The sequence below is a fragment of the Lepisosteus oculatus genome, chromosome 17 (assembly GCF_040954835.1).
Source record: "Lepisosteus oculatus isolate fLepOcu1 chromosome 17, fLepOcu1.hap2, whole genome shotgun sequence".
Lineage (NCBI taxonomy): Eukaryota > Metazoa > Chordata > Actinopteri > Semionotiformes > Lepisosteidae > Lepisosteus > Lepisosteus oculatus.
The window spans coordinates 8,436,790-8,648,331 of record NC_090712.1 but is presented as its reverse complement, the minus strand read 5'-3'; the positions used below and the strand labels follow the sequence as shown (position 1 = coordinate 8,648,331).

Genomic DNA, 211,542 nt, shown 5'->3' with positions numbered 1-211,542 from the left:
GAGATCTATGCTGTATTTTAGTCTGTTTTCACCCTGCCAGATCTGATTTGGGTGGCAGCTGTTTCGACACTAATAAACAGCAGCTGGCAAGGGACCTCTAAAATGCGCAGTGATTTATTTTACACAGCGCAAAGTGGTTCAGATCTGTGCAAGCCACAGCATACTTACTACCACTTACACATGTGGTCATATGATGGAGACTGTCCAATCACAAGATGTCATTTTCCCAGGCTGTTTTAGAATTGTAAATGGCTCTGGGAAACAAGGAACTTCTTTGTGTTTTTCAGAGACCAAAATCTATTTCCTCCATGAAAGATTATGCATATTTAACGAACCAGGTAACCCATGGCTCAGGGAAACAGCATGGAGTGTGTCTCCCTGTTATGACGGTGTCCAGTTTTGGAACGGTCTACAAGGCAGACGCAACACAAGGAGCTGACAATTTTCTCATATACAAAAACTGAGGAAGCTGTTTCTAACCACATACCTACTGGCTGCCCGTTTATATAATTCAATTCCACTAAAAACTTTCCCTTTGAAACAAATTAATTAAGATGCTATTATTTAGTCATTGAGAGGTTAATGACAGTCATTAGATACAAAGACAACATCCACTATCATTAGCCAAATCCAGTTATTTCGTCAATTTTGGTTATTTACTGAGCACAAGATTAATGAGGCCTGATACTGCCCTGGACACTAATTAGCTTTAAAACCATAACACAATCAATCACCAGTTGTGAAAGTAATGGCAATAAAGAGGAATTCCCTGGTCTGTATCAGTTTATACAAGTATTATGAAAAAAAGTCTCACACTTGGATGCACCATGCAGACCTGCTTAGTGAAAAGTCTTTTTTATTCATGATGTATGGATTTTTCCTTAAAGTTGGTCTAATCTGTTCTACAGGGTAACATCTAAAATGAAAAGCAGTGTATACTGTATATACAGTACAGGTGTATGAAAATGAACAAATGCATTTTTTAACATTAGTAGCAAGAATTAATTTACTCTTTATTATTACCCCTATCACTAGTTCATCTTTATTTAAATTCTATTTACATGTTTTCTATATTATGTATCCACATTAAGAATGTTTTTTTTAGCAAGTTGGATTTAATAAAACAGGTATATAGATATGGATAGCAATTCACGAAAAATCACCTGTGCTGTATAGGCTTCATTTTTAAAACAATGTTTGTATCAATTACTAAAGTGAAAAATGAAAATTTTATTGAGCCCAGTTATGTGACTTTTAGGCTTTAATACAGTACACTGCTGATTTAGCCATGAGGGGAGTGAGAGACACATGCTGTTCTGTTGTCATAGGAAGGACTGAGGGTACGACAAGACAGCAAGTCCTGAAATGTGCAACATGGCCAGCAGGTAACCTTCTGGATTCTGTTGTCCCATTAAGTACAATCAACAGATATTGTGCCGATTCTGTATTTACTCAGGTAACTTGTATTTTCAAGCTTTTTAACATACTTTTTTGTAAGTAAGCACATCATGAAGCACCATGTGATGACTTACTGTGCTGTATATACTGTACACCAGTTGTGGTAAGTAAAACTGCTGTGAAGGGTTTAGAATCTAAGAACTTAATGTGGTAAAACAAAAAAAAAACGGTTAAATTAAGAATGACAGAAAATTCTGATTCAGTTCTACACATCATGAATGGTACAAATGGGGAGATCTGTGATGTTATAATTGAGCTAGGGAAGGAAGGATGGTATACTTTTTCTGCAAAGTTCTCCTCTTTCCGGTTCGTTGAGCTCTGGATAATTGGCATAGCAAATGTATGCTGTGACTACACTGTGTCTGCGTGAGTAATGGGGAGAACTCCAAAGGGCATTTAAATGACATTGCAGGGATAACGGAACTTATTGTCAAACCATTTATACTTGTAGGGATTTACGAGTACATCATAAATGTTTATTAGATTTTCTATTTATAACTTTAAAAAACCGTGACAGCTCTAAGTGTGCCCTTGTGTCTTTTCACTTTATGTTCTTTGCAAACACCGTATTGAAATAAACTGGGAAACATTTGTAGGACTTAGCAGTGCATTCTACAGTACAGGCCGGATGGGTGCTGCTTTAGTGTAAGGAATATGATTTAGAGGAACAAGTCTGTGACAGTCTTTTATCTATAAGCTAATAAATCACAGTTCCTTTATCAACACTGGGAAGCAGACACACAAAAACAGACCAAAACATGGTCCACGAAAGGTTATAGTAAGTTTAAAATAAAATCACATTCCCCCACATTAAGCTGTTGAGCTGAAGCATATACAGTAATGTTAAAATATATAACAAGCATTTAATACAAAGCGTATGTGTGACGAAGGGCACTGTACTTTGAAGGAGGCATGGATCACTCCATTCACCACTGATATTCTTTTATTGACCACCTTTGTCTAACAAAGAACTGAAAATATGGTTTTCCTCCCTAAAATTATTTAAGGTAGCACACATTTATTGCCTTTGCAGCTTAACAGAGAGCTAGAGCACGTTGTAGCAGACTAAACCACTGCCTCCTTAAACCAATTGGAGTTGCTGTGCACATGTGTAGTATTGTTTTATTATTTTCAGATGATCTACCCATTCCCCAAAATTAGGCACAATGAAGCTTATGGAGCTTGGATGTCTGTTGATGTTAACAGGTCGATTCTGTTGTTTCTCTTCCACAAATGAGGAAGTATTCCCTGAAGCACGAGAAACTTCTGCATCATCCCCAAATTAATAAAAAATCAGATTCTCATGACTCTGGTTATTCATTTTCACGTTTGGTGGACAGAGTGAAAATAATTGAAGTAGTGAAATATTTTAGTAATTTTAAAAGTGTACTGTTTATAAGGTAGCAGCACAGCAGTCTAAGACTGCAGCATAGCTACTGCTGCTATCTGCTGGTCAAAACCGGAGGCAGCACAACTTATAATTTGCACTTATAAAATTGTTTGGGGTCAATGGTTATGTATACAGAAGCATAAGAACTAAAGAACGTATTTAATACTGTTGCAAAGGAATTTAAGGCATAAGGATCCTCAATAAAGATGTATCATACCTGATTTTGGAAAATCGGGGCTGTTCTTTCTGTCCCTACACCTATTGAAAAGATAACAAATAATTAAAAAAAACTATTATTTTAGGATGTATTTGCTACCTTTATACATTGTGCTTATTTTCTACACTTAACCCTTCCTTTGGTGTGCTGGTATCCTTTTCTACAGGAATGCAAGTCTTCTTGAGAAAGAAATGTTAAAATAATGTCTTACAGTCCATAAAATCAATAAAAGGCTTTGTAAGATTTATTTTAGGTGTTGCTGACTGATATCGCTGTATCACTTTGTCACAAAGGGAACACCTACAAATTTAAGACTGCCATGTTATTTTCTTTTGGCTACTTGCCATCTCCAATTAATCACAGTACACCTTTTAAAGTATGGGCTAGCTCTGGTAATTTGTGGCTGCAGAGGTGTAACTTTATGAAATAATTACTTCACAGGCCTCTCGGGTATGCAGCAGGCTTAAAATAAACAGGGATACGGCTGAAAAAAAGGTTAGGCCTGGACTGAAATAAGAGTAGGAGCTGTTCCTGCACTGAAGATTTATTATTAATGTTCATGCCATAGCACAAGTTCAACCACAGCCCAGTTTCAAGCAGCTGCCTTGACTCCACTTTCCACTTCCACCTGCTCCCTGAAAAACACCTACTATCTACGTGAGTCCGGATAAATCTGTCACTCTGACTTATGTGTCTGCACTCCAGAGTAAGACAAGAGTAGTCTGCAGAATAAATTTAATTCTCACCAACAGAAAGACTATCCAAATTTACAACATTAAACTTTAACCCCTTTGGTATGGGCCTTGTTGTCTATAATTATCACTGACATTCCAAAGAGCGTCTTTCTCTGTGTGATAAATGCCTGGAATTGTAAAAATCATCTTCCTGACTTCCTGACACAGCCAGGAGAAGAGTTCAAAGAGGAAGGAGCACTGCATTCAAAATACCATTTTTGACCTAGGGATGTTTAAGCTTTTGGGACCCTCAGAATAACCGTTTTACTTGTCCTCGAGATACAAGTAGATTTAATTCAGTGCTATCAGGAATTCAGTATCAATATCAGTAAAGGCAAAGAGGCAATGCAGGTGTAGAATGATCTTAATAACAGAACACATACAATTGAATAATATTATATTCTTATTCTTAACAATTCTAATGTTATTACACACAGCAATGATTAACTAGAGCACTAGACTTGCCACAGTATTGGCAATTAATAGATTGTTCACTTTTTTCCATTTTTTAATGAAAATGTAAACGTTTCTTTGCTATGTGCATTGTAAGCACATGTGATAACATTAACTTTTTGTATAATTACATGAATTATATAGATGAATGGATTAGCACTGCAAACATATCATAATTACAGATTACTACTACAATGTGTGATCAGTCAAGACATACTGTACATGTGGATTTAATAGGCCAAGACACCCCCACCAAGCTTCAGGCATAGAGATATGGCTTTAGGGACATGTGAGTGTTTTCTTTATGTGTGATCAGCTTTGAATGTGTGTACAAGGGTTAATAAAATGAAATCAGTGATTGGGAAGCAATGACCTTGGTGAACATGAGGTGGCAGAAACACTTCCACTCTGGGGAGAGAAAAAGATGGCCAAGAACACAGGAAGACACAGACTTCTCATCAATGGTTTAATTCTGCCTCTGTAAACAAGGAATGAGAGACTGTACTTTCTTTGAAAGGGTCAGCATCATGTTGTGGTCTGTTTGCAATCTAACATTCCTCCTAAAGTAAAAAAAAAAAGTTAATTTATTTTAAAACTTTGTTTTGATCTTGTGCCAGTTTCTTCCTAAGAATATTCCAGGAGTAAATTTAAAAATGTTTCCAATTAAGGTAAAAGGGGCAATCTGAGACATACCAATAGAAGACACCAGCAGATTTTTTAATATAGTTAAATTATATTTTTTATATTTTTTAGGTTTCATTTAAAAAATCTAAGACGTCTGCTCAACAACAAATTATAATAACGCCTCTGTCCCTGTTTTCTCAAACTCTCTCTGTAAGAACGTCTTAATCTTATGAGAAACCTGTGGGTTTCTGAGGTGGAGAGTTTCTGTGGTTTTAAAACAGGTTCTTCCTGAACAGAAATGGAAAAGCAAAGGCTTACACAATCAAGTTCATCTCTCATGTTTGTTTTGTCATGTACAACGCTCTAAATTCAAAGAATGCATAAAGGAGTTCAAACATTTGTATGGTGTATTATTCATAGGAAAATAAATAGCTGTAGTTTCGTAACACTGCATAATCTTTAAGTAGCACACCTAATACATTAGTACTGCCTTCATCAAAAATAAATGTTTCTGTTTTTGTTGCTTACTGAGGACTGTAGTTACACAAACACACTTCCAACCTCCAGACTTCCAGTGAAGTTTGATGAAATGGTATTTGATTGTCATTTGCTTATAATGCTGTGAAAATTCTGAGAAACAGAATTATCTAAACTGACCAGGGAAAGATAAGTAAGTGTATTAATATAGTATAGTTAATATCCAACAATAAAAGAGGCTATTCAAATTTATTTTGTAGGTAATTTTCACTGTTAGGTATTGAATTTCAAACAAAATAAAAGATATAGAATAATAAATAATATGAACCGCTAATACTGTAAATGTACATTAAGTGCCTGATTGACTTCACATGTAAAAAAAATGCCTACATTTCCACCCCCAAAAAGATAAAACATTTTAATTCACACACACACACACACACACACAAATTATGTAAAATAAAACCGATCCCCCCCAAAATTTTGAAATCACGTTTTACCTTTCAGCTTCTTGTTCTCGGCTTTATACTGATTTCATAATGATTTTCTTATTTTGGATTTTAATTCTCCTTGTTACACAGCATTGCTCATTTTCATTTCTATATAAAAATTTTAGACTGTTTATGAATGATTTCAACAGCAAGCCAGGCCATAACAAAAACCCTGCAATTTTGCCATTTTGTCTATTCGTACATTTTGCTTGTAGTAATATTAATAAATTAGTAATATTTATTAATGTAGTAATATTAATAAATAAAAAAACTAATTATATTATATTTAACTGTATGTATATACTGTATGTTAAAAAAGAAAATAACTTTTTTTAAAAGAACAGTAAGATTATTTAGTAAGATTACTAAGAAATAATTTGTGTCAGGACAATTAGGACAGAAGTCCTTTACCAGCTGGTTAGAAAAATATAAGTACAGTGCAGTACTTGTTGTTGTTGTTGTTCGGCTACTACGGGTGATACTTATGTGATATCAGAATTGAACAGTCATTTAAAGAGATCTCAAAGTCCCCAGTTTGAAGAATCAGTTCTCACTCCTTTTGTTTCCAGGAAACATTTGTTCTTTAACAAGCATACACTGCACAGTGTGATTATCACTATTGAAGTGACAGGTAAGTGGAAACACAGCAGTATTCATTTGAATGTTTCTTATAAGTTCCACAACGCTCTCAACTTATTGGATATTATTTTAACCAATGTGTAACTAGCGACATTTATAACAGGTAACTTGGAACCTCTGAGAATGAACACATTATTATGGCATTATCCATATTTAAAAACAAGCTTTCTGCCCTGCAGTTACATTCTACATTCACCATAGCTACATTTCTAAACAGATGACTTTTTTTCCCATAAACTCCTGACACAAATTATTTTTAGTCATTTAAACTTCATGTACAAAATCAAAACTTGTTTTTCTGTTTAATTTATTTAAACAACAAAGTTCAGCCTACTCTAAAACTACAGTGCTGTATATACTGTATGCATATACAGTATAGATATGTCATACTGTAATCTAGGTGAGATGGGACCATTCTTTTTCTGTCATGGATTATAATCACAAAGAACAATGTAGCATACAGTAAATGACTATAATAGAATCAACACTTGAAGCCATGTTAGACTGTACACTGACTGCGTGAGAGGTAACTTTTATTATGTCTAATAAAAGCCTTGGAATTACAGACATCAGACTGATGCTTCCTTTCTTTCCAGAAGATGCCATTCAAGCGGATTAAAACTCTTTTAATGCAATATAATTGATGATGGTTAGTTTGAGCTTTGCATGGAAGTCCAGAAGCATCCAGAAATGTTATATTTTCTAAAACCCTTTGCAGTTTATCCTTAAGACATTGAAGTTTTCTCAGAGTAAAGATTTTCCTCGCTCATTTTTATTCAGATCTTAGTTACCTCAGTCTAGTCAGGAAAGCAATGTGGAGATCAGTATGAAACATGAGTAATGATCTGAAATTTCCTACTGGGGCTTTTCCTACTGTGCTAAACACAAAACCAAGAAGAGTGTACAGATCTTTCTGTGAATGCTTTTTTTATCCCAAGATATTGCAGTAGTGTACTCAGCAGAATGTTCCATACACAGTCTCATAGAGCCCCAGGGTATATGCTTCCTGCTGAGCACATCTGTATTTTATACATCTTTATCACTATTTCAGGCATTTGGAATGCACTATACAGTAAATGTTAAGAACCAACACTCCAGTCACTGAGAGAACAGCGAATCAATCCAAGGCAAAAAAAAAACATGATCCCGAGTATGAAAAAGTGCAGAGGATTCTTTGCAGGTTTACTGAGCTTGCTAGGTAAACTGTAAACAAAGGGAATATTTATTTCAGACGGGCGGCGACTTCACACAAGTCGAATCTGATGGAGAGGCAGATGACTCTAAGGATTAGAGAGGTTTGTGTGACCGCTGGAATCCAGTGCTGACAGACTGGCCTTATTAAAAGTACACTCCTGCATACGGCTCTCCATTGATGCCTCTGACACTGCAGGACTTCAGACAGGGAGGGGAATAATGGGGCGACTGTAGTGCTCTCTGGACAGTGGGGTAGGGGGCTTTTCTAATTTGTCAAAGTTGTATCTAATTCCACAGAACAAAGCCGCTGGAGGAAGACCTGTAGTTATTGTTCATTCACCTGTGCTCTCAGTGCGCAGAAGGTAAATCCAGAGATTGACTAGGCTGGCGCTGTAACCTGAGTCTCCCCAATCAGTTTCTGATAAATAAGGCTGCCCTGAGGACATGACAGCTTTGCATGTTTCTTGTTTAATGGGATAATTCCTCTTAATATTAAAAGATAACATCAGCATCTTTCAATGTCCGTCTGTGCTAGCCCCTGGAGACAGGATTAAATGTTTAGTCTTTGTCGTTGATTACCTAATAATGACTCATTGGGCTGTTTGTTCTCACAGACTGGTAAATAAATTTGCATTTAAATAAACAACTGAAATAGCGAACATTGCTTTCATAAGGGTATTAAGCAGATGTGCAGGAAGTAGTAAAACTGTCTAATAGTTCATCTTTCATTACTGGATATCATCTTGTCTTTTAGAGCTAGATAGGTGCTGGGCATGGAAAAAGACTGCTAGAATGAGATTTATTGTCTGGTCAATGCCTTGCTCCCAGAGTTTTACTTTGTATTTCTGAAGGTCTTAGAGTTCATACTGTGAATTCTCATTTATTTTTATACCTGTTTACTTCATGATCAAATTGTAGAGGTGTTTTTTTTAACTTAGTCTATTGTGTTGTTAAATATCAAAGGTACCTGTTCTCCCCCTGTGGCGTTTTCTCTGTTCCAACAACAAACAAATAAAAAAATACCTTGACGTGATAAGGGTTTCAGTGAAAGTACATTTTTTTTACAGTTAACTCCATGCTTCTTGCCAGCTCCTTCAATGCTACCACAAGGCATCATGTTTTGACATTTGGACAATAACATTGATATTTTCTGGGAGGAGAGAAGACTCACACCAAGAGGACTACTCCAAATGCCTGAAAAAAAGACACAGGCCATGATTAAATAGCTGGTCTTTGCTGCCCCTCAGAAATCATGACTTAATTCACAGTGTCCTCATTTGTTTTCCTTTTCATGCTCTGGAGCACAAGTTTTATTGAACTGGCAATGCGGTAATGTCTCGGCCTACAGTTTTTCTTGTCGGATCTGTACAGAATTTAGCGACTTCATTTCCACTAAACAACTCTGCTGTTGGTCGTTGTTTTGTATGGGTAAACCCATTGCCTAACTGCAACCCCCAATCCCCCCAAAAAGCAGTACTATAACAAAAAGTTATAGTATATGCACACTGTGTATATGCTTGTGGATCTGTGTGTATATATGTGAATAATGTATGCTGCTTCAGAGGTGTTCTTCCACTTGTTTTGCAAGAGTAATATTCTTATTTAGGAAGTTCTGACGCCTGGAAAAAAATCATTCTGATGAAGGAACATTGTTGCTGAAACCTACTGAGCATTTTTTATAATACTAGTTAACACATTTTAGCAAAAAATTGTTAATAAAGACATTAAAATTAAAAATATTTTGATTGTGTGTGTCTTAAAATTAGTTCTTCAAGCAAGGGAGACACATGCTGCATATACTGGCATAAACAACAACACATTCTTTTTCTAGCTGGTCAACTTGCCCTGCTGCTGAAATTAGCTATACAAAGGATTTTAAAACTCTTTTATTTTTTCTAACTTCAATCCACAAATAATTAAGTAACGGCAAAATATGCCAATTTTGTGTCTTTGAAACAGAAATCAACATGCATGCATACCAAAATTGCCTCAGACTCATCTCTTTTCTTTTGTAAGTTATTTTAATTTGGAGGTTTTGGATCTGAATTGTATTTCTGAGCATTTTTTAAACTACTGTGGCTTTCTCAGAGCCTGCTAACTAATGTCCCAAGGTACAGAAGACAAATCTTTCAACAAGCTGTTTGAATAATATGCCTTAAATTATAGATATGTTCTGTTTTTTTGAGTTTCTTGTCAAACATGATCTACTGCTGTTTTTTCATTGCTTTTTCCCCAAACCAGTTATATCATTAAACAAACATAAACTGTATATCTTAAGGTTATGGAAACAATAATTATTCTGTTTTAGTACATTGATTATTTTATATTAGGATCAGATATATTTTACTTCCAGGAAACCCAAAGCATGGGTTAGTATTTGTTTAAGGAGCATTTAGACAAACCGTAACCAGCAAATTGACAGTGAAATGTATTCTACTGTACGTTTCTTTAATATTAATAATTAAAACAATAATAATTAAAAAATAATAATTAAAAACCTTTCCATTAAACCTTCTGAAAAGTGATGTCTCATACAGACTCTTGAGCAACTAAGGATATGTTTCTTGACATAATCTTCAGTTGACGTTATTCAAAACACAGAATTAATAGACCTACAGTACGAGGTTAACAAATACAGTACTGTAGATATATGGGATTAATAAGCTTCCCTCTGCCACCAAAAATATTGCAATTGAACAGCTGCAAAACACTTTCCAACAGCTAATACAGGATTCAGGTCAAATTCCACCTACAGCACATTATACAGATACACTGGACAAGAGAGGATCTGAAGGATTTACATACAAACAAAATTGTTTTTAGGGAGTGAAGTCAGTGCCTGCATAATATATACAGGCTACATGTATGTAATAAATTGACTACAGTTATGTTAATTGATTTGAAACAAAGGTAGAAAGCTCCCAGGTTGAAACAAAACTAATGTAAAAATTAAAAGCCACCAAAACACTGAAAAATATGAACGTTTTTGCCGCACAATCGTTTCTTTAAAAAAATAAAAATCTAAGTGAACTCATACAGAGAAACAGTTAACCCTAATAAAATGGATAGAAATGCTAAGGAAATGTGTGGTATTAGCTTGCCAAACAAACTGAATAAATACTGTACAGGGCCGAAGGAAAAGGTAAATGTGATTTTTGTCAGAATATCCTTGAAATATTTGAGATTATTTGTGTTTGATGTCATTTAACAATGTGACACAAGTTTGTCAAAAATCCCAGGCCCAAAAAATATAGGAACAAAGAAAATACTACTTTACATCTACAGTACAGTGAACAATTCTCCCAATTAACGGCTGATAACTGTATTCCATTACCTGTCAATTAATAGTCAAAGCTGCACAACTGTCAGAGCACTAATATGATCTGTGACTCCTGAAGCAGGCTGCTATTGTGAATAGAAAACAGAAGATGGAAAGGACAGGAGAAACCTTGGGGGCTAATCTTTTAAAGCCACAAACTTGTTCCTGCAAGTACAACAGGATTTGGCCTTGGAGTTTTTTTTAAAAGCCTGCTATTTAGTCTTGCAGACTCTTCACACACCTGGGGGCATTTTTTTTTCTAAAACCCAAGTGTGAGGCCCAGGTCTTAGATATGATGTAAATCTGCCCCCAGGTTCGTTTGAGAAAACAGGCCCCAGCATATTGATGAAATTGTTCACCCCCCCCCCCCCCCAAAAAAAAGAAGCACCTGTCAATACAATAACTATTCAGCTCAGGAATGGTCTGTGCAAGTGTCTCGAACTCCTTCCATACAGCACAGCAGCTGAAGTGATGACTTTGTAATATGAAATCATAATTGCACTATTAGTCACGATGAATAAGACGGAATAGGTTCACTGTTGGGAGAATACAATGTAGAAAAACACTATATAGAAACACTAAGTGTAATGCAGAAGAGTGCAGCAGAACTTTCAACAGTTCAATTTAAAACTCTGTTGAAATTTATGGAAATATTGAATGACCCAGAAAGCACTCTTAGTGTGCTTTTCCAATAATAATCTTCTTCTACATTACCTCAAACTGGCAATAAAGCACGAGCAATCTATTCAAATCAACTTAATTTTACGTATATTAAAAGCAAGTTAGCGCATTACGGTATATTGCTGTCTCATTAATGGTCCTGTTCATTTTCTTTTCTAGCCGGTTCCTGGGATATTTTGGAGGTTTTGCTGTTATCATATTGTAGTTTTGCTTGAACAAGAAACAAGTACTGTATAGCAAGGCATCTTCTCAAAGTCCACATTCAGACAGAATAAAGCAAGTTACTTACTAACCCATCTTTAATCCAAGAATTGTAATACTTTCCTCAGCAAGGGTCTTAATTACAACCCAATGAGGAGTTTTGCTTCTATTCCATAGGAAGAACACCTCTGGATGGTTTAAAATTTACTGCACCCTGAGCCCTGGCCACTGGTCTCCTGTGTCAGAAGGTTTTCTGTCGACAGCCCTGCCTTTATTCCTGTGTTTATGTCACATTGCCATGTTTCTAGAAAACTCATCACCCGTCTCCTTAGGGTGAAAACTTAGCCAGACGAAGAGGCCCTGAAAGGGGGCACTTTCAGGAAGTCCACAACTTTAATGATTAAATGTATTTTACCAGACTGCATCATTTTATTTGTACCAGACCCAAAACATATAGACATATGGGTTACTATGTAACCGCAGTATATTGTAGATATACAGTACAGTCCTCATTTTCTATCACACAATGGTGGCAAAGGTCTTTAGCACCAAACAATTTGCAATCCTAATTACTAATTACAAATTTGGTGCCAAATTATTCAACTTCACCATTGTACAAATGAGATAAAAAACATGAGACAATTTTCTTGTCTTTTCTGCAAAGCAAAATGGGAATAAAGAAATCAAGGGGTCATAGGTTAACTTTTTAGCTATGTATATCAAAACATATAAATAGATAAAGTTATGTTAAAGAGCAACCATTACGTACATTTAAATAAGAAACAATATTAATAATTAAGCAATCTTCAAAAAGACCCTTTTCTCATGCTCTTAAATTGTAGAAATTCAAAAAATAGGTCAACATCAAAACTCCTTTAAGTATGTATTTATATAACTTTGTGAAGAGGTCTGCAGGTTTTATTTTTTCAATTTTTAAAAAATGTTTTCATATATTTTTTCAAAATAAATTCCAAAATACACACAGAGGTCAAAATTTATTTTCAAATGACATTTGCTGAACAATAAAAAAATAAATGATTACTAACTACATACATCTCCATTCTGATACAAAGTTCAGAATGAAGTAAACAACGGTTAATACAATATAATGTCAGTCTATCTCTTAAAAGCCATAGTGCACATTCATTTTAATGTTTATAAAAAATATATAGATTTTCCAATAAGAATATAGACTATATCCACTCAAAAATGAAACACTTTTTTCAGGGAAAAAAAATTAAAGTAATAAAAAGAAATCATACTTCATCTCCTGAAGATTTCCCTTAAGATTTTAGCTATGCATGAGAAATTTATGATTTCTATTAAGTACTTTAATGTTGTCGAGGAAGAAAATATTTTTTTTCCTCTGTAAATGAAAGAATTTTAGTGATGGGTTTAAAACAGAATGTTTGAGCCAATTTCTTTACTCTGATGTTTTGGAGCGGAGATAACATTAATCTTAAAACAGTCATATCCTATGCGTTTTCTCAGTGAAACATAAAACCAGGCAAGGTTAATGGAAGTGCAAGAGATGATTTATTTTAATTTCTCAATTGTAATTTTTTAAATTTAAACAAAATATCCCTTTGTTGAACTTAAATACTAAATTATTCTGCATAAGTACTGGAAACTGTTAAGTGTCATAGAACGTTTTTTATTTTCCCTGCAGAATTAATAGTCTGATACAATAACAGTACCTGTGATTTAAAGCAGAAGTCACTCAAGAGTAAAATGACACCTGAAAAGGGGAAAAATAGGTCACCTTTGTAAAAAGATTACAATATATGGTATTAAATCTCAGAATGATCATTTTACTCAGACTCAGAAAGTCTCCACGTTTGTTTTGCTTAGCTGTCTTTAAAAAGATATGTTAGAGTGTGAAAGAAATGACATAATAATATAATGTAGGTTGAAGTGAATGGCTGGAACATACAGGTAGATCTGTTCTTTGTATCTCTTCTGTAGCCATTTTGCCATTCTGGTTGTATTCTGCTTTTTAACCCTTTATCTCCGAGACATTGGCTCAGACATTCACTTGAGGTCATGCCATTATTTTTTATAAAGGAAGATAGGTCAACAACGTACCTCATGTTATAGAAAGAGCTTGATCAGTACAAGGTCATCAAATAAATGACACTGAGGTTCTACAAAGGCCAGGGAAGCTGAGATCTAATGAATCTCGTGGGCTTCAGGCTGTTGTCCAATTGTGCTTAAGAAAATGAGAGATGTTATTCATAAGCCGCTACCCTGAGTGAGAGCATCACCTGTAGATTAGGGAATTGCACATAAACCCATCTTATTTCTTTCAATCCTAAAGTTATGGAATCAACAGTTAAACTAGAAGAATACAGAATCTAAGCTGCATTTAATAATGGATGTGTCATTTGTTTTAATTGTACTGATCCCACCAGAATTGGCTTTATGTCAGATCCCTGTCCCCTAGTTTAAATGTTCTTCTATTCCATAAAATACACAGTTCCCTAACATATCAGGGCTCCCCAGCACTGATCCAGTTCAAGTTCCACCCAAACCATTTGTTTCATAAAGACCTCCGATGTGCCATAAAACTAAATTCCTCATCTTTGCTCTTACTTTCCTGAACCAGAACAAGGTGCCAGTAGAATTACTGAGAAGTCCACCTTAGACATCCCATTCTTAAATTCACAAACTAAATCCTTAAATTTGTCTTACAGAATACTAAGTCCACCCTTTAAAAAATAATCAGCATGTTTTTTCAAACACTGTCTTTGACAAATGGATTCACCCAAACTCTGATCAGGAGTCTGTCCACTCTGCCCTGTTGCTCAAGGAGATCTGCAACCTTAGTACCAAAAAGGCAAAACATCAAATGAGAATCCTTTTCATTGTCCTCCAGTACACTACAGTATCTATCCCTCCAATATTCAAGTCAAGAGTGTCTTGGAGCCTTGTATTCTTATGTTGACGCACGTGTAAGTGCCCAGATGTGTCTCCAGTAAGACCTGGATGCTGTACATTGCATGTGGTGCTCTTCCTATGCTGCAGCTACAACTAACAATTATCCAGTTACACCTCCCTCTCAGAATGGCTCCTGACCCCCTGTTCCTATTAGGAAAACTAGTTCTGGATAATTGTAAACTAGTGTTGGCAGCCTTGCAAACCAGTATGGCAGCAGAGGTCAGCCACCCAGACCTCAGGTCCAGTGATCTTGAATCAAAGTGCTCAAACAGCTAACAAGTATTTAATGTTTGATGTATGTAATTATTATTTTTTGCGCTGAATTCGAAAAACTGAGATTGTGAGGAAAAAAGCAGAGTACATGAAGAATATAGAAAGAAAACTTGTACTTAAAGGAGAACAAAACAATGAGAAAATAAAGTGAATTTTAAGACAAAATCCTTTAATTTATACTTCTGGTGTATGTCAATTCATTATCGTATACAAAAGGTTTCACATTTACTGTATAAACACCAGGCAGTAGTAAGTGCTGGAAGGTTGCTACAGGTGTATTATAAAAACATTTGTGAAAGATAACAAAAAGAACTTCTGCTCCATGGATCAGCTTTTAAATGGAAAATGAAAGTGAAAACCATGTATTTCAACTATACCCTAAAAGCTTAACTTTTAGCTTTAAACAGTAACATTGTACTACAGTAATTAAAACCATGTTTACATTGTACGTGCATATGTGACCACCTACCTGCTTTTTAAGAACATGACTGACTCCTGAAGAAGCAGAGATGCAGTAAAAGCACAGTGAAAGAAAATAACCTGGGTAACAGTGGGAATGGGTAACCATTCCTCCTTGACCCCTACAAATGACCAGAAACAAGTTCCAGTAGCAAAGCCAATTTATGTTCAAGTTCACATTAAAAATTCACAGAAGAGAACAGGTTTAAACAATGATTGACAAACTCCTGCTTCAGCCTTCTACTTCCTATCTGCGTTACACAGATATGCGATACTGCAAACACAACAGTGATCCCCCACAGTGCTTTAAGCAGACCTCAGTTCAAACACCACTTGAGCCAAACTCAAGGCTCTTCTTCAAATCTGTGGGAAGCAAAGTATTTCAAATGGTTTGGATTTTTGTGTTATTATTTTTCCTTCTCTTTCTTTGCCCTTCTATGACAGAAAGAAATATTTGGGTGTAAGGTTGCAAGGAAATAAAGTAATTTCCTTAAACCCTCATCGGTTAAAGTAAACTCTTGGCAAAATGTGCTATTGCACTACATAGAGGTTGTTGGGCACTGTATATGCAGATCTATGCGGTATTCTACAGCCATTGCTTCTTTATGTTGCAAAATGCATTAAACTCTTCACCTCTGGATTTTCAGTTGGATTCCCTCCATATAATTCTCCTGCCAGAGGTGTTATTAAGATTCAGTAAAATCCTATGATGTATGAATCAAGTTCAAACACTTACCAAATAAAAAGAATGTTAAAATCCTTGGTTAAGTGAAAGCTTCAGCACTGTTTTTGTTCAGGACAAGAGCAAAGTTTTCAATGTAGCATTTAGTAAGATAAGTGATTCCACAAATATGCAGACTACCTTCAGTCATTTGAACAACGTATATGCCTGCACAATTGAGTCAGCTGGCTGAGCACACAGACACAGCGTGTTCTTAGCGCACTGCATCAAACATAAAGAATATTAATGTGTAAGTGGCGGCAGTGTAATTATGAGTAGCTGTTTTTAAAGCACAGTTCTGCACCTCTATTTTTACCCTCCCAAAGCATTCTGGGAAGACCTGACACTCAAAAAGTGGAATAAGCACATGCTCTCCAGATGGGAACCTGATGATATTATTACTTCTTCTGCAGAAATCCTGGTGCCACCTGTTTCAATAGTGGTTCCTGCCAATATTTACCAATAAAACTTTTTTTGCTCATACTCATGTTGGCTGCCATACAAGGAAACCAATACTATGCTTTTTATATTAATTTTGTTAATTTGCTAATATATGGTGGCAAGTACAAAGGAGCAGTTCCGAGTTTCTAAATAATTCTGTCGATCCTTCAATAGTTTCATGTAACGTTGTTGGACGGACAACTCACAAAATCTTTCATTTGAATTTTAGAGATTGACACGGGAATGATTTTGCTTCCTACACTATTTATTTGTTCAACTGAAATCTTAGAATAGATGTGTGTAGGTTGGCACCAATTATCTATGCAAGCTGCTGTTTACTTTAAAACATACACAGCCAAATCTGGAATTTAAAGTGAAACTGAGAGCCAAGTGCCTACTGCATAGTATTATTAGTTATTTTATTATTGATAATAAAAAGGATATATAAAACTCCAGTAGGATATGTTATTGAGAAATGTGTGGCTTTGAGATTTGAGAATATTTTGTGCTGACAAATGTCTAAGTTTGTCTGTTGCTTACTCACTATTGCCATGAGGGATTTTATTCTGAACAGCTCTGCTCAGGGATTAATGTTACCAGAAAGTTCTAGGCATGCAGAAATCTGTATAATCCTTAAAATATGTATGCCACACAATGAAATCATCCACACGAGCATGTAAGTGCATGTACACTTAGCACACAGGTCAGGAGTGCCCTAATGCTTTAGGATAAGTCATTTTAAGACAAACGGAAAAAAACACTTATTTCATGTTTCCCTGCTTCAAAAATGCACACATCTGCCATTATCATGCTATATAGATTCTTTTAAATTTCTGAACTAATTGAACCAAACTCTTAAGCTTTGTAGACATAGAAAAACAGAATGTCGTAAAGGTTTAATAACAGAATGTGCTCAAAAGTTTTTGTCTGGTAAATTTGCCTTTTAAAATATAATTCCTGATATAAAAACAAATGAGCTGAAGCTGGGCCTAAACTGATGGGACTTGGGTGTGTAAGCAAGAAGGAGTGCTTCTTATAACTTACCTTGACAGCAAAGCATAATTCACAGTGAAGAAATAGCATTTCTTAGACTGTCCTAAGCCTTGTCTAGTGCAAAGTGTGGAATGCCCGACCTTTGTGCAGCCAGGAGCTGGGTGCTTAAATGATGCTGGTTAGCATATAGGCTCTGCCACAGTTATGCTTACATGCACATTTTATTTAGTCTTGTAATCCTCATAGCCCTTGATATTTTTTTCTGACTGTGAGTATGCTTTGAAGCTGCAGAGAAGGTTGTCTATCTATGATTACTATACTGGGCCTACTCAGCTTCATTATCACTGCAAGATAGGCAGTGTATCTAATTTACAGAGTGCATTTCAGGCATCCCATTCAAGCCTCCCAGAGCCCTGCACTTAGCTAGTAAGCCAACCAATAGCCAGTTTGTCACATTGCTAAGTAGGGACCCTGAACCAGAGGAACACTTTGGCAGAGGATTGATAATTGCTATAAATAATTTCCCAGCATTTAACTCAGTCATTTAGCTGAAAAATGTCCCCTACACACTTATGGAAAGGAACATCTTTTGGTTGTTGAATATTTCCCATTTTCCTTACTGTTTCTTGGCAAATCTTGCAGTTTCTGTAATATATGGTTGTTGCTTTAAAATAAGCAGGCCTTTGAAACAAAATGGTTTTGGATGCTGGAAAGATTCTAGATTTTGTTTTGATTTTATATAATTAAACATTAAATTCTACAGCACTTAGGAGTTCAAGTACCTTATGGATGTTTCGCCCCCATAAATGTACAGTTTAGCCACCAGAGATCCATCAGCGCTAGAAAAGGAAGGTATAGACTTGATGAATGTGGCATGGAGAATGCTACTCATTGGCAGTGAAAGTCTACACCTCAAACTGTTCTGACAATGTAAAGTTGTAATATTAGTTTTAACATAAACCTCATTTATCATTCCTCCTTCCACAGACAGCTCTGCAGTAAAGAATGGCATAAATTAGCATTATCACAGACAGAGGTTTTTAATCATTGAATCACACAATCCAAATCCGGAAACTTAACTTTAAGGTGGTGGCAAATTTTCAATGCACAAAGAATGCTCTTTTTGTTTTACTTTATATGTGAAGGAGCAGAAGAGCTTCCTAAAAGACCTTACCGTAACCTCATACTTTTTTGGGAAATATTTAAATTGCCTTAAAAGTCTCAACATCTTAGTTTTGTTTGTAATTTATTGTATAAAATTCATTGTATAAATACACATTATTATTTCTTTGAACCCAGAACAACTTTGTGAATATACTGCTATGAACTCAATACGCAATGTAAAGTTATATGTTTTCTGCATTTAGTCTATAGGACTACTTTTATTATTCTAAAAGACAGCAGATGTTAGTGGCACTGTTTTCATATTTGTGAAGCCTGGCTTTATTAAATCTGGTATACAAATACTATCAGTGAGAGTTAAAATGCTCTTGAAACTCAAATGGAATTCAAATGATTATCAGGTTTCAGCCTGAAATAAAAGGACAGCATTTAAAGCTGCAAGATACACAAGCAGTTTAATAAAATTAAAGTAAAATTTGATCCCAGTACAGTGCAGGTTTGGAGTCAGTTTAAATCATGTTTCAAGACATGAAGAAATGTAATAAAGCTCTGTTTCACATCCATTTTTGGGGAACTATTGCTTTGTCATTGGGCCTAGTCTTACATGTGCAAAACACTGGTTTACAGGAAACAACACAAGATGATATAGTTTTGGATACTTTCTGCTAATAACGTACTGTAACCTATGTTTTTTATAACACATGATATTTGAGATCTAGAATGTATTGATCATGCTCGGGTAAGTACCGTTTCTATCTCCATTAACACTGGCCGTTGGGCAATAAGCAAATCAATCACCTAATCTGCCAGTTCCCATGACAACATGATCAGGTGGGTTATCTATGCCGCCAGCCCATAATTAAACAGCAGGATAGAATATTTAAATTCAGTTCTCCGTCATTGCAGCGCTTAGTTTTAGCTTTGGCTTTGTGACCTTTGAGTACCTCCTGTACTCAATGTATTTCTCCTGTATGACCTTTTGCGTGCTAATCTCTACAACTCCTGGATTCCCCTTTGACTTTGTTTGTCCCTCACCAGCTTTGAAATTTCTTCCGATGTACGACCCGGACCACGCAACCTTGTCCTGCTCTCTCTAGTGCTTGGGCCCTTGCCTGTTTTGACTTCCCGATTGGATCTGCATCTCCACCTGCTGGCCAATCATGCATCCTTGCTTGCTCCTGCAGCCTGTCTCACACCGCGTTACCTGAGCTCAGCACCATCCTTCGTGGATCCCTTTTCCAACACGGACCTCTACTCCCAGCCGGTATGTTTAGCAGTCCATTAATTCAAACCCCTACACTTAGAAAATATGTATCTTGTATTGCTAATCAATTTAAACCACGTGCCATTTAATATCCACTGTCATAAATATTTCATCCACATGAATAACACGACAATGAGTATGGAAACAATGGTTATGTAGATAAAATACTGTTATAACTGATTCAATTATGTAACTAAGGCATTATCTAGAACAAAAATCAGAAGATCCAAAAATTATTGAGGACTTCAACAAGCTACCCCTAACCTATAACTTGCGAAACTCATAACATCTGGCTTACGAGTAACTATTTTTTAAGAGTAAGATTTATTGGCTCTCCCCTAGGGTAATCCTCAATGAAATCATGTTCACATGCTAGGAGAGGTGACTGCTCCTGTGGAACAAACTGGATTACTGTGACATTTTTGTTGACAAAATAGTGGGCAGCATCATCATTATTACTCGAAGATGTTCAAATAATAATGAGGGCACTGGTAGCAGAAGCTCTCGAAAGACAAGAAAAGGCAAAAAAAAAGACGATACTGCAACACTGAAATCTATCTAGGGTTGTTTTTCCTATTCAATAAGTTAATAACCACAGTTCAACAGTTCAATTCGTACCTCAACAAAAATATTTCCCACAATTGCCATTACTGCTGTTTCTCTTAAATGACTTGAGGAGGGAGTAGTTATTCAAGGTAACATGTGCCATTGCATGTTTGGATTGAGAACTGCTAGTTAGTGGTTAGAACAAAAAGAATGCAGATAAGGGGTGATGTAATTAGTGTAGTACCACAGGGATCTATATTAGAGCCACTGCTCTTTCTAATTAATATCAATGACCTGGATTCTGGTATAGTTAGGAAACTAATGAATTTTGTAGACAACATAAAAATGACACCAAAATATTACATTCGGGTAAAAGTTATATAAATTATTTTACTTTAATCTACTTAAATTGACTCTATTTAATAATAGAGATATTGTACAATTGAGAAGCCTCATGTACAATTGTGGTCATCAGGTTACCACTTTGAAAATGTGATTTTCCTGCTCTGGATTAATTCCAGATATATTCCCTGGCTCAAAGGAATGTCCTACACTGTCGGGATCAGCCATGGTGTCCAATCCTTAACCTGGGGGGCAGATCTGCAGGTTTTTAATTTCCAGCTCAGCTCTTAATAAACCAAACCAGCAGGTTACTGGCTTAAGTGGACCAGTTTGCCAGCTTTTCCCAGCTCTTCAGGCACTGCTGCTTTAAAGAGACCTTGAAAATCTGCAGATAAACAGGACCAGGACCTGAACTAAACATTTTTAGTCCGGCAAAGGAACAAGTAAAGGTTTATTCCATGCTGAAAAGAAAAGAAAAGAAAAATGTCTCTTTCCTTTGCAACCTACACATGCTGATGCAGCCACCAAATTGAATTTGTACAGAGAAGAGAACAAGTTTTCAGAATCCTCAAAGGCATTTTCAAAGTCAATATAATGGGCTTCTTCAAGATCAATAATGAAACACAAACCAGAGGGCACAAATGGAAATGACATGAAAGTGCTTTTAAAACTGAGAACAGAAGCCAAGGTTTTACACAAAGCGTTGTCAGAGTCTGGAACAAGACATCCAGGGATAGAATTAGTTACTACTGCAGCAATCAGATGGGCTTGGAGGGCAAAATACCCTCCTCTCATTTGCAATCATTCTTATATTCCCGTGAGCTGGGGTGAGATTTACTCCAGGTAGGGATGCCAACATGGTCTGGGAGAAAGGACTCCCCTTGTGCGGTCTGGTCTGGGGAGGCAAGGAAATTCCATTTAAGCCAGAGAGTCAGATCTGAGGGTAGGAGGGGTGCGTGAAAAACAGTTCTGTCTGTGTGTGTGTGTGTTGTGGGGGCATGCAGAAAAACCTAGTGTACATGTGAATAAGATCCTACTGTAAGTACTGAACCAGTACTGCTGCTCCTGCTCCTATAGCTACAACTTCTACAACTGCAACGACAAAAACTAGTAATGACTAAGATAGTGGGAGGCCTTAACCCCTTCCAAAATTCATTTCCCCAGAACACAGGATGAAAATATGGCTTTTTTCACCTTCAGAAACTAATTCCTTTGTTGGACGTTTCAGTAAGAATTAAAGTTAGAATTTCCAAATATACGTGAGTGTACAGCAATATATTATGGTTTTTCAATTTAACTTTCCTTTAGAAATAATCCAATAACTGGCTTATGAGTTCCAGATCGAATCAATTGAGTGATTGATTTACCATATCTTGGCCAATCTGATTTTACATTAGATATAGTTTATTTCTGTTGTTTATACATACAGAATTGACTGGTCGAACATTATGCTATGTATTTTTTCCAGCTTTTCAGTTATGCATATTGTGATAAGGCAGTTGGTTGTATCTTCTAAGATTTAAGTTCCTCAACTAAGCACCATATCCAGGCTTAAAGTGCAATAAATCATCAGGGAAACTTGAAGACAAGGGAAACTTAGATCTTGACATCAGATCAGGGGAGTGGTACAATTCTTTCTAGCAAAGATTCTGAGCCATCTTTAGAAACCCATATTAGAGAAGAAGCACCCCTCACATCACGCCTCACAATCACGAGACATGTTAACTTACTCCCAGAGTCTCAGCTCAGGTCTGAGTGTGCACTGCAATATTAACTTTATTTAAATTGTAAGGTGGTATTAAACTGCGAGCCAAAACAATATTCTTATAATTAAGGGAAGTCCCAGGCTCTCGTTACTTTTGGCCAAAGGGAGTTGCCCTTTTATGAAGTGTGAATTCTAACAGCTGTGTGAGGTCAGGAAAGGTGAGGAACTGGGAACGATCATCTCAAAGGATGTAACTGGAGCAGTGAATGTGGAGGTGTTGGAAAATGTTTTTGAGGCTGTATTTGAATGTATTTAATAATTTGTTTATCATAGTGGCTAATCAGGAAAAGAATAACTTGTGGAAGAAAAATTTGTAAAAATGGTCATCTTCAGGCTCAGTTTATTTCCAAATTAATCAGTATGGTTCACTTAGTTTTTGCTGTACTTCATTTCTTATTGTTGTTGGTCTCTAAATTTTACTTTTTACGACTTACTTTATAAAGAAAAAGGCAATCTTGGATGATGATTTTGTGTGTGTGTGATCCTTGGCCTTTAAAATTCAGTGTTATGTAACATATTGTATTACAGCTATCACCATGGGAAAAACATTCAAACACAGAAATCTGTGTTAGGGGTAATATGGTGGAGAAGTCATTAGCATTTCTGCCTCACGGCTCTGGGGCCCAGGGTTCACTTGCGGACCTGGGGTGCTTTCTGTGTGGAGTTTGTTTGTTCTCTCCTAGTCCGGGGGGTATTTTTTGCCCAGTGCTCCAGTTTTAAAGTCCAAAGCCATGCTTGTTGGTTAAGTGGCTTCTGGGAAATTTGGTGTGTGCGTGTCTGTGTCTGTGTGTGCTCTGCCTTGCATACACTGCTTGCCAGGATAGGCTCTGACTCTCCCACAACCCTGTATTGGATAGAAATCTATGTTACTCAGTCAGCACTTCTAAAGACTGCATCGTCTGATTTCCTAGCCTGGTAATAAGGTTACCGAGATTTGATTAGAAACAGGTCTAAATTAGCAATGTGGGTTATCAAATCAAGCAACAGGAAATATTATCAGTATTAGAAATAACCCAATTACCTGATCTGATCACCACACGCACAAGACACCCACTGTGTACATATATAGTTACAGACATTTATATTCCCTTTCAAAAGTACCTCTGAACTTTAAAAATGTAACATACAGAAAAATACATAATGACAAATCTAATTGGAGCTGGAGGAGCAGTGCTTACTGTAAAATGTTTTGCTCTATGCTCCTTTGAGGTGAAGCCTGCATCATCTCTGGAAAGATTTTTAAATGTAATGTTCAAGCAGAACAAATATTTCACTGGAATAAAAACAGCTTAGAAAATTCTCCTCCACATTCAATATGGTTAGCCCCACATTAAATAAGGTCTCACTCTCTCCTACAATGCACATTTTCATTTAAGTCAGTGCAGCAAAATAGTAATTGCAGCTTCCAACCAGTCTTGGGTTATAATGCAGGCTTCATAATTGAGCTCTGTTTTGAAACAAATTGGGAAGCATAAAAGAATTCCAATGGTATAAAATGAGCAAATTGGACAGAGCTGTTAATTATCCTGGATGATTCATGCTATTTTCCTTCTATTGAAACTGACTTTTTTCAACACTTCAAGAAACTTTCTCATGCTGACATACAGTCCCATGCTCTAATCATGATATTCAAGTACAGTGTTGTTTTTCATGTTTTCTAAATGTGTCACATATTCTATATGCTATAAACCATATATATGAGAGAAAACTTTTGAAAAACAAAACAATTTTCTTGGTATTTAAAAGTCAGTAATGCCAAATTATATATTTTACATCATTGCTCAAAAATAAAATCAGAAAGTAATTTTGATGTTTATTTTCTCAGAAATCTAAACCAATCTGCTTTACAAATGGATCTACTTTACAGCTACTTTAATGACAATGAGAAAAATGAATGTGAAAGACTCATGAGATTATCTATAGCTGTGGTAATGTGCAGAGCTTCTTTACATTCTTCATTAGAATCTATTACAGCGAGTGCACTTCTAAATAAAAACTCAGAGTGCATATTATAACAATTATTTACAAACTATTTGTATGCCTTGATGAAATAAAAATATAAATATCCATGTACTGTATGTTGCCACAGAAAAAGAGCCTTTCGGTTTGCAAGCTGAGTTGCTGGATTTAGGGCATATTGGTCTATTTCAGAAGGAGTTTATTTATTTTCGGGCTTGTTAATAGTGCTGATATTTGAATTGAGATGTCTGGGAAATAAATTCAGTAGAAGACAGCAGCAAAGTTTATTGGGCAGCAAGTTATGAGCTTCCATATACAGAGTTGTTATTAAGACGCTACTCAGGGTATCGTGCCCATTAGTTCCTAAGGAGTGTGTCAGATGCTGCCTGGAGTGATGACAATTTGGAAGTGAATCATAGACTTCATGCCTCTGTGTCACGTTATAAAATAAACAAGTGGTATCCCTCAACATTGCAGCATTCATATTTTAAACTTTGATGTTTACATCAGCATGTGTTGACCAACAGACATGGTGGGACTTTCTACAGTACAATAGTACGAGCACCCCTCAATGTTTTTTTGATTAAACAGAGACTTATTTGTTGCTACAGTATATCTTTCAGTGGTCAAATTCTGCAAACAGCTGTGAGATTTCCTTTAAAACGTCAACAATTCAAAGCCAAACTGCAGCAGCATGAAAATATTTTTCATCAATGTGAAAATTTGTTTTGCTTCTACACTTTTACATTCATTTTGAACTGGACGTTATTGTACCACAAAACACAGAACTGTTTGAGGCTGAAAAGACTAACCACTATGCAATCTTTAAATATCGTGGTCAATTTGTTGTCTTACGGACCATAAAAATAATACTTTAGCTATTTGTATTATGTTTATTTTTGTTACATGAACAAACTATGTTTCTTTACACTTAAGTTTCCCTTCTTTACCTAGAAATGTTCTTTCTCAGATTTCCTTTTTCACCGTGTCAGTCTGTTGACACAATAGTTTATTGCAAAAAGAGAAGAACATAAAGTAATGTAAAAAGATAACATGCCATTAAAAGGCATAAGAAATCTCACTTATTTTTCCAGTCCGCAGTGGCCTAAGGCGTTATCATTCCTATCTTAATCCCACTCCACTGCTCACAATGAAAGGTGTCTTACTTCTGGAAAACACTGCAATCCCTGTCAAAGGGTGTCTGCAGCCCTGTTCATTCTGCAGAAGTACTGCAGTCTCATGCTGCCCTCTACAGTGGCACCACATTACTATTTCAGGTACAGCTTTGCTCTTGTTACTCAGATAACTGATCCAAGGACATTCCAGATATGTCATAACTTGTAACACGCTAAGGCTATACAAGTCTCAAATTTCAGGTAGGCCAAGTATAGCAAGCCACCAGCAAAACCCTTTTAATGAGACAGTAAATGTACACAGCACCTCAGTTTTCTAAAGATGAAGCACCAATAAAAAAAGGAATCTGGTTTCCAAGACTTCCTCACTACGCCTATGCCTAAACGTACTGTTGAAACTGTAATAACAAATTACTGGGATAACATGATTTAAATTGTTGATAAAATACATAAATCATTGAAGGAACAATTTACTATTATCCAATTAAAATTTTGAAGTCATCACACTTTTTCAAACTTTTGAGTAACAAGCACTTCTGATTTATATTCTGATTTGTGTAAGAAACAGGTATTTTAATTGTTTATATGATAACACATTTTTTAAGACCTGGAATGTTAAATTAATTATGTAAAAAATGTTCCCTCTGCAAAAAAAAACCCAATGTCTTTGTCAATGATAATGTCCATATGAAATACCAAAGAGGTTAATGTGAAATTAATGTTTTACATTAATTTTAAAACACAAACCAGCTTGACTAATGTTTCACTGGGGCATTTTGAAAGATTCAAATAGAAAGAAATATGATACAAAAGATTTGTGTTTAAAATATGAGGCATTGCAAGCAAAAACATATTAGAGGTGTCCTTACGTGATGTAGGCTTTTGCCCACAATTATGTATCTTGAAACGCCAATCTGTTTTGGATTCAAGGTGAACTTAACTAATGGTTTTTCATTTTCTACTGAGCTTATAAATTATGAGCTTAAAGTCTCAGGATTTGATTACTGAAAAGATTACCGGAGACTCTGTCATGTTTCAACCTCACATAAAGTGTTTATCTTGAACCGCATTCCAGCTATTGTACAGTATTTAGTCCTTGCATTGGATTTCCATAGCTCAAGTACAACCTTGTAAAATGAGGCACAGGAAAGACAGACAAGGAAAACTGCAAATTACTTTTATTATACATTTTTAAGACGCAATACAAAATTGAAATGGAATACAAAATGGTTTGGTGTAATTAAGTTTGAAATCTTCATTACAATTGTACATTGGATTTGTGAATAAATTTCACACTCAAATCCTTAGCCTCCTTAGCCTCAAATAAAAATAAGGAATGAAAGAATAGATGCAAGTATTTTATCTTACAAAAGAAATGCAAATTCCATAATAAATATTTTTTTCATTGAGTACAAAGGAGCTTTCACAAATCCCAGTACATTTAATTCATACTTCTGGCTGGTCTGTTTTACAGCATGAGCAGACTTAAAGAAAGAGAGGAAGTTTTGGTTTTCCCTTTGTTGCTGCTTGCCAAAACAGAAGATACTAGTAATGCCTGTAATGATTCGTTTTACACTTGCATACTGAATGAACAAATGCTGTTTAAGGCTAACAGAGTAAGCAGCCAATTCTACAACCCCAGAGAAAATTTCTATGCTTACACCATGATTAGTGGCCTGGGTTTAGAGCATGATGAGTTGGGAGGAAGCTGTTATTTTTTTCAATAGTTAGAAGCTCCCATCCTTCTCTTGTGAAGACACCAGCTTTGCCCATTTTTACACCACCAATTTCTTTCTGTCCTTTGCTGCACTACCATAAAAAAACACGTCTTTCCTCTGATTTCATGTAAATCATTTAACAATAGATGTATGATTCCCATAAACTCTGTGGAGTACTTTTTCCAGATAAGCCCAATATTGTTTATTAACATTATCATATGAAGCTCTTCTATCACATTTTCTTAACCAGATATTCTAACTTAAATAAGCCAAATAATATAGGTGTGCATGATCTTCTTTTGTTTAACTGCATAAGTTACAATATAAATTAACTATACAGAGGATTTCCCCCCCAGCCTGATGAAATCATTAATTTGCATTAACGGTTATGATAATAATTATAACTATAACAATAATTGTATACATTTGACTGAATAGTTTTAGCACACAGGCAATGATAAAGCATATACGATATTATAGTTTGTGCATCTCTACATACTGTAGGTCATGTGATTGCTGTTTTTAGATAGGATACTTCAACATGGAATAATCTATACCAATCTTACTAAATCCAAACAAGGGGAGATGTTTCCACTCTTCCATTATCTTTACCAAAAACACACCAGAAAATTTCACATGAACTCTAATGATGTGGAAATTTAAGGACATCCCCAATACAATAGGCTAAGAGATATCTGTCAGACAAACTCTATGCAAATTGAGGAAATTGACAATCTACTGTAGGGTATTCTGATACTCACTAGGACTCAAAATTTCCACTTCACCACTTCAAATTTCAGCCAAAGGTTACTACCAAGTACTACCAAGACCAAGGTGCGCTCCTATTCTTTTTAAATGGAATTAACATTGTAATTTTTTAGAACTAGGCAATATATATAGTATGTGATGAATAATGCTTTTTCAGACATCAAGCAGAGGAAAAATGTGTTCTAGAAATAAAGTTTAGTAAAGCAATCGTTTTGGCCTGTCATCTTATAGCACTATAAGCCCTGTTGCACTTTAATAGCATTTCTACAGATAGCCTCATGCTGCCCCATGGAGCACTGACAAGCACTTGCTTCGGTTTCTGCTTCCACTTTGTGTGGTTTATTTAGTGGGAAGATATGTGGTTGTTTTCCACTTAATTGGGCCCCGTAAACAGGCACTCATCAGAAAGCAGCTGTTTATGTTCCCATTAAAAGAGAGTTCTCCTCACAGAGGTCCTCATTCTGGCCATTCCCCAATGGAATGGTAAAGGTCAGTTATGAACCTGAACTAGATCTCACTTCCCATCTCCCAAATAGGCTCTAGAGATCATTGTTTGTTGTTAAGGAGCACTTGCATCATAAAAAAAAAACTGGCAGTATTGCTTATGCCCATAAACAAGCAAGCAAAAGGAAACACTAGCAGCCAAGTGATTAAATACTTAATGACAAAATTATTTGACTGCTGGGATTACAATTAGGTGTTGGGTGGAAAGGCATTTTGAAGAAAGGCTAACACCCAGGATTCTTAATGGCCTTCTTGTTGCCTTTTATGTAGCAAAGAAATAAAAAGTGGTAACTTAAAAACTGGACAATTGCCAAATTTCCATAGGGCATTAGCAACCAACTGGTGAACCTCATTAAAAAGTAGAGAAACCTATAACCATTAAAAGTCCATTAAGCAGCATGTAATTTTGTGGAACTAAATAGCAGACAGTAATCAAAAGCACATGAAGCCCAGCTGGGAAACTAAGCAAATTGTTTCGATTAGAGGAGAATCCATCACAAAACGTTGTTTTTGGGGTTAATTTTTCTCCCTCTCTCTGGCAGGTTTCATTTTCAATGTAATTACACTGATTGATGTAGATAGCAGACAGAGGTGAGGAATGACCAAAATAGCCAATGCACTTGTTTCTTCCTCAAACCCATCATTTTGAGAAACAGCAGGACAGCAGTCTGCCACAAGGTTATAGCATCGTGACCAGACACGAAAACTTATTTTTGTCTTTGAGGGTCCGAATTATTAACATGACACAATAGATTACAGTTTAACACAGGTCCCAAGATACCCAAAGGCAGATGTTTGTGAGTGAACAGAACCCCCAAAACACTGTGTACAGCAGGCTCCCTGCAAGGAAATGTTTCCTGACACCCTTCTGGGGATAACAGCAAACTGTGATGTTCTGCCTTCTTTGGCATTCTTCCCTAACATGTTTATCTATCATCTTGATGGAGAATAAACAGCACTTTCTTGCAATATTAGGTTTTTTAGGGTTCCTATTATGTTATTTCATAGACTGTGAAGCTTTTTAAGGTAGCTGACAGAAACTAGAAAAGATGATGGGATTAGGCATTGTCTTGGGTAAAGAACAGTATTTTTGTAAGATCAGAAGCAATTCAAAACAAACCTAGGATATTTCTGAAATGTGTAATCTCAAGACTAACTAACAGAAATACTACAGCTCATTGTTAGCAACAGTCATGCAGTTTAGGTGAAATATGGTGGTATTAGCAATACACAAAAATTGGTTTTCACCTTTGGAGCTGAGGGGTTTTGCATTCAATATTCCTTAGTACAGCTCACCTCAGTAGCATTAAGATTAGCATAGGATCATCTGAAATACTACAAGGTAAACATGCCTCCAACTGTCAACTGATACTGAGGGTTCACACTGAATTTATATCATAGGTAATAAAATAAGTCATCACAGGACTGATAGATGGAAATCTATTGTGGAAATGAAAAAAGAACAAATCTTAAAAGTTTTGACAGAAGCAGGCATTTGCTTTCCCCATGAAAATATGTATACCAGTCATGCCTGGCAACACAATATCTTATCAGATCACTCTGCAGGAAACACCCCACTGGAAGACAAACTAAGCCCTGGTTCTTCAGCTCTTTCAAGCAAGAAAAAACACAGGCAGAAGCAGTCAGACTATCTGTTTTCTTTTTAACTCTAATTCATTTCTTTATCCCTTTATGGTTAATGTCATTCATGAATTGGTCCTTCAGTTATATCTGCATTGTGGGTAAAAGTCTAACTACTATTGCTAGTTTGCAGTTTACCTTACTGAAATATTTAATTGAATGGCTGTGTTCAGCTAGAATGAGCATGCAGGGACCATAAAAAGAGCTGCAGGATTGAATTCCATTATACAACATTACTTTAGGTGTGCAAAATACCTTTTACAGCAATGAAGCTGAGTACAGGAAAATGTCCAATGTGTATTTAATGAGCATGAATGTGTTGGTACATTTATAAATTGAGGAGATGAGGATGATTTACTTTGAGTTAATTAGTCAAAACCTTTAAGCCTGTACCAGGATGCAGAACCAGAGAAGGTCTACTGTTTGCAAAAAAAAAAATCCTAAAGCTCGAACCCGAGGAAGCTATGTGACCTATGTCACTCATTTGGCTACAAAAGCTTAAGGATCACCATGTACAGTGAGAAAAAAGAGGAAACATTCGATGTTTGAGAGATGTCTATTGGTATTGCAATATCCCTAAAACCCTCTATGGAATGTGGACATCTTGGCCTTATAAAGTGAAGTGCGTGGTCTGCACTTATGGTTTGCACTGAAGTGTTAAATGGCTGTAAGGAGGAGGTTTATTATGTGTAAAATGTCATTATGTATGTCAACAGGAATATATTGTGGAGGACCTGTGTTGTTAGCCACTAGTTTTAACTATGGTTGGATATTAAAACACACCTGAGACTTCTGTAGAACCATTTTTGTGGCTTTGTTTCTGGGAGTTGAGTGGAGCTGGGGAATGGTTTCCTCTTATAGAGACTCAGGTGAAACCCTATATTCTTTGTGTTAGGGCATTAGATTTAGCTAACATCTATAATCTATGTCTTTCAAAAGGATGTAAAGGTAGGCCTTATGTTCTTGAATGCTGTGTTTTTTGTGTTATTTTTTATATTGTTAAACTGTTTTAATTCTCAGGAATAAATCTGTACTTTTCTTAGCAACATCAGACTAAATTGATATGGAAGGGGAAAATAACAGTTTGTAAGAGACGTACCTCTAAAGGCGGAAGTTGCGAAGCCTGTCTATAATGGATCTGTACACAGTAAAAAATGTATGCCATGAAAATAAATTCTAAGGTCATCCCATTATTTTAAGACTGATTTCAAGGTGTCACAGAGAGCATGATGCAGGGAATATGGAATTATACCGAAAGAGAGAATTTCATTGAAAGAGTGATTTGAAAACCTTTTCCATTGAGTATTAACCATGGGACCAAATGAAACCAAGGCCCTGATTCATAAAGGGGCTTCTGTCATGCTAAGTGTCTTTTTTGGATGGGAAAGGATGGTTCCAATGAAACAACCCTCCCCCCCCCAGAAATTCATTTAACTATCTTACATTGACATCCAGAAAGTTGAATCTCATTGATGTTGTTGGTATTTTATTGTTGTTGTTTAGTGTTTCGGAATGACAGGTGTAAATAGGAGTGAGGCATAAAACAGATGGCCTAAAATGACCTACCTGTCTGACAACTTATCAGAAAGATGTTCCATACTGATCATGGCATTCGGAAGTCAAAATACAGTTTTCTATTCATGTTAAATGATAAGGCCATGAGTGAACAGACGAATTTAGGGGCATTAAAATTATTAACCACTCAATGGTACTCAATGATCTGTGCTGAATGCATATGGCAGCAGACCTACTTTCACTCTACAACATTCCAAGTAAAATATGGAAACAATGAAATTGAAGTTAATCAGCTCACTCACAAAGAGAAATTGAAATAAGCACTGAATGAGTCTAGACCTCTCACTTCTCGGCCAGTTGTCAAGCTCTCCTTCGTTGAGTGCCTACTGAAAAATTAAGTGCGCATTTCCATTAATAATGTAGATGAATTCTCAAGGCACAAAACATTGCTTTGAGATTAATAAATCAGATTTCTTCTTTTGTTCTTACTAAATTGTGAAGGAAAATAATCTGTGGTGTGTTTTATTGTTCCTACTTAAAGCATACTCTTCTACAAACTTTCACAAGCATTTCTCTGACAGTACATTACAAAGGAAATTGGCTTTATCTAAATAAATTTAAATTCACAGTTATGAAATCCAAAATAGAAGTAATTTAACCAACGAGGTAAGAAGGGAAATGTCATAATGGATGAAAGCATAGTAGCCCTCGCCTTCCATGCATAATTTATCATGAGTGGATGATTAATTTAGCCTGGTGATTCCTTTTAATATTCATATAGTTTATGATATTGATGAAATCCATTAGTACATATCATGAATACACTAATTTGTTCCACTGTTAATTAAAAGCATTCAAAGGAGTTTGAATTCCATTCACTCTGTTTGAATGGGGAAATAAAGGAATATTGTAAAGTTACTGTATTTTTTCACTCTCCTAAATATTGAATCTGGGGTTTAAAAAATCTCCTGAGTTAAAATTGGGAAGAGAAGGCTGTGGAAAAGCTAAATGAGGAGCACCACAAGTGCCACCTGCTGTTGCTAAAATCACTGATGGGCTTGAGTATGTGTACAGATTCAAGCCAAAAAAAACAGAAACCATATGGCACTTTGATACTAACCAGTACCTTGCTGCTGACTGAAAATAGCAACACATTCAACATTTTAAAAAGTAAATTTCACTTAGATTGCAGTTCCAAAGGGTAAAGCTGGTTAGGCTAGTAACATCTGGCAAAAGAAGATCCACTATTCATTCATTTTCTTTATTATGTTTTATTGTACTGGATACTGCATGTTTATTGTACTCAGGGCAAAAAAAAAGCAGTGCATAATATGATTATTCATTAAACCAAAGCAATAGCCTGATGGTTGCTGTGCAAAAAAATGAAAAGAAAAACATTTTTTTTAAGAATGTCTTTATCAGACACCATAGGTTTCATACTCTTTGTTACTGTTACCAGTCAGACACATAAAATAACCTGAAAGAAGTCTGCGAATGGGAATGGGAGTAGACAGAACCTACTTAAAACAAACCTTCTTATACAAGATTATTTCATCTGAATTGGGACATGCATCTCCAACAGTCCCCTACACTGATTTTACACAAATACAATCTTGGTAGGCCATAAATATCTAGGAAAATGAATGGCTGTGGCCTCCCCAGTCAACACACTTGTTTTATCTGGGGACTCCTAGAATTATGGGCTTGTTGCTGCAAAGGTCGTAACATAAATAAACTCAATCAGTTTTCAATGTGATTCCTCTAACTGAAATTGCAACAGCGCAATAGGAGCTCTTGAGGCACAAATGGAGTTTGTTTATAACAGTTAGTGGAATGCAAATGTATGCCAATATTTGGCTGCTCTACATTGCTATCAATAGCCTGATGGTCCATCAATTTTGCCTTTTCCATTTCCTCCTTGTACTCTCCGGGTTTGGCGATGCTCTGACAAAGTTGCAAGATTTACAAATGTTAACAATAAGTGTAAGCTAGGAAGACATAAATTTGTCATTTTTGAATCTCAGACTCCAGTATCCCATGTGCTTGCCTGCTGGGGGATGCCTCCAGAGGTTTGAAGGAGTAGCTTTGCCAGCTGCAGGCTAAATCAGAAGGATGTGAAATCATATTTATCCAGGAGCTTGCAAGATGCAGCATTTCCATCTGCTAGGGACATACTACTGAAAACATTTCTGTCACTTCTGAGCTGATTGCTGGTTGATATCAACAGCTAGTTTACATGCATGCCTTTTGGTGAAAAAAGCCAGGCAGATCTGAATAGGTATGTAATGTAAAAAGGCTTGCTGTGTCAATGTGTGGCCTGGACATTATATCCAAGTCGGGTGAGATAAGCAATATTTTTCTATACAGATTCTATACAGATTCCAAGCCTATGTGGCAACAAGTGACCTCATGACACAACGGTAGCATGTCTGACTCCAGATCAGAATGTTGCATCTTCAAATCACTGCGCCTGTGGCTGGAAGGTTGCCGGTTCATATCCCAAGGCTGGCAGAGGAATCGTTCTCCACTGGGCCCCTGAGCAAGGCCCTGAACCCCAACTGCTCCAGGGGCGCCGTACAATGGCTGACCCTACCCTCTGACCCCAAGCTTCTCTCCCTGTCTGTGTGTCTCATGGAGAGCAAGTTGGGGTATGCGAAAAGACAAATTCCTAATGCGAGAAATTGTATATGGTCAATAAAGTGATCTTATCTTATATGTATTCTTAGACACACAGGCTACAGGATATAGGTACAGAGTGATATCAATTGATTTGAATTTATGTGATTGATGCTACACCTTGGAACAATATTCATTAAACACCACCCACTGTTCTCTTCTGAAGTGCTTGGAATGTTGACTAGCAAATAGCTTCTCCGTGAAAGTGTGCAGCTATAAGTCACACCCTTTCCTATGCATTAACTTAACAAGTAATTTATCTGCATAGAAAAGCTTATTCGGTGTTTTATGAGGCTGCTGTGTCGACAACATTTGCATTGGAGGTAAGGTTAAGAAAAAGCAGCCTGCAAGCAGTGTTGCTTGAAAGGACACGCTTGACAGAATTATTTAATTTATGAGGGACATATTCTGTAGTTTACTGGTAATAAAAGTGTCAAGAAGAACAAGAAAAAGGAGGATTGGTTTACCTGATAAGACCCACATTGACATCCATTTGACAACGAACTCCTCTTGTTAAAAGCCATGAATGTCCTTTGGAATTTCACCAGATTGAGATGAATACTGCCACAAAATTAGCTTGTATTCAGTAGATGGCAAATGGAATGTATAATTTATCATATGAATGAACATTATATATTTCGCCTCATTTTTTCACACAATTATGATAAAATGTGTATATTCAGAATTTTGTAGTTTATTTATGACATTCTTTGTAACCTAAACTCTCTGCAATAAATGAACAGCGTGGGGAATTAGTGTAAGACTGGTCTCATTTGAAACCTGCTTTTGAAATGTACTTTTTACATTAGTGTTTGCTACAGGTTCTCAGAGGACTGGCGCCTGGTGATGATTCTTTATGTTATAAATGTGCCGTGTAGCTCTGGTTTACTTCCTTTGAAAGAGATGTGGAGCAGGAAGTTTTGAGTCTCCCCACCATTCCTACATGCGCCATTTACCTCCACTGGGGCAACGCCACTAAAACCAAACCACAGCAATCCCTAAGAGCGAGCCTGTGGAAATTGATAAGATCTCTACCACGACAGCTGTACCTTGCTTGACATACTTAGGAATTTTCACTTGAACCGTTACCCTCCAATGTATGTGCTTTTTCCTCCAGCAGGTTTCCAGACTTCACCAGGGAACAATGTAACACAGTAGAGGAATAATCTACAGTAAGTGGGGTGTGATATGCAGACAGTTGTGGATTAACAGTGTTTTATTTTGATCTGTGTTTATCTGTGCTACAATAAGGTGTCACAAGCAAGTGCTCACAAAATTCCCAGAAGAAAATATATATATATTTTTAATGCATACGGTAATAATAATGAATATTCAGTCCTAATGCAGGGGAGGATATAAAGGAACTCTAGTAATAAATTGTATGGTATTAAAAGAAGACATCCGTCCCGATGCTCATTAAGAGAATGAATTATACGTGGTATTGTGCAGTTTGAAGTCATGCACATAAAAGCATTTATACTTGCATGATGGGGCTCAACCTGCTCTGTAGAAAAACACCAAACCTTAGACAGTGCCATTCAGTGGCCAATTAGATCCCATTTCTGCACAACTTTTCTGGGAACTATCACATCATTATTTTCCTTTTATTTATCTGCTAATGGAAAGTAATTATTGCAATCAGAAACATTCACAGAATATTCTGAGCTTAAAATAAATACTTGAAAATTCTATACATGTTTTCCGTCATTTGCCTCTGGGTCTTATGTTGATCTGTACACTTTCACCAACAACTCTATTTGCAGAAAAGCATTATGCTCAAACTTCCAGAGCAAGTTAACTAAAATTATATTAAAAGAGATATATGCAAGTGAATAAACAAACAAAATTCATGCTTCTATTTTTGCATCAAATTGATTGTAGCTGATGTTGTTTATGTATAGGAAAACTGGTATGTACTGATGACAGTGACTGACACACTACAAAGCACTGCTGGCTTGATGTGCTTTTCACTTGCTGTCTGCAGTAGAGGACAGGGTGCTATTTATCACTCACATTTATATCTATTAGTGGTCACCTTTGCAACAAAATATGGGTCAATGCCTGCAACAACATCCAGGCATTAAGGATGAACAAATGCAGGGCTGTTAACAACATCCTCTGCTCTCATGTATATACTACTTATGCACTGAGTGTAAAAAGATGTGTCAAAAAAGTCCACAACAGCTTAGGGTTTGTCATGGATTTGGCAGAGACACTGTGATAAGTCTAGCCAATTGAAAGTAGTAGAGTACTCCATTTGTACGAGTTCTAAAACAATTGTAAAGAAGGTACTTGATGACACCACGCTAAAATCATTAGGTTTAATATGTTCTTTCTTAAATACTAGAGGCTGTTCACTTTTGACGAAGCTGATTTATTGGAATAGAGAATTTAAGATATTGCTTGAACAAGAGCTGAGTACTAGCTTTCAGCAGACTGTCTGCACTTCTGTATGATTTGTTCAGTCTGAACAGGGCAATACCGTTAGTGGAGGCAAAATGAAAAACCTGATTTAACTTTCCTAATTCGCCATTAACTGATTACAAGCATTAGTGACTTTTTTGTTCCTTTTCATGCACAGTAAATTGGCCAGTTGTAAATTCATATTTACTCATTTTAAAGTAAACTCTATTCACAGTACTAGTTTCCATTGTATATTATGAAACCATTTCTGCTCCAGCAAGAAATTATGTGTAAATAAATGTTTTTAAGTTTTGGACTTATGGCATTAACCCAACATATTGTTTCTGTATGCGTGTACAGAACCATCTAAGAAGATATTAAAGTTTTCTTTACATTTATTAAGTTACTTTCTGTAAAACTGTGTATATAAGTTCAGCAGCTGACCTTCCCTCCTCAATTTAGAAAGTAATCTGATCTCTGAAGTTTCACAGGGCTTCCTGAATAGTCCTCCAACAGTGCTCTTGTAGTGTCAAAAGATTAATATGCAGGAAGGAGCAACATGAACTTTGTCATCAATTATGAAAGAAGATGTATTAAAAAAAGGCGGGAAGTGACTGTTGAAGTCTGCCTAACATTCAATCATCCAGCTTTAGCCATTAGCCAAATGGTGCGCGTGCTGTGAGCAAAGTTAGCATTACACCGTACTTTGTAAGACAATTCTTACAGTAAGTTCTTTCAAGGAAGCTTCAGACACAGTTATCACGCTGTGATCTTCACTGAGGAAAATCTGGTCATGTCTTGGTCATCAAGCTGCAGCTGTGGAATATTAATGAATTCTGAAGTAAGCAAGTTTACTGCGTAAGCTTCTCCCTCCTTATCAGAAAAGCACATTTTCCTTACAGAGTGCAGAAAACTGCTGAAAATGACTTTCTTCCACTGGAGTTATAATCATTTACGTACTGTACAGTAATCTTAACAAAAAAACACAGTGAGACATTCTAATGTGTTTTTTAACTATGTCATGGCTAGCCATGCTACTTCTTTAATTCCTGTGTAATTGTAACACACATCGATGTCTGCATGGATAAAAAAATAAGTGCTATGAAATAGAATGTTGAGAAATATTTGATTCCTTGAATAACTACAATTGATATTTTTTAGAATGACCTCAGGTTTGTTAAAAGAATGTGCCCAGAATCAGTTCCGTGAACACTATTTGAGCTATCCCACGATCCTATGAAAAATCTGGCACAGATACCCCTGCACCTCAGCCCTTCTTGTGGGAGCTCAGCCTTTGGATCCAATCATTTAGTGGCTCCATTTCTGTTGTCCCCATGCTGCTAAGCACTTGTAAACTAAACCGGGAAACCGGCTCTTCAATCCCCCCCTTAGCACTTTGAGCTTTTCTAAATTTTATTTATATCGATACTGAGCTCCTAAAGCCTAGCTGACATTGCAAAGGATATTCTCTGCACACTGTGACACGGGCTTCACAGCAGCTGTGCCACTCCTGAAGCAGGCACGCAACCCAGGACTCTCACAATCTGCTTTCAAAGAGGCAAGAGGCCTTGGTCCAATGGCAGGGGAGGAGGAGGAGTACCAGTAGCCTTATCATATGATAATCATTCGATCAAACACTGTGTCAAGCAATGGTGATAATTCACTCCGATTATTACTGCTCTATTTGCATTGGCAAGTTTGAAGTGCAGCACAGGGATCACTGACAGCAGGAATTTGGTTGTGTGAATAACTCCCAGGTAATTAATCAGGGTCAGACCAGCATCTGATTTCAGAAGGGGCAGAGTCATTGCAGAAATGGCATTCCTGGCTCGAAGGCTGGGCCATACGGGTGATGTCCTTCTCTCTTTTCTGTTTATGTAAGCCGGCTGATCTATCAGTCTTTCAAGATCCCCCACTGAGGCTCTGAGGGGGAGTTTTGCAGTTTAGCCTTCACTTGATTGATAATGTCACCAAGGCAACCTTCTCCCACTCCCATCACCCAATATTGACGTAGTGCATTTTCCACAAACAGTTAAGGAAAACAAGCTACCTTTTTTCATAACAGCACTTGGAACAAATTTTCTAAAAGCTAATATTTCAGCTCCAACTTACAGTACACTATGATCCTATGACCTTGTGTGCTCTCTCCAAGAGAGCTACAACTAGGGGACACTCCTTCAGATAAATGCCACTCTCACACTGCGGGTCCTCAGCATTTACTGCCATAGTGGTCTATTCCTTCAATGTTTTCCAAGTCCTACTTGTTTCATTTACTATATATTGATACCCTTAGAAGGAAACTTCGGATATATTTAGTCTTTTTCTCTAGTTTGCCACCCTCGATGTTCAATCCGCTGTCAGTTAGCCCATTTTTTAGCTTTTGATTATGTATTGCACTTGCTATATACTGCACAGTTTGTTCCATGAAAAAAGGCTTTGTAAAGTGCTTTAAAGCACTTACTATGAAATAGCTGTGAGAAAGATGAGGATTAATTGTTAGGTTCAAAATTGGGGACCATCATCTTTTCAAACAGCCTAATTGCCAAAGCCAAGGTAAACTTTGATTTCTCAGAATTTTTCGAAGGTCATGGGTATGGCCATGACCAAGGTTAGCTAATCTTAGCTGCAAGACTAAAGTGAATCACCTGGGAAAGGGGGGTGCTATATTTATGCAGGTTTGGCAAGACGTGCCAAACTTTGACCACAACAGAGCATCCAGTAGCACAAAACTATAGCACAACACAGAACGTTGAGGAAACACTGTGTATAGGTCAGGAGAGTACAAGTGTTTAGAAAAAGGAAATGGACTTTTATTGAACAGAAGATGTTACACATTAACAGGCATCTCCAGACAGTAAAAACAAAGAAATCGTTGATGTCTGAACAACATATGACATTTGTAGGTCCTACTGCTTGTAACTGTCAATTCAGCTTTACGTATTTGACAGGATAATCAATCTGAACTCTTATACTTAAGGGGCAAAGGATGCATGTTGCTGCTGTCTGGATTTTTGGGGGAATTACAATTTTAAAGCATCTGAATTCCAAACCCCCTGACAAAAGGCCATGAAATCTGGCAGAAGAGTAAAAGTCTGTAAGAAGCTGCACTTGAGACAACATCATGCCAGCAGACATGTTTACTACAGTAGACCCCAGAGGAATAGGAGCCTATGGAAATGATTCTACAAATGATTAATCTAATTGGTCATGTGATTTGGCAGGAGTAGAGGATTTTTTGCCTTACTGAAAAAATATTTATACCTCCAAAAATGAGAGTAAATAGACCCATAGTTAGAGTAGAACACAAACAGAAACTCTTACAGAATACTGTATGTTCTGGCAAAACTTTACCTTCCCCAAGACCATAAAGAAAAGTCTTATAATGCCTTACACAGTACAGTATATTACAGATAGGCTCATGGCTGGTATGTGACCTACAGTATGAACTATCTAATGGTCAAATGCAAAACTATAGTTCTTTAGTGGGTTCAGATATAGTCATAGTTACTATGGGTTACAAAGTGGAACCACTATAGGTGTAATAAAAAATATTGTGCCCATGACCTCTGACCTTCCATAAAGGTCAAATAAAAAAAAATATTCTTATAACTGCTTACAGACTGCACATAGCCTAATCATGGTTACTATGGAGTACATACTGTATAGGGAACCCTATAAGGTGTATGAAAAAATTATGTTTGACCTCTCCTAAAGGTCAAATGCATCTTTGTTCTTTATGGAGCGCATCTATGCACATGGTTCCTCTGGAACACATATGGGAACTTGTAAAAAATAGTCTGTTTAAAAAATAACCTTGCTAGTGACCTTCAGTCCCCTCCCTCCCTAAGGTGAAATGTAAAACTGTCGGGTCATGGTTATTCTTGAACACAAATAGGGAACCATATACTGTATGCTTCATCCAAAAGCCATGATTTATATTGTTGTAGCTGATCAGTTTTCTTCTGCTTTTGTGATGACATACAGTACTGTATCGTGCTCTTCTATCAGATCCCTGAATAAGCCAATGAACTATTTTCAAAAGAAGAAGAACTACCACTTACTCTGAGGTTGTCTTGTCAAAACAATACCAATAGTATGTACAACGTTCTGCATTTAATCTTCTGAACGTAAGAGTATAACTGTAGGTAAATATTTTATATGAATGTAAAAATGAAAATCAGAGTATAGTTAATTCAAGTAAAAATAAAAAGCCAGATCTTTTTCTATATATACAGTATATCACTATACAACAATAACTAAAATTTCTGTAATAGCTTTAACTATCAGATAAAAAATGAGATGGAACAAAGCTCAGAATGTGAACTTGAAATCAAACATGAACTCAGACTTTTGGTGAAATAATGGGACCTTAGCTTACTCTTAAGTGGTCCTAAATATCCAGTCACAATAACACATGCAGAGGGTTAGGAAAAAGAAACACTATTTATTTGTTAAGCATGGTCATCACCGCTATCATTCTTGTAATTTAATCAGCCTGTTTTTGATTCCATGATAATCATAGTGTTTTCATACTTAATTTAGACTAAAGGCATTTGTACAATAAGCAGACCTCTTAAAAAGCTAATATTTTATGAATCAGATATTTATTTAAAAGTCAGCTTCTGCCAAGTGTGAGATTATTTGTATGATCAAAAAGTCATTTCGCAGTTTAGTTCACAAGACTTTCATGTTGGGCCACATTTAAATAAATATGGAAAATGGCCTGAACCTTAAATCACAAACAGATGAGCAGGTCCTATGAAAATCACACTCTTTGAAAGTCCATGTGTTTGCGAACGGAATATAAATGGGATTTTTAATTGATGGTGACTGGCGCTCGTGGTTACATTTTGGTTGATCTCAATTAAACGAATTCAGGAAACAGTGAATAATTATCTGAAGAAAGGATTTTGACTCACTCATAGATACTGTATCTAGAATAGAGCTTAAAGACTAAAATGTGTTCTAATGTATATAGTTAGGTCTATATATATATGATTGCAATTGTCCGTGTTGCTCTCTTCCTTCATTTAAAATCAACCATGGCAAACAAGCTGTCTGGGAATGGAAATCAAATCCAGAATTTTAGAATAGTTCAGAAATAGGTCCTCTGATTCAAACTCAGTGCAGGACAAGAAGAAACATACCCCTCCAAGTGTATAATGGTGACAAGAAAACATGCCTTTTCTTGCAGTAATACAGAAAGAGCAAATAAAAAAATGTCATACTTGGATTCAGAATAGAAAATAGTCTTAAATAATAACCACCCTGCCTTCATGGTTGAAAGTGCAGAAAAATAAAATAGAATACATTTCCAAAAGGAGCATGGGGGAATTTTGAAAATGCACCCTGGAATACAGATTGAACAGTTTTCACACAGCCGGTCCTGTGAATAGACTACAGAGCTAGATAACTGTGTGCTTTACAATGTTTTGCTGATCATGAATGGTTTTCTCAAAGCAGGAGCACTCTACATTTGGCACAGTAGGCCAGAGTGCCGCACAACAGCCATCTTAAAGTCGTGCAGTGTTATTAGCAAGGACTGTATCTATCCTGCCACAAGGCTTTGTTTTTGTAATTGACATTACACAGCCCCATGTCATGCATGTGTATCATCTTTTTCTCTCCCATTTCATAAAACAAGGGTTATAGCTGTGAGCTGAGAACACTAAGAACTGGTAGCTCTAGACTGGATTAATCCAGGGGGATTTGGCTTACAGTACTGCAGTAAACACTGGCATCCCGTGGTTGAAGTAAACAGCAACAAATCTCAAACAGTATTTTGAATCAAGGAAGAAATGTTGAACCTGGTGAAAAAAGGACCAGGGAAGATCTACTATTTAATTAATGCCATACTCTATTTTAAGTTTTACTTCAAACTGGCAGAATGTCAGATTATAAGCAATTAAGAAGCAATATGTAAAACAGTGTGTCATATTAAGTCACACACATTCTATAATTAATATTGTGGAGTACTGACTTAAGACATCATTAAGAGTCAGAGGTAACACTTTTGCTGTCAGTGGGGTATTAATTAACTGCGTAGCTTGAGAGCAATCTCTTTGCACAAGCTTCTGAAAACTGTATTACGTTTCCAAAATCTATCATTATCATTCCTGTTTATTAATGGATAGCAGATCCAGTAGGATAATCATATATAGCGTTTGGCCTGTAATATCTTCGCTTGTCAAGTTCTGATGACACATACTAGCTGGTCTTCTGTGCTCTAAAGATGTCTCATTACTGAAGATCTTCCCTTCAAGTTTAATTAAAGTAGAGGAACTGGTAGATTTATTTCTTATTTAACAAATCTTTGAAACCTTGTAGTTTTGACATGCCTTTAAATAGGCAGCTCTCAAGCCTTGGGATCTGACTGAGTTGTACTCTGACATTTGGCTTTTACTTGGTGAGCACTGGGCATCTTACTGGAGTTTCTTCTAACAGCCACAAAAAGTAGTCTGGTGATGTGGTAATTAGTGCTCTTGCCTCACAGTTCCAGGGTTCAATTCTGGCCCCAGCATCTGTCTGTGTGGAGGTGGTCTGCCTTTCCCAGGTTTTGGGTTCTCACCAGGTGCTCCAGGTCCCTCCCACAACCACTGACATGCTTAGTGCCAGTATTTCTTTAGTTCTAAAAAACAGGAGCACATTTTATAAGCACTGTAGGACACTGCACATTGTTGTTAGTGCTAAGTAACTGTGCCTCCCTAGACTGAAAAAAAACAAATAAATGAATTTGTTATTGGACTGTATTTTTTCCATCTTAAAATGTAACCAAAAACATCCATGATAAATTTATGGAACTGAAGTTAGCATTCAATAACAAAAGCCATCTATGGCAGGGAAAAACGGACAACGTCTTTGCCAGTTGTGAGGCACTGAGATGTCCCAGGTGCAAACAGAATGCTCCAGCAACACATAATTTATTTATGCTATCCGTTCTTTTACAAAGGAGATCATAGTAAGAATTTTGTGTTTGTAAGAATTTTGTTTCTGATAAAAGGAGGGCGTTCATTTATATACACTGGTTGTTTTGACAGATAGCAAACTTTACGGAGACTTTAGGGAGCTGGGTTTATCCGCTGCTTTGTAGCTCTGTGAAGCGCCTTCACGTCCTCCAGATGAACATAGCCTCCAGGAGCCCCATACTAGTTTGGATCAATTTTGATAAATGCTTCCTTTTACTGGCAAAAACACTCATCTTAATCAAAGAACGAAAGTGAGGAGGAATACACTGTTCGGATCGGACTGTTCCAGCAGCTAATCAAAGAGGCAAACTTGGGACTGATGAGATTGTTAGATAAATCTGCTGGGTCAAAAGCAGCTGGATGCACTTTAATGGCTTCCTCTGCTTCTCGGAGCCTAACTGTTGTGCATTTACCATCTTTGGAAAGATCATTAAAGTGCAGGAGGGGGGAAAGTACAATAAACATACTTGCAGCTCTTTACCAGGTACATGAAGGGCCACATATGACCACAACAATCTGATGTTGTTTTTTTCAGGACTGTAGAACTGAAATCAGGATGCCAGCACATTACTGATACATACAAAATTCTTTTAAGGAAAAAAAAAAGAAAGAAAGGGTTTTGGCTCCAAAGCCCCCCAAAATATTTTTACTCTGTCCTACCATAAAATATACCCAGCCCGCTGCATTTCTTAAAACACAAAGCTGTTGAATATACACCACTCTGTTTCCATCAGCTAGCCAAACAGCTTTCCACCATAGATGAACTCATTTCAAAGCCTAATTAATGCCTCTGTGATTTCCTTAAAGCAGTGCAGTAAAATGATGAACAAGTGCAGTTCAGTAGGGGGTAACAATGAAATATTTGGTAACATTATGTAACACTAAATTCTACACTATAGCACAATACTCAAGAAATATCAACCTTGAACTTCATGATTGCATAACTTACTGTAAAAAATTCATTACACTTATCTTAGGTAATAACAGGACACATTGAGCTAACTGAAGTTCATTACAATTAAGACAAGCTATAATTAAAAGCACATTACAACTATGCTGTGAGAACAGACCTTTTGAGCATGCACACAAAGATGTACTGTAGTCTATAAATGTTGTGTATTATATGAAAATATATACATTTTAAATGTAAAAATGTAACTTTTTTATGATGTCTGCACAACTCTCTAAAAGTTTTATGTCATTTAAAGATTCTGTTATTGTATTTTCTCCTTGTGTTCTCTCATTTTTTCCTTTCCAGAATGTATTTCTTCACAAAATTCTTTGGGTGCTATAAATTAGATACTACCCTTTTGACTCTAAATGTATCTTGCATCTCATCCTAATAAAAAACACAACAGCTATGAAGTAATTGTCCCATCTAAAAGCCATTACAGCATGCAAGAGTCCCCTCTGTGCAGATCAATCCCTTTTTTTATTTTAAGGATCAATGCCAAATCATCTAAGTCACTGTAAAATGGTACATGAACAAAAAATATGGCTTGCAACACCTGAATGTAATTCTTCAGATTGCTGATGATATAAGCAGAACATTTTCATACCAGTGGAAACCTGATCTTGCACCAGCTGGCGTGGCTGTATCACAGGTCAGACATTTCATCCATCTGCACAGTGCCTCCCCTACATCAGTGCAGGCACACTACAAACTACCATAAAGGGCTTCTTTAGAGCCCTCCAAAAAGAAAAAAAGGGAAAAAAAACCCTGCCTGTCTATGATCAGGACACAAGAGAGACAAAAATTTAAAAGTCAATAAATAATCAAGAGGGGGGCTCAGTCTGCTCTTTTCCCCAAACACAGGACGTAAATTCACTGCCCCCTGATACTTGGTATCAAAAGCTGGTGCTGCTCTGAGAGTCCTAGACTGTGCAGGCTCAGCTGAGCACTCTAACTCATTAGAGAGGAAGACATTTGTTCTGCTGCTGCTGGTTAAGAATGCCAGATAACATTCAGGAGACTTCTAGATTCATGAGGGATCAAAAAAAGGCAGCCTGAAAGGAAGGCTTTGTTTCTTGTATTATAACAGTGTCGCTATGGTCTCTACGTCATATTAACTATTAATATTATTCATCGCATCCCTGTTCCAATTCCTTCATACACAAATTCTGCTATGAACAAAGGTAGGTGAAATAAGTATTTACACAAAATAAGTATATTTCTAGAATCCAACACTTACACCCTTTATACTTCAAAGATACAGTATATTTATATGGATGCTTTTAAACCCTTGACAGTTTTGCCAGTTTTTTCCAAACAGGAAACAAAAATCTCAAATCACAGTCTAGATTTTGAAAAGAGAGTCACATCACACTTGTCATGCCAACAATATAGGGCTCAAGATTTTTTTTCAACATCAAAGGGAAACAAGTTATTTTGAAATAGTGCTACATTTTTTTCCAATACCTTGTGTTAAGAAAATGTTATTTTCAGCTTTCACTGCATAATATTATTACTGTAAGGATCATGAAGTCTAATTCTGTGTGATGCTCTGAACTAGTCCATGAGAGGATCTTTATGTAAGCACTCGCAACATTAAATACAACTTCACTCGGTGGTGAAAATCCAAAGCTTTTTTTTCTTTTGGAGCCTTCTTCTTGGTAAACTACGTCATCGTCAAAAAATCTTCATGAATCTTTATTATCTTATGCTGGAATTTTTTCATTGTGAACATCTTTGTCCAACTCCTTGCAAATCCCCACATGCCTCTCTTTAATCAAATAAAGGGATTGTTGTGTAATGACTGTGTATTGCACTGCTGAATTTTTTTTACCAACTCCAGCCTTTTTCAAAGCGTAATTAATAGTAGTTAGCTTTACTTGCCCATAAGTACCTCCTGACAGATTTTATTTATATTGAAAAAAAACTAGGTAAAAAAAAATCAATCCACCAGCCTCCTTAAAATTTCAATCTAAACACTAAAATACATTGTAGAAATGTCACATATTATAGGAAGCTATAACAAAATGTTTACGACACAAAAGATGCAAGTGACTACTCAGCAGTCTTTAAATTGTCAGAGGCTTTGTTCTTCCAGCCAATGGAAGCTCTTTACCAGGTGCTAGTTTTTTGCAATCCTATCTTCCGCGCCTTGAAAAGCATTTTTTTATCTCTGAAGGACGGACAGTCATATTCAAACTCCTCATGGAAAGGGGACTTAAAAACGCAAATAAAAAAGAGTCCACTTGAATGTGTCCATATATGACAATTGAATGTGTAGCAATTTTTTCGGAATTTTGTTTGACGTGTTGAGAGACATTTTGCATGAACGCTTTCCAAAATGAGAGAGGCTTCCAACTGGAAAGGTGTGAGGGACAGAATAAGGGGAGGATGTGGTGCTGTAGATCTGGACTCGACTAAATTACGGCCACAAGTACACTCACTGACTTATTTTAAAAAATACTTCCCAAATTATTCTGTAGTTATTGACAGATAGTTGGAAATTATAATTGACTATGATACCACTGGAAATTGCATTTCAAACATCACAGTGCCCTGCTGTTTTGTAAAACAGATTTCAGAATAAATAAAACTGTTAATTAACATTTATTAACAATTAACATTTCAATACAATGTCCCAGTTTAAATTATTATTTATATTAGGCACATACCTAAAAACAGTCAATCCTAAATTCAGGTGGATTCAAAATAATCTGTTAATTGTTGCATTTACTAAAACTATTGAATTTGTGCTTTTTTAAAGACGTACAACCTTTCTTAATGAAGGACCATCCTCATGTAATTTAGTTATTTGAGTATAAAGATGCAATTGTGATTATGTAAGGGATCAATGCAGTTACATTTTATGCTTCATGGTTTACAGAACAATGAGACAAAATATTAGTTGTGGTTTCATTATCAAATATTGCTCTAAATATGGCTCCACAGCAAAAAGTTTGTTGAATCCAATACCAAACAAAATGGCATTGTGTGTTTGTACACTAGAAGCATGTTCTGTTACTCCCTGAATATTACTTTCAGCTGAAGCTGAGAAAATACTGGAAATGAAGTGATAGCAGAGTAAATGTCAATGCATTCAGTGTGACACAGTGAAAATAGGACTCAAATAGCATCATCCCAGTGGCATTTGTTTTGAAAGACATTAACCCTACTGTTGTCAGGCCATTCTTTAAAAATAACCAGTTTATTGGACTACTTCAGCAACCTCAGCATAGTGTCTAGTACATAAAAACGGAGGGACACTTAAAACAGGTCAGCAGAAACACATAAAATGTAGGTCAAGAGGCACAGTTTATCAAGGATTTGTGCAATGGCATTAATCTCTCCTTACTTGGAAATGGAAAACATATAATCAACAAATCTAATACCTACTATAAACTATATATTAAGTTTACATGATCTGTGAAGATATTTAGAGTATTTACCTTTCCTTATGAAACAAATGATTTTTTGCTCTCTGACTTTGATTTGATTGGATAATTACGGGCTCACAACGTGGATTTATAGTGTACTGTAAATTGGTGTCCTTATTCTGACCAGCATGATAGCTCCTTGGCGCTATTTTCTATGGATGAAAATAAAATGGCTTCACTCATCTGATGGAAACTGAGTGCTCCATATAAAAAATTAACACATTTTATTTAAAAATTCTCATGCATTTCAAAGAAGGAACAGTGTACCTGAACCTTGTGCCAAAAAATAGACAGCAGTTTATTTTCATCTCACAGGATAAAATGGACACTGGCTCAAAGACCTTGAAGTCTCTGTCCCTGTGGGAGCATTTTACATCTCTTATGAACACTCATGCTCTGTTCTCTAATGACTGAAGGGAACTGACTGTCTGTTTCACATTAGGCTCACATTGGACCAGAAGGTGTTAGTATATGAACATATAAATTATCTGGATAATTTTGCCATATGTATTCAGAAAAACAATTTAAGTCTCTAATGAAAATGGAAATGATTACAGTGATATCTAATCATATTGTGATTAAAGTCTTTTAAGTTATGAATCTCTGCTGATCTATAATTTCCTTAATTCACAAACTGTTTACCATGTTGTATCAGATACAGGTGCCCAAGTGCATAACTGAATTTCCAGTATCATTGTTTAGATACAGCAATAAAATTAGATTTTTATTTCCATGAACGTGAATTCAGCAGTTACGATATTTGTTACAATATAAGTTCTGACCCAATAATTTCTAATCACCTATGTCATCTAGTATAAGATATTTTCTTTCTTTTTTTATGAGTTTTCACTAGTGTGACTGTAACTGTGCCTTAGATGGTTTTCAAAAGAGGGGTCTGTACTGGTCTTTATTTTTCTTTTACACAATAATAAGAAACATTATATGAAATACTTTGTGTTTCAGGTAAATCAGATATCTGTTTTTTTTTTATCCCTAACCCCTCTTACCTGAAGAGTGACCTGGAAAGCATACTATCTAAGGTAATGTTAGCAAGTTCACATGTGTTACTTGCATTTCTAAAACGTCTGTGTGACCTAAGCCTTCTATCTGGGATGGCTTGCTGGTAGGATCATTAGTTAACATCAAAGAAGCAGTTGACAGCCTCCTACAATGCTGAGAGAAAGCTTCAAAGATCGATTACAGACATGACTACCACCAGTACCACCTTAACGGCTGTATGACAATGCAAACAGTTGTGCCAAAAAACAGGGTATCTAAAAAGCACAGAAAGTAATTTAACAGCTCATTAGGTAGTTGCTTGGATATCTGGATAACATTTATAAACAGAAAAAAAAAATCCTGCCTGTATACATTTTGAAAAGTGGTAGATTAGGATACATTTGACAAAGTAAATGGGTTAAACGTTCAAACTTGCATCAAGGGTGGATTTTTACCTTTCAGATTTTGGCTTATAAGATCATGTTCCGGTATCACAGAGAGAAGGAAAGAAATGTTACACACTATTCTGTGTTAGTATATACTATCACTGTGATGGACTCTGGTTTACTGCAACCCCCATCCACATAACCTTTCTAATGATGGGTTTTAATGTGCTGTACATACCCTACTGAACTGTGTTGGTTGAAGCTGAAGGCTAATGGGCCTGCCTGCAATACTAAAAGTTTTCTGGCATACACCTATAAAGACCTCAGTACTGAACCATATCCCGTTTCCTTCTACACATCTCTGTTATTCCTGGGTCATGGGCAAAACCACTTTTATTTCAGTCTTGGTTTTAAGATGTCATCTAACATTATTGAAGGCTACAGTGAGAAAAAATAAAAGCAGCTTCTATTATATGTGACCATAACTACATTTAATTATCTTAAATAGAGGCAAGTAAGTTGGCTTTATACCCAAAGCTTTATTTCCCATCTAATGCCTTGCAATGAGTAGAAAAGTCTAGACCGTTGCCTCCTATACCAAGGTTTCTGCTACAGTTTATCACTCCAATGTCTGATTTAATACATTCATAGCTGTACTAATGCTGTCATTTGAAATTTTTAGGTTATCAGTCAATCGTTGTACCTCTCAACCTTAGGTTATTCTAAATTGGTATCTTCTAAATGTCACAGTCATGTTTTCATTGTTTTCTTGAAATTATGAACCGACAAGCTTACTGAGTATGTTAAAATGGTTAACAGATGACCCATACTAGGAGAACTGATTTTGGAAGCTTTGTAAAAAAAAGACCACTGCTACTGCATTGCTCTAGACATAAAAAGAATGAAAAGTAGTCATGGCTAAGCAAGAACCCTTTCTGAGTTTACTTACAGTATATGGAATTAATAGAATGACTTTAAGACCCATCACAGTTTACTGATACATACTAAGTAAGCAGACAACCGACGCAACATTATCAATAAACAACATATTTTTTCAGTCTAACTCATAGTTGTTTATGTTTCTATTTGTTTGGATGAAATCCTGTATGTACATACAGTATATGTCTCTGGTTTTCTTCAAAATCAGAGAAGAGAAATGATTCATTAATTATTTTTAAGACTGAAAGGCTATATAGTATAGTGATATTAGGAGAACATCATGAGCAAACAACCTTGATTCCCAAGGAAACAGTTTTATGAGAATCTGATACCTTCTTCAAGTCCTGTGCTTTTACATCTGCTCAGGGTACCCAAGGCAATACCACCATCTGGTGTGTACCTTCACAGTCAAACTCGTCCACTCTAATGATTTGTGTAATTATCATTGATATTCATTATACACAACCCAGATATATTTAACCACATTATACAGTTGTCTAAGGAAGACATGATCTTATACACAATTGTATAATAAAACCCATCACCAAAAGGAAATTTATTGTATAAGTAAGGTGGACCAAGCTTCTAAAATATTTCAGTCACTTGCAGTCTAACCTGTGAGTCAACATTTTAAGCTATTATTATTATCATTATGATCCAAGGGGATTTGTAAGTACAGTATACAATACAGAATATTTAGAACAGGTAAAATAATGACTTTCAGATATGTAATAATTTGTTTTATTTTAGTTTAATAAAATTAAGTTTTCAGTAACTGTGGTTTTAAAAAAACATTGAGCTTTAAAGCATGAAGTATGCCGTCTTTACTTTATTACGGAAATATATATATTAGTACTTTTTCCTTTTACACTACTAAAATTTCAACATCACAGATTTAAAACTAGCAATATAACTTGCTATTAGAACCTTCTAACTTTGAAAGATTCCTGGGAATATTATGAATATGTACAGGTAGTGGAAGGTTCAAGAAACATTGATTTTGTAAGTCATTCCTGAAAGGTCAGGGATTTTTGAACAAATGTATAGAAATAGGAGGAACTTGACTCCAGAGGAAAAATCATTTGATGTGGTATGTCTAGTCTCTAATTAATAAGGCCATTCTATAGTTTGCTGGTCTATTTATTCCTGGGAATGAAGGATCTAGGTCATATTACAAAGGAGGTCATTTAAAACTTTTTTCCCCCCACTGAAGACTTGTTATAAGTAAAAAGAACCTGAAAGCAAAAATCTATAAACTTCAAAGAGCTAAAATGAAACAGATCACAGTCAGCTTTCCTAGCAACCAAAAACACTGGATACTAGCTTTTAATGGTAATTGCCTCAGCCTTTCTGACTATTTTCATTTACTGTGAGCAATGATCGCCAAGAGTAAATTTAAATAATTTCATCTGTCTTAATCGTAATCTAAAAACAAAGATTTCCCGTAAAGATTATGTTTGATTAGATCTGATGCCTTGCTCACATATTTCTAGATAATTTCTAATTTTATGCAACCTGCTCAATTTTTTTTTTGTATTGCAAAAACACAAGATGCGTGATCGTTTTCCCCATCAAGTGTTAATAACATGTCAAGTTTCACCTGGGCCCTTTAAAAACTGTAATAACTCACAAAAGATTAATCTTTAAATTACTGAGAAATTAGCAATTTTAATGTTGAATGAAGAGGAAAACAATTGACCAAAAATAATCTCAGTATTATTTTAATTGTGATTGTGACAAGTTGATTGTTCATTATAATAATGAGGAAAACCATCCTGCTGAAATACAGTAAATTTGATGTATAATTGAAAAACTCAAGGCACAACCCTGTATTCCAGAAAAACAGTGAATTTTGGCAAATGCAGAAGACACTACAGCTGCCAACCATTTATGACACACCATTCAGTCTTCATTATTCTAATAAAGAAACATTGCAGAGTATCAGAAACATGCTTTTCCTGTGTAATCCAGAAACTGGCCTGGTTTCTAAGAAGGACTAAAAGAAACCAGGCTCCAGTCCATCCTGATTCAACTAGTGCCAAAGGTACTTGAAACATTCAATCATAACAGTGAAGAAGGAACTGGATGAAGAAGCAGTGTTTTTGAAGCACGCAAAGCATCAGTTTGAAGAAAACAAACACAATGTGTCTTCAATGTGGATTTTAGTATTTAGTCACACTTCAGCAGCACCAACCTTAATTGAATAAATATATGTTAACATTACAAGAAGTGCATATCATAAAATTAACTACTTTTTCAGAATTACTTATTGTACCCAGCCACACATGATGATTGAACTGTGCAGTTAATGTTTGTATTTTGATCGCAGCATAAAGTTTTATTTTCCTACCTGGAGCCATTCACTTTTGTAGGAAGGGTGAACATCACTCTCCTTTAGGTGACCCCTCATAAGCAGGTGTCAGTAGCAGAACAGGAGCACACAGGGGACCCACACTAATAGCACTTAAAAATGATGACAGGATCTATTTTTCACTTTATAAAAAAACCACGAGAATGCTTGACTCAGCTTTTGTGAAATGAAAATTATTTAAAACAGAGCAATGTTCTCAGTGCACCACAAAAGTTATTTGAAATCTGCCTGATAAATAAGACGCAGTGTTTTAATAGGCTTGTCAAAGTGTTATCGATATACATCTTCATTATTGAAATTTTCCCAGATAAATGAAGTCTTGAAATACGCTCAGCATTTTAGGGCACAACACTTTTTAAGCCTCACCTTTCACTTTAATCAATGAATTAATAAAGGAAACACTGAAACTTTTGGCATCGGTTGAGGCTAGCATGAAAGAAATACACTACTTATTCTTTACTCACTTTTTTAAAAAGAGTGTCTGTGTACTTAATAAGAAGCTTTGGCAGGTCAGGCATTATGGAAGCATTACTAGTTAGGGAACAAGATATCATAAAAATGACCAATCACACACAGCTGTGGAATTTTTTTAAAGCTGTAATTACAATAAAGACCAAGCAGACAAACTATTGCTATTAGCACACATACAATATGATCATTCAAGAATACCATCTTAAGGTTCTGATGACCAAAATGCCAGCATTACCTTCTCACTCTATACAAGCATATTTTTAAACACTTGTCATTGAAATGCTGGACATTGCCACTAGTGTTTTCACAGGTAAAATTGCTGAGTATCCAGGTTATTCTGGATCTGAATCCTGACACATTCTTTATTCCCTCATACTGTCCCGATTTTAAATATACTGTATGTACTGTAAGTGTAAAGATCGATGCAACCGGAATAAAATCCCTTACAGTGCTGAAGAACGAATGTAAAACAAAAATGTGCTTAAAAATCCAGGGAAGATGAGGTGATGCTTCATACGTGAGCTATCCCTACACGAGGGAGAAAAGCCTGCGGTCTGAACTCTCCGTGAGAACACCTACACTTCTCTGCCTGCTCTGTAACAGGGTGCTGTTGCACCACTTTCCTGTTACTCATGCATTCCTGTACGCTGGGGCAGGTTCGGCGCTCGCCCCGATAGGCTTTGTTTTGATTTTCAGGTTCCGTGTTATCAGAAAGGAATGAAACCCCTCGGTTGGATGCGCCGAACACGAGAAGGTCTCGCGGTGACCTGTGACGATCCTCCAGTTTGCAAGCCCCAGTATTTGAAGTTGAAACCTTGCATGACGAGGCCCGGGCCTGTCGCAGAAACACGCTGCTGCTCAGGCATCTGCACCTGCTGAGAGGCAAAGCTGAGGCAATCAAGGGCTTTCACCTCAGGATGGGCACAGAAGGCCGGATTATGTAAACAACTTGTCTGCCTGAATGAGGTGTCTTGACAGGTCCCATGTAGTCAAATGGCAATTGTTGACTCCTTACATTTCAAAAGTCACGGCTGAATGGTTTCATCTGAAACCCTCTGGGTAATAGTAGCCTTTTGAGGTTATGATATCTCTCTGGATGGAATTCAATAAAAGAAACTGCTTTGAATTGAAGTGCTGGAACTTAGCCAGCTGTGTTACAATACAATCAGCCTTACAGAGAGACTGAAAGAGAGAGAGAAATTGGACTTATCCTTTTGCTTATAACCTACTTCCAAGGTAACACATTTTTTTTTTGCTGTAAAGGCTTTAGGGCTCAAGGGTTTGCAAAGCGGCAAAACCAAATAGAGCAAACTGGGTGAACTGTCTAAGAAAAGCAACAACAACCTGCCAGTTGACCTTTGAAGAATAAAGCAGTGACAGATATTAAAACTAATATCACCAGGTTTTTAAAGGCTGAAATTAAATCCTAGCCCAGTAATTTGTGCCAGAGAGCTTTCTATTACCTGTTTTTCTATATATATATAAAGACCTTTGGGATGGAAGATTAAAAAAAAGACAGTGAGAACAGAACTACGCCTGGAGGTATGAGTTTGTTTTCAAATTTTGTCATTTAAGCTGGCAATTTTTTTCCTCTTTTATTTGGTAACAGTGATACTTAGCTCCAGATCGCCTCTTTGATCGGGGCAGTTAAAAAGAGCAGGTGAAAAAGCTAAAAAAAGTCATTATTTACTGAGTGATTGAATTCCTCCCCAAAATGTGTTTTTGGGATCCATGCGGTTTCCCGATGACAATTAGTCAGCAGGTGTGTTTATTAAAATTAAAAATGGACTCTGTCTGAGAGTATTTTCTTCAACAGCTGTGAAAAACACAGTCCTGGGTGGTCTTTTGCCTTAAAAGGGGACTTGGGTTGCGGACATTACAGGGTTATTACACACCCCTATTTAATAATTCCACACAAAGGGGCTAATATTACTGTACAGTTAGTCTTATACTAATTCTCATTCTCTTACTTGCTAACCCAGCCAAAATCACAAGATAACCACAGAACCTTTAATCTTGGTTTTGATGCAATGCTTTTATACATTTTATGGCCAAATAATATCATTAATAAACCATGAAAATAGCACCCATAAAGCTGTCAAGTGTCAATTCGTTCTAAGGAAAAATATATAATTTCTGATGGACTAAAATGTGGTTGTTTCTACATAAAGTGCTTATTATATCCCCACTGAACCTTAATAAGCCATTAATAAGCTTTATGTCTGCGTATTCTGCACATTTTCAATGTAATTGCAATTTCAACAGGTAACACTTGTGATCGGCATACATCAGATAAACTGAGACATCTCTGTAAAGGGCAAAGGCTTTCAATTTCTAAAGATACAGACAAATATTTGGTCACTTTACATTTTTGTTTAGGACTAGTTCAATTCTAACCCAATTAGTTGCAAACAGGCAACTAATTTACTTCTTGCTACCTGAAATAACTTTAAAAAATACATTAAGCCCACTTGTGCCTCGTTCCACCACTTTGGAAGATGATGTTTCTGATATTTGGTAACACTCAAATGAACATCTGGTAACTACTCAAATGTTAAGTCCTCATCTTTAATTTAGCACACCCAGCCAGAAATACGTGGGTGCCCTCCCATGTAAGCTTTTATGCAAGCTAGTTTTACAGTATGTGTTACTGAAAAGACAGTGCTTTGGAAACACTTACTGTATCTCACATTGCCAAAGGTCTAACAAATGAAATTACCCACAACCCCTTCACTTCTACACATCTGTTGTCAGAAATCACAGAAGGAAAACAGCTAAAATCATTATGAAGAAAATGACACAGTACAATACTGGATCATTTTTTGTTAATTGTGAAGGAAACCATAGATGGCAACTGTGCAATTCAACAAACCCAAATAACTGCAGGCTGGACAAAGGCAGAGAAAATACAGAGAAGGGATTTTCAAAATTACTTTCTCAACTTTCTCACCACAGAAAAAGCACTGTAAGAGCCACGTTGTACTGCTTTGTTGCTTTGTTCCGGCTTTGGTTTATCAGCACAGGCAATAGTTATAGAACAGCATAATGAAATATTGGAAAAAATCTTCCCCTGGTGGAACAAAGCAAGAGACTGCGTGACTATTTACATGCAAAATGGTGTAAGAAACTTGTGCCGAGTCTCATATCTTCACCAAGATAGCATTTGGAAAGGAAACATTACTGAAAAAAAAACTAGGCATCAGCAATGATATATTTTAAGAGTTTCTAGAGGCCAAAAACAATTGCAGGAAAATGGCATTTCTTGCCTAATGTATATGCTCTTGTTCTCGTGTACACCATGACATTCCCTACTGCTTAACAGTCAGACCTTTGTCTTCCTGTCTCATTAGCTTTTCAGAAAGAATTCCTTCAGCCCTCTGAAAAAACATTAAGATTGTCTGGCACAGTTAATTAGTTATATGTACTGTATGTGTGTGTTGATCCCGCTTTTCTTATATAAATCGCAACCTGAAAAACACACATAATTATTTAGAAATTCAACTATTATACAACAAGCACATACTTGCGCAGTTAGGACTTCATAATGGCAAGTTATAAAAAAAATGTTCATTTAATCATGGGTTACATCTTTCCAAAAACTTCATAAAATAATTTATGTTTATATTCATTCATTTTAAAACTTTTTTCCCCTAACCTCCCACAATTTCCCACATGTACTACCTGGAAAAAAAAGCAGAAGCCAAAATGCGCTCTGATTAACATAGCTCATTCCTTAAGCTGTCACAACAGCTGCTCTGTTGCTACAGAATCTCCCTTACTGGAGGATTAAGTCCCATTTCACAGTGCTTGCCATGTGGTATTCTCAGCCCCTGGTGATACTCGCTAGTGCTCTTACTTAAGGACAGTGCAGGATGAGTCTCACTGAAGGACTAAACGCAATTAAAAAATATTTTATCTAGCACACAAAAAAGTCAAAACGTGGTCTTTGAAGGACGATATTAAAATCTACTAGCAGTGTTTCAAGATACAAGCAGCTTCTAATTGCAGCTCTGATTCAAATTTCCAGTTTTGCCTTGTGAATGCCTGTGTAGTGCTGGGAAGCAGGGTACAACACAGAGTACACTGGCACCAGTAGGCCCATCACAGTTTAGATGAGAGTGTATTGGTACAGGTATCACCTCCCCCTTAAATAAACATTCCATAAGTAGTGGAATGTGGTGTGTCTGGAGATTACAATGGCTAAAATAGAACCACAATGGGAGACAACTACAGTCAACATATTTTTTCATCAACCTGATAGCCAAAACCCATTTAGTGAAAAAATGTAAAAGCTCTCTCAAATGTGGTTTGAGGCTTTTCTGTGCTTGCTGACAGAAGTGTGATAAACACATCAGGGCCAAATTTATGAAAAGCAGAATTCTGACTGTATTCTTCTGATGAGTAATGCCTGAATTCAAACACACCCTCTCGTAAAAGGTTCAAGTTCAATGTAGCGAAAGATGTAATGAGAAAATGGAAAGATTTTTATTTTAACGGAGAGGCATGGCGATGGTGTGACATCATTCCCAACAGCTTCAAAACCAATAAACCTTCTCCTTTCTTTTTTAATCTTCACTTCGGTGTCTCATTTTTTAAAGATTCTTCCATGCATCGTCTCGAGCAGTGACAATAAAATATTAAAGCAGCCATAGTGTGCTTAGTAGTTCTAAAATGAGAGATTATGCTATAGTCACCAACTCAAAATAAAAACATTGACCGACATTATAAGCAGGAAGCAAATTTTAATCTTAAATAGGTGGTCCATTACAAGAAAACATGAATTTATCATTTATTTCCTAAATGATCATTTTTTAGCAAATGTAAACCTTGGAGCAGCTTTTTAAGGGTCTTTGCAACTCTAAACTGTAACCACTATAAACACATAAATATCCCCCTACGTGATGTGCAACACCTACCCTGAAACCTAGAAGAGCAAAAATAATAATTTTTTGTTCATTTTCAAAATAATGCTAAATGTAAATTCATTGTTATGTGCAGTACAATACACACAATCTCCAACCCTTTACACCATTTTATAAAGTAACAGGCAATATTTGTATATTCCCATGTGTGTGCGTGATAGGTATGAGAACGTTTTTGGGAATGATCACAGTTTTCAATTGGCATGCAACACAATTCAAAAAGTGAAATGGATTTCTTACTTGTAATCCTTGGATTCATTTCATTAATACTGGCAGCCTAGTTTAATAATGTATTTTGTCTAACTCTAAAAAATGAGCTTAAAAAGTTCACCTCTTACCATTTGTTTTCAATCCAATCTGGAGAAACAGATGTTGTTAATTATGTAATTTTGCTGAACGGGGAGCACAAATTACATTGTTTTCAACCAAAATAGTGCTCAAACAATTAGACTGCCAAATCTTGTGTTTGTTGGCACATCATATCATTTTACCCATTGTTTTCTTAGTTATTAGCTACCCCATTTTCAAACCAGGTCTGTCCATTGAAAACACACACGCTAGCATGGGGAAAAATAATGGCCAAACCTGAGTTACAAATTTTGTTTTTTTTGTCACTTGTGTCAAGCTCTTTATTGTCAGAAAAATGGTTAACAATATCCAAAACAAGAGGCGTCAATTATAAAACACATGGTTTATACCTGAAAAGTCACATTTATTTATTCCTACGGTTGAGATTATATAAGAGATTTATAGGATGCATGAGTCTGGTAGTTTAACACACAGAAATTAAACGTTGGTACTCCGTAAAACAGCAAAGGCTAAAACTAGTTTTGAAATGTTACATTCATATCAGACACACATTTATTTTTTTATGGATCTTCAATATTTAATCCTTGCAATTAGTCGGCTTGTGCTTCATTCATGCACAGTGGAAAATCCTTAAACCATTAAGTGTGTTGCAAGCATTATAAATGAAGAAGCATAATTTTCTTTCTGTTGGTTAATGTCTAATTTGGTGCACACAGATTAACATCATTGCTGGATCATCACTGCAGAGTGAACCCATATGCATGTGTACAAAGCAGGTGCAGCTCAGTGAGGCCACTGTGCATTAACCCTGACCTGCAGGAAACAGCCCTAACTAACGTGAAGGAATAATCATCAATTGCTGCTTTCATCTTGGACATTCTCTCAAAGAGGAATGTCAAGTGTCAGGTTAAAGGAAAAGACTGACACATTGACCAAACACCAGAGCCACATTTTAATGTTTTCTGCACTCTGTGTTAGTTTATCCCGCTGAAGCTCTGAGGCCTGTTAGCAGTTGTGAATGGTTAACAATGCTGTATATTTTTATTTGTCACACTTTCCCTGTGGCTTTCTCAATCATTGTGAATGACTGAATGATTGCTTCATCAATCAAGATTCATGCAAGACTTGGAAAATTGGCTTTACACTTTCCATTTTCAAATAATTTGGGCTGCTCAGCTGACGTTCAATCAAGAAACCTTTCAGCCCCCCTCCCAGTGTGTTACATGATCTGAAAGGGGCTGATGTTCATACTTCATCATCAATTGTAATTGCTCACCTTGTGTGGAAAAAACAGCTAGTTCTACTAGAGCAAAGCCTGGAAAACCCTTCAACCTAGACTTCATCCCCCTTTCATGGCTGCAACAATGAAATCTGAAAGCTGTGACCCTATTTCAGCTAGTGACCTGCTCTTGCTAAATAACCTTGATTGGACTTTATTTTCATCTTTCTTTCTCTTGTTAACGTTTAAAAAGACCAAGGGCGATGTTTTAGAGGTTCTTGTCCTCCTTGTCAATTAAACACCTGTGCCTAAGAAATATTTGACTCTGCCACTGAACGTACAAAAATACAAGGCCTGGTAAACAAAGGCCTGTGTGGATAATACTGTAGTGGCATTGTCTGTGCCACCCTTCACTAAGCCTTGGCAGTGATCCCGGGACTCTGCTACTGCTGGCTATCAGCAGTGTTTACCCAACTGTTCTCCTTAGTTAACAAAACCCTGAAAAACTTTTAACTTGTAGCTGTACAGTTGACTTACAGGGACAGCAGTAAAACACTCCTGGAGGCATCCTAAAGTAAACACACATTTGTATGGCATTCTGGTGGAATTATATCCTTTCCAGTCACTGAATGGGAAACAATTTTGATTCCTGTTTGCTGATTGTCTAGAGCAACAAGATTAAAAATAAGAAGGCCATCAGGAGTCTCTCATACCCCCCCCCACACACACACACAGACACAATGAAGCCCAAACACTGAAAGAGCATCAAGACTTGATGCCTTTTGCACAAGTGACACTGACAGAATGTACATAGAGCCTGGCATCAGGCTCTATAAGGCAGTCACTTTCAGCCTCGGTGTCTTGTTAGTCTGTGGGAACTGGGTCACACCTGCAGGTGCCAAACCCGGTGATAAATGATGTTTCTTTAACTTTAGAAATGATCATTTTCAGACTTACTGTTTACACGCTCTTGAAGTATAATGAAGTCCTTTCAACAGTCAGCCAGAAAATCCAATACACTGTCCAAAAATATTTCAAAGAGCAAATGCCTCTCAATTAGTTAATGATATGTTCTATGTCAATTAGATATAATAGGATATAACAGCCTATCATTAACAACCTCAGGCCTCACAGATTTAGAATGGCATTTCCTACAGCTCACTTTGATGCTTTTATTAGCATCTGTGTGTCTTGCTGTTAAGTGTGTGAAGTGCAATGACAGCACTTACATTTCAAGGAGATGTTCATTTTTTCCTCAAACACATGGAACCAGGAGGCCTCCCTCCTCATCAGGAATCAGAATTTTAAAAATGAGTATTAAATGTGTTAATCAATGTAACAGTTAAACTAACAAAAATCATTTTTTTAATTCCATTTTATTGTCTTAGATTTTCTATGTACTGTGGTAGTGCCAGTTTGTTTTAAGCTGATGAAAACTAGAATCCCAGTATCCCAGCTAAAATATTTCATTTACTGAACGTAAATACTGCATACTTCAAAAATGTAAAAAAAAAACGTACATAACATTATTTTGGGGGAAAGGCCTTTAAGGTAAATAAAGAATATTAACATTATTTCACAATTATATCACCTATGCAATATATTTCATTTTAAAATAAAGATGTTATCGCGTTCAATTATTTGAATATTCTATGATACTATGAGGGGATTTTGTGTTTCCTGCATTTCCTAATGTTCTAGCTGGTGAAGTGTAAAATCTGATTACAACATGAAAAAATGTTCTAATGATAAGATTTCTGATGATGTCATGAGCATGAGGATTTGGGCTTTGGGAGAAAATTCTTGGATCAAATGCTGAAGCACAGATCTTAAGGTGCTGGGACTCAGTAAACAAAGCATGACAACATCTATCCAGCGGTATAAAAACCTGTGACCCTGACAGCCTTGAAATACTCCATATACCTACAGCACAGCACCTGTTTGAGTTTAGTTCTGTCTAGTAATGGGAATTACCAGAGGCTTGTGTGAAAGAAAAAAAACCATGAAAAAATAGCCAGATCTAATTCTGCTTTAACAGGTTTTGAAATGTTTGCCACCCATTAATGGGATGCCTTCCTTGTCCTTTATATGACATTTCTGATGCTCTGAGACACTAAAAATCTTTGAGGGACAGTCACAGCTTTAGATGAATAACCCAGCTGAAGCAGTCACGAAGGTGGTGCCGTGACGAAAAGTGCACTGTTACATGAAAGAACAGAGCTGGGGCTCTAGCTCCTTGATTTAAGATGGCAAATTCTTCCCAGATTCAAATAACAAAATTCACTAAAACAAAATCTTCAATTTCTCATTTCCTCTTTGGAAGAAAAAGGTAGAATCCTGCCCTCAGTTTGAAACAGATTCAAATTATTTAAATGTAAAGATGCAGAAAATTGTTTTTGTGGGGGTCTTTTCAGATAGAAATATGGATATCTGGTAAGCATATGCAAATACACAAGATATTAAAATCTTCTAAAATGACCTTAAGAACAATCTAAAGCTCCTCTCTTCTCTGAAGCACCAGAGTAATGTGTGTGCCTGTCTAGACTGCAGCTGTTTCAGAGCTGTAATAGGCCGATTCAGCTCCAGCTGAAACAGTCTAGGAACATACTGACACTACTAATTTGTTCCATTTCCAATGGCCATATGATATCTATTAAATTAAAATACTTAAAATAAAATTGCTACACAAATAAAGAATACAGAGATCAGATAGCTGGGTAAGTAGGAAGAGATAATAGGCAAACAGACAAAAATAGACTGATGGGAAGATAGATTTCATATTGTCAAGAGCATTTCTCTTCATCACGGTAGACTGTCAATATTATAACAGTGAGATTAAAATATTAAGGCAACGTATTCCTGAAGAAAAATGAGAAGAAACTTTATATCAGATTAAGGGTACTAAAATAGCATCTTATTTGATCCAAATCCATCAACAATGATGTGAACTAGATCACCATTCAAATGTTAACATCTTCTACAGTCTTCATTCCCCTTTGCTGTAAGTATAAAGATTTGACCTCCAATCTTGCGATGCTCAGAGTAAACCACCAAAAATGTTGTTAATTTTTATTACAGTCTTAAAAAAAATAATAGATTTTCGTTAGGCCTCCTGTGACCTGTGATCATTGCATTCTGCACAACTCTCTGATTCTTTTGGCCAGATCTAGACTGCAGTACTGCAGTACACTGTTCTCTTTCTTGAGTGTCAGTAAGCTTCATGTTGCACTACAATTTAAGAACTCATCGTTTTGAGTGGTGACAGCTACACAACTGCGCCTGGTAGACTGTAACCTACAATAAAAAAAACTGTAAGAAATAACAGTGTCATCCCACTGTAAAACAATAAGGAAGTGTACAGCAAGACCATGCTATAAATAATATGAAAAAAATAAATAAATAGCCTTAAAAAATCCCTCTGTCATGCTAAAACCAACTGTATATCAAGTATATTTGGGAAGAGCTACTGGAAATTAAGTGAACTCCTACGAAAATGACCTCAAGGAAAATCTTGGATCTGCGATTCTGCCAGTGTAGACAGCAGGAGTCAAGCGTATGGCTCTCAGTGTTTGTGGTTTCTGTCAGTTACTGGCAGCTAGCCAGGCCCTGGGGGCCTGTTTGTGGCACTGTGCCTCAGATGGGGGTTCCCACTCTAAGCACCTGTAGATAATGCTGGTATGTCCTACTTTTGAAAGCCCATGGGAAGGTACAGTGATGTTCCTCTTTCGTCTGAGTGTTGCAGTAGACGAAAGGCTCTGTAGAGATAGGCACGCATAAATCTTGCTTCATGCAAAGTATTCTTCTAAACTGCACAAATTCTAAAAGCAGAACAGGAAGCTGAAGAGACGACAGGCCAGACTTTCCTAGGAGCATGTGTAAAACTCTGTATCTTCGCTAAATAGTTCAATCACATTCACGCCTTAAACTACAGTCCTCTAAGCATTTTTGAGCCTGAAAGAGTTTTCTTTCAGTCTAATATAAAACAAGCCTGCATTTGGGTGTCAAATCAAGTTCTGAATTCCAATCCTCTGAATTTAGAGCAGAAGCATAATGATATTCCTTTTAGGAATAATATTCCTTCTATGGGAATGCTTCACTTTTTCACATATGGAAGATTCATATGGAAGATTAAATCTCTAGAAAAAGATTTTTGCTTGAATGTGGCCTTATTGTGCATTTTTACAATAATTGTGCAGGATAATCATAATACAACTAATAATCAAGCCAAACTCTTATACAAATGATACCGGGTACATATTTTGTAATCTCAGCAAAAGCATTACTCAGACCTCAGCAGTCAGCAATTATACAAACTGTAAAAGATTTTCAGAAGCATTCCATTTCATCAGACCCCCACTGAAAAAGTAAACCACAATAGCTTTCAGATTATAAATATAAGAGGAACTCATATTTCTAAAAAGAAAAGACACATAGCCCAAGTGAATTTTTCAAAGAAAAAAAAAACAGCTATGCTCCAGCTACAGATTACATCAGTGATGTCAGTAAAACCAGATATCATAATAACATTTTCTCAAAGTAACTGTACACTTCAAAGAATCAGCCGCTCGGTGAGGTGCCAAACTATGTCTCAGTATTCTGTTAACGCAAATAAAATGCCACTCTTCCAATTTGTAAGAAACGTCGAAAGACACAGAATCCTCATCACTTCCAGTATGGTATGCTTGATTAGAACAGACTTGCTTCAGACATCAGGGTGTTTGCAAGACTCCAGGTACACATGTACCATGTACTTTTGTTTTTATTTTTTTCTCTGTTTCATACATCAAAATTATGCTAATCTTGGATTATCAAAACATCTTTCTTTTAAACTTCTAAAATGCTTAAAACAGCACATTTTCTTTTGGGTAAATTGCAGAACATGTTTTACTATACCAATATATAACACAATTTTAAAGTGAATTTACGTGAGTGGTTACAGCTGTGCATAAAATGAGCAACAAATAAAATATATATAACGTTTAGGCATGTTGTCTGTTTTAAAACTAGCACGCAAGCATCAGTTACATACTTTATTGCACAAATGTTCAATTATCAGTGTAACGTACTGGGTTTTGAGAACTCTTTATTGCATTTTTTCCTGTGAAGGATGGTGGAAACAATCATGTGTGCTTTGATGTCAGGCTCAAGCACCCTTGAATCCACTAAGCAATCTTTGAAATTGAATTGTCTCTTGCTGCCATCTAGTGGAACACTAAACAATGACAATGACACTTTGTTTTCAGGACTACATCTCCGCAGTGTAATGCAAACAATCATCACAAAAGACGAAAGTTGTCAGTAACATATGTTCTACTTATTCATTTAAAAACAACAATGACAATAAACATTAGATCCAGAAGTATAATATTCTACTGGTGCTATGCACGAACAGTCCATTGTATTGACAGTCAAAATTTAGCGCAGCTGAAAAACATTTTAACATAATACTGCACTAAGGTATTGTTTTTAACAATAAATATAGATCATTTCAGCTCAAGCTCAGTTTTGCAAACGTTTTTTGCAAACGTGAATCTTTTAATATGCAGGTTGCTTTCTTTTAAAAATGAACTACAAGAACTTTCCCTTTACTTTACTTGTCCTCTCGCTCTTTTGCTGTTTTCGTACTCATTTGCACTTGTTCAGGCAAGGTAGTTAAAATACCCCCTCAATAAAAGACCATGTTAAAATGTTAGAAGAGCTGTTCGCAACACAGATATGGCAGCTATTCTGAACTGTTTATCATTCTCAGGGGGATGTCAATAAACCAGATTTTTTCAATTACACAATAGGCTGGATTTAGATATGCCTTCTCCAAAAACTCTGCCCTTGATCTTCACGCTGCAACCCCTTGTAACATCTGTAGTGACAGAAGTCTGGTTGTGCTCAGGGAAGGAATTAAAGACAACATTGTGTGAAACGCTAGTCCAGGTCAGAAAAACATTGGAAATCTATGAATACATACAGTAGCTAAGCACTAGGATGAGATTAGCATGAATTATTCCAAACAGCTAATTGTTTTAATTGTTTTTTGAATTACACTTTTTCTGCACTTCTATATCGATATATCTATATTGATTGAGTCTTTGCATTTAAACACAGCACCAAACTATCACTGTAGCACGCTGCATTAGAGAGAGAAGGAAAAAAAGATCATTTTAATAGCAGTGTCCTGGTGCAACACAGACATTGAAACTGCCGGCACTTGACTGTAAAAATGAGTCATGAATCAATCAGCGTAGGATGACTTCAGCCACTTAACACTGGGGGTAGATTGAAAATCAAAGCACCGTGCAAACATGCAGCAAATAGCCACTTTGATTTGTCCCTTATATATAAACTGCCTGAGAAGTACTAAAGACACCATTTGGACAATGCAATGCCAGCTGTGTAACAAATGATGATGTATTACCCCTCATGCCTATATTTTCTTTCCACATCATTCAAATCACATCACCATAAAATTAAGGGACCCATATTTTATGTGACTCTTAGCTACAGTTTAACAAAAAACTTCAAATCCGACTGTGAATGTGCCCACACTGGCTATAAAAACAGAGACTCCAAGAAAGATGAATGATAGTATTGACTTTCTATAAACCATTTATATTATCTTGGAAAAGGGAAATGAAGCATGTAAGACATCATCAAGCCGGAGAGAAATATTTCCCGGCTGGTTTACAGCAGCTTTATAACTTACGTGGTTTAAGCAGTAAACATAGGTGTGTAATATATATTTATACTGTTTACACACATGCAAACGCATTCTGTCCTGCAAAAATAACTCTCCTTAAATCTACAAAGATAAAGATAATACAATTATTAAAGATAATGATAAAATGTAAGGGTTGGACAATCATAAACGCTCATGGACAGGGCAGTCCTCTCAAGACAGCGTCATCTGACATCTCTCAGCACTAGTTAAGAGGTCACAGATGAATGTTGACTGCAGAGATCGCATTGTCATGCCAACATCATTTGCAATTTCAAACATTTCATGAGCTGACAGAAAAAAAAGAAGTTAGAAAAAATGTTAAAAAAGGAGGCTATTCAAAAATACACTAAGCCCTCGGTTTAACGACTATGGCTGAATGTCCAGTCCATTAAATGATGTTTTTTCAAGTACACTAATAAGAAAAATATATATGCTGTATACACTATATGGTTTCTGGATATTTTGACATGTTTTTTACAGATGCAATCAATGTCAATGAAAATAGTTCCTGTTCCTTCTCATATATACACAAATGTTTTATTTCATGTGTCCTAAATTCACTAAAGAATACAAAACACAAGCAACCCCTATAGGTATCAATTGATAATCCTGGATTTGAACTTATATAGTGTTTTCTTTGTATTATTGTTGCATTTTATCGTCATTGCAGGGATGGAAAATCCTTGAAACCGAGGGTTGACTGTAATCTCTCAACAGGGAGAAAGGTCATTACTTACATGGGGGGTCAGGCCTGACAGTTTTTGGAAATACAAAAACTTGCAAACTCAAGGCTCTGCTCGCTGATGAATAAATACTTCCATTTCATGAACTGTATTATGTGGAATATAAAATCCATTACAAACTTGTATTACAGTAATCTATTTTTTGAAAGTGGCATCTTTTGGAGGTTTTGTGAAATCCATGAAGGTGGCTACTTCTATCAATTCATTATACGATTAACCTGTACTGCAACTTGGAAAATCCAGCTTTAAATTTCAAACTGGAAATCACGTTTTTTATAATAAGCAAGTTACAAATAATGGCACAGTCTTGATGTCTAATTATTAAAGGAAAATTCACTAACACTTAATTGAGTGCACAGCCTTAACATTGAGTAACGTAAGTGTTGAAACAGAATATTAAGATGAATCTATTATACAGAAGAAAAAGTCTGAATTGCCAAAAAATGTTTAGAGAACACACAGCTTGTTCTTTAGAAAACATTGCTCTGAAGCTACCATTTCATGCTTTGAACAGGTCTTAATTTAATATATATTTTCCTATTCCATAATCTGAGACCCACTGCGTGGAATACATTTCACTGGACCGTTCCAGACTTGCAGTCGAGACCTATAGCCAAGTCGCATCACACAACCGGATTTACTTTGAAATGTAATTTGCCTGTGAAGCCAGCGTGCATAAATAAAAACTCTTATCTTGATTAATCTATCCATCTGCACGATACAAGGTGAATGGAAGGTGGCACAAATTACTTACAAGAATGTTTTGAGTGCTTATATAAACAGCTCTAGGCCACTCTCCATGCCATCAGTCATATCAGGAATTCTCCTGAAGGTTCCACACTCTCAAGCTTTATTTATAGAGACTGGAATTGCCAATGAAGTCATAGGTGATGATTAAAAGGGACTCCAAGGTTCTTGACTTCTATAGTTTGCATGATTTCCTATCTCCCCCACGTGTACATAAAACATTCAAATTCTTTTGTACTGCAAAGCTCTGCTCTCTGGTTTTGAAAACCACATTCACAACAATGGATCTTTCAGGAATTACATTTTTTTTTAATTACTTGCAGTTTTAAGTTTTAAAAATTACTTGCAATTTTAGTCTTGGGTACAATTTTATATATTAGAGACCTAACAAGCGCCTCATTAGAAAAAAAATAGGGGATTCTTGAGTTTAAGCCAGATGGTAGCCACTAAGAAAAATAGAAAGCTTCCCATGCAGAAGATCAAAGGCAATCATTTTTAAAGAAAAATCTTGAAATGAAAGACAGAAAAGAAGGATTGGCGCTGGATGATTTCCCCATTTGGAAAGTAATAATTCACAACATTTGACGAAATGCCAGTTTCGACAATGTATAATCTTTCACAGCCCAAGCCTGTAAAATGCAGCAATATTTTAGGGCCCAACTGCACAGAAAAACACTCATTCTAATTCTAAGAAAATTCTAATTGCAAAACAAATTACTGTTGGTTTAAAAGAGTAAAATTCTACAGGCCACACCAACAGCAGGAACACCAGTGTACCCTGCCTTGCTGCTCAAAATCCACATCGCCCAGGTTCTCTCCCAGTAGTTAATTTTCCTTTTTGTTCATGCCTGTCGTCAGGGAAGATATTATTAGAAGAGGGTAGTAGATGAAGGATATTTCTTAAGCTATACACAATGACCTCAGTGAGATCTGCTATTAGTCTGCCATTAGCCTCATGCTAAGTAATATTAATAGAAAACTGACGATTTTTGGCAGCAACTCAAAAATAAAAGCACAAAGACAATCCTGAGATCCGCATGGCAATGTGGCATTAAGACCCAATCCTAGAAACCCTATATAGGGCTAAGGAACCACGACTTGCATCTGTAAGGTAATGTCAGGCTGTTGTCACAGGATTTGTCTCTTGTCCCGAGTTAAGTCAGCAGTCATGATTGGCGTAATGCTCTACCCTTCTCTGCAATTATATTTTATTACTGTCGCGCCTTGCTGGTGGAGACCAGTTCTCCACACACTGTGTAATAACTGATGTTCTATGCTCTAGCCTTGCAAGGCTAATTGAAAATTGCCTCTCAGGAACTCATGACTGCACCATGATTAAGTATCTTAAAGATTTCCAGTCGCGGTTAAATTACTACTCCTTTGGCACATGCTTCTTTTGAACTGCATGAATGACATTGGTGTTGTCTGTTCCACTGGTAAGCACCCATGGGGAAAAAAAAACATTTTGGTGCCAGTGTTTTGTTTTTTCCCCTTATTACCATGAGGTTAGTTTCGAGGATGTTTTTTTTCTAAAAAAAAAACACGACGAGCTAATACATAAGACCTCTAGTCAAATGCTGAATAATGGTGCAGACAATCTCCAGTCCTTTTAATTTAATATACACCACCAGGCAAGCCTCGACTTCCCTTGTGCAACAGTGATTTCTCAAACAGCAACCCCTCAAGAGAAGGAAGATTTTGGGGTGAGCTGATAAAGACTATTTTTCAACCAAATTACAGTAACATGCGTCCTCAGTTAGGATTAAACCCAGAAACCAGATATCTTTGTTAATATTCTTATATCTTACTTGTATTACAACCAGTGCTAGTTTTTCACCAGTTTTATTAATGAACTCATTACTTCTATCTTGCAAACTGCTTGATGTTTCAAAATCTGTGGTCATGAACAATATATTACTTGTCCAGCTCTTCTTGGCTTGTGAGAAAGAACCCAGATTTTAGCTAGCGTTTCATTGTAAGTGCAATTCTATAAAAAGTGAGCATACAGCTATATGAGTCAATGTTTCGGCAGCTGTTCTGCCTTTGGCACTTTCCACACAGACGTGAAATATTGAGCAGACCGATACTGTACAATAGCAGTACAATACATTACTTATGTCACTGTTTATGGCCTTAAATTTAGCAGATAACACTGTAGAAAGCTGAATCACCTGCTCATTATGGAACATGTCTGTGGTCATCACATCTTGAGCAGGAAACAGGAGCAGCAAAATGTTCAGTACCAACAGATCAAAGCTTGTTATCGCTCCAGTAGTTCAACCAGTAAACAATCCAGATGTCAGTATTTCTATCCTGGGTCATATCACTAGTCAGATGTCACTGGGAGACCCCAAGTTATACAGAATGTCAAAACACTACAAAAGAAAGAGTTAGGCTCTTTACTTTCAGTATTGTATTTTTGGTCAGGTGGGTGTGTCAGAGAAGCTGGACCATGTCTTGTTCTCTCTTGCATAGTATGTGGGTCTTTCCAGAAAACCATGCTTTAAATACAGTAGAGGGTAACTTCAAGGAGCTAGGGCAAGGGCCTCTAGCTCCTGACTGGAAGATCCCAGGCTCAATCCCAGGTATGGGCAAGCGATGTAGCTTGCTCCAATTCCTTCCAGACAGCTCCCAGGTCCACTCAGCCTGTTTTCTAAATGAGTATTGGGGGTTAATCCTTCTGGGGGTAATAGGCCGGCCGGAGTGTGATGCCGACCACATCACCTCCACTCCCAGTGTCGGATGGGTGAGAAAAATGGTGGCCCTTGCCCCCCATTCCCCATGGGCCTTTATGGCCTGAAAAGGGACCTACCTACCTAATGGGTGATTTCTGTCAACTGAGTGGGTGTACTTTTAACAAAATAAATCTGATAGTTAACTGAAAGAAGCTGTGCATCGATCTTCCAACTGAACTACAAAGAAATTAACCATTTCCTTTATTATCTTAAAAAATGTTGAAAGTGTACAGTACGTGAAAATGTTTACTGGAAAACTAACAGAAAGCAGTGGACAGCATCACCCAAGATATCTGTCCATGATTTAAGAAACTCTGCATGTTCACACAGATTTATTTCTCTAATAAATACGATGGTAATTTATCTGAACCTGTGGTGTACTATCACTATCCCACATTTTTTACATTTGTGATGCTTTGAGGGTTTTTTTTTTTGTTTGCTTTAGTATTAGATTGAAATTGAAATTGACAGACACTGAGTTCCAATTTCATCCAGCTCATTGCTTTTAATGTCAGAAGGGTGCTCTAAGGTCTACGATCTAACCAAATCATGCTTCCTTTTGGAGCACAGAAATGCACTACACCCCATTAATGCAATATCAGAGAAGCTAAATGCTTGAGTAACAAGCAATTTAACATGTGATTTTCTCATTACTTTCACTTCTACTGTGCCTTACCCAATACCAATGCCATAATTTCTGATCTTGTGTAAACACCAACCTACCCATGCTGAAAGGTGAATACTTTTGGATGTTCTTCTAATACCACAAAATTAATAAGTATAATCGGTGGTATGTTTGCACAATCATAATCTGCAGCTTCCAAGGAAATAACAGCACACAGAGAAAAACACCACCACCAGATTTGCAAAATCACCACATTGTAAAATAATGTCATTAAATTACACCCTAGCAAACACAGCAATAGCCATTAAACTCTGAAGCAATATTTAATTAAGCCCTTGCTCCTTTTCCTTGCACTCTTACAAAAAAAAACATCTCAAACAAGTCTTAACACTGTTCCCTCCGTTTGTTGTTTCAGGAAAATCATTGTTTTATTTCTGAACCAAACATTTCACATTCTAAGATAAATCAGAAGTAAATGAGCTTTGACAGAAAAGCCTTTTTTTGCCCTTATTTGAGCCTCCAGGGTATTTGGACTGGTAGTGTCAATCTATTACACTGACATCTCCTGTAGTAATGATGTGAACAAATAAAAAATAAATAAAATAAAATTAAGATGGGAATTGTATGCACTGTATACTAAATTCCTGGTTCATGACCTCATTTGTCCGCACTGAGCATTCAATGTGACACGGCTTCAATTTCAAGGACTTAGAGGCTCTGAAAAAAAATCCAAGTTTTTCCATATGCATACAGGAAACAGAAAAACGACAAGAATAAACAGTATCTGTGCCACGTTTGACTGGTAAAGGTTTTGAAACTCTCGTGAAACGAAAACAATGAAGCAAAACAAGCTGTTGAAAGTGTTGAAAAAGCAACTCACTAGAAAACACTATCAGATTTTAAGAAAGGAGAGAATAATAAACGGTTTCAAAAAACGCAAGTTTGCTTGGAACGCTATAAAATTGACTTTAAAACGTACCTTGAATATTAAAGAACTGTGAAGCACTTTAACTTGTCTTTCTGTATTTGATCAGCACAGGCTAATGGATTTGTCTGTGGAACACATACAGTTAAGCTAAATGTACGAAACCATTAAAAGCTTAGGAAGAATAAAGGAAATGAATCAGGATATCATGCAACAGGAAACAGGTCATTGATTATAAACTTGCATGTTATGCACCGTACATTCTCTATACTGAGGAAATAGAATAGATTTCGGTTCAATACCTGGGAAGGAAAAAAAAAAGCTTAAAATGCATCTGAAAGGTGAGACTTTATGTTTAACAGGAAGTTTCCTACAGAGGAAAAAAGTACTTCACAAACTTCCAAGATGAAATGCAATACAATGTAAAATCCAGCCCTACAATAATGGGAAATAATTTGTAGAGGTAGACGAGTGTGTTACTCAGCAATATTGGGTAATACAGCAAGGAAACCTTTAACTTCTTGACATGAGACACAAAGAACTACATTTATCCTGGTGATTATGCAGAATAAAAAAAACAACAAAACAAGGTCTTGTCTAAAATACTTTCACCACATATTTTCCACACATCTGTTCTCCTCAAGAGATTTAAATGGCCAAATCAACACACAAAGTAAACACGAGCCATCTTAGAAACAGTTCAGGTCCTGAACATGGACAAAACTATACTTCAAAATTAACATAATTCCTGTCAAAAACGAAAGCAGTTACAGTGTCATGTGCTTACCACAAAAAATGAAAATATCTTCCTTTCAAATTCTATTAATTTCAACATTATGTACATCTGATGCACAGAAAGGGTGGTATTTGTGTAATAAAACAAATTCAACTTTCAACAAGACAATAAAAAGTTATAAAGTTATGATGTTCTGTACTCCTGAATTATCTAAAAAGATTCAAGCAGAAAGGTTTAGAAAATAAAATACATGTAACTTTAACAGACCCAGTTATAAAAACAAGCCCTTTCCAACCCAATGTGCTGAAAAACAGGTTCCTCCATTACAAAAAAAAATGGCAAACAAAATATGCAATTATTTCTCTAGCGTCGCCTTCTAATTACAACTACAGAAAAATAACCGATTGTTAATTGTCTCTCTCCAAGCATTGTCTCTTAGAAAACCTGTTTGTCTGTAGACACCTTAGAGAGAGCAGATCTGCTGTTTTCCTTGGCACATTATCTCCCCCCTTTGTTGTGCTGTGTTTTCAGCTCTGCTTTCTGCGCTTTGACTGATGTGAGCCTTCAGGTGTGGCCTTGGATTCCTCTGTGCTGCCCTCCCACAGAGCACTTCTCACAAACCGAGACGCAGCTCCTTTGTCCAGACGAGATGCTTTCTTTCTGTCAGTGATTTCTTTGACTTTGTTCATGTACGTTCTTATTCTCTCCTGCACAATTAAACAAAAGTCTGTGGTAATTTTAAATTCGTTTGTCACATTTTCTTCATCAAAGTCTCTGAAACAGTCAGATACGAAAGAAGCACATTGTCTGAGCCTTTTTGTGATCAAAACCGCAAATGACGCTTTGGGAAAAAAGAGAAGGATCTAGACTTGATTAACAATATAATTACAATGAGTGTTGTTTTCTCTGTCACGATGGAAAAAAAGAAATACCTTACTGGCTACAAACCATTTGAAGATTTTGTTATAAAAAATACTGTTTTTTCCATTAAGGTTAAAGAAATCACAATTAAAACCCAGGCAAAACTTCTGATAACTTTAGATTTACAATCTGAATACAAATATTTATTCAGATAAAGACATTTTAATTGTGGTATATACATTTTTAAAGCTATTTTAAGTCCAGTTTCCGACATAAAAGTTTTAAAGGTAAAAACTCAAAATAAGTTTTTTCAAATGATATTTAAACACAGCAGCCCAAAATATGAATTTTACTACTAAACATGTTTTTTTCTAACATATTTGTAAATGACAAATTCATCTAAGGTACAGATACTATAAAGGCTATGCTGTTCTTGACATAATGTAGTTTGTGGACAGCAATTAAGAAGACTTCTTTCTTATTTTTAGTAGTGAAATATGTTTTTCGAACTTTGAACCTCAAGTGTATGTGAATACATCAAAGGCTCACACAGTAGTGGAAGATGATACACAGGCAAAATAATGATTATGTGATTAATAAACAGGAAATTGTCCTGAATTGCATTAGTTCCCAAAAGGAATTCTGAAAGAAAATTATCAAGCACGTATGTAAAAAAAATTAAGCTAATCATGTATCACATTTTAAAGCTGAGAGACAAAAAGGCTATTATCTGGAAATATTTTTAAAGTTATAGAGAGAAGAAGAAATACATGTGACATTGAAGAGACAAGAAGCAACACTCCCAGCTTCCAGCCCTAGTAACATTTCATTACTAATCAGCAAAACTTCTGCATATAATGTGTTGTATGTAGCTGTAATGTATATTGATCATCATGTGAATGCTCTCTGATATATACACTAAATCTAAATTAAGGGCTGTAACAGTACAGCAATAATTCAGTAACAGCATTAGTATTTCATACACTGTACCATAATAAACCCAGTAGTTAACAGTCTAATTATGTACAACGTGGATCCTTTCAAGATGGTTCAAATGGCTGCTGCCAGTAAAAATCCCCAACGTTTAAAATTTTAGACTGATCTGGTCAGGAGATTGTAAACTGGCACACATTTTTCCTCTGGTACGATCATTTGATCAATGTAACATTAAGCTGATGTGGGAACAATTTGTTCTTTTCCAACTGATTCACAAGTCAGAGCTCAGAGGAAAAAAAAACCTTGGAATCTTAAATCAACAGTGATACAGTAAATAATTATATAATTTTGTAATATTACAAAATAAAATAAGAATTTATTTTGCTGCTTATTTCAGGGGACTATATTGATTCTACTTTCCAAATGTAGTTTTTTTTACTCTGCAAAAGACAACTGTAGGGAACAGACTAAGCTCTCAAAATGTAAACAGTAAATATAAGGAGTTTTGAGAAAAACTACCAAACATATTTCATATCTTCTCTTCCATTTAGTTTCGTTAATGATTAAGTCATGCTTCAGTAATTATTTCTCGGAATATTGTGTTCAGTGACACTGTGTTATTTGGTCTTAATCGGTTGGCAGGGAATTATTAAAAAAACTGAAATTAATATGTTGTTCTACAAGCCCAGATCAAGATAATCGTAGAATCTAAACATTACAGCATTAACTGAGTTTAAATATCTTGTTCCTAACTCAATTATGTGATATGGAGGAATAAGTATTGTTCTGACATTGCAAATTAAAGAAAAGTAGGTCACAAGTGAATCAAACGTTTTTTAGGTAGTTTTTGGCTATGTCCCAGTTTAACATACACTCACGTTTCCCAGAGAATTGACATTTGTGTTCATGAGACACTACAGTCTGCTCATTGTATAAAACAATAAACACTGATTGGCTATTTTACCTGGTAAACCATGAACAACAAAATATGTATACACACCAGAAGCAAAACTCAGCTAAATATATAAACAGAAAGGCAGAGCATTTCTCAAATTTGTCATGCTAAGGGATTTGAAAAGGTCTGGCATATCACTGAAAAGTTACCCTTTAGGTAATTTTAAGTTATACCAACTTACTAGAAATTACACATTAATGTACATTATTTGTGTTTAATAGATCAAATCTCAGGTTCTTGCACTTTGATGCCCACTGTTTTGGTTCCACACACAGAACCTTCCAGTCTATACTGTATTCTGTGAAGATTGCTGGGCAAAGATACTCACCCATATATACAGTACATACACAGTTCAAGCCCTGTTCTGTAACAGATACTGTGTAATTGAAGCACAAAGGCTTTGGGAATTTACAAGAGCAACTGCATTTCAAGATGTATCCTATGACTTCCAAAAGCTATACCACATCACAGGACAGCACATAAAACTGTCACATCTCCCTATTCAACACATCACAGTGTGCCAAAAAAGCTTTTAGTTTATATTAGTAAATGAGTCGTCTCAAATGAGAAAAATAAACATATTAAAAAAAGAACACAAACTGACATTTTTCCAAGTGAAGTCCAATCTTTGAACCACTATCAAAATCCATAAATTCCCGTCATTTACAATGAAACAACAAAAAATAAAAAACGTAACAAAATACTTACCAATTCTTGTTTAACTGCATGTTCTTTTGGGTTTATTCCTTGTGTCACCAAGTATACTGAAACAGAAAAAGAGATGAGGTCACTACCTGTAAATGAAACAGCAGTCATTATAAAAAGGCAGACAGAAATGACTTACTCCAAAACAATGAATTCAGGGAATAGGCAGAAACTAAATCCAGTTTTGCTTGCTCAAGGGGGTCCAGCTACGACAAAAACAGAACACATTAGTCTTCTTATACAGAAACAGCATGAAGCCATTAGGAAAATGAAAATGAATGGCACAATAAAATGAACATTAAGTATCAGCAGAAGGGAATTTGAGCCAAGAATAAAACAACAAGAAATAAAAGCAAGTGCACTTGATATGCTGCTTATTTGCCTACATGATTGGATATGGTGGGACTAATAGAATTTTTTTACCTGTATTTGGATTAACTTTACATTCTTTTTGTTATAACCCAGAAGCCAAGTTTATAAATTACTTATAAGAAACCAAATCAGACTAATACATTATTGTACGAAAACTATAATATTTAATAAATGTTTTTTTACTTTTAACTTACTTGTTGAAGCAGCTCACTCCTGGGTATTGACATCATTGTCTTTATCATGTTATTCACTGAGCTCACAGAGGTCTCAAAGGCTGTCAGGTACTCTTCAATCTCTGTGGGGTAGTCCTCTGCTGCAACATCTTCATCTGCCATATTCTGAAATCCAGAAATGTTTTCAGTAGAAAATATGCTGCTCCATACGGTCCATGCGTTGCTATAAAACAGCTTCTTGCCGTTTGGTGTCTCTAGAAATGGTGTTTAAGTAAAATCTAATCTACAATAGTTTACATGACAAAATTAGTGCTTTAATTTTATTTTCATTATTTCCTAATTTTGTTATTTATTCCTATTTCTTATTTTAGGATCGTTACACAAACGAATCCCAGAAAATAAGTATCCAAGGATTTAGCTTCTTAACACACCTTTACTTAAGAGGACACCTGATGTTGACTTAAGTTTATACTATAGTAACTAAAATTGAATGTTTATTTGTAGCAAAAAGACAACGATATAATAAAACAGAAAAGCACTTTTTCTTGTTGGAATGAAATGTGTGATATTATATTGTTAACCGATGGTCAATATATTTTACGCGGTTCTGAACAGTTTTTGCTATGTAAAACTAAATGATGACATCAAAACACTATAAAATTAAAATTACTAACCATACCTCTCCTCTTTTTTCACCTCCTCTGCTACACGTTTCTCAATAATTAAACTTCCGGGTGAAATTTCCGGAACTGTGTCATTACTGATGCATTATTGGAATCGTAGTTTGCTATTGATCTCAACCAGAATAATTTTTAATTTAGTCTAGCTATAAATCTCCAAACTGGGTAAGATTAATGTAACCGAAAACGTTGTATATAGATATGTATATATAAAATATCAATGCGCGAACGTCAATAAAAATAAATTATTTCGCATTCTATATCTGTTCCTATGGTTACAGCGTCACAGAAATCCAAAACCAAAGTTAAAGAGGACTAGAACCTTTACATTAGTGTATGGATTGTCATAGTGAAATAAAATGGATAACTGTGATTTGGAAAAACTTACAGTTTCTGCGGGAATGTTACACCCCACTTTCTCACCACTTTTAACAAGCTATAAAGTGATTGTTCCCAGCAACATTAGCAAAATAACGTTGGATCTACTAACAAGTGACAGCGGCGCATCATACAAAATAGTAAGTCTAATAAGTGCAATGATTTTTGAGTGATATTGATGTTTTCCGTGGAATGCAACGTACTGTAAAATTACATATTGTCGTATGTGAAGTATGCACTTACACCCACAACGTCGAGCTTTGCTTTAAAAACACAATACATAAATGTATTACATATTTTTAAATAGCAATAAGTATCGGTTTTACAGAAATTCGTAAGGAAACTGCATTGCATCAACAATTAATTAATTATTAATCAGTGGGAAAACAATAGACTGAACTGTCGGCGATCATATTTGCATGATTTTTGTCAGCTGTGTGGTAGTGGGTCCATGGTGATTGAACTGAAAGATGGAGTGAACAAAGTTGACATCGAAGTTATCGCTGAGGACGGAACAGCTAAAATATACACTGTTGAGGTAACGAAACTGTCTGCCAGCGCTGCAGAGCTGAGTGGCCTCGAATTTCCTGAAGGTTTACAGCTCCAGCCAGCATTTGCTACCACCATCTTCGAATACTCGTGTGAGTACAATATAGCTACAGTATTAACAGGTATTTATTTCTATTTGAATATCTGTTTCGAGTTACTAAATACCCATTTCATCTACCCGTTTAGGTACTGTTCCTTTCAACCTAAATGCTTTAACTGTCCAGCCCAAAGTACCAGACAGCAACATGAAGGTTTCTGTGAATGAAGCAGATCCCTCTGACTCTGTACCGCTAACAGTGGGGGACAGCCTGCTGGAAGTCAAAGTTTCTTCAGCAGATGGCACCAGATCCTGTGTAAGAGCACACTGCAACATTTTCAAAGCAGGGGGAAGTAAAGTATGCATGGAAAACGACACTGTTTACATGCATTGTAAATAGTAACAAGGTTAAGAGTTCTTAAACAACAAGAGGTAAAAATGAATATGTTATCCCAGTCTTGCTAATTGAAGCATGTCAAATTAGCCAGTTGTGTACAATGTCCAAATATGCAACTTAAACCCCAACATGATACAGTAATGTACATTGCATAATGTCCAAATATACAACTTAAAGAACCATATGGTTTCTTGTCTTTCTCTTCTAGATTTACACAATTCTAATTACTCGAGAACAGATTCCGTATGTTATCACTTTCAATACTGTGAAAGACCAGATGGAATATGAGTGTCCTGTCTCCTTAACAGCATTTTACAGACCTGTCTCAATTAGTGGCAGGTGAGAGGATATAACTTTGACAGATATAATACCGGCTGTATTGATGTTGACTTTTTTAATGCACTTGACACTTGCGATGGAATCATTACAGTGCATATCACCTTAAAGTAGTTTTCATAACATACATGTGTTATTTATATACTTGAGTCATAGAACAAAAAGGCATATCAACCCCATGATGTTGCACGTGTAGTATGTACCTTTGTGAAAGTAGAAAATGCTCCATGCAAGTATAAATCTGAATGACAAAGATATTAAAAAGCAGCCAGACAATTTAGAAATACTGTAGAGTTGGGCTCAATAAAGAGCGTGCTGTAGCGCTGTAGCGCTGTTATTTTATTTCCTTTTGCTGTCTTTTCTGCAGCGATCCAAAGCACGCATTTTCAGCTCCATACATCGATGTCCTCACCCGGCGGTCAAAGGTGGACCCACTAGATGAAAGTCCTCTAGGGGAGAGCTGGAAGGTGACGGAGTACGAAGTGGACAGGAGGATGTCAGCTGCCTCTGTGAAGTGTTGCTTTGCTTATCGAGGTATATAGACTCACACTCAATGATACCTGAATAAGATAGGATAAGCTCACTTTATTGGCCATATACAATTTCTTGTATGAGGAATTTGTCTTTTCGCATACCCCAACTTGCTCTCCATGAGACACACAGACAGGGAGAGAAGCTGGGGGTCAGAGCGCAGGGTCTGACATTTATACGGCACCCCTGGAGCAGCTGGGGCTAAGGGCCTTGCTCAGGGGCCCAACGGAGTAGGATCTTCCATGTAATTAGATTTTTTAAAAATATGTATTAACTATCACTTTGCCAGGTAATGTTAGCCAGTGTTCAGTTTTTTTTTTAACCTTAAATAGATTATTGGACATTGAGGAATGGCATTCCTGTAGTTTTTCCTGAGACAAAGATGCTTAAAAATAATATGCAAGAACTGCTTCATTGAAGCAAGTCCATTACCAAACAGCAGAAGCTAATAAACCTTAGGTCGCAGACATATCTGGATATTTATTTAAAATGTTCCTTATTTTTCCTATTTCGTGTTAAAGGTGAAGGCTTAATAGTTAACATGGCAGCAGCTGAACTTTGCAGGCTAAATTATGAGTGGAGGTTATTTTGATTAGACCATTAGAATAATCCTTTAAAGTAGACAAAGTTAATGAAGAGTGCAAGTTGTCTACCTAAAATAGTGTTTATGACTAATAGTTTTCATTTAAATAAGAATGTTTTGTCTTTTTCCATTTTAAGGTTGTGAGATTGTGCTAAAATTATCAGAGCTTGGCGAACATGTAACACACTGCCCACATAAGCCTCCATCTGAGCTGGATGTAAAGGTCAGGATCGTATTCAGAGGAACTTAGTATTTTTCTGCCAAAGTCCCTGTTTTCAATTTTTTCTTAAACTTTTATCTATTATGTAAAGCCCAATGATCAATATCTGTAGTACAGTATATCTATCATTTTAAATGGAATTGGGTTTGTATAATTTCATTTTACATATATTTATATCCAGTAAAAAGCCAAGTTGTGTTTTGTAGTAGTGTCAAAAGAAGAACTGCCTTGTAAGAACTGCCTTTTCTGAACTTGTATTCACAAAATGTTAATTTTTAATATTTTCAGGGTGAAAAAACTGTAAAATGTAAAATATTTATTTAATATTTAAAATATTTTGTTACTATTACTAATGTAAGCATAAAAAAACATTAGTATTTAAACATTGGGCTTTCATGCTTAGAAACAATTTTAAGAATTCTTTACCTGTACTGTATGTAAAAATAGAATAACTTTGGTTCAAGTCAGTTAAGTGTACCTAAAATGCAATTACTACCAACTTTGTTGATCAAGTGCTGTTGGCTCCAGCGTTGCTAAGATACTCTTTTGTGGGTCACATTCTAAAAAATCAGTCTCTCACTAATGCTGAAAAATATTGTTTAATGTTCCTGTGACATTTTGAAATGTCCTTGTTTGGCATCAGCGCTGGTAGATAGTTATCTATGAGAAGATGATTACTGAAATAGATATTTTGTAAGTCAATCTTTAATATAACAGATCTCTGCCAAAGAAATGTAAGAAATGTGACCATGTTTGTGGTTTCTGTTTTATACTTTTTAAGTTAAACTGCTAATTTTCATAAAGAAAAAAAATAGTAGTAGCATAAATTGACTAGGTACACAGGACCCATGTTTCAGACTAACTTTCCATTCTGTGTAAGAATTTCAATTCTTTTATTTGAATACACAACTTAACATGAAGCCTTTTATTTTCAGGATGTTACGGACTCTGAATGGTACAAAGCACAATCTGCTTCTTCAGATAGTCTTCAAATTGAGACAAAACATACTCTGCAGGTAAACAAAAGATCACATGCTTACTGTAGATCACAATTATTTTACAAAAAGTGTAAATAATTTATTCTTTATTGATTTAAATTTAATAAGAACAGTAAAGATTCCATGTCTGTAGTGTTTTTTTTAAATAAAACATATTAGTAGTACTAAAGTAGTTATAAAACAGCTTTAAAAAACAGAATTATAATTTAAAATTAATAGTATGCATTTTCTGCTAGCCTAGGAGAAATGATATTTTATACTGAATTTATCAAGTACTTTTGTTGCCTTCCTAAAAGTTTCCACGCAATTAGATGTTTTTTAAAAGTATGTATTAACTATCACTTTTCCAGGTAATGTTAACCAGAATTCAATTTGTTTTTTAACCTTAAAAAATAAACACACAAAGAAATGCATTATAGCATTAATTCAAAGATTATAACGCTATATAAAAATGAATAAGGTATAGAAAATGAATCAAAATTATGGATTCTCTGCACTGCTTCTTGTAAGGGTAAACAACTCTTTTCTTTCTTTTTGAAAATATGATTCATCCTTTTCCTTGTTTTTAGATTTATTATTTAGATATGTATTTAATATTTACAAACAGCGTGCTTATAAATATCCTGAATAGCATAAGCTCACAAGTGTCATCCTCTGAAGGTTAATTATTCAATGATGTTACTAATTAAAAGAATGCTGTTGAGTGCTATTGAATATGGATATTTTGGACCTGAAAAAACAGATTAAAACACTAGTTTTATAGGGCTCCATATAAATGGTGGGACAACTGGATTGATAAGTGGGGTTATGGTTAAAGTTAGTTTCCAGAAAAACGTGTATTTCAGGTTATGATGTAGCATTGACTGACCTTTTGGCTGGCTCTGACAATTGGGTTAGAGACTAACTTCAGCTATAATTAAGAATCAGTGTTGTGGCACAGCATTAGCGCTAATGTAATTTAACCAGTAAACAGTCAACTCTTCTACTGTATATGAATTATTCTTCTTAAGCAAATTTCCAATAATCTCGAACTGTCTAATATTCTCAGGATAATGAAATTAAGCTATATATTAAAAATTGGTTATGAAATATCACTTGAAGTGTGTTTTTTAAAAAAAGATTCGAAGCTGGGAGAAGAGGCTGCAGAAGGCACTCATGGAAGACGATGTTGACAAACTTTGTCACCATGCTGAAGAACACATTAAATTATATAAACAAAGGCTTCCTAAATCAGGCATGTTTTTCTTTATTCTGTTTTGTACTACAAGTCTGAAGCTAAATCATCCATACCAAATTACTTTGAGACTCCTTTGAGTAATTACTATATAGCAATAAAATTATATGAGTGGTATTAAACAACAGTTTGAACTCCTTTGTAGTAATTAGAAATTTACCACTGAGCTTAAAGTGTGAATGTTCACATTCTCTAGGTAATACTAGATAATGGGGCATATTTCATAAGCAGAAGGGATGGTGAAAGACATCAAAGTGATTTTGGCTGAAATAAAATGCAATCAGCCAACTGACTGGCCAAAATAAATGATTTAATTTCTTGATGAGGTACTCAAGTGTACCCAAAGTCCTGTTGCTGTATTATATAGAGAATTTTAAGACTAGAAAAATATCCTAAATTGATTAAATTTAAAAGATGAGGAATGAGAGTTTTAGAGAAGTGATTAAAGTAACATTTTAGTCATGTTTCCCTGGGTAGAAGTTTAAGTGGAACTGAAAAGCGAAGACATACTCTTAAAAATGCTAAACTGTGTTGATCCAAATATTCAAGTTTTAATAAAGCTCTTTATCTTATTTGAGTGCCTACACATCGTGTATATTGTATAAAAATTCTCTGAAAGCCTCCCACATATATAGGATAATTGTGCTGAAGTGTTTTCAGAGAAAAATAGAACACATTATTTATAAAGACCTCGTTGCTATGTACCAGACTACAAAATGTAACGCATTCTCTCACTTAGAACACAATATAGCATCTAATGCATTATTGTTTGTGATTTCCAAAAATTAAATGCAAGGTATAATAGATAACTAGAACTAGTTAGGATACTAGTTACTAGGATACTAGTAGAACTAGGATAAACGGTCTTCAGGGCTGCCTCTATTTCTTGTGCAGGGGGCATTACTCTGAATGAAGAAGGAGAATCCCCGCTGGATGCTTTACACCAGGTCTTAGTGGACTATGCCTCAGCCATCAAGCTGAAACCAAGGGATCCAAATCTTCACTTCCAGCTGGGTCTGGCATTTGAAGAGCAGTACTACGCTACTGAAATCTATGGGCTTAAGAGGAAGGTAAATGAAGCCTACTACTTCCATCCAGATTTGTCTCCAGATCTCTTGTGTTGTGTACAAGACGAGAAGAAAAGTTACAAATGAGAGGAGGCCATCTGGACCATCCTAATTTGGTCACTAGTAGCTTATCCATCGGGAGGATCAAAATGAGTTCTGCTTCAACAACATGACTGTGCAGTTTGATCCATGTCCCCACAACCAGTCTTTGAGATAAAAAAAGGAGTAGCCTCCTGTTTTCAATACTACATGCTTCATAATGGCATAGATATTCTAAGAATTCATGCCAAGTACTGCAGGAGTCTCATAATTATGTCAATATAAAGAACATTTTTATGCCTGAAATAATAACATTTGTATTAAATATTGGTTTATGGTAGCTGATTTAAAATACAAGCCAAACATGATTTTTCCATATCCCAATTAAACTGAGTCATTAAAGTAACCTGACAAAGCGTTATACTGTGATAAATGTGTAGAAATGCCTTTTTCTAAATGTTTCTTTATTCAAAACAAAATTCTAATATGTCTAAGGTTTCATCTGGAGAATGTTATGAGGAGCAATATGATTGTCGTGCCAAATTTGTTTCCTGTGTTTTAATCAGGTTGAAGACGATCCACAGGACCTCAGTAGTGCCAAAGCCTCTGGAAGAGAGGATGAAATCCTGGCCATCTGCAAACTGCATGGCTTGCATGGCAAGCCTACGCTGGAAAATCAGCTCAAAGCTCTGGATGCTGAATTTCATCAGCTGAAAGAACAGGGCCAGTCAGCTAGGGCTGACTACATTCAGACCCTTTTTATCTGGTTATCAAAGAAGGCTGGAAAGGTAACTTCTTCAGTTATTTATAGTTCAAAGAGATGTTCCTCGGTTCAAAGTGCACAGGGTTAACTGTAAAATGCTAAGAGAGCTTTCAGGTATCAGTCTTTCATCTTCATTCCATGGCTTTCCTGATACTTTCTTTTTTTTTTGTTTGTGCTAGCCATTAAACCATGATTGGTTATTATAGCCATTATTTTTGAAATTCTAAAATGAGTGGTAATGGTAATATATCACAATAATATACATAATACATAAGTAATGTATAATAATAATAATAATAATAATAATAATAATAATAATACATAAACAATATTAAAGTAATAATAGTATGTTACAATTATAATATAGTATTATTTTGGACTTTCTTATTAGGATGGTAGGACTGGGGTCTCAGATGAAGAAAGTCCACTCCACCAAGCTTTTTTGAAACACCTTGATGCCTGGTCTTTAAATCCCGATAACTGGGAGTACAATCTGTATGTAGGCAGATTTTTACTGCTGCAGGGAAAATGCAAAGAAGCACTGCAACACCTACAGACAGCTCTCATTCTCCGTCCCTCTTGGGCACCAACAAGGTACCTACTATGAATACACTAGCAGGTTACTCACTCATGTACTTCTGCTGATATTTTGTACTAGATTATTAAGCGTTCCATTAAAAAAGTGCATTGTGCTACCACAATTTCAGGAGAAATGTATTATAACCGTTAATACAGTTTTTCTCTGGTATTTTTTTCACAAAACAATTATTTAAAATGTACTGTATCTGTTTTAAGTCAATTTCTAACTTAAAGTCGAGATATTATATCATCCAGTTCATAGAAACAGTTGCTGAAGTATCTGAATGTCAAACAATTAAAATGCTAAATTATTCATGTTTATTTAAACTACAGAGAAATTAAATACAGTAGATGGATGTGATTGAAAGCTGAATTACTGGAATAACGAAAATGAATGTCTAGCAAAGAATATTCAAACAAGGCTATACTGTATGTAGAGCTATTCAATTATTCTGACCATTAAAACTTTTTTTATATTTCAAGAGAAATAATGTCACTCTACGTTGCTACATTGAACTACATTTACGTTTTTTCTGAGATAGATAAAATATGTGGGGTTTAATGCCATGTGACTGTGCTGTTGCAGGTTTTACACAGGCCTAGCTCTGCTGCAGCAGGAAGGAGGGGCCGGTAGCCGAGTGCAAGAAGCTGTAATGTATCTCCAACAGGGTCTGGAGCAGCTTCTTAGTCAGCAGTGTATCACTGAACAGTACACTCAGGAGAGGTATGAATCCTCCTTACTCCACAAAGTTCGTAGTGAATAATGCTAAGGATGTTATTAAGATAAGAAATGACAATTGGTTAACAATTTCAGTGGTATTTTCATCTTCTTTCCTGGTCTTGTAAGGTTTCATTAGCTAAGTATGGCAATTATGAGATGGGAGAACATCCAAGGAAAAGCAGGCTGCTGCTGTAAGGGGTGCTAGTGCATTTGTAGGTGGTGCTTTCCCTTCTGGAAAATAATTTCCAAATCAAATCCCCAGGATTGTAACCAAGGCCATGGTACTGGAGGAGATATTGTCCTCTAAACGAGACAATAATCCAAAGCCTTTTGTAATTTGGCCATTAAAAATCCATGTGCACTATCCATAAGAGTAGGGGTCATGGAACCCAATCTCATGGCTTATTTAAATTCTGGCCTCCTTAAGGTTCTTTCTTAATTCAATTGTGGAAAAAGCTTCTGGCTTCTCTACCTGATCTCCTAAATAGTAGTGCTGCTTACCAGCACATGAGTCCTGTGTCCAATATTAGACTATGTTTCTGTGGATATTTTTCTGAGTGCTCTGGTTTTCTTTCAAAAACATGCAGACTAGATCTGACTGAATATTCTAAACTGGACTGGCATCCTGTCCGGTGTGAGAGCAGTCATGTGTTCTCAGTCCCACCTTTCGCCTGCTTCCAGTATAAACTCCAGGTTGCCACAGCTCTCACCAAGAAAATCATAATTTTTTGAGTGGATGGAGTGGTAAACCAATCATGTTTGAGTGGTTTAAGAAAATATATATGAAAAGTTTTTTGCACAAAATTAGTGAATGCATGCATTCTTTAAACCATCTTTTCCTACTGTTAACTTTTCTTTCAGAAAAAATGGCCTAGACTCTGCTAACCTGTTCTCCACTGTGAACACACAGCTGTTGCGAGGCTGCCTCAGTCTGGGAACACTGCTCAAAACAGTTAAATGCCCAGAGAAAACAATGAACCCAGAGCAAGTCTTTCACATGTGAGACAGAATTCATGATGTGTTTGCAAAGGATAATCATGTGCAGTGTATTATATTGACTTATAATACTGAATATTCTGATAGTTAAATTAATATATTTTTGTTTTAATCCTGGCTTTTCAAATTGTAATTTAAAATATACAGTAGATCAAAATGTGTTCTAGTCTACTATTCTTAAAATAATAACTGTTTATGCATTCTCATTAATGTATGAACAATTACTAATATCATGTAGTACACTTTAAAATACTCCAAAAATAATTTAAAAAAAAAGTATTTGCCATTCAAGCCAGGATGTCTTGACATGAATTCCAATGCTTGCTACTTTGGTTGCTAATGTAATTAGCGAACAGCTTTTCATCACTCACCAGTTTTGAGAACAACCTTTTCCTGGCGTCTGCGTTTCAGCGTGGCCGATCTGGCAGCCAGGAGCGTGAGCCGGTGTGTGTCCCGCGGCGCGGCGCTGCAGCAGCTGGAGTGGACATTGCTTGAGGCACACTACTCCTTGGTGGAGACTCTTCTAGCCAAGCCCAGGGGCAATGAGTCCTGGATTGCCAAGAGGTGCCAGGGGCTAACTGCCTTGATTAGACTCACTGCTATCCCTCCCTGCAGAGAGCTTCTAGACATGCAGAACAAGGTACATACAGTGTGTCCAATAAAGAAATAATGTACTGCAGTACAGCCTCCTCTTGTTCTCTTAACAGGCTTCGTAAAGACATCTCTCTTTTGGTTTCTACAGAACTTTATGTAGAATAGTCATGAGTGATATTTTCAAAATCATATTATTGCTCATTAAACCCAGCATTTTTGTTTACCAGTAGTCTGGCCTCTATGTTTGTAGTACTTCTACAGTCTTGAACTTGGTGCCTCCCTATACTGATCATTTAATTGCTGTGGAGCACATTTTTTAAACCTTTTTAATGACTTCTTGTTTTTACACATATTTCTGTGGACTGAAAGTATTCTGCCTTATGATAGTACATCTTCACCTGTCCTTCATGTCAACAGGTATGCCAGTTAGGGGTTCTTGCCACACCCTGCAGCAGTCATGCCCTGTACCTTCTTGGCCTGGCACAGCTTGCTCAGTATGACAGTGACCCCGATTCTGAGCAGGGCCAGCGTGCCATCAGTGACGCACGCCTCAGTTTCCAAGCCAGTATCAACCTTGAAAACATGCCAGACTCTGGACCTCCCCCAGAAAAACTAGCAAGTAAGCGAAATACCATGTTTTCTTTACAAGATACCCTTTTTTTAAGCAGTTACAGATGTCCTTCCTACTGAAAATGAACATACTAGCAATGTTTTCTGTTTTAATTGGGAAGCCAGCCAGTCAATGTGTCAATTTTACATATAGCTTTCCTTTACAAAACAGGACAAAAGTGGTGGCAGGACTGGCGTGCCAGGGAGAAAGAGAAGGAGAAAACCACCCAGCAGTCTCTTACTGCTGCAGGGGCAGCGGGATCTTCAAGCCCTATGCCAGCTGGCAAAGGAGCTACAAGAGGGAAGGGAGTCACAGCCAGAGGAAGTGTTCCCACACCTGCGAAGGCTTCAGTCCCAAGTCGAGGAGGAGGAACCCCCTCACCAAGAGCTGTGCCCATGTCCAAGACCACTGCACCTGGCTCAAGGTCACATGGGAAAGCAAGCACGCTTTGAACTCTGAGATGTGTATGGCAGAACAAGGCACTTATAAGAAATACACTTTTAAATTAAACATGGGTAGTTATATTTAACAGAACAAGGGATTCAAATGCCAAGGACATTCCAGAGAAAAACTGGGACGTTTGTGCATATGCCAATTATTCTAACAGCCGTTGAGATTATGTAATGAAACAGTTGCATCTACAACACATACAGCTGGATGGGAAGTCCATAAAAAATGTTCACTTTCATCTTCCTTTTGTATACTGCTTTTTAATGAACAGACTGTTTTAAAATATTTGGTTAATACCAGCCTAAGTTAAATGTACTGTACTTTTTTAGAACTGATGCACTATAGTTATTTTAATGCAGGATAATGCATAGCAGACAGATAGGATATTGGACTAATGTAATGCATCTTTTATTGAGAACTGTTCATTTATTTTTCATTGTATTCTATAAAAAAGCACAGAAGTACATATCCAGTACTCTGCACCCCAACCACCTTTTACTGTTCTTTCTCCACTAGGTGGCAAGCTAGTGTTGTGACTCCCGAAAAGTTGAATGGGGCATCCAAACCCGCCACTAAAACAAGTTCTAAATCACAGCTTGCTCCCAGAAGGTCCGACAAGCAAGAGTGTTGTCAGCCTCCTCAGATAAAACCTGTTACTGCTGAAGGTGAGGAACACATTTTGGAACTGTTTTTCAGAGATGAATATAAAGCATACTATTGTGTAACAATTTTTACATTATGTTTTTGTGATTTTATTTACACAAAGTCTTTCACATTTTCCATCTATGCACACAAGGATAAAAATGAATTGTAGCAAACTATTACATTTATGACTCATATTGAACTTGCCGATATATCATCAACCTTCCGTACTGAAGTATTGTCAGCTATTTTTTGGTAATGATACTAAGCTGATAAACTGTAATTCTTTACACTGGAAGGATCTTTAGATGGGCTGCCAGGTTGGTGCAGTGGTCAGCATTGCTACCTTACAGCCCTGGGGCCTTGGGTCAATTCTTGGGGTGCTATCTGCATGGAGTTGGAATCTCCCTGTTTTCATGTGGGTTTCCACTGGGTGCTCTGGTTTTCTCCCACAGTCCAAAGACATGCTGGTAGGTTAATTGGCTTCTGGGAAAAGTGGCCCTGTTGTGAGGGTGTGTGTGTTTCTTATGTCTGTGCCCTGCAATGGATTGGCATCCCATCCAGGGTGTATCCTGACATATGCCTGTTCCTTGCCAGGCTAGGCTCTGGCTCAGCTATGACCCCGTTTTTGATATGTGGTTAGAAAATGGATAGATACATCTTCAGATAGAAACTGGGGAGGCAGTGCTATTGAGGACAAAGGTAGAAGAAAGTTTTTTGAGGTTAGGACAATTTTTGCACAAGTCCACAAAAAAGGTCCATCACTCCTGTAATTTTTATTTATTGTAGGTAACATTACTCAAGAGCTTGTGCCAGCAAGTCCTGCCAATAGCCCAATTTCGATAAACCGAGGATCACATACTCATCGCCTTGGTCTTGCACGTGCTCTGTCTCGGACCGAAGACACACAAGACCAGGCCTGCAAGCTCTATGAGGAAGTCATTACAATGGCACCAGAGGTGTGCACTACACAGGCCTCCTTCTTCCTCTTTGCTTTTTTTTGGTATCTATAATAATTTATCTGATCTTAATAAGACTTAGGTTAAAGGGCCAACCTGTAACATAAGCCCTAATGCAGCTAAGCAGTTATAGATACCTCTTAATATCTGCATTTAAGACAAAAACGTTTTTAAATACCCATTGAAAAAGAAAATTAAAGTTCAATGGTAATCTACAAAAGGGACATTTCCCGTAAAATTCACCCCTTCATTTATTTTTTAGGTTCATGATGCCTATATCGAACTTGCTGACCTACTAATAAAGACTGACCCTCTGGCTGCTGTAGACGTTTACTGCAAATTTCCTCTAAAACCAGTCAATGAACAGTCTTTTGATGATGCCTTCATTACTGGAGAAATTGTGCGCATTCTCATGAAACAAGAGCTATATGAACATCCAAATTTGGCCTCTACCTTCATTGCATATGGAAAGGTCATGGGACTAGGTATGTGCTTTTAAATGTACAGCCACCGAAGAACTGAATTTTTTAAAAAATAAACCTAATAATAAGACTTATTTTATACTGTAACACTATAACAACATATTGTGCATGTGAGTCCTGGATTTTTATTAGGGTTGCCAGGTGACCCCATAGTCACCAGACACTTTTGAGATAGAACAATATTTTTACAGTTCTCCTGAAACTTAATTCAGTTAGTGTAAACTTGATACTGCAACTTAATTATCAGGACCTGCACAATAATTATAACAATTCAATTCTTATGAATTAATAAAAATCACGTAGAATATTTTTCATTTTCTCTGGAATCAGTCCATCATTTTCAGACATCCCTTAAAACCTGAAATTTACATCATATTCATACTATTGTCCTAATTTGTTCCACTCAGAAGTTTTAAATTGTAATCTGATCCTTTTATAAAATAATGTTAGATTGATAGTATAAAATGGAATCCTACTCAATTTAAGTCACATCCTTTAAGAAACTGGTAGCAGCAAGTGACTCAGTAAGAAGAAAAATAACTCCCGAGTTATTATCCATAAAGAATACTTTTCTTAGCAGGCCTTGCGCCTAAACAAAGCATTAGCATTATTTATGATTTGTAAAGCTCACAGAAGATTATTTTCGTCATTCCAGACTCCATACCAAATCAACATTATTGAATTTAAATTGCTGATATTAAACAGCATTATCAATGCAGTAATGTTTAATTGATCTTCAATTCCTGTTGTCTCAGTGTCCAGACATTATCAGGCCAGGTGGTTACTCTATATTTGATGTCTATAGGCCAGTCTGTGTGAGCTGGTTTTCTCACAGTATTCTGCAATGCCTTTATGTTGTAGATGTAATCTTATTCCAGAATACATTTTACAAGGTTTGTTTTGAAAATTGTGAAATATTTTAATCAAAGGCATATTAAGAAATAAGGGAAGTTTAAAGCATAATGCCTTAGTTATTGATTTATATATATTGGTTTTTTTGTAGGATGCCTGGAAAAATATATTAATATTCTTGAAGGAAAATATAAAACAAAGCTTTTGAAGACAATTTATGCTGGGATTCACGACAAATCAGTTGAAGACCAGGATTTGCAGGAATTCTTTCGATTCAAGTGCTGGATCTGAGAAAATTGTTAATTTTCAAGTGGAACTGCAGAAATTACATCATTTAATTTTCCTCCATAGCAATGTCATGATAAATGCTTCAATTGTTGGAACAGTTCCGTGTCAAACAAGATTAAAAAAAAACAATTTGGGCACATCTATACAAAAACATATCTTGGCAAAAGCTTTAAACAATGAAGAAACACAAACAATTTGGAAAACAAATTATTTTAAAAAAAGATTTTTAATACAAATTAAACTTAAAGGAATACAAATAAATTAACTGAATTCTAAAACCTGCAATATGTGTTTTATGTAATTCTTACTTATATTACACTGTATGTGGAATTTGTGTTTGTTCTCCTTGTATGTTCCGCCATGCTGGCTACACCAGCAAAGCAACTTATTACAAACAATTTCCAGCTAGAGCAAAGGCAATATAGTACAGACATAATACATCAAGTTCATTTGACAGTACTCACCTGCCTTCCAATCACCTTTCAACTGTGTAGTTAACATGCTATATTATGCCTTTCTAAAGAGGCAGTAACACCATAAGAATCACAGAAAACAAAACCAGAATAAAGAACTCATCTTCATCTTGTTTAACATGGGTGTTTTTCTTCTCCAGAATTAATTTTCTAAGTCAACATTATAATTTCTAATTACTCTGTACTCCAGTAATAAAATTAAATGTGCTTAAGGACAGCTAATATTTTCAATGTCATTTTTCTATACTCTATTGAGTTTAGTAACAATGAGGACTCTCACGGTCTGGTCAAATGCAGAGGTTACACAGAGACCCTGTTTATCAGGACTCCAGTCAAGACTTGCAATGGGCTGTGTTGACAATGTCACATTCTGAAGAAGGCTGACAGACCCTGCCACTCCCATATCAATATCATCTGCATCCTTCTTAGTTCTTTGAGCTGGATATTCACTGAAATAAACAAGTAAAAAAGATTTTAAAAAATCTATACCAAGGATGAAACACTACAGAAATAGATCTTAAACTACAGCAGTGAAATCTACTATTTTTCACAACCACAATTAAAACAAAACCGGGACAAAAATCAACAACACTTATACTTTCAGATTCAGTTTTAACCAAAGGAAAATCAATCCCCATGGAGTTTATTTTCACAGCACTACCAGATTTAAACAATCTGACATCAGAATCAGAATCACCAATCAATAATTCACTTAAAAAAAAGAAACCTTAAAAACTAAAACAAAAAGTATTTTTATTTGGTTTTTCCGTCTTAATATCTATGGTATTACAGGGCATGGTTAACAGATTTCCAAAGGTTAACAGATTTCCAAAGGTTAACAGACAATTTTTTAAAATGTATTTGCCAAATACTTACTATTTCCAGAGATGTAGGTTCCCAGCTCCTCCTGCTGTCATGAAGATGTCTCTGTTTTGTGGCAAGTGTCCTACTTGCCAGATGGTAGATTTATGGGCCTAAAAAAGACAATGTGATCAGATTTTACAAAACTTTGTGTACAGCATGTTTGCAATGTCTTGATATGCACTTTATCAAAACATCATGAACTACAAAAATGTATTCATGTTTTATGGGGTATTCATATGGAAGTCCTGTACATTCATAGAAAATTCATAGAAAAAGAGTAATCTGTCAAACAGCAAAATCAAATATCACAAATAATATATCCCCTGCTTAATAATGAAAGGGGTCAATGTATCAAAATTACACAGAAACATAAGTATTTCCTCTTCTGTATATACATTTTCTCCTGAATTTCAAATATTTTCAGAACTTCAGAACAGTAGTTTTAAAAGGACAGCATTCCCTTAAAATCATGAGACAACAACTGAGAACTCTGACCGTTCCTATAAATACACATCTAATTAAATATCCGAGTTGTACTTTCAACAGTAAGAAGCTCTCTTTGAGCAAATTTCAGCATAAGAAGCCGACAACATGTAAAGATTTTCATATAAAGAGAAACTTTGTATTTTAAGAAAAGTAAGCTTTCACATCTTCCAAAATGGAAAGCCTAAATCTCTCTTTGGTTAATTACCTTTTCAGCAACTGATGCAAAGCCCTTGGTGGGGTGCTGTGTTCTCATGTCAAACACATGAAATTTTCCTTCCAGTGATGTGGCAACAAGTTTATTCATATTGATATCTTTTCTGTCAAACTCGACACAACATACCTGTCAATTACACAAAAAATGAAACCAAACACTGCAACTCATACAATGAAAAGAAGACATTACAGAAACATGATGTACAATAACACAATATGCACCCACATTAATATAACTCAGTTATAACTCAAACCAAACAGTCTTAAAAAGCATTAAGAAAATTCATAGAAATACAATGGACTTGGCAGAATTGAAGATCATGCAAGATGAAAACTTGGTAAACACTACACAATGTATTACTGTTTTACTTTCCTTCAAGAATGCAACATCTTTTCATCCTGTCAATCAAATACCTTTTGCTGTTGGAAAAGCCAGATTCATTAAGATAGAGTTTTAGCATTTACTAATTATTCAGAAACAGTTCAACAGTAAAAAAAACTGTCTAGTTATATGTTAATCGGAATGCTTTTAGTTTAAAACTGATACTGGTGTTCCACCTTACCCCATTTTTAATGTTTGTTTCCCATCTTAGTGACATATTCCTCAGATCGAAAAGTTTAATATCGCCGTTATCATATCCAGCACACACACAGCGGTCCTGGTCATTGAATGCATGTCCTAACTCAAACAAAATGTAAAATCAGATTCTGAAGTGAAAAGAAAGAATTATCTTTTAAAAGTATAATTATAGTTGTGATATCAATATTTATTCATTGTACTACATCTAGACACAAACATTGATACTACATTATATAATGGTGATAGATAACAGGTTAAACGCTAATCTTGTGTTCCTCATTACGTCTTTATGATATACAGAGGTAAACATTTTAATCTTAAGAAGGCAACCTGTATTCTGTACCTTATTTTATATATATAGTATGTTTAGGCAGGCAGAAAAATAGTTGTATGTATCACTTAAATACAAATACTGCAATATAATTTTGAAAGGCACCAAATACTACCAAATAAAGAGTGCACTGAGTAAGTAAACAAAATTAAAACCTCTTCAACATACATGAAAACGTCTATTTGGAAATTTCATTTCATTTTTTACATAAAGCCTCCAAAATATATACTTCAGCTTTCACGACACAGTAAATGCAACATTAAAAGCATTTCAACTGTGAAATGATTAAATGTTGGCAACCAAGGAGTGCGATTAAACCACAAAAAACTTGATGATTTTCAATACCCATATCCATATAGAAAATCAACAGGATTAATTGTTAAAAACATTTTGACCCCGAAAAAGTATTTCTCATGTATTTTATTTCAGGCTTAAAATGCGGGTGATGGATTGCTTTAACACCATTTGGAACAATCTTGGAAAACCTCAAACAAAATATGCAGAAAACAGTAGCCACATGTTCCTTATACATACCAAATGCTACAGTCCAGCAATCTCTCTTTGACTCTCCTTCAACTGGTTCCATATTTGCAACTGGAGTGTCTTTCTGCCTTGGGTCCCACACTTTAACTGTTCCTGTATAAATCAAAACATACATTTCAGCATTTTAACGTGAATTAAAATATATTCTGCACACTACTTGTTACCAAGTTCATAAGCCACAAGTACAAAGTTTACATGAACATGAACAGCATGTGTTTACCATCTCTGCTCCCAGTCACAATCTCTGGGGCTCCATCTCCAATACCCAGGCCTCCTACACCATCAATGGCATTCACAATTTCCTTGTGTGCTTTCACTGAATAAACCGGGACATCCGGCACTTCAAGATTCCTACAAAATATATTTTGAAGGAATTCAAACAAAGACTGTGCGCATGTTCACGTTGCAATCCTGCCATTCACACCAGACAAATACACCACTTTCCCAAATTATGTTTCTGAATGACAGAAGCACTATAACCCCTCAGCTGCAAACAACTTTTATTTGGCATAATTCAAATAATACTCATAAAGCCTCATTAAGAGGACAAAAAGCAAAACAGGATACCATGTATTCATTAGGGACTACTTCAGCTGAGAATAAAACAGCCTTGTTTATGCAATACTTGCACTTGCATCATTTGCATTTTCTTTCACCCCAGAAAGGAAAGACGTGGTTCACCTTAAGATTCTTACTGATAAAAGTTAAATTTACCAGATATTGAGGTTCCCACTAAAATCTCCAGTAGCTAGATGCCTCTGCTGTATTGAAGTCGCACCAAATGTTCCACACTTAATAGGCTTGGCCTTTTCAATCTACGAAAAGACAAAACATGACAACATTTCGGACGCTGAAATTGGCGTGGATAGCACAGAAACCCAAACCAATTCAATGCAAATACATCGGAAAATCTGTCTGTTTATAACTTTCCCCACGACAATCCATTGCAGTCATCTGGATTATATCACCAAGAGACCTGAACTTTAAGCTTAATTAAACGAATAGTTCTCGTTTGTCGTCTTTCTGTTAAAACAAGAACAATGTGCGACTTAAAAACCCAGCAAAGGTGTTGCCCTTATGGACAAAGCGTGCATTGCCATGGTAACGATCCGCCGAAGTATTTTCTAGAAAACTGCCTTGCCATTTAAATATCTAAATAAATGACCAATACAAATTATAATCAACAGGATACGTTGGCCAGACCTCTTTGACAAGCTTAGCTTCTCCGTGTTGGACTTCATAGATTTGCATCACTCCCGTCCCCCTAGCGAAGTTCCCCATGCACACAAACTTGGCACTGCAGGGTATCCATTTGCAATCAAACACAGTGTAGTTGAGACTTTTCTGTATGTGAGAAATAATCTGCGGCTTCTCCAGAGGAGTCGACATTGCTTCTCGTGAGGCGGCGGCGTATGTTCAAATTCAAAGATGAAAGTAAAAAATGTCTAAAAAGTAGAAACAAGGCTCCAGCTCTGACAGCACGTCTCGTCACTGGTCACGTCTAGCAGTGTGGGCCACAGTTACTGTACCGTCGGGTTTCCATTTCCTAACTCAGCCGGAGGACCCCACAAACTGCAAGCTGTCTTGTGCCGCGCCTGAAGCAATTGCGCCACACTTGAAGTCGCACAGAAATCCTTAGACATTCTTCAAAATTAATTATCTGCACCCCTGTACGCTGTCGTTTCAGATCGTGTTACAGACTGAAAATATATTGAACACCACTACCGTAGCAATAACGTATGTATTTAACTGTAGCGAGCTGTTACAGTGATTAAAACATTAATTCACTTTTAAGATTACATTTTTAGATCTTTAGCAATAACGAAAGATTTTTTAAACCTACATGGTACAATACCCTGTATTTATTTGTAACGTAAGTATGTAACATTCTTTTTTACCTTTGGGTCCTAGGAGGGGTAGTGACGTAGTCCTGAAAGTCGTCTATTTGTTTTTATGAGAAGGACCCTGGTGGACACGTTAGGTCCTTTTACAAGATGGTGTCTTACCGCATGTGTTGCAGTTGTTAGTGTTCTATAAGAAGTACAGGGATTTTTCTCATTGCAGGAGCTGTTTATCGCTTAACAATGGAAGTTGAACAAACGACGAGGACTGGTAACGAGCCCAGCAGCAGTACGGGCTGTCAGAACGTGGCCGATGAGTTTAAGCAAGTTAAATCAAAGAAAAACAACAAGCGAAAGCGTCAAGTTGACGATGGGCAGATGGAAACTGAAGTTCATAGGAAGAGACCCGAATTTCCACCCATTTCTGGAGACAAAATGAAGGTAAAGTAGTTAACACTATTTGTAGATTATACGATCTGTGGTGTAACATGTGCTTCTTTGGGGCTAGCTAGTCGGAGTTACCTGCTGATTATGCTATGTTTTCGTCGTTTTATAGGGAGATTCTGATGAAATGCGAAAAATCCCTGTACCGTCACATCGGTATACACCTTTGAAAGAAAACTGGATGAAGATCTTCACTCCCATCGTAGAACATTTACAGTTACAAGTCAGGTTTAACCTTAAAACAAGAAATGTTGAAATAAAAGTAAGTTTTTACCTTCTTAACTGAAACGCCTCTTAACGCTGATTGGTGTTATTCTACTATAGATCTACTCAGTCGTTCTGAATTTAATGATTAGAAATATATTTGGTAGTATAAATTGCCAAACAATTTTAGAGTCAGTACCTTTTAGAATAATGCGTGTGACTGGGCTGTGTAAGGGTAGATGCAAACTATGTAAGCATCCTTTTAATGTTTCATACGTCAAAATCTAGTAATTGCCTTCTTTCAACAATAATTAGGCTACAGCCAGACGTCATCAAACCTGTAACGTAATTAATGCGTTTATTTTTTTCAGACCTGTAAAGAAACACAAGACATAAGTGCACTTACCAAAGCAGCAGACTTTGTGAAAGCATTTGTACTAGGATTTCAAGTGGAGGTGAGTTTCTTACCTTATATATGTATGTATAAAATGACTAGATTCAGGTAAAATATGGGCAAATTTTGGGATTGCTCCTATGGCTTTCATGTTTTTGAAAAATACATAACATTGACTGTTGTGTGATGTTGTACATCTGGTTTACATTTGAGAACCAAGCATAATATAACATAATGGCTACTAATGAGAGGAAGTTTAGGTCATCTAACACACTTGCTTGCCGTTGGCCAGTTGATCAGAGTTTCATCCAGCATTTCTTAAAATAAGCTAGGTTATCAGCCCTGTTGAACACCCCAGGTAGTTTACCTGAGGCATCTATGACCCTTTATATTAAAAGGTGCCTTCTGTTTTAAGTTATAAATGTACTTCCCATTAATTTCCATTTGTTTTCTGTGTTTTACAGAAAAGTATTTGTTCAATCCTGGGAATGTACCTAATTGCTCTTCTTCAGACTAATGTAGTGTAACATGGTGACATTTTATATTATTTTCTAAGTCGGGTCTTCTTAGATGTAAATATATTAATATCCCTCAATTTGGAGTGGGTACTGAGGTAAAGAATTAAACACACTTGGCATTAAACAACAGATTTGTTTGTTCACAGGATGCCCTAGCCCTGATCAGATTAGATGAGCTGTTTCTAGAAACCTTTGAGGTCACCGATGGTAAGTCCTAAGTCAGTATTAAAGTCTGTGGCATGGATTTTCTGTTACTCATTTAAAATGACCACTGGGCAAAATGTCCAACCATGTGGAACCATCTAGCTCGTTTGTGGCTTATGTGAGCTTCGGGTTTAACAACGTTAATGAGAAACTGAAGTCATTTGATAGTTTTGACATAATTCATGTTTATATGGTAAAGTTGCTGTCCTTGCAACACCTCATACTTGAGGTTGTTGAAGTGTTGTAGTCAGTTCCAGAATGGTGCAATCTGTCAGCTTCTTAACTAGGTGTTAATCTTCAAGCCTGCAAGTTTTCTTTTTGAAATGCAGGGTCATGTAGAAGTCAACCAACCAAGATTCTGATTTAAAAAACAGAGCAGCTGGGTACTGCCTAGACAGTGCCCTGGGCTGTAAACAGTCTCATTTTTATTCTTTAAATGCTAGTAAGATGTCCCTTTAAATTATTTTCTGTGGATTATTAATACTGATAGGGTACCTCAGATGTTCTAAGAGGTGTGTAAGCGAGGTAGACTCCCTTTAAGACAACTCAAAATACCTTTTTTTTTAAAGTTAAACCGTTGAAGGGAGATCATCTTTCCAGAGCTATAGGAAGAATAGCAGGCAAAGGAGGAAAAACTAAATTTACAATTGAAAACGTGACCCGGACAAGGATCGTCTTAGCGGATACGTGAGTACTTTTGTTTTACGCTGTCATTGTGTCTCAACCTACTGGGCAGTGGGTGTGAAGAATAACCCTATACTGAACTGATCTTATAAATACTCCATTGTTTTATGTACAATTCTGAGTATTATGCAAGATATAAAGAATTAGAGGCTGTATTTGGCAAATAATATTTTCCCTTTTGTTTTAGAAAAATACATATTTTGGGATCTTTCCAGAACATTAAAATGGCACGAACAGCTATATGCAACCTCATTTTGGGTAAGTTTTGTATAGGAGTCTGTACTTTTAATTCCATAAGATTTATACTGCATTTTAGGAAAAAAAACTTATATTGGTGTAAAAAGCCTGAACCTTTTGACAACTACCCTTGAGATTTGTAGACCAGTGAACAGCAGATGTCTTAACCTTAAGTGTTTTCAGTCCATTGTTTTCTGAAGTTATTTCCATAGCCATATTACTGTATGTAAAACAGACTCCCCTGCTATGTTGTAACATTTAATGGTTAAAAAAACTGTTATGATCTGTAATATTTTTTAATTTTTCCAACAGGAAGCCCTCCATCAAAAGTTTATGGTAACATTCGAGCAGTGGCCAGTCGAACTGCAGAGAGATTTTAGGAAATTCTGGACAATTGGGACATTTTTGGGTGTTCTAGAAGTACAAATCACTGTGACTGAGGCCTGCTGGAGTTTGACGATCAAAGACTTCAAGGCACCAACAATTTGTAATTGTAATTAACTGCATTGTTATACTTCACTGTGGATCAATGATGAACTTAAATCTGAAGCACAGAGTTAAGTTGTGAATTGTAACTTTGTTGTGGAATAAAGCTACATCAACAGCTGATGGCTTGACTTAAAATAATGTGCAAAGCAATCATGTGGTATTGAGCAGTTTTGAAACTTTTTATACATTTTCCAGATGCACAGTACTATTTGTACTCGTTCTGATAGGAATCAGCTTCCAGAACCATAAGTAATAATGCATCAACTACATATGTGCTAGTAAAGTTACTTTCAGATTCATATCAACAGAATATTACATCAATACAGCTGGAGGGTTTATTTTCTCACGTACTGTATGAAGTATATTTGTATACTTAAAAGACTGGGTTCAGTTTTAATTTATTTTTTATAGACATGGAGCATTCAGCTTTTTAAAAAGTAAACTTTTTCAAGAGGCTTTAATCAACTTAAGCTTCAAATGGTTTTATTTTCATTTTCATACAGAATGAAGTTTTCAATTCCCACAGCATATGGTGCAGCATGCAGAAAAAAAAGCTTAACATTCAACTTAACCATTTTCCCACACAAACTGAAAGCTCATTCCCTGAAAAGGAATGAATCTTAGCACTAAAGTCTAGAATTGCAGCCTAAGTAACACACTAGCAACACAGAGGAGAGAGTGATAAGTGAAAGTAAATAAATTCTTATGTACAAAAAAATCTCAAACTGTTTCCCCTTGAAGCAGAGCACATGGCAGTTGACACTGGAACAGATATGCAAGTTTGCCGGAATTCGAGCAACACACTGATCCAGAAGATAAAAGATACATGTAGTGGAGTTTTTTTTAATTATGTTAACATTAACCAAAGTTTGGCAACATTTTTATTTATAATATGAACATTACAATTAATGTAAACAAGAGGAACATTTCAAAATTGATCTACATGCAAAAAAAACTCCATGTCATGCAAGGACACCAAGTACCTGGATCTCTCTTACACACAGAGCCCGTGGACGTGCAGCACTCAACTGAAGAACAGCTAAGGCAGGGAGGTGCTTGTGTTCTAAAGTCTGAAGTGGAACCTGCCTTCTGAGCAATCAGTAGCTTAACTAAAGAAGCCAAATTCCAAACCAAAGATGTTTCTGTGAACCTTTTAATTTATAGCCAATTGTACCCTCAAACTAGGAAGGGATGATGGAAAGTGGGGAGTAAAGTGAACCTGGATAATGCACACCCTTAAACTCACAAATGTATTCTACTATAAATCCAACACACTGAAACACATCAAGAGTAACTCAGTTTTTAAGAAAGAAAACACAGGGCACTGAAAAAGTAACATGGAGGTATAAATTTAGCTAAAAGTAAAGTTTTCCTCCGTTAAAAACTGTAAAAGGTCAACAAAATGTATCCCTCATTTACCTAATATACATATATTGGTAAAAAAAAGTTTTTAACGCTGCCTGCAGTAAATGTATCACTATAAAGCAAGATGCATCTCGCCTATATTCACGGATTACAAACTATATGCATTACACTTATTTTGTTGAGGTTTTACCATTTATAGTATAATCAAAGTAAATCAAAATTCAAAACATTTACCTTAACAGCTGTTTAAAAGGTAATAAAATACAAAATACATTAAAATGTTCCAACTGATTTTAATAGAAATGTTTTGCTGTAATTGATGACTTAGGGGATAGTTTGATGGATGTGAACTTTACAAAGTTACCAGAATAACACAGAAATCTACCTACCATAAGTAAACTGCAGTTTGGTATGCGCAAAGACATGTCAACTTCTTGGCATCTAGTTCTATCTACTGTATAGCAGAAGCAAAACAAGGAACAGAATAACTCCCTGACAATATAAACATATAAATAAAACATACAATCCCCTTGTTACAAAAATTCGACAATATTTTGTTAATGTGATTGAAAGCTTAAACGTTCAAATCAAATCAGCTCATATAAAGTGTAAATAGAAAACGGACGTATTTGGAAAAAAATGCATTAAACCAATCATGCAGTACTTCATGTACTTCTACCAGTTCCAAAAAACTAAAGGATGGTACGTATTTATATATGAACTGGTTTCTTAATGTTCTGCTTGGCACTTCATACTCTTTTGTGTTGCTGAAATCAAGTACATTAAGTTACACCTCATCTAACTACATATCCCCCCTTTAGAAAGCTATAGATATACTTCCTTGTTAAAAAAAGACAAGACCAAAATAAATATAAAAAAATCAAAATAAAAAAAGACAAGCCAAACCCCTTCCCTTCCTCCACCATACTGAGATGCTCTTTCCGCAATAAGCTGTCCTTCAGACTTTAAAGTGCTACACCAAGTTATTGAGAGAATCGAAGTTCAATAACACTTAGTTGGCTTCATGAGGCTCATGTTGGAAAAAGTGGCTTCACAGAGAAAATACTTCCATTTAAATACACAGAGAGCATTGCTGGACATCTTGAGCAGATCTTCAGAGATGGAGAAGAAAGCAGAAGTGTTGCGTGGAGATGAGTGACAAGTCACACATCCACTACCATCTTTTTGTGTATGTCTAAGCCGCCTACAACCTGAAGGGACACAAAACAGGATATTTAATGTTCTTGGACTTGTAAGTAATCCAGCAGCCTTGCTGTAAACATGGCTCTGTCCTACATCAGTGCAGCAGCAATAATGCACTATTGAGGAATCACATCTCTTTTCAACAATTTATAGTTGTTAATGTTGAAAAGTAGAAAAAAACATTTCTGGTTAAGTGTCTTTAGGAGTTATTACTTTCTACTTTTCACGGTGGAATTATCTCCCTTCTTTGTAGCTTCCCATTCAAACCAATTTAAATTGGTTTCTTCTTTTGACTGCAAAGCAATTTGATTTTGGTCTAGATAAGCTAAAGACACAAGTCAAAAACAAGTCAATTACATATTACAGAAAAAGGCTGTAATTAAAGTTTCTGAAGAAATCTACAAAGATGTGTTCCCATCTGCCTAGGTAAACTGAAAGAAGATAAACAAGCAGAATGTTTTAGACAAACTTACTGCACAAAATTCTTCAAAGGATATTCTTCCGTCTCCATCCTTGTCTGCATTAATAATGGTTTTATCAACTATCTGCTGAAGCTGAGTGTCCTTGAGGTTGTTTCCTACCATCATCTTTAGCACTTGGAAGAGCTCACCATTGGAGATGAAACCATCTTTGTCCATGTCATAGATACGAAAGGCAACTATGAAGAGGTGGAGAAACAATGGGAATGGGAAAATTGGGGAAAAAAACAATGCCCGGAACACGTGCACAGAGAATATGCTACAGAACATACTGATCATACCTTCCTCATGTTTTACACACAAAGCTATTGTCAGGAGAAAGGTTAAATACTGTAATTATATACTGCAGATACAGTGATAGTATCTTGAGGTTCCTGACAGTAAAGTAAAGCTTTTAAAAATCTTTTAAGTGCTCGTCTTCAAAGTAAATGTAGAATTTTAGCCAAATGTTTAAGTAAAAAAAAATGTAACAGGAATCTGAAAATAAACCCCCAAGACTTTAGAAACGCCTCTAGAACATGTTGAGACATCATTCAGGCTTAACAGCACTATCACAAACTTATCATTATCATTTCAAAGTGCTCATCCTTTAAAAATGTTGCATGCCATGTACTGTGTTTTGTACCCAACTAAAATATAAACACATCCTATCAGGCTATGAAAGGCAATAGTGTTAAACATATATCACAAACATCACTATACTTACACCTCAGTTTCTGTTCCTTGTCACCTTTGACACTGAACTGTGAAACACCTTCTATAAACTCTATAGAACAAAAAACAATATAGTTATTGTGTTTTTTTAGTCAATGGATTTCTCCACAGAACAAACATTTTCCCAGTTGAACTAATAGATCATTCCTAAACAATAAAAGTTAAAAACCTTTAAAACATAGATATACTTAAATTGAAGATTTTACAAGCATTTATGTAAATAAGAAAGTCTTATAGTCTCACTTATTTAGATTCTTACTAGTTTCAACTTATGGTCTTAGACCTGAATGAGAGGGCAGTCAAAAAGAGTTAAGATGGCATCTTTCAAATGGCTTACCTTTATTAGGGTTTAGTTATTGTTAAGTCTCCATTTAATGAAGCTGAGAAAGATCTAAACACACAACTGACAGACAGGGCAACCTGTTTCACAGTAAAAATCATAAGGGCAGTGGGAGGTTAAAGATTTAGGAAAGATGAAGTATTTATACAGCTACTACAGAAGAAAATTTTCCATAAGCATAAAATGTGTTTATTTTTATTCAATTTCATGCAGAGAGTGTAAAGCAGAATACCATTCGAGTTTTAAACTGTGAAAGCAATGGTTGTCCATTCACTAAAGTTAGCTGATAAGGTTTGTCTCACATGAGCAAGCCAGAATTTGTTTTCCAACCAGAGGTAAAATATTTTTTAAAACTTTAAAAACCCTTTAGTTAATTATGACGATGTTGTAAAATCTGTAAAAGCTAAGACAGACCAATTACAAAAATAAACTAGAAACAAAAAAAAATACACATCCGATATTAATTTAATATACAAATTTAAGTTACCTCAATGCCTGAGGTAAAGAACAATGCATGCATACATGCATTTTGTTGTTTTATTATTGCAAAACGTCTATGCTACCTAAAAAACTTGCATGACCTGATCTATAGACTAGACAAAGAAGGCAATAAGGATCAGAAAGCAATAAGGTGTGAGTGTTTGTTAAAAAAGTGTGCAGCGTTTAATTTCATATACATACAGGCAATCTCTATTATTCTTTTACAGCCATTTCTGGGGTAATCCCTACGATTAGTGCCACAACCCATTTACAAATGTGAATACAGCAGTCAAGGATGTTGGGCTTCCAACAGTGATTTGAAGCTGCATTTTTTTATAAAACTAGATTTAATCATTTATAAAAATCTCTCATTCTGAAGGTAAACATTTTTCAGCATATGCCTACTGTGACTTATTAATGCATTAATAGGACAACACATCACATCAATTTGAAGAAGCTGGATCTCAAATGAGTTACAAGTCTGTTTGCTCATGTTTTATTAAAACCCCTTAAATGGAAGGTTTAGAAAATGGCAGGAAACCAGATGAAAGCTTTGTGAATGACAACTGTGAAATGCCAACTACAGTAAGAGATCGTTAAGAATTTAAATGCGCTGTAGAGTTCAGTCTTACCTTTAAAGTCAACTTCACCATTCCCATCGGTGTCAAATATATCAATAACTCGTTGTACTAAGGGATTCTGTTGTAATTCTGGCAAGGACATAAACTCTTCTACACTCAAAGAGCCAGAGTTATCTAGGTCGAGTTTCTTAAATCGCTTTCCTAGCCTTTTAATCTCATCAGCATCAACTGGAACAGAGGAGAGAGAAAGAGAGGAAAAATAAGTTAATGGACAGGTTCAAAAACATGATGATCGCACAGGCTCACAGACTGCAGCTTGTTTCTTCACAAGCAATACCTCCACTTACAATCAGTAACGCTGGTGTTAAAATAAAAAAACAGCACCTTTACATCTTTACCATCACATTTTTCTTGGTTTACTCACTGTATTTAGTAAAGACCTGCCACACAGGCAGTAGCTTACCCAGTTTCTTGTTTGTACCGGCCATGATGATCTCGACACGCAGTTCTCTAGCACAATACTAATGGCAAGCCTTTAAATAACATACTGGGTTACTAACACTAAGCTCATTCACCCAGTCACATGACCCTCCTGGCAACACTAATCAGTCCACCTGAAAGACTGATGTCTATTAATCTTTACACAGGCCACATGAGAGATCCGAACAATGCATGGGGTGTCGGAATGCTGAATATTATTAGTTGAACAGATAAATGGCAGTGTGCTTAATTCATCTTTCTACTGTGCTATTGAAAGCATATAATAATGCTTCTACTTGATGACTAATCAAAAACGAACAAATGATTAAGCGCTTCAACAAGTAGCAGAGCTGTTGCTGGGGGCCCTTGATGCAGATTTCTGTATATTTTTGTCACCACCTGAAAATCCTTTTTTTTTTAAAAAATGAATGTAAGTGATTACAGTTCTCTTAACAAAGCACATCACATTTAGAGAATGTGTAGGGGCCTCCTGTGCATGAATAATTTGTTCAGGCAATCTGCAAGCTAAAGAATTTTTTTAAATGTGCTACTTAAGTAACATAGCCTTTCTAGTATTATCAGTTTTCAACAATTCAAGCAAATTGCATTTGTATTCAGTCATACTGTGCGTCACCCAGCTCCTCCTGCTGCCTGTAGTGTCCCTGACCTTTCCTCCTCTTCTATATCTAGACCCCTCTCCCCCATTTTTCTAAAGTACATACTGTAGCCTCTGCTGGTCTTGTATGCCATCTTATTAGGACTGTTTCATTTGTCATGACTTGACTTTTCGAGAAAAGACCCAGCTGTGTTAAGGCTGCAGTAGCATTCACAAGGTTGGCTGCCTTTATCTTGGTATCTTGTTTTATCGCTCAGCCCCACTCTTGTAAATGTGGCAAAAATTATGTATTATGTTATACAACATGACAATGTAACAATTTTAAGGAACAAAGCATGGGTTATCTGTAAAATGCTATTAATTTAGAACTGGGATTCATAAAATCAATTAGTTAATGGTCTGCTAAAAAAGCTCTGATTCACAGATATGTAACAAGATTTTAAGTGGGGAAAAAAAACCTTGTAAGGCAAGCAAGAATGAAACTGACAGTGAAATATTAAAAAAAAAACAGATAATATATATAGGTACAGTACATAAATACAAAACTATGAAATCAGAGTGGCCAAAGGTGTAGGAACAGTAAACTTGCTGGAGCCTGACAAACAGGATGCTATGATATTAAAGAAAACTGATATACAATGTTTCAGAAGTATGTTTAGAAAGTATACAAAGTATACCCTATTCCAAATTTACTTTAAAAGTTCCTTTGTCTTCATGACCTAGTTTTACCCTGAACTCATGTGAAACCCCCTAGTTGCACACAGATGGACTCTATTTAACATATGTTGTGACTTTTAAAGATATTTGGTTGCACCAGAGCCGATGTAGGTGTGTTATAGTAAAGGGGGTGAATACTTATGCAATCACTTATTTTCTGTTTTATATTTATAACTCAAGAGAATCTGCCAAATTTTGTTTTCACTTTGACATTATAGAATGTTTTGTGATGATCAATGGCAAAGAAATCTTACCATATTGTGATTCTATATTGATTCTATAATGTGAAAAGGTCTGTTTATTGAAGAATGCAATGTGATCAGTAAACATTTAAAAAAATATATGGCCTAGCTACATACACAGAGAGAATGAAGAATATTCTCATAAAACAATCCAACAATAAAACTGAATTTAATCTACCATTTATATCTGATGAAAATGCAGTCCTCTAGGCCTCCACATGCAGATTTGTTTCAGAGTTCTCAGCTCTATAATGAAAACTGTTTAACGATCTTATATTTATTGACTTGTTTTCAGCTCTTCATGTTGCAAGGTTTCCTTTTAATTATATTTTCCAAACCACGTAAAAATGATCAATATTAAATTAATGACAACTTTGAATAGGTACCAATTAAGCAATGAATTAGTCCAGTTAAGTCTGAACCAGCAGGTGTGGAGTTACCAAGGCACAGAAGAGGAAAGCTCAGCCTACAAATTAAAGTACTGTATTGACTTATCATTGCTATTGCATCTCTGCACCACTAGAGGTTCCACTGGGTAAACAAGTAGTTTTCTAATAAAGGAGAAGTATTTTCTTGAGCACAAATCCAATGAATTCCTACCTTGCCTACAAAGAACACTTTCTATACATACTATCCAGGCATGATAACCTAAGCATGCTAATACATATTCACCAAAGATTTAGGTGTGGTTCTTAGGTTGTAAACAAAAAAGTTCCTTGTAATCAAGATTTCCTAGCCGGGGGCAAAATGACTGATTTCCAGAAGAAGGCAGACAGAACAAACTGAATTTTACTTTCAATAAAAAGTAGTACAATTACTTGGTAACAATTTCTAAACCATTTTAAACTGAAGTACAAACAGCCACGTGTAAAGGCATGTTTTAATGTCCCAAAAGTTCAATATAACCTTTTCACAAATGTGATTACTTTTATACAGATATAAATATATTAGTTGTGCTTTCGTAGATGCTCTTTAATAAATTAAACCTTTTACAATTTGTTATAAAAGGTAAATTAACTGAATAAACTGTTAACAGCAGCATCGGAGTAGCTCATGAGCCAAGTTTAAACTGCAAAACACAAAGATTAGCCTGACTGCTTTTTTGTACCAAAAATCTAGATCTACAAAGCTCACCCAAAGCTGACAAAATATAACTACACAGTTCAAATAACTCAAATCAAGGAATAAAGATAAACAGATTCATAAAAGATTAAAAAATACAGGGTTCTGGGTGTCTTGAGGTTACATGTATGCAGGAAAATAATGAAATATTTCAACTTTTACAGTCACTGAGTAACCACATAAAAAGGGCAAACAAGCACACAGGAGGAACCCTGCAGCAAAGAAGAGCCTCAGCTCAGATCATATGGACACAAAAGACTAATATTAGCAAGGCTTTTCATACCACCCCACATGTTCCTATAGACATGCACATATATCCAACAATATGAGCATGCCAGTGAAATCCTTTGTGAAAGCAATAATATGCAAAAGAAGAACATAATATGCCCATATTCATGGGGTAGTAAAATGCAGCACATAGATGCTGCATGTTCTTTCATGTTAGAATAAATTAAATCAGGCACATTGTTATAGGCTTTCAATTCTGGCTGTCAGATCATTTAAAGCTACCTTTTTATGTTTTTCCATCTGATCTGCCATTTAATGTCATTAATGTATGCCTTTGTTATCCCTCTGTTTATACTGACTACACAGTCCTGAGACTACACCAATGAAGGTTGAAGTAACGTGCCCTTACACTTGGTATAACCTTGTTATATTAACTTGCAGACTGTGTGGGTTGACAAATAACATTAAAACACTCTAAATCAATCCCAGCAAACAGTCTCAGTAACAGCACATTTATACCTTATATGAATATCATAACAGTTAATCTAAAGCAATAAATAAAGGAGTTGGTTTTTAAAATACATATAAAACAACCAAACAATTTTAGAACCAGATTGTTTACAGCATATCCACAGTTTCAATAAAGCAGCTGACCTGCTTTCTGTACCGGCAGCCACATAACCATGATAAATGAATTTACAAATGAAGACGGTAATTGTTTTTTATGTAAAAAAAAGACCAGAGAATGCAGTATCTATTATTGATGCTGCTTTTACTGTTAAAACTCTCTCTAATTGGATCTCTGGCTCCATGTATAAACCTCAACACCAACTCACAAATCAGGAAGTGCAAAAGTGCTGAGGTTGGAAAGAGGATTCTGGCCACCATGCATTAATAAAATTGTTCTTAATAACTGTAGCATATTCATTTACATTCCATTCATTTATCAAAGGCATGACTAAACTCCAAAACTGAAGGAAGGTACAAGAAAAAATATAAAGAGGAATTGGTGTCTATGATAAATTGCTTAATATAGAGCAGCAGTATTTATAGCACAAGATGTGGAGAAATCCCCCCAACCCCCAACCCCTCCCCCCACCTAGGGAAACCCCTAGCAACAAGGAAACCCAGCTAACTGATACAGGTTATTTTAGGAACCTGCAGACAGCCAGTGACACTTTTAGGCATCAGTTGGTACAGAAAGAGTTGGAGCCAGTTTAACAGCTAGGCTAATTTGTCTCTGCATACCTTCATGAAATCACATACTACCGGACCAATGACCAGATTATTAAAGGGTGCCAGAGAACATGAGGGCATTTTGCTTAATGATATGTTTTCTGCTCTAATTCCAGCTGTAAACATCAAGTTGAAACAAATTTCGAGCCAGTATGTTTTCAATATTCTTTTAAAAAAGGTAAAAAGTACAATATAAATCAAAATGGTTTTATTGAGGCGTAATAAGGAAAGGGTGCTCTATTAAGGCTAAGACTGTCTATTGTGTATTCAGTAGAAGAAATAATGTAATTAATCATTTCTTTAATATACTAGCTGCTTTTCTCTGCAATGCCTAGCTTTGAAAGTTGAATCTTTCAAAAACACCATCAGATTTCAAACAATTAACACCTATTCTTCATTCTAAAGTCAAAAATATTTATTGGTAGTGTGAAACAGATTACACTGCTTTAAGAGAACATTAGGTAAAAATATGTTCCTAATCGTCTTTAAATTAGAAGAGTTGGAAATACACTAAATTCACCAACATGGTTTGTGATTCTAACCCTATACTTAAGAGAAAATATACTTCATTTAGTCTTTAAATTGCCATCTCTTTATTGCCAATCTCTCTTTTAAGGAGTGTGGCAAGTAGGCTGATTGATTTCATGTCACCTCTCTTCTTGATTGGAACAACAGCTGCTTGCGAGAGGGAGGAGAACGGGAGCTGAAATGTCCCAGCTTGCACCTGAGCTACACCCGTAGTGCAGCAGCTGAGGGAGATCAAGCACCTGTTCATTTCCTGTCCTTCAGCATCCACAGCATCTTTCATTGTTTCTGAATGAAAGGCCAGACATATACAGCACAACTGTAGCTGGCCGTATTATTTAATCAAGTATTAATACGGTAAGATCACTTAACTTGTTTTCTTAATGTTACATATCAAGTACATAGGAAGAGGTCAAGTTTATTCCATGCTGAAAAGAAAAGAGACACAAGGTGTGTGAAGAAGCCTAAAGAATGCCCCACAGCCAAAATGTTCATTTTTCATTTCAGCATGGAACAAACCATCAACTGTTCCTTTGCAGCATGCTAACACGGCTACATACTCCAACTTTATTTTTTCAGATTTCAACTTATGTCACTTTATTTCTAAATAAATTCACAAGTAATCAAAAATAAAACTAATGAAATTATTGGATGCTGTCCCTTTCAAAGTGTGAATCAGTCACCCTGACTGTGACTATGATTCTGAAGCCAAGTTAATTAAGAACAGCAAGAATACCTGACAAAAGCACTATATAAGACTATCTTGTTTAGTATATCCTACCAATCTGGTAAATAACACATATATATAGTAAAGCTGCAAATGAGTGAAGTGACACTGAGCCTGCAACCCTTCTAAACAGACAACCAAAGGACACCAATTAACATGGAATATCACAACTAAAAACATACTCGTAGTACAAAACCTGGACTTTAACAGCAATTTAGCTCATGTAGCTAATTCCTCCCATCACCACTTATTTTAAATGATTTATGAAAGCACTCTAAGAAAAAACAAATGCTGTCCTGGATCAACATTTGTGTTCATCTGGAAATATTGTATGTTGAACCTCCCACAGAAATTTGTCAGTCTGGGAAACCAGAGAGATTGCCCTCAACATACATGGGACCCAAGTTCCCACTATCCAACAAAAGGCTTGGAACTTTCCTGCACACTAATAAGGTGCATTAAGGCCTGTGATGAATTCCTTGATAACATTTTTTGGGGTAATCTGCTACCTTCTTTTTTTAAACGGCAATCTACTGGGTTACTGGACTCATGACAGGTTGTGGGTTTGAGTCCCTGCTGCAGAAACACTGTTGTTCCTTTAGATGAGGTATGTTGCCAGAGTTACTCCAATCCACCCAGCTGTATAAGTTGGATATGCGCGTGATATGCGCATACGCACAAAATACTGCGTGAGTGCGGGTGCGTGTTGCAGACCTAATGTGGTCTAACGTGGTGCTGTTTACTCACACGGCGGTGGCTGACAGGATTGTAGTTAGAGTGGAGAAATGAGCAACACTGAAGCAAATGTAGTGACAGAAAAGGTCATTCAACTTGGGTAATTTGGAGCTATTTTGGCTTTTTACGATCAGACATAAAACAAAGCACTTTAAACTTTGCAGTCTGTCTGAGCCATCTTCTATGTGTGTTTTATCACACTGCAGTATTTAATTTTTCTATTAAGATATTTATTTTGTAAATTTTACTCATGCATATTTTGACATAAAAAAGACTTGAATACTCTCTACCTCAGATTTGTTTAATGTTTCTGCTGTTTGGCAAGTGTTTATCGTCTTCTTAAAATAAAGAGTTGTTTAATTTTCCAATTAACTGTCTGGTTTCTTCAACTTTCACCCAGGAGAAAAAATCTCCCTTTAAACTTTAAAGAAATAATGATTTGCATTTATCGTGATATTTATCAATATCGACTGATATGAAAATGTTTATCGTGATAATGTTTTTGGCCATAGCGCTGTTTTTTAGCATGTGCACTGAACTCCTTTAAAGGTAATCAAGAGAAATGTGCTCAAAGCCAGACTGTAAGCAACTGCTCTGTGGGGAAGTCTGGCACTTAATGGCTGAAGCATTTCATTAGAACTTCAGTTTAGATTATCAAAATGGTATATGGGCAAGAATAGACATTTCTTCCACATAAGTATCACTGTTGTGACACACAGAACCACAGATCACATCAAATGTATGGCTAAGATATACATAAGATATAAATGTAGGGGCAGTGGATGTGTGGCTAAGGATCTGCACCTGTGGCTGAGAGGTTGCCGGTTCATATCCCCGAGGCCAGCAGAGGAATTCTACTCCATTGGGCCCCTGAGCAAGGCCTTTAACCCCAACTGCTCAAGGAGTGCCATATAAATGGCTGACCCTGCACTCTGACCCCAGGCTTCTCTCCCTGTCTGCGTGTCTCATGGAGAGCAAGCTGGGGTATGCAAAAAGACAAATTTCTAATACAAGAAACTGTATATGGCCAATAAAGTGATCTTATCTTAAGACTGGAGATAAGCAAGGAACAGAAGCCTTAGAAAATCATAGTACAAAACTACAGCAAGTGAAATGAAAAATTAAGGCCTATGGGGGTAGGAAGACAGATATTGTAGTAAAGATGATCCGAATACTCACAGTGCGAGCACATTTCCAAGGGATAACTTGCTTCATTTCCCTGAAGAGGAAAGAAAAAAACAATTAATTACTGTATAAAACAAGAATCGGATCAGAAACAGAAAATTTTTAAAAATGCATTTATTCAGACAAAAGTAACGCTACTTATTGGCTCTATAAACCTGTAAACAGAGGTTTCCCCTCCGATCCAGTAAATAAACTGAAAAGAACAGCTCTAAGTGTTAAAAACATTGGGTGGACAAATGGCCATAATAGGATCATCTGAAAAATGACTATCTTCTTATGTAGATTCTCGTGAACAGCTAATCCTGTGCCAAACAATCTACAGAATGACTATTTCACTTCATTTCATTTCTACATAAACAGAAATGGACTTTGGTTTAAAATTCTGTAGAGACTACATAAACAGAAATGGCTTCTGATAACATGCATTTATTTAAGCACAGAAGATGGAATCAGATTATCCAGATTATTCTCCCAAAACTAGATATTTTACAAAATATGTAATGTTACTAAGGTTTAATGCAAAGACTGAAACCTACAAATATGAAATGAAATATTCTCCAATCTTTTCTTAGTAATTCACCTAACACCTCCAATTATGCAAGAGAGCAATGAAACATAAAAGTTCTCAAAGTAGTTGATATCTACACATCTACAGCATCTCAAACCCTGTTGGACAGAGCACTTTATTATAGAGGTGAACTCCAAATGCTTCAAAGGCCACCAATCAACATTCATCAGAGGGCCAAAGATGATACACCTGAAAGAACAGCACAGGAAAACCTATGTTTTACTTCCACTTCAGAGTTTCCCCGCCATGCTACAGTTTAACCCTGGCTTTATATACCTAAGCTTTTAAGGATTGTAAAACAGAGAATATATATCCTTTAAGTTTACTGAATTATTGTAAACATTCTGTAAACATGTATTTGATAGAAGAGACTACCCTTGTTTGCCAACTTTAACCATTGGATTATCTAGTACTTGCACCCTTGTCAATTAACAATAACAAACACGGTCAAATTACACAGCCAGATATTCAGTATCAGAGTTTTAATGAAACCTCTTATCTTCCTGCTGTTGCATTACGTATTGAACATTCAGTGCTAGAGCACATTAAAATTGACCAGGTAAGAATATTTTAATTCCAACCCTCCTGCCCCCTGCACAATTAAAACCAAATGAATGCATTCTGACCATCTTCTTTGATAATCATTCAGCACCATGTCTACAGCAACTTCAGAGGAAATGAAGGAGGAACACTCTACGAGATGGTCATTTCATTCAAATGACATCGTAATTTGCATTGCATACAAAAATTGTAGACCTCTGAATAATAAAACAGTTAGTAACCAGTACAGCATTTAATAACCATCTTTGTTTTGCTACGATACTTTCAGGAAATATGAAACTGATGAAAAATACTGCTTCCAACTAAATATAACACGAATTAGCCCCATAAGGGAAAATGGTACTTAAGCAAATTACTGTGAAATTCTTTCAAAACTCATTTCCTTAGTGATCTGTAAGTTCAAGTACAATTTCTCCACATATGGTAAATCTGCTGCCACTGTGCCCAAAATGATCTAGTGTTCCAAAACACTGTAACCTAAGAAGGCAAGAAAAGCAATTTCTGTAGTTGCAAAGCCTGCTGTATAGCCTCAAAATAACCCAAGATGTTTAAAACAGATATTTGGTTCAGGCAGTCTGCACAGGGGACCAGATTAGTTATGCAGAGGCAGGGTGTAGTGCCTGAAATCATGAATTTCATCAGCATAAAAAGGCCTTTCATAGCGTGTGGGTAACACCCTTCAGAAAAACTGGAGCCCCACCACACAGCATGGAATAAACCATTATTCAACAGCCTAAGTAACACACAGAATTTGGCATCACCTGAATTTACAGGTCCTTAGCCTCCCTGTGCCTTTAGAAGAGTTTCAAAATCATTCTACAGACAACAGTTACAGACCTTTAACGATGGTCAATGCACCTTTTCCAGCGAAGGTACATACCAATCAGTTTCACCGGTGTCTGCATAAACAGGGATCATTATAAAGCAATTAATTAATCTAGTACTCGATTGTCTGAAATGGTTAAGGAAAAACTGTTCTTAAAAACATAAAATAAAAATAACAGAACTATTAGTTTTATACCAGAAAAGCAATTCCTGTACTTGCATAACCTGTTATATGTAGTTAACATGTTTTAAATTATTAATGACATCTGAATAAAGAAGTGCTTAAAAACATTTAAAATGATCACAACTTACAACAAAATCTTAAATTTCTAAACTCGGTGCCCATAATTTTTTTATGTGCTGCCCTGATTTTCACTTGTTCAGTAAAATGATATTTGCCCAATGTTAGCACTTCTATGCACAGAAACACAATGGCACAAAAAAATGAATGACCAGCGGGGGTGACTTAAATGCCTTTCAGTAATTCTGAGGGGCAGTGTGCTGTGCTTCGCATCTAAATCATCAAAGCTTAGGAACGAAAATTCTTTCACTCTGCCTCTGGTGCTTTGAAAGGTATACATGTACCAGCCTGTCAGAAAAAAACAAAATGATAACTAGGCCTACGGTCTCACAACTACAGCTTTATATTTCCCCTAGAATGCTTTATTGCACAATATAAAGAAAACTAAGTATTTTTCAAAGTAAAAGTGCCAGTCGACAAAATTTTATTACATTGCAGAGCCTCAAGCTTATTTCACATTACCAGCACAGAGGTCTGTGAATCATTATGCCTTTCTCCCCAAATATATGGACTTGAAGATCAACATAAGCTGCTTTACCAAGATAAGTTAATTTCAGATCCACTTGGATCCTCTTGTATAACACATAACAATACAGGAGGTATATAACATGATTTAAGAGTCCTGATATAGCTTACCCCTACAGCAACTCCAAAATACAGTAGATATAAATATCTGGATATTACTGAATAAACACCATATGAATATATACAATGTGCATTAGGGAACTGTTTCACAAAGTCTTTTTATAATTATTATTCATGGTAAAACAAATAAGACAAAATGCATGTTTATTAATTCGAAAGAGGCTAACAATAATATTGACAATGCACAATGTAAACAAATGTTACATGTGCTAAATGGCTACTTACAAATACAATTAAAAATAAATAAGGTTCTCTATGTTCTGTGAAGATAACAGCCATTTATAGTGAGGCTAGGAGGCTATGCTCCTGTATATCATGGTGTTTATAAATGAACCACTGATAAAGAGAAGGCCTCAACTAAAAGACTCATTGTTTCAACTGTGTAGAGGACTTCACTAGATACACTGAAGAACTCAAGACCCAGTTAATTACAGAATCTTGTGGCGCTTTGTGTTTTTTCCCCCCATAACAGCCTTTCAGTTTTTAGTGTTTCTTTAATTTTGAAGAAGACTGTGCACTTTGCCAGGGTCTGAATGGTCCAAGTTCTCTACTAGTTCTAGCAGTCTGGCAGATTTCTCTACAGCACGTATGCGCTCATCCATTTGATATCTGCACTGCCTCATCAGCTATGCAAGACACTACATGGTGTTTCCAGCCAGGGAAATCCTGACTTCGAATCGTCACCGGTCTTCTTTCACGAACAGCTTACTTGGCACATTTCATTTTCACAGAAAGCAGGCAGGGAGGGAGGAGAATGAATAAGGCCAGTGAAAAGTGCTGAAACATCGCTGCTGCTCAGCAATGCCACTCTTTTCGCCTCTCGTCTACAAAATCGCTTTGTGTAATTAACTAAAAACTAAAAGCTCTAAAAAATGTCACTTTGTAACAACAGGCAGTAAGGGTACAGAATGAACAGTATGTTCATGTTCCATAAACCTCTACAGAGTTAAGATTCCAAAAACTATACAGCTCTCGCTTGTATTCGCTCCAGATTAAATCTGAGGGAAAATTGCAGTTTTGTTAACATTCACATTGCTTACCCACTAGCTCCTTATTAATCTATTCTGAGAATAGATTAACTAATCTATTCTGTTTTATGTTTAACTGGTCAAAAACAGTTTAGAAGCTAATCCAAAGTGGCTTGTGAAATACTGTTAATTTTAACAGGTGTTTTATATCTGAAAACCAACCAAGTCCTTATTTACCTTGATATTTTAGATAAATTATCATAAATATCAAATGCAGTGAACATGCTGTGATAACCTCAGTTAAACATCAATCTAAAACATGCCTGTCATTTGGCGAGACCTGAGGCAATCTCAAACAACGATTGATCAGGGTGTAGCATAAATCAGGACTAAATTACCTGATAATTTCTTATTTGAAGCCCATTCATATTCCTTTCTTACACTTTGCAAAGACAATTAAAGTTTTATATTCCCAAGATATTAAAGGGAAATGTGCTTTGGTATCAGAAGAAATTCTTCCACAAAAACGCCAGTTTTTCTGGTTTCTGTATCCGATGCAACAGAGAAAATAGCAATCAAGTGCATGTCGACACACATTCCTTCTTTAAGAATTTCACATTCTGTTGAACACCACTGTGGAACAAAAAATGTTTTGAATGCCATTTTAATTAAATCCTAGAAACCCCCAGCCCTCCTGCACAGAAAATCTTCTAAACATATCTTGGGAAAGCTCACTCTTGTACAATTCCACAAAAAGGCAATACTTACATTAATCCATTAAACCATTTTCTAACTGCTTTTCCTATTCAGGGTTATAGGGGAGCCAGACCAGACCTCACCAAGCAATGGGCGCAAGGCAGGGTAACACCAGTCCACCTCAAGGTAGATAGTCACAGACACACACTGGCAAGTAGAAGCCAGTAATCTTACCAGTACATTTCTGGACTGTAAGAGGAAACCAGAGTACCCAGAGGAAGCCCAAGCAAACAAGGGGAGAAAATAAACTCCATGCAGATAGCTCCACAGGTCTAGAAATGAACCCAGGGCTCTGGCACTGTGAAGTAGCAATACTAACCACTCCACCCAAGTACTACCCACTAACTAACATTAATATCTAGCAGAAATTATCAATACTTCATCTAAACCTCAAGCTCAATTAAACAACCTAAACATGACAAAAATACTGTACATTTAAATTATCGTATGATAAAGATTAGCCTCAGATTAAATTGTAATTTACCAGTAATCTGACATCTTTACATTTTACGTACCTCCAAGAGCACAACTACCAGGACAAATGTATTGCAAAGGGTAAAAATGTATTTGTCAATGGACGATCTTCATTTGGATTTGAACATAACATTAAGCCCAAACTGTGCAAGACAATTAGCAGCTATGTAACAACAGGAGCAAGCATGAGGCCTTTGCATTTTAGGTAGTTTCAGTGTTGGCCAACAGTTATTAAAAGGGACAATACCACTCTGAGATTTGCTCACGTTAACAGTAGATTAGTCAAAAAACATTTTAGCTGCTCACTTAGCTAACAATTAAAAGACTGGCTCCTGCAATCTAGCCATTCAGCTAAATTACAACAAAGATACTCACTAAGGCCAGTATCTCTTCCAGAGCAACCATTGGTAGAGTACATAATTATGCGAACAGAGCATATTATAGAAAATCACCTAGCTGTTAGCCTTACCTACTTACATGTGATTTATACAAAGTTAAATGCCCAATACCATAAGCCAATGAGACATGATTCATTTCCCTTTGTAATTCCTTTCAAGAAAGGGTCTACATTTTATCTTCTTCTAATGCATAGGAATATTATACGTGTATGGGTCAGTGAGAAGATATCCATTAAAATCTAGTAGTGAACCTGTGACTTGCATTGCCATTGATCTTAAAGAGGCATTTTCACTTAAATAATTGACAGAACCATTTAAAGAAGCCTTACAAGAAGAATAGCTCAAGTGGTACAAGACTATTATACTACCACTATAAGTGCACTAAGGCTCAATGCTGTTTCAATCTTAGGCTTCACAGATAATGAATTAAGGCAGAGGGGATTGCAGGAATTAGGATTACTGTAAGTGTGAGGTCATGTCAACACTGCACTCCCTCTGTAGTGAAGGAATGTATGAGGTTTCTTTGAAAAATCCTATATCCTCAAAACACTTAAAATCAAATTGATTTCTTATAAGACAGGAAAACACTGGAAATCAAAGACATTTTTTGAAAGCAGACAATTCACAGGAAAATCTTATGATCATTCCATTTTCATTGCCATTTCCAAGAAGACTGCAGTTTTAAAGATGTTCAAACAACCACTGGGTGCATCCATGTTAAAGAACAAGGATGATGTAATGTTTTGCTCAACACACAATGCAACGCCAGATTCATCAAAAAAAATGCAGGAAACCTAAAACATCATGATCTGCAACTGTTATCTGATTTAACCATGGTAATTGAAACTGAAGCATAATGTACCTAGAGGCAACAACAGACCAAGACACCTCAGGGTCTTAATGACTTAGGGCTGATCTGCTTGGTCATGATCAGCTACTATAGTACACCACATAAGGAACTGAGGGTCTGTTCGTACATTATTAAGCCAGCAATGGAACAATCAGCTGTTATCATTTCAAACCTTGACACCAATTTAGATGACCAGCAGTTTAATCTAATGATGAGTACTGTTCTGCGTCAAGATGTCCAAAAAAATACATATATAACAAGAAGTAAACTTGTAAGTAGCATCATTGCCCTTTAAGGCTAAAGAACCTGGTATTAAAGAACACTGTTGCTCTTTGATTTTCAAGGTCATGTCTAAAATTTGGCTGAAGCTTACAATTTGTACAGCTGGAATGTTAGGTATTCAAGATCGCATTTTGTCAGCCTTGATTTCATACAGCATTTGTGATAAAGATAGTGGAGTTCTCAACTCCTAAATTTTGACAACAGCCAAAGAATATGCTGGATCAAAAACACTGAAAAATTCACTTTAAGTGAACAACAGCATATGATCATTTTCAACTTTGTTACTGAGTTTATGTCCAATTTAAGTCTTGAAGATAGAAACAGGCAAATTCTATTCAATATGTAGGGCCATCTAAAGGTAAAAAAGGCTTTATTATTTCAGTTCTGTAGCCTTACCAACTAAAGAACAACTCTTCTTTTTTAAAATGAATTAAAAATAAACTAAAAGATTTATCAATACACTGCTGATATTATAGTTAACTCTCATAAATCATGAGATGTTTTCATGAATGCACCATATTAAATTCTAACCTTGACTTCCTCAGGATTCATGGTCCAACAGTCAATCAAAAAAATGCAAAAATAACTTTTAAATGAACAACCTACAGTAACGTCATTTCCATCTCTGAATTGCAAAAGTGCTCAACAGACCCAAGTTACTAGACTCCTGCAACAAAGTCATTTCATTTGATCAAAATAACAGTCAAAGAGAACTCAGGGCTCAACAAATATATGGGGAGTGGAAAGCAGAAGTAAAAACAAGGGAAACCTACAAAAAACATAAAATCGTGGACTGGGTGGATACTTGGCACTCAACATTCAACGTTAGTAAGTGCCAAATCATCCACACAGGAAGTAGGAAAATACATAGATACTGCATGGGTGATTCCAAGCTACAGGAGGCTACACATGAAAGGAAAGTGGGTATTGATGTACATTCTTATACGTCCTCAAGACAATGTGAGGAAGTAATAAAAAATGCAAACAAAATGTGAATATACAGTATAGGAAAACAATATGGAATTAAGGGGAATTGTGTTCGCGTTTTACAACACACTAGTAAGGCCATGTTTATCATAGCTACTGATTTTTTATGATAAAAGCATCAGCAAAAGTGATTTACGTTTTTACATTTTAGCACAGCACTCTAAAGGCTCAAGGGTGCACCAGCAGTGCCTCACCTGGGATCTGAACCATAACCTCACGGTTTGAAATCCAGAGCCTCAACAACTATTCATTATGGCTGGAAAACCAGACCACAAAAATGACCCTACGGCCTTAAGAGTTCAAGAAGTGCAACTAAAATAATCCCCAATCTCTGAGGATTATCACAAGACGACAAGTTAAAGGAACTAAATATTGTCAGTCTAGAACAAAGGAGAATTAGAGGAGATCTGATATGAATGTATTCAAAACTAAGAGGTATAGTCAAATCCTAAGTGGCTCAACATTATGATGTCAGATGCGGCAGCCAATCAAGGACACAAAAAAAATCACAACTGGGAACTTAAAGGAAATTTATTAACACTTCTTCCTACAAAGAGTTGGGATAATCTGCAACTGGTTTCTCAACCAGGTGGTTGATTCTCACACTACATGCTTCTTAAAAAAAACAGCAGAACAAAATCTTTGATTTTCTCAGTTATCAAACTATCAAACAAACATGATGGGCCAAAAGACCTCTTTGCAACCTCTTTTACATTCTTACCCAAAGTAATGTACTTATGATCAATGTACTCATAATGACTGTCGTTTTATCCATTTTAATACCCTTCATATTGTTTAAATAATTCTTCATTAGGATAAGAAGAATTTGATGTTTGTAACAGCTACTATGCTGCTGTATCATATGCAAATCATATGCCTACTGCACATACCTTAATAAAATCAATCAATGGATTTATAAGCAAATAAGTTAAACATAACAGTGTTCAGTCAATGGATTACAGCTGTTAACAACATTACTAAACACCACAGAACAGTAAAGTTCTTTTAGTTTTTAACAAGAGATCAAATCTGACCATGTTACAAACATGCAAGAAGATCCAGTTCATTAAGGTGAATCAGGAAAAACAAGTGAAGAAGAAATGGTCATAAAAAGCTTGTGTCTGTGTTCTGTAGAGCAGCCATGGACTACTCAATCATTCAGTTTTTACTACGACAGGAGCCTATTAAACTCTATGTCACAATTTAAGTAACATCTCTTACTTCAGCAAACAAAGTTACTTGCACATTCTTTTTTATAGGTCTTAATGAAAAGATAAGCTATGAATAAAAAAGCACTATAAATTACTTGTGGATAATTTATGTCAGCGTCCTTCTATTTCTTAAATTCACAAGTAATCCTGGTTCAGGATTTACCTACACCCCTAAAATGTGTAATCAATTCAACAAATAAACCAAATTTAAAATAAAAAAATTCTCATCAAAATAAAGCCACAGGATTGATCCTAGTTTCCAGAAGGCAAGGATAAGAAACACCGATATTTTCTAGGCATTTCCTGTATCTGTTAACTTGGAAGACAATGTCAGCACAAGTTCAAAATGACTCACTTTAAAAAAAAGCTATGTTGTAAGGAAAGCCAAAGAGACACTTTACCAATGACAAGCACAACCAACTCTAGTGCCACTGGTCAGGATACCCCATTTACAAATAACTGACAACTTTGCTCTGGTTCAAAACCAGCGATCAGGACTGTAATATCCAACTTGAACACCAGACCAGTGTCTTTACTGGCTGAGCCACACAAAAGCACTGTAATTACACGAGCCTTCCCTGAATGATTCTTTTTTAATGTCCTGTGCATCACATTAAATTGTGGGTTAATAATAATAAAACTATGCTTTCTGTGGTGCCAACTTCTTGCAATAGCTACTAGGTAAATGTCTTAATGGAAACAAACCATTAATGCAACAAGGATACTTGTTACCATAAGAAAATTAATGCTACATATTATTAGTCTTACTCAGTTTTGTCAAATCTGAGTTTATTAAAAGAAAAGAATTAATGTTGAGTGGTCAATGTATATTAAAAATGTATGTTATTTTATAACTTTTAGATAACTAAGTCAGAAGTTTGCACTGTTTCTATCTCCTCCTGTTCCTAGTTTTCTTGCTAAATTCCAGTTTCCAAACTTTTTCCATCCAAGTTTTCAACAGGCTGTGGAGATTTTTTTTTCTGAGGTGAAATATGGAAAACCGTTCAAAAACTGGCTCGATAGAAACTAAGCAGGCTCACAAGAGATTGTTTTTACTAATACACGGCAAAGCTTCTTTCAACATTGGTTACAGTGAGCCACAGCAAGCGTTCTTCTGCTCCTGGCTGGTATGGTGTGATCCGAAAGGCTACAAAACTAAAAAACTACTAAATGCACATCCACTTGACCACATTAGACTGAGAAAAATGAGAAGATGTTTAGCAGTTTTTTCTGTCTGGGATCCATCACCACAGGAAATACTGCGACAGGACACAGATTTCAAAATGTTTGCATTAACTTCCTCCCATACACATTTAATCATGTTTCAACAGGCTGTTTACTGCTTAGTATGCATTATTATAGTATTATAAGTATCTACATACAATTATTCAAATTTCTGAAAACCACTCATATGCTCATTTAAAAAAATAATAATTTTAATTTCAGGAATGCACATAAATTAATCCACATTTACTGTGACAGTGATGATCGACAGAGAGGCAGGCACATTTCTTAGGTCTGCTTTGGCTAGTAATGTTTACAGAAAACAGCACGGCATCTTCATAGGAAAACACAGCGTGAAACTACTTTGAGAAGAAACAAGAATGCTAAAAAGTGCAGCCTCTGCAGAAACAAGTTCACCCATTATAAAATATGACCCGATGCTTAATCACTTGAAAATGAATCTGTTACCCAGAGCAGATAGCATAAATGGGGAAAAAAGCAAACAGGGACTGCACCTATCACTACAAGGGGCTGTTCTCAATTCCAAAATTAGACAAGTTTTTATTCACCTTCAATAGCACAGATCACTCAAGCAGAATGTAGTCTAGCAGAATGCTGACATTTCCCCGCTTTAAATTATATTAGGGTAAACACTGCAAAACAAAGGATTTATAGTAAAGTAGATGACGAACAATGTTAAAACACTGCAGCTTTAATTACTTTCTAAACATTTCTAGAGTAGGATTTGATTTCTAATGTTTTTCTATTCCATTGTGTGTTTTCACTATAACGAGATCAACTGATGCTCACATATTTAAGAACTGTTACTTGCTATAGAGGGTAAATGCCCAAATACTCAATCTTAGTAACAATCATCTAACATCTCACAAATAATCACCGTCTTAAGCATTGACCATTTCATTTCATGCTGCACTTAGTGTAGGCCTTATTGCCATTTAAAGCAGTAAAGTGACAACAATTAGCACTGCTGTTTCTCTTGGGTCCTGAGTTCAACTCCAAACTAAGGTGATTTTGATGGGAAGCTTGTACATTCTCCTCATGTCTATGAGCGTTTTCCCCAACTGGTCTGGTTTTCACCCACAGTCCAAATATTTTCTGCTCTTGTTAAAGGGTGCAGTTCGTGCATTTCTACAATGCATGAAACACATGAACTACTGTGGTTTGTCTACTCATGTAACAGACAGTTTCACTGTTTCTGACATTAGTTTGTCCCACCCTACCTCAGCCATCTAGGTCCACAGAAAACCCCAATACATAATTAACATAGGATTTCCAAAATCACAAGTATCCTTGAATTATTACCTGTACATCAACTGTTATGTAAACATAAAATGAATACACCAGTCCTAGAAGGGGCTGTCCAAGGGGACATCTCTATTCTAAGGGCACAGGCTAATAATGTTACAATGTTTCTTTATAAGCCCTATACAATTTCTTGCATTAGGAATGTCTTTTTTCACATACCCCAGCTTTTCTCCATGGAGACACAGACACGGAGAGAAGCTTGGGGTCAGAGCACAGGGTCTGCCATTGTACAGCGCCCCTGGAGCAGTTAGGGTTAAGGGCCTTGCTCAGGGGCCCAACGGAGTAGGATTCCTCTGCAGGCCGCGGGATTTGAACCGGCAACCTTCTAGTCACAGGCGCAGATCCTTAGCCACAGAGCCACCGCTCCGCTACATACCACGACCCCAAACAGACAAGGAAGACATATCTGTATAGTGACTTAGACCATGTCACCAGTTTGTTTTCTATATAATGACATCATGATTACCTTTATTTACATTCAACTACCGGCACAGATTTATGCAGTCCTGACCTAACCGTGACTCCTCACTGCATGATTTTATTTTTTCTGCTCTCCTAGGAAGAAGGGCATGATTAATCAGTGCTGCTATACCTTTCCAAAGCACTTCAAAACCACACAGACCTGGCTCTAAAACTAAATAATTTTATGTAGATTGACTTTACACTGATATATCTGAAACAATGACATCCTAAATTGCAGTATATGATGCTAAAGCAGTGCTACATGGCTATGAAGCAAGCATGCCCATAATGCAAAATATTAATATCTCATTTACTGACGCTGTGTGAAAGTAAAAGATGCCATTGGTTTTAGATAAGACATGACTTCTGTGATCTGTGATGGAACTCCAAAGCTGAAGAGCTACAGTGAGAGCAACTTCCTCCTCCTCTACAATCAAGGTGTGGGTTCACAATGATGTTTCACCACCCAGAATGAGTGAGCCAGGAATAGCAATTCACTTGCAGATACCTTTAGCTTTATGGAACTACAGTGCTCATCACGTCTGTAAAAATGAAATCCACTTTTGCAGAAATAAAGTTTTACTCCTGTTAGAAAAACAAAAAATGGTAAAGAGACTTTAATGTTTGTAGTTAGGAGTCCCCTACACCCTATCCCTCATGAGGTACGTTTTTCCTCTGGGTTTTAAACTCTACAGAGGATTCTTCTATACTACTGCTGAAACCAACCAAACAGCTGAAAACAAGTGGTTATGCAAGTGGAAGAGTGGAAGGCAGATACCAGGAAGCTAAGAGGTAACAAACCATTAAACAAAAGAAAAAACTGAACTAGAAATTCATTTACAGTGCAACGCATTATCTTCAATTTGTCCTTTTTGTATCCTAATGACCTGTAAAATGTATTTTCTTTTACAAGAGTCCAAGAAAAAAAAGTGTCTTTCACAGGAATTCCAAATCCATTTATAATTTTTTAAAGTTGAGCTACCACAGACCTTCATCCCTGTATGTTTTGTACAATACTTCCAAGTACTGTACCACCCCCCAAAAAACTGTCACGAATTAAACACCTCCAATAAGGCAATCTGTCTTCAGCTTATAGGGCAAGAGCTATACTGAAGCAGTAATTGGCCGGCTACCAAGAAAATCGAAAAAACGGGAGCGGAAGGCTTGGCTGTTAGGTGTCAAGGGGAAATATCAGTGGAGGCTGCTGGGAGCCACAGGGAAAACCCGAATGGCAAAACTCGTGGAGCTCAAGGAGTCTCATTCACCAATACTTGGGTAAAAGGTCACTGAGAGCTTAAAGAAGCGACGAAATGACGAATGAATGAAAACAGAAATCGAGAGTGTAGGCGACAAGGCAAAAGTTACCCTGAAGAGAAAACTGCGGTATCTCCGATATCTGTGTGCACAGCAGCGAATGTCACAGAAAAGGGCGTCCTTACAACCAACACTACAGCTAGATGTGTATAGTCTGTATAGCATACTTATTTAAAACACTGCATTCATCCAGTTTAGCCATTCGACTAGAGAACCTGTCTATACATGTTAGACATCACACAGGAGTGTTAACTGAACAGTAGTTACAGCTCTAAGCTGGGGAGGCCTGTACGAATACGGCAGAAAATCACCTCTCGCCGACGACTTTGCAGAAACAGATGACGCAAAATTTGGCACACTGTATCCACTATAAGAGCTGTATTAGAAATCAAACGTGGGGAGGGCGGGGGGGACATATGTAGGGCGTTATTTGAGAACCCGATGATGGTCGGCTGAAAAGAATGATGGACGCAGCCTCGTCCTGACGACGAAAACACACAAGCAACCATTTGAAAATAACAGCTCTTCTAACTTCAGCAGGGTGCCGAAGGAAATTCACCTGCCCCGTGTCCTCCCCAAGGAAATCGCCTCCACATTAAGTGTGCAAACGGCGGCAAGGATACGTGTAAAAGAGACACACGGATCCCGTCTCCTTTTTGAACTTCAGTGAGCAGCAGCCTACAGAGAACTGCGGGCGCTGCACACGACGTCGCCCTCACAATGTGTCTATTCGGAAAGCCACGTAAACATTCGCCAGGATTGCGTGCACAAGTCTAAAATAGGGCATTTTATTGTGGTTAAACGTGAACAAAAGGCGGTCGGGATCGCATAATCGTGGCGTGGATTCAATAAAGAAAAAATATTCCACCTCAGTTCGGCACCTCTCACACAGCATTACCATCTCCTCCAACATTTACTAACAAGCGCCATTAAAAAAAATACAGTTGTGCAAAACGTGCATAGAAGTACAGCTTAGCAGATCTAATGCGTGAGTGTATTCACTTAACAGGCAGGAGAAACAGTAAGTGTAACTGGGCCACATTGACATACACACGTATTACAACACCACGGCGTTATTTAAAAAAAAAAAACACTTGGTTGTTCTCCGTTTTCTAAAAGAGCTGCGTGTCTCGATGCACCGGGAACTCAAACGGTGTATTTTGACGAGTCTGCCGTCTGTGGTTTCTTGTGTGTGTGCGTGGTTTCATTTGGTGAAATAAAGACGTATATTTATATACACAAACGGTAGCCGTTCTTACCATTTTACCGGCTGGGGGGTTGAAATGTCTCCTCTGGTACCGGGATACAAACGGATTTCAGGGGCAGAGTGAGGAAACGACGCAATTCGGTGGCGATCTCTCTCTTTTGCAAGCAGGCAGCTCTTGATATATTTTTTTTGAAGACTCGCTTTGCTTTTGCTCGCTCGTTTTCGCCCTCTCTCTCTCTCTGTTTCGACCGATGACGGCTTCACTGCAGTGGCTCGGGCAGACCCGCAGGGAGGGGAGAAGGAGCGGAGGAGGCTGTTGGCGGAGAGAGAGGCTGAAGAGAGAGGGGGAGGTGCAACAGTACAACACATCCGGGAACCTCCAGCCGAGAGAAAACGAGAGCGGCGTATTTGCATACGTGCGCCCCTACGGCGGCTTTGCCGTCCACGCCCGTGCGTGTCGATGGTACATTTTTGTTTTCCGTGCTTTGATTTCTGCACGTTCGAAGTGAGGCCTTCAAGGCGATATCTGATTAAGATAAAATTTAGCAGGCGAAGTCACTACCTGCGAGGCTTTATTTTTTTAATTGTATTCCCTTATTTTATCTGTACACCCCCCACCCCCTTTTGTTCTGTACATGGCATTAGGTGGATATGCCCTTGCATACCTGTTGTGAACAGTACGATAAAATCCAATATTTGTGGGCAGATTGGGTACCATTTTCCACTCTGCTTTGGAACCAAGCCATACAGTTTTAAAAAAACATAAATTCTTTAAAATGCATTGCGAAGAATATTAAAACAACAAAAAGGTGATAGCTGTCCCTTATTAAATTTTACAACACAAACAGGGTTTTGCAAGTTTGTAAACCTATTTTTAATGCGGTTTAATATAGAATTAAAAATATAGTTTTTTTTTTATTTCCATAGAATGCAGTATGTTGTTTTCATAATTCGGGAGCCAAGTCATTAACTGGTGCCAAGTGGATCACCGAGTTATAATGGTGTGTTAAAACTGCGTTTTTAAACCCTATATTTGGTATCAAGTTATATAAATTGACGTTTCATAAACATTGTAAACACAATCCACGTGTCCCGACGTATTTTTGTTTTTCGAACTAAAGGCAATGGCTATTTTGTTGCATTCTGCAGGCAGTACTTAAAGCCGTGATTTTGATTTCTGAACAAAGGTTATGGCCACGGTGTGCAAAAGGGTGTTTTTGTTTTAAACTTTTAATGATAACTTGTTATTCTCTTTGGACCAAAATTCTTTAGAATGATTTCAGATTATGAATTTAATCTCCCAAAAATCTCATTTTATGACTCAGAAAAACTCCTCTGTAGACCACTGCCATAGGGGCCAGGTCTATAGAATTCTACAGGAACGTTTCATAAGGGAACTAATATCTAGGCTGACCCAATTAAAGTTTAAAACTGGGGCACATCGTCCCACTAAAATGCTTGATGAAACTTAACTCCCTTGCTGTTAAAACATAACTCTTCTATTTTGTCTTCTTTTTTAATATAAAGCAAGGGAAAACAAAAAACAAAAATCCAATTTTCTGTAACTGTATCACACACACTAAAGTTTATGACATCTAACGTGGTATCGTAAGGAAGTTTACAGAAAGCTTCTCTCCAGTGTCTTCACACCCGAGTGTTTCTGAGAAGGTGGGAAGCTTGTGATTTTGTGATATATTGGGAAACTGGGGCAATGCCAGACAATCTGTGGTATCTCGTCTTCCTAACGATCACAGGTTTGAAATATTTTGCTAAAACATTCGACTCTGATATGCCAAGTATGACCAAAAAAGATGTAAAAACGCAGCATTTAAGTTATTATTAAAAACTGATCCATGGAGATGTATCTCGACCCGTTGCAATAATCCATTGGTATAATATACTGTGGCATCTGTCTCCGAGTTCTCTCAGCAGGAACAGCTCATAGAGACCACCACAGCTGTTCTGTTGACAGTAATATGCCCAGACCACCGAATTTCCACAAACTTGCAGTCAGGTTGCTGGCAGACAAAAAGCTGATTTTAGAACTATGCTGGAACTTCTACTAGTCCAAACCTCATTTTCACTTTAATCAATGAACTTTCTAATAATAGCACTCAAAAACACGGCTCATTTAGAATGTTAAGCTAACGGAGTAAACATTTACTGTTCATGTCGTAGTTTTGTTTTACTTCAAATGGTCTTTTTCATGTGGAGGAGACATTAAAATCTACCCAGCAAATCATAGAGTGCCTTTGTGTTTTACAGGTCGTATAATCATCTTGTCAATATTTTTGTTGATACCCATACATACAGTAAACACCACATTTTAAGAAAGAGGAACATGAATATGCAATTTTTACTTTTAGTTTAGTTCAATAAATTCCGTAGTCATGCACTACACAATAAAAAATGTTTCCCTTCAGGATATCCGCTTGGAATATTCCATGCTTTTATTATACGAAGAAGAATTATGCTCATTGTAAACAATACGTGGGTTATGTTAATATTACAAAACGTCTGACTTTAGAATGCTGAATGTAAAATGAGTACATATGCATTCAGCTTATATATGTCTTTTTCGGCTTATTTAGGGCAGTCAAATACTGTACATAATATTTTAATATGGAAAGAAAATAATAATAGCATAGGAAAAATCCTGTTTTAGCTAAGCTAATTAATACCGTTATTTCTAAGGAAGCAAGGAATCAGACTCCTTGCCTCTGGTGGTCTTGATTTTTACTGCTCTGTTGCTCTGCTTCTGTTACTCATTAGCAAAGAAGAATTTAATTTTTCATGGCTCCACATTTGAAGCTATACAGAGAGATTTTACATGAAAGGAGCTCTTTAATTCACAATAATTCGGTTTTTATTATTTATAAAATTCCCTCTGTGATTGCCAGTACTGGAAAAATATTGGGTCTTGAAAATATAAATCTAAAGTCCTATTGTAAAAGGCAGGTTCGGGGGTTTATAGCTTATTCTGTAAACTGTATACAGTCATGTTCTAAGATTTCATTTGGTAAAAGCTTTTGAGCATCTGTTTAAATATAAACCCATTTTGGTTTCTGCCCATTTATCAAAATCAGCTTGACATAGCTCAGTATTGATGAAATAAACATTTACTTTGGGATTTAAATTCTATTTAGCTTTTAATTGTAAAACCAGTTCAGCTGGTTACAGACGTACACTTCAGACTGAAGGACCTCCAGGTTACTGGAGTAACAGTACTTGTCAGGCACCGATGAGTGTTTACAAAACAGCAAGTGGTAAAATTATGAGTAAAGGAAAGCTTGTCTACAAACTGTTTATACGAAGTGCATTTGATTTAAGAGAATTACTTGGAACTTAACATAGGTTTGATTTCAAAACAGGCATGAGTTGCCCAAATTTCTGCTAGGAAGTATCAGCTTTTAAATTCTGTTGGACTGTGCCAGATTAAACTACTCAAAGCCCCCAAGAACATTTCTCAACAAATAAGAAAGAACTAAAACTTGTATTCTTATTCTGGTGTTTATGTTCACTAAACTAGGCATCACATAGAAAAACTTGAGTTGCCAGTATTACTTGCTTACTGTCTGCTTGGTAATAATCTTAAAAGTGTATTAAAAGCTATTATAATTTTTTGCTTTGGAAAACCCTGCATTCTTTTAAAAATGTGTATTTTTAATATTTGTGCACAACCCACTTACTGCAAAACATAGAGCATCTTACTTCAAATATATCAACCATAAATAACAATAGTAAATGCAGTCTATTTCTCTGTGCAGCCTCACTGCATACCACTGAATGAAAATATTTTGCATTGCCCTGTTTAATCTCCCACCCTTATGAAGATATTTCCAGCTTCAAACACCAACACTTCAAAATAATGTTTCAGCTAGACTATTTATTGTCTTGTCTATCAATGTCTTGACCCTGATGTTTTATGCTGCAGAAGTATACAGTTGTTCCCTGGATAGCCAAAGTCATAAATATATTTTTCCTGGTAATTTGAGTTTTAAGGGCTTGGAGTGAAGGATTGCGGGCTGTAAACTGAATTTCAGAAGAGGACTCCTTCTGAGATGTACTCATGGAAAGTGTCACACAGTCGTGTTCGTCTAAGACATTTTATTATGCGTCTTTCGCCTGTGTTTTTCTTCATTACGTTGAAACAATTTAGAGAAATCTTCTAAAGGATGGTAAATCATCTATTTTGTCGTACAAAATATCCTTTTGGCTTTGATGATGTGCAAAGTGTGCAAAGCCTTTTGAGTAGCACAGGCTGGAAAAGTGTAGCTATGGGAAGAGAAGAAAACATCAAAGCTTTGTGCATAATATGGTCCCTCTTGGTGCCCTTCTATTATAAAAGCACATGTAACCTTTCACTTGGTGAGCACCTAAATATAGTGTGTGCTTAGCAGCATTGAAGGAACCCATCTGGATCTCTTTGATATCACCACTGATGACTTTTTGTTTCTGAAAATGAAACAATTTTCAATTAAATTATTGGGCTCAGATCAGATTAGATGTCAAAGCAAATCACGTTTGGCTAATTATAAACTCTTAACTTCCACATAAGATATTTATTTTTTGCCCATATTATAAATATTAACGGTAATTCAGCAGCAGATGTGTGCCTCCTATAATTATACGTGGCTAATTCAAAATTGATTTTCTTGATACTTTTAATTTAGCTGGGAATGGTAATAGTGTAATTCACTCATCTAGCACCACCTAGAGGTTTTGAAAGAAAAGTATGAATGATACAAATCAATAAGGCAGCCAGAGTAATGAAGGATAGCAGACCATTTTTTGAAAAGTTTAAATTACATTTTTATGTCATAAACAGTTTTACTGAATTTACAACTTGCAGTTGTATTTTGAAGACAGCGCCATTCTTTCCAATACCTTCAAACTTCAATTTAATTCAAACTTTAGTTCATAACTGCCAAAGATAAGATGGAAGGTAGAGGCTGCTCAGCTACCTTGTTCTCTGAGATTTTAAAGGGAAATGTTTAATTTCTTGCAGAAGGAGAACTTTGGTTTCAATCGTAAAGCAGCTCTGCTAGAAATCAGTTCCTCATACGTATCAAACATAGTAAATCATTGTATAGAGAAAAGGAACAGCAAGAAGAACAATTGAAGTATCATGGCATCATAAATTACGATTATTCAATTCATGAAAATCTTTTATCGTTCAACCCCCCAAAATATATATATATACTATTTTGATACACCCTTTACTTTCTTTGTTCATATGTCTGCCAAAGATATATGTTTCTAAATTATAGAAATTGGCGCAATTTGGCATTCCCTTAAGCAGACTGCCTTAAAAAATGTTTTTTTTACTCAGTTCCAAAATGTGTTTTCCGTCATTAAAACTGATTGAAAAGTATTTTAATACTTAAAGTATTCATTCCGCTTGCTGCTCTGGAGACATTAACCTAATTCATGTTTAATGGAATGTTGAACAGCTATAATGTAGAGGAACATACAGAAGACAGACATTTATCTGTGTTGTAAATTGTTTTTTTATAGAAGAAAATGCAATATATATGTACTTTGTTAATCAGTTTTGTTTTTGTATCTCAAGTTGAACTAAGTATACAGTGTGTGAAAAGGCTACAATGGTAAACTAAGTGAACACAGAGTGAAATGTAGTGACTACATTTGAGTCATGAAATGACTACATGCAATTGTCCAGCTTTAAATTCCTTTCAGCCTTTGCACAAAGAATCGCAGAAAATCTTTTTATTTCACTTCTGACTTTCTTTGACCAGAAAAAGAAGGCACACTGACAGACAGGCAGGTTTTCAATCAATTTATTGCATCTTGTTTTGCGATAGTCTGCATCTGGATATCATTTCTGGGCTCAAAAGATTAATCAACCTCCTGTATTTCATATGAGCCATTCTCTTTCAAAATAATTAAACATTAGAAAATAACACATAATACAATTTTTCATTTTACAAAAAGATATTAAGCATTTCAAAAGTTTTACTCAATGATACTGACTTTGTTTTCACAAGTTACAGAAATATTTAATCAAAGCACCACAGATATGCTAAAACAACAGGAAATTATGATATGGCCATATCTGCAAAAACATAATAAATAATAATGAAATAAATGTGTTACATTTGTCTATTAAAATGTTATAAAGTTGTGCTATCCAGAGGTAGGCAAATTAAACAAATGTACACAAAACTGAACAACATAAATCTTTAAAACAGGAAAGCAAATCACACTGTTCACTCAACATCACTTCACCAGACAGAATTCAGACTAACCTGCCAACATAAGCACACAATGATATTCCACCGCAAAATATAAGAACAAAGAGTTTACTCTTTTGATATGCACGCCTATGATAAGGCTTTGTGCTGGTTGATATTCAAAAGTCCTTAGATAAGTTCAACATTTTTTAATTATTAATGATAATGAATATTGATAGTGTGGTTAAACCTCAAACAAACATCTCCTTGTTGATCCACATGAGGCTGCGAGTCTCGTTGGGTTTGCATTCATACTCAATGCTGGCAAAACTGTTTCCCCATTGACAGTGGTCCCTCTTGTGGTAGTTATAGTACTTTACTTGCCAGACTGTCTCAAAGGTCCCAACATCATTGAACTGTTAAAAAAAAAAACATACAAGACAAGCTCATGCTTCCTTTCATGGAAACCACCATGGATTTATGCAAGTTTGAACTGCTTCTGAATTATTTACAGTATCAATAAAAACACATATTAGAAATACGACATGACCAAAGGTGAACTGTGTCACAGAAAATTTATGACTATGGAAGTCGCCTGAGGGTACCTTTACTGCAAAACTAAGCTACCTGACGCAGGTACTGTAAATGTTTTACATTGGGTACATGAACATAATATTTGATAAACTTCAAAAATGATTTGATATTTTAACAGTCAGGTAAAGATTACAGTATACTGTATGTAGAGGTAGGAAACAACTGTGCGAAAAATGATCCATTTTCAGTTTTGCATCAATATTTACACAGCATATGGTGATCTAGGAGAGTAGGCTGTCCTCATCTTTTCCTTGTTTATACTTCACCTGAAGCCAGTAACTCCTTTCTATATGCGGTAAACCATGTGCAGCACTTCATTTACAGATGGTGCCTTTTACAATATTAATTTCATCAACACTGGCTTCACTGGCTAGACGAATAAGAGACCACAAGAAATGGTTGATGTTTCTCAGTAACTGGGATTTTATTTGCAGGAAGCCCTGGCTCCTTGCCGTTTCCACCAAGCCTGATCAGTCTTGGCGGAAATCTTAATTTATTACCAGGTTAGCTGAACAGCTATGTTTTAGTAATTTAACAAAAGTACTGCCAAGTTGGCCAGTGTTTCTCTTAATTAACTGAATAAACAGTGTTTTTTGAATATGTTGTGCATTTGCAAAATATATATACACAGAAAACAGATTTCAGTATCTCATTATTATTTGACTGAACTTTTCTGCTTTAAATATAAACTTATAAACTTTCCATATTATATAATAAACAAAAAATAAGGATGAGGGCCTGTTTTTAAACTTTAATAACTATTAAATTAGTTAACAAAATATCAAGGAAGATCATATTAGCTTGTTGATGGTATCACATTCTACTAGTACTTTGGAGTGATCAGATTTCTAATAATCAAATTAAAGTCGTGACAGAAAGTACCTCATTGTAAAAAACCTCAAGATACCAAGGAAAATCTTGTTGTTGAGGGTTTCCTGAATACCAAATACAGATCTGAAATCTGACTTGATCAATTCCAAACCAAGTTACATGTATATCAGTAATGTGAGAAGAATTTTAAACACTGAAACATATTTCTAATGTATAAAATCCTGCATTTAAATAATATTGGACAGAATGTTGGACAGATCTTGAGCAATTATTGCTTCAATCTGTCCTTAAGAGCTGAATATATGGAAGAACTTGGAGGCCTTAAGGAGAAAAAGGGCAAAAGGAATAATATCCTATTCTTTTCAAGATAAACAACAATTACATGGGACTCTTTTAGAATGTTTTCATCTGTGAAGATAAGCAGTATCCATATCACAGTGTTCTGTACCTAATTAAGAAAGTGCAGATACCATACATTCTTACTCTTCTTATAAAGAGTCAGAAAACTTTTAATTAATATTCGCTTTATACACAATCTACTCCACATATTAAAGGCAAAAATAAAAAGGAAAAAGTAAATAAATAATCAATATGAAAGGAAAATTGAAAAGTTATTATGGCATAAGTATTAAAACCCTTGGAAATGGAAAACCATGGAAAACCTAAATTAATCTATTGCAAGCACTTAGGTTACATTACCTTAAGAAGCACATTATAGGTTGAGCAGTTCACATGATTTCAGAATGAAAACACCTATCTCTGTAAGGTCCATGTGTCTGGTTGTTAATTCAAGTAAAGATTCAACCATGAAGACCAAGGAACTTTCAAAACAACTCAGGAGAGGAGTATATCAAGGGAATTAATTTCAGAGAAGAGTATAAAACATTAAAAAACCTGAAATATCTCCTTGAACAAGCTGAAGTTGATCATTAAGTTGCGGCCGAGCGAGGAGTAATCTGGTTACTGATGCCACCATGAATCTAACAGCAAGTTTAAAAGAGTTCAGTGGTTGAGATGGGAGAAAATGTCTAGGGGTCAACAATATCCTAGTAACGGTGGCTTACAAGGAGCTAAAAAAATTTAAATCTTCATATCTCACATGGGTGGGATTTTCAACAAAGCACCTGTGCAATACTGCAAACATCTGGCAAATGGTTTTGTGGTCAGACAGGACACAGTTGAGCTTTCATTACAAATTGAAAACTAAAGGTAAAATCCCTACATCCCTAAAGTCAACGGTGGTGGCAGCATTATGTTATAGTTCTGCTTCTCATTGTTACGGTCTTGTAGTAGACCCTATGCGATGCGGTAAGAGCTGGAGAAAACAGGAGGCGTGGTAAAAGGAAACACACAGGGGTTTAATAGTGCACAAAATAATAGTGCCAGTCTGTGAGACAGTGAATGGGGGAGACAGAATGGCATCCAAATCCAAACAGGTCCAAAGGCAGGTCAGGGCACAGTCTGGAGTCCAGCAGCGAGTAATCCATCCTGGGACGCGACAAGGTTAAAATCCCCGGGAGGGGCGAACAGACAAAACACGGAGGTCCAAGAGTGACGGGGCGAGATCCTCCAGACCCCAGGCTCAGGAAGCGGGAGGTGTCGGGAATGAGGCCTATGGGCTCAGGAGACGGACGTAGGGTTTCCTGGTGCTAGGCGGGCCTCACAACATCCTTACCCTAATGATGAGCCCCGAGGACTGGAGGAGCTGGTCTTTAAATAATACACATAAGGGGGTACACCTGGGGAGCTTAGCAACAATCACAGGAACAATAACAGGAGTAGTGGAGCACCCTCTAGGGAGGGATGTCAGGTGTGACACTCATCAGCAGAGACATTAGTCAAGACTAAAGGGAACATAGATGGAGCCAAAAACTAAGAGACAGACTTTTCAGACCTAAAACTGGGACAAAAATTCACCTTTCAGCAGGACAATGACCCACAACACAAGGCCAGAGCGATACTGGAGTAGCTTAAGATTAAGAAAGTGAATGCCCTTGAGTGGCACAGTCAAAGTCCTGATTTAAATCCTTTGGAGAATCTATAGAAAACATGTAAACTACTGTCCATAAGTGATCCCCAGGAAACTCGAGAGAGCGTGACCAAATCCAGAATGGGCAACAACTGCACGAGGGACTATGCAAAGCTGATAGAGTCTTACCCAAGTACTGCTGAAGGCGCCTTCACAAAATATTGAATTTGCGGTTCTGATTACTTACACAATCAACATATTTCAGTTTTTTTCTCTTCTGTTTTTTTGCTGGCACTGTAAATTATCTTATAAGCAGAAGTCTCCATTTTGAGCTTTCAGGTTTTGAATAAAATATAAATAAAAAAATGTTCATCATTGTGCAGTGTCACAAAATGGCACCTTCCTTCATTGGATGGGTCTGAATACTTTTGAGTAAATCACTGCCTTTGTATTTATACTGCAAGTGAATACTACAGTATGTCATTGTAATGACAAGGCCTGTAGTAGTGGGTTAAAGGTCAGGGAAGCCCCAGGGAGAGCTGAGTCTTGCAACGGTATCAGAGCAACCTCAAATATGATCTTAAGAGTCAATATTTTATTGGGTGGACTGTAGGAAAGGATCTGTAAAGAACCAAAATAATCTAACAAACGTTGAAAGCATGTAGATATTGACCTTGACAGCACTGATGGTATCAATGGTATTTTAAATAGATATTTTAACATATGAATGGTATTTTGTTTTGTTTTTTCAACCCAAATTCCTTCCTATCCTGTCTGGAAGGTTCAGCTTGTTTCCAAGGTACAGAATTTAAATAATGTCAGTGACTTGGGAAACGTGAATATCCTGAAATACTGAAAAATATCAATTTTAAAAGACCCTCTGGACAATCCGAAAAATAGTCATAAAATGTATGGGAAATGTCCACTGAATTCCGGTTATACTACCTGAATGTTCACTTGTATGGGTTGTCTCTCCCCGCTTTTGGTATGGGTCACTCCTTCTGTATCGTAGAACCCGGTGTACGTGACGGCTTGAGGGTCCTTCGACTTCTGTTCCAACGGGAAGTTTACCCCGCCTATGCCCATAGAGCTGTTCATCACAAAGAATATCCTGGTTAGTCTAATATTAAACTCAGCAGTACCATAGCACACTGTTACCACCGATCTGGCATTAACTAGCGCCGGTTTTAAGTCAACTCGCGGAGAAAACTGCGTTCTCTTGCACACACCAATGAACCGATATCCGGCTGCTGTCAAACTGAGCTCAGCATCGGTTGTTCAGAATGTAGCTACTGTAGCTATACTGTATATTGCCAGTACGTGAACATATTGTCGTTGATAGTTAAGGGACCGCAGCATGGTTCTGAGCACACAGTTACAAATTCATTACGAAAAAAATAGGTCAGTCCGACGGCACAGTAATAAAAACAACCTTTCTCCCGACATAAATGATGGGAGGATTTATTCTCCACAGTGGATTTGCCAAGCAGCTGGGAGCAGCAATCTGGCCGCACCTTCTGTCAATATCTTGCCCTTGAATTGAATAAAAGGTATATAATTTGAATTAAAATTATTTAGACGTATTTTATACCGTCCGTTTCTTATGCACTAAAGATAGTGCGACTGCACTAAAACAGAGCGATATGCATACGTGAAACTGTCAATGCATTTTTAATTATCGGAATACACCTAGGGTTCGCTTACAGATGTACAATCAATACTTAAAATAATCTCAAAGCATCATGTGCTTCTGTTCTATATGAAAAGTATGAAATAAAGCAAGGGCCTAGACAATTATCACAGAAAGAAAGAAAAGACGGCGTCAATGGATTCATAAAAGATCACACTTTTGAATGAAAAGCTGTTATAATTAGATAGCAATATTTACGTGAAGGTATATGTGTTAATCTAGGTCCGTTTTTAATGCATATAGTGTGTAAATATTTGTACTTACGTGGCTTCAACTGCTCCAGGCTTCACAACCACTTCAATTTTGTACTTTGAACCGGTAAGCAATTTTATTGTCCTGTTCTGACCGAATCTCTGACCATCCACCTTAAAATATACCGGCCCGTCATTGGGTTGTATTTTAAGAGAAACGCTGATCTTAATTAATTGTGGAATGTCGCCCATTATGCATAAAGACTATTCCTGATTTAAACAAAAAACTGAATTCCCTAGCAACGGAATTGATAGCGAGCGCAAGAGAGCTCAAGAGTGAATTTCTAATAATAGGAGGATATTGTGACGTGCTCCCCACGGGAGGAAAACGTAGAAGCACATTGCCGATAAAAGTCCCAGTCAAATTTCAATTCTGCCCGTAATCCTTTCCTGATTGCGGAGATAATCCACCATGCACGTCTCAGGGAAACGTAAGAGCTCGTATTTGCCACTGCGGCTGCTATAAAACTCTACTTCTGAAGAGACGTTATTATTTTTGTCCTGACAAGCAGTTGAAAATGGGTTGAATGAAATAAGCGATTCTTGAAATGTGTTTTACCGCTTCATCACACACTTGAAGTAATAGATACGTGGAGGTAGATGGAACGTCGTCGGGGATAGATACACCTAGATTGAGATAGTTCTTAAAAACGTATAAAAAATATTTTTTAGAAAAATAATGTGGACGGAGACTTAGTTGTAACCAACACGGATGATTCAGTTACCATGTGGTAATAGATTTAATTACTGTTAAATACATCAGTATGAACCCAGAGGCCAGTTTAGTCCATACATGTAAAATGTGTACAGTATGTCTACGTTTCTCTGTCCAGAGTGCTGAAACAAGAAAGAATTCAATTTATCGGCGCCTTTAATTTAAAGGTTAAACCAAATACTCACTCCTTCGCACACACGTCTTAAAAATAAAGCACAGTCCCACTGCCAAGATACCTCCCCCTTTAGTTACGCGTGTATGGCTCTCAATTAAGGCTATCATGTTTATGTATAGCCGTTAAATTAATTGTTTTTATGGCTTTCAAAGTACTGTGCGACAGAAACTTGTTTGGGCTGATTTTACGCCAGATGCAGTACTCGCAGACACTAATTAATCAACTGATTATTTCTTTCAAACTAAATTTAAACAGCTCAGTTCCAGCTGTGTCTGAATGCAAGGTTACATTATATGCTTCGTTCTCAGAACAGTGCGGCGTTTTCGTAATAATAACAAGATAAATGGTATCTTCTAAGAGATTCATCATCATAGTAGAACATTGCTATTTAAACTGAGTTCCCTTACTATTATTAGTAACTATTAGTAATTATTATAAGGAAACTGGAAACGTTGTCTTGCTAACAGCAGAGAGCGCTCCAAGCGTACTTTTGTCCCGAAAGCTTTTCCTGAACAGACTGCACACACGCCTTCAAATTCAAGCAGATCATTATTGAAGTCTCCGGACACGAGTTTTCTCGTTAGTAGTGTGTACCACATGGCTCCAAAAAATAAATAAATGGGAAGGTTAAACAGCGGCCCTTTGCACTTGCAAGAAATGGGCTCGAAGAGGCCAACAGCCACACCTTGGATATCTGGGAATTGATGCGTGCGCGTCATTTTCCCCCAAGCGGAGATCGGCAAATGCTGTATGGAAAAGTAAATTAAACATGTCTGGTGAGCACGTCCTTGGAATCCAGATCCAGTGTCCTGGAATCCAGGTCTCGGAACATGATACCAATCGTGTTTGGATAATTCCACAAACTAAACGTGGGTAGTTCTGCATTTTTCTTACAATAGATGACATTTGTTTCCACTTCCCCATACTGAAAAGCCCAGCAGGCGATTTGTATTCTGTTAGTAATGACTGAATCACAACAGTGCCCTCTGCCTATGAAAAAAGCTTTTCCTGAGTAATGAGCCAGTCAGACACAGAGTACTTCAGAGTTCAGATCAATAAGTTATGATTAGCCCCTAGGAATGTTATCACAGTATTTCCCACATGTTTTGGAAGAACCACTTTATTATCTAAATACAGGCATTATTTTGAGAAAAAAAAGAGTATGTAATGGTTTATCTCCCTCACTCAATTTCTTCCTTGTTTCACATACTGATTCTGAAACCTGACCACTTATAATCCAAGTGAAAGTGTTTCAGTGGATGTGTGTGGATTTAACATTCACCATTATGATACAGTATGTGTGTAGAATATTATTAGCACTGTGATGGTTTTTCCATGTCAGCCATTTCCATGTGTGTTGTTTTCACTTCTAGATTAGTCCATTTCTTCTTGTAGTCATTCACATTGCAGGCTTTGTGTATGAGGGGTGAAGTGAATGGGTGGATTTTAGGGCCAGTTCCCCCAAAGGCAAGGTGTCTGACATACAGTACATACTTTAAAGGACTTAGCAGACAAACGACAAAAGGGGTGAAATATAGATTAGAATAATCATGTATTTGATTATAGAGTTGATTCACTTTTAAGTAATAGAGAATTAACTTCTATGGAAATAGCAATGATGGAACTGTTAACCCTGAGTACCACACAGCCATAGGGTCCCCTAGCCTGAAGATGTGTTGAATAGTGGAACAAAAATGTGAGAAATATTACCATACTATAAAATATCAACAGATTTTGCCAAGTTTCTCCTTTAAGTACTGAGGTTCTTGGAGTTTGTGTTCATATTTTAGGTTAGTGTTCTCTACTCCTGGACTTGACACTCATCAGTGTTTTCTAATAATAATCCTTATACTCATATAGTGCTTTACTTGACACTCCAATCAAAGTACTTTACAGGTAATGGGAACTCCCCTCCGCCACCACCAATGTGTAGCCCCACCTGGATGATGTGACAACAGCCAAAGTGTGCCTATATGCTCATATGCTAACCAGACATCAGCAATCAGTGGGGAGGAGAACAGAGTAATAAAACTAGTTTATAGATGGGGATTATTAGGAGGCCATGATTGGTAAAGGCCAGGAGAAAATTTGGCCAGAACACCTGGATCACACCCCTACTCTTTTCAAGAAATGACTGTGAAGAGTCAGGAACTTGGTTTAATGTCTCATCCAAAGTATGGCATGTTTTTCCAGTTTAGTGTCCCCATCACTATACTGGGGCATTAGGACCGACACAATCCACAGAGTGAGTGCTTTCTACTGGTCCCACAAACACCTCTTCCAGCAGCAACTTGAGCTGTCCCATCAGGTCTCCAACCTAGGTAATGTACTGGCCAGACTCACACCTGCTTACCTTTCTGGTTCCTATTCCCACTTCAATTACTTAATTACATGTTGATTTAATTGATCAAAGTGGGTGCTTCATTTTCTTACTGTTGGACATTGTTGTTCCCAGCAAAACCTTCAGGGCTGTGTCACTACAGGGAAATGGGAGGATTGATGCTTCTGAGAAATATGGTTATGAAGTTTGGAGTTAACATTTATTTTCTATTGTATTCATTCAAATTATATTCAATGCACTTTCTTTCCAGTTTTTCCTTCCAGTCTTGTACATGCATTCCAGGGGAAGAATCAACTACACTATATTTTACGAAATTCGGATTTTTTTTTACTTTTTGCTCATGTATTTGTTCCCAACTGCAACTCTAGAAATGAAATAGCTCATAATAAAATGAGCATTAAATGTAATTATTATTCTCGTCTGTTAATTTCTTCTGGAACCAATCATTAAAGGTGCAGTATCGCAAACATGGGAACGTCAGCACAACCGAGCTACTGCACAAATCGATTTAGATGCAAGGTGTGACTAGTGAGCACACGCACGTACAATGTAAGAAAAAACGGCAGAGATCCTGCTCGTCTGCGTTAGGTCTCTTAAGCAAAACTGGAAAGATAAACAAGGAACTCCCTATAATGTGCACAATTACGACGTACTGCAGCTGTTCAGGTCCCATACTACTTGCACGTTTACACTATAGTTCTAGTAACTGTACGAATTATGTAGTGTTGCCTCTGTTCTAGTGAAAGTAGAACCCATGCCTCTCAACAAAAAAAAAACAACAACATAAAAGACACTTTGTCTTTCGCTGCACTAAAAATGACTTTTTAACTAAAGGTGCGGTTACACTTTCCTTCGCCCATGATGCAATTCCCCGGCTCATGTCTCAACCAACCACAGCATGATAGAACAGGCAGCGTGTGATATCAAACGCCGGAAGCCAGCGATTGTCTCGGTGGGGAAACTGCAGCTTGCGTTGTGTCAAATAGGCTGACACAAGACAAACAAGTTCAAATCTCTTTATGGGGACATCTCTATTTTCATCTCGCTTCGTCTTTGCAGGCACACTCGAAGTGCCTCTTCCTTTTCCATGGTTGTTTTTTTTCTGTTTTTATATGCTTTTTTTGTCTGCTTTTTGTATCACTTAACAATACTGTATAATATCATACTCCAGGTCTTGATTTGTAGGGGATTGTGGATTACAAGGTGATATGCAGGACAGCACTGCTCCTTCACAGCTCTTGTGTCTCTAAAGGCTAGGTTAACTGGTGTATCTGTTGAGTGTGTCCTGTGTGTCACATGGCACCTAAACAGGGGTGTGGTAGGACGCTAAGGTCTACAGTGTCTGCTCACACTCTCCATGTAAGAAAACAAAGCATTTTGACTGCCGGACAGGCACCGTGTATATTAAAACACTTATACCTGTATAACAATATACAGCTATACTGTAGATACACAATCCGCATGTAATACGGAGTAGAGAGTAGAGAGTACTTGTTATATGCATTTAGTCATTTGCCTCTAATGTTCTTGATTTTGAATTTTTAGTTCTTTCTAATTGCATCCAAATCTGAAGACTCATTTACCCTAGGAAGGCCCTGATGTAGCCTCTCAGATATCATACTTTTAAAAACAAGGACAACACACCAAGGATAGGACCATTCAGTATAAAATATCAAGGACTGTTTTCTTCACCATACAGCGCTTGTGTGACCTGATCACCCTACAGCTTGAGACCTTCAACTCAGTTTCTCTTTACACAATATATTTCTGTAGATGTGTCAATTTCCTGCTTTAAACTACTGACCTGTGCACACATACTTTGAGGAGCGTGTCAGTGAATGTTTGAAGAATTTAAAAAGTGAATATATTATTTTCTTCCATAAAGCATATGAGCTTTATGTTTCTATTAAAGTGGACACACCTTTGTAACATGATAACTCCACTACTCTAGTCACAAATAATGTCTTTCTCATAAAGAGATGAGAGGGCTATTTCTTTATTTTAAACAGTACCTTAACAGATTTGAGGAAAAGGCAGGATTTGGGATTTAGAGACAATTGGCAGTACCTTCTGGTAAAGTGAACAAGAATCTTAGGCTACTGACATTTTTATTCTTAAGAAATATCAACATTTTAGTTTGTGCAGATAAAATACCATAATACTGATTAATAAGGGAGTATGTGTTTGTGGGGTGGGGAGCATTTTGAAAACTGTATTCATTCAGTCACATTTTTCTGCATTTCAGGGCCAAGGTACATTCCTGTGCTACTTTCTATTGCAGGCATATTTCAAATTAAGAAAACAAGGCCTTTGATGTGAGGAAAATAGAAAATAAGTGAACATCTCAGACACTCAGTGCAAGATGTTCTTATGCATAATTAGATATTTTATCTGCAATTAAACGTTTCATCTGTGATGCCATGGTAATGAGTTATGGGGGTGGAACGTTCTGAATACCATGTGTTGTGAAAAAAAAAACTCCCGAAGTGTAAGGACTGACCACATAACAGCTCTCTGAGCTGAGATATGAGAGAGGAAATTATATAAGCTCTGTTCCCACGTGATTGACAGTTTAAGGAACCGTTCTGAAATTGAAGTAAGACATTGAGTTTGCTAGTGGGGAGTAAACGAGCTACAAAGAGTGCTCAAATTAAGAACACAAACAGACAGTGAACATTTGGGAAGATGGAGCCAAAACAGATCAGAGAGGGCTACTTAGTGAAAAAGGTAAGATGGGATTCAAATACCATTTCCTTCAGTTATACTATTTAAATTGAACATGAACAGGAACTGTCTAGCCTTTCCTGGAAAATTAACAAGATTTATAAAGAGCTGTGCAATTAAATATTAAACTGCAACAAAATTACAAAGATCTTACTGATAATTCTGTTAACAAGTTTGGGTAGCATTTATTGCCAAATAGGATATCGAGTAAGACTTGACTATTGCAGAAATTGTGCATAAATTAGAGATAATCTTTGTTTAATTATTTAAAATACAGCTATCACTTTCTTCTACTAAATGGCATTGTAGTTAATCATTTCAGTTTACTATTGCATTTTAACTTTATTGACCAGAAATATATCAAATTAGAATGAAGGTTGCCAGATAGTACTGAAAGATTTTATTTGCTGTCTAAAACCTTCTGCAACAACCGTAATAGTTTGAAAGTATAGGTGTTGTTCAGAACTCTCTTTTACATGTATAGGATGTACAGGAAACTGTTAAACTTGTCTAAATACAAACCTACACAATTGAAAACTGTGTGAGTTTAAGATTAAATCTTTATTTCTTTTTGATCATCATGGAAACAAAATATTGTTTATGGTAATTCATTATTTACCTCCATGGAAGGGACCCGGCATTGGCACAGGTTTTCATATTTCCTTCTTTATTCATTTGCAAATTCAATGATGCCGTCCTCTTTGTGTTCACCACAGTTGTGACCGTGAAGAACGCTCTGTGCTGCAGGTTCCTGTTATGTAGACTGCAATGCTCGTACATTTGCGAGGGTGAAGGTGAAAATATAAGTTCTGACATTTCAAACAGGAAGCTTAAAAGAGTTGAAAAGACAACTGAGATAGAAAACACATTTTTATAAATAGCCCACAAAGCAACCAGAGCTGAACCAAATGAAAAAATACATTGGGTTTATACAGATGTAAGAGGTGTAAAAGAATTTACAGACGTGCAATTCTCCATTTCTTCGCTCTAGGAAGGACAGGAGGATGTTTTGACAATGTGCAGAATACTCATGTTTTAAGAAACTAATCATGTTGTTGCAGGACTCTGAAATATACAAGTTTTTAAATACATTAAGTATGAGGTATATTACTAATAAATGCACTTATGAGCTTTAATGAGACCCTAGATTTTCAGCGGGCACGTATACATTTCTAGATACAGTAGATGTAGAAAGTATAACCACTTGGTATTGTATCAAGGCAGAGCCAGGCGTGTATGAAAACAGGAGCAACACAGTGTGACCTTTAAGCAGCTTTTAGTCATGGAAACTTTAAAAAAACAGCTTCAGAAATACACAACTTATTCCTTTTTTGGCATAGGAAGAGCTGTGTCACATCAAAACTGGAAATAGCAAGCCCAGTGATCATTCATCATCATGAAATGCATGACATGACTGCATGACAAACCATGCAGTAATATATGAACACATTTTATTAGAAATCTTGAATATATATAATTTTTATACTGTTAAAAGACAATGAACAGAACTAGGTTTAGCAGCTGCTACTCAATATTTTGATTTTCTGTGGGCTTTTAACATTCATTTCTGTCGATATCAAAAACACTTTTCTAATTTGTCTGGACCATCACATTAAGTCTTCAGTTTTAAGAAGCTGTATGTGATTGTGCATTATAGAACTCATCAAGATGAAATGAGATACTTCTTACTTAAATACATTAATATTACATCCTGCATTACCATTTTACTTATTATTTAAAAAGGTTTACACATTAGGACCAGTCATTCAGTGACTTGCATGTTCTGGGGATTTGAATGCTGATGGTGTTGGATATGACACTCTGATATACTGTATTTTGAAAATGTATTTGAAAAGACTTTCTTTATTTTGAAAAAAAAGCTAATGGTTGGGTGTTATTTTAGCCAACAGCGCATAATTTGTACATCGCATTTAAATGAGATAAACAAAAACTGTCTCAGAGCACTAACTTGGTATACTCCGTACAACTTCCCCTTCTAACTGACCAAAGTCAGGCCTGTCACTAATGCTACCAGATCTTCATTACAGCAGTGCTGCAAAACTCAGAGGTAGGCTCAATGTCTCTAACACTTAGGGACTAAGTGGAAAAATGGGAGAGTGTTTGAGTCTCTCCCAGAACCAGACACTCTTGAACATTTTTAATTATTTTAAATCATGATGGGCATTAGGTGATTCAGGTGATTCATAAATACATGTGTACTGTATATGCTCCAATGAGTGCATATGTTTATTGTTAGTCAGCTTTTTCTTATCAGTTTAACTGGAGGATATGGTACTGGGATACCAGCCTTTCGCACTGGGACCTTTTCAGCCAAGATGTGAGCATTTAATTCCACTGAGCTATAAATCATACATTAGCATACATCGAGCTTATTGGTAACTGTGTTTGTTTTTAAGTGGTTTAAAGAAGGATCTATAAACAGGTTTATCAGTGTGTGTCTGCTGCTGATATGCTTAAAAAAGTTGTGTTCCTTAAAAAAGTTATGTGAATAACTCCAGTTCTTTTTTAGATTACTTACTTGCATATTTGCACTTTCACTTTGATAAACTCTGAGACTATTTTTACTTTTTTTCATGTGCATGTTTATTTTCTTGCTGATTTTCCACTAAGAGTGTCAGGATTCTGAGTCATTTTCACCACTGTGTTACGCCACGTAATTCTAAAAACAGAAGTGCTTTAACTGTTTTTAGGGTTCCAAGTGGTGGAAGTCTAAAGGTACTTGTAAGGATATTGAACTACTATGGCATCTGTAGTTTGGAGAAGCTTTGTATAATAGTGAAAAGACAAATGACAAAATAAAGTGTAGTTCAGTGTGAAGTTGAGTTACAGGGTACAAGGTTACAAAGTACCAGGATTGGCAAGGCCTGTAATGATTTTCTTTTATACTCACCTTTGAAGCTGGCATCCAGCCTCAAAAAAGAGGGCAGCCTGACCTGGATATTCAAAAATGCTTTAAAAACCTTTATAAGAATGGCTGCACCAACTGAATTGAAACTTACTTCAGCAACATGCTTTGTAAAGCTTTGTAAAATGTGTACCTGAAAAGTTGTTCCAATAATTTGTAACTTGTGCAATGGGTCATACAAGATTTTAAGAGACGTGGAATTTATACAGACTACTTCTATTTTACAGTACCAATAAAGGCATGTATTTCAAATGAAAGAAGACCAGCAGCATTAAGTCGATTACAATTGAATTTTATCACAAATATGTTATGTTCTCTTTTCAGAAGAACAATTTATCATGCACTGATCAGAAGCTTTATCTTTTAAATAGTGTTTGGTAGGGTAGGATATTTTATTCTTATTCTGTACACCCATTTACTGTGTTTGTAAACTTTTAAACTATAAACTAAGTTCTAAGCTGTTAATCTTAAAGGTATGTTTCTCTTTAAATCACAATTGACTCATTTTGAAAAGTTAAGGAACTGTGCGGGTTCTGTTTGTGTTCTGCATATCCTTACGTTCCTTTTAGTACTTTGTAGTCTTATTATTTAAAATCTCTGTACTTTCTTGAAAAAAACAAAACAATATATGACCAATATATTTTCAAATGCGGCATATATTTATAATTGTTCCACAGTATGAGGCATGATTATGGGAGTTGTATATTATACTACAAGGGTCACACCTCTGTGAGCAAGCCACTAAATTTGCACATTTTTGCTCTGTCACTGGTATCACAAAATACCACCGGGTACTTCAATGAATTTAGTAAGTATTGGTGTTTTAAATTACAAAACTTTCTCACAAAACATAAGATGCTAATGAGAGCTCTGTATCTGTTCTATTTAGAGTGAGCAGGAAAAAGCTGTCTTTATGCTGTCTGATTTTGGTCTTGGAGAACAGTTCTATTATGTTGAGAAAAGCCTATGAAAACTCAAGAGAATCTTTGAGGAGGAGAAATTTAACATTTTTCTTTCAAGCTAATGCAAGTTGGTAAATGGATTGGTCACCAAACATTTTAAACCAAACTATTTTAATTAGGGCGTAGATGGGATTCAAGGGATTTATGTTCGTGTTTTCTCTTCTGTAGATTTTAAATTCTGTGTTGCTTTGCCCTTGTAAATAAAGGCACCTCAATAACTGAAAACCATTCCTAAGATTATTGCCTAGTGGCCTATATTGCTGCCTAGCTGCACTGAGTAGGAGCCCTGATCTGTCAGGAATCCTGGAATAACAAGCAGCAAAAAACAATGAACATGGAAAATTAAACATGCTTTTGAAAGTGCATCTGCTTGTATTTTTCTGAAATATCAGTATATTAAATATATAGAAACAAAGTGGAGAGGAGTCTATAAAACATGAGGAGCCTGGGAGACATGAATGGTCTAAAAAAATAATGTAGGGCACAAAAAAGATTTAATGTGAGAGGTTTGTAGGACTGTTTACTTTTTGTAAATTCCTAATGTAAGGATGCCTTTGGTTTTGCAGTTTCTTGCTAGTTCTGTGGTTGGTGTGTGAACTGTAGCCCCAGAGACTGCATTAAGGCCACAAAGGCAGCATGGCTGTGGTGGTCAGCTACTGATCTGGTGGTGTGTTCCCCACAGGGCACAGTGTTTAACTCCTGGAAAGTCATGTGGGTGGTGCTGTCAGACGATGGGATTGAATTCTACAAGAAGAAATCAGACAGCAGCCCCAAAGGCATGATCCCCCTCAAGGGGGCTTCTTTCATCAATCCCTGCCAGGATTTTGGGAAAAGGATGGTAAAATAAAAAGTCATATCCTTTTATCTACCTTTGTGACTGCAACTGAAGTGATATTCTGCTCAAATTGCAGCCATTGTGTTTAAAAATCGCAGTTAATCGTGCTATAGTGCTATTATTACAAAAAGTAGCATTTTTGTTTTATGGATGTGTAGAGGGGAATGAATGGTGTTAAATATGAGAATCTACTGAGAATGAGCTGATGAGATTTGATGGTCTGGTTTAAGTTGTACTGCTTGTAGTGTTGAAGATCCTGTTTGATGTGAGCTAAATATTTAAAAATGCCAAGTTGGCTTTCTTTTCATTCCAATTAAGCTCTATAGACAAATGTAAAAGGAGGTATAGTAGGGTTCAATAGTGAAACACACAAACAAATCTACAACCTACATGAATATAAAGTAATAAACACCACTTTTGTTAAAATAACTGAAAAGAAAGAGAAAAAAGAGAACATTAAATATACTGTATGTCTGCTACATTTTTATTTGCAGCTTGTCTTTAAACTTAGTACACCAAAAAAACAGGACCACTATTTCCAAGCAACCCACCTGGAGGAAAAAGAAGCTTGGGTTAAAGACATCAAAAGAGCCATCACATGTCTTGAAGGAGGAAAGAAATTTGCAAGAAAATCAACACGGAGGTCCATCCGGCTGCCAGAAACAGTCAATTTGGGGTAATGCAGTTTAACCTGCAATCTTTAAAATCACACATTAACAAGGATTAATGTTCCAGTGATGTTGATGTCTGTCCTGTATTCTGAGATGACATGTGCCCTCTTTCTTTCAGAGAATTGTATGTTTTAATGAAAGACCAAGAGTCAGGGGTGAAGGAGCTGAAACTTGAGAAGGAGAAAAGAGTTTTCAATCATTGTTTCACAGGTAGTACATTCTTGCACATCCTTGTAGCTGGTGACAACAGAGTTTAAATAAGAGATTTTTCCCCTCCGTCTGATTTTCAATTGGTAGCTGTCAATAAAACTGGAGATGTAAATTATTCTTATTGCATACTGCCAGGGATGTTAGAATAGTGTGTTAGTCTGACCAAAATGACAAAAGGAAACCACACAGACATTAAATATAGCATGGTGTGTTAATAGTGTGAGCTGAGAGGATTGAAGTTCACTTTTCAAAATTGCAAAGCTCAGTAAAAAGTGCAATACCACATTTTGTATTTTTATAAAATAGTAATCTTTTACAGTATAAACCATCCTTTGGAAATTATGACAAATGTTATTTTCTCAGCAGGGACCAAAACTAGTTGTAAAATTGAGCATTAATGTGTTTCTTCCTGATTGGTTTAACTTTATCCAGAGTGAATAATAAATGATATAAACATAACAGGAACATAACAGAGTAAAACATAAATTACAGAAGTATAGTAAGTTACATTGCAAAAAAAGCAAATCTCAGCACTTCACATAGTGCTGTCTAGGAGATGGTGTGATATAAACATACGTTTAGGTTGGTGTGGCAGAAAATACTATTGTATGGATGGTTAAATGAGATAGCAGCAGTGCAGAGCAGTAGAAGAGGGAACAGTAGCTGGCTGGACATATGAGGGCTGTATGGATAAATGGCCTTACAGTAGGCGCTGGAAGGCAGTAAGAGATATGGGAACTTTTAAGCTTGTGTGCAGGTAGATTAACCACAGGGCATCACATACTGTATGATGAGAGGGCTGAGGTTTGACGTGTCTCAGAAACCTACAGCCACATTGTCAATATGCCCTCAAGAAAAAGAAATCGCTTGGAGTACTCCTGGTTTGTCTGAAACCAATGCCCTTATTTGCACACCTCGTCTGTTCCTATCAGGCAGTACAGTAATTGACTGGTTGCTGTCCAACAACAAAGCAAGGAATCGCCAGGAGGGCCTAATGCTGGCCACCGCCCTGCTCAATGAGGGTTACCTGCAGCCTGCAGGAGAGCTGTCCAAGATGGCAGCAGAGGGAGTCGTGGAGTGCACCCTCCTCGATCAGCCTGATGCCCTTTACTACTTTGTAAGTACTGATGTCCACGCAATTCTGTCTTTGCAGTTTAGCCTGTCCATGCTTGTCTGACATATTGTCTTGGAAGAGGCTTTTAGTCTTCTGTTACACACCTGAAGGCACATGGGATGAAAAAGATATCTCCATTGAGTATTTTTATAATGGTTTCATTTTGTTTTATTAAAACCCTTGGGTTTTGTCTTGGGCAAGTACAATTTGTGATGAAGGCACCTGGTTCTGTAACTGTAATTTCCTGTTATTTTATCTGCTATTAGAAAAAAAAATACAGTTTTTTTTATATAGACTTGGATTAACTCAGTTTTCCTCAGTTGTAGTGCTCTTACCTAGTATAGTTTTGTAAACCATTTAAAAGATTAAAATACTAATGGAAATGTTTAACAATAAGTAAGTAATATATACGCTTTCGCTTTGTCAATTGCTGTACTACCTACATATATATTCTGTGGTTTTAACATAAATATTTTTTGTAGGCTGACAGTGGCTTTTTCTGTGAGGGCTACTCAAGTGATGAAGACGTGGTTTTGAAAGAAGAGTTCAGAGGCACAGTCATTAAGCAGGGGTGTTTGTTGAAACAGGTTAGAAGTACCGCCTATACAGTTTTAGTAACATTGAACAGTCAAGTAAAGCACCGTGTGTCTTAAAAGACAAAGGTAATGAGTTTCATAGTGACAAAATGCCTTGTGGCAAAGAAGTGTCAGTATAAATGGAGAACTAATATGCCTTTCTATTCGGAAAAACAAAATATGGTCGACCACCTGTCTGTCTATCTGAATTATCAGATAGATTCTTTTTACAAACTTACAGGGTGTTAAAGTGAAAAAAAATATTTTAAAAGGAAACATTTTTTATTTGCAAGTAACATTTCTTTTTAAAATCACTCAGTTCTTTTAAGATGATTTTCACATTTAGCATCGTTTATCTTAGTATCGTCAATGATTAGTCTTCTGTGTGTTTGATTGATCGCGAAACGTCAGCTGGCTCACAGCTGGACATGAATCGAGGGAAAAGGGTCAGTGGAAGAAACAGTGATTCAGTAACTTGGACTTCATGTTAAAAGAGCACAAAAAACATGTTTTTTGTCTATAGACTTTTGCTAGAGACTGAATATCTTAAGGTATTAAGCCCAAAAGAAGGACATACACTTCCAGAGTATTTGCAATGCTTTCTCTTCTTTTAATAGCAATTAATAAAAGAAAGTAACTCATGGTTGTTTCTGCATGAGTGAATGTGAAACCACATATCTTTGTAACAGGCAGGCTGAGCTGTGTTTAATAACATCTGCAGATACAGTACTGCACAACTTTGATGTGCTTCTGTATTTTTTAGATTTAATTCCCCATTTCTGTCTATAAAATTCATTGCTTAGATAAGGAAGTATTTTTCATGCTCTAAAAACCTAGAACTTTAGTACTTACATTATTAAATTAACTTCTCAAAATCTTGTAGGGGGAATTCTGCTTCAGACGCATTCAGTTATAATATACAGATGGTGGCTTCGCACCCTTGTCTACTCAGCCAAGCACAGACACCCGATGTCTGACCCTGCGGTCCCTCTCGTACTGAGCAGGAGTACTATTGCACCAAAACATCACCTCACAGCGCATGACTGGTGTTTCTGCCGCCATACCGCATAGCTTTCAGCGACACAGAAAACATGTTCCACCTGTATAAAACATGTAATTTGGATATTTTGTAAAATCTTCTTCTGCAGGGTCATAGGAGGAAAAACTGGAAAGTACGAAAATTTATTCTCCGAGATGATCCTGCTTACATACATTACTATGACCCTACCAAGGTAAGCGTTAAGGCTTTCTTTTCTGACATTGGTTAGAACCTGTGTTTGTAGGTTTTTTAAATATATATTAATATATTGCAAGGTACAGTGTTGCCTTGCTTTCTCTGCTTCTGGGACAAGTCCTGGATTACCATGACCAGACACCAGGAATGAGCATTTTTCAGATAATGGATGGATGGCTAGTACAACATATGTTGTTGTTATCCCTTTCACCAGTATAAATGCAGTAGCAACACTGGTAGCTTGGCTGGTAATCTCTCACCTCCTTCCTTCCTAGGGTGAAGAAGAGCCTCTGGGTTCGATTCACTTGCGTGGCTCTGTGGTGACTGCAGTGGAATATGTGCCAGATGGTAAGATGATTATATCTCTCACAAATTAATCAATTAGCACCATTTTTGCTTAAATAAAATTTAACCGAATAATCCACGGTGCACCAACTTTTAAGTGAAATTTGGTTTAATGTGTTAGAAAAAGTATAAGGTTCTAAAAAATATATGAAAGGTGAAAGGGTCGTTCCTCAGTACCTGCTGCTATCTCTCTTGGCCATAATTATTTATGTGCTAGACAGAATGTGCTTGTAAGGAGCTGCTGAAATGTCTGATAAGGACATTTAGTTTTGTGTTCAAGGCAGTGAATGAGCAAGGAATCCAGATGGTAGGATTGGCAAGCATTTCAGTACAGAGAGGTCAGGATCTTTGACACGTTACATACAGTATGTGCCAAGTAACTGTAGTTCATTACAAATCTGCTTAAGACTAAGACTTTTTGAAATACCTTGAGAACTTCACCTTTTATCAGGCTTTAATACAGTAAGATGTGTACTACAAAATCAATCAGTGTCCATTGTGCTATTGTGAATAAGCAAAGAGTTGTTCAGAAAAACCACTGAGGGAAAAAGTTTGCCTCTTAATTTAGAAATTATTGCCTTTTTGGTAACTTGAAAATGATATTTCAGTTTTCATAGAAATTAAGAACTGATGGTCAAGCTTTCTGGTTTTGCACCTCGAGGAACAAAGGTAGCAAAATTCCTCCTTTTATGTACAATCAATGAAACATGTCCCTTGCCTATCGGCGGATTGAGAAATTATTCCTCACCTGCAACCAGCAACAGATTTAGTTATTAACATGTTTGCCGTACTGCTAGGCTGAAAAGGGTTTGCCATTTAAGAGGGATCTACTGTATCTTTGGCCAAAAACCACTTGATTGCGAACAGCTGCCCAGATTACAGTGGTGAGGTCATCCGAGTCTTACTGAGACATGTAAACTAGAAAATCTAGGTTGAAGCCTAGCCTAAATTTAAATGACTGTATGCACGTGCGTACATTTCACTTGAGTTCTTTTTTTCTTTTCAGCTAAGAAGTACGACGTAGATGGAAATCTCTTCGAAATCATCACATCAGATGAAACTCACTATTTCCTACAAGCAGCTACATCTGAAGAGAGGAAGGACTGGATCCAGGCCATTCAGACAGTATCAAAAACGGGAAAATAGTGGGAAAGGAAGAATGGGACACAACCTGGAAACTGCAAAAGGAAACTGGCTTTGAACTGCTTCCTCCTTTTTTTCCGTCTTGAAACCAGTTAGGTAGTGAAATATTTATATTAGAAAATCGCCCTAGTCTAACATCATGCACCGCTATAAAATATTTTCTGAAATACACAATAATCAAAACTAAGTATTTAAATTTCCATTATATCGTTTACACTCATTTATATGTAAATAAAGTAAATTTTGTTTTTACCTGTACACAGACGTATTTTGAAAAAAAAAAAGATTTCAACTGAATATAGTATTTTCATTTTATACAACACCAGACATGCCATAAACATAAATGTTATCGTGCCATCAGATTGGTTTGGCTGACGTTATTCAACTACTAGATTTTCTTGTGTACTGTATAAACAGTAACAGACTTAACGATAACAGAAGAAAAAATATTCTGTACATAATTCAGAGGTCAAAGCTTCTGAAAGTGTGGCATCTGACCCCTATTTATGTAAATTGTCATGAGGAAAATCTATTCAATTTAAAATTAGACATGACAATATGTCTTCATGTCTCAGAGCAGGTTTTTAGTGTATTTAGTGTTGTGGCATCTTTATAATGTGTTTGTATGTGAGGATGTGTTGTTGGGTATTCTTTAACTGATCAAAAGTTGAAATCTGCAATATTTTATAATATTGGATAAATCACCCACCTAATCCAGATGTCCAGGTTTTGATTTTGTATTATATTAGCACATTAAAGACCTCCCTGACTTTTCTGTTAACAGTTTATTGCAACTTTTGGGAATTTGTAGTATTACAGTATGAATATTGCAGCACAGAAGTGATGTATGCAATCATGAGTTGTTGGAGTTGTTAGTGAATACTGAAAAACCTTTGACCCATTTCACTTTGCTGTTGTGTTGGTTACATGTTGCCAAGAATCACTGTTCAGGGCTTCAATTCAATTTGGGGGTTCCTTCAGTGTGTAGTCTACAAATATGCCCTTTGTTTGTGTGGGTGTCCTCCCACCTCCAAAAGGCAAGCTGGTTAGGTTGGACTACTCTAAATTATTGCTTTCTGGTGGTGTGTTTCAAGGGGAATTCATAGATGGTGATTTGTTCCCACTATAACTAGTAATGCCTATGTGATTACGGCATTATGTTGCCTCTCTTTAATTGCAATACCTCAAAACTCCACAATAAAGAAAGGCCATTTAATACCATAGTCCCATAGCCTGTTAATGTAATAATCAATCTCACTTTTAACAAAAAAGAAATATAAAAGAATTTCATCTCAACTATCAGCCGTAATTGTATTTAAAATACACTGTGCCCACAAGACAAACTAAAAATCAAGGGTTTTAGTTTGGATTGAAAATCATTTGTTCCCTATTCCCCCAGTCTTTCAGTATACTTCCTCTGTCTAATCTGAAGATTGTGTTGGGAAATGCTGAGTTTTACTGACATTCAAAGACATTATAATAATTCTGCGAACACAAAAAAACTCTTCCTCTTTTTTTCAGATATTTATATTGCAGAATGAAACTAAATGTTATTTTTTTTGGGGAAAAGAAAACTGTTTTTAAAAGCTTGTTTTAGGACTTTTGCAGTTTTGTCTTTTGACATTTAAGATAATCTATTAAAATGCTACGCACAGATCTTAGCAGACAATATATATCTAACTATAATAGCAGGAAAAAATAGATGTTCTGTATTATCAGAGTTTGCAATACCCAGTAAGCTCGTCTTACCAACAAAGAGTGATTCCCTATTCTTTCTGATTATTAAAATAACATAAAATATGTTTATGCTTTCACATTGTATGTCTTCACCCTATTATAAGTACAAAAGAAATAAAATAAGATACATGGGATTCAGAGGAACTGAAAAATTGGGTGTGTACTGTACATAACCTCAATACACCCATTACCAGTACATATTTAAAGCCCAGCTGGGTTAGTATTGCACAAGGCAACATGAAAATGAAAAGAAAAAACAACACTACAGTGTAGTGCAGTGTAGATTACCACTGATTTGGTATATAATTATAGATACATAGATACATCTATGCTAGATTAAAGTTAAAAATGAAAATGGTTCCTTACCAGACTAGTAAATTACTCAATCTAATTACCAAGTTTGAAGGTTTTGTATATGCATCCTTTCTGATTGTTGATTCACAGTGCTCTAAGTAATATTAAATAATAAGGTATTAAAATAACATGCAGTGCAAGAAAATAAAATTAAAAGGCCTACCCAAAAAACACACACACACAAAGACTGCAAATAATGCTGGGATCACACAGGCAATGGAAACTACTGAAGTAAAAGAACACAGCTGTCTTTGTTATAATTTAGATGCTTTTACATGTTGTGTTTGCTAACACACAATTGAATGTATTTAATGTTGAAAAGCTGCTTTTGTACTGTGTGTGATCTAATGCTTACACATCAAATGTCTATATCTCCACTGAGCTCTGAAGAGCTGTAGACACCTTCATATTGATATAACTAAGACAAAGGAAAACCAAAAACAATGCAACATACAATATTTACAAATACACCTCTGGAAAAACAATAGAAAAGTACATTAAACTGTTAAGTGTTTTTAATAATGGCTATAACATGGTATTACTGTATATCATAGTAGGAGCCCGTTCAGTTGTATTCAATATTTTTAATTCAGACCCAGGAAACTTCTCAGAGAAATCTATTTGATGCAGCAGGTTCCTGTTACTGAACTAACACAACTCATCTTGCCTCTTAGTGAAAGGTTGTCATTTTAAGTTTGTGATAATCTCTCAGGACTTTTTTTAAACAATGCACATATGCAGTAAAAGGCAGGCATTTTATCTAAGACAGGCAGCCAATTAACCATGTTAGCAGCGGATATTGTGGGCAGTGCAGTTCTGACAGAATGTGTCATTCTGCTTGTATCCATCCTTTATCATAAGGCATAAGTAATTTTAAACTGCTACCATGGTTGACTAATTTCAGAAAGTTACTAATTCACACAATAGCACTAAATAATAAATAGAATAATTATAATTATAATATACATAGCACTAAATAAATGTATATACACATCCAAGCTAAAAATGCTTTTGTCCTTTTTAAAATCTCTCTTTTCCCACACAATGTAATATAAATGGCTCATTGCTAAAACAGTTTCCATGCCCATACATAGATAAAACATACCATATACTCTTTACATAGGTTTTGGTGCAAAATGCATGTAAAATGTTTTATGGTGGATTAAAGTATGGCAATTCTAGCAATTTTATACTGTTTTTCTGGTTATTTAGTAAATGTCTGGGAGTTTTTTTTTCTTTTCAGCACATTTCTGTCTGACAGGATAAATTATGGTCTATTACAGCATGGCCTGCTGAAACATTTGACCAAGAATATGAAGCACATAAATAATACAAGATGTATAGTGATTTACTACTTACGATCATCAGATAAAAGTACAACACTGTCTCACTAAATCTTTTAAAGGACTAAAAATCTAACACTAAAGAATTCTCATACATATAATATACAGCTTTATACATTAAGTACTGGTGTTAGGTCCCAAACTGTCCACAATAGTACACTCAGTACACTAACAAATATAGCACCTTAAACAATACATTTGTTCTAAAACGATAACTGAAAAACCTGTTCACTTTCACAATGCGTTTTCTAATCTTTATAGAAATGTTTCATTAATTAGTTTTGTAGCCTCTAATGTTGTGTGCGTTTGTGCTATCTCCCCCTGCTGATAGCTTTAAGTGTTGCAAACAACAGATATTGTAGATTGTGTACTGTTTTAGAACTACTAGAGCCAGTGAGAAATTGCAATTTTCCTTCTTTAAAACCCATTACACTGTCTTACAACATTTTTATATATATTGTACATGTATATATAAATTTGCAAATTCCACTGTATTTACATGAATAGAAAAATGATCAAGCTCTAATATATAATAAACATTCTTCAAGAAATGCATAAAGTAGTAGTTAATATAAAGAAGAATCAACAATAAAACTTATTGATAAAAAAAGCCTTTTGAAAAACCTTTGTGATGAGGCCTAAATATTTTTTGAAGTCTCCAATATTTTCACACTGGCTTGTGAATAGGTGCTGAATTTGTGTCTGTTATATGGCATGTTGACATTAAACTAGAACTTGCACAGATCTGTTTCCCATGATGAGTGTTTATTTACAACAAAATCAGGGACTGATTAAACAGGGAATTAAAGCACAGATTAATTACTTTTTTCTCCACATATTCTGAGCATGCAGAACATGGACAAAACAAAATAGGATTTACTGAATTTATAAATCCTATGTCTGATACGTTTTCAATAAAAAAGATAAAATTACACTGAAGGTATTAAAAATAAATTATTTACAAAAGGTACAGTAAATGTGAAAAAGGAGGTTCAAAATCCCCTTTTCAGAAGTGCTCCACACATACTGTACATCTGCAGCCACCCACTATCTTTCCAGCTCAGCTTCCAAAATTTTCCCCCAGGTTTCTGCATCTAAAGGGTACATGCTCTTATTCGGAAGTTCATGAGAAGAGCGAATGTTGCTGTATCTGCCATTGAGCCATTCTCTTTTCACACAGCCTTTCCAGTAGTTTCTAACTAATGTGACCTAGAAAATGAACAAAAACAGACACAAACAAAAATATTACCTTTCTTGCACTAAACAATTACTGTGACTCTGTAAAATACACTAGCCAAATCCCTACATAATATTAACCTCATTACCCTGTCTAAATTAATAAGACTGAGTGGAACAAACTTACTTTATATAGTGTGCAGTTTACCCATGATGGTGTGAATTTGTGAGGACTGGAATTATATAATGTTCAATAATACTGATGTAGTCTTCCACTGATTCTACAATGCACTGAAAACAATGCCTGCTGAAACATTTGACCAAGAATATGAAGCAAATAAATAATACAAGATGTATAGTGATTTACTACTTACGATCATCAGATAAAAGTACAACACTGTCGCACTAAATCTTTTAAAGGACTGAAAAGCTAAAATCTTTCAAATTAATTGAAAACTACACGCTGATAAACTTTTGCATGAAATTGTTATGAATATAATATAATAAAAATAAAAATACTGACCTTCCAAGAAAACCCATCCCCTCTGTCCTCATCCACCTCTCTCTGACAGATAGCTCTGACTGTCAGGCAGTGATTCCTCCACAGGTGGTCACTGTTTTCAATGATGTTGTTCCAGAGTTTACACGTCACAGCAGCACTGCATAAGCTTTTAACGTCCAGCTTGCTGAAAATCTCCAGACTTATTTCTGGAGGTAATATGTCAGCAAAGTTGTATCCTTGGCCTTCTCTTGAGATCAGACTGCAGCTTCCTTCTGAGAAAGTAGAGGTATTTCTGTTTCTTTTAGAAACATACTGCATAGTTTGAAGTTCTCGCCTCTAGGAATGACAGAATGGCTGTCCTGAAAGCAAAACAACGCTCTTCAAAACGGCTCATTTTCAGATCTGAACATATACTAGTATTGGTATAATGTAAGAAAAGGTTTGTGAACCCTGTAGGTTTGTCCATATCTGTGCATATTTTAGATCTAAAACTTAATTAGATCTTCATGAAAGTCTTTATAAATTAAGAAAGTATCCTGATTAAGTATATATATATCATAATAAGGAACAAGTAATAGGTTTATTCCATGCTGAAAAAAAGAAGAAAGAGAACACAACGTTTCGGACGTGGAGCCTTCTTCAGGTGTGAGAGAGACAGGGCCAGCTCTGCTTCCAAAATTTCTCTCACACCTGAAGAAGGCTCCACGGCCGAAACGTTGTGTTCTCTTTCTTCTTTTTTTCAGCATGGAATAAACCTATTACTTGTTCCTTTGCAGCCTACGCATGCTGACGCAGCTACCCACCTGAACTATATATCATAATATATATATATGTATAACACAAAGACATAACACATACTTCAATTATTTAATTAACAAAAAGATCAACAGAAAAAAACTCCTCCAGGCTTCTCTTAAAAAATCTTTGTGATTTAATGCTTTTTTGGCTTCATAGACCATTGTGTCTCAAAAATCATTGAATTAGTAAATATAAACCCATTTGGTTTTAAAGACCAGGTTAGATGAAGCAAGACATCATGGTAAGAAATGGTAATTCCCACAATTCTATTGAATTTTCACAAACCTTTTCTACAATGAACAAGTAAAGGTTTATTCCAGGCTGAAAAGAGAAGAAAATAAACACAATATTTCGGCTGTGGAGCCTTCTTCTGGTGTGAAGAACCTACTTACTTGAACTACTCTTTCCTAACGTAGTGGTTAATCCCACTATCAGAACAAACTGCAATATTAGAACAAAAGCCTACTTTGTGAGAGTTCCTACCCCTTTTACACACGTAAGGTGTTCTGTAATTAATAACGCCTATTGATAAAATTACATTTCATAAAAAATAGTGTTCGCAATATTTTAGTGGGGTTAGTTGTTTAAATCGTTTTTCTAAATCCCACCGTTAATCATCCTCAGTAAAACGTGCTGTGCAAACCCACAATGGACAAAACTAAAAGGACCTTGAATAACAGTACTACAGAGCATTGTCGAAAACATCGAATAAATATAAAATTGTGTTATACTGTAATTTTATTTGTGTGTGTGTGGGGGGTACATTTAAAAACTCAGAAGATTTACTACTGGGGCAAATTAAGAAATATGTTTAGCTGTTCACTTCGCGGAAGTCTGCATTCATATCCTTATTTTGCCAAGAACTAAGCTGATATACATATATGTACACGACGAAATCCTATCAGATGCAATAATCACACGACAAGGGGAAGTGCAAGGTTACTGCAGATCACCGTTTATTACCGTCTTTTTGTGAAGGAGGGGAGGGTTAATCAAATTAACACTTACTGCCACGTATGTTTATGAACATAATCTCTGCCGGGTCATGAAACAGGCAGTAATGTTTACATTGTTATTAATATAATAACATATAAATATATAAATGGATATTTTGCAAACATTATAATCGCGGTTTACGTACGGGTACCATAAGTGTGTTTAACTTTGAATTGCTTTTTTAGATTTAAAAATTACCTGGCTCACCATATGCCGTTACCAGTGCTAGAAAATAAACAGATTACGCCTTTAACCGATCAGAAAATGAACGTTTTTAAAAGATAAATGACTGCTTTAACGCTTTAAAGTCACGACTTATTTTAAAATTAAAATCATAACTACATACAACTAATCTCTTTTTAAAATTACTAACTGTAGACCGTTTAAACTCATACCTTCTTATGGTTCACGTCATTATGTGACAGCTGACAGTTTAAATGCCTATCCTTTTCAAATTTTTATTTACGCAATGACGCACCCCTACTGACCAACATGGCAAAAACGCATGCGTGCAAGTCGAGGAAGTGTCTGGGAAATGTAGTTTATTTACAGGACGACCGCTGGGTTTTGGGAAGAGAATACGGTGTCACTAGAGAAATGAAGTTTGTAGAAATGCACGCACAGCAGTTTTTTATTATTCTTGTAATACTCAAATTAAATTTGTATTTAAATATAAATTAACAGTATTAAATATGTCTCTTAATTTGAATACGAACTTTACCTTTATAAAAATAGCTCTGTCCAAAAATTTCAAGGTATTCGTTAAGGCACCATGTGGAGGTGTTACGTTTTTATGGAGGTTTTTACCAATTTTGGTGAAATCTGGAAAATGTTGTCTCAATCCTGGTATATTTCAAAGTGGCCTTAATTTATCGTAGTGTAAACGACCACATTTCCCAGAATTCTATGTGATAGTCGGTGCATGCGACTTGAGCTATGTTGTAAAATTACCGGAAATAAACACGATTTTGAACTGTTATCTGAGTGCCTACCAGGTGGCAAACGAAAAATCAGACCACAGGTATTGATTAAGCTCGTAGAGCAGACCTTTAAAACGAAAGTGTGGCACTATAGCCTGGTATCAGTAGCACGTTTGAGCATGTTTCTCGTAAGGACCTTATTTGTACTTTATTGTACTGAATAACGCATATGTACCTCGATTTCTTGTTAAGCATCTGCAAAACTATACAACTACACAAATACAGGGTTGTCAAAAAACAGTGATACTGTTGTTTGTATCGTTAATCAGCAAAGTTTTAATACCTTTATTGTACTGAAGAAAAATTATATGAACTTGATATATATATGAAGACTATTGAAGACATCCTAGCCATATAAATGTGCAACATTTGATGACCTAATGGATTGAGGCAAATTAGACTTAAATTACATGTTGGGTAATTGCTCAGGTTTCTCTTCTGAATCGAATGCTTATATGTACACACCACAGTAACAAAAATTGACCAGCGAGTGAAGTCTGATTTGATCTTAGGACTCTAACTGAGGTTCCAAAACCCAAGGTTTAGTCACACATTGTAATTGACCATTCGGTTGTTTTAATGTTTATGACTTGCATTTGTGAAGCACACGCAGAATGCGTCAAAATGTATATTGTATAATTCTGATTCTGCAGGATAGGTGGACATGTCGGGATTTGAACTGGAACCATTGGACGGGAACTGTTCAATCCCGCTACCAGTTGGAGAAACCTTAATTGGAAGAGGACCTCTTCTCAGGGTACGTGTTTTTTAAACCTACCTCAATTATTTCCTTAAGCACTGCAGATATTTTACTTGTAAGAGGTACAGTCAAGCTATTTCATTTTGCTTAAAAGCAAGATATTTTAGAACATTTAGACATTTGTGACGTGTAATCAACACAATATTGACCGTCGTGTATAACAGCTGGATGCTACACTTCATCGGTGGATAAAGTTGGTCCCCTCTTATGAGCAAAGCACTTTAAGATCCTATGAGGTATATAACATATACATTTAATCGTGGGTGTCTGTAATAGCAGAAACGTTCTTCTTTACCACAAGTGGGCAGCATAGCCTCAAATGGCATACCAGTCAATATGACAATATTCTTCAGAAAGAAAAGTCACTCCAGTTTCTGACTTTTAAAAACATCTTTACAAAACGAACAATTCAAACATAAACTTAAATCCTCAGCATAGCTGCTTTAAAGTTTACTGTGATCAAAGCAAAGCGTTTTAAAGTGTAGTGAAATCACATCCAGCATGTAGGCTGTGGCAGAATAAAGTACAAGCATAGAAAGGGCAGATTTACCTTGCAAAAAGTCAGAAAATCATATACTTCCCTAACTCTCACATTGATTTAATTTGTGTTTGTTACCTGCAGCAATATATTTTGCACTAGTATATAATTAAAATTCTGTGTATACTATACAAGGGACATGCACATAACCGTTTGTATCTTGCAAATGCAAAACAAAAATTGGTGAAATTTGGCAGCTATAGGTCTGAGAAACACGGGACTAGAATAAGAGAACAGAAATTGAAATTTTACTGTTGGAAGACCACACAGTCTTCCAAAGTCAGTCTAGCTGCTGGCATGAGTAACAGATTTCTTTCACAAAAAGCCTGGTTTTATTTATCACACAAACTAAAGAAAAACGTCCAAGGTAGGGGATGTTAATACCCAATGTTTGATGTGTACAAGCTATGTAGTAAACGATTACATGTGTTATCAGATAATATAAATTAAGGTAATATTGAGTAATGTTCTGTAACACCCATAAGATAGATCTCTTTTCAAATATAGTAATGCAGGAAATGAAATGTGATATAAATGTAGAAGCCTTTTTTATTTTGGCGTTTGAGCCCACTCTGCACTCCTAGATGGCACTGTAATACAAGGCTTTCTGTCAGCAAAAAGCACATCACTAAAGTTGGGAGCTTTTCTTGAATTCTTATTTTCAGATTACTTTGGAGTCTATCAGCTTTTATAAAAAATCAAGTCTATAATGGTATTATGGATGGAGGAGCAGACTGCTGCCTTTGTGAGCTAAAACCGGGCGATGTTAATTTATGAACCCTTGTCACTTAAAAAGAGTTATTACAAAGAATAATTTATTTTGTTGTGAGTCCTGAGCTTTTAGCCTTTCAAGGTGCAAATTATAGGCACTGTTTACTACAAGTTTCATTTTTGCCACACCAGTATAAATCTAGATGTACTGTAAAATGTTTGCATGCTGAGTACTTTTTTTTTTTACTGATTCTATTCCATAAAGTAGACACATGGTTTAACAGGCACGCACACACCTTCTTCTGATCTAGATTGTAAGGAGAAACATAAATTACATTTCCTCCTGTGATTTCCTAACACTAAGAGAATAATCAGTGGGGTAATTGCTTTGTCACTGGTCTGCAAATCATTGGATTTTGCCTTATATCTGTGAGCCCTGGAGATGTCTCCAGAGAAATTAGATTTTGAGATTTCTTGGTCAAGTAAACAGAAAGAAATGAATCTTTAAGGATCTTTCTGTCTTGTGTATTTGCTGTGTATTAAGAATTGTGAAAACAATAAAGCATCTTCCAAGCTTAGCAAATATGCTTTTATGCTTGCAGGGTCCAAAGTGTGTGTTGGACATTTGGAAAATGAAAAGGTTCCTTTAAGATGCAGAGAGTGACTGATTTTGAAGCAAGATGCCACAATGCCATAAAGATGTCTATGGATCTCATGCAAGATAGTTCACTAACAAAATAAAGGAAACACTTGGGTAAATGAGGGACACAAAGTATATTGAAAGCAGGTGCTTCTATGCAGGTGTGGACCCTGAATTCAATAAGCATTTAACATCCCATCATGCTTAGGGTCATGTATAAAAAGGCTGGGCAGGCCCAGTTGCCCATTGTTTAGGCTGCCGTGACTAGATGAAGAGATCTCAGTGACTTTCATAGAGGGGTGAATGTTGTGGCATGTTTAGCAGGAACTTTGGTGAGGAAGGCTGCTCATCTTGCTGATGTTTTATGAGGACATCAGTAGCTAAGGTGATACTGGCATGGAGCAGTGGAAGAAAGTCATACTGTCAGATCCTGGTCATTCTTCACTCTGTTTCCAGCAAGTGGATAAGTATATGTGTGGCACCAGTGCTTCTTTCCCACAGTGCAGGGTTCTGGCGGTTCTGTATGGCAAGGTAAATGCCACTAAATACAAAGCCGTTCTGGGTAATCACGTACATCCTGTAGTGGAGCATTTTTATCCTGATGGGAGTGAGATCCTCCCGGATGTCAGTGCTCCCATCCACAGGGCACGAGTGGTCACTGAATGGTTTGATGTACATGCCATGGCCGTCCAAGCACCAAATCGAACATTTATGAGAGAAATGTGCCTGAGACAGTGTTTTCCATCAACAAAACACCAATTGATGGAGTTTCTCGTGGAAGAATGGTGTTGCATTCCTCCACTAGAGTAGACACTTGTGGAAACTATGCCAAGGTGTGTTGAAGCTGTTCTAGTGGCTTGTGGTGACCCATTGCTCTAAGACACTTTTTGTTGGTTATATTTTATTTTAGGAGCTACCTGTATGTACTGTATCTTGTGTTATAAAACAATTATTTCTAATGGTACCTTGCCAAAAGATACCATTAGACTCACAAATAGAGCAAAAGATGTTGCTCATCAAATCTTAAAATATTTGTGCATTCATCAATATTTTTCTTTCAAAAGAAAACTTTTCACTGAAGTGTTTTATCCATGATTGCTGGTGTAGAGAGTTATTGCGGAGGAATACATCAAGGAGAGAAGGGAGTGAACAATTTCTTCTACACTGGGAAATGGAGTGTGAACAATTTTATACATATTTCAATTCAGAGAAATGAAGTTGAGGAGGTGTCTGTCGCTCTTAGGATACCTGTGCTTTTATCTCTTCTCACTGGAAGGACCAAGTAGTGTTAATGTGCTGCTCCTTAACAAGACGAATAAAGGTTCCAACTAGATGTTGAGTTCAGGTCATAATTATGTAGACTAAACCTGGACACTAAACATCCTACCGTACCTATTTAGCTAGAGTTCTAATGGGATTAGTAAAATAAATTTATTACAGATGATGGATACAATTTCAGAAATAGTAGAGGGGTTGTGGGGAGGGGGTTGGAATCAAATCTCGCAGATTAACGCAAGCAGTGCACTAATGATGAAGCTGAAGAGTGCCAGCAAATTTATAGGTATTAAATGTGATTACTGGCATGTAAATGTGGTATTAGCAACTCCCATTGTTTGTAATTGCCCAGCTGCACAGCACAGGGTTGGCCATGAATTAAACATTTTTTCGTTTCTCTGGACTTCGTTGACGGTGTGTTTCCAGGGAGGGTCCATGCGTCTTGGTATGGATACAGGCAGTTCTGTACAGTGAGACCTCTGGCCTTACTGGTTCCTGAGGCTGTCCATGTCCGTACAGTAGAAATAACTTGCATGGCCTTGAAAATGGTCCTAATTAAAACCACAAAGGAATGTGTACTGCAGTGTGTTTGGATCTTTGCCTAATGTGGCATCAGCTGTTCCCTTTTTTATGTCCCATGAAAATGTCATTTTAAAAAAAAACTGTGAGCAGCATTGATATTTCAAAATTAGGGGCTTGTAAAAACATTTTTGCCATCTTGTACAAATTGGACTATGGTTTTCCCGTAATTGCAGACTAATACAGAAATTAACGACTTTTGATTTCTCAGAAAGAGATTTAAGAGGGAATCAACAGATTGCCAGCAATCCGATCTTGGCGTAATATTCTCTGTACGTGGAAGTTGCTAATATTCAGGGTTGAAATTATGGCACACAAGTTGCTTGGGGGGAATCTTTTTATTCTGAAACGCAAAGCAAAACTATTTTAAGAAACAGCAAGCTTTCAATTGCCTCCTTTTCTTCCACAGATATTCCTGGTTGAACTGTGAGTCCTTCTTTAAAAGGTTTTTCTTGAAAATACAGAATTTGCAGCAGTCATACAAATTAATATATTCTCGAGGATTCAGTCTTGGCCAGTTGATTCAGATTATGAGGAGGGAAGATCTGACACCCTTAATGAAGTATACGGGTGCTTTGCACATTAAAAGATCAATAATCTTATATTTGAAAACCTTTTCCACAAGCTGTTCCTTTGACTAATGCACGCTGAGGACAAAATCCATTTCGTAAATGTTTAGTGAGGTGATGTTTGCTTTCTGAGTTATAGCTGCTACTCCTGTGAATTTATTGCAGGCCACTGATCAATTGACTTTAGTTGTTCTTCTGTGAAACGCATACCCATAGAATACAAGCAAATTACACCTTTTCCTCTCTGATAGAATGGAACTAATTATTTCTTAGCCTGCTATACATTCACATATGAATCCAAGCATACATTTTACACTAAGACTTTTTGCTTTGAAGTTCATTTTCAGAGTCAGCCACAGCAACAATATTTCCAATAAAAACACATTTCCAGTATTACAATAAATACTTAATGATGTGCTATTCGTGATTGTATATGTGACTGTTTGCTTCATCAGACCAGCGTGATCCCCCTGTTATTGCAAATCATGTTTTTTTTTTTAAAAAGCAAGGAAAGCAGGCTCAGTTCCAATCAAGGCATAATCAAAAGAAATACAATTAAAGGGCAGCTGTTGCAAGATTTGAGAAACGTCTGAAATCTCTAGTGTTTACTCTTAAAGTTGTGTTCAGTGAGAGTTATTCCCATTTTCTCGATAGTTCTTTGTACTGGACAGAACGATGCAGAGCACATGTCTTTCCATAATAAATCCGAACAATTTGTCACATACATCTGGATCAATGCAGCATTCGGCTCAGCAGGCATCACAACTGTTGCCATATGTTCAGCAGAAACATTTCATTACAGAGATGAGCCAAGAGACATCAGTAGTGTCAAACATCCTGCTTTCAACCTGTGGTTGACACCTTTTTCAGCACTCCTGCCTTGACAGCTGCACTCTCATTATTTACAGTACCTGTAGTCCTTTTTCATGAAACATGCTGTTAGCATTTGTATATTTAATGAAAGGCAAATATATTTTTGCCAACTGAAATATTGATTTTTACAGTTTATTTTATTTTAGGGTTGGATTTTCATGGCTTTTCATGGACGTTTTAAACACAAGTGTAAATGTTGAAGATATTACACAATAACCATATTTGATATCTATAGGATCCTGTTAAATCTGGCACAATTCTGCACAGTATCATAAAAGCTATTGTAAGGTTTTGTAAGATTCTGTGCAGGATCATGTAGGATAGAGCAATGTTCGGATACTGTCCATTTTCTGTGAAAACCTGTGGGGTCTTAGATGAATGCTTGTATGCTCTGGAAGAACAATTGTAGATTTGTGTGAAGACCATGCAGATGTCCTTATGATTGTTATTCTAACACACCTTTATCCAAAACAACTTACAATGTTTACAGTTTACTATATATACAGGGGAGTTTTTTTCAGAATCCATGTCCCTACCTGGGATTTTTAATCCAGTCAGAAATCCAGGGCTGGTATCATAAAAGATCTTACCTTATGTCCATCTGAATGCTTTTTATTTATAGTGGTATTGATAGACATTTCTAATTGCGCTGCTTAAGTTAGTCTAGAACTCGGAAGCTCACTTAGTCTGTTTCAGAACAATGATTGTAATGTAATTTGAGGTGTTGCTAGGATACCAGACAAACTGGTGCTGCCACCACCAACTCTGATTTTATTATCTTTAAAAGTGAAGCCTGGAAAAGCACAGTTTTTCAAAAGAAAATATAAATATCATGGATTCCTGCACAGTTGTTTTTCTAAATTTCCATTCTTTACAAAAAGAATAAAGGAAAATGGTTTGCTACAAGTAGTACTTGTGTTTTTGTTCAAAATGGCCATATTGTAAGCATAAAAGTAGAAGTGGTTATTTTTTGGGTTTCCTTGCACCTCAGTTTGAAATGTGTAACTGGTGACAAGACCACAAGTTTTTTCATTCTCATATGCTTACAAAATAATTCACCCTGAACTAAAACCAAAGCAGAGGAACGTAATATTTTGTTCAGGATTTGATTAGAAGCAAATACTCATGGTTGTTTCCAGCAGTGCTAGTCCCGAAGGGCTGTTTTTTATAAATATTTTCCCCTAAAATTTCTGAATCTGTAGCATGTATTTAGTGATGCATGAGCAGTCACACAAATGATATCAGACCAGCATGAGTTTAGTTTTCAATGACAAGAAAGCAAAATATTCTAATCATGCTGTGCTGTTTTTATATCTATATGCAGTATAGGCAGAGAACCCCTTTACTGAAGTACATGTTGTTTATATGCTCGAGATTCAGTGTCAGTCATACTGTATGTTGTGATCATGTCTGATGAGAACTTTGCAAAAAAACAAATAATTTAGCCATAAAATGCAACCCGATGTGCTTATATTGCTTGTATACCAATCTTCGTCACCCATGATATGGGTGTCCGCTGGGGAAATAAATGTTGTTTAATGTGACTGTGATTTTTAGGTTTCTTAGCTGCTTTTGTTAATTATTTTTAGCCAGATTGTGAAGGATCTTAATCTTGTTTCTTTGTTCATAAGCCTTACATATCCATTGCAATAGTGGTCCTGAAAGTTCCTAAAACACGCAGATTCCTGATCGATATTCAAAGCATCAATATGGAGGTTCATCATGACTAGAAGGAAGCTATGTTGGTCTTTTTGAAGATGGATTTTGTACATCTTGCACTCCCATATAATGTGCTTCTATTCATCTTCAGGTTGTTCATCTTATATACAGTAGTAAGTAATGGGCAAGTGTTTTTTTTTGTCATGCAGGTTAAGTACTGCTAGAGCTGTCAAATTAATGGTGTTGTTCAGGGAGCTCTTTGAGATTTCTACTGCATTTCCTGAAGGAAATAGGAGAAGGAGCTGCCAGAGTAATGATAGGAAAAGAGCAATTAATAATAGTCGAGAAGTAGTGAATTTATTGCAGGGTAAGTGTGATACTGAGCAAACTGGATTAAGGTAAATAATAGTCAGGAGCAAAAGATGTTCTAAGAGATTTAAAGATTAGGACTTGACCAGGTGTTATGAACAAAAGTCCCATGAACAAATCAGGATGGAAAAGTTTTCTCTGGATGACAGCAGAAGAGAAATTACATATACAGCGGTCATCTATGCATTTTTAGAAACTGTGGCCAGATTATGGGTTGTCATCAGGAAAAATTAGTAACATAAAAGGTGAGAGTTGTCCACAGGTTCATGCGATTGATGTGTTCGGTCAGACTGTAATGAGAGAGTTTGTTGATTAGTTAGAAATGCAACCATATGGAGGGACTAGATGAAAGTAGTATAAAAAAGAGTGTGGTGAGAACATTGCTATAGCTTTCCATTGCACAACAGATGTGAACAGCAATGCCTTCTGTCTTGGTGTGGTTAATGCAGCATTGTACAGTAGGTGACGGTGATCTGCATAATTTGATCAGGACCGTAAGGGCTTATGCTTTGAAGACATTCCATTCATGTGGCTCACAAATAAGATGGAGTCTTTAGAGAGTGTGATAAAAGCACATGTGTATCTATGTTAAAGGAAGGTCATAGTGACTCCAAACAGAATTGTGGAAATCTTATTCTGATCTTTTAATATGTTGCATTTTTCTTCCAAGTGCTGAGGCAACTGGGCTTTTGCAGAGTGGATATGTCTTGCTTTTGGGACATCTGCCCAAACAAGGAGCGAGTTAGACAGACCTGCTTCTGTCAAATTAATAGGAACAAGATTTTGTTTCACCAAAACCCTTATTATTAGTACTCACACTTATATTATTTCTCTCATCACACAAATAAAATGGCATTGGAAATCAACAAAGATGGTTTCACTGATGGATGAGAAACATATTCAGGCCAGCACCACAGTGCTTGTGTCTCTACTGTATTATTCTAGAAAAAAAAAACAGGACCCAAAAGCTGTTCTGATGACTGTGCATGCTGAGTCTGGTTACAGTAGGGTTTTATCTCTTATTGATTTCTATGATTTGTGCTTCATGGAAATGTATTATATTGAAAATACAAGTAGGTAGCTGCGTCAGCATGCGTAGCCTACAAAGGAACAAGTAAAAGTTTATTCAGTGCTGAAAAGAGAAGAAAGGAAACACAACCATTTCGGCTGTGGTGCCTTCTGGTGTGGAATATTGAAAATACTGCTTAGAAGTTTGCAAAGACAATTTGTATAGTCTTATGCTTCAGACAACAGGATCTTTGAAGTCTACCTATCAGGGTTTTAGATTAGATGTTATGAATATAAATGACCTCTTATTTTTGTCACTGAGAAAACTGAAAGCAGCTCATATCAGCTACAGCTTTGTCATGTGCAAACAATATTTTTTATAATTTCATTTTGTGGTTCTGATGGCTATTACCTAAAATTGTTGAAAATGATTAAGCACATATTACAATATTATATTTGTAGTAATCAAGAAGTTTGCAAACATTGAACAAGAGTAATAGACTCAGTAATTACCGTGATATTATGTCTTCTTAATTGAAAAGAATATTGAGCTCTTCCAATATCGAACTTTCTCATGAAGGTTTATTGCAGCAGTTTGTCTAAACATTTGTTTTTTGAGTCTTGAACCTCATTGGATTTAATAGTGTTACTTTACCAGTCCTTGTAATTTATAACAATCATTACTGATTGCATCCGTTCTTTTTTTGTGCTTTGTGCATCGTTTTGATCTTGCTGGGTGGAATTTGTCAATTGTTACTAACAGCATGAATCTGACTCAGACCTTCTGTTCTGTTCTTTCAGGTCAGTGATAAAAGAGTATCGAGAAATCATGGACTGCTAGAAGTTGTGGATGGCCAGCTCAGGATCAAACCAGTATGATTTTTCTTCTTTAATTCCCAGGACAATTGTTTTTTTTTAATGAGGGTTTTGTTTTGCTTTGCTATAAAACAAACCCGGTCCCTTGTAGATATTTTTTCCCCTTCAGTTTATTGTCCCTTCGGTGTTTTTGCCCAGTGTTTCCATAGTTATGTGTTCACTGTGGTAAATTAAAAATGTGCTTACAAGTTTACATTCCATTTAGTCTTCAGTTTTACACCTGACCTTGATGAAGCACATAAATTAATTTGCCAAACCAAAAAACGGATTTTCTTGGGAAGCGCGTATGACAATTAATATATTAACTGTGGTGGTATATTAAAGGGCTTTTATAGCCTTTCTAGTTTATATTAGCTTATCATTAAATTTACATTTTATATTAATAAAACACTTAAACAGCAGTCCAAAAAGGGACTGTTATTTTGAATATTTGTACTGTGGTGATTATTTACTTTTTCATTGATGTAAATTTTCAATGAACTAGATCTCTTAGGTACTTATCTAAATTAAAAACCCATTAGTCACTTGCGAGAAACCATAGTACATTCATGTTTTCTAATTATTCATTCATTAGTCAAATCATTGTATCTAAAAAGGTTATTTTTGATTCTGTACTTATTTACTTGTCAATGTTGTATTGTTAATACAATTTGGATTAAAAACCCTGTTTTATTTTAAATTCAAAACTGTAAACATCAAACTTTCAATCAGATATGCTTTTTTAACAGATCATTATCACTAATACTGTACATCAAGCAAATTATTACTTAGTGAATGAAACCAGTAGCTATAGGAAGGCAAGCATGGTATGCTAATATCATTGGATTATTCTTGCTGTGATCTATGAATGGCTTCTCATTAAACCTTTGTTTACTAGATTCCACATAGAATTTCCCTGCAGGCTTTTTTTAAATGTACTGTATTGATATAGTATCGGTTTGTACAAACACAATTTAGATTGAAGGCAGAATTACAACCTCTAATAAATTATTATAATTGAAGTTAATTAGAAAAGCTTCCAACAGATTGAAATACAAAGGTTTAGGTATAATTAACACCATAAACAGAGTAATAGAAAGTAGTATTCTTAACTTCATGGAATATGTCTCATCATTTAATAAGTCCCACTAAGGTGTGTTTGATAGTCCTCAACCTATCGTGTTTTAAACTAGCTCAGTATAGTTAGTAATTTGACAGAGTTTATTATTCAGCTTGCAGAGGAATTGAGGTGTAGCAGCAGACTTTGTACCAGCAATTACTGTTGAAACAGTTGCTTATAATAGGATTTCAGGTTTATGACTCATCTAAGAGCTCAGGAAACTCACATTGAGTCAGTGTCCAGGTGAGGCTTGAGCCTGCAAACTTAGTCTTAACCACAGGATGTCATTATACTGGATGTTTTCACCTAGAATCTATCTCTGCATTAAAACCTTCCTGAGATACAGTCCTATACAGTTAGGACAGATATATTTATCTAATGTTCCTACACTGGTGGGGAGTTTTAACATTTATGGAAGCAAAACATAGTGATCAAATGGTGGTATAAAAGGAGACTTTTGATTTTTTTTTAATGCTCTTCATTTTTTTACTTGCTAGTCATAGACAAAGAAATTTAGGAAACTGAAAATCGAAAAACTGGTTACCTAATATTTTGCATGGTGAACAGTTTGAGCTAGAGTGTAAATCTTAATATCAAAAGTGATAACCATCCATCTCCAATAAATGAAATGATGCAGTTGATATTAAGGCAATAAAGGAAACATTGCTTGAGAACAGTGTTATAGAAGGATGTCCCCATCTGAAAGTGAAGTTGAAATGTAATTTGTGTGTCTGAAAATCATGTTGAGAGATCATTAATGTCTCCTACTGAAAGTCTGGTAGAGTGAGTTATAAGGTTATTTTTGGCATTTGAAAAACATTCCAGGATCCTTTCTAAGTGTATTCTATTATCACATTTTCTTTGCAAACATAAATACAACTGTCTTGGAAACCTAATGTTCTTTAACATATTTACCATTGAAAAGAGAAAGACTCTTTGTTTCATATGACATAGAACGTATCACCTGTTAGCAGTGCAGGAAATGTAATTCGCACAAGATGGCTGAACAAATTTACTAATGACACTGAAGTGTTCTTTTTTTAAAAAATTGAAAGAAATTCAATTTCATTTCAGACATTGGTTCCTGTGAATTTGTAGGGTCAGTAAGTAGGGTCAGATATTGTAATTAGATCCATAATTACAGACTAACCTCTAATACTCTAAGGAATAACCAGCATATTTCAGATTCATTTCCTCCTGATTTAAATAGCCAAAATAAATCATTTGAAATACATTTGTTGACCTTTTTCTTTCATAAGGGTTAAGATCACTGGGCCGCAGATATAGTCAGTCCTCGGCTAATTAATGCAGCTTCTAATCAAAAAGCACAGCTCCATTGTTAGTGACAAAAGCAGGCATAACCTTAGGTTTCATTTATTCTTTAGCACCATATCCTATGATAAAAAAAGAGAAACAAGGGAAAAATCTTTGAACTCATCTGAGGAAGTGGACTATGGCCTTGCTGAAATGTTTCAAAGTTTTTTATGTTTGAGAAAATGTAAATATTATTTTTTGTGTATGTAAGAAGAGGTAATATATGAAGTTAACATTGACAAGCTGTTCAGGAAAAGTAGAACCACTATCCTTTTGTACTGTAGGGTCCATCTGTGGAGCCAGGGCATCTGGACTGAGAGATATAAAGTCTTAGATATAATCATTACATCACTTTCGGGTTTTTAAAAAGGCAACATTTGTCTGTTAAGTTGTCCTTATGCCTGAGAAAATCAATGTCCTTTCCAGCTGAAATTCTAAAGACAAGAAATCAGCAAACCTCTTTACAAAAAAAGGAAAGAATTGTAACCTCTATAGAGTTGCTGACAATTCCTGCAGTGTAGTCTTCTTTCTTAGTGTGAGATTTAAGTGTCTGTCCACTTTTATCTGTAAATTACCCTCCCTTCTGTGCAGTAAGGCTGAAGCATGTCATTTGGGCTTTTTCCATTGCATTTTCACTTATGACTTCACGTCTTTTAGTGAGTGTTTTAGTGCTTTTCTTTTCTCTTTGATGAGGTTGGTTGTTCAGAGAGTGTAGTCAATTATAGATTTAAGAATACATTATCATGTTTGTTCTGCCTCCGACACTACATTGAAATCTGTTTACAATAAACAAGTATTTCATTGCATACCCTAAGTTATCCTATTAGCTTATTAACAAGGAGTATTATTTTTAATTTTTTAAAATGTATTTAAATTTACATTGTTTCATTGTTTCATTTCAAGTTTCATTGCTGTTGATCAAGTTGATTTATGATGTAAAAAAGTAATTTGTTGACAGTGGGTGTCTACAAGGTGAATTCATGTTTCATTTTATAATTGGATCTGTGTGTATCCATTTGAACATCGAGTAAAGTGGTTTTAGCAAGACTTCACAGTAGTTGCTATAATCAATATCAATTTGTGGTGCCGAATTAGAAGTTTTGAAGCTAAGGCTTTCCATGAAATATGGCTATAATGTGATTGCTACTTAAAAATGTTCAAAAAAAATGTTTTGGAATCATTTTTACTCTCATTAATTATCTGAAGCAAGATGTAAATGTTTTTTAAAATATTGCCTGGAAACACTGTCTTGAACATGTTACCTCTCAAGACAGGAGACCTTACAGTCTGAATAAAATCCATCCATCCGCTTTCTAACCACGTTATCCAATACAGGGTCACAGGGGGGTCAGAGCATATCCCAGTAAGCAGTGGGTTCTAGGAAGGCCAGTTCATCACAGGGCAAAACACACATACATGCACACACTCACAGCAGGGCCAATTTCCCCAATTAACCTACCAGTATGTCTCTGGACAATTGGAGTAAACTACAGCTCTAAATAAAATGTAATTGAAAGTTCAAATAACTTAATTCCACCTAAAAATAGATTGCTTACTCTCCAACAATTTTTTTCTTTTGCACTCCAGTGCCCTATTTGGCTTTTTTTATTAACATTTTCTGGTTATAGAGTTTATAAACTGAAAAAAAACTGTATACACTTTTCTACTCATTGTGGATTTTGGTTTCCATAAGATCACTGGAAAATGTTTTTTTATCAGTCATGCTCCAGTCCTTATGAAAAAATCCACTAAAATAATGCTGTTTGTGCTGTTTGATCAGTTTAAGACAGACACCGGTAAGCAGCAGCTTAGAAAAGTGTTTGCTTATAGGATTGCTGATTGTGTTTATTGCACCTGTTTGCTGGAAGGCTTTTCCTTGAATTGGACAAACATTAAGCATACGCTTTTGTGGTCCACTGTATTATTTTACTATATCTTGATCGACTAAATTCGGATAAATTTATCTTTTTTTTCCCTTCCTTACAGACTCACTTAAATCCCTGTTTCTATCAGTCCTCCCTTGATGACCTCCCCCACCCCCTGGAGAAAGATAAATGGCACCCTCTCTTCCCTGGAGACCTTTTTTCTCTTCTCCCAGGAAAATACATTTACAGGGTCGTCTCCACCAACTGTGACAGCACTCAGAGGTATCTCCAAAAACGATGCGCTGCAGAGATTAGGCTTCTGTAAAGCATTCCGCTTGCACTCAAAGTGCAGCAAGGATTCAAACAGACCTGCCTATACAAACACTCTTACCCGAAAGTTGTTAGTGTTGTGTTGTTAGTGTATAGATGTTCTCCTTTTTGTTTTACCTCCCCCCCCGAATTTCTTTTTTTGAAATAATGCAACGGTTAATGTTTTTTCAGAGCTGATTTTATTACCTTCTGTAACAATCCATCAGTAATTCCTGCTTTTAATTTGAATTTGGAGGACATCTAAAAAACACGTCACATACCTTTGAGCTAGGGAGAAAAACATGTATGAAACTGCAAATGGAACCATGCAATATAACATTTTCTTGTTTCAATTCATAATTGCCAGTTCCAGCTTTTATTTCATTTCGTACCTAATTTGGAATTGCCAGCTATATGTTTTTGGCTTTTTGTCTCCCTGGCTAAGACATATCAGAGAACCAAGAAGTGTGGCCAACCGTTGAGGCACTCATCTTTTAACACATCACAGGCTTCGCAACCCATCCCATACAGGAGGTTTGATCTGTTAGATCTGTTCCTCACTGTCTGCACTGCTAGCCTGCAAGTGCCCGGAGGTGGCTGTGGTCTCTGTATCATCAGGATTTAAGACACCCTGGTTCATTAATCCCACCCGACCCTCATCCTGGTCTCAGTCGTCTAGTGACATGACCCAAAATCGAACCCGCAGCACCCAGATCGGAGACCTCAGCCAACACTTTTACCAGCTGAGCCGCAGAGGACCCCCACAACCTTAACATTTTAGATTTTAGTGACAATTTATTAGCTTTCTTTACCTCAGAATTGAACACGGGCAGATAGCTAAAACAGGGTCACGTCAAAATTATACCCCAATTGTAAGTTAAAAGCCCAGAACTTCATTGTTGATTTTCCTGGATAGACATTAAAGCTTCCGTGAATAATCAGGTTTTTAATTTACGGTAGGAGAGTGGGTTTTTATTTAATGCAGACCTTATGCGGCTAGTAAATGATTTAGCAAAACAGCGTTTAGTTAAAAGCCACCTTCTTAATCTTTTCTTACATGAAAAATTGAAAATGATCAATGCTAAATGTATATCATACTAAATACATATCATATACTAAATGTATATCATATTGGAAATGAAAAATACAAGGCTGGATGCTTATAAAGTACAAATGATTTTATTTATTTAAAAAAACAATATGGAAGAGAGGGTGCTTTTGAAATGTGTACTATTGACTCGGTCCTCTGCATCTTTGATGTGCTTTGATGTTTGAAGTACAAGATTAAAAAACACAAAACAAAGCATTGAAGCCACTCGGGGTATCCAGCAGTGGCTGATTGCTGTAGTAAAAGACATTTTGTGAACAAAAAAAAAAGTTAGACATGATTATTCATCATGCGGTTCTTGGTAACGGAAGAATCAAAGGTTGGAGGAGATTTAATTATGATAAACTTTCTGTTGACCTTTCCTTCTCCACTTCAATCACAACAAAACGTTGACTTAGTATTGAAAGCATATACACTGTGAAATATGACATATTCTGATGTGGGCATTTCTTACTTGCGGACAAGCAAAGGAAATTGGTAGAATATTCAGTACCTTTCAAATGGCATTTAACTTAATGGTAAAGTATATTGGCACACAGCTTTGTGTTCTAAGTAAACTCTCTTGCATTGCTGCATTAAGGTAACAAAAAACTGTATTCAATGGGCTTCCTAAGCATGCAAAAAAAGCCACTTTAAATTAAAAGGCATGACGTTTTGTTTAGTTTAAGTTAAATTAAAAAGCAGGTGTTTTTATGTTTGTTTGTTTTTCCCCTAGGAACAGCCAGGCCTTGGCTGATGATGATGATGATGATGTATCCGTTACTGAAACATCCCTTCTATCACCAAGAGTGGGTGAAAAGCCAGGGGCTCAGGGTAGAAGGAATGATTTGAGGGACAAGACTCTGGGGCTAACCCAGGAATATCCAGAAACTTCAGGAAGCTCCATAGAGAAGGAATGCAAAGCCAAGACTGATGTGCCTCCTTCGAAAAACATTGTGAGTAAAACCATTTCTGGACCTTCACTGATACTTGTGGGAGAGTTTGGGGAGAGTGTCTAGACCATGTCAATAGTCTGCAAACGTATAGACGAAACGGGCTGCACAGCTCAACAGTATACATCATCATGCTTCTGAAAATCAGACAGTGTCTTGTGAAAAAAGTAAATGTGGGGTGCGGTATTGCAAATTTAAATCCTGTTCAATTGATTTCCTTCGAAGTTCTGACTGCGACCTGCAGCTGGTTGCCGTGGGTGTAAGTTGGTGTGTTTTGTCAGGGTGGTTCAGCGGAAGGTGGCAGGACTGAAGAGGGGAAAAGCATGCAGAGGAAGAGAGTGCTGCCAGCGTGGATGTTGCAGGGTGCTGCAGGAGCACAGCGCACCCTGAAGTCTACAGGTAGAGTAGCGAGCTTTCCTTGTTTTTCTGCCTCCTCACTCTTTGATCAGGCTTTTGTGTGGTGTCATGATAAATTAAGGGGGAACTGCAATGCTATGTTTATATTTTGGGGTTAGAAAAAATCAGCATTGGTGAGAGCATTTCAACCCATAATAAAGGAACAAGGTACGGTACCTCATAAAACCTCTAAATGACATCACAGAATAGACTAATTTTCAGGGTAGGCATAGCAACAAGACTTTCGGTGATGTGAAGTGGCCTTATTTCATCGTAAACAAGCAGGTTTGTGAATACACCTCTTTTAATCCAATAGGGTCTTCAAGGTGGTTTTGCCGACAAATACTACTTACTTGTTAACTCTGCATGTGGATCATGTTGGAACATTTCGGCGGTGAAGTGTCTGCTGCACAACCTGTACTTATTCGCTCGTACAGCAGATGACGTTAGTCATTCTGGTGATTTGTGAGTGGGAAAGGCCACTTCACAGCGCAATTCTCGCGAACTTTCGCTCTGACCCATGGGGAGACCAGGGATTCGCAACCATACAGTACTTTCACAAAGTTCACCGTTTTGTGCTTAATTCAAAATTTATAATATTTTTCCATACGGTCATTTAATTTTTTTTGTTCACGACCGTTCCCCTTTAAGCAACCGATCTCTGTGCTTCATTTTGTTGCATTATAGTTTAGAGTCGTTGGCCGGGACTCCAACAGGTGCAACACACTTAGAATGTCTTGATTATTGTGAAAAGCTTACATAAGAATAAGTGGTTGCAATTTTTCCCAATCTAAATTACGGACAAGAGAACTCCCTAACAGTGTTTAACTGTACCTTTAACTGTACAGTCTATAAAAGGTACAATCATAACACTTTCAAAATCGTCAGATTGCTAAGCTTATTTTGATTTTTTTTTTTTACATAGCAGGAGTGTTACAGGAAATCAAATGCTCTCTAAAAGGTTTTTTGAAGAGCAGGTGGATTCTGTGGATTTTATTGGTGTGTTTTGTAAAATTAAAAAACAACAATTTATGTCCTCCTTTAAATGTTTTTTTTCATTAAGAATAAACATCACATTGGGTTAGAAACCATCCAATAAAACATTCCTGGTGCCCTTTGGTAATCTGTGAAAGTGTCATCTTTAAATGTTTTGGTTCTTATGAGTGTTTATCTCAAAACATACAAACAATTATAAAAAAAATTGAAACATCTGCTCCACTGTAAAAGAAAAGGCTAGTATGAAAGATCTTAGAATAATTTCAGTTTGATTAATGGCTTTCTAACTCCCTTGATGTAGTACTATAGAATTTCAAATTGATTGCATAGCCTTCAAACACTTTCTTTTCCATTAGAACTGTGCCACTAAAACGCACAACAGATGGTAAATAAGAATGAGTGGGAGAGATTGAAATTCAAGTATAACCATGCAATTTGAGTTTTAGGAAAGTAAGGATTAAGTAGGAGTGAATCCAAAGCAGAAGAATTTGTTTTAAAGATCCTTCTTTTTTGCACACCTCTGTCGACGCCTGAGTCAAGGATGATTTAGCATATGTTATCTAGTCTAACCTCACCTGGCTGTGAACCGTGCACGCTGGCCCACTTTATATCACCATTGGGCCATTTAGTGTGATGTCTACACTTACTACACTACACTACACTTGTCTGCACTTGTTCATATTTTCTTACTTTTTTGATGTGTAGGTTAACTAATGTCCTGTGGACATAATTAAAAACTGGCTTTGAATCTTACCATGGATAGACTCACTTTGTCCACTGCTGAAGTGCAGCATTTACTTGGTGCCAGCTGCCCCCCTACACAGCAGATCAGTGTGTAGAAGAATTACAAGAAATTGGATGAAAATTATCTGGGAGGCACGATTTTGCAAACTCAGAATTTAGCGAAAACACCCATGCTCTTAAAAAAAGCAATGCTGTGAGATCTGTAATGACCAATCAATAAGGACCTTTATTTAAAATCTTATCTGAAAGTTGTTTGAATAAAACTATTTTTACAGAAGTTAGTTTATACCATGAAACTGTAATTTCTTTGTCTTCATTGCACAAGTAAATGGGGATTTGGGGGCTACAAGAGTTCTGCGGCCAAAAGAAACTTGTTTCTCAGTCCAATGTAAAGATCTCATTTCACCAACTGAGTACTGGCAGTGTTTCTTTGTTGGATGTTTCTGCAGTTATGATGGAAACAGTCCGCACAGACAGTGTGAACTGTTCCCAAGTTTTGGCGAGTGTCATGTTTCACTTGTTGTGTTGTTCAGTGTAGTGCTCAGTCAGCTGCCACTTTTTTCAGTCATATTTCAATCTTGATTTCTTCTTGCCTAGAGCAGGATAAGTATTTCTTCATCAATCATAAAAATTCTGCTGCCAAGCAAGCATTTGGCAGTTTATTTGACATCTAAATATCTATGATTATAGCAGTGTCAACAGTGAAAAGTCCCATAAGCAATAAACCTGAAAAGCTGCAGCCTTGGATTAAAAAAAAACATTTTAATTCAACTTTTCAATGTGCATTGTGTTAATGGTGGAAACCTAATGGTAAGAAAACTATATTTAAATGCACCTTAAATATTGTAGCACTTAAATAACTGTCTTGTTAGAATGCCTATTAGGATGCTCTTTGAAAGAGGGTGAATGCTTTATTATTATTATTATTATTATTATGAGAATGATGCAGTTGATCCATGAGATTTAGACAACAGAAGCAGATGCTCTTTGAAAGAGGGTGAATGCTTTATTATTATTATTATAATTATTATTATGAGAATGATGCAGTTGATCCATGAGATTTAGACAACAGAAGCGTTTGATGCAGACTTTTAGAAAATCATGTTGATCATTTATCATAACAGTAGTTGTACTGATCCCAAGACAATAATCCTTTATTGAGCAAGAATAATAACGCAGTGTTTTTTTTTTCTATACAGAATTCACAAACTTTCAAGAATAGCCTCTTTTTCTTTTGTCCCCGCTTTAAAGTAAACACATAGTGCAAAATGTAAAAAGAACAAAGCATGTTTGTGTGGGTTTGTGCCTTGGTTCCCCCTCACAGTCCAAAGACATACTAGTAGGTTAACTGGCTTCGGGGAAAACTGGCGGTTAGAACAGGGACCTACTGAAGCACAGCAAAAACACGATGGTCTGCGTTTTACTTCAAAATCTCATTAGCCACATCATCATAGTGCAATTTGCATTGTAAATACTGAGACGATGCGGTAGTTGATTGAATCAATTTTTTTTCTTAGGATAACAAGATTAAGCACCTCGCATTGTTATGCAAGTGCAGAACTTGAGCCAGTTTTGTTTGATTTTTCGAAGACTTAACATTCCTGAAATGAGCTGATTAAAACTCTGTATAAATAACTAATCAGAAATTTCAGAGATTTAAGTAAACACAAGAACACAAGAAAGATACCACCATGTCCTGCTGGAGTAATGAAGACAGCTGTCTATGTGATTAACGTGATACTGTATCACTGCTTCAGCAATCAGCAAACGTATCCCATGAAATCGGAAACTCTAAGACAATGTCCTGAAATCAGAGGGACATTACACAGGTCCAGGACTATTATACCATTATTAAATATCTGACAGAAACTTGAAACACATTTACAAAGAGTTGTACAGGTCTCTAACTGACATCCGAGACAGTTACGTGACCAAACTCTGGTCTGCTTTATAAAGTGATTGGCTAAAACTTAAATCCACAATGCTGCTAAACTAAAGATAGGCTAAATGCAGAAAAAGGACAACAATGTTTTTAATGATCAGACTTCAGGATTAGTGCTGCCTGGATTGTGTTAATGTTGAGGGAGAACATACTCGATACTATGTTTTTAAGGTTTTTCATTTTGCCCGTGTCTCACATTTTTTATAAAAAATCATAACAGTTCTTTGTCCATATTTTGTGGGATTTGATTTGAGAGCTACTGTATGGTTAATGTATTTAATTCAATATTTTGCATCTGAGTGATGCAATAATTCTGTGCACCAGTATAAACAATTTTATTATAATCTTGAATGTTGTATTTTAGCGCTTTAAATTAAAACATGGCACGTGATTAGTCTGTTTTAAATTTCCATTTTATTTATTTTCTACATATTCGTATGCAGGATCATTTGGCATGGGTTTGTTAAAGATGAACACTGACAGAAATGTACTATTACTCTGCAGTCAATGCTGTACTGTAGTCGCTGTTTGACTGAACAAGCAGTTCTGACTGCCATTTGTAACTAGAACAAAACCTGCTACATAGTGGTTAATCTTTGTTTTCCTGATTAGACTCATTTGTTGGAGTTACGTGGTTTGGAAGCTTGTATCATCTGCCCAAGCTTTGACTGATCAGAAATAATGAACTAATAACATCCAGCCCTGGGGATGTGTCTGTACTGTTCCTGCCTGTGCGTGACCTAAACCCCTATCCCATCCAGAAGGATGTTAATAGAATACATGTGGTAAAATTTCCCCAGGTGGAAATGTAATTATGAAATGTGTTTGAAGCATATGAGTTAATAATTCCTTTGTTAGAGGAATATTTCATTTAAAGATCGGTGGAGAAGAACAATACAAAATGACTGTCCAGCATTGGTGCAAGTGTGATTAATTTATTGTAATAGGTTTTGATGTTACCACAACAAAGGGAGAATCCATGTGCAAACAGAGGTCAGTCATTCTGTGGCATTTTACGATTGAGTTCTTAATAAGATAATATATCTTTTGTGAGGAATTAAGGTGGCAAAGGAGGCGCAAATCTTTTAACCTCTATCTATGTTTAATTGGACAATTTAGCGATGGCTTGTTCATTCATTTAAACCATGTTCTATTACATCTCTGCTATATGACCTTTATTTGCCATTGATTTTTGCACCTGTTTAGGTTAATTTGAACATAAACTGAATTAAAATAACATTTTACATGTGATCTTTTAGTAATTGATTTTGTAGGTTAAAGCTCAGGAATAAAACTGCTTCTATACATCTGTAAGATACCGTGCAGTAATTCAAATATACAGCACATAGCATACTGTATACAGGGACAGAACAGAGTCAATGTACAGTATGCATGCTTTTTATATTTCACATCAGTATCCATCACACTGCCCTTTTCCATTTATCCAGTATGGACTCACAACATGTTCTTTGTTTGGCCTTCTTTGTGTTCTCTTTTTTTGCATGTCAATGTTTGTTGCATTAGTTGACTGTATCCTAGTTTTCCTGAAATAATATTCCTGAAATTCAGTCTTACTGAGTCCTAAATCTGAGGGCTTTTACAAGGTGTTGAATTTTAACCATGAGAATGCCTAATAATCTATCAAGATCTGAGATGTTTTATTTTAGATGTTTATATTTAGAATGGACTGATGTTTTGAATCAATTAATAGATTCATTTCTTTCCAGAATGGATTCCCATTAGCTTGACTTCTTGTAGACATCTAAGAAAAATTTAAACAGTTAAACGTTATTTTAGTAGAAATATTCTTAGTAATACTCTATTCAATGGAAGAGGAGACTAATTGAGATCTCATAGTTTTAATGTTATGATTCCTTTTGGACAATTACTTTCCAGGATCTAAAATTTTCACTTTGTATTCTTCTGTTACAAATTCCATCTTTGATTCTCACACTCCATATTTAAACTAAATTGTTCTGTTGTGCTTTGTAAATTGGATCTTTAACTTCATATTTCCAATTTCGTGTGGAAGGATTTTAGCTGATTTAAATTATATCAGATCTATTTAAGTCTGCCACAGAAATTGTGTTGTCCTATTGTCTATGGAGTAATTTCTTCTGTATTCTGAATGGATTGCATGATAGTTTACGCTAGCCTCAATAACAGCTTGTTTGGGGTGGAATACAATGTCATGAATCTAAAATGTAATAATCATGTTTATACTACTGTTTGGGTTTGTTATCCCCCAAAAACTGCAATATGGTGATTTCATTGTTCTTTTTTGTTAAACCTTGTGTTAATGGAGGTCTTAATAGATTAATGAAACAGGGTACTCCTTTGAAGGGACTGTCACTGAGGTGAAAGTTGTGCTCAGCTGCTTTTCACAATTGAAGGCAGCAATATTCTTTCTTACCTTTAATACAGTACAAAACTGCATTGTGATTGATTAGCCATTTAGGCTGTTTGTAAAGCACATTAGCAAAATGCGTGGTTGGCACAATCCTTGTGTACTTGCTTGGTGACTAAACCATTCATTAACACAGCAAGCCAGAGACAAGATGAATGCCTTGCCAAAAATAAAAGCTCTGTTAATGAATGTACAGAATAGGGTGCAAGATATTGATAATGAGTATGCTATATTTGTAGCTTCCCATCCTTGAAAGAACACTTCTTACCTACAGCTGACGTTCTGTAGTATGACTAATAGTTTCAGGCTTTGCACAAACATCCTTAGATGTTTGTGTTTCCTTCGAGCTGCTCTTAGTGAAAGAATCAGAAGCTTTCTATGGTTATCTGTTTAATACTTGTTGGCTTTTGAAAAACTTCACTAGAGGAAACACTCAAGGGGAGCTTTTATCAGTTTGACGTTAGTATTACAATTGACTCACACAGGATTTAATATTTAACTTCTTAGGATAAAAAAAATATTATATATTTTTTTCTGATTACTGTCTGGATAGCTAACACTTTTGTTTTGTCAAGGCCACTGTGAACTGAAAAGTAAAAAAAGGTGTTAGGTTTGGTGGGCAGTGTAGGACACAAGGATGGATAACGTGGTTTTATTTAAAAGGGCAACAGAGTGTAAACAGCTAGCAGGACTGATTTAGTTTTCTCTGTCAGATTTTGGAGACCTTTTTGCATTTGCTTTCCAACTAGGAATTAACATTTCTACCAGTTCATTTGACAGTAATCTTCAGTAGAAATCTCCTGCTTTAGTCACTTGAAATGCACATTCCATCGCCCTACATTATGGTTAAGAAAGGATCAAGTTTTTTAGTGAAGGTGGGAAGTCACAAAGTGTGACATTTAAAAAGCTTGAATTTCAATATTTTTGATGTTCTTGTGTTTCAAATAGGGCACAAAACACACCTTGTTAAAACAAAATGAATTGTGAAATCCTTCTAAACTATAATTATCTTGTAATTCATTGACATGTTTCATAATGGACTTTTCTAAATAAATTATGAAGGTTTTTTATCTTAAGTCTTTAGATTTTGTTGCCAGGGCAACAAGAAATATTTACTTGCACATTTGAAAAATAACAGATGTCTTAATTACATTAAAAGACATGATTGGTGGGGTTGTGTAGTATAATGTTTCGTAAAACTGAACTTTATAAGCCACAAACAAGATTAATGCCTCTTTCTGAGTCATATAACCACTTCATCTGCATTATCAGAATTTATGTTCCTTCTTTGGGCAAAAGTGAACCTCATTCTTCCACTTGCATTTTGACTAAATTGCATTGCTGCCCAACATCTCTTGACCTCTTCAATTCCTACACTCTGAGGCCTGTCTCAACTACCTTTCAAAGAACAGCCCTTCTTTGTCCTCCTTTTCACTCCTTTTTCAAATACTGATTTTTTTCTGAGGTGATGCTGCATGTTTCAATGTTGAAATGGAAAACGGTGAATCTCCTTGGTCAGTCCAACCTTTAATGTGCCCTGAAAATAATCCTTGGTGTGTTCTTTAAAGCAGGTGCAGTGCCTCTCTACTGAAGGTAGTTTAATGGTCAACACAAGCTGACTCTGTTTCATGTGTAGGGTTTAATACAAACAAAAGTCTCTTCCCTTCTTTTTAGGAGGAGAAAAACAAGGTAGAAGCAAACTAAGCCCTGAACAGTCGAAAGGCACTGGAAGTCGGAGTCAACTGACATCTTCTAAGGGCATAGAAGAGACTGATACAAGACCGGCATCACCTGGCAGGAAGCCAAAGAGGAAGAAGTGTGAGGAAGTACAGGGAGAGAAATGCCAGGTATTTCACTGGTTCAGTATATTTGTACATTCCTGCAAAAGAGCTATGTCTTTCAGTCATTCAGTATGTGTCTATATTCGTAGAAGAACTTTGATACAACCTTTGGAAATAATGAGAAAATATAGTAATCATCTAAAATGAAATTTACATGCACTCCAAATATCAATGAGGAGACTATTAAAATGAAAACTGGCCATAACCCCTATGTGTGCTAAATAAACTGTCACATTCTCCCATCCTTTTGCCCCTGTTATGTTCTGTGAAGTGCGAAAATAAAAACCCAAATTTACATTTTCTAAATTTGATTTATCAGGCTTAGTAAATTTATTCTTCAGCTTCAAAGGTGCATTTTGAATGTGTGAACTAGATATCTTCTCCTTTGAACAAAGTCATTAGCATTATGATTTGTATAATGAAGAGCCAGTCAAAAGCCAGAGTAATCTCTGATTTGCAGCTGTGACAAGTACAGACTGACAGACTTGGTTCCTTTGGGCGGTGGGTCCAGGTTCCACATGTTTTTGCTGTTTTGATTTTTACATAAAACCATCTGAGAAGTGAACACAATCCTGATGTTCAAACAATATTCTGCTTTAACACTGTCAAACCATCCTGTGGTTGACCCCAAAGGACAGGGTGGGTATTGTTTGATTATTATGGCACTTGTGGAGTAATATCAATAATGCCCTTTCTCTACCTGCTCTAATCCACGTTGTGTAAAGGGTTTATGGGTCAATAGAGACATAAATATAAGTGAGAATGTAAAGTGGTCCTATCTGTTGAATGGAATTTATCTTGTTAACAGTGAGATGCTTAAGCCTTGTACAATAGTAGTATTTTTAGTCTACTGTAGGTTAAAGGTTCAGACTTGGTTTCCATCCTACAATCATATTTAAGATAAACCACAGAACTATTTTTAATGACACAATACTCTTTTCTTCTTTATTTTCATTGTGTAAAATTAGAGAAAAAGAAAACAGCTGCACCAGGAAGCTGCAACTTAATTTATTTTTGTAGAGTGTAAAACTTATAAAAGATGATTCTGCAAGAATGACTGAAGTCAGTCCATGTAAGATTCTCTTAGCTATAGCTTTCAGTGTCAGTCAGATTAATTTGACAGCAGTGCCTGTAACCACAAAGGCCTGGTTTGTTGTACTGTAACTGGAGACATGATGCTTCATAGATCGTATTCTGTTGTAAATCACAAAACAACCTGCAGCTGCAGTGTCATTTAGAGCAAAACCATTTCATTGATATACCCAGAAATAGCCCTCAGCTCAATTGAGTGTTTTCACTCCAATAGTACAATTACAGTATATGATTGATTGTAAGCCTGTGGTTGTTTTTCTGTCCACCTTTAATTTTTCTGTGCTTACATTTGAAATGGTATTTTAAAACTAACAGGGTTCATCATCGTCTTTTGTGTTACCTGTCATGAAGCCCCCTAATTCAAACTGATAACTGCAGGGAAAGCGTTAGAAACCTATTAATGAGGCGTTTGAAGGCTATTACATTTCAAACAGCTGTCAAGATGCATTTATACGTCCAGTTCATAACGGGTGTCTACCCAGCTTCCAAACATCCAAAGTGGCTTTCTTTTATGGGTCGGGATTATATGTTAATTCATTTACATTTTTTTAAAAGTTAAATAATATATCAAGTATAACTTTCCAGCATTTGTGTCAACAAAGTTAATTTGTGTAGTGTGTGTACATTTTTTATTTTTTAATCATGTCAAATGTATTGATCCAAAAGACCTGTGTAATAACTCCTGCTGAATTGTTCTGCACGATGCATAATAATCCTGGTACCTTTATGAAGCTCATTTAACTCATTGCGTTACTTACATTATTAGAATGGCCGCTATGCTGATATCTGAGACAATCCATTACTCAGCTGTGACCACGCTCAATTCTTAACAAAACAAGAGCACACTGGCCCGAGCTTAATGCAATTGGTCAAGTACTAAAACAACAAACTAAAAAGATTAATGTTTTCTCATCCCCAAATTAGGCTGTTCTTTGCCTGCAGGAGTCTATGATTTGAAACAGACCATCTAAAAAGCAACAGTTCTGCATTCTGGTTAAAGTTATTTCCTTTTCATATGACTACAACCTTCAGAAACATTTAATCTTTTTTCCCCCCTGCAAAGGGGAAGGACTCCAGACTGCCTCTTTTGAAATTGAGGATAGATGAATAATATACTACTTCAAAAACTGAATCCATGCCCCATAATGACATTCAGTTTGATCTAAAAGTGATTTTTTGCTGTCTGTTATGTGTTTTTGTGCTTAATCTAGAAGAGCCCTGCTTCATTAGCAATTTCGGATTATACAATTTTCTTTTTACTTATTTGGTATCTGCAGATGCAAGTATGGCTATGTGCATTTGGCTTGAAAATCACTTTATCAATTTGCTGTGCTAAATGCATCTCCAGCAATATAAAGTTATTGTGTTATCTCCCTTTTATTAAAAAGCAAGCATATCATTAATGACTGTGCATTGTTATAAAAAGGTGTAGATAAGGCATATTGAGGACCTATGTCATAAAATTCTTAAACTGAAGATTAGATCTCTGTGTAGCTACACTGTCCATTTTGTAATATCTATCCAACAGCACCAGCCACAAAAAGAAATTCTGTAAGGTCATAAATATTTTTAGGCAGTCAGTTTTGTTTTCTCTCCAGATATCTCTGGAACACCTGGAGTTCTTGATGGAGGCATAATAGGCATACGTCCGAGACTTTAGCTTATTGCATTTATAATAGAGGTGCCCAGATATATAAACAGACCTATAGCTGAACAAGAAAAGGTCAGTCTCCCCACTGGAGTGAGAGTCATACTGTATATGAACTCGTATACTGCCTGACAGTGGTAATCCTAAAGGCTACCAATGCCATTTGCATTTGAGGCAGATCTGAGAGCTTCTTTCTTTAAGCCACTGAAAGAACAGTTTGTAATCAGAAGCACATTTGTATCCACAGGCTACCTCTTCTGCGGCGGATAACGGCAGAATCCGACGAGAGGATGAGCACATTGAAGAGTCGGACAAGGTCAGTGGGAGGCTCAGCGACGACGAGGAGCTGCGCCATGTGCCAGCTGGCAAGTCCGATCCTCATTCCAAGTCTAGAGAAGTGGACCTGAGTGACAGCGAAGAGAAGGAAGGCCCATCTCAGAGACCACTACAACGCAAAGGCCAGGGAACTCTTCCCAAAGCTACAGGCTCATCTGGGAGTGCAAGCCCTATGATGGCCGGGACCAGCAGAAAACAGCCTAGAAACCCCTGTATGTACGGAACAAATTGTTACAGGTAAATGGCAGCTTTCAAAAGCTGGAGACATTTGACGTTCCTTTTGTTTAATCACAGTTAAAACTCATTCAGTTTAACCCATCTGATACCCTGCATCAGAAAAATAAAAACAGTAAACAAATGAGTCAACACATTTTCTCATCAGTCCGGATACAGAATAAGATTTCAGCATGTGCTTCTCATTTGGACAGCTATGAAAAAGATATGCAAGACTCATTTCACAAAACACTTTCCTAAGTTTCCATGATCACAACCCAAGCTTGATAGCAGGCAGAGTGTTTGAGAGTTTAGTTTGAGTGAAAGTCTAAGTGCCCATGTATGTTTAAAAAACACTATATAAACTTACATTAAAGGCAGAGTCCTTCTGGTTGTGTCATACAGCCTGAAAATCATGTGCAGATGACAGCCTCCCTGTTGTTTAGCTTCACTGTCAGGATTTTTAAGAATATTATGTTACACTAACTGTAGAAAATGGAGAAAAGTTTCCATGCTTAAGAAAATCTATGACTACATTTAAAATCAAAGCCAAGGTTTGCTTTAAAATATTCTAAATACAGAACTCTTAAGAGCCCATAAATATTTTAAAATGGGATTTTGTTTCTATTTCTGAAGGCTGCTATGCTTCTTTTAGTTATTGCTCTTCACACCAAATTGTACAATCCAGAGCACAGAATTTTATCAAATAACAACTTCATGTAACTGTTTCTTGCTTGTAGAAACAACTTTATTGTTAAATTTGTCACATACTATGAATGTAATTTATTATTATAGGAGAGAAAAGTACTTATTTATAGTTTGGTTTTATTTTTAATCTTGTAAGGAGATCAGCACACAAAGTATGAAATGGAAATGTAATTTTAATCTGTGGAACATCCTTTTAAATTAGCTTGAAAGTTTTCATTTCCAGTTTTCTCTGTATGATGTACATTTCTGTGGTTATTACAGAAAAATAACAGATGTGTTAAAAGGCATAGGCTGTTCAGCCTGTTCTGTTGAAATATTCGTCATATAAAATAGCTGCAGATGAATGAATAAAAAAAATACCAACATATTGTGGTAAAGCAATAGATAAATACCACAGCATACATAGAATTGTGGAATGAAATATCATAGGAAGCAATTCATGCACCATATCAATTTTTATTACATTTTATTAACATTACCTTAACCTTCATTAACATTGCTAACCCATTGTGGCTTTTACAAAGCTATGAATCTTATTGGAATTTTAAAAGAATATTGCTCCTTTTCTTTAAATGTTTTTGTAAAGATGTACTGAGGGAGAAATTTAAATATAATGTTATAATTTCTGCAGCGTTCAACAATTTTTACCCTAGCCAAAATTGTTACAGACATCTTTCATTCATGTTGGAAAAGAGGCATGAGTAAAGAAGACAATTCAAAAATTATAAAAATACATTTTGCACACAACACGGTGGGAGGTAAGGAATTAAATGATTAAATGCAACTTTGACATCAATAGCCATGGAAGCCTTTGTGTAGATATCAATACACAAAATTCACTATTTGGAATTCTTTGTGTGCCATTAACACACAAATTAATAATATAAGATGTAGAGAAGAGCACTCATGCAAAAAGAGGAGGCTCAAAATGTGGAACTATCACCTATCTCATTATTGTATTATTCTGATTCTCTGGTTTAATTCTTATATTTGAAACCAGCCTCATTCAAAAAACGTGGAAGTCAATTTCCCAATACACAGACCATCTCATCTTCCAATTAAACTATAGGGGCAATAGACTGGACCACTGACAACACAAACAACAGCACGTTTTGTCTGAAGATTTCAGTTACTTCCCTCTTAAAAACTTGTGTTACTGGGGCACTAAGCAATACAGCAAACGCAGATTGTTCTACAATAATTAACAATGAACTGTTCAGACAGTGAGCCAGTTTGTCATGTAAGCATCACCAAACCAAACCGATTTCTTGCTGGAAAATTACATTTCCAGATCAGATTGAAGCCAGCCATGAGTCTTTTTATTTCCTCTTTTTAGGAAAAATCCAGTGCATTTTCAGGAATTCAGCCATCCGGGAGATAGCGATTATGAGGAAAAGTCGGCAGTGAGTGATGATGTGAGTGATTGCCGGCCAGAATGTCCATATGGAACAGATTGTTACAGGTGAGGAAAAGGTCATGCATTATTATGTGCTAGTGCATATTTTCAAAGCTTCAAAATTGGGATTGGAATTTACTGCACAGACCTATTGCATTCAGTATTCAAAGTGTAGCCTAACCTGGCACAACAGTCAACACACCTATAAGTAATTCGGAATTAAGATCTGCAAGATTCTATGATGAGACCACAAACTGTCCCCATTCTATTGATACTGTATATTACTTATTACTTAAGTGAGTTTCATAGTTGTGATGTTAGATGTGATGTACAGTAGTGATGTGTAAATGCTGTGGCCTGTTCCCAATTAAACTGAAACGAGCTAACCTGACCTGAAGTTGTATTTAAGGCCTCATCCATTAAACAGAATTCTTTGAATTTTGAAAGCAGAAGAACTAGTGTACTTTAGTGTCAGCTTTGAAATGGGTAATACCCGACGGTGTGAGTGGAGGAATGATCAGGAGGAAAAGATGCCTCTCTCAATGAATTTTATATTTTTAAGGTAAAAGTAGGATCTCAGACCCTTAGAAGGTGGAGGTCAACAAGAGAATTGCTAATGATCTCAAGACCCTGCCCTCAATGTTGTTGTACCTTATTGTTTTATTTTTTGCTTTTGCTTCATTAGCTACGTTTCTAAACCTGCACCTAAGATGACATCTTAGGCTTTTTTGTGTTTTACATATTGTTTAGGAGATCACGAAGCTGCTCATTTTTCTGTCAGCAGGTCGCTTTTCAGATTTCCACTTCAGAAAGTTCAGGCACATATTAACCATCTTTAAGTTCACACAGTGCTACTTTTGCATGCTTAATGCACAATTTTGTAAGGTCTGTGCACAAGTGAGCAAATGCAAAGGAAAGCTCACATTTGTGTTTGTTCATTTAAAAGAGTATGGACAGTGCAGATCAGAAAAGAGGATGTTCAGTGTTTGAAATCAGAAGGATATGAACTTGATAATATTTCTAACTTCTGGGGCATTTTCTTAATAACAGTCAACCATAGACCTTTGATCTGTCTTCTGAGAAGCATTATAGTATATATTTGCGTTATCTATGGACTTTCTAGCTGCACCATAGTGTAGCACGATTCCTTAATGAAACTTACACACCTACTAGAAAGAAAGTGAATTCAGAGGAGAATAAACAAAAGATGGCAATGCCATGTTAACTTTGAGCATTGTGTGTGCCTTGTAATACTACATGTGTTAAGGTTTAAAGGTAGTACCTAACACATTGTACCTCTTAATATGGAGTGCAACAGATCAGCAATTCATTTTTCAGTTTGCTAATTTCCAGAATTGTTCTTGCTTTGTTTATTACGCGATTGAGTAGAGATAGATAGTACAGATACCCTGTAACTGCTTTAAGCAGTAAGCATAAAGCATCTCAGATCTGTATGTGTACTGATAATAAGCTTTGTATGGAAATCCTTACATTTCATCTATGTTTACTTTGTACTTGGTTTGTGCAGTGGAAATGAGACAAACATTTTCTAATTTGTGTGTTACGCATAGAGACAAGATCAAATGTAAAGTTCTGAGAACATGATGGTACATTAAAGAGAGAGAAGGTGAAATTATGTATTGTAAAGGTGCTTTTGTGAACATTTGAAAGAGAAAATGTGTGTAACAGATCAAAGAATAGAATTTCCTATGTATGTTCTAAAATCTCCTGTGTATGTTTAAATTGCAAAAGTTCATTAAAAACACTTTACTAAATCTGTGCTACTTTTGGGGGAATTGTTACATGGTCCATTCTCTGCTGGGGACTGAATGTTCCTGAATTTGCAGAACTTTTTTTGTCTAAAGTGTTCACTGAAAAATAATAACAAAATCCTTTTTGTAACAGGTCTCAAATAACCTCTGAATCTCTCTAAAAAAATAAAAGCTCTTAGCTACTGACAGTAATTATATTTTTATTGTTAATTAATAGCTTTATGCAGTACTAGTTATTCCTTTACTTTTCAGTCGTAAAGTAAAGTGACCTGTTATTTTTTATGCCATTGTGTCATTTTTCTTGACCTTCCACTTTTCTGATGGTGTCTAATTTCTGCCGGCAAATTTCAAGATAATTGATTGAGAGAAGTGATTTTACCTCATTGTATTTGAAATCGTAAAAGGCTATTGTCAGTCAGCAGAAGTGCAAGAAAGATGATTTTGTCATTTTTAAAAAAGGTAAAATGCTTTCGAAGTCTTCCTCTAACTGCGGCCTCAATCGAGGTTTATTAAAAGTGCAGAAACTCAAGGCGATCAATAAATGACTGTTTACAGTGACAAGGGGTTACTGAAAAAAAAGTGTTCTCCTTCCTCCGTGACCTCGTGAGTCATCGTGCCCTTGCATTGTGTCATTGTTTATAGCTCTTTCTGCAGAGGTTCTGTCATAATTCTATAGCGAACCATCAGGGTTTAAAATGTAGAGAATGTCTTTACTGAAGACAGGCAGAAGCAGATTGCGGAGACAATGTAGATGAGAACTATGGTGTGTTCAGAAATATTGATAATAATTAATCTATCCACCCATCATCTAACCTCTTTATTCAATATAGGGTCACGGGGGAGCCAAAGCCTATCCAGTGCTCACATAGACCTGCACACATTCACACCAGGGCCAATCTTCCCAGTAGCCAGTTAACTTACCAGTATGTCTCCTATCTCGACCTGTGGGAGAAAACTAGAACACACAGCAAAAACCCAGGGCCCCAGCACTGTGAGGCGGCAATGCTAAACACTGTGTCACCGTGATGCCCATAATAATGTTCATGTGATTTAATTCTTGTAATCTGAGGCTAATCACAGAAATGTATGTTAAGAAAATATTATGGTTAAAAAATAATGCATCTGCAGTAATTAAACAGTTTCTTACAGAAAAAAAAACTATTAACACTTTTGCACATAGCTGATTTCATGATTCATTTAAAATCCTTACATAAGTAACTTTACAGTTTTTATCTTTTATTTGGTTGAATTATTTGTCTTTAAATTGCTTAAAGGAAGTGATGGCTGGGTTTGTTTCTATTTTTAAAGATGTTTAAATTAAGGGATATGAAGCACTAGAGCAAGATCTCTGCACAATAATTTGTCATCATATCAGGACTAGTACCTTAATATTAAAAACCTCTTGCCTGGTGTATACTTAAAATTCACATCCAATTCTTAAAAGCCTATTTTTCCTTAATTAAATGTTCACAGGTTCCGTTCAGTTTTTCTTTCTGCACAAAAGGTCCGAGTCAAAGAAGGAAGTCATATTTTGCCAGTCCTGTTCCTCTGCTATTACCATGTGTATTAAAGTAAACTGTGCACCCCGGGGCTTTAATGCACCAGTGAATACACCTCTCTTTGTGATGAGCACAAATATTCCTTTATTTTAATATCGCACAGAGCCACCTGCTCGTTATCTCTTTAAGATGAGCATTCGTACTTTTTCATGAAGAGCTTTTCATACATTTCCTTGAAGAGCTCGAATGGACATGCTGGCCGTGATCCAGCTGCCACTGCCCTGTACCTCCTTGAATTTGTGCTTTGATCTCAGTGAGTGTTTTTTTTCTGTTTTGTGAAAGTCAGGTTTGTTAGGAGAAGCAAACATATTAGGTACGATCTAAAGTACAAGGGAATTGCTTTAAAGTTTTGGATTTTATAGGAAGTGAATTCTGCAAAAAAAATTACGGTCTATATATACGCCTTTTAATGCTTGTACCTTCTTTCCTTTGTGTGATAAAACATGCAATCTTAAGGAATTCTCTGATTGATGTCAGGTACCTTCTGAATGGACATTATAAAGCTGAGAGATTGCAGTGGGTACAAGCCGGTATCACAGCAGCACTGCTATCAGTATTTGATGTACAGTTTGTTCCTTACAGTTTATTTCTTATGTGGCCCCCAGAAGTACTTCACTGGAGTATAGAGGTACCAAGGGTCACTTGCTTAGTGGAATCACAATCAGCAGCAGCCATTTTTAGTATGGGTGTGAATGTTAAATTAAATAACTTTAAATAGTTCTCCTTTAAATCCTTTGCAGTGGAAATTCTGGAAGCAGTAATAGATGAACAGCGTGCAGTTCTTTGATATGCAAGTTAAACATTTAGGTAAATTAAACATATTGGGAAGCTGGCTTGTGTCAGCTTGATATATTCTCTTCACAACTGTCATCTGTGTGTGTCTGAGCATCAGGTGTGCAAATGCTACACAAAAGCACGGTGTTACCATGCATGCAGTGCTTTTTGCTAGGCTCTTCAAACCCCTTAGTTTAATTTGTATTCATGTCGTGGTAGTCATTTGAAATTGTTTGGATGCTGCCTGGTAGAATGAAGTTTTCAGTTGAAAAATAAATTCCAGTTAAAGGACATAAAAAAATCGTATTTCAATTAATCAGTAATGGCAAGCAAATAACTCAGTTTTAGTGCTTGAGTTTGGAAGCTTTGTGTGGCAGCATTGGTGAAGGCTGAATGCTGTCGAGGTGGATAGTACAAAAACTATTTGTCTGTGTTTTGTGCTGCACCTGTCATACAAACTGTTTTATGTGTCTGCCTTTTAAACTTCATTTGTAGTGTCCTGGAAGTATTTACAAACCCTCCAGGTTATATTCATGGGATTTGAAATTGCACTTATAATGAGATTGTTTTGGCAAACGGACAGCAAATAGAGTATAGGACAAACTAAAACACAAAAGAAACTAAAAGATGTTTAAAATGACAGCCTACAAAATAGAGGGGAGATGGCAACAATGACAAAAAGCTAAATTAAAAATAAGACTGGACATTTTAAATAATAAGAACGCAAATAATTGTGTCCACATCACAGGAGGCTGCCTTTAGATATGACTTAAGTCTATCAGTGGTTTGAATTTAATTTTACTGAAAGACATGACTCATAGAATAACTTTTAAAATTTAATCTTTATAGTTCTGTTATTGACATTGCTGATTTTTAAGCATGCAGTTTACATTAGGTTTCAAATATTTTCAGGAAAAACCCACAACACAGGAAAGAATACAGACACACTAAGGCTTCAGGTAAGTACAAATAATTATTCATTTCAGCAGCAAATGAAAAGGTTGTGTCAAACGTATCAGGCATTCTAATGTCTAAGTAATCTATTTTCCATCATAGCCCCGTGTTCTCATTTGTATTTCATTTTGTATGAGAAACATTTTTATTATTTGCTTTCTGTTAATGTGCTACATTCCTAAATGAAAACATTAGAACTTAAGTAGGGAAGGACTGTTTGGTTTATAAATAGTAATGCTTCAAAAAAAAGTGCCGTTTGGCTTTATTATTTACATCCATATTCATCATTTTTCTTCCTGGTAATAGAAACTGAAAACAGGAGACCAAAAAGGAAATGCATCCAAAAAGGTATGGCTTCATTTTTCTCTCAAAATCAGTTTTCTTCTCTCAAAAAACAATTGTTGAATTTAATTGCTAGATACAGCATACTGTATTCACTCTATTGTTTTATTTTTGATGTATATTTTCAGAAATACAGTGTATTGTCTGTACTAATTTAAAGTACATATGAATATGAATTTCTCATAGTACATATATTAGTGGTTTAGAGGCCACTGAATTATTTTCATTTCTGGACCACTAGGATTCAGACTGTGCAGTAAATCTAAAAATCTTCACTCTTATTGAAAATAACACACTAGTACATTTCACTTGTAATATTGTGAATTTTATATGTAACTTCCACCATAGGGATGTTTAGTCTTCTGTCACAGTATATTCACTTTTTACATCTTCATTGTTGGACCCAAAAGACAATGAGGCAGAATGACAGACAGCCTGGACAGAAGTGTGTGCACTCTGTGTGTGACAAGTGCAAATTATTTTAGATTATTTGATTTTCAACTATGCCATGTAAATTTGTGTAAAAATATCAAATTTTGAAGTTAGGATGAAAGGATGTCATTTTTATCATAACCTGGTTTTTGCAGTACATATTTTTTTCTTTTTCTAAAATATGAAATGAATCTGAAAGTGAAAGGCATGTTTTTATTTTTTCTAACAGTATCTATATACTGTATTCATATTTTTCTTTATAATGTCCATTATGGGCATTTAACAAACAGGTTTCAGTATAATTAAAAACTTGAGAGAAGGATTTCTGTATAGTGTATACATATCCACATTTCCTAACAGGAGTATATGAAAACATTTATTAAATGATTTATTAAACTTAGGAAAATCTACAAACTTCAGTATCACATCAGTATTTTGAGGTACATTTTTAAAGCAAATGTACAGTATAAGTAAAATTCAAAGGAAGCAATAAGTAACATATATTCATCCATCAGTAAACAGAGCTCCTAAAGAAGAATTTGTTTTTTCTTTTCTTAACATGGAAAACAACATTATTTTGTAATTCTTCAGAAATGGCTAAATGTTAGCTGTAGTTATAGATCTTCTGACTAATGAAAGATGAAAGAGCTTGGATTACAGTTTATTTCAGCTGTGCCTTATCACCCATATAGCTTCTGTAAGAACTTAGGATTCATCTTCAGTAAACAGAAGCATGAATCTTTTTCATTTTCCTGCATTTCACTATGTTTATCTGTAGGCTTCCACTGAAGATAAAAGACTTATCCCTTTCCACTTTGGAGGTGGTGTGTGAATTGGCAACAGAGATCTTTGATATGATATTGGGAAATACTGAAGACTGGAAGAAAACAATCATTGATAAAAGACCAGGCTTCTGCTATTAAGATAGTGAAATAAAATTATTCCTTTTTGAACACCAGTTAAAGTTCATTTACACGTGGACTGCAGTTGAATATGTAGATCTTTATATTTTTGTAGTAAACATGATGAAAACCTTATAGCTTTGTAGTGTGAGGGGGTCACAAAATCTTTTTTTATTTATAAATTAAAGGTCTTAATAAATTTAAAATTACCAAGCATCAAAGCATAACCTCGAAAGATTCACCTCAACCAGTGCAAAAGTATTTTAATTGCTACAAATTGTAAAATCAGCTAAATTTTCCTGAAGTGAATCCAATTCATTACAAGATATTCACAGATGAGGAAGTGTTCATTCTGCGCACACTCAAGTGGTGAAAGGTTAAAGACTCAATAAATCATCAGTTCCTGAGACAAAGCAGCATGTGAAACATGATGCAATTATTATTACCATCTTGACCAGCCGTCAGCATTTTGAATCATAAAAACCAATTCTCAGAGAGTGACCCTTTTCTAACAAAATCCAGCCTGGTTAATGAAACTTTATTAAAGATGCTCTATGACACAAAACCACTAACAAAAAAAAGTCTTTTGGTGATAATTGGATTATTATTCTGAGTTTTTCATTGTATTCCTTAGCGGTTAACAAAAATGATTACAAAGCTTTGCTTGTACTTCTCCATTTTTATATTACGAAATTATGCTTGAAACCAAGCCTGTTGTGTTTATTAATATAGAAATTAATAATGCACAATTCTTACATTTATTTGTTGCAAAATGGTGTTCCATGTGTTTTAGGTTACAAAAATTCATATGGCATCTTTTTAGGTAACAAAAGTTTTAAGAAATCATAGTATTAAAAAATATTCATACCAGACAACATCATTTTTATTCAACTCCATTACTGGAGTTTCATTAGTTACTCCATTATTATTTCCATGCATAATGTGTCAAATACTCCCTTTCCACTCATTAGTGCCATGTACTTAACACACTCTGTAAAATTCAGGAAATTGTTTCTGCCTGCAGAGCAAAGAGACTTTCACCGAGACAACGAGCACCATGTTTCCAGAATCTCATTAAAGAAACGCAGCCAACAGCTTAAATGTGTTTGTGTTTGTTCAAAAAATTATGTGGACGAATGAATAGAGGTTTACATGGATGAAAATGAACTTTAATTTAAAAATGCTAATTAAAACTGAATTGAACAAAAACCCTGCCAGAAATGAGGATTGTTGCATGCTGATGTTCATATGCCAATAGGTAATTTCTGACTCTTTACAATGGATAAGCATAATGAAAATGCATGATTACCTCTAAATTTATCTCATTAACATTATTAAAAGTGTAGGTAAAAACATTGGTTGGTGCTAACAATACAGTTTTTAGTGTAATCTATAGCATTAACTGAAGCCAAGCGAGCCAGGCATTTATGGATAGTATTGAAAGTCTATTGTTTACATACTGTATGTCGAGGTCTGTTCTTGTTCGATAAAACAAAACAGCTTACAGGATGAAGAATACATTCAGGGAAACAATACAGAGGCATCATGCATACAGTACACTCCTCTGTGACAAAGCAATTGCTGGTGCAGTATTGGAGTTCTCGGATCTCGGGGGAGCAGGGTTTAGAGTGATCCTAAATCTCTGCTAAGTTTCTGAGCTTGAGGCGTATTGCACGGGTGTGTGCTGTCTACTGTAAAGTGAGAAACATGTGATCCCCCCCCCCTTTCTCCAAGAAAACAAAATTGAGCCTCCATACACACATTCAGTACACTGAAAGTGAAACTCACTGAGTTTTTCTTTCCCCTTGAAGAGGATGATGATTTTAAGTGCAGTAGCATAGGAAATTTAATTTTGTGCACTTAGGCCACTTCATATGTCCTATACATTTGGGATAGGCTCTTGTGTAACAAGACCCTTATGAGGAATAAGTAGACTTCTCATATTAAAGGATGGAGCCCACTTCAGGGAATCCAGGGAGACAAGAAAAAAGATCTGCTGATAGCTATGTTGCCTCTTCTCTGCAGAATACAGAGTGATTGATATAAAACCATTTTAAACATGACTCTGACAGTGTGAAATAAGATGAAAATGTTTAAATACAGCATTTCAGCAGCTTTTAGCGTCTTACCTGCATAGCATGCATGTGTATATATTAGCTTTGACAGGAGTCTTAAATCAATGGAAAAACGTATTTTCACCTTTTCCAACAGCCTAATGAAAAGTACTTACTGTGGCAAATTCTAGTGCTTAGGCTCTCACACAGGGGATGAATGACATAAATACTTATTTTTTTAAGTTGTTAAGTTGAACAAAATTCCACTATATAATTTTAGCATTTTGTTAGTGACAATTTGGTTTACCCTTTGTTTGCTACAGATGTACAATAACAGCCCATAGTTTAAGCACTTTTGCTTTTTCAATAGTAGCACTGACCGGTGTGACAAAGCCCACATTTTCAACTGCTGGTCCACAGACCTGCACTGGTCCATGGAGCAGTTCTGACTGGTCCCTGCTGTAATGAAAGTATACAAGTTCATTGTAGAAGTGACAATACAGTATAATTGTATTCTTGCTGTGGACCACTTTTCAGCAGTGAAGGACTTTAAGGAGATGATACCTGGTACAAAAAAAGGTTGAGAAACACTGAAATACAGTGTGATACTTTTTAGGTGTTTAGTGGTTGGCTGCTCTCTCACACCACCAAGGTCCAGCGTTTGATTACAGCTTGGGCGAGGTACTGTGTGGAGTTTGCATGTTCTCCCGTCAGAAAACGTCCAAATACAAGTAGTTTGTTTTACGGATTATAAATAGGTGGACTATTAAGGTAGGTCTTGTTGGTTAGGAGGAGCGTTCTGTGGGATTATCATGGTGGAAGCCTTAAAAAGACATAAGTGAGTGATATAAGCAATTACTAAAGGTATTGATTTTAAGGTGTGGGGAAACTTGTCTTTTCCAGCAGGTAAGAAGAGTGCTTTGGCAGGAGATGATGATGATGGGGAGCCCAATGACTATGACCTGAATGACAGCTTCATCGACGATGAGGAGCTGGAGGACTCTGACCACAGTGATGAGGATTCTGACTATGTACCAGACTCTGATGACAGTGTTGCAGAGGATCTAAACACTTTAAGCAAAGAAGCTAAGGAGTTTATGGGGAGAAAAAAATGAATCTGAAAAACTACTGCTTTTTATGTTTTTGTATGTTTAACTTTAAAAACCACTGGACAAAATATGAATTGATATATCTGTATATATCTTTTGTAATAATATGTTTTGTGGATCTTATAATACTGCTCTACCTTTTTACAATTTCATGTACCAGAAAGCAGTTCTTTAAACTGTGCAGTTATTAGCAGAAGGGCAGCTGTATGCTTTGTTTTCTAATCTAGTCAATCATATACAAATTTACAATCTGGCTTAAAGTAAAATGGTGACTTGTGGGTCCTTAAACCTGTTTTGTACATAATTAGGATGTGATAATAGGGCAAAATATTTGTAGATGGAAATGGTAAAGATTCATTTTGCTCAATTTTTTTTAAATTTAAAAATAATTTTAAAGATTGTTTTTACATGAGAGTCAGCTGAAGATATTAATATTGCAAAACAAAAACATCACCAGAACAGGATTGACATTTGTTAAAAACAGATTCACCAATTATTTTTTTGCTATGCGCCCACCCCTTTTGGAACCTCAGATGGTTTCTTTACATCTCCACACACAGCGACCACTCACTGCAGACCCATCACCTCATTGATCTGTTGACACGCTACAGTAGTATGTAGTGCTGAGTGCTGATTGGAGGAGAGGTGCATCCCTCACTGACATCACTGCAAGCCTGCAGGTGCCTGGGGGGCTGTAGACGTCCCTTTTCTTTAAAAGCAGAGAGAGCCCAGCCTGCACATACTATCATCTTTACTCACTGTTAAGGAGAACTGACAAAAGAAAAACAAAATAGTTTTCTATGCCATTCTTAATGTGTCATCCCTCCCTCACCCTTTCCCTCCTAAAGTAGATAAGTGTGCTAATTAATTAATTTAGGAATGTATATAAGAATTCAATGCCTGCAGGTAAAATGGAATATATTCATTCTTATTAAAAAAGGTGTTTGTCTGCTCTTAGCTCTACATTCTATTAACTGACTAGACGTAGTACTGATACAGTCGATGGTTTTTCAAAATAGAGTGGGATTAAACAAATATTGTCTGACTGAATTGAGTTTATGCCCTATGCCTGCTATAAATATGTCTTCAGGCTTAGAAATGTTACATTGAGAACAAGTAGCCTATTGTAGAGCTGCATTTAAAAACTGCCATCAATATGTTTTGTCAGACTACTTCTTAATCTGCACTTATTACTTTATTTTCCTTTGTAAATTGAAGGTTTTTTTTCAGTGTATTTTATATTGTTGTAAAATAAATTTCAAAGTTTCCATTTGTGCGCATCTCCACACTGGTGATCAGAATAAAAAGGTGAAATGAGGGGGAAAAAATGACCTCATGATGTTTTTATAGGCCTCCTGTTACAATTAAAGCACCGATGTACTGTTAAAGGACAATAACGGCTAATAAATTTCAAAACAATGGAAACAGATGTCTACAAATCCTAGAACAGTCTAAAAAGTTTTTTAAAGAAACGGCAGCAGCATCAATCAAAAAGGAGGTAGACCGTGCAAGCAGGCCATGTCTAATTACAGGAGCTAACGCATTCTGTAGATATTGCACCTCTCAAGAGTCAGGTCTATATTCATCATGGGTATGTACTTCTTCAGTGGAATAAGTAAAGATTAATTTAAAGCTGAATAGAAAGATAAATCTGCACAACATTTCAGCCATAGAGCTTTAATCCACAAACCTTTCTTCATTTTCTCTCTTCTGTATAGAATTAACCACTATTCTCTTTACAGCTCGCATGCTTACTCTATTACTTTTAATGTCGTAAACTAAAGAATTCAGTGTTGTGCAACTCACTCGGGGCTGTGTATGGACCAAATCGCATGTTTTAAGCATTTTATTGTAGTGCGTTTGATAACGACAGAAAAAAAGGTTTTCAGTTGCCGTTAGTGCATAATTAAAAGGTTTAATGAAAGAAACATGGCAGCACAATGGTATGGTGGTTAGCTCTGCATCTCAACAACTCCTGCGTTGAACAGTAGACTGGGACACTATATAGTTCTCCTCATGTTCACATGGGTTTCCTCTCTCACCTTCCACAGACATGCTGGCTAGCTTAATGAGCGCCTCTAAATGATCCTCCAGACTTCGTGTGTTGCCTCGTGCAAGGGCCTGCCATCCTGTCCAGGCTGTGTTCCTGTTTTGTGCAATCTGCTTCCAGATTAGGTTCCACGCCGTCATGATCCAGATGATGAATGGGTAGATAATGAAAAAAAGCACGGCCTCACTTCATAGTTAACCAGATTTCACATTCTTAGCATCTATCTCCATAGAAATAATTACACAAATTGCTTTCTTGCAAAGCAAGCCAGTGTCCCCTGAGGTGTGTAATTACACAGAACACCTACTTTATTTTTTCTCATTTCAGATTTTGTTTAGAAAAGCTTGCTTTTTATAGTGACTAAGCACACCAGAATATTTTTATACTTTTAAACGTATATTAGGTGTAGAATAATGAAGTATTTTATTGGCTACATCTGCAAGGTTCCTTCATTTTTGTGACCTTTATTCTACATGCAGTACCCAAGACCTGGGGAGGAAAACTGATACTAAAAAATGTAAACGTTTTTAACCGTCGTATTTAGCTTTCTCTTTGTAGTCCTAATGCGGGTTTGCAGGAGAGAGAAAATGCCCCAATAAGATTAATATGGGTTCAAAAGTTAATATTTTCTTAAATTTAAAATCAAGCCGTGATGGCACAAGTGATCTTATATATACAACGTATGATTCACAGCATAAGTTCTATTATAAAAAATACGATCGGACATTCAAACATTTTAAAAGCGCAGACCCCCAGCAGCAGTGATGGGAACAGGAGGTAGAAAAAGATGACACTTAAAAAACTAAAACTAGGTCTTTGTTTTAGTAAAGCTTTTTGCTCTCTGCAGCAGCCACCACAAAATGTGATAGAAAGCTGCATGAGAATGCAAGTCTCTGTTCCAGATGATTCTTAATTATACTGGATCTTCAGCACCTGTGTCCATTTAGCAGTTAAAGATTAGGAATTAGTTTATTGGAAGGACTAAAGGTATTTATTGTACGTTTTTCAAAATGAAGAAACAAAAATAGATGCAGTGGTTGTGACACAAATTTGTGTGTTGTTATTGCCAGTTGTTTGAACAAGGAGCACAGTTAAAGAACAGCTAACAACCGCAGTGAGTGCAGTCTTTGTCTGTTACAGTTCTCATGATAATATTAGTGTGTAACAATCCTCATTAATCACTCTTTTTGGACACTTTCACCTGCACTGGAATGTTCACACTTTAGCTGCTGACACAGGTATTATTTATCCTTTAAGATTAAACAAAAAATTCAATTTTAATTCAAGCTTTGTGCTAATAAGATAATGGGAGAAGGAGAATTCCAATTCAATTACAATGTGCTTTTAACATGTGTGTTGCTGTCTGTAGTCACGTTCCTTTGGGGTTACTAATATAATTTCATTATATCCACTTACTTAAAAAAGCAAAGAACTAAGAAATCAGTAATCAACTTTACTAAACATTCTACTAGAGTTACAAATTGCGTGGTCCAATTTATGTCTCAAAGAATATGCATTTGTGGTGGGTTTAAGAAAAAAAGACATTCATTCTTGAGCATATTACATATGAGACCAATTAAATTAGTGTGTCATTGAGCTACACTTTAGTGAGTAAGTCAATGTTACAAAATTACCCTTTTACGCTGCTTGAGTTATAGCTTCTGTTGAGTCACCGGTCATCAGTTCTGACCGGGCGAGCTCCCAGACTATTTTATTATGTCTTTGTACGTATGTTTGACTGCATGTTTAATATCCATTTTTAATCGAGCGCTTGATCATATCATTCTTTGTTACTGTGATATCTCCAGGGTCTCCTACGAAGTGTGATTATTGAATACCGTTGTGAATATTGACTCAATTTATATTGCTCTAAAATATTTTTAAAAATATTATTGGATTACTTTTTTCAAGGACCTTGTGTTTTCTAGAGATAGGAGGATTAAAAGAAAGTGTCCTTTCATTACTAGGTATTATCTAGGCAAATTAGAAGTGAACTGAAATGAACTATGTGAGGCTTATGCATGTTTGACCTCTTTAACTCACTTGTGATTTCTATCTCAGTGCAGACCAGAAATGTGAGAATGATGGGACAAATCCAGGCTTTAGAAAGGAACCTGACTTTCCAAATTGGATTTCTAAATTAGAATTTACAGTGAATAATGAGGCTGTTCTGAATCATAGTGCCTTGTTCTTTGTTTCTTTAGTCCACTGTTGCACTGCTAATGTCCAGCTGTGTTTTTTTGACACACACATGTGCATTTGCTGAATATTAAATGGATGATTCTGTACAATTACAGGAGCTGAATGAACATCCATCTAGGTTGTGTGCTTTAGAGCATGGTGGTGGTCCTCTTTGCCTATTGTGTATAAAACACTAGAGTAGAAGGCAGTTAATTAGTAGTGTGCCATATGTTCCTAAGGTCTTGTCAGTAAAGGTTAAAAAAAATAATGGGAGACATTAGATGGAAACAGATGTATGAAAAGAAAGTTATCTTCATAGACGTGGAGTGAAATGGCAATGCAATTAAGGATGTGTATGATGTCTGATGTGGACAGTAATAACAGTCTTGGTGGAAGAAAAGAAATCTGAATTAAGCCAATAGCAACATCCGGTTGACACCACGACAAAGAGGGCTCCCAGCTCAGAACTCAGAGTTCCAGGCAGAATTTCAGAAAGAAAAGATTCGGACAGTATACAACCCAACAGTGAAGGGAGTCCAGATGAGGGTTTCCTTAAAACAACTGAGGGGGAACTCCTCGGGGTCAGGAAATTGCTATTGCTAATTGCTAGCTCAGTTCCAGCTTGGATGAAAGGCTGATCCAGTGCCATAAGAATGGGCCAATGTTTTGAAAGAAAAGTGGTAACGAAGAAGGAGTGTTTAAGAAATTCAGATTTCTAAGGAGACAAACAGAAATTTTGTAATTCTGTGTTAAGTTTTATTGGTCCGCAATTTGTTCAGATTTTGTACTAATGTCTGAAATAAAATGTTTAGTTGCTGAAAATGTAATTGATAAAACTTTATGTGATTGTTTGAGAGTATCAAAGATTGATTGGAACTGAAATGAATGCCCTACACTGACTGGCAAACAATAATATGCCTACAGGCAGCCATTTGGATCATATGTGAACATCAGCTTTCTAAGCATGATGCTTAATTACTGTATGTCTACATAAGAAACATGAATGTGGAGAGTACGATATCTTTCTAGTGTCTATATTTCACAGCAGTCTTAGTCTGCAGTTTGCACAGTGGACCTATATTGTCTAGAAGCTGACAGGCACTTGTTAGTTTACCCTGGAGCCTGGCCTGTTTAAATTAAATAAAATCATTTCTGTTGTTAGACAACAAAGAAAAGCATTAGGTGACAATGCTGCACAAACAACGAAAACCTGGCTAATTAGCACAGCTTGAAAAAAGTTGACTATTATTCTACGTGATAATACCTAATACAAGATGTGGGCATTTTTGATAGAATACTATCTTACATTAATGAAATATCATTGGTTAGCATGAAAAGGATGCATTACTGAGTTTGGACCCTGATATTCTTTTTCAAATTAACTTTTTAAGCATGACAACGATTGTTTTGTTATAACCTGTTTATTCGCCAGTGTTCATGTGCCTCAGCTGTTATCATTCAGAACCTAGACAATACATTTTAACTTCAGTTATATAGTATACTCTTAAATGTTTCTGGTTAATTAATCATGGCCCTCACGGATTTGTTATCTTGACAGCATTCTCAGAACAAGTGATGTAATACTGTAGGCAAAGCATCAAATTTATGAATGCACACAAGCACCTCCTTAAAAAAAAAGTTTTAAATATAGTTACTTCTAGAAATCGATGCCGATTAAGCAAGCTAAAATTAAAACTACAGTATGAATCCTTGTTTGTGTCTTACAGCATATTACTAAGAATATAAGAGGCACTATTAAAAAAGAGTCAGGAAAGTCTGTGTTCTAGAAATCATTTACTGAAGCGAACAGCATGGGTCTGTGAACATTTCCCCTCAATTCTGGGGTTGCAGGACATTCCAAACTATGAAAGTGTCAGAAAACCAAAAACACCAGTGCATATCATTCTTACTCCTTGGTCTTTATTTCAAAGAAGCTTAGATCCATTTTATGTCAGACCAAAAACTGAAATGTACAGATTTTATGTTCTCTAATCTAATTTTAAAAAGCATTATTCCTAGTTAAAATATTTGAATTTCATTTTTTGTTCAGAAAGGTTACCAGTCACACCACGCACAGTCCTTTCATGCAAAGCTTTGTGGCAGTGGCAGTTGTAGTATACTCTGTTAATAACACTGAGAAGGATCCTCATTATTTTAAATAACACAATGTAATTAGTATCACCCTATTCAGTTCGAAGTTCTCATTTTCTAGAGCTCCTGCTGTACTCGGCAGACTTGGAGGGTGCACAATCATCATATCTTATCCCTTATGCCCAGGAGGAGTGCATCTGCCATTTGGATGACTGTTAAATGTTCTGTCACTTGGTCTCCAAGTCTTACAAACCCTTAACCTTTAGCTTAGTCTGATTAGTCAGGAATCTCATAAGGAGGTTTTTCCTTAGGATCAATACATCTGGCTGATTTTAGATGTATCTATTTTGTTTTGAATGCAGCAAACCTTAATACACTATGAATATTTAATGGTTTTTTTATCTACCCAGTGGTAGGTGGAAACTAGAAGAGTCTGAGTCAGAGGCTAATAAAGCACAGGGAATGGGTTTCTCCCTAAAGAGCCTGTCTCCTGTTGAAGTCCATTTTCAAAGGAAATGCATTCAGTGCTTAAAACTTTGTATTTTCTAAATGCAAGGATTCCCCTTGTGTTTCTGCACTATTTGAAATACATCAGAGGCTTAAAAGAACTCACTTTATTTTTAACCTTGAACACTGTGGAGATTCCAATATGTAAAACTGAACAAATCTGAAATGTGTATTTTCAAAAGCATGATATCTTTTTAATTGCACAAAAATTGAGATTTTTTTTCACGTTCCCTGTGTCACAACTGTAAGCTTAATTACCTACAGTACTCCTCACTTTAGATGTTTCTGCAGGGTGTTAAAACGTCACCAGGACAACTATTGTTTCAGTCACACAAGTACAGTAAATGTGTTGAGTTTTGATGGTGGGACTCTTTGTGGCAGTACCTTTTACTGGCCGTCTACTTTTTGGCATTTCCCGTGTCAGACTGCCTCATCTACAGTACCTGTATAAAAGGTCACACTGACTGTGTTCCACAAAGATTGAACTGCTATTGCACAGAATACTAATTTCATCATTTTTGCAATGTATGAATAACAATGTGTAATTTGCATGTCATTACTATAGGTCTTCTTAATTGGTACCCTTGCCATTTGCCATTGAAGAATGGTAGCATAGTATTCACGTACTGGGCACCCCAAGCTTACTGGAGTCTTGCCAATAAACAGGCTGATCTGAATGGGAACATAGGCCAGAGAAGCTCTGAAAAAAGCTCTGGCTTCAGCAGTCCCCTGTCACATTAACACCAGGCAGAATTATTCCCCTGATAGACCCTTCAAAGGGAAGAAACAAACAAGGGCCGAGAGAATTGGGAGGGCACATTCATGTACTGCGAGTTTAGGGTTTGTAGGACCCAGCATGGGACTTCTCTAATTATTCCATACAGCATGCTCTTTGAGAGCTTCAGAAGTCTGAACTGTAATCAGATGAACTTATAATCGGTAGACTGAGTGACGTTGAGCATTCTGGTCATTGCTAAAACTACTGAGTAGGGTTCAAAGACGTTTCGTAGATAGTAGGACTGAAATATCGGCTCCTTTTATTAGACAACATTGAATTGACAATGTAGGTCACGCCTCCCTAGCAGTATTTGTGTGGCATTATTATTTAACATACTGTATATCACCTGATTTTAAGCAAAGGTACATTACACAT

At 36.2% G+C, this 211,542-nt stretch overlaps 9 protein-coding genes across 14 annotated transcripts; 4 read left to right on the top strand and 5 right to left on the bottom strand.

Annotated features, from left to right (window-relative positions):
- Window positions 1-72,841: 72,841 nt before the first annotated feature.
- c1d (C1D nuclear receptor corepressor) lies at window positions 72,842-78,014 on the bottom strand. Of its 2 annotated transcripts, none has more exons than XM_006638591.3 (5): window positions 77,925-78,014; window positions 77,272-77,415; window positions 76,845-76,911; window positions 76,709-76,764; window positions 72,842-73,955 (listed from the first exon to the last, which is right to left on the bottom strand). In XM_006638591.3, exons 1-5 carry the CDS (start codon window positions 77,925-77,927, stop codon window positions 73,776-73,778), a joined length of 450 nt encoding a protein of 149 aa, XP_006638654.2. In that variant the 5' UTR covers window positions 77,928-78,014; the 3' UTR covers window positions 72,842-73,775. The 2 variants fall into 2 exon arrangements, with proteins under 2 accessions (XP_006638654.2, XP_015218377.1); XM_015362891.2 differs by having other exon boundaries at window positions 77,930-77,998.
- Window positions 78,015-78,115: 101 nt separating this feature from the next.
- Window positions 78,116-92,826, top strand: LOC107079371 (uncharacterized). Its single transcript, XM_015362889.2, has 20 exons — window positions 78,116-78,448; window positions 78,742-78,949; window positions 79,044-79,210; window positions 79,500-79,630; window positions 79,995-80,161; window positions 80,879-80,964; window positions 81,897-81,977; window positions 83,079-83,193; window positions 84,088-84,263; window positions 84,866-85,087; window positions 85,454-85,656; window positions 86,228-86,365; window positions 87,224-87,361; window positions 87,770-87,998; window positions 88,370-88,571; window positions 88,734-88,986; window positions 89,529-89,677; window positions 90,444-90,613; window positions 90,876-91,098; window positions 92,099-92,826. The coding sequence occupies exons 1-20, from the start codon at window positions 78,290-78,292 to the stop codon at window positions 92,236-92,238; spliced, it is 3,357 nt and encodes a 1,118-aa protein (XP_015218375.2). The 5' UTR covers window positions 78,116-78,289; the 3' UTR covers window positions 92,239-92,826.
- Window positions 92,443-97,377, bottom strand: dnaaf10 (dynein axonemal assembly factor 10). The gene is made up of 8 exons (XM_006638590.3): window positions 96,929-97,377; window positions 96,440-96,540; window positions 95,946-96,076; window positions 95,717-95,818; window positions 94,835-94,950; window positions 94,264-94,398; window positions 93,585-93,682; window positions 92,443-93,157 (listed from the first exon to the last, which is right to left on the bottom strand). Exons 1-8 carry the CDS (start codon window positions 97,112-97,114, stop codon window positions 92,950-92,952), a joined length of 1,077 nt encoding a protein of 358 aa, XP_006638653.1. The 5' UTR covers window positions 97,115-97,377; the 3' UTR covers window positions 92,443-92,949.
- A 313-nt stretch (window positions 97,378-97,690) lies between these two features.
- Window positions 97,691-100,858, top strand: pno1 (partner of NOB1 homolog). The gene is made up of 7 exons (XM_006638731.3): window positions 97,691-98,007; window positions 98,123-98,272; window positions 98,586-98,669; window positions 99,273-99,333; window positions 99,900-100,017; window positions 100,202-100,272; window positions 100,564-100,858. The coding sequence occupies exons 1-7, from the start codon at window positions 97,810-97,812 to the stop codon at window positions 100,629-100,631; spliced, it is 750 nt and encodes a 249-aa protein (XP_006638794.1). The 5' UTR covers window positions 97,691-97,809; the 3' UTR covers window positions 100,632-100,858.
- A 348-nt stretch (window positions 100,859-101,206) lies between these two features.
- Window positions 101,207-128,423, bottom strand: LOC102695292 (calcineurin subunit B type 1). 2 transcript variants are annotated; one of them, XM_069179956.1, is made up of 6 exons: window positions 128,127-128,423; window positions 113,710-113,749; window positions 105,954-106,130; window positions 104,494-104,553; window positions 103,782-103,966; window positions 101,207-103,316 (listed from the first exon to the last, which is right to left on the bottom strand). In XM_069179956.1, the coding sequence occupies exons 1-6, from the start codon at window positions 128,127-128,129 to the stop codon at window positions 103,269-103,271; spliced, it is 513 nt and encodes a 170-aa protein (XP_069036057.1). In that variant the 5' UTR covers window positions 128,130-128,423; the 3' UTR covers window positions 101,207-103,268. The 2 variants fall into 2 exon arrangements, with proteins under 2 accessions (XP_069036057.1, XP_006638793.1); XM_006638730.3 differs by lacking the exons at window positions 113,710-113,749; window positions 128,127-128,423 and adding an exon at window positions 106,366-106,708.
- Window positions 128,424-133,859: 5,436 nt separating this feature from the next.
- Window positions 133,860-140,198, bottom strand: cnrip1b (cannabinoid receptor interacting protein 1b). The gene is made up of 3 exons (XM_006638588.3): window positions 139,617-140,198; window positions 138,608-138,752; window positions 133,860-134,684 (listed from the first exon to the last, which is right to left on the bottom strand). Exons 1-3 carry the CDS (start codon window positions 139,793-139,795, stop codon window positions 134,520-134,522), a joined length of 489 nt encoding a protein of 162 aa, XP_006638651.1. The 5' UTR covers window positions 139,796-140,198; the 3' UTR covers window positions 133,860-134,519.
- A 5,142-nt stretch (window positions 140,199-145,340) lies between these two features.
- Window positions 145,341-158,854, top strand: plek (pleckstrin). The gene is made up of 9 exons (XM_006638587.3): window positions 145,341-145,561; window positions 150,129-150,284; window positions 150,776-150,957; window positions 151,071-151,162; window positions 152,095-152,279; window positions 152,759-152,863; window positions 154,000-154,083; window positions 154,361-154,433; window positions 155,437-158,854. Exons 1-9 carry the CDS (start codon window positions 145,520-145,522, stop codon window positions 155,574-155,576), a joined length of 1,059 nt encoding a protein of 352 aa, XP_006638650.1. The 5' UTR covers window positions 145,341-145,519; the 3' UTR covers window positions 155,577-158,854.
- A 137-nt stretch (window positions 158,855-158,991) lies between these two features.
- Window positions 158,992-162,946, bottom strand: fbxo48 (F-box protein 48). 2 transcript variants are annotated; one of them, XM_015363211.2, is made up of 4 exons: window positions 162,875-162,926; window positions 161,769-161,804; window positions 160,707-161,044; window positions 158,992-160,216 (listed from the first exon to the last, which is right to left on the bottom strand). In XM_015363211.2, the coding sequence occupies exons 3-4, from the start codon at window positions 161,001-161,003 to the stop codon at window positions 160,055-160,057; spliced, it is 459 nt and encodes a 152-aa protein (XP_015218697.1). In that variant the 5' UTR covers window positions 161,004-161,044; window positions 161,769-161,804; window positions 162,875-162,926; the 3' UTR covers window positions 158,992-160,054. The 2 variants fall into 2 exon arrangements, with proteins under 2 accessions (XP_015218697.1, XP_006638649.1); XM_006638586.3 differs by lacking the exon at window positions 161,769-161,804 and having other exon boundaries at window positions 162,875-162,946.
- Window positions 162,947-163,429: 483 nt separating this feature from the next.
- On the top strand, window positions 163,430-204,207 carry aplf (aprataxin and PNKP like factor). 3 transcript variants are annotated; one of them, XM_015362679.2, is made up of 12 exons: window positions 163,430-163,500; window positions 164,113-164,216; window positions 173,242-173,313; window positions 177,716-177,876; window positions 179,727-179,946; window positions 180,225-180,342; window positions 188,103-188,275; window positions 191,257-191,582; window positions 193,603-193,728; window positions 198,680-198,726; window positions 199,028-199,069; window positions 203,358-204,207. In XM_015362679.2, exons 2-12 carry the CDS (start codon window positions 164,124-164,126, stop codon window positions 203,564-203,566), a joined length of 1,587 nt encoding a protein of 528 aa, XP_015218165.2. In that variant the 5' UTR covers window positions 163,430-163,500; window positions 164,113-164,123; the 3' UTR covers window positions 203,567-204,207. The 3 variants fall into 3 exon arrangements, with proteins under 3 accessions (XP_015218165.2, XP_015218163.2, XP_015218164.2); XM_015362677.2 differs by having other exon boundaries at window positions 203,355-204,207; XM_015362678.2 differs by lacking the exon at window positions 163,430-163,500 and adding an exon at window positions 163,505-163,587 and having other exon boundaries at window positions 203,355-204,207.
- Window positions 204,208-211,542: the final 7,335 nt, after the last annotated feature.

Coding starts and splice junctions, on each gene's coding strand:
- LOC107079371 (XM_015362889.2), top strand. CDS start 78,290: ATGGATAACTGTGATTTGGAAAAACTTACAGTTTCTGCGGGAATGTTA. Junction 79,211..79,499: donor CAGATGGCACCAGATCCTGT/GTAAGAGCACAC, acceptor TTTCTCTTCTAG/ATTTACACAATTCTAATTAC. Junction 80,965..81,896: donor CATCTGAGCTGGATGTAAAG/GTCAGGATCGTA, acceptor TTTTATTTTCAG/GATGTTACGGACTCTGAATG.
- aplf (XM_015362677.2), top strand. CDS start 164,124: ATGTCGGGATTTGAACTGGAACCATTGGACGGGAACTGTTCAATCCCG. Junction 180,343..188,102: donor GCGCACCCTGAAGTCTACAG/GTAGAGTAGCGA, acceptor CCTTCTTTTTAG/GAGGAGAAAAACAAGGTAGA. Junction 199,070..203,354: donor AAGGAAATGCATCCAAAAAG/GTATGGCTTCAT, acceptor TGTCTTTTCCAG/CAGGTAAGAAGAGTGCTTTG.
- plek (XM_006638587.3), top strand. CDS start 145,520: ATGGAGCCAAAACAGATCAGAGAGGGCTACTTAGTGAAAAAG. Junction 150,285..150,775: donor AGGATTTTGGGAAAAGGATG/GTAAAATAAAAA, acceptor TTTTATTTGCAG/CTTGTCTTTAAACTTAGTAC. Junction 154,084..154,360: donor ATTACTATGACCCTACCAAG/GTAAGCGTTAAG, acceptor CTTCCTTCCTAG/GGTGAAGAAGAGCCTCTGGG.
- LOC102695292 (XM_069179956.1), bottom strand. Junction 104,554..105,953: donor TGGTGAAGTTGACTTTAAAG/GTAAGACTGAAC, acceptor TTTGTTCTATAG/AGTTTATAGAAGGTGTTTCA. Junction 103,317..103,781: donor CCTTTGAAGAATTTTGTGCA/GTAAGTTTGTCT, acceptor GTGTCCCTTCAG/GTTGTAGGCGGCTTAGACAT.
- dnaaf10 (XM_006638590.3), bottom strand. CDS start 97,114: ATGTCGACTCCTCTGGAGAAGCCGCAGATTATTTCTCACATACAGAAA. Junction 96,541..96,928: donor AAGCTAAGCTTGTCAAAGAG/GTCTGGCCAACG, acceptor GTCTTTTCGTAG/ATTGAAAAGGCCAAGCCTAT. Junction 93,683..94,263: donor TTGCATCAGTTGCTGAAAAG/GTAATTAACCAA, acceptor TGTCTTTTTTAG/GCCCATAAATCTACCATCTG.
- pno1 (XM_006638731.3), top strand. CDS start 97,810: ATGGAAGTTGAACAAACGACGAGGACTGGTAACGAGCCCAGCAGCAGT. Junction 98,670..99,272: donor TACTAGGATTTCAAGTGGAG/GTGAGTTTCTTA, acceptor GTTTGTTCACAG/GATGCCCTAGCCCTGATCAG. Junction 100,273..100,563: donor TATATGCAACCTCATTTTGG/GTAAGTTTTGTA, acceptor TTTTTCCAACAG/GAAGCCCTCCATCAAAAGTT.
- cnrip1b (XM_006638588.3), bottom strand. CDS start 139,795: ATGGGCGACATTCCACAATTAATTAAGATCAGCGTTTCTCTTAAAATA. Junction 138,753..139,616: donor CCTGGAGCAGTTGAAGCCAC/GTAAGTACAAAT, acceptor TGTGATGAACAG/CTCTATGGGCATAGGCGGGG. Junction 134,685..138,607: donor CCATACAAGTGAACATTCAG/GTAGTATAACCG, acceptor TTTTTTTAACAG/TTCAATGATGTTGGGACCTT.
- fbxo48 (XM_006638586.3), bottom strand. CDS start 161,003: ATGCAGTATGTTTCTAAAAGAAACAGAAATACCTCTACTTTCTCAGAA. Junction 160,217..160,706: donor GGGATGGGTTTTCTTGGAAG/GTCAGTATTTTT, acceptor TTCATTTTCTAG/GTCACATTAGTTAGAAACTA.
- c1d (XM_006638591.3), bottom strand. Junction 76,765..76,844: donor CCTGAATTCATTGTTTTGGA/GTAAGTCATTTC, acceptor TTTCTGTTTCAG/TATACTTGGTGACACAAGGA. Junction 73,956..76,708: donor ATGCAGTTAAACAAGAATTG/GTAAGTATTTTG, acceptor TTAATTGTGCAG/GAGAGAATAAGAACGTACAT.